This window comes from Pipistrellus hanaki (genome assembly GCF_964339955.1).
Source record: "Pipistrellus hanaki genome assembly, chromosome: 12".
In the NCBI taxonomy this organism is placed as follows: Eukaryota; Metazoa; Chordata; class Mammalia; order Chiroptera; family Vespertilionidae; genus Pipistrellus; species Pipistrellus hanaki.
The window spans coordinates 38,217,691-38,459,405 of record NC_140514.1 but is presented as its reverse complement, the minus strand read 5'-3'; the positions used below and the strand labels follow the sequence as shown (position 1 = coordinate 38,459,405).

At 39.7% G+C, this 241,715-nt stretch overlaps 4 protein-coding genes and 1 pseudogene across 22 annotated transcripts; 1 reads left to right on the top strand and 4 right to left on the bottom strand.

Annotated features, from left to right (window-relative positions):
* Positions 1 to 930: 930 nt before the first annotated feature.
* LOC311631258 (zinc finger protein 638-like) lies at positions 931 to 66,905 on the bottom strand. 7 transcript variants are annotated; one of them, XM_084901175.1, is made up of 28 exons: positions 66,767 to 66,905; positions 54,145 to 55,657; positions 49,574 to 49,635; positions 45,846 to 45,884; positions 44,015 to 44,307; positions 43,078 to 43,355; positions 41,889 to 42,035; positions 39,411 to 39,533; positions 36,587 to 36,636; positions 36,332 to 36,384; positions 32,101 to 32,151; positions 28,455 to 28,526; positions 26,448 to 26,534; positions 25,885 to 25,953; positions 25,465 to 25,508; positions 22,636 to 22,767; positions 21,842 to 21,970; positions 20,182 to 20,223; positions 19,847 to 19,981; positions 17,881 to 18,006; positions 15,967 to 16,004; positions 10,632 to 11,844; positions 9,979 to 10,044; positions 7,351 to 8,302; positions 6,464 to 6,571; positions 3,386 to 3,487; positions 2,535 to 2,653; positions 931 to 1,248 (listed from the first exon to the last, which is right to left on the bottom strand). In XM_084901175.1, the coding sequence occupies exons 2-28, from the start codon at positions 55,453 to 55,455 to the stop codon at positions 1,177 to 1,179; spliced, it is 5,913 nt and encodes a 1,970-aa protein (XP_084757301.1). In that variant the 5' UTR covers positions 55,456 to 55,657; positions 66,767 to 66,905; the 3' UTR covers positions 931 to 1,176. The 7 variants fall into 7 exon arrangements, with proteins under 7 accessions (XP_084757301.1, XP_084757305.1, XP_084757304.1 ...); XM_084901179.1 differs by having other exon boundaries at positions 2,535 to 2,647; XM_084901178.1 differs by having other exon boundaries at positions 25,465 to 25,505.
* Positions 66,906 to 72,430: 5,525 nt separating this feature from the next.
* Positions 72,431 to 164,045, bottom strand: LOC311631257 (zinc finger protein 638-like). Of its 9 annotated transcripts, none has more exons than XM_084901166.1 (28): positions 163,904 to 164,045; positions 127,283 to 128,798; positions 122,753 to 122,814; positions 119,026 to 119,064; positions 117,210 to 117,502; positions 115,590 to 115,867; positions 114,408 to 114,554; positions 108,449 to 108,571; positions 105,604 to 105,653; positions 105,349 to 105,401; positions 101,882 to 101,932; positions 99,512 to 99,583; positions 98,322 to 98,408; positions 98,002 to 98,070; positions 97,581 to 97,624; positions 95,096 to 95,227; positions 94,574 to 94,702; positions 92,665 to 92,706; positions 92,334 to 92,468; positions 89,940 to 90,065; positions 87,941 to 87,978; positions 82,319 to 83,531; positions 81,657 to 81,722; positions 79,044 to 79,995; positions 78,154 to 78,261; positions 74,961 to 75,062; positions 74,078 to 74,196; positions 72,431 to 72,744 (listed from the first exon to the last, which is right to left on the bottom strand). In XM_084901166.1, the coding sequence occupies exons 1-28, from the start codon at positions 164,017 to 164,019 to the stop codon at positions 72,673 to 72,675; spliced, it is 6,234 nt and encodes a 2,077-aa protein (XP_084757292.1). In that variant the 5' UTR covers positions 164,020 to 164,045; the 3' UTR covers positions 72,431 to 72,672. The 9 variants fall into 9 exon arrangements, with proteins under 9 accessions (XP_084757292.1, XP_084757293.1, XP_084757295.1 ...); XM_084901167.1 differs by having other exon boundaries at positions 74,078 to 74,190; XM_084901169.1 differs by lacking the exon at positions 163,904 to 164,045 and adding an exon at positions 140,101 to 140,246.
* A 23,635-nt stretch (positions 164,046 to 187,680) lies between these two features.
* Positions 187,681 to 212,671, top strand: PAIP2B (poly(A) binding protein interacting protein 2B). 2 transcript variants are annotated; one of them, XM_084901254.1, is made up of 5 exons: positions 187,681 to 187,874; positions 188,536 to 188,623; positions 202,980 to 203,128; positions 205,838 to 206,014; positions 207,174 to 212,671. In XM_084901254.1, the coding sequence occupies exons 3-5, from the start codon at positions 202,991 to 202,993 to the stop codon at positions 207,228 to 207,230; spliced, it is 372 nt and encodes a 123-aa protein (XP_084757380.1). In that variant the 5' UTR covers positions 187,681 to 187,874; positions 188,536 to 188,623; positions 202,980 to 202,990; the 3' UTR covers positions 207,231 to 212,671. The 2 variants fall into 2 exon arrangements, with proteins under 2 accessions (XP_084757380.1, XP_084757381.1); XM_084901255.1 differs by having other exon boundaries at positions 187,693 to 187,874; positions 188,540 to 188,623; positions 207,174 to 207,307.
* Positions 202,132 to 202,868, bottom strand: LOC311631147 (large ribosomal subunit protein eL33-like; annotated as a pseudogene). The gene is made up of 3 exons: positions 202,844 to 202,868; positions 202,614 to 202,719; positions 202,132 to 202,370 (listed from the first exon to the last, which is right to left on the bottom strand). The product of its transcript is annotated as a large ribosomal subunit protein eL33-like (transcript).
* Positions 212,672 to 216,082: 3,411 nt separating the features above from the next.
* On the bottom strand, positions 216,083 to 224,936 carry NAGK (N-acetylglucosamine kinase). Of its 3 annotated transcripts, none has more exons than XM_084901223.1 (10): positions 224,676 to 224,936; positions 222,830 to 222,914; positions 222,606 to 222,704; positions 221,718 to 221,859; positions 221,027 to 221,137; positions 220,131 to 220,243; positions 218,583 to 218,670; positions 217,597 to 217,694; positions 217,034 to 217,112; positions 216,083 to 216,402 (listed from the first exon to the last, which is right to left on the bottom strand). In XM_084901223.1, exons 1-10 carry the CDS (start codon positions 224,702 to 224,704, stop codon positions 216,212 to 216,214), a joined length of 1,035 nt encoding a protein of 344 aa, XP_084757349.1. In that variant the 5' UTR covers positions 224,705 to 224,936; the 3' UTR covers positions 216,083 to 216,211. The 3 variants fall into 3 exon arrangements, with proteins under 3 accessions (XP_084757349.1, XP_084757350.1, XP_084757351.1); XM_084901224.1 differs by lacking the exon at positions 224,676 to 224,936 and adding an exon at positions 224,307 to 224,669; XM_084901225.1 differs by lacking the exons at positions 221,718 to 221,859; positions 222,606 to 222,704; positions 222,830 to 222,914; positions 224,676 to 224,936 and adding an exon at positions 220,805 to 220,917.
* Between the last annotated feature and the right edge of the window lie 16,779 nt (positions 224,937 to 241,715).

Here is a 241,715-nt window from a genome sequence, read left to right as displayed (position 1 = left end):
GAAGGGAGAGAGATAGAGAGTGAGAAACATCGATGAGAGAGAGTCATCCATCAGCTGCCTCTTGCACACCCCCTACTGGGGATATGCCCGCAACCAAGGTACATGCCCTTGACTGGAATCGAACCCGGGACCTTTCAGTCCCCAAGCCGACGCTCTATCCACTGAGCCAAACCGGTTTCAGCGTTTTCCAGTTTCTTGAACTATGAATTGATTTGAGCTCTTGTCTTTTATAATGTAAGCAACTTCCCTCCACTCTTGCAGACTGTGAGGCAACTCTTGTGCTGTGATGAGAAAGAAACCTAGAAATGTAGTATCTGTCCCCTTCACTCACCCTCTATTATTGGTGCACTCTAATCTTGGAGGAGTTAAAAAATCAGGTACTGAAATAATTCAGTCAGCAGGCTTATCTTTAAGTATGGCCTATTCTAAAATTTATAGTACTGGGCTGTATCCAGCATTTAACAACCCAGTGTATTACTATTTTTTATACCCTTATAATTCCTTACAAACCTATTCAGTAACAATTCAAGTGTTTAAAAAGTGATAGTAGTGGTGCATAGAAGTAAAGGCTGCTTGTCTTTGTGTATTCAGGCTAATATTAAATTACCTGCAAGGAGCTACCTTAAGTGGCTGTGAAAAAAATAGTAGATACATTTAGAAGCAGAAAAAATATCTTCCCAACACATTAAAAAAAAAAAAAAATCAAGTAGAATTTTACTCAAATCTACCTGGGTTAAACGTGCTGCAAACTAATTTTAGCCAGCAAAATTGGGAGTTTTAAGAAATCTCTGACCTGTACATAGGTAGTTGGAGAAAGGTTTTAACACATGAAGAATCCCCAAACATCCCAAGCCATAATCGTCACAGAGAAAAAGCCTGTCTGCAATCAGATGTAAGCAAGTCTTTAATAAATCAGACACAAACACAGGATGGTATTTTAAATATACAGCAGGAACATTTATTTAACACTTCCAAAAGATATTTCTCCATGCCTGATGATTTGATATAAAAATCAAACACATCATACTTTCCCCATCAGTCTCTCTACATCAAGGGCAATCAGAAATTTGTACAACATGAATTATTTGCTTCTGAAATAAAAATTACAAATTAATGATAACAAAAATACACAAATCAAGTGGACCCTAAACAAATTTCTAACAAATTTTTCTCCAATCACCTAGAGCTTGAGCTTCTTTCTTCAACCTCATTCTGCTCCTTTTCCTTTCTTTCCTTGGCCATGAACTTCTGTTAAAATCAATTTATAACATACAATATTTATTAGATGTTGTTTTGCCGTGCATACAAACAATCTTTACAATTTAAAGAGCCTGATCCTTTAAAATAAAGGTTTGAAACACAATGCCTTACATTAACATTCCTCCCCATTCATCAGTCACCTGATATTAATGATTACCAGGCATTATGCTTTGTGCTTAGGGACTCGGTGGTCAAAAAATAGGTAAGGCCCTTCACCTCACAAAGCTTACATTCTAGTGGAGGAAGAGAAACAATGAAAAATAATTTTGGACGGTGGTAAGCCCTATAAAGGAAAAATTAATAAGGTAATTGTTTAAGGTTGACACTTTTGTGAAGAAGAAAACATTCTACTTTAGCTCGTTCTTTCTTGGGCAAAAGCTTTTCTGGAAGCTGATATTTAAGTTGAAGCCTAAAAGACGAGGAACAACCAGCAATACAAGTGAGACTGGGAGAGAGCAAAGGAACAGCAATGTAAAGGTGCAAAGGCAGCAACAGGTCTTTTGTGTATGAAAAATAAACCAAGAGCTAAAACAAACAAACAAATCCCTCAAACATAGCAATTCAGGGTTTAAGTCTAGTGTTAAACAAAGCTTAGTTCACATCATAGGCCTGCCATTAACTAGCTATATGATCTTGGGGTTACTCGTGTTTAGGTACTCTTTGAGACTGTTTCCGCATCTTTAAAATTGAATAATAGCAGCAACCTCATAAAGTTGATCAGAGGGGATTAAATAAGTTCCCAGCAAGTAAGAACTTAATAAATGTTAGGTGAGTGTCTGTGCCACAAATACAATATGGAAAATGTATAAAAACAAATCTGTTTCAAACAGGAGAAACTAGAGCTACTTGGCTGATGATAATTCTCTATAGCACTCCCTGAAGATGTGTATAACTTGGGAAAAAGGAAGGGGATATGATTAAATCGGGTTAGAAAATGGGCTAATAGTTAAGCAGTGCTTTCTAACTAGACAATTTGGAAACTTTAATATGCTGTGTGTCAATGACTCTGCAAGAGCTCATCAGAATACAACTTCCTACACTTAATGAGTGAAGTGTCACATGGGACTAGTGATCTGCAGAATCCACTGGGGCAAATGCTGCCGGAGGAAAGACAGACTAGAAGTTATTGGCAAGGAACAATGAATGAGAAGAACAGGTTTCTAAACTTGAGAAATCAACTGGCGTACACCTTCAATGTACATTTTGTGTTGGCACTTAGGTAGTTTGACTATAATACCATCACCTGAAAATTTTATGGGGAGTTAGAAATTTACCTCTGTATTTTGCTTATGACGTGCACTCTTACAGTGATTTATCATTGCTCTTTCACCGGAGTAGAAGAGGGAACAAATTGGACAGAAGAATCTAGGCTTCGGTACAAGAAAGTCTAAATCTAAAGGACAGAAAGAGAGTTGGAAAGAGAAAGGATGAAAATTTATGATACATCATAGCTATGTTAATCAATTTATCTAAACACAACAAAAAAACAAGCACAGTATATACTTATATACAAACATAACATACACCTAGGTTTGCTATATATCTAGGGATCAAGAGCAATTAAGCTTTTAAGTTAAAAAATGATATTTTTATTTCTTTAACAAATTCTATAACATTCCATAGCCTCCAGAATGCCAGAGAAATCCTTCAGAACAGTAATTCATGGAAATAAACCTCTTTGGAATCCCCTATTAAAATAAAACATGAATGAGGCAAATGATGGGCAACTGTCTGCTTGAGGCTATTCTGATAAATAAGGAGCCCCTCAGACCATCTTAGCTGGCCATGAACAAAGGTGGTTAGCTAAGCTTTTCAGTATATTCTACTTAAATGAAATTTCTGCCTGGGCAAGTACTAATTCAATTCTTGCCAGAGCAGTATACAAAGTGCCAGAAATAAAAGGAGAAATATCCTAGATTTCAAGAGTGCAATCAATAAAATTACTTCCTAGGTGAAAACAGTTTAATAAACTTTACAGAAATATCAATGTGCAAAACTTGCTAATTTCCACTTTAAAATAATCTATTGAATGAGTTATTGTTATTCATCTAACCAACAAAACCTTCATTATGGCACTGAATTTTATTTCTACTGGGTTAGGAAAAAAGTGTCATTGTTACTTTACCTTCAGAAACATCAGCTGCCACTGGTGTCCCTAAAGAAGAGTCCTCAATCTTCTTGCGTTTTCGTTCTGGTGCTGAATCCTTAAAGTCAGATTCTTCATCAACTAAAGTCATTAAAATTTTAAAAGAAGAAAAAAAGGTTATTTAAAATAAATTTACAGATTTTGTAAAGCTTACATTAGATAATCCCTTCCTTCAAAGATTAATTGATGGCTCACCCTGTTTAATCCTACCTTACCACTCTTCTAAGATTCTTTGATGTAAGGACTAAATAGGTAATCTATTTAATCTTATTAAGTGAATTTAAAGGAAATGAACTAGCCCGGCTAGTGGGGCACATCGGTTGAGTATTGACCCGTGAACCAATAAGTCACCAGAGCATGCCGAGATCATGAGCTTGGTTGAAAACAAGGTTTAAAATTATTAGATTTCAAAATTTATTCTTAAAAATATAAAAGTTTATTAATTAAAAAAAAACACACAAAAAACAAACAAACAAAAAAAAAGGAAATTAAAAGAACTGATGAACAATATTAACTGTTGAATATAATAGAATCAGAGATAAGGGAGGGGAGTGGACTGACAATTCTCGGGGAAAAGGGGAGTGGTGGATACAGGAAGAGACTGAACATAAACTGTGCACCTATGGATGAGGACAATGGAGGGTGGGGAAAGGGCAGAGGTTGGGAGGATGGTGTGGGAACGTGGTGGAGGAGGGAAGAAATGAGGAACCTTTGTAATAATATGAACAATAAAGATTGATTTAAAAAATAAATAAATAAAGGGTAATGGAAGAAGTTCAATAAAGTGTCAAGAGTTACCATGTGTATGCAAAGTGTTGGATTGGGGGAAAGAGTGTGGATTAAGGGGAAAAGGACATGAGCAGAGAATAATTTTGATGCTCTGTACTGAAGCCCTTCCGACCATCAAACAAACAAAGCAAACAAACAACCGAAAAACAAAATTAACCCAAATGAGCCAAAACTGACAGACTAAGACCCTTGTTAGAATCACAAGTGAAAATTCAAATGTTAAAGCCCAGCAGAATAAATAATATGTAAGAAGCACTTCATGTCAGCAGACACTGCGTAATATGACCTTGGGGGAAGACAAAGACAGAACTGGTTCCAAGCAATCTTATTTACTACCCTCAGTAGCTGAAATACTTTACACTGTTGCATAGCACTTGACAAATCTCTTTCATATACACATCATTTAGCATTTATCTCATGTGAAGAGAGGCCAGTCAAATCATTATTAGTATCCCTATTTCTTTATAGATGGAGAAAGCAAAACCAAGAGAAGAAACTGACATGCCCAAGGTTAAGTGACAGAGGCTAGAGCCAAGACTTGTGAATTCAAGTTCAGTGCTCTCTCCAGGAAACTGGACTACTTTTACTAAATCTGAGGAGACCGCTAGGAATTATGATAGCATTTTTAATTTTTCTCTTATTCCTTGCAGTTTACTGGTTATCAAATCCTAAAGAATCAATAAAAGACTGTATTTCATTTCTTGACTTGATAGTTAAAATAGCCTCCAGTATCTTCCTACAAAAGTTTATTCCCTTATCAAAGGAAAAAACTTTTTCAAACACATTTTGCTCCTGAAGCTCTATAGACATTTATCTCATAATAATAATTATATAATAACTTAAATAAATTAAAAGAAATATTTAAGTTTTAAAAATAAAGTCTTAAGCTAGAAAACATATTACCAAATTATCTCTGCATTAATGAAAATATGTTGTTACAGAAGCAGTAAATCAATCATCCTTTCTCTATTCTTCATTCTTCAACTGAGCCACTAACCACGGCTTGGTATCAAGGAGAGGTTATACAGAAGAGACAGACAGAGGAGTAACAGTTGGGAGAGAGCTTCAAGAAAGAGGGCATGATCAGTAGTAACAAATGATGCAGAGAAGTAAAATAAAACTAAATTGAGAAGGAATAAAACAACCAACTTTCACAACAACCCAATGGAGGTTATCAATACCAATTCAGGAAGGTGGTTACAAAAGAAGCCAAAATATATCCAGTTTGAGAGAAAATGAAGAATAGTGGATGTTCTTTCTAAATGCTTTGCTCCAAAAGAAAGGAGATAAGATGGCAGCTAGGATTCCAAAGTTAAGGGCATGGTTTTTTACAGGGGAAAGTCTTAGGTGTATTTTAAGTGTGAGGAGCCAATATAGGTAAAATACAAGCTGGCAGAAAGGGGAGATCGTATATTTGCTCTGGAAAATAGAAATGAAAGCAAGACTATACAGTGAGAAATGGACTAGGCGATGCAGAGGGGAGAAAAAGGTTTACACGACAACTGGTTAGGAAAAATGGGAAAGGAAGGAGGCCTATAGATTATGGAGCAGCACTGAAGGGCCAACTAAGATCAGATTCAATGAACTTGGACTGATCACAGTCTTTCCTTAGAGAATATAGGAAAGCAAGATGGCAAGAAGGGTGCTATAAAGAGGATGGTGCAAGGGCTGTTTAAGTCACTGGGTAGTTGATATTTTGCCTTATCTCTCTGTATAAATAAACTTGAGATCTGGAATGGTATGCTTTTTTTTTTCCCCTACCCTTTTTAGCATTTTGCTACGAACGTAAGAGACACAATGACAAATACTTGTTTCATGTCTAGAGAACTCTGTTACACTTAGACAATGTTCCCTATTTGTTCAACACAGTTTTATTAATGTTATTAAGACATCTGAATTCACTGGCTGGTTGCTTGACAGCATCCACAAAGCAACAAGTCTGATCTACAAGAGCAAGTTAATAAATGATTTCCTCTTGATACTGCAACATGATCAGAATAACCCCTTTCAGGGATCACTTTTATAAATTTGTCACATTCTACTATAATGGGATTGCCTACTATTCTATTATCCCATTTCATTATATTCCACTACCTCTCTAAATTACAAAAGTAAAACAATCTTTATTCAGATCTAATAATTATAAGGCTATGCCTCCTGCCCCACAACAAGCTATTTCACTGTTTTTCTACTTTTCTTCTGCAGTGGTAGATCTAAGACCCCATGCTGTGTTACTCTCTTGTCCCCCTTCCATCAATCCTGCTTTACCTTCACTAATTTGGTAGGCCTCTTCTTCCTCTTGCTCTGGTTCTGTCTCAACTGTGTTTTCCAATGGTGGTGGTGTCCCAACTCTAACTCTTTTGGTTGGCATTTTAGCTTAAAAAAAAGAAAGAAAAAAGAAAAAAAGAAGTCTATTATTTACAATAACAATATTTAAATTGCTTTTAATTCTAAGTAACAATTTTAACACCTTTTTTGCAAACAAGATAATACTCAAATTTGGGAAGGAAGCTCATTTCGAATATAAAATAACATTTTATTTAAAAACACTCAGCATTAGTCTAAACAGTCTTCTTTTATTTTCTGATTTATCTTGTTCCAAACTATACCTTCCTACCTCTGTTCCCTAAGAAGCCTATACATACAGTTCTATTTTGTTCCACAAACCTGTAGGACCTTCCTAGTATTTTTTTCTTCTTTTAGGATTTCCTCATTTGATATTATTTTGATCTCCCTCAAGTCCTGAAGGTGAGTTGACCTATTATCATATACCCTCAAAATATTACTTCAGTGAAATGGTACCTTCTTGGATTCTTCTAAATCCAAAAGTACAAGGGTCTAGTATAAACAACCTTCTACTTACCAAAGCTGGTTTTCCCCAGAATGCAAATATACCATTTCATTCCAATTTTAATATTGGTACTCTAGTTTGCTTTTTGGTTTTGGTATCTTTTCTTGAGGTATAATAACTTGGGGCGAGGGCTACTCTGTAAGAGAAATCTGTGAAAGCTGTATACATTTCCTTGGCTATAACTATTTGTTGGCTTCTCTTTTCAAAACAGAGTAAAAGTATTAGAAATACTGCAACATATTAAAAATTTTTTTTAATGTAATACCCTCATAAAACAGAAAAACAACCGCGTCTAAGTATCTACCTTCTAAGTGCCTCTCAATCATGGTGTTCAGATCTTCTTCCGTAACATTCACATTTATTGGACCCACTTGGGACAAGGCTTCAAATTTTGTCTTCCTTGTGTCCACAGCTCTCTTTCTCTTATCCCCCCTTTTATCTGTGGGATGGTCATTTTTGCTTTGTGCTAATACATCTTTTAAATCATCTCCATCTTCCTCTTCTCCAACTTCATCAACAGTAACAAAATTAAGCTCTTCTTTAAGGTTATTAAAATCTGCCACAAAGTCTTCATCCTCTTCATTTACTTCATCCAAAGTCACTAAGTGCAGATCACTACTGTCATCCTGAATTTCATCTACAGTAACCAAAGTAGCAGGGTCTTCAGGCATCTGGGAAGAAATGAAGCCAATGGGATCACTTCCAGTATTTCCCTCATTTCCTTTAGTATTTAAAGCGGTAAAATTTAAGTCTGCTGATTCATTTAAAGGTAGCTCCTCTACTTCTCCAATTTCATCCACAGTTACCAAGCATTCCTGTTTGAGAAGATCTTGTTCTTCAGCCACCGACAGTATTGTAACATCTTTAGGTTCACTGTGGGATATGCACTCATCTTGATCAATTAACTCATCTAATGTAAGGAGTGAATTTGAATTTTTTACCATTTCTTCCATATTTGCTTCTTCTTCATCAATAACTTCATCTACAGTGACTAGAGCTTGTGCTAGGTGTGCAGATGCATCTCCCTCTTCCCCAATCTCATCCAATGTTACAAAAGATAATTCTCCCTCGACAACATGAGGGGCAGAAGTTTTCCCTTTCTTCTTCTTTACATTAAGTTCAGAGGAAGGAATATTTTTGAGGGCTTCTTTCCTTCTTCCCTTTAGTGGATTCTGTTTGGCTTGCGAAGGATTCACTTCTTCTATAACCTCATCCACAGTAACAAATTCATCCAAATTAAATGGAAATAATGGTTCCTGTTTGAAAGGTTAAGAAAAAAAAAATCAAAGAATTGTGAATAATTACTAATAAACTGACTACATTTCAAATAGTCCCAGTAAATGTGCATGAAGTATCATTTGTGAGAATTTCAGTGCAGAAAAGTTCCCTAAAGGTTGAAATTTGTTATTTTTAAGTCTGCCAAATGAGTTAGCTGTGATTCACAAATTAAACAATGCCAAGGGTAAAACCCCAGTAATAATCTAATCCCACCGTCACTTAATTTCAATAACACTATAATTAATTCCTAAATAATGTACAAGTTTTAAAATGATGCAAAAAAATACTACAAAAGCATTTATCAAACAATCTAATATAAAGAATTGACTGTTTCATATGTTAAATATCACAATGAAGCTAGAAAGTAAATAGCTGCCAAGATGGTTCCATTGACCAGTTTATATGTAATATATATTGTAAGATATGCAACACTTAAATATAAAGTTAACATATTGATAAAGTTATATGGAAAATTACTAAGACCTACTGGCAAGTATTACTGGACTTAAATAATGCCAATAGTAAAGAAAATAAATTCCCAGCAGGCTTTTCCTACAACAGTGGTCTGCAAACCACGGCTTGTGAGCCACATGCGGCTCTTAGGCCCCTTGAGTGTTCTAACGCCACTTCTTCAAAACAGACTAGCCCAGGCCGAAAACCGACTTCTGTGAGTGAGCCACGAAGTTTCAATCGCACCGTACGTGCGAGTCAGCACGTGGTATTTTGTGGAAGAGCCACACTGCAGAGGCCAGAGTCACATGTGGCTTGCAGGCAGCGGTTTGCCGACCACTGTCCTATAACATTTAGTTTGTTATCAATGATCAATTATTAGTACATATAATAATGACGTTTGAATATACACCCAGTAATTTGGTGAGGAAGGAATCTGTAAGAAGTTGTATTATCATCTTATTAAGTCAATGGAATAACCATATCCTTACTTCTGTTTCTTAAACTAACATATTCCCTTTCCCCAATAAAACAGACTCAAATTCTTCCCCTACCAGAGGAAGTAAATAAAATGATTATGAAAAAAAAATTATGAATGGTAGAATCCTAAAATAGCAAACAAACATAAAATGTATCTGTATGTTTCGCAGTGCAACCAAGTATCAGAAAAATAAATCATAGAGCCCATCCATTTATCAAAATGACCACCTTTTTGGAAGTGTCGCAAAATAAGGGGAAGACTCCAGTCAGGTGCCAGTCTCCTTTTCACATGTCATTTTATTCTGTGTTTATAACCTATTCTTATCAATATGAGATTAAAGGCTTTTTCCTACTCTAATTCTCTTTCTGTCCCTGGGTTAACTTTTGCCCTGCATCAAGAACACAAACTAAGGACTTGTATGCATGCATATAAATAAGGATAACCAATGGACACAGACACTACTGGAGTGGGGTAAGCGTGGGAGCGGGGAGGGCATGTGCCAGGAAATAGGAGAGGTGGGGGGGAGGTCAATGGGGAAAAAAGGATACATGTGTACTACTACTTGTAATACTGTAAACAAAAAAATCAAAAAAACAACCATAAACTAGCCTAGTTCAAGGTAAAAAACAAATTGGTAATAGGGTCCAAAGAAAAGAAAACCTTTCATTCCTATCCTTTGGATGGAGAGAACAGAAGCGTTTGTTTTAATAATCTATTTCTCACCTCTTCAGATTTGGAACTTCTACCAGTGGTGCTTTTAGGGTTCTTAGTGTTTTGCCCAAGCAAAGTCTGAAATATTAAGTAAAAAATATAGAAGAAGAAAAAAAAAAGAATTTACAACTAGGTTATTAGTGTTCTTTAGAAAGAGAAAGAGAATTCAAACAACAAACATTATCCAAACACATTCATTTATGCCAATATTTACCAGGTATTCCAAACTCAGTCACCGGATAATAACAGTAAAGACATAATCTAGAAGTTGTAGTTAAATTCAGTTTTACTGACCTTTTCCAACAATGTCTAAGTTGGGCAACCAGTAAGCTGATAAAGCTTCAATTTAAAAAAGAAAAGTTTCCCATTCAGAAGCAGAGTAGTAAGTCACTTCAGGAGACTCACTGCAGACTTTATTTTTAAACCACAAAGTTAAGTTTCTGACCACATTTTATCCAAATAATGCTTTCCAAACCTATTAATAATTACGAACTTGAGCTTATTATTCTAAGTGTCTATCAGCTTAGACCAATGGAACCAGAAAGGAAATGGAACCTTGGGAGCAAAGTGAGGAGATGAGAGTATAAAACAAGATTACATCTCCTACTCCAAAGCTACAATAGGACAGCTAATCACTTCAAACACATTCTTCCTACCCTCCTCACCTTATTGTTGCTGTCATCCCGTTTCATGATGGAAGGTCTAGCCTCTGTTTCCTGAGATTGTTTTGTAATATCCCTGTAATCCAGTTTAGAGTCATTGTCTTGCAGGGCCGAGATCCTTCCACTGCCTCCTCTGGTAATACCGCTCTGAGTGAATTTGATTTTACTGCTGCTTTCAGCCAACCTGGCACTTGCAGGTTTAAGACCCAATTCCTTGGCAGAAAGTTTCTTTTCAGCATTTATTTGATCTCTGAGTACAGATTTTAGTAAACTTTTCTGGTTTTCAGATTTTGAAACTGTAGGTTTTGCCTTTGGAGAAGAGACCATACCAGCCTTGATGCTTGATTTACTGCTAGGTGCATTTGATGTAGCCAGCATACTAGTTTTACTAGTTTCATCAGGCTTACTGGCCTGGCACACTCCTCTATTTGGGTATGCCTTGATCCCAGTGTTTTCTGCAGGCTTTTCTTTCATTGGTACCACAATCTTTGCCACCTTCTCTGCATCCATCCTAGCATCATTCTTTTCAGCTTTCTCTGTTCCTATTTGCAGATCCACTTTGGATTCCTTAGTATTCAATTCATTCTCCTCCTGTTCATCCATGCTACTTTTTTCAGAAATTCCCTTTTTGCTCATTGTCTTCTCATTCCCAGTGGAAATTCCTGGTACCAGGGTCACAGCAGAAGTAGATGGTACTATTTCTGAAACAGTTTCATGTTTGTCCACTTCAGCTATAGCTTCTATCATAGCCTGTGTAATCCCAGGAAAGTAGTCTTCTGCTTCAGATGGAGATTCTTCTAGAATTCCTCGGATGTTCCTTTCTTCTATAAATGCACTGTCGGATGTTGCTAATTCTGTTTCAGAATTAATTTCTGCCTCTTCCTTCCCAAGGTCACTGGTATACACCTGCTGATTTAAAATGGACTCCTCCACATTTTCGGTGGATAATTCAATACTGGTTGGAATGGATTCTTCAAGAGGAATTTCCACTTTGTCCTCCTCTCCTTGAGTTTCAATTTCCAAGGTTTCAACAGCAAAGTCAGAGTCACATAGTATTTTGTCAGGTTCTTCCTCACAAAACTCTTCCTGCTGTACAGAAGTTTTGTTCTGAATGCTGGGAATAGCTTCTTCTTCAACCTCACTAGGTTCAACAGAGGCACTATCAGCTGCTGTTTGCACCTCACTTTCACCAACTGGATTGTTTTTCAAGTCAGGGCTAAAAGTATTTAAAAACAAACAAAAAAGAACACAAACAAAAACACAAACAAAAATCAAACTATGATGAGAATTCAACCATCATAAATAATCCTGTTGATGCCAATTGTTAAGATTTCCTAATGCATTAATAATTAGCATAGGGAAATCCAGCCAATCGGCATTAAAAATGGTTAAGATGTATTGATGTAAATATGTAAACAATATAAAAATTTTAAAGAGATCCTTCAGTGCATTGAAGATTTCTTTTTAGTTCAAAGGAAATGGCAAAATTATTACCATTGATCGGATCCTTGTACTCATTTAAATTAAAATAAATTTTTTCCTACTGTGTTAAATTTGCATCTGATTATTAGGTCCCATCTTTCTAACAGTGGTAACTGAAATAATACATGTATAGCTCTACAATAAAACTAATAATCTATACATTGAAATCTGAAATCTCACCTAAAAGGAACAGAAACAAAAACTGATAGTAAGTCACCTCTTTCTTTTTGGGGGGAATGAGACAGATTTGCTTTTAATTTCCCAAGAAGTGTATTTATTACTAATACTTAAAACATTCCTTGGAAATTTTAATCCTCTGTTGGATATTTAAAGTTAAAGATGAAACTTATAGTAGTATCACCCTAACATAAATATGAAGTCTTATAAAATATGTACCTTTGGCTATATTATGAGAAGAAATATGTTAAGAGAAATATTTCCAGTTATAGAGAATAATATACAATTCCAATACATAACTTAAAAAATGTAAGTAAAATTATTCAGAATGGAGGAAATATATGTAGTTGATGTTATTTAATCGTGGTCTTTCCAAATGAAAAGTAAGCAAAAGTGTAATTCTGTAATTAAACTACTTTCATCGAGACAGAGACAGAATAAACTATATCAATGCTCCAAAGATCAGATGAATCTTGAAGGGTAACAAGGAAAATCCAAGCTTCTGAAGATAGTGTCCAGCATGTTATCAACACAAATTGAAGTGCAACAAATACATTCACTTAATTACATCAGAAGCAGCAGGTTGGAGGAAGACAGCAGACAGAAAGTGATCGTGCCCATCAATACCTCATAGTAAAGAGTATTTATATTTCCCCCTACTTTAAGAAACAGGAGGTGATGAGACACCCCTTATGATGTGCTTCGTAAGAGGTGGCCATATATCTTTATTGAGCACAAAATAATACGTATCTGTCCTGGCATGTTAATAATTTTTTAGAAGTTTGGAAAAAAGTGCTATCACATAAGGTTCTAATAATTGGGAGCCAATAAACTAGTCCTCTCCCTAAAGTTGGTAAGTTTAAACTTCCAAAGGAGAAAACTTTTTTTTTAAGAGTTCAGAAAAATAACTCTTGATAAAAAGAGTAAAGGCAAAAAGGCTGAGGAATTTAAGTTAAAGAGCCAGTAACCACAGACCGTAATCAATACATCTTATTCATTTATATAAGCTATAAACTACCCTTTGCACGCTAAAAAAATTTAAATGTTATTTTAAATAATTCGCATCCCTTATATTAAAAAACGCTAATGGGTGATTTTAAGTGTTCCAAATTCTGAGGACTAGTCAAATAAAACTTGTGGTCAAGCACAAATATGACAAAAACAAGAAAAAGTTGTGTCATTCAGTTGGAGCAGTTACATAAATGACTTCTCAAATATATAAACTTTTTGTTTTTTAATCACAAGACTCATTTTCAATGATAAGGACTAAATTCAAGTTCCTGCCTCATTACAGAACAGTGATTTAACTCTAAAGCCTTTACAAATTAAGGCTATTACAAAAACACCAATCTTCTGGTCTAGAAGACTAGTAATGGAGATTTTGATTCCTGGCTCTAGAATACAGTAAGTCCTTCCCCTTTGCCATATTTACAGTTTGTCAATTTTTTTAAAAAGCTATTATCTTTTCTGTAAAATGAATCACTATGTAGCAGTTCCATATTTCAAACAAAGAGCACAGACCTACTTGGAAAATGGCTCAATTCTATTATTTGTTCTTGTGCCACGTGTGGGTTTTTTTTGTTTTGTTTTGTTTTAAATTACGGTGCTTTCTTCAAAGAATTCATTTACCAATATCTAGTTTTTTGGCTAATATGGGTAAAGACCTCAATATTCATCCAGTTAGCTTAGAAAGTCATTTTGAAATGTCAAATGCATGTAATTATTAACATCAGAAGTCAAACAGTCTTTCAGAAGAACAAAGGAAAACAATCATATTCTGGAAAATGGCACAAAAAATTGATCCCAGGAAGGCATTTAGGATACATTAATTTCCCACCCTTTGTCCTACCTCCCCACTCCCTATAAATCTTCAGAAAAGGCATACAATAAAAGTTGGGCATGAGAACAAATGGTAACAGGATACCATACAATTTACAAGAAACTTTAGACTGAGACTTAACAATACTGAAGATTAGCATTTATTTCAGAAGGCCACTGGCTACTTCCCAACATTATGAATGAACTGGTGAAAATCTTATCTTGTATATTTATTTTGAGCCTTATTCACATGATAAATGATGTTATGTGAGGCAAAATGTAGAGTTATTATTAAATTATTAATATATCCACGTGAGATTTCCATTCAGTAGAAAATACATTTAAATACTTCAACTATAAAAAACAGGCAAAAAAGCACCCATATTTTCTCATAATCAGTTTACTCCAATAAACAAATGTGACGTATTTGGGCTTAAATTCACACCTTTTCCTCTAATGTCACATAAGTCAGAGAGAGAAAAACCTGATTGCAAAATGGGAATTAAAAAGTTATTAGTGCTAGAATTTTTAATTGACTTTTAAGATTAGATAATAATCTCTAAATTCATTAATATATTTGATTTTTAAAGTCAAAACAAGAGAGGATAAAAATGACCAAAACACAGATGAAACCTATTCCTGAAGACCTGAAATTTTGTCAGATGAAATATATAAAACAGGATTTTCAAAGAACATACTTTACTTACCAGACAGAGTTACTGTGGCCAAACTGTAGGTCTATCTTTATTACTACATGTGGCATTCTTACTTTATTAAGCCATTCATGGGTTTTTATATCAAACATTGTTTTTGGTATTACTTCTTAGTCATATGAATATAATTGGTATGATGTACAACTGAAAGTCTGTGCTGACACATACATCAAATTTATTGCTTCAAGTCACCAACATATTTTAATGTACTCATAATCATCTTTATCATTTAAAAGACTCACTTTATAAATATTAATTACTGAGAAGAAAAATCAGTAAAACTTCCTTTTTTCTGTTCTTCGGGCATCTTAAAATTAGTTCATCAAATAAAATAAACTCTCCACATTTTAAACACTTTCAAAATGCTCTTTAATACTTAAAAGCTCTAACTACATTAATTCCAACAAATAAGGGTAAATTACTTTTACTGTATAAAGAAAGAAAAAGAGTTTAAATCAGTAAATCCCAATGAAAAGTATTAATAGGGAGGTTATTTATTGGTGGGGCAAAGGTGGTGATATGAGTGGATTCATCAGGATGAGAAAATGACTAAAAAGACAATGTGGTCAAAACAAAGTCACTACTTAGTGTAGATTCTGAGGAACAAACTTTCATCCTCTGAAAATATAAAGCAGCATACACATTACTGTTTTACAAATATCCTTTTCCATACCCCAGTTGTTTTTAAAAAGTATCAAAATACACACTAAACATTACTGTTTTGGTTTTAAATCTAAATTTTTTTTTAAATTATGCAAAAAGATTAAAGTTTTACCATTGTAACTATTTTGGAAAAGAAAATCTAACATGAAGAATATAAAACTAATCACAGAGTTGAGTTGTTTAAGAGTCTTAGCAAAACATTTAATAAAGAAGTCATATTTATATATTTAACTCAAACCGTGTTTATAAGTTTTTCTAAACAGAAATCTATAAACACTGAGACAAAAAAACAAAAATAAAAATCGCCCCACTGGTCAACAAAGCCAAAAGAGAAAATCACAACTTATATATATATATATATACAAAATGAACATGTAAAATAAGAATATTTTTGTACAGGTGAACAATTACTACAAAATATAGAAATGAAATGCAGTAATTAACTAAATACTAGATGAAAATGTTAGTAAACTTAAAGCACATACCTCTCCTTTCTTAGTTCTTGGTCTTTCTCAGCTTGAGCCTGTAACATAATTCCACATTTTAGTAGAGCCTATTCTACTGAACTTTAAATATTTAACCCATCAATGCAATGATTTCAATTCTTAAAATCTAAGCAAAAAAACAAAACAAAAACAAACCACTTAAAATATATTCAAGTAAATGTTAAATTTCAGTGACCACTTAACTATCAGGTTCTAGAACTTACTTTTATAAAGGTTAGGTTATAGAGGAAAACTAACACATAGCAACTAATGAGAAAAGTAAGTTTCTTTAGTGTTGACATAAATAGGAAATAAATTTTTAACTTTAAAAGCCTGAAAATACCACCTTTAGCTAAGAATAAAAACAATCAATCTTAAATATCAACATCTTCAATGTGCGAATGTTACTGAAAAAAACTTCTATTCATAAGGGAAATTAGTTGACTTGAAAAAGTCTGCTACTCGAAACACCTAGAAAAGTTGGACAAAATTTAACAATACTAATAATATTTAAATGTGTCCGAACCACCAAGAAAGCAATGTTTGGGGCCCAAAATGGAAGCAGGAATTAAAATTCAGTGTCTACCTACCAATCACTGGGCTAGGCACTTAGGACATACTACACTGAGTAAACAAAACAAGCAAAAATATATGCCCTTTATTTTATTTACTTTTAGTTAATTGAGCTAATTGGCATGACACTTGTCAACAATAACATACAGGTTTCCAGTGCACAATTCTACAACATAAATTAAAAACTATTATTTAAAAACTCTGGGTGCAGGAATCATTTTAATTTCATAGTCTAATCCCTAGCTTAGGGCTTTCCTTCTTATACTAGAGGCCCAATGCATGATATTCCTGCAAGGAGCTTGATCCCCCACCACCACAGCCCCTGATACCACGGCTTTGTCCAAGAAGGACGTTTGGTCTAATTAGCGTATTATGCTTTTATTATTATAGAGAATTACAATATCTTGAAGTCTACCTGCCTCTACCATCCAATATGGCCAAGGCTAACTTATTAGTGATGTAGCTAAGATTTTTTACAAAAGCCAATTGGAATCTCCAATCTATTAAAATGTAAGAATAAGGTTATGAGTAAGGGTTCAGAAAGTAAAATAGCAATGTAGAAGAGGTTTTATGTAATTACTGAACTTAGTTGAACAAAGCAATAACTTTAAAATGCGTAAAAATAAATTTAAAAACACAATGTTCTGTTGAGAAACAAGGACTAAAATTTCCAAATTTTTACCTGAAATAATCAGGTTAAACAACTCCTCCAATTTGTGCTTGGTCAGTACCTATCATGATGCAATTACTTATAGGTGCTCTATTTAATTTGGTTTCAATATGAATTTTCATTTTCTTGAGCTACACAAGATTTTTGGCATATTTAACAAACAAAAAACATTCAGTCACCAAATATAAGCCCTATTGTTTACCCACTGCTACTGATACACACACAATGAAACTGTTAGAAAACATGAATTTGAATTTCAAAGGTGGACTATTTGTAATGTTTATACATGTATTATTAGTGCATAAGCCAAGAACCAGTAAAATCTTATTTCTTATACAAGAAGAAAGTTTATAATAAATACAATTTAAATAAATAAAATAGAAAAACTTCTTTATACCAGGGCAAAGCCAAAATAAGTTTTATGCAAACTTTCCAAAATTACCTCAATTTATTCTCAAATTTATACTGCTCCATAATATAAAAATTGTCAGTGATTGCAAAACCAATTTTTAAATGAAAGAATCTAAAATGCAAAACCAGTTTGATTACTGGCCAAGAACATCATCCTTGAAATTACCTTCAGTGTATATCACCTAGCTTTGGGGGAATGATCTTTATGCTTTTGTTATATTCTAAAAGCACAAAAGTTGATTTAAAAAAAAAAACCTTACCTCTAATGAGTCCACTTTTGGAGATAATGTACAGGTCAATATACAGTCGCCTATGTTCTGTGGATTTTGTTTCAGAAAGTCGTACATTGACTGAGCGGATTCAGGGCTATCTAACTGAAGAATTGCCTTTGGAGAAGATAAAGAAAGGGAAGAATAGTTCCTAAAAACATTTAAAAAACAATTACCGTATCATCTAGCAGTTCCACTATTTGGTATATACCCAAAAGGATTGAAAGCAAGGACTTGAACAAATATTTGGACATTGATGTTCATTATTCACAACTAGAGGCCCAGTGCACAAAATCCATGCATGGGTAGGGTCCCTGGGCCTGGCAGATGATCAGGGCTTTCCTTCCCTGGCTTCCCCAGCTGCGGCCTTCCTTTGCTCGACCCCGCACCCTGGTGGTCAGCACACATCATAGCGAGCAATCGAATTCTCAGTCTCCCGGTTGAACTTCCAAAGGGACACTTTGCATATTAGCCATATATATATGAGGCCTGGTGCACAAAAGGTGACAGCAATCCAAGTGTTCATCCACAGTGTGGCATATACAAACAATGAAATATTATTCAGCCTTAAAAAGAAAATTCTGATATATGATACAACACATATTGGGAGACATTATGCTAAGTGAAATAAGATAGTTACAAAAGAACAAATAATGTATGATTCCACTTATATGAGGTATCTAGTAAAATTCATAGAGACCAAAAGCAGAATGGTAGAATGGTGGCTGCCAGGGGCTAGGAAGAATGAGAATGTGGAGTTACTCTTTAATGGAAAGATGGATAGTGGTGATGATTGCACAATGTGAATATGCTTAATGCCACTGAACTAACATTTAAATATATAATAGTTAAATAGTAAATTTTATGTTATTTTACAATAAAATATTTTTTAATTTTTCAAAGTATGAATCTTTGTTTTTCCATATTTCAAACATGTAATTTAAAAGGTAAAGTTAATCCTTATTTCAAAGTAAACAAAACAGTCCTTAAGATGTTGAAAAGTCAAGGCAAAATGAAAAGGAGTGTGGCTCAGTTGGTTAGAGCATTGTCCCAACACCTATTAGTTGAATTCTGGGTAAGATCCCTGATCAGGGTGTGTGCAGGAAGCTAATAAGAGAATTCAAATTATAAAACAAAAAGTTAACTAAGCAAAGTAGTGGATGAGGAAGAACCGAGAATTAAAAATGTCAAAAGTAATTATTTAGAATTCCTTATGCCATCTGTCATCTCCCTTCCATCCAATATCACTATTACTAAAGTACCAAACATGTTCTATGTATCAGTTAGAAGCCTGTCACAGAAATTAATAACTAGTTGTTGGTCAATTAGCTACTTTTTAAAGCAAATATTTCCAACTTTCATATGAAACTGTAATTTTCTTGGTAATATAAGGTTAATCAAAATCTACTTTTAATGGATGTATTTGGATTAAACATTAAACAGAGGGCATAGCAAATGTAAAGAAGTTAATGTCTTTTAAGGGAAGAAGCCAAAGCATAGAAGTAAAGAATGATCATTTTATACTTTCCATATAACTAAACAGAGAGACCCAACTCTCTAGGTGTTTTATGGCTGAAAGGGACGTTAGAAAATACCTGGCAACAACCTTTCATTTTACAAATAAAATGTTTAAACCAAGTTAGCCAGGGTATAAAGGTGGTTAAAGCTAGATGAACTCAAGTCTAAAACTTTCCCATAAATTAATGCTCTTTGCACTATTATCTTTCATTTGTTTTATTTCCCCTTAAAACTAGGTTCTAGGAGAAAGATGATCTTCCTTTTTGTCACAGCCCAAAGAAAATACACTCCTCTACCATAATTCTGCTATGAGGCTGAGCAATGCTTATATGTGCTTCAGTTCAGAAGCTGAATTAAAAGTTGCAGACCATAATAATACAGGATTTCGTTTTATATTCTTTAGAGCACATACAAATAAAAATAGAAGGGACTTAGTTACCTTGTTTTTATTACTCAAGAATATATGGTGATCCACTTTTCCAAACTGAAGTCCAACACAAAGTACACACTGAAGTCCATCTTCTGGCAAGTTATTAAGATGTATAAATCGATTGTATATTTTTTCTATGTTGGCCTGTAATATTTTTTTTTTTTTTTAGAGAGAGCATAGGAAAAGAAAATCACAGCTGAAATATCAAATGTATAACATAGATTAAAATCATTTAATTTTAAAATTAGTGCTAAGGTTTCCTTTAATTTCTAGCATGTGAACACAAACAACCAAGGCTTCTATCAATTAAACAAGTCTAGGAAAGCACTTAATGCAAAACTCACCTCTGGATTATTTTCCTTAATCAAGGCTGTAAATATAGCTTCCTAGGAAAGCAAAATGGAACAAGGTTGAAGGTGTACATCATTCCTCATTCATATTTTTAATTAATCAAGATTTATAATAAAATAGCATTTATGAATAATCATTAAGCACTGTTTCATAAAATGAATTCAGCAAAAGTTCTGTTACTTCCACATCTTTCCTTCTTCTTAAACAAGTTATGAAAGTCGCACCCTACCCATAAACCTAACATCCTATTTCCCTAAGTAGTACATTAAAAATGAATAAGGTTGTATCATTTAGGGGAATACATTCAAATTCACAGACAAGGAATAAGATATTTAATTTAATAGATAGTAAGAGATTCAAGTTATAAAACAAAAAGTTAACCAAGCAAAGTAGGGGATGAGGAAGAACAAAGATGTAGGCTAGTGAAAAAACCACACACAGAATACTAAGTGTATAGCAATTTGGTGCTAATTATAAAGAAGCCAAGAGTGGTGTGCGTGAGACAAGAGGGTCAAGATAATTGAAGGCTTACATGTAGAAGAAGGGAATTTTATCTTATGAGACGATGGTTCTTAATACTACTAACATGTATAAAACAATCCCAGTAATGGCACCACATTAAGTGATTCTCTATAGAAGGCTTTTTCAAAATTAGATGCATTTCTACCTTGCTCTAGAGATTCTAACATTTCTTAGCAGTTGGCCCCACAGAAACAACGAAGAGTTTCTAAATCAATTAAATTTGAACAGATTTGAATTTTGTCAGTCTCGGGACTTTGTGGAGAAAGATTTTCAGGGAAACCAAAATGGAGGTAGAGCTAGGTTCAGAATTGTGTTCCATCACCAGCCAGGCATATCCAAGAGGAAAACTAACCGATTAGTGTTTTTCTCTGACATCGATATTTCTCACTCTTCCCCCTCTCTTCCTCTTTGTAGAAGCCATGAAAAACATATTCTTAGGTGAGAATTTAAAAAAAAAAAAAAAAAGGGGGGGGGGGGGGCGGCCCTAGCAGGATTGGCATATTGGATAGAGTATCAGCCTACTGACTGAAAGATCCTGGATTGCAGGCTCGATTCCCAGCCCAGCTTGTGTGCGGGAGGCAACCAGTCAATGTGTCCCTCTCACAATGATGTTTCTCTGTCTCTTCTCCTACCTTCCACTTTATAAAAATCAATGGAAAAATATCCTCCAATGAGGATTAACAACAACAACAAATGAAGGTAAAGGATACAAAGAGCGACTTTACTAGAAGGCTTTAAGAAGTGAAGCAATGTGAAATGGCGAATGGAACAAACAGGAAACAAACTCCAGAAATATTTAGAATTTAAGAGACAAGACTTAGTGACAAATGGTTTATAAGAAATGAGAAAAACTGAAGATAACCTCTGGGTTTGTATGATAGATAATGGCAGAAATGAGGATCCAAACAGTGGTACAGACAATACTCTACAAACAATAGTTCACCTTCCCCCCAATCAAACATACAAGAGGAACAGGATTCGCTCAAAATGGAAGTAGCTCTAAAATAGTGAGATAGCAGGCACTGGAGGGACAGAAAAATCTTTCTCACTGTCTGAGAGAAAATATGAACCAAAGAAGAAAACTAAAAAATATAACAGACTACAATAAATTAAAATGATAGTATTATTTACCTCATCTTTTACACTCATGTTTTCAGGAGCCATACTTATTGAGAGTTGATTTCCATCCACTGATATTGGGAAGCAGGTATAAAATTTTATCATAGAATCTGCAGATTTTCTATTGATTTCTATGATTGCCTTTTAAAACAAATTACAAGAATGGAAAAAAAGTCTTATTTAAGTTACTTCTTCTTGAAAATATTTTAATACTTAAGGAATCAAATAAATTGAAAATCTTAGTAAATATTTTGAAGATAAAAAAATGCATTCCTCAGAAACATGAGGCCAATAAATTCAGTATACTACAACCATAAGCAAGAAATAATGAATAACTGAACTCATAATGCAACACTAAAGAAAAAAACAGATGACATTCTGCTGAAACCGGTTTGGCTCAGTGGTAGAGCGTTGGTCTGCGGACTGAAAGGTCCCAGGTTCAATTTCGGTCAAGGGCATATATCTTGGTTGCGGGCAAGAGGCAGCTGGTTGATGTTTCTCATCGACTTTTCTAGCTCTCTATCCCTCTCTCCTCCTCTTTGTAAAAAATCAATAAAATATATTTTTTTTAAAAAGAAAAAATATATTAAAAATATATATATATTAAAAAATATATTTAAAAAAGAATCAATAAAATATATTAAAATATATATATTTTTAAAAAACTTATTTATCACTTATTTTAAAAATTCCTTACCTTAAAACAACTTAATTATTTTGAGGTACTACTTTTAAAACTTTTCTTCATGAACTTAATGTTTTTCAAAATATGCTTAAAGAGAAGAACAGCTGTTATCAACACTTACCTTTTTATGAGAGGATAAAATCAAAATATCCTTTGTATCACCAAATGGTTTTACTAGGTTGTAAACTTCTTCTACAGAAAATCCTTTATTTGGCAAATTAGAAATAAGTACCACACACATTTCCTCTGTTTCCTTCAAAACAAATTTAAGAACTGACATTAAAAAATTTTTAGCTGCTTTTATATTTACCTAAGCTTACATTGCAGATAATGTTATGTTAGTATTTAAGTTGCATTTAATATTAAACTTGACCAATTCTGAAATTTGGTCTGAACTTCAAATTAAAATCAAATTTCCTATCTCAAAGTACATACAATAATTTCAGCCATACAACCTGTCATCTAATCAACATCTTTAATTCTTATTCTCAAAAATGGTTTAAAAACATGAGTTTGTCTCTGACTACAATTTCTCCCTTTTAGCTACATATCCTTTTATCTTACTGAATAAAATAATCACTTTTAGACAATATGAAAAAGCTTACCTGGTATTTTAGCATCCTTAACCCATAACCCAATCTCCAATACAAAGTAAATACTTTCTGGATTCTCTTCTATCAAATCTACTTTATTTTTCAAGATGACTCCTCAATGCCAATATTTCCTTTAGTAAATGTTGGGGAAATCCCCAAAGATTTACAACAGTGAATTTGCCAACTTTTGACTATTCTTTTGAAAAAATGATGGGAAGTTATAATTTTCATAAACAAGTTGAGAATTATATTAACTAGTACGTCAACTGTGTTCATAAATGGTTTCTTTCAAAGTGCTTTAAATAAATTTAAAATACTCGATTAGTGCTTTAAAATATTCTTCTCAAAACAAAATAGGAAGACATACTACTTCTTACTTGGAAAATGGATCTATCAGTCAAAAGTAAACTTATGCTTAGCACCTGAATGATGGCAAAATTTTAACCAAAATATAAATTAATGAGATTTTAATATATCCATAATACCAGATGTAACTATAGGAAAAAAATTACTGACGACTTTATGCACTTCAAATAAAACTGCAAACCCCACTTGCTCCTCTAAAAACACAATGAACTGTCTAATGAAAGAGTAATATGCAGATTGACCATCACTCCAACACACAAGATAGCTGCCCCCACGTGGTCAAAGATGGCTGCCACAAGATGGCCAGCAGGGGAGGGCAGTTGGGAGGGACCAGGCCTGCAAGGGAGGTAGTTGGGGTGATCAAGCCTGCAAAGAAGGGCAGTTGGGGGTGACCAGGCTGGCAGAGGAGGGAAGTTGGGGGGGACCCAAGCCTACAGGGGAGAGAAGTTGGGGGAGGAGGGCAGACCTGCAGGGAAGGGCAGTTGGGGGTGACCAGGCCTTCAGGGAAGGGCAGTTAGGAGCAAACAGGGTGGCAGGGGAGCAGTTAGGCATCAATCAGGCTGGCAGGCAGAAGCGGTTAGGGGCAATCAGGAAGGCAGGCAGGTGAGCAGTTGGGGAGCCAGCAGTCCTAGATTGTGAGAGGGATGTCCAACTGCATGTTCAAGCCTGATCCTACTGGGATCGGGCCTAAACGGGCAGTCAGAGATCCCTCAAGGGGGTCCCAGATTAGAGAGGGTGCAAGCTGGCCTGAAGGACTTCTCCCCCTCCCCCCACGAATATTGTGCACCAGGCCTCTAGTTCTAAATAAAACATATCACCCTGGCTGGTGTGCTTAGTGGTTACATCATCAGCCTGAGCATTAAAGGGTCTCTGGTTCCATTCCTGGTCAAGGGTAGTAACTGGATTTGCAGGTTCATTCTGGCCCAGTCCACCCAATCAGGGCTCATGTGGGAGGCACCCATTCTCCTGTATAGATGTCTCTCTCTCCCCCATCTCCCATCCCCTTCTGTTCTCTCTAAAAATCAATGGAAAAATATCCTTGGGTGAGAATTAACAAAAAAATAATAAAAATTTGTATATTTATTGATATTCTGTTCCTAAATTTTTAGAACTTAATCTGCAGCTCAAGCTTTTAAACTCAACCAATATTTTAAAAGTTTTATCTTTTTCTTTTTATAAAGTGGGATTCTAAAAAAAATATATTTTATTGTTTTTGTTCAGAGAGGAAGGGAGAGAGATAGAGAGCTAGAAACATCGATGAGAGAGAGTCATCGATCAGCTGCCTCTTGCACACCCCCCACTGGGGATATGCCCGCAACCAAGGTACATGCCCTTGACCGGAATCGAACCCGGGTCCCTTCAGTCCCCAAACCGATGCTCTATCCATTGAGCCAAACCGGTTTCGGCTAAAGTGGGATTTTTTCATCATGTCAAATCATGCACAATTTTTTTCGTTGTTAATCGTCACCCTAGGATATTTTTCTATTGATTTTTAGAGTGGAAGGGAGAGGGAGACACAGAGACAAAGACACACTGATGTGAGAAAGAGACATTGATTGGTTGTCTCCCACACGCACCCAACCAAGGCGGGGATTAAGCCTGCAACCGAGGTATGTGCCCTTGACTGGAATCGAACCCATACCTTTTAGTCCAAGGGCCAGCATTCTATCCACTGAGCCAAACGGGCTGGGGCTCTTGTACATTTTTATGTGGATGTATAGTAAAAGAAAATATACTGTGTCAAAATTTCCTAAACTTTAACCCTTTGCACTCCGAACCATTCTGGACATTGGCTACCAGCTACTTGACACTACTTTGCGAAACGTGCGTTGAATTAACTCAATTCCCCGTAATCACTAATAAACTGCAATGTCCCCTGAGAGGGGACATCTGAGTGATATCTTAGAATTCTGATGTCCCCTGAGAGGGGATAGCGGAGTGCAAAGGGTTAAAAAAGGTGAAAGATAAAAAAGTGAAATATGAAAACTGACCTTGTTATTAACTGTTTCATTTTCTGTGACCACCAAAGCAGCTTCTTAAAATAAAAAATAAAATAAGAATTCATGCAGCTTTATTTCATTTATTAAGATCTTAAAATGTACACATAATAACTACCTGAAAATGTATAAAACTGACAAAAGAGGAAATAATTTAAGTAGGAAGTAACTATAGAAGTAACAATGGGTTTTAAATAATACATTTAGTTTTATCCCAAGAACAAAATTTCAGAATAATCAAGAGACAGGGTGCAGAGCTGAATCCTAATAGTCTTAATTTCAGTAAGATTATGACTGTGATATTTAAAAGTATACATATATATACATCACATAAAATTAAACGCTTTATTTTATTAAAATTTAAATTTTCTATCTCTAACGTAAGAGAACAAAATAAAATTTCAATTGGCCTACCTGAAGTAGTTTCTTTAGCACTATTTTCAGAGGCTTTGACTTCCATACTGCTCTTTATTTCAGAGTTTTCTGCATGAAACAGTCTGCTTTAATAGTCTAGAAAACACACTAATGTAATTAAACTAATGAATCTAAACAGAAACTTAAGCTAGATTTATTTTGTCACTTCAATTCTTTTAGGATGGCTGGTTTAAGTCAAAGCTAACACAAGTTTCTCTATGAAAACAAAACAATCCCTTTAATGATTTTTTAAAATATATTTTATTGATTTTTCTTACAGAGAGGAAGATAGAGAGAGATAGAGAGCTAGAAACGTCGATGAGAGAGAAACATCAACCAGCTGCCTCTTGCACACCCCCTACTGGGGATATACCCGCAACCAATGTACATGCCCTTGACCAGAATCGAACCTGGGACCTTTCAGTCTGCAGACCGATGCTCTATCGCTGAGCCAAACCAGTTTTGGCCCTTTAATGATTTTTAAGCAATAATTTCAAAATATACCTTGAATGTACACTAAGATGATCTAAAGAAAACATAAAAAGACAGCATTTCAAAGTTACCTTGTACAGTCAGAGGTTTATTGGCATCTTTGTTTTTGACAATGCCAGCCTTTTTTACTTCTAGAGACTTCTTTCCACTGGACTTTGCTGTAAAAAGCAAAATTGAACCATTACTCTAAGGGTCTGTTGGTTATTTAGTACGTTTCACACTAATATATTAGTAAGCAAGTAGTGCACCTTAAGTATAAAAAGCAGTTATTTTCTACATATTTTCTTCCATTTTTTTATTTTTTATTCTCTCCTTTCCATTTATTTTCAATACCTGTTTACCAATAAGATTTAAAGCAAATGTAAACTGAGACACAATTTTTGTTGATGGCCATTAATGAGCCACAAATTTAACCCTCAGATGACAGAAGCACATTATAATCACACTCACACAAACCATATTTTATAACTTCTACAAAGGTTCTTTACATTAGTCTATTTGGAAAAATTGTAATACTAAACAGAGCATGTAAAACATTGTTTATTTAAAACTAGATGCCCAGTGCACGAAATTTGTGCACTTGAGGGGAGGGTGTCCCTTAGCCAGGCCTGCTTGGGGCAAAGACTAAGTCGGACATCCTTAGCACTGCTGCGGAGGTGGGCGAGGCTCCTGCCACCTCTGCTGGGCTGGCCAGCCGTGAGCCTGGCTTCTGGTGCACTGACAACCAGGAGGCAGCTCCTGCACTGAGCATCTTCCCCCTGGTCAGTGCACATCATAGTGACTGGTTGTTCCTCCGTTCAATTTGCATATTATATTATTATATAGGGTAGTGCTCCATTTCTTTATAAAGGAAATACATTCGTGTAACATGGAAAGAAAAAAAAATCTTCACAGTAATAAACATCAGAACTGTACAAGCTCAGGAAGGTAATATGAAGTGATAGCTTAAAAAAAAATAAGGAAAACAAAGATTGAACAATTTGTAGGGGGGAAGTGGCAGAGTAGCCTGTAATTATAAGGCAAAATAGTTTATAGTTGTCCATATGGAAAATAATACAATACTTAATAAATAATAATACAGACACGACACATGAAATTTTTACCGTGTATAGCTGTCAAAATGTTTCAATACAAAATATGCCAATGGTAGAAATTGTCAAAGACCAAAGTACCAAAAATTTAAAGTCCGTGTTTTAGGTTTTAAATACTAAACTTTTCAAGATGTTATTAGGTACTAAAAGCTATATAAAATTTAAAACTTGTGTATTTAATTTTATTGACAGTATTACAGATCTCCCCCTATAACTGCCTCCATCCCAGGCCTTCACCACACTACTGTTTGTGTCCTTTGATATCATTGTATTATATTCTTTTTTTTTTAAATATATATATATTTTTTATTTCAGAGAGGAAGGGAGAGGGACAGGGAGATAGAAACATCAATGATGAGAGAGAATCATTGATTGGTTGCCTCCCATTGGGGATCAAACCGGTAAACCCAAATGTGCCATTTGACCAGAATTGAACCTGGGAACCTTCAGTCCACAGGCCAATGCTCCATCCACTGAGCCAAACCAGCCAGGGCATTGTATTATGTTCTTTAAGGCAGTTTAAGAATATACTTAAAATGTAGCCGAAAGAGACTGTGCTTGGGTCAATGGGTGTACCAAGAAACTATTATATGAACATTCTCGCTCTGCCACTAACAATGATACTTGCCAGTTCAACATTGCTTCCTTTCCTTCCTACCATTATAGGGAAGATGCAGTGTACTGACGATGTTTTATTGAGTTGTGCGCTTGAAACACAGCCAATGTCACCCCAATAAATTCAATAAAATGAATAAATAAAATATAGTTTGAAGTAGGGAGTATAGTCAGTAATATTTTAATTACTATGTATGGTTTCAGGTGGGAACTGAATTTTATTAATTAATATCCCTACTTACTGGGGGGAATCACTTTGTAAGTTATATAAATGTCTAATGACTATGCTGTAAACTTGAAACTAATACAACATTTTGAATGTCAACTGTAAAAACAAACATACTTAATACCTCTCCCTCCCAACTATCTTACCTGTTTTGATTGAAGCTTTATTACCTTTAGCAGCTACAGTTACCACAGATTTTACAGAACCTGCTGATTTCCCTAAATCAGAAAAAGCTGAGGTCAAAACTGGTTAATTTTTAACCAATAGCAACAGTCCCCCAAAAAACTCACAAAGAACGAATATAAGAGCAACAGGATATGTTTTATCCAAAACATAAAATACTATCACCTATTGGCACATGGCCTTATTTATTTATTTAGCCTCACCTGAAGATACTTTGTTTTTTATTTATTTTTTAGAGAGCAAGAGAGAGAGGGAAAGGGAGAAAGAAAGGGAGAAGGAAAGGGCGGGCAGAGTGATGGGGAAACGGAGAAACAGTGATGTGGAAAAAACATCAATCACCTGCCTCTCTCAGGCAGGCCCCCACCATGGACTGAACCTGCCATCTAGGTATGTGCCCTGACCAGGAATCAAACCAGCACCTTTTGGAGTACAATGCTCCAAACAACTGAGCCATCAGGCCAGGGCAACACAGGCCATTTTTAAAAATACAGCAAAGATAATAATGTCTTCAAGAAAAGCATCACTGAACCAAAAATTCAGGAACATAAAAATGGCATTCAGGCAAGTTAAACAATCTCTGAATGTGTGGATTAACTTGAAGCAAAATTACTAACTGCAAGGATATAAAAGTAGCCCATGTAGTATGTATATATGTATGTATGTATTTGTGTCTGTCTGACTGTCTCTTGTTAATCCTGTTGCTCTTATAATCATTTAGGTCCTAAATGATTTTAGGATATTTTTAGGATATTTTTCAGTTGATTATTTTGGTATTTACATTGCTCTGATCTTTCTTTTTACATTTCCATTTATCACTGCTGCTTCTTTTTCTTTTCTTTTTCTTAAATATATTTTGTTGATTTTTTACAGAGAGGAAGGGAGAGGGATAGAGAGAAATATCGAAGAGAGAAACATCGACCAGCTGCCTCCTGCACAACCCCCACCAAGGATGTGCCCTCAACCAAGGTACATGCCCTTGACCGGAATCAAACCTGGGACCTTTCAGTCTGCAGGCCAACGCTCTATCCACTGAGCCAAACCGGTTTCAGCTGCTGCTTATTTTTCAAGATGATGTTTATAAAGACTATGATTATCAAAGTATCAATAAAAAGATCACCACAAAACCCTTTCCATTCAGAAAACAAAAGGAAATTTAGCTTTGAAAATTAGGATTGGTAACAACTAGCATGGTAGTATGAGGGAAAAGTCAGTCGAATTCCAACTTAAGTTGTGAAGACTTGGGGCATTAATTGGTTTCTGTGCACGTTTTCCCATTTACTATAAATAAGGATGGTAACTGTCACAATTATCTAAGAGCCGTGTGAGAATATGATCATGCTTAGAAAAGTTATATCGGATCTAGTAATAATTAATGTCGTTTTTAAACATTCGTTTAAAATCTTGCTTGGCGTTGACTTGTATTGACATAACCTTCAAACACGTGGTATCTACAGAACGTGTGAAGTGCAATTAACAAGTTTTGCTTGAAAAAGTTTGTGTTTGGTTTGGTTTTTGTTGCAAAACTAGGGCTAAGAAGATGGCGGATGAACAGCATATTCGGCACTGCATGCTTTACGAGTTCCAATTAGGAAGAAAAGCAACTGAGGCTGCAAAAAACATCTGTAGTGCTCTTGGTCAAGATGCAGTTAGCGCCAGAAAATGCCAGCGTTGGTTTGAGAAATTTCGCAAGGGAAATTTTTCGTTAGATGACAAGAGTGGTCGAGGCCGTGTGTCCAATTTTGATCAAGAAGCTCTTCAAGCTCTTTTGGTGCAAAATCCTCAAATTACCCAACAAGAGCTTGCGACAACTTTAAATTGTTCACAAAAAACAATTTCCAATCAATTGCGTGCACTTGGCAAAGTCCAAAAGTTTGGAAAATGGGTTCCTCATGAGTTGACAGACAACAACCGTAATCAAAGAGTCACAATTTGCAGTTCGCTCCTCTCTCGTCAAAACCGTTTGCCGTTTTTAGAGCAAATTGTTACCGGAGATGAAGAATGGGTGCTGTATGTTAATTTGAAAAGGCGGCCTCAATGGTTGGACAAAAATGAGGCTCCGCAGCCCACGCCAAAACCTGACTTGCATGCGAAAAAAGTGATGTTGTGTGTTTGGTGGAATTTTAAAGGAATTCTTCATTATGAACTTTTACCATCTAACCAAACCATTACAAGTGCAGTGTATAGTGCCCAATTGGAAAGGTTAGCCCAAGCTTTAAGAGAAAAAGAACCCGGGCTGATTAATCGGAAGGGCGTAATTCTTCACCACGATAACGCACGACCGCATACTGCAAGAATCACTGCTGAAAAACTGTGCCAGTTGGAATGGGAAGTTCTTTCTCAACCTGCATATTCTCCTGATATTGCCCCTTCTGATTACCATTTGTTTCGTTCTTTGCAAAACTTTCTTCTTGGAAAAAAATTTAATAATGAAGAATGCCTCAAAAATGCATTGACCGAATTTTTTGCATCAAAATCACAAGAATTTTACAACAGAGGGATTAAAATGCTTCCTGAGCGTTGGGCACAAGTAGTAGAAAACAATGGCAACTATATTGTTGATTAAATTTTGTTGTATTGTTTAAATAAATTCGATTTAAAAAAGTATTAGAAAACGACATTAATTATTACTAGACCTAATATAAAGGAAAAGTATTGATATCAACAACAACCAAATGAAAATAGTTTATAAATTTGCCCGTATATCCAAAGACAGACCTAATCTTTGCTCAAAAATAATAACAATCTTTATGAATTGTCACTTGTCATTAAAAATATTGTCACACTGCAGTAACCTGAGTACTAATGAGCCCTTAAATTATTTTTCACCTATCTCTATGTTATTACCATAAGTCAATTCACTTTACTACTTCTAAAGGGGACCAGAATGTAAGAAAAATATCTAAAATAAATTTCCAATAGTTGAAAGGAGCTTTAGCATCCACTCACCTAAATCCCCACCAGTGACTCACATATACTTACTATCAAAGCAATATCAACCTGTTTGCTAAATAAATGCATCTTCAAAACAAGTTTTCTAGCATCCCTGGCATCCTCAGGTTATTGCTTCTAAGCAACTATTATATGAACATTCTGGCTCTGCCACTAACAATATTTGCCAATTCAACACTGCTTCCTTTCCTTTCTACCATTATAGGGAAGAATTTAATACACTGACCTCTATCTACTTAATTAACTGGTATTTTGCAGAAATGGGATAGAAAATGCAAGGGAAAATAAAAGAATTTAAAATTACTTTATAACCCATCATAGGCCATAAAAATTGCAGAGAGAACATAATTTGCAGTAAGTTCATCTGCATTACTTTTTATAAAATAAACAGAAGGAAGACCTAAATAAAAGAGAAAAGAGGAAACTATCTCTGATAACCATTATGAGAAATAGTTTTCTAGTCAAATGATCTTATTTTTATAATTATCGGAAGGGAAGAGCATTATCTATTAAATCTCATTCTTAAAAATTTCTAGATGAGTATAAATTTCAAAGATTAGTACACATTCAGCACATACCATTTCACATGAAATCCAACACTACTGCTACATACTTCTTAAATGACTTAAAGTTTACTAAAATTCAAATAAAAAAACATACCTGAAGATTTATTCCCTTTGCCTACAGATGTCTTAGCTTGTCCAGTTTTGGCTAAAATAACAACAAAAAATATATCAATAACACATTACAAATAATAACATTTAGATTTAGGAAAAACATAACCTGGCAATGATTTTGAAAAACACTGCAAGAAATATCCTTATACTCACCTTTGTATACACATGGAACGGTAACTACAGGTAAATTCTTGGACATAGACTTGCTGACACAAAGGCATAGATTTAAATTTCAACAATATTAAATTGTCCTCCAGAAAGGTTGTACCAATTAATATCCCTATTAATAGAACATATGAGGGGGGCTTTCCCATTTCCACACCAACACAGTTTGTAAAAAAAGTTATTACTCCAATCTGGGATAGAAACTGGTATAATTTTTGTTATCTTAATTATGAGTAAAGTGTAAATTTTCACATGTATAATTCATCTCTATTATCTGCCTACATTTGTCAATTTATTTTGGGGACTTGTTGAGGTTTTTCTTATTGTTTACTAGAGGTTTTTATATATTAGGAAGATTAGTTTATATCACAGAGATAACAGAATATTTCTTCTGTCCTCTATTTATTTATCCAACTATATGAAAATATCTTGAATCTTTAACTGTATAATCCTATATAATAAAGAGGTAATATGCAAATTGACCATTACTGCAACACACAAGATGGCCACCACATGTGGTAAAAGATGGCTGGCCCCATGTAGACACAAGATGGCTGGCAGGGAAGGGCAGTTAAGGGTAAACAGGCCTGCAGGAGAGGGCAGTTGGTGGGGGGAGGGGGAACCAGGCCTGCAGGGGAGGGTAGTTGGGGCAGACCAGACTAGCCAAGAGAGAGCAGTTAGGGTGACCAGGCCAGCAGGGGAGGGCAGTTAAGGGCAATCGGGCCAACAGAGGAGCAGTGAGGTGTTGATCAGGTTAGCATGGAAGTGGTTAGGCGGTATCAGGCTGGCAGGCAGAAGTCGTTAGGGACAATCAGACAGGGAGGCAGGCGAGCAGTCGGGAGCCAGCTATCCTGAATTGTGAGAGGGATGTCCGACTGCCCGTTTAGGCCTGATCTCAGATGGGATCGGGCCTAAACGGGCAGTTGGATATCCCTGGAGGGGTCCCAGATTGGAGAGGGTGTAGGCTGGGCTAAGGGACACACACCTCTCCCCTCCCTGGCCTCGTGCATGAATGACATGCACTGGGCTTCTAGTATATTATATCTGTTAGTACTAATCCATCCTACTCTACCTTTGCAGAACTTTCCTGACTATTCTAATTTTTTATGTATAAAAAATACCAATTTATAATAAACTTACATTTTTTTAAAAACCTTATAGATATTTTGTTAGGTTCATAATATTTGTTTCAATACATGAAAAAAAGGGAAGATTCTAATAGTGAGGCTTTCTATCCAAAAAATGAGGCATTTTCTCATTTAATTTCTCATTTTACTTTATGCCTCTTAGTATTTTAACATTTTCTTTTCATAGCTTTAACTTTTTTATTATTGTAAATGGAATATTTTATTAAATTACATTTAAATTGTTATTCTTATATAATAAAGCAATTAAAGCCTTTTTAATTTAGAGAATATGGCTAATTATAATAACAACATTCCAATATTCTCTTGGATTTTCCATATATACTTGAGTTTTTCACCACCCTTCCTATATAATAAAAGCCTAATATGCAAATTGTTCCCTTAAACCAGGAGTTTGGCCAGGGGGTAGGGCCAGCTGGCCAACCTCCCGCATCCCCTTCACCTGGCTGGCCCAATGGGCCCCAATTGGGGTGGGCCGGCTAGACCTCACCTGTGCACCAATTCATGCACTAGGCATCCAGTACATAAACATTTGCAAATAATACTGTATCCTACATTCCAATTTTTATGCCTCTTAACTTACAATGCACTGGTTGGTCACTATTATATTTTAGAATATTTATGTAATTCATAGAAGTAATGAGTACTCCTTGTTTCCTTGCCAATTTTAATTAAAATACTTCTATTGTTTCATTATTAAGCATATGCTGGCTTCTGACTTGATATGTGTGTATATATTTATGTATATGTATAAAAGTATGAATACACACATACACTATCATATTAAGAAAGTAGTTATCTGCCGAAACCGGTTTGGTTCAATGGATAGAGCATCGGACTGCGGACTGAGAGGTCCCGGGTTCGATTCTGGTCAAGGACATGTACCTTGGTTGCAGGCACGTCCCCATGGGGGTGTGCAAAGGCAACTGATCGATGATTCTCTCTTATCGATGTTTCTAACTCTCTATCCCTCTCTCTTCCTCTCTGTAAAAAATCTATATATATATATATATATATATATATATATATATATATATATATATATATATATATTTTAAAAAAAAGGTAGTTATCTACTTTAAGAACTTTTTTCAATGCTAGGAATGATATGAATGTTAAAACCTTACTAAATATTTTTTGTAGCATTTATCTTTCTCTAAAATGGTAAAATGAATTAACAGATTGCCTAATTTTGAATCATCTTCATATTTCTGATATGAGGCCATCTTGGACACAATATAGTATTTCTTTAATGTGCTCCCAAATACTATGTGCTAATATTTTACTTAAAAGTGTTATCATTATATTCATAAGTCAAGTTATTCTACATGGAATTTCAAGAAATAACTGGGAGAGATCCCATAAACCTTCACCCAGTTTCACCTACTGGTAATATTTTGTCTAACTATATATGCTATCACAAATAAGAAACTGAGCTGAGACCGGTTTGGCTCAATGGATAGAGCGTCAGCTTGGGGACTGAAGGGTCCCGGGTTCGATTCCGGTCAAGGGCATGTATCTTGGTTGTGGGCATATCCCCAGTAGGGGGTGTGCGAGAGGCGGCTGATCGATGACTCTCTCTTATCGATGTTTCTCTCTATCTCTCTCCCTTCCTATCTATACAAAATCAATAAAATATTTAAAAAAACAAAAACAAAAAGCAAAACAAATAAGAAACTGACATTGATACAATCTACTCTTCTTCAAATTTCCCCATTTTTACATGCACTAATTAATGTGTATTTAGTTTTATGAAATTTGATCATAGCGTGTAGATTACTGTGACCAGTAGTCAAGATACAGAACAGTTTCATCACAAGGATCTTTCCTACTACTCCTTTAGCAACAGCTACTCCTTTCCTCCCCTCAAACCTTTGACAAAAACTTAATTGTTGTTCTCTATATTAATTTTATCATTTCAAGAGTGTTATAGAAATAGAAGATTATAATATTAATGGATCAAATTTAAAAACTTCCAACATGAATCTTCAAGGCATTCTATAAAGTGATTCCTTAATTCTGTTACCTTTGTTATGTCATCTCCCTAACTGAAGCATCTTCTGCCTCTCTTTCATCTGTTTACACATTCACATTTAAAACTTTAGTCAAAATTTACCGCCCTCTGGAAGCCATCCAGAGTCACTTTCACTAACTTACAATTACTTCAGTATATTATCCAACAAAACATTATGGACAAATGAGATACTCTATGAAACCCAATGTTCCAGTCACCTGAATATCAGTTTTCAGAAAACTAATTAATCTATTCTGAATAGAAATCCGGAACACTCTATACATCTGCCTTTCCAAAAGAGAGCAATTTAACATTCTGAATATATTTTATGTCTACTTCATTTTAGCTTTTGTGTCTTATCCATCTCTACCAAGGTGTTTATTCTCCTTAGACTCATGTATGTATTTTAGCAATAACTTCTTTGTCTCCACCTTTTCAATCCTAAATGGAATAAGAAAAAGATGTAATCTAGTTTATTAAAATTATATGAACAATTTATTTAGCTAGATTCATAAAAAAGGCCTGAAGTTGTAAAGAAACAACTTTCACCATGTGAATAAAATATTTCCATTTTGTCTTTTTTTGTTTTACTTTCGAAAACAAAGAGGAACAGACAAGCAATCTTAACAAACTTTGTTTTGTCTTGTGGGTTTATCGGGAGCAGATAAAGAGAGGCAAAATGTAAACAGCTATTCACTACAGAACTGTGATAGGTACTTCAGAAGAGGTCCCTTAACTACATAGTAAATAGCCTAATACAGGAGCCAATTTGGGTCCCTACCACTAAGGCACGATAAGTAATGTTTTCCTATCATCATCTTACAAGACATTTCTAGTAAAATGACAAAATACACATATTTGGAGAAGGAGTATTAAAAATAACAACTTACCAGCAGAAGCTGACGTCCCAACTTCAGCAGCTTTGGAAGTATCTGTATCTTTTCTATTTAAAAAAAGAAAATTCTAAGTTCTAAAACTTCTTAAGTTGTAATTTAAATCTAAAAAAGTTTAAAATAATTAAATTTGAACACTGTCCCATTAAACTAGAGCCAAAGTAGTAAAACATTAAAAAAGCAGTTGTAAAATAGAAAATTTTCAATTCGTATGCAAATTCATTCTCACATGAAATTACAGAAATCACTTACTTTAAAGCAGATGTTTTCTTTGAATCTATCTTTTTCTTCACCTCTTTGTTCTAGGAAGGAAAAATATTTTAAAGAAAATTTTAATTTTTCTCAGTTCTAAAAACCTTTAGACAATTCAGAAAAACATAAGAAAATTTAAACATTAAAAAATCTTTCTACCCTAAAGTGTAAACGCATATTACCTTTCTCTAATTAGATAGAATAAAAATATTCTCTTCAACCTGTAATCACATATGACATAATTTTACATCCTACACATTCTTATCACTGTCTTTTAAAACATTTCAAATAGCATTATATTTCAGATGTCTAACTATCATGCTAATCCAATCTACCACATCTTTTGCTTTGACTACAATAACCTTATAACAGGCAGAAAGAAGGGGTATAAGGATTGGCAAGAAGTATGCAAGGGGCTTCCGAGATGTTATCAATATTATGGTTTGTGAGCAGGACAGAGGTTTCACAAATATTTCCTTTTTGTAAAGTATTCCCTCCTAGTCTATTACTCACCATTTAATACTGTGTATAAGCTATACAGTCATGCACCACATTACGACCAAAACAAACCACATATATGATTATGGTCCCATAAGAAGAACCCTCAAGCCGAGACCGGTTTGGCTCAATGGATAGATCGTCAGCTTGGGGACTGAAGGGTCCCAGGTTCCATTCCGGTCAAGGGCATGTACCTTGGTTACGGGCATATCCCCAGAACGGGGTGTGCAAGAGGCAGCTGATCGATGACTCTCTCTCATCGATGTTTCTAGCTCTCTATCTCTCTCTCTTCCTCTCTGTACAAAATCAATAAAATATATTAAAAAAAAAAAAAAAGGAAGAACCCTCAAGAAAATTCACAGTGAATGGATTAGCAAAAGCTTTTGCAGATTTCAACAAGCTCCTTAAAAAGTTTGAAAACATGGACCCTACACTGAAAGGTTTCATGGTACATTATCTGATTACAAGCAAATCTATGATGATAAAAAGAAAGCAAGCAAACCATCATAGAATATTCCTGAAAAAAGAGACATCTCCTTAAGAAGAGCCTCAGGCAGGTCCTTCCGGAGGTATTCTAAAGAGTCCAGAAGTTTAAAATTTTAAAGGTTGTAAAAATGTTAAAGTTAATTTATTATTGAAGAAAAATATTTCATAGGGTAGCCTGTGTGTTCAGTATTTATAAAGTCTACAGTGATGTACAGTAATGTTCTAAGCCTTCACACTCACTCACCACTCAGATTTATTCTGAGCAACTTCCAGTTCTGTAAGTTCCATTTAAATAAGGGCCTTAAACAGATGAACCATTTTTTGTATCTTATACTGAATTTTACTGTACCTTTTAAATATAGATATGTTTAGACACACAAGTATTTACCATCCTATCTAATAAAAGAATAATATGCAAATTAACCATCACTCTGCTACACCCCCACAAACTACTCCCACCAACCAATTAGGAGCGATCATGCAAATTAACCCAAGATGGCGGCAGCCATGAAGAGAGCAGGAGGGAGGAAATGGAGGAATCTAAGCTTTCGGCACACCCTGGCCTGCCCAGGCTTCAGCTTAAGGCTACAAAGTTTCAATTATAGAAGATAAATCCCAAGAAAAATGGTGGCAGCCAAGGAGCTAGAGAGAGCAGGCTAGGGTTGCCCCTGGCAATGGAGGAAGCCAAGCTTTCCACCTGCCCTGGCCAGCCTAGGCCTTCACTCCAGGCTACAAAGTTTCAATTATAGAAAACACATAAATCCCAACAGAAATGGCTGCCATTATGGAGGAAGCAGAAGGCTTGGCTCTGCTCCAGGCTACAAAGTTTCAATTGTGGAAGATAAATATATCCCAGTTACCAGGGCCTCCTCTTGGGTCACCGGGGAGCATGGCCAACCTGCAAACCACCACAGGCCACTCACTCAGGCCACCCCACGCCCCAAGGGAACCCCCACGCTGATCCAGGACACCCTTCAGGGCAAACCAACTGGCCCCAACCCATGCACCAGGCCTCTATCCTATCTAATAAAAGCGTGATATTCAGAGTGACCATCACTTCCACACACAAGATCAAAATTGGTGCCCCCATGTGGTCAAAAATCCTGCTCCCATGTGGACACAAGATGGCCGGGGAAGCCAGTTGGGAGGGACCAGGCATGCAAGGGAGGGCAGTCAAGGTTGATCAAGCCTGCAGCGGGGGGACTTAGGGGTGACCAGGCCGGCAGAGGAGGGAAATTGAGAACAAACAGGCTGGCAGGGAAGCAGTTAAGATATCAAACAGGCTGGCAGGGGAGTGGATAGGGGATGATCAGGCTGGCAGGCAGAAGTGGTTAGGGGCAATCAGGAAGGCAAGCAGGTGAGCAGCTGGGAGCCAACAGTCCTGGATTGTGAGAGGGATCCCAGATTGGAGAGGGTGCAGGCTGGGCTGAGGTATACCCCCACCACCGAGCATTAATTTCATGCACTAGGCCTCTAGATGTGTTATAATTGCCTGCATTATTCAGTACAGTAACATACCATACAGGTTTGTAGCACAGAGCAATAGGCTATCCCATATATGCCTAGATATGTACTAGTAAGTGCATTGTGATGTTACGACGATGAAATCACCTAGTGACATATTTCTTATAACATACACCACTCTTTCATCAAAACATAATTATATATGCACATATTAAAGTTATTGATTTTAGTGTATTTGAATCCAATACAATGTGATGTAAACATCTGCTTTATGCATTTTTCTGTATGTGCCAAACTTAAGCAAAAACAAAAAACCTTAAAACTAATACAATAATGAAATTTAAACAATACTGATACGGGTTTAATTCCAGTTTACCTGTGCTTTTTTCCTTCCTGGAACAGATACTTTCACATTTTTCCCTTTTACCAAAAGAGGTGTTGTTTCAATATACTTCATGACTGCACTGACTGCCTCCTTAAATTCCATTTTCAAGTAAGCCTAAAAGAAAATACATCATTAGTACAAAGAATCTAACTTAAAATTCTCTGCATTACTCAATATTATTTTGTGTAAAATAGAACTATGAAATTACCTCAAGTCTTGATTTTACCTCTTTTTTTTTCCTTAAGTGTAGATTGTTCTTTAGAATGTTCTCACACATGAAATGGACTTTTAACCTTATACCATTATAAATGGACCTTTAAACTTTCACCATTACAAAAACAATTAGAGGGAAACAGTCTTCCATTTTAGGCTCATAGAACAATAAGAAATGGGGAGACAGGGCTCAATTAAAAATCAATCAGGATCTGTTTGATTTAAGGCAGGATCTGTTCTAACTGCTTTAGGTCTGAGTTTTAAAAAATCCTCACCTAAGGGATGTTTAGAGAAAGAAAAGGGAGAGAGAGAAACATGGATTGATTGTTCTCCACACAAGCGCCAACCAGGCATCAAACCCACAATCTAGGTATGTTCCCTGATGGGGAATTAAATCCATCACCTTTTGGTATACGGGACAATGCTTGAATCAACTGAACCACCTAGCTAGTTTGATGAACTTTGTTATGTGAATTACAGAAATACAACCCACATATAAAAAAATACTTACTGTACAAAGTAATTTCTTTTAGTATAAGCTTACTGGTATGCTAAAGCAATGGTTGGCAAACCAAGGCCTGCCAAATATTTTGTTTTGTTTTTAAATCCTCACCCAAGGATATGTTTATTGATTTGAGAGAGAAAAGGAGGGAGAGACAGAGACAAAGAGAAAAACTGATGTGAGAGAAACATTGATTGATTGCCTCCCATCCATGCCCCAACTGGGGATCAAACCTACAACTCAGGTATGTGCCTTGACTGGAAACTGAACCCACAACCTTATTTTTTGACGTAGGGGGCAATGCTCCAACTAACTGAGCTACCTGGCCTGGCCTTGCCACCTGTTTTTTAATTTAAATTTTTTTTTTTTTAAATACAACCATGCTCATTCATTTATATATTACCTATGACTGTTTCTGAACTACAATGGCAGAGTTAAGTAGTTGTAATCCTATGGTATGCAAAGTCTAAAAATTTTACTGTCTAGCCCTTTATAGATCAAGTATGCCAACCTGTCCTAAGAATATTAAAGTGTTCTGGGACATTGTTGATTTGAAAACAGATATTTACATAAATTTCAATTAACAATTTATGTATATTACTAGAGGCCCGGTGCACAAAATTAGTGCATGGGGGAAGGGGAGAGGAGAGTGTCCCTCAACCCAGCCTGCACCCTCTCCAATATGGGTCTCCTCGAGGGATGTCAGACAGCCCATTTAGATCCCATCTCAGTAGGATTTCCCTAAACAGGCAGTTGGACATCCCTCTCACAATCCAGGACTGCTGGCTCCCAACTGCTCACCTGCCTGCCTTCCTGATTGCCCCAAACTGCTTCTGTCTGCCAGCCTGGTCACCACGTAATCACTTCCCTAGCAGCCTGATTGATGCCTAACTGCTCCCCTGCCAGTCTGATTAGCCCTAATTGCCCTCCCCTGCATGCCTGGTCACCCCCAACTGCCCTCCCCTGTAGGCCTGGTCACCCCCAAATGCCCACCCCTGCAGACCTGGTCCCTCTCCCCCCAAACTTCTCTCCCGTGCAGGCTTGGGTGGCCCGGCCCCAACTGCCATTCCCTATAGGTCTGGTTGCCCCCAACTTCCCTCTTCTGCCAGCCAGGTCACCCCTAACTGCCCTCCCCTTCACGCTTGATTGCCCCACTGCCCTCCCCTGCTGGCCATCTTGTGTCCACATTGGAGCAGGATCTTTGACCACATAGGGGCAGACATATTGTGTGTTGGAGTAATGGTCAATTTGCATATTACTCTTTTATTACATAGGGTAGAGGTGGGCTGGCTTATTTGCCTGAAGGGTGTCCCAGAAACGGTGGTGGTCCTCTTAGGGCGTGGGGTGGCCTGGGGGAGAAGCCTGTGGTGGTTTGCAGGCTGTCCACACACCCCGGTGACCCAAGTGGAGGCCCTGGGATCTAAGATTTATCTTCTATAATTGAAACTTTGTAGCCTTGAGTGGACACCTGGGCCCACCAGGGTGTGCGGAAAGCTTGGCTTCCTCCATTGCCAGGAAACCTAAGCCACCTGCTCGCTCCATGGCCATAGTCATATTGGTTGGGTTGATTTGCATACTCCCTCCTGATTGGCTGGTGGGCATGGCTTGTGGGTGTAGCGGGATGATGGTTAATTTGCATATTACTCTTTTATTTGATAGGAGGGTGTTGTAATAAAAGTAGCTAAAAGATCAAACAATGACTTTTTTAAAGCAATAACTTTTTATGTATTTTCATAACATATTGAGTGGCTCACCTCTTTTCTATATGGAACAATTAGGACATCATTAATTTTTCCAAATGGTTGAAATAGTTTTTTAATATCTTCTTCAGTATAGCCATCCTCTGGTAATTCAGATATAAGAAGAACTGAACCGTAATACAAAGGTTGGTCTTTCCGAAGCTATTTTGGGAATAAAAGAAAATTAAATATAAGCCATTATGCACAAAGTACAGTAATAATAGTTCCCAATATAAATTCTTCTACCATTAATCTTACTTCTTTAAAGTCTTTTCTAAATATTTTAGCACAAGTAAAAATAATTTTTAATGCTAAAAAAGGTGCCATTTTCCACTCAAACAGTGATAATGAGTTTATAGGTAACCGATCACAGATGCTCTTTTCTGTTTAGAAACGTTTTATAAAAAGGAAGATCTATGAAATGGTCCAAAACTATTAATATTTTTGTATATGAATCTGCATGGTCGATCACTAATGAAGTCAAATTACAGCTTTGTTCAGTGTGTTCTAATTATTGACAATATCTTAATATTGTCTTAATATCTTTTTTAAAAATGTATCTTTATTGTTGAAAGTATTACAAATGTCTCTACTCCCTCAACCCCCCTTACTCTCTCAACCCCACTCCGGCATCCCCTAGACCTTCACACACTATTGTTTGTGTCCATGGGTGATGCATACATGCATATATGTCCTTTGGTTAATATCTTAACAGCTTAATAGGGCCCGACTTCAAACCAGGTATGTGCATGACCAGGAATCAAACCCGCCTTTTGATGTACAGGACAATGCTCCAACCAACCAAGCCAGGCTGGCCAGGGGAGACTCACTCGATAGCTTACTAACTAAGATAACAAAAATATCAATGCTGCTGATTACATTCACTTTCCTAATAAGAGAGCAAAATTCTTCATGGTCTACTTATGTAGCTAGCCAAAAACACCAAATTACCAGAATGTTTTCCTTTAATAGATCAGATGCCAAGCCTCTAGGATTTGTAAACTATAAAATTTTGGATAATTGGACTTACATTATATTCATAAAAAAAAATAAAATAAAATATTCCATACCAATAGATTTTAACAAGTCATGATTTCAAAATTTTGGAAAATTAGAATTAAAAAAATTCAGACAATTCCGTTTTCTCTGTCATAATAGTGAATGTATGCACACACTGGCACTAACAAATTAAAGAACTACTGACCTTACGCTGGCCAGAAACAGCTTTATCAGACATCTGTTTGAATTCGGATAAGGTGGCATCTTCAAGATTCTTTGATTTGTAACGAGTAGAATATCCTTCGAAATTTGAATCATTCTTTGTAGAGCTTACAGATTTAAATGATGGCTTTGATCCACTTCCAGTTTTAGCCTTTCGTGCTATTAAGTGTCCTTTATCAACTGCTTCAAAATGCTTCTCCTTACTGAATTCTGGGACATGCCCTGATCGTTGTGCTACATCTTCTAATGCTCTTTTTCTATCTAGTGAAGAGGATATAAATACTACTTTAATTAAAAAGAACTTAAGGTAGAAACATTTCATCACATTATATATATATATATTTTTTAAAAAAGATTAACCTTTCAACTGTCCAAATATTTATACCATAGAGCCACTGTCAGGCCAAACAGGGAGCATATATACACAAAAAATGTTCAGTCTTTAATCCTTCACGCAAAAAGCTTTTACATGAACTTCCTTTATTCAGTGAGCTTCTATTACACCAGCTGTCCGCAAGTTTTATTTTCTGTATCCCTCTACACTCTAAAACATAAGAACTCAGTATTTCCCATAAAAGAAATTAATCCTTGATTTTTAAAATCGATGTTGGGTGGACATGTACACTCCTGCACATTTCTTCTAATAGTTAATAAAGGGAAGAAAAATTAACTAGGTTTTGATGTGGGTCAGACTTCATAGAACAATTCTAAAATTTAATAAAGTAAAATATTTCATTTCTTAAGAAGTTAAAAAAGAGCTAAGGCAAATAACTCAGATGTCAACTTTTGTTAAATCTTAACAGTACATAAACCACCATTTCAAACTTATTAAAGATATACAAATATAAAAATTCAAACAAATAAAAAACCTCAAAAAAAACGGTCAAAATAAGTAGACTTATACATGATCATAAGTGTACCTGATGATCTCACTGATCTCCTTATTATCCTTTCAGGGCTAACTGATCGATAGCTTTTTGGACTACCTCTAAATGGATTTCTCATTCGATATGGTGAACGGGACCTGGATCTATATCTGGAAATGAAACGATGGCAAATTCTTGGACTTCGACTTCTCGGTCTATATATATATCGTGTTGGGCTTCGAGATCGATGGAATCTGTGACTTGAACTTGATCTCCTAGAATGTCTAGGACTGAGGGAATGAGAACGACTTCTTGGAGTTTCATTTTCTTTTCTATTGCCTTCATTTCTACAAAGTGGAAAAAGACACACAAATTCAGCAATTTAATGTAAATTTAAGCTACTTAAGTGACAAAAGGATATTCTTAAAAATAGACTACTAATAAAAGCAAATTCTGATACTATGTATTTATGAAAAACAAAAACTTGTTTGTTATGATCTGATTTAGCCTTGAGACAAATAAGAAATAATCAGACCAGATGCCCAGCCCTCTAACTGCTTGGATCCCTCTGTTTTGCTAATTTACAGAATTTTATTATCATCAATTTCTCGGGCTTTTCCTATATCACAATTATATACAAATTAGTGGCCTGGTGCACAAAATTCGTGCACGGGGTGGGAGTGGGGGTATCCCTCAGCCCGGCCTGCACCCTCTCCAATTGCACCCTCTCCAATCTGGGACCCCCTGGGAGATGTCTGGCAGTCAGACATTTCTTCTGACAATCTGGGACCGCTGGCTCCTAACCACTTACTTGCCTGATCATCCCTAACCACTCTGCCTGCTGGCTTCACCCAACTGCTTTTACCCCTCCCTCCCCGCCTGTACTCCCTCAACTGCCCTCCCACCACCCACCTGATCGCCTTCAATTGCCCCCTGCCACACCCTGCCAGACTGATCGCCCCCAATTGCCCTCCCTCCTGGCCTGATCACCCCTAACTGTCTCTGCCTCGGCTCCACCTCCATGGTTTTGTCAGGAAGGAAATCTGGAAGGTCTCCCAGTCTAATTAGCATTTTACCCTTTTATTAGTATAGATATTTTTTTTAAAATATATTTTATTGATTTTTTTACAGAGAGGAAGAGAGAGGGATAGAGAGTTAGAAACATCGATGAGAAAGAAACATTGACCAGCTGCCTCTTGCACACCCCCGCCTACTGGGGATGAGCCCGCAACCAAGGTACATGCCCTTAACCGGAATCGAACCTGGGACCTTCCAAACCGCAGGCCAAGGCTCTATCCACTGAACCAAACCGGTTTCGGCAGTATAGATATGTTTTAAAAGTATTAAGTTATATAAAAAGTTTAGGACAAAAAGTTTTTAGGAAACAATTTATATCAAGAAATACTTTTCAACTTTTTTCCTAAAAGATTATGCCATTTACAAATACTTCTTTGACTGCTGTATTTGTATATATGCACAACGAATAAGGACCCCTCCCACCCCCCAAAGGAAAACAACCAAACCTTAATAAAACCATTCCCATCCTACAAGGCAATTTATAATCTAAGATTCCACAAGTATAAAGTAATAACAAAAACATGAAGTATTTTTTTAAAAAGACTAAAAAGTAGAAGAGGAAAACTATTTAAGTTGGGGTAATTAAAACTGGACTTAGTTCAAAACAGTATCTTATATATAAAAAAAAAAAAGTACTTGCTTACTTCTAAAAAGAAAATTGTTTAAATAACATCATTGCTAAAAACATAATTACCTTCCATAATGATTGTGTGGGTGGGGATGTGGGAGAAGGGTGGAGATGCAGGAGGCCATAGAGGACATAAACGGCGGTGGAAAATAATAAAATAAATTTTAAAATAAGAATTACCTTCTTGATGGGAGGATCTCAGGATTCCAATCAGGATACCTGTTTTAAGAATAAACAATATTAATTAACTATCAAAATAAGACTGTAAAGTTCCACTGATCTTACTCTGCAATTTATTTGTTCAAAACCTATGTTTACATAGTAATTTACTATAATAGTATATTAAAGCACAAAAATTTTCTTGGCAAGAAAATTTTGAGTGTGTAATTCAGTAATTTTCAACAGATGGACTGTAAGAATTTTAAAACATGCAATACCTGACTATTTAGTCAGGAGCACTGATCGCTTAGCTTGTCAAATTTTTAAAAATGACAACAGCCAACACAACAATAGTTGGCTTGTATGAATAAATAAAAATTACATCTATTTTTTTTTTTGTCAGATTGGCCAAAAATTATATATTTTTTGGTGTGCTGCAGAACTTTAGTAATTAGTTTATTTATGCCATGAGATGAAAAAGGTTGAAAACTGTTGGTCTAATCCAATCAAGTATTATGCTAGTAGACAATTCAGAGAAAATAAACAGGAACGCCATACTTTATAAGACTTCAAAAATTTTTAGAGTTGAACAAGGAATACACATAAAAGAGGTATAGAAGAGATCAAGATACAAGCTCATGTAGGGGTTAAAAGAGGGAAGACAGTTCACATACTTTCCAGGAGACACTATTCTACATTGCACCAAGTGGTCCTCAGAGAGATGAACTAATCTGGCTGAAGCACGGAAATGACAAAAAGGAATTATGAAAGGGAAAAACCTGGAAAGAGATCTCAAAGAGCAACTGTGAAGGTCCTTGAAATCAGGTAAAGTGGGTGCATATAAATAAGTACATGTCTAAAGTGAAGAGAATATAGGAATGTTTTCAGAATAATCAGAAACATATCTGGAATGTGCGGGGAGGGGGTGGTGAGGGTTGAGATACTTAGAATTCAGGCATGTAGAAGCTATGCTATAGTACTAAGAGCGAGAAACTAACAAAGAATGGGAGGGATCTGTAGGAAAAAGGAGGGTTGAGAACTTAAGAGATTAAGGGGTATTGGAAGAAAGGAAAAGAAGAACAGTAACATCGTAGAAGATTAAGAAAAAGACATTTTCTTCCTTAACTTTTCTAGGGAATGTGGACTCTAAAGGTTCATTGGAAATGGTAATTAAAACAAAACATCAGAAACCACCAGTATTCAAGAATATAATTTCAGTAATTAAAAAAAAGAGCTAGATAAGGAAATGGAAGCAGATGCATTCAGCAGTCACCTGGCAGGAAAATGAAGTTAGGTCAAAACCTTAGCAAATGTTTTTGTTGTTGCTATTGTTTTTAAATATGTATTTTTTAAATTAATTTTAGAGAGAGAGGAAAAGAGAGGGGGAAGAGAGAGAAACATCGATTGGTTGTCTCCTGCATGCCCCCTACCAGGAATCAAGCCCACCACACTGGCCAGGGCTAAAGTAGTTTCTATTTATTGTTAGCAGGTTAACTTGATAGCTATCCTCAACTCCTTTTTACCTTGCCTTCCTCTACTACAAAGGCTAACAAAGCTAAATCTTTGTTTTCCCAGTTTCCTTAGAAGATAACCAGTGGTAGATTCTAACCAATGAGACATAGGTACAAAGCAGACTTCTGAGAAAGCTTTTGCTCTCTCTTCTTCTTACTTTGACGTACAAATTAAGAAGAAAAGAAAAAAAAAAGTTAACTTTAAATTCAATGTGTTCATCACCTAGCATCAACAACTGTCAAAATATGGATATTTTTGTTTCCTCTACTCCTACATTTTTTAAAGCTTTCATTACTCTGTACCACCTAAAAAGATCCATTTATAATTTTGTGTTTTAATGTAACATCTTTGGAATCAAACAAAGTTGGATCTAAGTGTAGGTGCTGCTATTGAATGGCAAATAAAATATGTGCATGGAAAAATAGGCATATCTGCAGAAAAGGCTTTATAAATCCATGCCATTTGTTCTGATAAATTACCAACAGCATATGTAACTACAAATCTGTTACTGCCATTAATGCCTATCTACAGCAAGTAACCCATTCCTACCTAGATCCCCGAGTAAATAACTCATTCCCACCTAATTCTCTCACCTTCATAAAAATTACACACCTCAGTGGGTATCTATGGGAAAATTTGTGGCTTAGAGATTTTCCACATACAGAGGCAATGAAGTCTATCAGGTAACAATTATAACTACATGATAACCTATGTCTTTCTACACAGTATCTACATAAGGAAGCAACTCCAATCTCCATTCTTAGTCTTTATGATTCAAGTAGGGCTTGTATCATACATAACCAGGAGTAGGTATGACAATAACTGAGTTAAAATACTCTGCTCCCACAGTCATTATAATTGGTTCAGAGATGGACAACTAACCCAGAGTAGACCAAAGGAATAAAACCAAAGACTTCTGCAGCAGTTATGAGGAAAGAGGTGTTTTGTGTGTGTTTTTTAAACTCCTGGAATTTGCAAGCTATACAGATCACTTAAGTCCAGAACCTGGAGGTCACTTTGCTTTGTGAAGAAAAGAGTGCCTGAGATCTCATAAGGCCAAAGCAAAAGAGAACTGCTAAGAAACCAAAATATTTCTCACACTTTGATTTTTGTTAAGCATCCAATTCAGCTGCTTTGAAACTAGAACCACTTTTTAAGCTTCCCAGTTAAATGAGATATTAAATTATCATACTTTAGTAGTAAAAACTACTTTTGACTTATTAGATTCATCACTTACAAATAGTCCTAACTAATGTCAAAAAAAATTGATGTTTTCATAAAGAACAACAAGAAAAACCACAAAACAACAGCTGCCACATATCTCTTTGACCAAGAACATGTTACAGCAATTCTAGTGATAAGGAACTTGACATTCAACTTTATGAGTATGTTTAATGATACTAGGGGAAACATTTAATTTTATGTGACTCTAAGAGACGTAAGAGAATACTGTTAAAATCACACTTTTCACCTAAACAGGTACCCTGTCTTAAAGAAGGAAAAGGTGTAAGAATTAAAAAAACAATTTGAGCTCAGCTGGTATGGCTCAGCATTTGAGTATGAACCTATGACCCATGTCATGGTTCAATTTCCGCTCAAGATACATGCCTCCAGCTGGATGTATGCAGGAGGAAGCAAATCAATGATTCTCTTTCATCACTGATGTTTCTATCTCTACATCTCCCTTCCTCTCTGAAATAATAATAATAATAATAATAATAATAATAATAATAATAATAGAGAGCTATTTTAAATAATAAATTTGAGGAACCGACATATCTAGCTTATTCATCTCCTATTTAAGGTTTATTCTGAAAACAGATTCTAAGCCAGAGGAAAGCTTTAGACCTGAAATTAAATACTGGCATTTGGGATGGGTAGTGTCTAGTTATTCATCGTGGTTTATATTTGGAGCAGGGAGGTGGGCAGATAGGAGAAAGGATGACTACTCAAAAATAGATAAACCTTTACAAGGAACGCAAGTCACAAGGAATGAGCCAATGATATTAAAATATATACCTGACATTAAATTAGGAAGAAGTCAGAAGAAATGATCATACTGAATTCCTTTTGAAAAAAATTAAATACACTTCTATAAAATGAACATCTCAAATAGGCAAAAGCTTTCTAAAAATATTTTTCTCCAAAATACCACAAGAAAAGTATTACAAGTTATACCTGAGCATTAACTACTTTTATAAATTTGCTACCTATAAAAAAGAAAAAACTGTTCTTACTGTTGACGTAACTGTCGGCAGCTCTCAATATGAGTAGATGTATTTTGATGCTGAATCCAATCCTATTGTAAAGAAGAAAAGTGCTGAAATTAGAATATTTCTCATGTTGAATTATGAATTAGGCTTTCTGGGTTGATACAGCATACACCCAACCCCACCTCCAAAAAAAACCCACATATACCAAATTAATTAAATTTAGTTACAGATAGCATTTGGCTATTCAATAAAATCTTTTACAACCCAAAATAAATGCTTCCAAACAAAGGCAATTAATACCATATCTCATTTATGCCATTTTAAATATTTTTTTAAAAGATCATACCCACGGATACTCATTTTGAAATAAAATATATAAGCTTGGAGAAAATAAATGCATGGACCAGAAATAATTCATCTCAGATACAAAAACAACACACCAGAGAACACCAAAAGCCTTATCAATAAAATGGTATCTGAAATGGCATCTTCGAAACATAGGGTGACTTTTACCTCTAAAATTCAAGCTAATAATATTAACAATAAAAAAAAAATCATACCTCATATAGGCCAGTAACATTCCAGACTATATTGGCAAAGAATAAGATTAGTAAAAATATGAAGAGATGATGATCAAATCTAATTTATTTTTCAGATTTAAGGGAAAGTAACACCATTTCAAAGACACAGTATCTCTTACACATAGAGCTTTACAATAAACAAAATGCTTTCTTACATTACTTCCTTTACAAATCTGCCCTAAAATTACATTCTGTACCCATAAATAGCTCCTGGAAGATACATCTGATGATAAAAAAAAAAAGCAATACAGTTTTCAAAGATACAGTCCTCCAAGTGACATTTAAAAATAACATGTATATTATTTAGTGTTTTATTGTTTTTTTCAGCATTTGGATAGGCAGAAAACTTACTAAACAGTTCTGTATTTGAAAACTTTCCTTGAGAAAAATGTTACTCGTTTCCATTTCAAAAACACTTTATTCTGTTATTGCTAAAGATGAACTAGAAATTTCCAGCTAAAATCACAGTTGATACTATTTATAAAATCTGCCTAGTCAAGAACTATCTGAAAATAAGTGAATGCTATTTACAATACTCCACAGCAGGTTATGACTAATCCTAAACTATTTCATTAAGCCTTGGAACCAATTGTGTATTGCAAAAAAGAAATGTTTGCACATCTTTCTCAGTAATACAAGTAGAAAGCTCGTAGAGATTGGCAATTATCAAGTCTCTAAACTTGCTACATCCATATCTTTTACAGTAACTGGACAGTTTACATCAAACAGACACATTGGCAGTAGTGGATTGGGCATGATTTATTTGGACTATCAAGTGTTTTATATGAATAAGTTGCCAGCATTTAAAAATCCAGAGATTTTACCACCAAATCTAGATTTCCAGCTTTTCTTAAATAAATAAGAACATAATATTGGACATGTATTCTATATAACAATTATCAGCTGATGTTGATAGCTGCCCGATTTAAAGCATATTTTCTCCACTTCTACACTCACTTATACAAATGCCCCACTCTCTGTTGCTTTTTGTTTTTGTTTTGTTTTAATAAATTTTATTGATTTTGTACAGAGAGGAAGGGAGAAAGATAGAGAGAAGCATCGATGAGAGTCATTGATCAGCTGCCTCTTGCACACCCCCTATTGGGGATGTGCCTGCAACCAAGGTACATGCCCTTAACCGGAATTGAACCCGGGACCTTTCAGTCCCCTAGCCGAGGCTCTATCCATGGAGCCAAGAGGCTCTATCCATTGAGCCAAACCAGTTTCAGGTGTTTTGTTTTGTTTTCTTTAATAGGTCCACTCACTTGCTGACATTACTTGCTTTAAGCTCAGTAAATATATCTAAGTCACCCATTTTGAGACTTCTAGTAACAGTATGAATATTAAAAGGTCCCAAAGCAGTACTGCCTCTCCAAGAGTGATAATTATCGAACGAAGCAGGACATGCTACAAGGACTATAGAGTTGAGAGGGCCCAGAATAAAACTGAAAATATCTACCGGTTCAGAGCTCACTCGCTATCCTCCAGCTACCTCAAAAATCTCTTGTCAATAAGTCCTTTCTCAACTGAATTATTTCAGTCAGAAAGACAGCTTTTAAACCAAACACAGCCTCCGGAACCAAGGATAGTAAAACAAACAAGCAAACAAACAAACCTTCTAATCCCAAGACAGCCCCTCCTCCATCATCTAAATCCCAATTTAGAAATAGAAATACATTTCATGTTATATAGTTGCCTTTTTCAGGCTACATTTTTAAAGACTCCAGAGCATCTTGCCAGATGTTACTTAGCAAGAAAATATTTGCTTTTGGTAATTAATATTTATTTGCCACGTATTCGTAATGTCATCTATATGCACTCATACAAGGCAATAAAATATATCACAGAAACAAGAGTAGTAGTTTGTATAAGTCCATATTTGTTCACAAATTCCTATCACTTAGTCATCTAGTAGTGAAACATTCACTGATTAGACTATGCTGTTTTGACTGTTAAAATGTGTTTGTTTTAAATGGCACTCAATCTCCGTGAACTTTAGCGTTCACCAGATGATTTCTTTTTCACTTTAAAATTTACTTTTATTATTGTATATTAATCCAGTCATTCACTAGGGTAGCCGCAAATTAGTGCCCTGCTCTATCTCTTCTCATTCCAATTTACACTGCACATGTCAAACAGATTTATCTCCCTAAAATATACTTTTTACATGTCACGTATCAAGAACCTCAATTACCTTCCGAATGCCTCTTACCCTAAGTCTAAATTTCTTAGGCTAGCTTTTCAAATCCCTTTGTACTTTTATTTGTTGCTCTCATCTGAAATGTAATTCCTCCTCCCCCAGGGACACTGAAGCCTATTCATTCAGGACCATCTTCAACCTATTCCACAAAGTCCTCCCTCCCAGATCATTAAAGTGCGGAAAGACTTAGCGCAGCTAGTCACCATCACTCATTAGTCTTATTTAACTAACCTATACAAGTTTCTTGATGTTAAGTATATTTATACTTCTTTTTAGTTACTTAGTGCTAAATACATAAGAAATTAGATAATGCTGGCCTGAATTGATATAAGCCTGAAATCAAGATAAAAATATGAAGTATCTCTCCCTTAAGCAAATCCAAACAAGATCAAAACAATCACCAAATCATTTGTTGTCCTGTATTATTTTTTAATTCCTGAGGTGAGTAATTAGGAGGCAGTGAGATTCTATAAACTACCTTTTCTAGTCTACATAATAAAAATGAAAACTTTTCAGTTCTTTATTTTGAAGTATTTTCGTTGGATTCATCATGACTAACTGAAAGTTCAAAATAAATGGAATATAGAAAGCCTAACACTCAATTCAGTACTTAGGCCAGGAGTACTTACAAATTATAATTAAGGGTTATAAATTATTCTGAGATTTTTCAAGACTTGGCTATCCTCTTTGGCAGGATCAGGCAACTACTATTTTATTAGAACTCAGCATATCTGGCTAAAATGAGGTAGAATGCTGCTTTCCTTTGCTGGAGTTAAACCTTATGATAAAAGCATCAGCTCTAGGTATCAGATTCTTGTTCTGAAACCTGATGAGAATCTATTAATAGACAATAAAAGGGCAGCATTGGAAGGAGAAAAAACATCAAGAGAATTAATACCTATAGATTTTTAAGCCTATTCAAACTATACAATGCTATGGCCTTGAATCAATGCTCATTACCATAAGTACATTTCTTCTTAGCCATTTCTGATATAAATTTACAAATCACATCACTAAATGGAAGAAACAGTGGTTTCCAAATATATATAAGTAAATAAAACATACTTGGAAATTCCTACTCAAATCTACCAATGATTACGAACAGTATATTCTACATTACTCCTCAGCACCTCTATAAAACGCTTCCTTCTAACTGTACTAACCATGAAGATACTGAAGGCTTCTTTAATTTTAAAATATTTTTCTCTAAATGTTTATCATTTTACACTCTATTTGCTGAACTCACAATTGGTCTCCAAATAACTGATCGACTGAGTTTTTGTTATGATTAAGTTATTTTAGGAAGCTCCTTCTCATGAAACACTAAAAATCTTAGTCCAGATAGAGTCAGAAAATGATTAAATTGACATTAACTGTCTTTAGCCCAAGACACGTAAATACATGCAAGGCTACAACATACTGTCTCTTCAAAGTGTACAGTACAAATGTTTTATTCCAACTTTTTATTTTTATACTAACAGATTCTCTATTTAAAGTGACTCATGTGACATTGTCTTATAACAATACAATTTGTGTTGTATAAGTTTTACGCTGCATAAATTTCCGGGATAACTAATCAACAGTTCAAAATAAATGGATGAACCATGTGGTGTGCCCAGTCACAGGAATACAGAAAGCCTAACACTTAACTCAGTACTTGGGCCAGGACTACACAGATTACAACTAAATGTTGATGTTGCAATCAAAATTCACTTCTGCCATTTCTTTAATGCCTAGTTAACACCAATGTACTTGAGAATAGCAGAAACTCGGGCGCTGTGTATCATCATACAGTGATGTTTAAAAACACTCACCTTCAAATGACTACAGTCTACGTTACAGAGAGAACAGAAATGTGGAAATATTCTTGGAGATGCTGCATAATAGTCATTCATCATAGAAGGAGTTGGGAGTCTCTTCATCTTTTGGACATCAGGATGGGAAAACTTGGGGAGCCAGGATGCTTTCACAATCCCAAAGGGAGACCGAATGGGGAGGTCAGCCTCCGACTGATAACTCTTATTTCCTCCTGGTCTGTGGACATTAGATGGATCAATCCCAGGCTCACGTGGGATCCGCTCTTGCTGGCTTACAGGTGAAATTAATTCTGATGAAAAAGGTTGCCGGTTCATAGATGGAGGAATCAGAGACCGACTCATTGCCTGGTTAACTGTTTGGCTAATGGGCTGGCTGACACATTTTACAGGTTCAAGGACTGGCTGTCTTCCTGAAATGTGTAAGCCTGGCATCTTAGTTCCACTCTCAACTGGGAAAAACGACTGATTATTGGAGGACTCGCTGGGGAAGTCCATCCGTCGAAACACATCTTCAACAGGAAACATAGAATTACAAATCACATTTGGTGAAGGTACAGATGAAGAAATGCTCTGCTGAGACCGAAAATCATTTTTGACCTCATCAGTTGGAACTTCAGGATCATAAATACGTACTTCAAGTGGATCTTCTGTATAGCCATATCTGCTTGCATGCCCATAATCAATCACATTACTTGAAACTGCCTCACTACCAAGTGTTTCTTTATTTCTGCTCTGAGACGGTAAGTTAGGTAATCGTCGCCCCATTTTTCGCATTCTTATATCCCTCAGAATTAATGGCATATTTTCAGGAGTTAGCTGCTCATCAGGATAGCGACTGAGTTCTTCTAAATCTTCATTAGATAATCCAAAACTTGCTAAGATACTTGAGGCACTCTCTTTTGTATAACGGCTCTGCACTTTAGGACTCTGCTCTGGAACCTGTGTTATAGGACTCTGTTTCACTCCCACTGATGCAGGTACCTGAGACTCCTCACCCCACCGGCTCCCAGGAGGTTTCTCTTCCTTTTGTTGTGCTTCATGAAAATCCAATTTTTCTTTGGTCAATCTTGGATCAGTTCGGTGCTGAGTTACCTGAACATTCATTCTCTGTGGTCCCATGTTCTGAAAAGATTCATGGCCAGCAAATCTGGGTGGAATTCCACGGGCTCTCCCTGCTGGGTAAAATCTTGGGAGACCCATAGCTCCAGGCCTCATAAATGGTCCTGGAGGCCTCATCCCAGGAGGGTTAGGTGGTCGTGGCCTCGGAAGTGGAAAGGTTCCTCGAGGATTAAACCTGGGTCTCGACATGGCTATTTTTGAGAAAGCCTGATTTAATAACGTATAAGGTGGTGTTGAACTATGTGAGGCAACGGCATTCAGCTGCTGAAGCGCCAATTGAGTCTTAATCTGAGCAAAGTGCAAAGGAGATGGGCCCAACAGAAGTGGGTTTGCAATGCCCAGGTTCAAGGAATTCACAAGTGGTGCGAAATTTTCCAAGAATAACACAAAGCTGAAAGTTAAAACACAAATGTTAGATCATTTTAACTCAAACTACTTCATGAAGTTGGGTCTACAGCCAGTGTAAAACATTTTGAAACAAAGCCATGAAAGGATTCTGCATTTCATACACGTTGAGATTAAGTGCTTTAGAGGATTTTAAACTTTCCCAAAAACTTTCTCTTCTTTTCTTCCCGAATGCAGAACACAAACCCAAAGCCAGAGGTTCAAACATATTGTTACAATGGGTGCTGTCCTAGGTGCTGAGCGATAATTATAACTCCTACATAATCTTGAAAAATAGGATGTCATGCTTTAATACTGGGAAAAAGATGAAAACATTAAAATACTTAGAAATGCACACACACTTAATATTTATGTTATCAGGTGTACAAACAATGAAAATAGGAACTGTAAACCTAAAATTTTACAAGACACAGCTTCCTTGGAAGAATGTATTTGATTACAACGTACAGACAAATGTGCAATAAAACCAATCATCTTTGTCTTGGATTCCCTCCAGGATGAGTGTAAAGACAAAGATAGAAATAGTTTATTCTTGTATTATTACGTTATGTATGTGTGTTACATTTATAAACCTACTTTTGCCTACTCCTGTATATGTGGACAATGATGAACTATAATGATGTGGACAATGAACTATAATGTTATAGTGTACATGTACTTTACACAGACTGATTCATTTCTCACAACATCCCCCTGAAATATGCACTTTTATGAGGAGGATACTAAGGCACAGAGAACTTAACACACTGCGGATCAGTTGTTTTATTGCTAGCTTTAAACAGTGGCCAGATAAGTTTCTATTGAACAAGTACAAAAAACATTTTACATAAATGTTAAAGGCACGGTTTAAAATTAAATACCCATTGCATTTTAAAATAATTTATTACATGTTCTTATAAGCTAGTATCTTTTTAAAGTATACTTTGTAAAACACTATGTAATATGAACCAAGAATTCTCGTGATCTGTCTGCAGTGTGTTAAGTAACTTACAGAGATAAGTGGCCAGGCCAAGATTTGTATTCCAAGTATTTTGGCCCCATAATCCATACTCTTAACTACCAATAGGTGTGAGCAAGAATATCTTGCAGTTCCCAGGCATTTTATTAGTAAAAAGTGGTTGTTGCCCAACCTTCGGAAAGCAGCATAACACACTGCAACCTACTTCTCAGAGAAATCGCCCTTTAGCTATCATTCAGGACCAAGGTCAGCAGTCAAAGGACTTCCAGGCCCTTTTAAACAAAAACACAGACCATGCCTATTTCTATCAAGTGCCCCTACTTTGATACCCAATAGAAAAGCAGGGTGGAAAACATATACAATGTTAATGAAATGGAGATTCAGCTGAGATACAGATTTTATCTGATAACACTCTTCCTTCTCTCTCCCAGGCTGCCACTACATTTAATTTTTTAAAAGGACATTCTTGCCACATCACCTTCTAATAAAAAAATCCAAGAGAATCTCATTCTCTTTATGTCTTAGTTTTATGTGGAAAGTATTATCAACCTAGTCAATTTCTACCCTCCTAATTTTACAAACACTTGTTCCAACTAGGCCATTGCTCCTATTTTTGTCTTCTTACCTCCATTCATCTCTTCCAATCAAAACACATGAAGGAAACAACTTTGCCTTGACCTGATTTATTTGATTTTACTCATTCTTCAAGGTCAGTCTCCATTAAACCTTCCTTGACCACCAAGGCTCAGAGTGAGTCTTTGAACAAATTTTATTGCTTATACCATTTTGGGACTTCTATCTTTTACTATTCTTTTTTAAAAAAAATATGTTTTATTGATTTTTTACAGAGAGGAAGGGAGAGAGATAGAGAGCTAGAGACGTCAATGAGAGAGAAACATCGACCAGTGCCTCTTGCACACGCCCTACCGGGGATGTGCCCGCAACCAATGTACATGCTCCTGACTGGAATCAAACCAGGTACCTTTCAGTCTGCAGACCAACGCTCTACCACTGAGCCAAACCGGTTTCGGCTTTTTTACTATTCTTGTTTTTGTGTTCATATGAATGCAGTCTTTTTCAACAACCTAGTCTCAATTGAAGGCATGCTCATTGTTCTAACTTCCCAAGGATATAACTCTATTCCTACTTGAAATACCCTCAAATATTTGTTAAGCTATTTGAATTATCATATCCAAAGTCCTCATACTTGACACAGACTATTTTAAAAGTATAATAAACACAAAAATACAATAAGTATTATGCAGGCTACTAATTCACTAGGTGAAAGCAGCAGACACTAGTTACTAAACGATGATATCCAAATTAAATAATATTCATTTACCACAAATTCCAGGTCTTTTTAAACAATCATAAATCATATGAAACTGTACCTACCTTCTACAAAATAAAAATACTTCCAAGAACAACTCTGTATTGACCTAGTCCTTAAAAATAATCACTTATTGCTGAGACCGGTTTGGCTCAGTGGATAGAGCGTCGGCCTGTGGACTGAAAGGTCCCGGGTTCGGTTCCGGACAAGAGCCTGTATCTTGGTTGCGGGCGCATCCCCGGTAGGGGGTGTGCAAGAGGCAGCTGGCCGACATTTCTCTCTCATCGATGTTTCTAACTCTCTATACCTCTCAATTCCTCTCTGTGTAAAATCAATAAATTATGTATATTTTTAAAAAAATAATCACTTATACAAGCAGTCTGTCATCTAGGTACTCTTTCTGCACTATTCTTGAATTGGTGAAGAATCCTTTCACTGCTGCAGAAGCACAAACTTTTCCAAATACCGTTTCTCCCCCATAATAAACCAAAAGGAACAGTCATCTAATTACCACATACATTTATGAACCTGTATCATTAGAAATACCCACATTTTAAGTTCTTAACAATAAAAAACCTACTATGCACGTTAATATTCCCAGCACAATCTTAACACTGATGTAAATATACATTAATAGACTGCAACAGAGAAGCCCGTCATGTGGTGTATTCTGCAGAAACCAGTGTCCTGTAAAACTGTAGGTCTTCTACAAAGGAGTTTTTGGTCAGGAGAGTGTGAAATGCATTCTTGTGCAACCTTTCTCAGAGGGGCACAATAACTATTGCATATTAAAGACTCCGATGTGCTGTTTACCAAAATCCTTTTTTTTTTCTTTTTTCATTTTGCACTTCTCAATCTTAAGTTTTCCTACATGTATATACCCAGGAGTGATATTTGGAAAATTTAGTAACTAGTAAAGCACAAGCAATGAATAATCAACAGCAATTTGAGCCCCTTCTTCATCCACTGCCCTTCAAGTTTTAGTTGCTGTGCATAAGGTGATGGTAGGACGGTCCTCAGGAAGGAAGTACCAATGTGGGAAAGTAGAAGTCCACCTTTGGGGTAACAGCTATTTACAAATCATGGCAAAATTATTTCAATATTTTAACAACTGGCATATCTGTGCCAGTAAGTAGTCTCTGAAATCAGTCCTGAAAAGACACAAGTCTTTCATGCAACATTCTAAAGTACATAGGAAGAGAAGAATTAAAAGGCCTTTTCCTAACTAAAGAATTTCAACCATCAATAAGCAGAGGTTTGGCTTGTTTGCTTTTAGGAGCCTTAAAAAGATCATATCTGGTTCCCCATATTGTTAGTCAATTGTGAAATCTACAATAATATAACAAGGACAAAATTAACAACCCTAGCTCCCCAAAGAGACCTCTCCCATCTCTCAGTAAGACAAATTAGAGGCCTGGTCAGCCATAGCTATTTATTAAGCATTCTGATACCAGGACCTGCTAGCTAAAGATGCTTCAATTTCTCTCTTTGCACGAATATCGTGGAAAATCCATCATTACACTGCAAATGTCACATTCAACAGGTATCCTTCACCAACCTCCTCTCTGAAAATAAATTTCTTTAATCCTTCTGTACTTTAAGCCAACACTTCTCCTAACCTTTATCCCAAGACTCCTTCCAAATTTCAGGCTTGTAGGTCTAACATGTTCTATTTCCTTTAAGTTTGTATTTAGTAACATTTTCAGACAATAATCTACTAATACACAATCATCAAACACCTTCTTATGCTACACAAGTGGTGGGCGCACTCATTAGTCAACACAGACAAATATCAACAGTACATCGATTGAAATTTCTTTTGAGAGCCAAAAACCGACTTCTGTGCACGCTCCACATGCAAGCCCGCACGTGGTATTTTGTAGAAGAGCCACACTCAAGGGGCCAAAGAGCCACAAGTGGCTCGCGAGTCACAGTTTGCTGACCACTGCGCTACACCATATCATTTCTAATCCTGGTAGAAGAGTTTCCGACAATGTTGTTCATCAAAATATCACTAATGAGAAATTACATAGCTATCTGCAATTCTATTCTCACTATAATGATTTAAATTTTAAATTAAAGCATGAAACACAATGTAGGGCAATAGCAAGAACTGACAAATATATTTTTGAAATTGTAATAAAATGTCTGCCTACAATCTATATTTCAAATAACATTATCTTCAATGGGTAAAAAAAACAAAAACACCTAAGTAATCTATTTTCTTTCTGAATGGAATTTAAGTATATTCATATTTCACTTGCATTACTCTTAAAGTGTAAAGCACATTTTTAATAATTCAGGTAAGTCACCATTTAACCTTCTTACAGCTATCATTCACATTCACTCCAAATGCTTAAACATGAAGGACGTTTATATTTTTATTTCAATCTCTCTATTTCTAAGGCATTATAAACTTCATTTTGCAATTATATAATTCTGAAGCCTTATTTCTTTCTTTCTTTTTTTTTTTTTTTTTAAATATGTTTTATTGATTTTTTACAGAGAGGAAGGGAGAGGGATAGAAAGCCAGAAACATGGATGAGAGAGTAACATCCATCAGCTGCCTCTTGCACACACCCCACTGGTGACATGCCCGCAACTCAGGTACATGCCCTTGACCGGAATCGAACCCGGGACCCTGGAGTCCGCAGGCTGACGCTCTATCCACCGAGCCAAACCGGTTTCGGCTGAAGCCTTATTTCTTTAAATCGAATTTAAGGCAAGCGCCACACCATCAGCTTCCTTTTGCCACATCTTCTCTCCCCTTTCTCATGTTTAACCTTTTGACCTATCAATGATGCCCAGCATAAAACTACTTAATGCAAATACTAACACCAAACAGAAACAGAGGAATTTATGACATTCTCAATTGATCCACGGGAATAAAATTCCAAAAATCAAGTATCAAGTCATTAAGGATATCTTTTAAAAATACTAAAAAAAACTTAAGAGGAAACTATCCTCTTAAGAATAAATATATCAGTCATTTCAAATCCAACTGTTACTCAGACAATTTGAAAAATTGTTTTAGGTGAGGAAATAGAAGGTTAGAAAACCAGAACAGATCTCTTTCTTCATAGAACACTTAAGTTTTAAAGATGGAGCTAAACCAGTTTGGCTCAGTGGATAGAGCGTCGATCTGCGGACTGAAAGGTAAAAGGTTCAATTCCGGTCAAGGGCATGTACATTGGTTGCGGGCACATCCCTGGTAGGGGTTGTGCAGGAGGCAGCTGGTCGATGTTTCTCTCTCATCGATGTTTCTAGCTCTCTATCCCTCTCAATTCCTCTCTGTGGAAAATCAATAAAATACATTAAAAAAAAAAAACAACTAAAAAAAAACTAATGCAAGTGTTATAAAACCTATATTTGATTTATATACCCTCAATTTAGGGGTGGCTAGGAGAAAGGGAAGAGCTACAAACAAATTACCTTTTTTAGTTTTTTGGGGTGGGATTTAGTTTTGTCTTACAATGGTAAAGGTAAAATAATTCTGGAATTACTTTATATATAAGACTAAGTAAATGTGTTCTTTAAAAATATATTTTATTGATTTTTTTACAGAGAGGAAGAGAGAGGGATAGTTAAAAACATTGATGAGAGAGAAACATTGATCACCTGCCTCCTGCATACCCGCTATTGGGGATGTGCCTGCAACCAAGGTACATGTCCTTGATGGGAATCGAACCTGGGACCTTTCAGTCCCTAAGCCTACACTTTATACACTGAGCCAAACCAGTTAGGGCAGTAAGTAAGTGTTTTGATAGTGGTGAGAGCCATGGTTCTCACTGTGGAAGACAAAATATATAGATATAAAATAGGAGTAAGAAATAAACCACTGAGAAAATCAGGAGGTTCTTAACTCCATACAAATAGAGCAATGTATTTGTAGAGAGACTACTTAGTTGGAGAATCATCACTTTTGTAACCATGATAATAAAGATTGGTTTAGGTAGGTAAGAATCATCTGTGCATGTTAAATACAAAGTGAAATTTTGATGAAGAGTAGAATATTTGCATAACTCTAAATAAAATGGCTTTCTACATGTCAGTTAATATAAGGAGGCAGGGGTGGGGAGGAGAAATCAAACACTTTGACCAAAATGAGAAATGTTTATTAAATAAAAAAGGTAGATTGTATTCTTCAAAAATGTCAATTTCAGAGATAAAGAAAGGTTATGGAAATGTTCCAAAGTAAAGAAGACTAAAGAGACATGACAACTAAAGGCAATTATTTAATCCTAGAATGATCCTGTACTGGGGGTGGGAGTAGGGGGAGAACAAAAACAGAAAGTGATATAAAGGACATTATTGGGTCAATTAACAAAATCAGAATATGGTAAATTAAAGTTTTATTAGTGTTAAATTTATGGAGATAGTAACTATACTATGACTAAGAAAATATTCTTAGAAAATAAACTAGAGTAGAGGAGAACAAAGTAGGCAAGCAACTTCTCTCAAATAGTTCAGAGGGAGGGGTAGGTGTGTGTGTAGGACACACTAGAGGGAAGAAAAAGAGTGAAAAGAGACAAGAAATTCTTGTCAGCCAGCGCTTTACTTCATTCAAAAATAGTTAATGGCCCAAAGTTTTCTTTTTTAAAAAAAATATTTTATTGATTTTTCACAGAGAGGAAGGGTGCCTCCTGCACAACCCCCACCAGGGATGTGCCCACAACCAATGTACATGCCCTTGACCGGAATTGAACCAGGGACCTCCCAGTCCACAGACTGATGCTCTATCCACTGAGCCAAAACGGTTTTGGAAATGGCCCAAACTTTTAAATCCAACACTTGGACTATCTAACTTCTTAGTTATATACAATGCACTAAGAAAAAAAAAAAAAAAAAAAAAAAAAAAAAAAAAAAAAAAAAAAAAAAGAAAGAAAGGACTGGACTATAAGCAAGTATGGCAGTGGGAAGAAAACCTCCAATATGGTAAAGAGCATAAGCCTTAAGCAATGTCTGGATTTGGACCTTTTTTCCCTCCTGTATCATGCTCACTCCCTAACAGTTAGGGCCTAATTATTGACTGTTAGTCAGCCCATTATGTAATTCATAATAATCTCATCTTTGGGGAAATTTCCAATGATCTGAAGAACACCCGCCCTGTAGGAGGGTGCCACTGAATGACTTCATGCAAAAGTGGTTAACTCCCATAAATAAAATTTAACACTAATGTAGCACAGTATATTTTTAAAAACATAGCCCCTAGATTCAGTATTTTAATTCTGTTGCTTGCTAAATATGTCACCCCCAGCAAATTAGTTAACCGAAGCCTGTTTGATCGTGTGAAAAATGGAAATAAAAACAATACCCAAGAATGTTAATGTAAAGAATAATTAAAACTATACCTACTGCTATACCATAAGTGCTCAAAGCATGTTAGACAGTAAACAAAACGCTTATTTAAGAAGCAGGTAGGAATCTGTTCCTTTTAAGACTCAGATAATTTTTGAAATTTCCAATATGGTAGCAAAAACAAATACATTTATACACACATGTGGTATATGAGACACATTGGGAAATCTGAGTACTGATTGATTACCTAACATTAAGGAATTTTTATATTAGATGTGTTAAGCATTTTTTTTCTCTAAATATTTAGAAAAAACTTCTGAACTACAAATTTATGAATATGATTCTACTTTTAAAAAATAAGGTGGAGAGTAGAGACAAGATTGACCATTATTAGTTTTTAATTTTCAATGCTGGATGATAGGTATACGTGTAGTGAATCATTGTTCTATGCTTAGTATATGTTTAGAATTTTTCCATAATAAAATGTTTGTTTTTTTAAGTAAAAAAATTCAAAACAACAGGAAGTTGGAAATATTTGCTCATATTAGGGCAATTAAAGTTTAAGAAAATGAAGACTGCAGAAATGAAGCAGAAAGAAAGATAAAAGCTTTAACATATTTTGGATTTAAAGGGTTCAAGAATTTAAAAATAACCCAAAATGTACGTACCCCAAGGTCACCACTAAGAAAATATCAAAATATATGTACCTTAACACTTTCTATGTTCCCCAAGTCTTTTCTTTCAAAACAAAACCTTAGAGATCAGTGAGGGAATAACCCTAAAATGTCCTTCCACAGGTCAGTGATTCAAGAAGCCGGAGGTGGGGGGAGAAATCAAACCCCCACTGATCTCTACAGCTGTGCTTTATTTCTAACACCTCACCTTTTCCTGACTGTCTTCCTTTTCATTATTCTCTTTTTATGTTCCATGTATCTATTAGCCTCCCATTTTAACTTCCAACCACAAATTCAGATCCCAGTAAATAAAACTGAAGCAATGACAGAGTCAGTCAAGCTGGATACAAAGAGGTGCTTACCAGCAATCCACAATTATAACCACTTTCTGTTTTTGGAGGATGTCTAAACTACATTTCCACACTCAATAGCTCCTTTTTACACAAAACAGCCCAAATTATGTTCCCAGGCACCCATACTGGAAGCACTGTATCTTATTTTATTAAGTACAGCATTTTATTAAGAATTTGGAAAGATTTACCTAAACTTTCAACGATATGCATTTACAGGAGTAGAATTTGGACTCCAATAGTCTGTCCTGTGTTCTTGTCCTGCCTCTGCAGCTACCAGCTGAGTTCATTCCCTCTAATTGTGAGCACCTAATACCCATACCCAACACTGAGACAGATACAAAGGTGAACATAATCACATAAATAAATGGTTACAATGTTTTGTTAAGTGCTCCAAAATTTTATCAATTTAACCTAAATTCCTTCTTTTTAATTAAAAGTGAGTAACCACAGGTTGCAATTTTGTATCAAAAGACGCTAAAATCTGTAATAAAAGTAACAGCTGACATTTATATGCCAGGAATAGGAGCTTTCCACACAAGGTCTCAATCCTCATAACAATCCCAAGTAGGTAGTATTAATCACCATTTTACAGATAAGGAAACAAACCCAGAAAGACTAAAATAACTTACCCACAATCTCACACATATATTAAGAGGGAAAACAGGGATTCGAATCCAGATCTTCTGATTCCAAAGCCTATTATCTCTCCACTAAACTATGTCTCTCATTTTCTTTCACTACAGGAAAACAAAAATTTCCAGAGATCACCTTCTTAAGAGCACGGAAGAGAAAAATCTTTAAGACAGCCATGAAATACAAAGTAATCACCGATCATAAGAAGTGGTTTGATTTTTTTTTAAACAAATTATCTGACATATACAGTCTCCGTAACAAAAGATGACATGCAAGAGATTGAAAAACTATTCATATAACTAATATTCAAATAGACATGTGACATAAATAGCTAGTTAATACAAACGAGTATGAAATTTTGTGACTTCTTCCAACTGTTTTATCTTTACCCTTACTTGCTTGCACATTAACAACCAAGGAGGAAATGGCCCAGCTTAGTGTACTGTATTACCATGTTGAGCCCATATAAAAATTTACAAGGGCATAATACAGTGTATGAAAATTCAAAATAAAGTGTAATGAAATGCTGTCAAATTTTTTTAAATGCAACGTAAGCTCACTAAGTGTTGATTAACCAAACATCAACAAAATCTAAAGCTATGTTGAAATGTCAATTATGCGGTTTTTTTCTGTATAAACCTCATTAATCCCTTTTAAAAATATTCTTCCAGCTTATCAATTTGAATGGCGAATCTGAACCAATGTTAAACTACATTAATGCTTTACACCAAATAAAGAAAAAAACACATTTTTTGTGCGCACAATTCCAAAGCCCGTTAGCAAAAGGATGTGAACCAAGACAAATCGCCGGATCCTGGTCAACACATTTTTCTTCAGAACTCCTTCAGATGAAAACAGCATTCCCCCCAGGAATTCTTGCCAAACATGTAAGCTTAACAAAAAATTAGCTTGATGCCGCCCTTCATTGTCTAATCCAGCGCAAGATTTTGCAGGAATACGTCTCCTTCGTTCGCATTTACCTCAAATGTCCTCCAAGATTCATGCCTGTGGTTGACATCTGTCTCCCCCACCCCCAACCTTCAGCAGAGGGGGGCCCAGGGTAGGAAATTACACAAAAATAAAACACTTTAAGGGCGCCGTCTTCGAGGCTCCCTTGAGAGACGTGGAAATAAACATCGAAGCCATTTGCGCGCCCTCCGTGTCCGCACCGAGGTTGACAATTTATTTGCTTTCAAACCCGCACCGATGGCAAAAGCCGCTGGATCCCACCATTTATTTCCCTTTCGCCCTGACTCCCGCACCCACGGACTCCCGCAACCACGGACTCCCGCACCCACGGACTCCCGCACCCACGGACTCCCGCACCCACGGACTCCCGCACCCACGGACTCCCGCGGCCCCGGCCCCGCTCTTCTCTCCACGCTTCTGGCACCAGGTCGCGAGCCCCAGGGCTCGGCTCCAGCTCCGCCGCCTCTTCGGGCCCGCAGGCCGCGGCCGCCTCCTCGGCGCTCACCCGCTCGCTGCGGCTGTCAGGCCGGCGCTCCCGGCGGGCCCGGCGCGATGGGGAAGGGGCCGCCGCGGCCTCGCCAAAGGGCTGCTCCCCGCCCCTCCGCCCGCCGCAGCGGCGGCAGCGGCTCTTCCCGGGACGAGGTCCTGGCGCGGGGTCCGTCCGACCAGACCCTCCGGGGCCGTATCGTTGCCAAGCTTCCCTCCCCGCATCCCCGGGGTCCCCGCAGCCTCCTCCCGCCGCCCGCTCGCCGCCATTTTGTGCGCAGCCGCTGCGACACATACCATCGTCGGCCAGGATCTCCTTGGCAAAGGCTCAGGACCCCCACGCTACGGGCCCCCGCCCTCCAACCCCCCGGGCCCCACCGGGCAGCGGTCCTACCTATGCCTACCCGACTACCGGCCGGATCCCACTCGCGCCCCGCACAGAGCAGCACTCGGCTCCGGTCCCGACGCCGACGGAGCCGCCGCCTCCACGCCGCTGCACGCATGCGCGCCTGGAGGGCCTCGGCGCTCCCTTCCCGGCTCCCGGCGGCGCCTGCGTACAGCCCGCCCCACGCTCGCCCGGAGGCACGGAGAGGGAGCTCGGTTCCAGAAGGGGGCGCTCTTGCATCTACTCGGGCATCTGGCACTAGTAAAACCTACAGCACCAGTTGGTGCCAATACTGAGGCCTGTTCTGTGGCAGTGCTACCCAAATCACAGGCATCTCTAACCTGTATTGTCTCACCTCTTGCACGGTCTTCCTTGATTATTGTGGCCTTCAACAGGACATTAAGTTAGATAACATTCACCTGGCGCTTGATGTCATGCTTTGAATGGTTAAGATTCTACTGGCCTTTATCCTTTTTCCTTGTACTTTGCTTTGGTTGGTTGGTTGGTTGGTTGGTTGGTTTTTGCATACCAATAGCACATATCAGAGCCACTCAAAAATGTCAGGAAATTAGAATTCAATGAAAACAGTACTCAGGAGCTTAACACTCTCATAGTCCTTTCAAATGTCATTTCACAATAAAAATATGAGTGGTAGATATTTTCAACCTTTATTTTACTGACAGAAAACCTTGGGTTGAGAGAATTTGAGTAATTTCTCAAGCTCACACTATCACTTCAACATAAAATCAATCATTGGGGGGGAAATCTTTGGAAACTCACAAGCCCTGCCTTATGAATAGCAAACAAAATACCACCTACCCTGAGTCTCATGCCATCAGTTTTACCTAGCATAAGGTGACCAGATGTAAAAATCGGGACTTTTTTAAAACGCCGCAGGACGCGGGACAAATTGTAAAAATCAGGACTGTCCCACCAAAAGCAGGACGTCTGGTCACCTTAACATAGCACCAAGCTGATGTGTTTCTTTTATTCACATTAGACAAGATTGAAAGAAGTCTTTTATAAAATGTATTTTATCGAATTTTCCGTTCAAACTACAAATCCTGCCTAAGGCAACAAGCCAAAAAACAACAAAGAAAAAAACAGCAAGTGTCTTCTGCTACTATAAAATGGAAAAGTAATCAATCGTTTTCTTTATGACTTCTTAGTGTTGTTTTTGGCTAAGAAGCCATACCCAGAAGCATATACACCAAGAAATTATACTAAGATTATCCTAAGCTTTTAAAATTTTTGTTTGCAACTTCATAATTTTCTTTCTATACTTAGATGTTTAATTAGTCTAAAATTCATCATTTTATGATATTAAGTAGGGACCTAACTTTTTCTTCCAAATGTATTAAATTAATCATTAATTTTCAGATACTAAGTAAACCAATCTTCTCTCCACTTTCATTGAAGTGTCTTTTCCCTTTAAAAAAAAAAAAAGCCAAAAAACAACAACAAGCAATAGCAACAATAACAAATCCCACAAAGGAAATGAATTTATAGCCAATTCTAGCCTGTCTTGCTAATCTATTTCTCCACCCATGGGTCACTTTCATTTGTTTATTCATTAACTGACCCAATAATATTACTCAGGGCCTACTCTGTGCCAGGAACTCTTCTGGGCACCAAAAAACTCAGTGGCAAACCAGATGACAACACTAACTCCTGTCCTCATGGCACGTACAGCCTCGAAGGAAAGATAGCTCTGAGGTGAAAGCCAGTTTGGCATACTTAGGAACAGCAAGAAGGCCAGAGGCTACAACAGCATGAGTAAGAGGGAACACAGAGAATGAAGTGATAGACACCAGGAATGCTAACAGGCTGTGTTAGTCTGCTCAGGGGGCCACAACAGAAGCTGGGTGCCTTAAACAACAGGAATGTATTCTCTCACAGATCTGAGGACTGGAAGTCCAAGATCAAGGTGTGGACAGGTTTGGTTTCTCCTGAGGTCCTCTCCTTTGCTTGCAATTGGCTACTTTCTTAATGTGTCCTCATGTAGTTCCTTTCCTTCCTTCTTTCCTTCCCTCCTTCCCTCCTTCCTTCCCTTCCTTCCTTCCTTCCTTCCTTCCTTCCTTCCTTCCGTCCTTCCTTCCTTCCTTCTTCCTTTCTTCCTTCCTCTCTTTTTATTGATTTCAGAGAGGAAGGGAGAGAGAGAGAGATAGAAACATCAATGATGAGAGAGAATCATTGATCGGCTGCCTCCTGCATGCCCCATACTGGGGATCGAGCCATGTGCCCTTTGACCAAAATCAAACCTGGAACCCTTCCGTCTGCCGGCTGATACTCTATCACAGTGTTTTTCAACCTTTTTTGGGCAAAGGCACACTTGTTTCATGAAAAAAATCACGAGGCACACCACCATTAGAAAATGTTAAAAAATTTAACTCTGTGCCTATATTGACTATATATAAAGTAATTCTCTTGAATAGGAATCAAATAAACACAAAGAAAGTATTTTATAATTACTTTATTATGAAATATTAAGTAAACAAAATAGTGAAAAATTATAAAATTCTTGTCTTGTCTGCACCTACGGCACACCAGGCAACATCTCGCGGCACACAGCGGTTGAAAAACGCTGCTCTAGCATCTGAACCAAGCATACCAAGGTCTCATGTGGCTTTTCTAGGTGCATATGTATCTCTGGTGTCTCTCCCTCTTCTTATAAGGACACTGGTCACATTGGATTAGGTCCCACTTACATGGCCTCTGAAAATATCAAATATATTCTAATCTGTGCTAGATGTTAAAACTCTAACATATGAATTTGGAGGGGGGCACAATTCTGACCATAACATAGGCAATTTTAAGAGCTTTGGTTTTGAGATGGAAAAGGTTTTGAGCAAAGAAGTGACATAATTTGACTTACATTACATTGAATACATATTCTGTGTATTTTAAGCACTAGAACACATGTGTCAAACACACGGCCCGGGGGCCAAATCCAGCCCGCCAGGCCTTGCAATGTGGCCCGCACCGCGCTGTCATCACTGCACTCCGCTGTCAGTTTATGACATTGTCAGTTTATGACTGTTCAGTAAACCATTCGGCCCGCGATTTAGGCTGGATTTTAGATTTTGGCCCCTTCTCTGATTGAGTTCGACACCCCTACACTAGAAGATATGGCAGTCAAGAAAAAGTGACTGCTTTCACACAATTTGCATTTTAGTAGAAAGAAACAAAAAACAAATAAGTATATAATGTGGAAAGAAAATAAAGCAAATAAGAGTAAAGATGAATCAGCAGCTGAGTAATGCTATGAACAGGGAAGTCATCTCTGCTGAGGGGACATCTGAGCAAAGATATAAAGGGGAAAGCCATACAGATATGTAAAAGAAGAGCTTTCCAACCAAGGACGACTCAAACGCAAAGGCCCTGGAACAGGAGCATGTTGGGTGTGTTTGGAGAAGAACAAGGCCAGCTCAGCTGAAGTGGGATTATGTGAAAGAAGGACAAGATGGCATGACCGGAGTTAAGGTTGTTCCGGAATATGTCCAACATTTCTTTGATATATTTCACTTCAAGAGGTCAGTGGTTGAGCAAGGATCTATGAAGGAGGAGGTCATGGATGAATTCCCAGTCAGGGCACGTGCCCAAATTGCAAGCTCCATTCCCAGTAGGAGGCATTCAGGAGGCAGCCAATTGATGATTCTCTTATTGTTGATGTTTCTCTCTCTCCTCCCCTATCCCTTCCTCTCTGAATTAAAAAAAAAAAAAAAAGTTAAAAAAAAAATAGGACAAGATGAAGGATGGAGAAGTATCAAGGAACCAGATCATGCAAAGCTTTATAAACCACTCAAGGCAATATAGAACATTGCATAAAACACTGGATTTAGGGGAAAAAAGAAAAAGTAAAGTTATCCTTATTTGCAGATGACGTGATATTGTACATAAAAAACCCAAAAGACTCCATCAAAAAACTAATAGACTTAATAAATGAATTTGGCAAGGTAGCAGGATACAAAATTAACACCAAGAAATCTATGGCATTTCTATACACCAACAGTGAACTTACAGAAACAGAGACTAAAAAAGCAATTCCATTTACCATCACACCAAAAAAATTAAGATACCTAGGAATAAACTTAACTAAGGAAGTAAAGGACCTATATGCGGAAAACTACACGACACTGAAAAAAGAGATAGAGGAAGATGTAAAAAGATGGAAGAACATACCATGTTCATGGATTGGTAGAATCAACATCATCAAAATATCCATACTTCCTAAAGCAACCTATAGGTTCAATGCACTCCCCATTAAAATACCAACGGCATATTTCACTGACCTAGAAAGAACTCTCCAAAAGTTCATTTGGAACAATAAAAGAACCCGAATAGCCACAGCAATCCTGAGAAAGAAAGTAGGAGGGATCTCAATACCAGACTTCAAGCTGTATTACAAAGCCACTGTTCTCAAAACAGCATGCTACTGGCACAATAACAGACACATAGATCAATGGAATAGAATCGAGAACCCAGATATCAACCCAAATCACTATGCTCAATTAATATTTGACAAAAGAGGCACGAATATACAATGGAGTCAAGACAGTCTCTTCAATAAATGGTGTTGGGAAAATTGGACAGATACATGCAAAGGAAACTAGATCACCAACTTACACCATACACAAAAATAAACTCAAAATGGATACAGGACTTAAACATAAGATGGGAAACCATAAAAATACTAGAGGCATCCACAGGCAGCAAAATCTCAGAGATATGTCAAAAGAACTTCTTCACTGTTACTGCCCCTAGGGCAATGGAAGCTAAAGAGAAAATAAACAAATGGGACTACATCAAAGGGACTAGCTTTATATTTCATTACTTTTTTCCATCTCATGTTCCCCCTTTTCAATTTTAATGATTCCTGCTTTTATCATTTTCTTCCTTTTGGTTGCTTTGGGTTTGTTTTGCTATTCTTTTCCAGTTTCTTGAACTATGGATTGATTTGAGCTCTTGTCTTTCATAATGTAAGCAACTTCACTCCACTCTTGCAGACTGTGAGGCAACTCTTGTGCTGTGATGAGAAAGAAACCTAGAAATGTAGTATCTGTCCCCTTCACTCACCCTCTATTATTGGCGCACTCTAATCTTGGAGGAGTTAAAAAATCAGGTACTGAAATAATTCAGTCAGCAGGCTTATCTTTAAGCATGGCCTATTCTAAAATTTATAGTACTGGGCTGTATCCAGCATTTAACAACACAGTGTATTACTATTTTTTATACCCTTATAATTCCTTACAAACCTATTCAGTAACAATTCAAGTGTTTAAAAAAGTGATCCTAGTGGTGCACAGAAGGCTGCTTTATCTTTGTGTATTCAGGCTAATATTAAATTACCTGCAAGGAACTACCTTAAGTGGCTGTGAAAGAAATGGTAGATATATCCAGAAGCAGAAAAAATATCTTCCCAACACATTAAAAAAAAAAAAATCAAGTAGAATTTTACTTAAATCTACCTGGGTTAAACGTACTGCAAACTAATTTTAGGCAGCAAAATTGAGAGTTTTAAGTAATCTTTGACCTGCACACACATAGTTGGAGAAAGGTTTTAACACACGAAGAATCCCCAAACATCCCAAGCCATAATGGTCACAGAAAAGAAGCCCGTCTGCAATCAGATGTAAGCAAGTCTTTAATAAATCAGACACAAACACAAGATGGTATTTTAAATATACAGCAGGAACATTTATTTAACACTTCCAAAAGATATTTCTCCATGCCTGATGATTTGATATAAAAATCAAACACATCATACTTTCCCCATCAGTCTCTCTACATCAAGGGCAATCAGAAATTTGTACAACATGAATTATTTGCTTCTGAAATAAAAATTACAAATTAATGATAACAAAATACACAAATCAACTGGACCCTAAACAAATTTCTAACAAATTTTTCTCCAATCACCTAGAGCTTGAGCTTCTTTCTTCAACCTCATTCTGCTCCTTTTCCTTTCTTTGCTTGGCCATGAACTTCTGTTAAAATCAATTTATAACATACAATATTTATTAGATGTTGTTTTGCTGTGCATACAAACAAACCTAATCTATTTCACTGTATTTATAATTTAAAAGAGCCTGATCCTATAAAATAAAGATTTGAAGCACAATGCCTTTCATTAACATTCCTTCCTTTCATTCATCAGTCACCTGATATTAATGATTACCAGGCATTATGCTTTGTGCTTAGGGACTCGGTGGTCAAAAAATAGGTAAGGCCCTTCACCTCACAAAGCTTACATTCTAGTGGAGGAAGAGAAACAATGAAAAATAAATAATTTTGGACGGTGGTAAGCCCTATAAAGGGAACATTAATTAGGTAATTGATTAAGGTTGATGCTTTTTTGGAGGAGAAAACATTCTACTTTAGCTCGTTCTTTCTTGGGCAAACGCTTTTCTGGAAGCTGATATTTAAGTTGAAGCCTAAAAGACGAGGAACAACCAGCAATACAAGTGGGACTGGGAGAGAGCAAAGGAACAGCAATGTAAAGGTGCAAAGGCAGCAACAGGTCTTTTGTGTATGAAAAATAAACCAAGAGCTAAAACAAACAAACAAACAAAAAAAACCCCTAGAACATAGCAATTCAGGGTTTAAGTCTAGAGTAAAACAAAGCTTAGTTCACATCATAGGCCTGCCATTAACTAGCTATATGATCTTGGGGTTACTCGTGTTTAGGTACTCTTTGAGACTGTTTCCTCATCTTTAAAATTGAATAATAGCAGCAACCTCATAAAGTTGATCAGAGGGGATTAAATAAGTTCCCAGCAAATAAGAACTTAATAAATGTTAGGTGAGTGTCTGTGCCACAAATACAATATGGAAAATGTATAAAAACAACACTGTTTCAAACAGGAGAAACTAGAGCTATGATAATTCTCTACAACACTCCCTGAAGATGTGTATAACTTGGGAAAAGGGGAGGGGCTATGATTAAATCGGGTTAGAAAATGGGCTAATAGTTAAGCAGTGCTTTCTAACTAGACAATTTGTAAACTTTAATATGCTGTGATTAATGACTCTGCAAGAGCACATCAGAATACAACTTCCTACACTTAATGAGTGAAGTGTCACATGGGACTAGTGATCTGCAGAATCCACTCGGGCAAATGCTGCCGGAGGAAAGACACACTAGAAGTTATTGGCAAGGCACAATGAATGAGAAGGAACAGGTTTCCAAACTTAAGAGAAATCAACTGGCATACACCTTCAGTTCTCCTAAACGGAAAGAATGTACATTAGGTGTGGACACTTAGGTAGTTTGACTATAATACCATTACCTGAAAATTTTATGGGGAGTTAGAAATTTACCTCTGTATTTTGCTTATGACGTGCACTCTTGCAGTGATTTATCATTGCTCTTTCATCGGAGTAGAAGAGGGAACAAATTGGACAGAAGAATCCAGGCTTCGGTACAAGAAAGTCTAAATCTAGAGGACAGAAAGAGTTGGAAAGAGAAAGGATGAAAATTTATGATACGCCATAGCTATGTTAATCAATTTATCTAAACACAACAAAAAAACAAGCACAGTATATACTGATATACCGTACAAACATAACATACACCTAGGATTGCTATATATATAGAGATAAAGAGCAATTAAGCTATTAATTTAAAAAATGATGTTTTTATTTCTTTAATAATTCTATAACATTCCAAAGCCTCCAGGAATGCCAGGGAAATCCTTCAAAAACATTAATTCATGGAAAAAAGAATCTCATAGATTCTTTGAAATAAACCTCTTTGGAATCCCCTATTAAAATAAAAAATGAAAGAGGCAAATGATGGGCAACTGTCTGCTTGAGGATATTCTGATAAATAAGGAGCCCCTCAGATCATCTTAGCTGGCCATGAACAAAGGTGGTTAGCTAAGCTTTTCAGTATATTCTACTTAAATGAAATTTCTGCCTGGGCAAGTACTAATTCAATTCTTGCCAGAGCAGTAAACGAAGTGCCAGAAATAAAAGGAGAAATATCCTAGACTTCAAGAGTGCAATCAATAAAATTCCTTCCTAGGTGAAAACAGTGTAATAAACTTTACAGAAATGTCAATGTGCAAAACTTGCTAATTTCCACTTTAAAATAATCATCTATTGAATGAGTTATTGTTATTCATCTAACCAACAAAACCTTCATTATGGCACTGAATTTTATTTCTACTGGGTTAGGAAAAAAGTGTCATTGTTACTTTACCTTCAGAAACATCAGCTGCCACTGGTGTCCCTAAAGAAGAGTCCTCAATCTTCTTGCGTTTTTGTTCTGGTTCTGAATCCTTAAAGTCAGATTCTTCATCAACTAAAGTCATTAAAATTTTTAAAGAAAAAAAAGGTTATTTAAAGCTTACATTAGATTAGGGGTGTCGAACTCAATCAGAGAAGGGGCCAAAATCTAAAATCCAGCCTAAATCGCGGGCCGAATGGTTTACTGAACAGTCATAAACTGACAATGTCATAAACTGACAGCGGAGTGCAGTGATGACAACGCGGTGCGGGCCACATTGCAAGGCCTGGAGGGCTGGATTTGGCCCGCGGGCCTTGTGTTTGACACATGTGCATTAGATAATCCCTTCCTTCAAAGATTAATTGATGGCTCACCTTGTTTAATCCTACCTGACCACTCTTCTAAGATTCTTTGATGTAAGGACTAAATAGGTAATCTAAATGAATTTAAAGAAAATGAACTAGCCAGGCTAGAGGGACACAGCTCTTGAGCATTGACCCGTGAACCAAGAAGTCACCAGGACATGCCGAGATCATGAGCTCCATCAACAGTAGGGGGTGTGCAGGAGGTAATGATGGGTATTTGTCTCTCTCTATCCTTCTCCCTTCCTCTCTAACAATCAATAAGAACATAATTAAAAAAATAAAGAAAGAAAGAAAGAAAGAAAGAAAGAAAGAAAGAAAGAAAGAAAGAAAGAAAGAAAGAGAGAGAGAGAGAGAGAGAGAAGGAAGGAAGGAAGGAAGGAAGGAAGGAAGGAAGGAAGGAAGGAAGGAAGGAAGGAAGGAAGGAAGGAAGGAAGGAAGGAAGAAAGAAAGAAAGAAAGAAAGAAAGAAAGAGAAAAAGGATTAATTTAAAGGGTAATGGAAGAAATTCAATAAAGTGTCAAGAGTTACCATGTGTATGCAAAGTGTTGGATTGGGGGAAAGAGTGTGGATTAAGGGGAAAAGAACATGAGCAGAGAATAATTTTGATGCTCTGTACTGAGGCCCTTCCGACCGTCAAACAAACAAGCAAACAAACAACCGAAAAACAAAATTAACCCAAATGAGCCAAAACTGACAGACTAAGACCCTTGTTAGAATCACAAGTGAAAATTCAAATGTTAAAGCCCAGCAGAATAAATAATATGTAAGAAGCACTTCATGTCAGCAGACACTGCGTAATATGATCTTGGGGGAAGACAAAGACAGAACTGGTTCCAAGCAATCTTATTTACTACCCTCAGTAGCTGAAATACTTTACACTGTTGCATAGCACTTGACAAATCTCTTTCATATACACATCATTTAGCATTTATCTCATGTGAAGAGAGGCCAGTCAAATCATTATTAGTATCCCTATTTCTTCATAGATGGAGAAAGCAAAACCAAGAGAAGAAACTGACATGCCCAAGGTTAAGTGACAGAGGCTAGAGCCAAGACTTGTGAATTCAAGTTCAGTGCTCTCTCCAGGAAACTGAACTACTTTTACTAAATCTGAGGAGACTGCTAAGAATTATGATAGCATTTTTAATTTTTCTCTTATTCCTTGCAGTTTACTGGTTATCAAATCCTAAAGAATCAATAAAAGGCTGTATTTCATTTCTTGACTTGATAGTTAAAATAGCCTCCAGTATCTTCCTACAAAAGTTTATTCCCTAATCAAAGGAAAAAACTTTTTCAAACACATTTTGCTCCTGAAGCTCTATAGACATTTATCTCACAATAATAATTATATAATAACTTAAATAAATTAAAACAAATATTTAAGTTTTAAAAGTGAAGTCTTAAGCTAGAAAACATATTACCAAACAAATTATCTCTGCATTAATGAAAATATGTTGTTACAGAAGCAGTAAATCAATCATCCTTTCTCTATTCTTCATTCTTCAACTGAGCCACTAACCACGGCTTGGTATCAAGGAGAGGTTATACAGAAGAGACAGACAGAGGAGTAACAGTTGGGAGAGAGCTTCAAGAAAGAGGGCATGATCAGTAGTAACAAATGATGCAGAGAAGTAAAATAAAACTAAATTTAGAAGGAAAAAAAACACTAAGTTTCACAACAGCCCAATGGAGATTCTCAATACCAATTCAGGAAGGTGGTTTAAAAAAAAAAAAAAAAAAAAAGCCAAAATATATCCAATTTGATAGGAAATGAAGAATAGTGGATGTTCTTTCTAAATGCTTTGCTCCAAAAGAAAGGAGATAAGATGGCAGCTAGGATTCCAAAGTTAAGGGCATGGTTTTTTAAAGGGGAAAGTCTTAGGCGTATTTTAAGTGTGAGGAGCCAATATAGGTAAAATACAAGCTGGCAGAAAGGGGAGATCGTATATTTGCTCTGGAAAATAGAAATGAAAGCAAGACTATACAGTGAGAAATGGACTAGGCGATGCAGAGGGGAGAAAAAGGTTTATATGACAACTGGTTAGAAAAAATGGGAAAGGAAGGAGGCCTATAAATTATGGAGCAGCACCAACTAAGATCAGATTCAATGAACTTGGACTGATCACAGTCTTTCCTTAGAGAATATAGGAAAGCAAGATGGCAAGAAGGATGCTATAAAGAGGATGGTGCAAGGGCTGTTTAAGTCACTGGGTAGTTGATATTTTGCTTTATCTCTCTGAATCAATAAACTTGAGATCTGGAATGGAATGCTTTTTTTTTTTTTTCCTACCCTTTTTAGCATTTTGCCATGAACATAATGGACACAATGACAAATACTTGTTTCATGTCTAGAGAACTCTGTTACACTTAGACAATGTTCCCTATTTGTTCAGCACAGTTTTATTAATGTTATTAAGACATCTGAATTCACTGGCTGGTTGCTTGGCAGCATCCACAAAGCAACAAGTCTGATCTACAAGTAAAAGCTAGTTAATAAATGATTTCCGCTTGATACTGCAACATGATCAAAATAACCCCTTTCAGGGATCACTTTTATAAATTTGTCACATTCTACTATAATGGGATTGCCTACTATTCTATTATCCCATTTCATTATATTCCACTACCTCTCTAAATTACAAAAGTAAAACAATCTTTATTCAGATCTAATAATTATAAGGCTATGCCTCCTGCCCCGCAACAAGCTATTTCACTGTTTTTCTACTTTTCTTCTGCAGTGGTAGATCTAAGACCCCATGCTGTGTTACTCTCTTGTCCCCCTTCCATCAATCCTGCTTTACCTTCACTAATTTGGTAGGCCTCTTCTTCCTCTTGCTCTGGTTCTGTCTCAACTGTGTTTTCCAATGGTGGTGTTGTCCCAACTCTAACTCTTTTGGATGGCATTTTAGCTTGAAAAAAAAAAAAGGAAAAAAGAAAAAAAGAAGCCTATTATTTACAATAACAATATTTAAATTGCTTTTAATTCTAAGTAACAATTTTAACACCTTTTTTGCAAACAAGATAATACTCAAATTTGGGAAGGAAGCTCATTTCAAATATAAAATAAGAACATTTTATTTAAAAACACTCAGCATTAGTCTAAACAGTCTTCTTTTATTTTCTGATTTATCTTGTTCCAAACTATACCTTCCTGTGTTCCCTAAGAAGCCTATACATACGGTTCTATTTTGTTCCACAAACCTGTGGGACCTTCCTAGTATTTTTTTTCTTCTTTCAGGATTTCCTTATTTGATATTATTTTGATCTCCCTCAAGTCCTGAAGGTGAGTTGACCTATTATCATATACCCTCAAAATATTACTTCAGTGAAATGGTACCTTCTTGGATTCTTCTAAATCCAAAAGTACAAGGGTCTAGTATAAACAACCTTCTACTTACCAAAGCTGGTTTTCCCCAAAATGCAAATATACCATTTCATTCCAATTTTAATATTGGTACTCTAGTTTGCTTTTTGGTTTTGGTATCTTTTCTTGAGGTATAATAACTTGGGGCGAGGGCTACTCTGTAAGAGAAATCTGTGAAAGCTGTATATATTTCCTTGGCTATAACTATTTGTTGGCTTCTTTTCAATACAGAGTAAAAGTATTAGAAATGCTGCAACATATTAAAAAAAATTTTTTTTAATGTAATACCCTCATGAAACAGAAAAACAACCGCGTCTAAGTATCTACCTTCTAAGTGCCTCTCAGTCATGGCGTTCAGATCTTCTTCTGTAACATTCACATTTATTGGACCCACTTGGGACAAGGCTTCAAGTTTTGTCTTCCTTGTGTCCACAGCTCTCTTTCTCCTATCCCCCCTTTTATCTGTGGGATGGTCATTTTTGCTTTGTGCTAATACAACTTTTAAATCATCTCCATCTTCCTCTTCTCCAACTTCATCAACAGTAACAAAATTAAGCTCTTCTTTAAGGTTATTAAAATCTGCCACAAAGTCTTCATCCTCTTCATTTACTTCATCCAAAGTCACTAAGTGCAGATCACTACTGTCATCCTGAATTTCATCTACAGTAACCAAAGTAGCAGGGTCTTCAGGCATCTGGGAAGAAATGAAGCCAATGGAATCACTTCCAGTATTTCCCTCATTTCCTTTAGTATTTAAAGTGGCAAAATTTAAGTCTGCTGATTCATTTAAAGGTAGCTCCTCTACTTCTCCAATTTCATCCACAGTTACCAAGCGTTCCTGTTTGAGAAGATCTTGTTCTTCAGCCACCGACAGTATTGTAACATCTTTAGGTTCACTGTGGGATATGCACTCATCTTGATCAATTAACTCATCTAATGTAAGGAGTGAATTTGAATTTTTTACCATTTCTTCCATATTTATTTCTTCTTCATCAATAACTTCATCTACAGTGACTAGAGCTTGTGCTAGGTGTGCAGATGCATCTCCCTCTTCCCCAATCTCATCCAATGTTACAAAAGATAATTCTCCCTCAACAACATGAGGGGCAGAAGTTTTCCCTTTCTTCTTCTTTACATTAAGTTCAGAGGAAGGAATATTTTTGAGGGCTTCTTTCCTTCTTCCCTTTAGTGGATTCTGTTTGGCTTGCGAAGGATTCACTTCTTCTATAACCTCATCCACAGTAACAAATTCATCCAAATTAAATGGAAATAATGGTTCCTGTTTGAAAGGTTAAGAAAAAAAAAAAATCAAAGAATTGTGAATAATTACTAATAAACTGACTACATTTCAAATAGTCCCAGTAAATGTGCATGAAGTATCATTTGTGAGAATTTCAGTGCAGAAAAGTTCCCTAAAGGTTGAAATTTGTTATTTTTAAAAGTCTGCCAAATGAGTTAGCTGTGATTCACAAATTAAACAATGCCAAGGGTAAAACCCCAGTAATAATCTAATCCCACCTTCACTTAATTTCAATAACACTATAATTAATTCCTAAATAATGTACAAGTTTTAAAATGATGCACAAAAATACAAAAGCATTTATCAAACAATCTAATATAAAGAATTGACTGTTTCATATGTTAAATATCACAATGAAGCTAGAAAGTAAATAGCTACCAAGATGGTTCCATTGACCAGTTCATATGTAATATATATTGTAAGATATGAAACACTGAAATATAAAGTTAACATATTGATAAAGTTATATGGAAAATTACTAAGACCTAGTGGCAAGTATTACTGGACTTAATAATGCCAACATCAAAGAAAATAAATTACCAGAAGGCTTTTCCTACAACAGTGGTCTGCAAACCACAGCTTGTGAGCCACATGCAGCTCTTTGGCCCCTTGAGTGTTCTAATGCCACTTCTTCAAAACAGACTAGCCCAGGCCGAAAACCGACTTCTGCGAATGAGCCACGAAGTTTCAATCGCACTGTACGTGCGAGTCAGCACGTGACATTTTGTGGAAGAGCCACACTCCAGGGGCCAGAGTAGCATGTGCCGACCACTGTCCCATAACATTTAGTTTGTTATCAATGATCAATTATTATTACATATAATAATGACGTTTGAATATACACCCAGTAATTTGGTGAGGAAGGAATCTGTAAGCAGTTGTATTATCATCTTATTAAGTCAATGGAATAACAATATCCTTACTTCTGTTTCTTAAACTAACATATTCCCTTTCCCCAATAAAACAAACTCAAATTCTTCCCCTACCAGAGGAAGAATATAAAATGATTAGGAAAAACATTTTATGAATAGTGGAATCCTAAAATAGCAAACAAACATAAAATGTATCTGTATGTTTGGCAGTGCAACCAAGTATCAGAAAAATAAATCATAGAGCCCATCCATTTATCAAAATGACCACCTTTTTGTAAGTGTCGCAAAATGAGGGGAAGACTCCAGTCAAGTGCCAGTCTCCTTTTCACATATCATTTTATTCTGTGTTTATAACCTATTCTTGTTAATATGAAATTAAAGGCTTTTTCCTACCCTAATTCTCTTTCTGTCCCTGGGTTAACTTTTGCCCTGCATCAAGAACACAAACTAAGGACTTGTATGCATGCATATAAATAAGGATAACCAATGGACACAGACACTACTGAAGTGGGGTAAGGGTGGGAGCGGGGAGGGCATGTGCCAGGAGATAGGAGAGGCGGGGGGGAGGTCAATGGGGAAAAAAGGATACATGTGTACTACTACTTGTAATACTTTAAACAAATAAATAAATCAAAAAAACAACCACAAACTAGCCTAGTTCAAGGTAAAAAACAAATTGGTAATAGGGTCCAAAGAAAAGGAAACATTTCATTCCTATCCTTTGGATGGAAAGAACAGAAGGGTTTGTTTTAATAAACTATTTCTCACCTCTTCAGATTTGGAACTTCTACCAGTGGTACTTTTAGGATTCTTAGTGTTTTGCCCAAGCAAAGTCTGAAATATTAAGTAAAAAATATGGAAGAAAAAAAAAAAAAAGAATTTACAACTAGGTTATTAGTGTTCTTTAGAAAGAGAAAGAGAATTCAAACAACAAACATTATCCAAATACATTCATTTATGCCAATATTTACCAGGTATTCCAAACTCAGTCATCGGATAATAACAGTAAAGACATAATCTAGAAGTTGTAGTTAAATTCAGTTTTACTGACCTTTTCCAACAATGTCTAAGTTGGGCAACCAGTAAGCTAATAAAGCTTCAATTTCAAAAAGAAAAGTTTCCCATTCAGAAGCAGAGTAGTAAGTCACTTCGGGAGACTCACTGCCCACTTTATTTTTAAACCACAAAGTTACGTTTCTGACCACATTTTATCCAAATAATGCTTTCCAAACCTATTAATAATTACGAACTTGAGCTTATTATTCTAAGTGTCTATCAGCTTAGACCAATGGAACCAGAAAGGAAATGGAAGCTTGGGAGCAAAGTGAGGAGATGAGAGTATAAAACAAGATTACATCTCCTACTCCAAAGCTACAACAGGACAGCTAATCACTTCAAACACACTGAGCCATTCTTCCTACCCTCCTCACCTTATTGTTGCTGTCATCCCGTTTCATGATGGAAGGTCTAGCCTCTGTTTCCTGAGATTGTTTTGTAATATCCCTGTAATCCAGTTTAGAGTCATTGTCTTGCAGGGCCGAGATCCTTCCACTGCCTCCTCTGGTAATACCGCTCTGAGTGGATTTGATTTTACTGCTGCTTTCAGCCAACCTGGCACTTGCAGGTTTAAGACCCAATTCCTTGGCAGAAAGTTTCTTTTCAGCATTTATTTGATCTCTGAGTACAGATTTTAGTAAACTTTTCTGGTTTTCAGATTTTGAAACTGTAGGTTTTGCCTTTGGAGAAGAGACCATACCAGCCTTGATGCTTGATTTACTGCTAGGTGCATTTGATGTAGCCAGCATACTAGTTTTACTAGTTTCATCAGGCTTACTGGCCTGGCACACTCCTCTATTTGGGTATGCCTTGATCCCAGTGTTTCCTGAAGGCTTTTCTTTCATTGGTACCACAATCTTTGCCACCTTCTCTGCATCCATCCTAGCATCATTCTTTTCAGCTTTCTCTGTTCCTATTTGCAGATCCACTTTGGATTCCTTAGTATTCAATTCATTCTCCTCCTGTTCATCCATGCTACTTTTTTCAGAAATTCCCTTTTTGCTCATTGTCTTCTCATCCCCAGTGGAAATTCCTGGTACCAGGGTCACAGCAGAAGTAGATGGTACTATTTCTGAAACAGTTTCATGTTTGTCCACTTCAGCTATAGCTTCTATCATAGCCTGTGTAATCCCAGGAAAGTAGTCTTCTGCTTCAGATGGAGATTCTTCTAGAATTCCTCGGATGTTCCTTTCTTCTATAAATGCACTGTCGGATGTTGCTAATTCTGTTTCAGAATTAATTTCTGCCTCTTCCTTCCCAAGGTCACTGGTATACACCTGCTGATTTAAAATGGACTCCTCCACATTTTCGGTGGATAATTCAATACTGGTTGGAATGGATTCTTCAAGAGGAATTTCCACTTTGTCCTCCTCTCCTTGAGTTTCAATTTCCAAGGTTTCAACAGCAAAGTCAGAGTCACATAGTATTTTGTCAGGTTCTTCCTCACAAAACTCTTCCTGCTGTACAGAAGTTTCGTTCTGAATGCTGGGAATAGCTTCTTCTTCAACCTCACTAGGTTCAACAGAGGCACTATCAGCTGCTGTTTGCACCTCACTTTCACCAACTGGATTGTTTTTCAAGTCAGGGCTAAAAGTATTTAAAAACAAACAAAAAAGAACACAAACAAAAACACAAACAAAAATCAAACTATGATGAGAATTCAACCATCATAAATAATCCTGTTGATGCCAATTGTTAAGATTTCCTGATGCATTAATAATTAGCATAGGGAAATCCAGCCAATCGGCATTAAAATGGTTAAGATGTACTGATGTAAGTATCTAAACAATATAAAAATTTTAAAGAGATCCTTCAGTGCATTGAAGATTTCTTTTTAGTTCAAAGGAAATGGCAAAATTATTACCATTGATCGGATCCTTGTACTCATTTAAATTAAAATAAATTTTTTCCTACTGTGTTAAATTTGCATCTTATTATTCGGTCCCATCTTTCTAACAGTGGTAACTGAAATAATATATATATAGCTCTACAATAAAACTAATAATCTACGCATTGAAATCTGAAATCTCACCTAAAAGGAACAACATAAACGGAAACTGATGGTAAGTCACCTCTTTCTTTTTGGGGAGAATGAAACAGATTTGTTTTTAATTTCCCAAGAAATGTATTTATTACTAATACTAAAACATTCCTTGGAAATTTTAATACCCTGTTGGATATTTAAAGTTAAAGATGATTATAAACTGATGGACCAAGAGACAGATATAGAGAAAGTAAAGCAACAGGCAGACTGTCAAATTATAGTGGGGAGGGGAGGAATATCTGGGGGAGATAATAGATCAACCGAAGGACTTGCATACATGCATATAAGTACAACCAATGGACATAAAACTCTGGGGAGGGAGGGGATGTATGGGAGGGAGAGAGGGGGGCAAAAAAAAAAAATCAATAAAATATATTAATAAATAAATAAATAAAGGAATAAATAAAGTTAAAGATGAAACTGATAGTATCATCACCCTAACATAAATATGAAGTCTTATAAAATATGTACCTTTGGCTATATTATGAGAAATATGTTAAGAGAAATATTTCCAGTTATAGAGAATAACATACAATTCCAATACATAACTTAAAAAATGTAAGTAAAATTATTCAGAATGGAGGAAATATATGTAGTTGATGTTATTTAATCGTGGTCTTTCCAAATGAAAAGTAAGCAAAAGTGTAATTCTGTAATTAAACTACTTTCATCCAGACAGAGACAGGATAAACTATATCAATGCTCCAAAGATCAGATGAATCTTGAAGGGTAACAAGGAAAATCCAAGCTTCTGAAGATAGTGTCCAGCATGTTATCAACACAAATTGAAGTACAACAAATACATTCACTTAATTACATCAGAAGCAGCAGGTTGGAGGAAGACAGCAGACAGAAAGTGATCGTGCACATCAATACCTCATAGTAAAGAGTATTTACATTTCCCCCCTACTTTAAGAAACAGGAGGTGATGAGACACCCCTTATGATGTGCTTGTAAGAGGTGGCCATATATCTTTATTGAGCACAAGATAATATGTATCTGTCCTGACACATTAATAATTTTTTAGAAGTTTGGAAAAAAGTGCTATCACATAAGGTTCTAATAATTGGGAGCCAATAAACTAGTCCTCTCCCTAAAGTTGATAAGTTTAAACTTCCAATGGAGAAAACTTTTTTTTTAAGAGTTCAGAAAAATAACTCTTGATAAAAAATGTAAAGGCAAAAAGGCTGAGGAATTTAAGTTAAAGAGCCAGTAACCACACAACGTAATCAATACATCTTATTCATTTATATAAGCTATAAGCTATCCTTTGCATGCTAAAAGAATTTAAATGTTATTTTAAATAATTCATATCCCTTATATTAAAAAACACCAGTGGGTGATTTTAAGTGTTCGAAATTCTTAGGACTAGTCAAAATAAAACTTGTGGTCAAGCACAAATATCACAAAAACAAGAAAAAGTTGTGTCATTCAGTTAGAGCAGTTACATAAATGACTTCTCAAATATATAAACTTTTTGTTTTTAAATCACAAGACTCATTTCCAATGATAAGGATTAAATTCAAGTTCCTGCCTCATTACAGAACAGTGATTTAACTCTAAAGCCTTTACAAATTAAGGCTATTACAAAAACACCAATCTTCTGGTCTAGAAGACTAGCAATGGAGATTTTGATTCCTGGCTCTAGAATACAGCAAGTCCTTCCCCTTTGCCATATTTACAGTTTGTCAATTTTTTTAAAAAGCTATTATCTTTTCTGTAAAATGAATCACTATGCAGCAGTTCCATATTTCAAACAAAGAGCACAGACCTACTTGGAAAATGGCTCAATTCCATTATTTGTTCTTGTGCCATGTGTGGGTTTTTTTTTTGTTTGTTTTGTTTTGTTTTAAATTACGGTGCTTTCTTCAAAGAATTCATTTACCAATATCTAGTTTTTTGGCTAATATGGGTAAAGACCTCAATATTCATCCAGTTAGCTTAGAAAGTCACTTTGAAATGTCAAATGCATGTAATTATTAACATCAGAAGTCAAATAATCAGTCTTTCAGAAGAACAAAGGAAAACAATCATATTCTGGAAAATGGCACAAAAAATTGATCCCAGGAAGGCATTTAAGATACTTTAATTTCCCACCCTCTGTCCCACCTCCCCACCCCAGTGTCAAATCTTCAGAAAAGGCATACAATAAAAGTTGGGCATGAGAACAAATGGTAACACCATACCATACAATTTACAAGAAACTTTAGACTGAGACTTAACAAAACTGAAGATTAGCATTTATTTCAGAAGGCCACTGGCTACTTCCCAACATTATGAATGAACTGGTAAAAATCTTATCTTGTATATTTATTTTGAGCCTTAGTCACATGAAAAATGATGTTATGTGGGGGAAGACAAGAACAGGCAAAATGTAGAGTTATTATTGAATTATTAATATATCCACGTGAGATTTCCATTCAGTAGGAAATATATTTAAATACTTGAACTATCAAAAAGCAGGCAAAAATAAGCACCCATATTTTCTCATAATCGGTTTACTCCAATAAACAAATGTGAAGTATTTGGGCTAAAATTCACATATTTTTCTCTAATGTCACATAAGTCAGGAAAAAAAAAAAACTGATTGCAAAATGGGAATTAAAAAGTTATTAATGCTAGAATTTTTAATTAATTTTTAAGATTAGATAATAATCTCTAAATTCATTAATATATTTGATTTTTAAAGTCAAAACAGAAGGAAAAAATGACCAAAACACAGATGAAACCTATTCCTGAAGACCTGAAAGAAATTTTGTCAGATGAAATATATAAAACAGGATTTTCAAAGAACGTACTTTACTTACCAGAAAGAGTTACTATGGCCAAACTGTAGGTCTATCTTTACTACTACATGTGGCATTCTTACTTTATTAAGCCATTCATGGGTTTTTATATCAAACATTGTTTTTGGTATTACTTCTTAGTCATATAAATATAATTGGTATGATGTACAACTGTATGCTGACACATACATCAAATTTATTGCTTCAAGTCACCAACATATTTTAATGTACTCATAATCATCTTTATCATTTAAAAGGCTCATTTTATAAATATTAATTACTGAGAAGAAATATCAGTAAAACTTCCTATTTTTCTGTTCTTCAGGCATCTTAAAATTAGTTCATCAAATAAAATAAACTCTCCACATTTTAAACACTTTCAAAATGCTCTGTAATACTTAAAAGCTCTTACTACATTAATTCCAACAAATAAGGGTAAATTACTTTTACTGTATAAGGAAAGAAAAAAAGAGTTTAAATCAGTAAATCCCAATGAAAAGTAGTAATAGGGAGGTTATTCAATGGTGGGGCAAAGGTGGTATATGAGTGGATTCATCAGGATGAGAGAATGACTGAAAAGACAATTTGGTCAAAACAAAGTCACTACTTAGTGTAGATTCTGAGGAACAAACTAACATCCTCTGAAAATATAAAGCAGCATACACATTACTGTTTTACAAATATCCTTTTCCATACCCCAGTTGTTTTTAAAAAGTATCAAAATACACACTAAACATTACTGTTTTGGTTTTAAATCTAATTTTTTTATAAATTATGCAAAAAAGATTAAAGTTTTACCATTGTAACTATTTTGGAAAAGAAAATCTAACATGAAGAATATAAAACTAATCACAGAGTTGAGTTGTTTAAGAGTCTTAGCAAAACATTTAATAAAGAAGTCATATTCATATATTTAACTCAAACTGTGTTTATAAGTTTTTCTAAACAGAAATCTATAAAACACTGAAACAAAAAAACAAAAACAAAAATCACCCCATTGGTCAACAAAGCCAAAAGAGAAAATCACAACACTTATATATTTACAAAATGAACATGTAAAATAAGAATTTTTTTGTACAGGTGAACAATTACTACAAAATATAGAAATGAAATGCAGTAATTAACTAAATACTAGATGAAAATGTTAGTAAACTTAAATCACATACCTTTCTTTTCCTAGTTCTTGGTCTTTCTCAGCTTGAGCCTGTAACATAATTCCACATTTTAGTAGAGCCTATTCTACTGAACTTTAAATATTTAACCCATCAATGCAATGATTTCAATTCTTAAAATCTAAGCAAAAAAACAAAACAAAATAAAACAAAAACAAACCACTTAAAATATATTCAAGTAAATGTTAAATTTCAGTGACCACTTAACTATCAGGTTCTAGAACTTACTTTTATTAAGGTTAGGTTATTGAGAAAAACTAACAAATAGCAACTAATGATAAAAGTAAGTTTCCTTAGTGTTGACATAAATAGGAAATAAATTTTTAACTTTAAAAGCCTGGAAATACCACCTTTAGCTAAGAATAAAAACAATCAATCTCAAATATCAACATCTTCAATGTGCGAATGTTACTGAAAAAAACTTCTATTCATAAGGGAAATTAGTTGACTTGAAAAAGTCTGCTACTCAAAACACCTAGAAAAGTAGGACAAAATTTAACAATACTAATAATATTTAAACATGTCCGAACCACCAAGCAAGCAATGTTTGGGGCCCAAAATGGAAGCAGGAATTAAAATTCAGTGTCTACCTACCAATCACTGGGCTAGGCACTTAGGACATACTACACTGAGTAAACCAAACAAGCAAAAATATATGCCCTTTATTTTATTTCCTTTTAGTTAATTGAGTTTATTGGTGTGACACTTGTCAACAATAATATACAGGTTTCCAGTGCACAATTCTACAACATAAATTAAAAACTATTATTTAAAAACTCTGGGTGCAGGAATCATTTTAATCTCATAGTCTAATCCCTAGTTTAGGGCTTTCCTTCTTATACTAGAGGCCCGATGCATGATAATTCGTGCAAGAGGCTGGGCCTCCACCACCACAGCCCCTGATGCCAGGGCTTCATCCAAGAAGGACGTTTGGTCTAATTAGCGTATTATGCTTTTATTATTATAGAGAATTACAATATTTTGAAGTCTACCTGCCTCTACCATCCAATATGGCCAAGGCTAACTTATTAGTGATGTAGCTAAGATTTTTACAATTAAGCCAAATGGGATCTCCAATCTACTAAAATGTAAGAATAAGGTTATGAGTAAGGGTTCAGGAAGTAAAGTAGCAATGTAGGCAGAGGTTTTATGTAATTACTGAACTTAGTTGAACAAAGCAATAACTTTAAAATGCGCAAAAATAAATTTAAAAACGCAATGTTCTGTTGAGAAACAAGGACTAAAATTTCCAAATTTTTACCTGAAATAATCAGGTTAAACAACTCCTTCAATTTGTGCTTGATCAGTACCTATCATGATGCAATTACTTATAGGTGCTCTATTTAATTTGGTTTTAATATGAATTTTCATTTTCTTGAGCTACACAAGATTTTTGGCATATTTAACAAACAAAAAACATTCAGTCACCAAATATAAGCCCTATTGTTTACCCACTGCTACTGATATACATACAATGAAACTGTTAGAAAACATGAATTTGAATTTCAAATGTGGACTATTTATAGTATTCATACATGTATTATTAGTGCATAAGCCAAGAACCTGTAAAATCTTATTTCTTATACAAAAAAAAAAGTTTATAATAAATACAATTTAAATAAATAAATAAAATAGAAAAACTTCTTTATACCAGGGCAAAGCCAAAATGAACTCATAGTCTCTATATTCTGGAGATAACTATATCACACAAATGGAATCACTCTACACATATGTCCAAAATAAGTTTTATGCTAACTTCCAAAATTACCTCAATTTATTCTCAAATTTATACTGCTCCATAATATAAAAATTGGCAGTGATTGCAAAACAAATTTTCAAATGAAAGAATCTAAATGCAAAACCAGTTTGATTACTGGCCAAGAACATCATCCTTGAAATTACCTTCAGTGTATATCACCTGGCTTTGGGAGAATGACTTTATGCTTTCGTTATATTCTAAAAGCACAAAAGTTGATTAAAAAAAAAATCTTACCTCTAATGAGTCCAACTTTGGAGATAATGTACAGGTCAATATACAGTCACCTATGTTCTGTGGATTTTGTTTCAGAAAGTTGTACATTGACTGAGCAGATTCAGGACTATCTAACTGAAGAATTGCCTTTGGAGAAGATAAAGAAAGGGAAGAATAATTCCTAAAAACATTTAAAAAACAATTACCGTATCATCTAGCAGTTCCACTATTTGGTATATACCCAAAAGGATTGAAAGCAGGGATTTGAACAAATATTTGGACATTGATGTTCATTATTCACAACTAGAGGCACAAAATCCATGCATGGGTAGGGTCCCTGGGCCTGGCAGATGATCAGGGCTTTCCTTCCCTGGCTTCCCTGGCTTCCCTGGCTGCGGCCTTCCTTTGTTCGACCCCGCACCCTGGTGGTTAGCACACATCATAGCGAGCAATCGAATTCTCAGTCTCCCGGTTGAACTTCTGAGGGGACACTTTGCATATTAGCCATATATATATGAGGCCTGGTGCACAAAAGGTGACAGCAACCCAAGTGTTCATCCCCAGTGTGGCATATACAAACAATGAAATATTATTCAGCCTTAAAAAGAAAATTCTGATATATGATACAACACATATTGGGAGACATTATGCTAAGTGAAATAAGTTAATTACAAAAGAACAAATAATGTATGATTCCACTTATATGAGGTACCTAGTAAAATTCATAGAGACAGAAAGCAGAATGGTAGAATGGTGGCTGCCAGGGGCTAGGAAGAGTGAGAATGTGGAGTTACTCTTTAATGGAAAGATGGATAGTGGAGATGATTGCACAATATGCTAAATGCCACTGAACTAACATTTAAATATAGTTAGGTAGTAAATTTTATGTTATTTTACAATAAAATATTTTTTAATTTTTCAAAGTATGAATCTTTGTTTTTCCAGATTTCAAATACGTGATTTAAAAGGTAAAGTTAATCCTTATTTTAAAGTCAACAAAACAGTCCTTTAAATGTTGAAAAGTCAAGGCAAAATGAAAAGGAGTGTGGCTCAGTTGGTGAGAGCATTGTCCGAACACCTATTGGTTCAATTCTGAGTAAGATCCCTGATCAGGGTGTGTGCAGGAAGCTAATAAGAGAATTCAAATTATAAAACAAAAAGTTAACTAAGCAAAATAGTGGATGAGGAAGAACTGAGAATTAGAAATGTCTAAAGTAATTATTTAGAATTCCTTATGCCATCTGTCATCTCCCTTCCATCCTATATCACTATTTCTAAAGTAACAAACATGTTCTACCGTGTTTCCCCGAAAATAAGACCTACTTACAGGTTTCCTTCTGAGTGAACTATAAGGCATCCCCCCAAAAATAAGGACCCCCTAGGCTAAACATGAGAGATTTGGTCCCCTGATTCTGAAAGAAATGGAGTCACAAGAAATTCACCAGGAAATTCAAAAATTGGATTGTTATGATGATGTTCCAGAAGATGATGCCATGATTGTCACTGAATAAATGAGTAAATTCTTGATACTGTAGAATTCAGTTTGTCTGGTTTGTGTTGACAACTACCATACTACCGTACCGTATAATAAATTTTCTTTATTTTCAGTTAACAATAAATGTGTACCGTATTCTTCTTCATGGAAAAATAAGACATTCCCTGAAAATAAAACCTAGTGCATCTTTGGGAGCAAAAGTAATATAAGACACTGTCTTATTTTCGGGGAAACAGGGTATGTATCAGTTAGAAGCATGTTAGAGAAATAACTAGCTGTTGGTCAATTAGCTACTTTTTATAAAGCAAATATTTCCAACTTTCATATGAAACCGTAATTTTCTTGGTAATATAAGGTTGATCAAAATCTACTTTTAATGGATGTATTTGGATTAAACATTAAACAGAGGGCATAGCAAATGTAAAGAAGTTAATGTCTTTTAAGGGAAGAAGCCAAAGTATAGAAGTAAAGAATGATCATTTTATACTTTCCATATAACTAAACAGAGAGACCCAACTCTCTAGGTGTTTTATGGCTGGAAGGGACTTTAGAAAATACCTGGCAACAACCTTTCATTTTACAAATAAAATGTTTAAAACAACTTAGCCAGGGTATAAAGGTGGTTAAAGCTAGATGAACTCAAATCTAAAACTTCCCCATAAATTAATGCTCTTTGCACTATTATCTTTCATTTGTTTTATTTCCCCTTAAAACTAGGTTCTAGGAGAAAGATGATCTTCCTTTTTGTCACAGCCCAAAGAAAATACACTCCTCTACCATAATTCTGCTATGAGGCTGAGCAATGCTTATATGTGCTTCAGTTCAGAAGCTGAATTAAAAGTTGCAGACCATAATAATACAGGATTTCGTTTTATATTCTTTAGAGCACATACAAATAAAAATAGAAGGGACTTAGTTACCTTGTTTTTATTACTCAAGAATATATGGTGATCCACTTTTCCAAACTGAAGTCCAACACAAAGTACACACTGAAGTCCATCTTCTGGCAAGTTATTAAGATGTATAAATCGATGGTATATTTTTTCTATGTTGGCCTGTAATTTTTTTTTTTTTAGAGAGAGCATAGGAAAAGAAAGTCACAGCTGAAATATCAAATGTATAACATAGATTAAAAGCATTTAATTTTAAAATTAGTGCTAAGGTTTCCTTTAATTTCTAGCATGTGAACAAAAACAACCAAGGCTTCTATCAATTAAACAAGTCTAGGAAAGCACTTAATGCAAAACTCACCTCTGGATTATTTTCTTTAATCAAGGCTGTAAATATAGCTTCCTAGGAAAGCAAAATGGAACAAGGTTGAAGATGTACATCATTCCTCATTCATATTTTTAATTAGTCAAGATTTATAATAAAATAGCATTTATGAATAATCATTAAGCACTGTTTCATAAAATGAATTCAGCAAAAGTTCTGCTACTTCCACATCTTTCCTTCTTCTTAAACAAGTTATGAAAGTTGCACCCTACCCATAAACCTAACTTATCCTATTTCCCTAAGTAGTACATTAAAAAGTAATACGGTTGGCCAAAACCGGTTTGGCTCAGCAGTAGAGTGTCGGTCTGAAAGGTCACAGGTTCGATTCCGGTCAAGGGCATGTACATTGGTTGCGGGCACATCCCCAGTAAGGGTGTGCAAGAGGCAGCTGGTTGATGATTCTCTCTCATGGACGTTTCTAGCTTTCTCTCTCTCTCCCTTCGTCTCTGTAAAAAATCAATAAAATATATTTTTTTAAATTAATAAGGTTGTATCATTTAGGGGAAGACATTCAAATTCACAGATAAGGAATAAGGTATTTAATTTAGTAGGTAGTAAGAGATTCAAGTTATAAAACAAGAAGTTAACCAAGCAAAGTAGGGGATGAGGAAGAACAAAGATGTAGGCTAGTAAAAAAAAAAAACCACACACAGAATACTAAGTGTATAGCAATTTGGTGCTAATTATAAAGAAGCCAAGAGTGGTGTGCGTGAGACAAGAAGGTCAAGCTAATTGAAGGCTTACATGTATAAGAAGGGAATTTTATTTTATGATACTATGGTTCTTAATACTAGGAACAGGTATAAAACAATCCCAGTAATGGCACCACATTAAGTGATTCTCTATAGAAGGCTTTTTCAAAATTAGATGCATTTCTACCTTGCTCTAGAGATTCTAACATTTATTAGGAGTTGGCCACACAGAAACAACGAAGAGTTTCTAAATCAGTTAAATTTGAACAGATTTGAATTTTATGTCAGTCTCGGGACTTTGTGGAGAAAGATTTTCAGGAAATCAAAATGGAGGTAGAGCTAGGTTCAGAGTTGTGTTCCATAACCAGCCAGGCATATCCAAGAGGAAAACCAACCGATTAGTGTTTCTCACTCTTATTTAGTAGATAGTAAGAGATAAAGATATTTCTCACTCTTCCCCCTCTCTCTTCCTCTTTGTAGAAGCAATGAAAAACATTTCCTTGGGTGAGAATTTTTTTAAAAAACGTTGGGCCTAGCAGGATTGGCATTTTGGATAGAGTATCAGCCTACTGACTGAAAGATCCTGGATTGCAGGCTCGATTCCCAGCCCAGCTTGTGTGCGGGAGGCAACCAGTCAATGTGTCCCTCTCACAATGATGTTTCTTTGTCTCTTCTCCTACCTTCCACTTTGTAAAAATCAATGGAAAAATATCCTCCAATGAGGATTAACAACAACAACAAATGAAGGTAAAGGATACAAAGAGCGACTTTACTAGAAGGCTTTAAGAAGTGAAGCAATGTGAAATGGCGAATCCAACAAACAGGGAACAAACTCCAGAAATATTTAGAATTTAAGAGACAAGACTTAGTGACAAATGGTTTATAAGTAATGAGGGGGGGAAAAACCTGAAGATAACCTCTTGGTTTTTATGATAGATAATGGCAGAAATGAGGATCCAAACAGTGGTACAAACAATACTCTACAAACAATAGTTCACCTTCCCCCCAATCGAACATACAAGAGGAATAGTTATTTGCTCAAAATGAAAGTAACTCTAAAATAGTGAGATAGCAGGCACTGGAGGGACAGAAAGAATCATTCTAACCGTCTGAGAGAAAATGTTAACTGAAGAAGAAAACTAAAATATATAACAGACTACAATAAATTTAATTAAAATGATAGTATTATTTACCTCATCTTTTACACTCATGTTTTCAGGAGCCATACTTATTGAGAGTTGATTTCCATCCATTGATATTGGGAAGCAGGTATAAAATTTCATCATAGAATCTGCAGATTTTCTATTTATTTCTATGATTGCCTTTTAAAACAAATTACAAGAATGGAAAAAAGTCTTATTTAAGTTACTTCTTCTTGAAAATATTTAATACATAAGGAATCAAATAAATTGAAAAAACTTAGTAAATATTTTGAAGATAAAAAAATGCATTCAGAAACATGAGGCCAATAAATTCAGTATACTACAACCATAAGCAAGAAATAATAAATAACTGAACTCACAATATTAAAGAAAAAAACAAATAACATTCTAGTAAATGACATTAAGAAAAACCTTATTTATCACTTATTTTAAAAATTCTTTACCTTAAAACAACTTAATTATTTTGAGGTACTACTTTTAAACCTTTTCTTTATGAACTTAATGTTTTTCAAAATGTGCTTGAAGAGAACAACAGCTGTTATCAACACTTACCTTTTTATGAGAGGATAAAATCAAAATATCCTTTGTATCACCAAATGGTTTTACGAGGCTGTAAACTTCTTCTACAGAAAATCCTTTATTTGGCAAATTAGAAATAAGTACCACACACATTTCCTCTGTTTCCTTCAAAACAAATTTAAGAACTGACATTAAAAAAATTTTAGCTGCTTTTATATTTACCTAAGCTTACACTGCAGATAATGTTATGTTAGTATTTAAGTTGCATTTAATATTAAACTTGACCAATTCTGAAAGTTGGTCTGAACTTCAAATTAAAATCAAATTTCCTATCTTCAAGTATATAGAATAATTTCAGCCATACCACCTGTCATCTAATCAACATCTTTAATTCTTTCTCTCAATAATGGTTTAAAAACATGAGTTTGTCTCTGACTACAATTTCTCCCTTTTAACTACATATCCTTTTATCTTACTGAATAAAATAATCATTTTTAGACAATATGAAAAGGCTTACCTGGTATTTTAGCATCCTTAACCATAACCCAATCTCCACTACAAAGTAAATACTTTCTGCATTCTCTTCTATCAAATCTATTTATTATTGAAGATGACCCATCAATGCCAATATTTCCTTTAGTAAATGTTGCGGAAATCCCCAAAGATTTACAACAGTGAATTTGCCAACTTTTGACTTTTCTTTTGAAAAAATGGTGGGAAGTTATAATTTTCATAAACAAGTTGAGAATTATTTTAACTAGTATGTCAACTGTGTTCATAAATGGTTTCTCTCAAAGTGGTTTAAGTAAATTTAACCCTTTGCACTCTGAACCATTCTAGACATTGGCTACCAGCTACTCGACGCTAACTGTGGAAACGTGCGTTGAATTAACTCAATTCCCCGTAATCACTAATAAACTGCAATGTCCCCTGAGAGGGGACATCCGAGTGATATGCTAGAATTCCAATGTCCCCTGAGAGGGGATAGTGGAGTGCAAAGGGTTAAAATACTCTATTAGTGCTTTAAAATATTCTTCCCAAAACAAAATAGGAAGACATAATACTTCCTACTTGGAAAATGGGTCTATCAGTCAAAAGTAAACTTATGCTGAGCACCTGAATGATCGCAAAATTTTAACCAATATAAATTAATGAAATTTTAATATATTCATAATACCAGATATAACTACCAGAAAACAATTAATGACGACTTTATGCACTTCAAATAAAACTGGAAACCCCACTTGCTCCTCTAAAAACAAAACAAATTGTTATCCTATCTAATAAAAGAGTAATATGCAGATTGACCATCACTCCAACACACAAGATAGCTGCCCCCATGTGGTCAAAAATGGCTGCAGGAAGTGGACACAAGATGGCCACCACAAGATGGCCAGCAGGAAAAGGCAGTTGGAAGGGACCAGGCCTTCAGGGGAGGGCAGTTAGGGGCAAACAGGCTGGCAGGGGAGCAGTTAGGCATCAATCAGGCTGGCATGGGAGTGATCAAGCTGGCAGGAAAAAGTGGTTAGTGGCAATTGGGAAGGCAGGCAGGTGAGGAGTTGGAAGCCAGCAGTCCTAGATTGTGAGAGGGATGTCCGACTGCACGTTTAGGCCTGATCCTACAGGGATCGGGTCTAAACTGGCAGTCAGAGATCCCTCAAGGGGGTCCCAGATTAGAGAGGGTGCAGGCTGGCCTGAGGGACAACCCTACCCCCTGCACGAATTTTTTGCACTGGGCCTCTAGTTCTAAATAAAACATATCACCCTGGCTGGTGTGCTTAGTGGTTACATCATCAGCCTGAGCATTAAAGGGTCTCTGGTTCCATTCCTGGTCAAGGGCAGTAACTGGATTTGCCGGTTCATTCTGGCCCAGTCCACCCAATCTGGGCTCATGTGGGAGGCACCCATTCTCTTGTATAGATGTCTCTCTCTCCCCATCTCCCATCCCCTTCTGTTCTCTCTAAAAATCAATGGAAAAAATATCCTTGGGTGAGAATTAACAAAAAAATAATAAATATATGTATATTTATTGATATTCTGTTCCTAAATTTTTAGAACTTAATCTGCAGCTCAAGCTATTGAACTCAACCTATATTTTAAAAGTTTTTCTTTTTCTTTTTATAAAGTGGGGTTTTTTCACCATGTCAAATGATGCACATTTTTTTGTTGTTGTTAATCGTCACCCTAGGATATTTTTCCATTGACTTTTAGAGAGTGAAAGGGAGAGGGAGACACAGAGACAAAGACACATTGAGGTGAGAAAGAGATATCGATTGGTTGTCTCCCACACGAACCCGACCAGGGCCGGGATTAAGCCTGCAACCAAGGTATGTGCCCTTGACTGGAATTGAACCCATAACCTTTTAGTCCAAGGGCCAGCATTCTATCCACTGAGCCAAACGGGCTGGGGTTCTTGTACATTTTTATGTCGATTTATAGTAAAAGAAAATATACTGTGTCAAAATTTCATAAACTTTAATAAAGGTGAAAGATAAAAAAGTGAAATATGAAAACTGACCTTGTTATTAACTGTTTCATTTTCTGTGACCACCAAAGCAGCGTCTTAAAATAAAAAATAAAATAAGAATTCATACAGCTGTATTTCATTTATTAAGATCCTAAAATGTACACATAATAACTACCTGAAAATGTATAAAACTGACAAAAGAGGAAAGAATTTAAGTAGGAAGTAACTATAGAAGTAACAATGGGTTTTAAATAATACATTTAGTTTTATCCCAAGAACAAAATTTCAGAATAATCAAGAGACAGGGTGCAGAGCTGAATCCTAATAGTCTTAATTTCACTAAGATTATGACTGTGGTATTTAAAAGTATACATATATATACATCACATAAAATTAAACGCTTTATTTTATTAAAATTTAAATTTTTCTATCTCTAACGTAAGAGAACAAAATAAAATTTCAATTGGCCTACCTGAAGTAGTTTCTTTAGCACTATTTTCAGAGGCTTTGACTTCCATACTGCTCTTTATTTCAGAGTTTTCTGCATGAAACAATCTGCTTTAATAGTCTAGAAAAACACACTAATGAATCTAAACAGAAACTTAAGCTAGATTTATTTTGTCACTTCAACTCTCTTTAGAATGGCATGGTTTAAGTCAAAGCTAACACAAGTTTCTCTATGAAAACAAAACAATCCCTTTAATGATTTTTAAGCAATAATTTCAAAATATACCTTGAATGTACACCTAGAGGATCTAAAGAAAACATAAAAAGACAGCATTTCAAAGTTACCTTGTACAGTCAGAGGTTTATTGGCATCTTTGTTTTTGACAATGCCAGCCTTTTTTACTTCTAGAGACTTCTTTCCACTGGATTTTGCTGTAAAAAGCAAAATTGGACCATTACTCTAAGGGTCTGTTGGTTATTTAGTACGTTTCACACTAATATATTAGTAAGCAAGTAGTGCACCTTACGTATGAAAAGCAGTTATTTTCTACATATTTTCTTCCATTTATTTATTTTTTATTCTCTCCTTTCCATTTATTTTCAATACCTGTTTACCAATAAGATTTAAAGCAAATGTAAACTGAGATACAATTTTTGTTGATGGCCATTAATGAGCCACAAATTTAACCCTCAGATGACAGAAGCACATTATAATCACACTCACACAAACCATATTTTATAACTTCTACAAGGTTCTTTACATTAGTCTATTTGGAAAAATAGTAATACTAAACAGAGCATGTAAAACATTGTTTATTTAAAACTAGATGCCCAGTGCACGAAATTTGTGCACTTGAGGGGAGGGTGTCCCTTAGCCAGGCCTGCTTGGGGCAAAGACTAAGTCGGACATCCTTAGCACTGCTGCGGAGGTGGGCGAGGCTCCTGCCACCTCTGCTGGGCTGGCCAGCCGTGAGCCTGGCTTCTGGTGCACTGACAACCAGGAGGCAGCTCCTGCACTGAGCATCTTCCCACTGGTCAGTGCACATCATAGTGACTGGTTGTTCCTCCATTCAATTTGCATATTATATTATTATATAGGGTAGTGCTCCATTTCTTTATAAAGGAAATACATTTTTTACATAGAAAGAAAAAAAAATTTTCACAGTAATAAACATCAGAAGTGTATAAGCCAGGGAAAGTAATATGAAGTGATAGCTTAAAAAAAAATAATAAAGTAAACAAAGACCGAACAATTTGTAGGGGGGAAGTGACAGAGCAGCCTGTAATTATAAGGCAAAATAGGCTCATATTTGTCCATATGGAAAATAATACAATACTTAATAAATAATAATACAGACACGACACATGAAATTTTTACCATGTATAGCTGTCAAAATATTTCAATACAAAATATGCCAATGGTAGAAAATGTCACAGACCAAAGTACCAAAAATTTAAAGTCCTCACCACTAGACCACCAACACATTGCAAAAACAAACATACTTAATAACACCTCTCCCTCCCAACAGTCTTACCTGTTTTGATTGAAGCTTTACTACCTTTAGCAGCTACAGTTACCACAGATTTTACAGAACCTGCTGATTTCCCTAAATCAGAAAAAGTTGAGGTCAAAACTGGTTAATTTTTAACCAATAGCAACAGTCCCCCAAAAAACTCACAAAGAACGAATATAAGAGCAACAGGATATGTTTTATCCAAAAGATAAAATACTATCACCTATTGGCACATGGCCTTATTTATTTATTTAGCCTCACCTGAAGATACTTTGTTTTTTATTTATTTTTTAGAGAGCAAGAGAGAGAGGGAAAGGGAGAAAGAAAGGGAGAAGGAAAGGGCGGGCAGAGTGATGGGGAAACAGAGAAACAGTGATGTGGAAAAAACATCAATCACCTGCCTCTCTCAGGCAGGCCCCCACCATGGACTGAACCTGCCATCTAGGTATGTGCCCTGACCAGGAATCAAACCAGCACCTTTTGGAGTACAATGCTCCAAACAACTGAGCCATCAGGCCAGGGCAACACAGGCCATTTTTAAAAATACAGCAAAGATAATAATGTCTTCAAGAAAAGCATCACTGAACCAAAAATTCAGGAACATAAAAATGGCATTCAGGCAAGTTAAACAATCTCTGAATGTGTGGATTAACTTGAAGCAAAATTACTAACTGCAAGGATATAAAAGTAGCCCATGTAGTATGTATATATGTATGTATGTATTTGTGTCTGTCTGTCTGTCTCTTGTTAATCCTGTTGCTCTTATAATCATTTAGGATATTTTTCAGTTGACTATTTTGGTATTTACATTGCTCTGATCTTTCTTTTTACATTTCCATTTATCACTGCTGCTTCTTTTTCTTTTCTTTTTCTTAAATATATTGTATTTTGTTGATTTTTTACAGAGAGGAAGGGAGAGGGATAGAGAGTTAGAAATATCGGAGAGAAACATCGACCAGCTGCCTCCTGCACAACCCCCACCAAGGATGTGCCCTCAACCAAGATACATGCCCTTGACCGGAATCAAACCTGGGATCTTTCAGTCTGCAGGCCAACGCTCTATCCACTGAGCCAAACCGGTTTCAGCTGCTGCTTATTTTTCAAGATGATGTTTATAAAGACTATGATTATCAAAGTGTCAATAAAAAGATCACCACAAAACCCTTTCCATTCAGAAAACAAAAGGAAATTTAGCTTTGAAAATTAGGATTGGTAACAACTAGCATGGTAGTATGAGGGAAAAGTCAGTCGAATTCCAACTTAAGTTGTGAAGACTTGGGGGCATTAATTGGTTTCTGTGCACGTTTTCCCATTTATAAATAAGGATGGTAACTGCCACAATTATCTAGGAGCCGTGTGAGAATATGATCATGCTTAGAAAAGTTATATAAAGGAAAAGTATTGACATCCACAACAACCAAATGAAAATAGTTTATAAATTTGCCCTTATATCCAAAGACAGACCTAATCTTTGCTCAAAAATAATAATAATCCTTATGAATTGTCACTTGTCAATAAAAATATTGTCACACTGCAGTAACCTGAGTACTAATGAGCCCTTAAATTATTTTTCACTTATCTCTATGTTATTACCACAAGTCAATTCACTTTACTACTTTTAAAGGGGACCAGAATGTAAGAAAAATATCTAAAATAAATTTCCAATAGTTGGAAGGAGCTTTAGCATCCACTCACCTAAATCCCCACCAGTGACTCACATATACTTACTATCAAAGCAATATCAAGCTGTTTGCTAAATTAATGCATCTTCAAAACAAGTTTTCTGGATCCCTGTCATCCTCAGGTTATTGCTTCTAAGCAACTATTATATGAACATTCTGGCTCAGCCACTAACAATGATATTTGCCAATTCAACACTGCTTCCTTTCCTTTCTACCATTATAGGGAAGAATTTAATGCACAGACCTCTATCCACTTAATTAACTGGATAACTATCCATTAACAAAATAACAATCCATTATTTTGCAGAAATGGGATAGAAAATGCAAGGGAAAATAAAAGAATTTAAAATTACTTTATAACCCATCATAGCCCATAAAAATTGCAAAGAGAACAAAATTTGCAGTAAATTCATCTGCATTACTTTTTATAAAATAAACAGAAGACATAAATAAAAGAGAAAGAGGAAATTATCTCTGATAACCATTATGAGAAATAGTTTTCTAGTCAAATGATCTTATTTTTATAATTATCGGAAGGGAAGACCATTATCTACTAATCTTTCTTAAAAATTTCTAGATGAGTATAAATTTCAAAGATTAGTACACATTCAGCACATACCATTTCACATGAAATCCAACACTACTGCTACATACTTCTTAAATGACTTAAAGTTTACTAATATGTCTAAATTTAAATAAAAAAACATACCTGAAGATTTATTCCCTTTGCCTACAGATGTCTTAGCTTGTCCAGTTTTGGCTAAAATAACAACAAAAAATATATCAATAACACATTACAAATAATAACATTTAGATTTAGGAAAAACATAACCTGGCAATGATTTTGAAAAACACTTTTTCAAATTTTTATGCCTCTTAACTTACAATGCACTGGTTGGTCACTATTATATTTTAGAGTATTTATGTAATTCATAAAAGTAATGAGTATTCCTTCTTTCGTTGCCAATTTTAATCAAAAACTTCTATTGTTTCATTATTAAGAATATGCTGGCTTCTGACTTGATATGTGTGTATATGTTTATGTATATGAATAAAAGTATAAATACACACATACACTATATATTAAGAAGGTAGTTATCTACTTTAAGAACTTTATTCAATTTGAATGATATGAATGTTAAATTTTACTAAATTTTTTTTAAAAAAATATATTTTATTGATTTTTCACAGAGAGGAAGAGAGAGGGATAGAGAGTTAGAAACATCGATGAGAGAGAATCATCGATCAGCTGCCTCTTGCACACCCCCTACTGGGGATGCCCCCGCAACCAAGGTACATGCCCTTGACCGGAATCGAACCTGGGACCTTTCAGTTCCCAGGCCGACGCTCTATCCACTGAGCCAAACCGGTCCCGGCCTAAATATTTTTTTGTAGCATTTATCTTTCTCTAAAACGGTAAAATGAACTAACAGATTGCCTAATTTTGAATCATCTTTATATTTCTGATATGAGCCCCTCTTGGACACAATGTAGTATTTCTTTAATGTGTTCAAAATACTATGTGCTAATATTTTACTTAAAATGTTATCAATATATTCATAAGTAAAGTTATTCTACATGGAATTTCAAGAAATAACTGGGAGAGATCCCATAAACCTTCACCCAGTTTCACCTAATGGTAATATTTTGTCTAACTATAAATATCACAAATAAGAAACTGACATTGATACAATCTACTATTATTCAAATTTCCCCTCTTTTACATGCAGTAATTAATGTGTATTTAGTTTTATGAAACTTTATCATAGCGTGTAGATTACTGTGACCAGTAGTCAAGATACAGAACAGTTTCATCACAAGGATCTTTCCTACTACTCCTTTAACAACAGCCACTCCTTCCCTCCCCTCAAACCTTTGACAAAAACTTAATTGTTGTTCTCTATGTTAATTTTATAATATTAACATTATAATATTAATGGATCAAATTTAAAAACTTCCAACATGAATCTTCAAGGCATTCTATAAAGTGATTCCTTAATTCTGTTACCTTTGTTATGTCATCTCCCTAACTGAAGCATCTTCTGCCTCTGTATGTCATCTGTTTACACATTCACATTTAAAACTTTAGTCAAAATTTACTGCCCTCGGGAAGCCATCCAGAGTCACCTTCACTAACTTCCAATTACTTCAGTATATTATCCAACAAAACATTATGGACAAATGAGATACTCTATGAAACCTAATTTTCCAATCACCTGAATATCAGTTTTCAGAAAACTAATTAATCTATTCTGAATAGAAATCCGAACACTCTATACATCTGCCTTTCCAAAAGAGAGCAATTTAACATTCTGAATATATTTTATGTCTACTTCATTTTAGCTTTTGTGTCTTATCCTTTTCTACCAAGGTGTTTATTCTCCTTAGACTCAAGTATATATTTTAGCAATAAATTTTGTCTCCACCTTTTCAATCCTAAATGGAATAAGAAAAAGATGTATAGATCTAGTTTATTAAAATTATATGAACAATTTATGTAGCTAAATTCATAAAAAAGGCCTGAAGTTGTAAAGAAACAACTTTTACCATGTGAATAAAATATTTATTTCCATTTTGTCTTTTTTGTTTTACTTTCAAAAACAAAGAGGAACAGACAATCAATCTTAGCAAACTTTGTTTTGTCTTGTGGGTTTATCGGGAGCAGATAAAGAGAGGCAAAAGGTAAACAGCTATTCACTACAGAACTGTGATAGGTACTTCAGAAGAGGTCCCTTAACTATCCGGTCTAGTAATAATTAATGTCGTTTTTAAACATTCGTTTAAAATCTTGCTTGGCGTTGACTTGTATTGACATAACCTTCAAACACGTGGTATCTACAGAACGTGTGAAGTGCAATTAACAAGTTTTGCTTGAAAAAGTTTGTGCTTGGTTTGGTTTTTGTTGCAAAACTAGGGCTAAGAAGATGGCGGATGAAGAGCATATTCGGCACTGCATGCTTTACGAGTTCCAATTAGGAAGAAAAGCAAGTGAGGCTGCAAAAAACATCTGTAGTGCTCTTGGTCAAGATGCAGTTAGCGCCAGAAAATGCCAGCGTTGGTTTGAGAAATTTCGCGAGGGAAATTTTTCGTTAGATGACAAGAGTGGTCGAGGCCGTGTGTCCAATTTTGATCAAGAAGCTCTTCAAGCTCTTTTGGTGCAAAATCCTCAAATTACCCAACAAGAGCTTGCGACAACTTTAAATTGTTCACAAAAAACAATTTCCAATCAATTGCGTGCACTTGGCAAAGTCCAAAGTTTGGAAAATGGGTTCCTCATGAGTTGACAGACAACAACCGTAATCAAAGAGTCACAATTTGCAGTTTGCTCCTCTCTCGTCAAAACCGTTTGCTGTTTTTAGAGCAAATTGTTACCGGAGATGAAGAATGGGTGCTGTATGTTAATTTGAAAAGGCGGCCTCAATGGTTGGACAAAAATGAGGCTCCGCAGCCCACGCCAAAACCTGACTTGCATGCGAAAAAAGTGATGTTGTGTGTTTGGTGGAATTTTAAAGGAATTCTTCATTATGAACTTTTACCATCTAACCAAACCATTACAAGTGCAGTGTATAGTGCCCAATTGGAAAGGTTAGCCCAAGCTTTAAGAGAAAAAGAACCCGCGCTGATTAATCGGAAGGGCGTAATTCTTCACCACGATAACGCACGACCGCATACTGCAAGAATCACTGCTGAAAAACTGCGCCAGTTGGAATGGGAAGTTCTCCCTCAACCTGCATATTCTCCTGATATTGCCCCTTCCGATTACCATTTGTTTCGTTCTTTGCAAAACTTTCTTCTTGGAATAAAATTTAATAATGAAGAATGCCTCAAAAATGCATTGACCGAATTTTTTGCATCAAAATCACAAGAATTTTACAACAGAGGGATTAAAATGCTTCCTGAGCCTTGGGCACAAGTAGTAGAAAACAACGGCAACTATACTGTTGATTAAATTTTGTTGTATTGTTTAAATAAATTCGATTTAAAAAAGTATTAGAAAACGACATTAATTATTACTAGGCCTAATACATAGTAAATAGCCTAATACAGGAGCCAATTTGGGTCCCTACCACTAAGGCACGATAAGTAATGTTTTCCTATCATCATCTTACAAGACATTTCTAGTAAAATGACAAAATACACATATTTGGAGAAGGAGTATTAAAAATAACAACTTACTAGCAGAAGCTGATGTCCCAACTTCAGCAGCTTTGGAAGTATCTGTATCTTTTCTATTTAAAAAAAGAAAATTCTAAGTTCTAAAACTTCTAAACTTGTAATTTAAATCTAAAAAAGCTTAAAATAATTAAATTTGAACACTGTCCCATTAAACTAGAGCCAAAGTAGTAAAACATTAAAAATGCAGTTGTAAAATAGAAAATTTTCAATTCGTATGCAAATTCATTCTCACATGAAATTACAGAAATCACTTACTTTAAAGCAGATGTTTTCTTTGAATCTATCTTTTTCTTCACCTCTTTGTTCTAGGAAGGAAAAATATTTTGAAGAAAATTTTAATTTTTCTCAGTTCTAAAAACCTTTAGACAATTCAGAAAAACATAAGAAAATTTAAACATTAAAAAATCTTTCTACCCTAAAGTCTAAATGCATATTACCTTTATCTAATTAAATAGAATAAAAATATTCTCTTCAACCTCTAATCACATATGACATAATTTTACATCCTACATATTCTTATCACTGTCTTTTAAAACATTTCAAATAGCATTATATTTCAGATGTCTAACTATCATGCTAATCCAATCTACCACATCTTTTGCTTTGACTACAATAACCTTATAACAGGCAGAAAGAAGGGGTATAAGGATTGGCAAGAAGTATGCAAGGGGCTTCCGAGATGTTATCAATATTATGGTTTGTGAGCAGGACAGAGGTTTCACAAATATTTCCTTTTTGTAAAGTATTCCCTCCTAGTCTATTGCTCACCATTTAATACTGTGTATAAGCTATACAGTCACACACCACATAATGAGCAAAACAAACCACATATATGATGATGGTCCCATAAGAAGAACCCTCAAGCCGAAACCGGTCTGGCTCAATGGATAGAGCGTCGGCTTGGGGACTGAAAGGTCCCGGGTTCGATTCCGATCAAGGGCATGTACCTTGGTTGCGGGCATATCCCCAGTAGAGGGTGTGCAAGAGGCAGCTGATCGGTGACTCTCTCTCATCGATGTTTCTAACTCTCTCTCTCTCTTCCTCTCTGTACAAAATCAATAAAATATATTAAAAAAAAAAAAAAAAAAAAAAGGAAGAACCCTCAAGAAAATTCACAGTGAATGGATTAGCAAAAGCTTTTGCAGATTTCAACAAGCTCCTTAAAAAGTTTGAAAACATGGACCCTACACTGAAAGGTTTCATGGTACATTATCTGATTACAAGCAAATCTATGATGAAAAAAAAGCAAGCAAGCAAACCATCATAGAATATTCCTGAAAAAAGAGACATCTCCTTAAGAGCCTCAGGCAGGTCCTTCCGGAGGTATTCTAAAGAGTCCAGAAGTTAAAAATTTTAAAGGTTGTAAAAATGTTAAAGTTAATTTAATATTGAAGAAAAATATTTCATATGGTAGCCTGTGTGCAGTATTTATAAAGTCTACAGTGATGTACAGTAATGTCCTAAGCCTTCACACTCACTCACCACTCAGATTTATCCTGAGCAACTTCCAGTTCTGTAAGTTCCATTTAAATAAGGGCCTTAAACAGATGAACCATTTTTTGTATCTTATACTGAATTTTACTGTACCTTTTAAATATAGATATGTTTAGACACACAAGTATTTACCATCCTATCTAATAAAAGAATAATATGCAAATTAACCATCACTCTGCTACACCCCCACAAACCACTCCCACCAACCAATTAGGAGCGATCATGCAAATTAACCCAAGATGGTGGCGGCCATGAAGAGAGCAGAAGGGAGGCAATGGAGGAATCCAAGCTTTTGGCACACCCTGGCCTGCCCAGGTCTCAGCTTAAGGCTACAAAGTTTCAATTATAGAAGATAAATCCCAAGAAAAATGGTGGCAACCAAGGAGCTAGAGAGAGCAGGCTAGGGTTGCCCCTGGCAATGGAGGAAGCCAAGCTTTCCACTTGCCCTGGCCAGCCTAGGCCTTCACTCCAGGCTACAAAGTTTCAATTATAGAAAACACATAAATCCCAACAGAAATGGCTGCTGTCATGGAGCCAGCAGAAGGCTTGGCTCTGCTCCAGGCTACAAAGTTTCAATTGTGGAAGATAAATATATCCCAGATACCAGGGCCTCCGCTTGGGTCATCGGGAGCATGGCCAGCCTGCAAACCACCACAAGCCACTCACCGAGGCCATCCCACGCCCCAAGGGAATCCCCACGCTGATCCAGGACACCCTTCAGGGCAAACCAACTGGCCCCAACCCATGCACTAGGCCTCTATCCTAACTAATAAAAGCGTAATATGTAGACTGACCATCACTTCAACACACAAGATCAAAATTGGTGCCCCCATGTGGTCAAAGATTCTGCCCCTATGTGGACACAAGTTGGCCACCACAAAATGGCCAGCAGGGGAAGGCAGTTGCAAGGAACCAGGCCTGCAAAGGAGGGCAGTTGAGGTTGATCAAGCCTGCGGGGGGGGCACTTAGGGGTGACCAGGCCAGCAGAGGAGGGAAGTTGAGAACAAACAGGCTGGCAGGGGAGCAGTTAAGATATCAAACAGGCTGGCAGGGGAGTAGATAGGGGATGATCAGGCTGGCAGGCAGAAGTGGTTAGGGGCAATCAGGAAGGCAGGCAGGTAAGCATTTGGGAGCCAACAGTCCTGGATTGTGAGAGGAATCCCAGATTGGAGAGGGTGCAGGGTGGGCTGAGGGATACCTCCACCACCGGGCATTAATTTCATGCACTGGTCCTCCAGATGTGTTATAATTGCCTGCATTATTCAGTACAGTAATATACTGTACAGGTTTGTAGCACAGAGCAATAGGCTATCCCATATATGCCTAGATATGTAATTGTAAGTGCATTGTGATGTTACAACGAGGAAATCACCTAGTGACATATTTCTCATAACATACACCACTCTTTCAGCAAAACATAGTTATATATGCACATATTAAAGTTATTGATTTTAGTGTATTTATATCTATATGTGTACAATGTTATGTAAACATCTGCTTTTTGCATTTTTCTGTATGTGCCAAACTTAAGCAAAAACAAAAAACCTTAAAACTAATACAATAATGAAATTTAAACAATAATGATACGGGTCTAATTCCAACTTACCTGTGCTTTTTTCCTTCCTGGAACAGATACTTTCACATTTTTCCCTTTTACCAAAAGAGGTGTTGTTTCAATATACTTCATGACTGCACTGACTGTCTCTTTAAATTCCATTTCCAAGTAAGCCTAAAAGAAAATACATCATTAGTAAAAAGAATCTAACTTAAAATTCTCTGCATGACTTATTATTTTGTGTAAAATAGAACTATGAAATAACCTTGTCTTGATTTTGCCTCTTTTTTTTTTTCTTCCTCAAGTGTAGATTGATCTTTAGAATGTTCTCACACATGAAATGGATTTTTAACCTTATACCATTATAAATGGACCTTTAACCTTTCACCATTACAAAAACAATTAGAGGGAAATAGCCTTCCATTTTAGGCTCATAGAACAATAAGAATAAAATGGGAAGTCAGGGCTCAATTAAAAATCAATCATAAGGCAGGATCTGCTCTAGCTGCTTTAAGTCTGACTTTTAAAAAATCCTCACCTAAGGGATGTTTAGAGAAAGAAAAGGGAGAGAGAGAAACATGGATGGATTGTTCTCCACACAAGCGCCAACCAGGCATCAAACCCACATTCTAGGTATGTTCCCTGATGGGGAATTAAATCCATCACCTTGCCGGGACTGGTTTGGCTCAATGGATAGAGCATTGGCTTGGGGACTGAACGGTCCCGGATTCGATTCCAGTCAAGGGCATGTACCTTGGTTTCGGGCATATCCCCAGTAGGGGGGTGCAAGAGGCAGCTGATCGATGACTCTCTCTCATCGATGTTTCTAACTCTCTATCTCTCTCCCTTCCTCTCTGTACAAAATCAATAAAATATATTTAAAAAAATAAAAAATAAATAAATCCATCACCTTTTGGTATATGGGAAATGCATGAATCAACTGAATCACCTAGCTAGTTTGATGAACTTTGTTATGTGAGTTACAGAAATACAACCCACATATAAAAAAATACTTATGGGATACAAAATTAACGCCAAGAAATCTATGGCATTTCTATACACCAACAGCGAACTTACAGAAACAGAGACTAAAAAAGCAATTCCATTTACCAGCACACCAAAAAACTAAAAAAACAATTCCATTTACCAGCGCACCAAAAAAATTAAGATACCTAGGAATAAACTTAACTAAGGAAGTAAAGGACCTATATGAGGAAAACTATTGGGTCGGCAGCTAAGTAATTGCGGGTTTCACACATATATGGCTTCAGTTGAATTTTTAGGTTTGCAGACGTAGTACAAATGTAAAACACATTTTGTTATTTGATAGTTGGCTATTCAGCTGTTAATCAGTAAAAAAAGTTTTTTGATCTGTTTTGTAGTTTTCGTTTGGCGTTCGTTGAAAAATGGAAAATCAAAAGGAACATTTTTGTCATATTTTGCTTTTTTATTTCCGCAAAGGGAAAACGCATCGCAAGCTCATAAAAAGTTATGTGCTGTTTATGGTGACGAAGCCTTAAAAGAATGGCAGTGTCAAAATTGGTTTGACAAATTTCGTTCTGGTGATTTTTCACTCAAAGATGAAAAACGCTCTGGTCGTCCAGTTGAAGTTGATGACGCCCTAATCAAAGCAATAATCAATTCAGACTGTCACAGTACAACACGTGAGATTGCAGAGAAGCTTCATGTATCACATACATGCATTGAAAATCACTTAAAACAACTTGGCTATGTTCAAAAACTCGATACATGGGTTCCTCACGAACTGAAAGAATCACAGTTAACGCAACGCATTAGCAGCTGCGATTTGCTAAAGAAACGTAATGAAAATGATCCATTTTTAAAACGACTGATAACTGGCGATGAAATATGGGTTGTTTACAACAATATCAAGTGGAAAAGATCGTGGAGCAGGCCAGGTGAACCAACTCAAACAACATCAAAAGCTGATATTCATCAAAAGAAGGTTTTGTTATCAGTTTGGTGGAATTACAAAGGAATTGTCTACTTTGAACTCTTACCACCCAACCGAACGATCAATTCTGATGTCTACATTGAACAACTAACGAAATTAAACAATGCAGTTGAAGAAAAGCGGCCCGAATTGACAAATCGAAAAGGTGTTGTATTCCATCATGACAATGCAAGGCCACACACATCTTTGGTCACTCGGCAAAAATTAATGGAGCTTGGTTGGGATGTTTTGCCACATCCACCATATAGTCCTGACCTTGCACCATCTGATTACTTTTTGTTTCGATCTTTACAAAACTCCATGAATGGTAAAAATTTCAATAATGATGATGATGTCAAATCGTACCTGATTCAGTTTTTTGCTAATAAAAACCAGAAGTTTTTTGAACGTGGGATTATGATGCTGCCTGAAAGATGGCAAAAGGTCATTGATCAAAATGGGCAATACATTACAGAATAAAGTTATTTAGTTCCATGAAAAAATTGTCTGATTTTCTTTAAAAAATACGCAATTACTTAGTTGCCGACCCAATACATGACACTGAAAAAAGAGACAGAGGAAGATATAAAAAGATGGAAGAACATACCATGTTCATGGATTGGTAGAATCAACATCATCAAAATGTCCATACTTCCTAAAGCAATCTATAGGTTCAATGCACTCCCCATTAAAATACCAACGGCATATTTCACTGACCTAGAAAGAACTCTTCAAAAGTTCATTTGGAACAATAAAAGAACCCGAATAGCCACAGCAATCCTGATAAAGAGGAGTAAAGTAGGAGGGATCTCAATACCAGACTTCAAGCTGTATTACCAAGCCACTATTCTCAAAACAGCCTGGTACTGGCACAAGAACAGACATATAGATCAATGGAATCGAATCGAGAACCCAGATATCAACCCAAATCACTATGCTCAATTAATATTTGACAAAAGAGGCACGAATATACAATGGAATCAAGACAGTCTCTTCAATAAATGGTGTTGGGAAAATTGGACAGATATATGCACAGAATGAAACTAGGTCACCAACTTACACCATACACAAAAATAAACTCAAAATGGATACTGGACTTAAACATCAGACAGGAAACCATAAAAATACTAGAAGCATCTACAGGCAGCAAAATCTCAGACATATGCCAAAAGAACTTCTTCACTGATACTGCCCCTAGGGCAATGGAAGCTAAAGAGAAAATAAACAAATGGGACATCAAAATAAAAAGCTTTTTTACAGCAAAAGAAACCATCAACAAAACAACAAGAAAGCCCACTGTGTGGGAGAACATATTTGCAAATGTTACCACTGATAAAGGTTTAATCTCCAACATCTACAAACAGCTTATACAACTAAATAAAAGGAAGATGAATGATCCAATTAAAAAATGGGCAATGGACCTAAATAGAATATTTTCAAAAGAAGACAGAAGGAAGGCCAAAAGGCACATGAAAACATGCTCAAAGTCACAAATTATCCGAGAGATGCAAATCAAAACAACAATGTGGTACCATCTAACACCTGTCAGAATGGCCAACATCAACAAATCAACAAACGACAAGTGTTGGCGAGGTTGTGGAGAACAGTGTGGAGTTTCCTCAAAAAACTGAAAATGGAACTCCCATTTGACCCAGTAATCCCACTTCTAGGAATATATACCAAGAAACTAGAAACACCAATCAGAAAGGATATATGCACCCCTATGTTCATAGGAGCACAATCTACAATAGCTAGAATCTGGAAAAAGCCTATGTGCCCGTCAGCAGATGATTGGATCCAAAAACTATGGTACATCTACACAATGGAATACTATGCTGCCATAAAAAAGAAGGAATTCTCATCATTTGCAGCAACCTGGATAGAACTAGAGAGCATCATGCTGAGTGAAATAAGCTAGTCAATGAAAGAGAAATACCACATGGCCTCACTCATTTATGGATATTAAAAAACATTATAAACTGATGAACCAAAAGTCAGATATAAAGACAGTAAAGCAACAAGCAGACTGTCAAATTACAGCTGGGAGGGTAGGGAGATCTGGGGGAGATAAGAGATCAACCGAAGGACTTGTATACATGCATATAAGTACAACCAATGGACACAAAACTCTGGGGAGGGAGGGTATATATGGGAGGGGGGACAAAGTCAAAATATGTACACAGATAATAATTTAATAAAAAAAAATTGTAAAAAAAAAAAAATACGGTACAAAGTAATTTGTTTTAGTATAAGTTTACTGGTATGCTAAAGCCCTAGTTGGCAAACCAAGGCCTGCCAAATATTTTGTTTTGTTTTTAAATCCTCACCCAAGGATATGTTTATTGATTTGAGAGAGAGAGAAGGAGAGAGAGACAAAGAGAAAAACTGATGTGAGGGAAACATTGATTGGTTGCCTCCCATTCATCCCCTAACTGGGGATCAGACCTACAACTCAGGTATGTGCCCTGACTGGAAACTGAACCCACAACCTTGTTTTTTGATGTAGGGGGCAATGTTCCAACTAACTGAGCTACCTGGCCTGGTCTTGCCACCTGTTTTTTAATTTAATTTTTTTTTTTTTAAATACAACCATGCTCATTCTTTTATATATTATCTATGACTGTTTCTGTACTACAATGGCAGAGTTATATAGTTGTAATCCGATGGTATGCAAAGTCTAAAATTTTACTGTCTAGCCCTTTATAGATCAAGTGTGCCAACCTGTCCTAAGAATATTAAAGTGTTCTGGGACATTGTTAATTTGAAAACAGATATTTACATAAATTTCAATTAACAATTTATGTATGTTACTAGAGGCCCGGTGCACAAAATTAGTGCATGGGGGAAGGGGAGAGGAGTGTCCCTCAGCCCAGCCTGCACCCTCTCCAATATGGGTCTCCTCGAGGGATGTCCGACTGCCCATTTAGATCCCATCTCGGTAGGATTGGCCTAAACAGGCAGTTGGACATCCCTCTCACAATCCAGGACTGCTGGCTCCCAACTGCTCACCTGCCTGCCTTCGTGATTGCCCCTAACCGGTTCTGCCTGCCAGCCTGGTCACCATGTAATCACTTCCCTAGCAGCCTGATTGATGCCAAACTGCTCCCCTGCCAGTCTGATTGGCTCTACTTGCCCTCCCCTGCTGGCCTGGTCACCCCCAACTGCCCTCCCCTGCAGGCCTGGTCACCCCCAACTGCCCGCCCCTGCAGGCCTGGTCCTTCTCCCCACAAACTGCTCTACCGTGCAGGCTTGGGTGCCTCCGCCCCAACTACCTTTCCCTATAGGCCCGGTTGCCCCCAACTTCCCTCCTCTGCCAGCCGGGTCACTCCTAACTGCCCTCCCCTGCACGCTTGATTGCCCCACTGCCCTCCCTTGCAGGCCTAGTCCCTCGCAACTGCCTTCCCCTGCTGGCCTGATAGCCCACAACTGCCCTCCCCTGCTGGCCATCTTGTGTCCACATGGGGGCAGGATCTTTGACCACATAGGGGCAGACATATTGTGTTGGAGTGATGGTCAATTTGCATATTACTCTTTTATTAGATAGGATAGAGGCCTGGTTGGGCTGGGGGGGGGGGAGGAGAAGCTGGCTAGTTTGCCTGAAGGGTGTCCCAGATCAGGGTGGTGGTTCCCTTAGGGCGTGGGGTGGCCTGGGGGCGAAGCCTGTGGTGGTTTGCAGGCTGTCCACACACCCCCGTGACCCAAGTGGAAGCCCTGGGATCTGGGACTTATTTATCTTCTATAATTAAAACTTTGTAGCCTTGAGTGGATGCCTGGGCCCACCAGGGTGTGCGGAAAGCTTGGCTTCATCCATTGCCAGAAAACCCAAGCCACCTGCTCACTCCATGGCCGTAGCCATATTGGTTGGGTTTATTTGCATACTCCCTCCTGATTGGCTGGTGGGCATGGCTTGTGGGTGTAGCGGGATGATGGTTAATTTGCATATTACTCTTTTATTTGATAGGAGGGTGTTGTAATAAAAGTAGCTAAAAGATCAAACAATGACTTTTTTAAAGCAATAACTTTTTATGTATTTTCATAACATACTGAATGGCTCACCTCTTTTCTATATGGAACAATTAGGACATCATTAATTTTTCCAAATGGTTGAAATAGTTTTTTAATATCTTCTTCAGTATAGCCATCCTCTGGTAATTCAGATATAAGAAGAACTGAACCATAATACAAAGGTTGGTCTTTCCGAAGCTATTTTGGGAATAAAAGAAAATTAAATATAAGCCATTATGCACAAAGTACAGTAATAACAGTTCCCAATATAAATTCTTCTGCCATTAATCTTACTTCTTTAAAGTCTTTTCTAAATATTTTAGCACAAGTAAAAATAATTTTTAATGCTAAAAAAAGTGCCATTTTCCACTCAAACAGTGATAATGAGTTTATAGGTAACCGAACACTGATGCTCTTTTCTGTTTAGAAACATTTTATAAAAAGGAAGATCTATGAAATGGTCCAAAACTATTAATATTTTTGTGTATGAATCTGCATGGTCGATCACTAATGAAGTCAAATTACAGCTTTGTTCAGTGTGTTCTAATTATTGACAATATCTTAATATTGTCTTAATATCTTTTTTAAAAATGTATCTTTATTGTTGAAAGTATTATCCACTCCCTCAACCCCCCTTACTCTCTCAACCCCACTCCGGCATCCCCCAGACCTTCACACACTATTGTTTGTGTCCATGGGTTATGCATACATGCATATATGTCCTTTGGTTAATATCTTAACAGCTTAATAGGGCCCGACTTCAAACCAGGTATGTGCATGACCAGGAATCAAACCCGCCAACTTTTGATGTACAGAACAATGCTCCAACCAACCAAGCCATGCTGGCCAGGGGAGACTCACTCGATAGCTTACTAACAAAGATAACAAAAATATCAATGCTGCTGATTACATTCACTTTCCTAATAAGAGAGCAAAATTCTTCATGGTCTACTTATGTAGCTAGCCAAAAACACCAAATTACCAGAATGTTTTCCTTTAATGGATCAGATGACAAGCCTCTAGGATTTGTAAACTATAAAATTTTGGATAATTAGACTTACATTATATTCATAAGGAAAACCAATATAATATTCCATACCAATAGATTTTAACAAGTCATGATTTCAAAATTTTGGAAAATTAGAATTAAAAAAATTCAGACAACTCCGTTTTCTCCGTCATAATAGTAAATGTATGCACACACTGGCACTAACAAATTAAAGAACTACTGACCTTACGCTGGCCAGAAACAGCTTTATCAGACATCTGTTTACATTCGGATAAGGTGGCATCTTCAAGATTCTTTGATTTGTAACGAGTAGAATATCCTCCTAAATTTGAATCATTCTTTGTAGAGCTTACAGATTTAGATGATGGCTTTGATCCACTTCCAGTTTTAGCCTTTCGTGCTATTAAGTATCCTTTATCAACTGCTTCAAAATGCTTCTCCTTACTGAATTCTGGGACATGCCCTGATCGTTGTGCTACATCTTCTAATGCTCTTTTTCTATCTAGTGAAGAGGATATAAATACTACTTTAATTAAAAAGAACTTAAGGTAGAAACATTTCATCACATTATATATATATATATATATATATATATATTTTTTTTTAAAAAGATTAACCTTTCAACTGTCCAAATATTTATAACACAGACCCACTGTCAGGCCAAACAGGGAGCAAATATACACAAAAAATGTTCAGTCTTTAATCCTTCACGCAAAAAGCTTTTACATGAACTTCCTTTATTCAGTGAGCTTCTATTACACCAGCTGTCCGCAAACTTTTGTTTTCTGTATCCCTCTACACTCTAAAACATAAGTACTCAATATTTCCCATAAAAGAAATTAAAATATTTTAAAAACACTTATTCATTTAATAATAAACTCCTGTGCGAACTTAAATAACAAATTTTTATGAAACACTAGAGCTGCCAAAAAAAAATTAGTTGAGTAGCACTGTTGTACATTTTCCACAAACACTTTAATGTTGGGCTTAAGAGAAAACACCTAAATTCTCATATCTGCTTTTGCATGCATTCTGCTGGTTACATTCTGGTTGAAATATAAAAAGAAACTACATGTCACACAGGCATGTGATTAGTTGAAAAAGGGAATACTTTGCAGATCTCTGAAAAGACCTCCAGGAATATATATATATAGTATATATACGAACTATTTCTGTAAAGATCACTACACAAATAATTATTAACACCAAGTTAAAATATGAATAATTTCAAAAAGCTTTTAAATTAATTCACAGAAAATCTATATAGTAATAAAAGGGTAATATACTAATTAGACCCGATGTCATTCCCGATACCCTTCCTGATGAGGCCAGGGCCTAAGGAAAGGCAGCCCAGGTACTGGGTGCCTGCAGCTGGCCTGAAGGAAGCCAGCCTGGGTCCGGGGTGCCAGAGAGAAGCCGGTGCCGGCAGCCAAGGGAAGGAAGGCCTACTCTTGTACATCAGGCCTCTGGTAAGTCTATAATCAATTATTAAGGCAAAATGTTTGTATATCCTTGGTTTTTAAAATCGATGTTGGGTGGACATGTACACTCCTGCACATTTCTTGAAATAGTTAATAAAGGCAAGAAAAATTAACTAGGTTTTGATGTGGGTCAGACTTCATAGAACAATTCTAAAATTTAATAAAGTAAAATATTTCATTTCTGAAGAAGTTAAAAAAGAGCTAAGGCAAATAACTCAGATGTCAACTTTTGTTAAATCTTAACAGTACATAAACCACCATTTCAAACTTATTAAAGATATACAAATATAAAAATTCAAACAAATAAAAAACCTCAAAAAAAACGGTCAAAATAAGTAGACTTATACATGATCATAAGTGTACCTGATGATCTCACTGATCTCCTTGATATCCTTTCAGGGCTAACTGATCGATAGCTTTTTGGACTTCCTCTAAATGGATTTCTCATTTGATATGGTGAACGGGACCTGGATCTATATCTGGAAATGAAATGATGGCAAATTCTTGGACTTCGACTTCTTGGTCTATATATATATCGTGTTGGGCTTCGAGATCGATGAAATCTGTGACTTGAACTTGATCTCCTAGAATGTCTAGGACTGAGGGAATGAGAACGACTTCTTGGAGTTTCATTTTCTTTTCTATTGCCTTCATTTCTACAAAGTGGAGAAAGACACACAAATTCAGCAATTTAATGTAAATTTAAGCTACTTAAGTGACAAAAGGATATTCTTAAATATAGACTACTAATAAAAGCAAATTCTGATACTATGTATTTATGAAAAACAAAAACTTGTTTGTTATGATCTGATTTAGCCTTGAGACAAATAAGAAATAATCAGACCAGATGCCCAGCCCTCTAACTGCTTGGATCCCTCTGTTTTGCTAATTTACAGAATTTTATTATCATCAATTTCTCGGGCTTTTCCTATATCACAATTATATACAAATTAGTGGCCTGGTGCACAAAATTCGTGCACGGGGTGGGAGTGGGGGTATCCCTCAGCCCGGCCTGCACCCTCTCCAATTGCACCCTCTCCAATCTGGGACCCCCTGGGGGATGTCTGGCAGTCAGACATTTCTTCTGACAATCCGGGACCGCTGGCTCCTAACCACTTACTTGCATGATCATCCCTAACCACTCTGCCTGCTGGCCTCACCCAACTGCTTTTACCCCTCCCTCCCTGCCTGTTCTCCCTCGACTGCCCTCCCACCACCCACCTGACGGCCCTCAACTGCCCCCTGCCACACCCTGCCAGCCTGAACGCACCCATTGCCCTCCCTCCTGGCCTGATCACCCCTAAAAGCCTCTGCCTCGGCCCCACCTCCATGGTTTTGTCAGGAAGGACGTCTGGATGGTCTCCCAGTCTAATTAGCATTTTACCCTTTTATTAGTATTTTTTTTTTAAAGACATTTTATTGATTTTTTTACAGAGAGGAAGAGAGAGGGATAGAGAGTTAGAAACATCGATGAGAAAGAAACATTGACCAGCTGCCTCTTGCACACCCCCTACTGGGGATGAGCCTGCAACCAAGGTACATGCCCTTAACCGGAATCGAACCTGGGACCTTCCAGTCCGCAGGCCGAGGCTCTATACACTGAACCAAACTGGTTTCGGCAGTATAGATATGTTTTAAAAGTATTAAGTATATAAAAAGTTTAGGACAAAAAATTTTAGGAAACAATTTATATCAAGAAATACTTTTCAACTTTTTTCCTAAAAGATTATGCAATTTACAAATACTTCTTTGACTGCTGTATTTGTATATATGCACAATGAATAAGGACCCCTCCCAACCCCCAAGGGAAAACAAACAAATCTTAATAAAACCATTCCCATCATTCAAGGCAATTTATAATCTAAGATTCCACAAGTATAAAGTAATAACAAAAACATGAAGTATTTTTTAAAAAGACTAAAAAGTAGAAGAGGAAAACTATTTAAGCTGGGGTAATTAAAAATGGACTTAGTTCAAAACAGTATCTTATAAAGGAAAAAAAAGTACTTGTTTACTTCTAAAGAGAAAATTGTTTCAATAACATCATTGCTAAAAAGATAATTACCTTCCATAATGATTGTGTGGGTGGGGATGAGGGAGAAGTGTGGAGATGCAGGAGGCCATAGAGGAGATAAACGGCAGTGGAAAATAATAAAATAAATTTTAAAATAAGAATTACCTTCTTGATGGGAGGATCTCAGGATTCCAATCAGGATACCTGTTTTAAGAATAAGCAATATTAATTAACAATCAAAATAAGACTGTAAAGCACCACTGATCTTACTCTGCAATTTATTTGTTCAAAACCTATGTTTACGTAGTAATTTACTAGTATATTAAAGGACAAAAAATTTCTTGGGAAGAAAATATTTTGAGTATGTAATTCAGTAATTTCCAACAGATGCACTGTAAGAATTTTAAAACATGCAATACCTGACTATTTAGTCAGGAGCACTGATCGCTTAGATTGTCAAATTTTTAAAAATGACAACAGCCAACTCTACAATAGTTGGCTTGTATGAATAAATAAAAATTACATCTATTTTTTTTGTCAGATTGGCCAAAAATGATTTATTTTTCAGTGTGCTGCAGAACTTTAGTAATTAGTTTATGTGTGCCATGAGATGAAAAGGTTGAAAACTGTTGGTCTAATCCAATCAAGTATAATATTATGCTAGTAGACAATTCAGAGAAAATAAACAGGAACACCATATTTTATAAGACTTCAAAAATTTTTAGAGTTGAACAAGGAATACACATAAAAGAGGTATAGAAGAGATCAAGATACAAGCTCATGTAGGGGTTAAAAGAGGGAAGATACTTTACATACTTTCCAGGAGACACTATTCTATAATACATTGCACCAAGTGGTCCTCAGAGAGATGAACTAATCTGGCTGAAGCATGGAAATGACAAAAAGGAATTATGAAAGGGAAAAACCTGGAAAGATATCTCAGAGAGCAACTGTGAAGGTCCCTGAAATCAGGTAAAGAGGGTGCATATAAATAAGTACATGTCTAAAGTGAAGAGAATATAGGAATGTTTTCAGAATAATCAGAAACATATCTGGAATGTGCGGGGAGGGGGTGGTGAGGGTTGAGATACTTAGAATTCAGGCATGTAGAAGCTATGCTATAGTACTAAGAGCGAGAAACTAACAAAGAATGGGAGGATTCTGTAGGAAAAAGGAGGGCTGAGAACTTAAGAGATTAAGGGGTATTGGAAGAAAGGAAAAGTAGAACAGTAACATCGTAGAAGATTAAGAAAAAGATATTTTCTTCCTTAACTTTTCTAGGGAATGTGGACTCTAAAGGTTCATTGGAAATGGTAATTAAAACAAAACATCAGAAACCACCAGTATTCAAGAATATAATTTCAGTAATCAAAAAAAAAGCTAGATAAGGAAATGGAAGCAGCTGCACTCAGCAGTCACCTGGCAGGAAAATGAAGTTAGGTCAAAACCTTAGCAAGTGTTTTTGTTGTTGCTATTGTTTTTAAATATATATTTTTTTATTAATTTTAGAGAGAGAGGAAAAGAGAGGGGGAAGAGAGAGAAACATCGATTGGCTGTCTCCTGCATGCCCCCTACCGGGAATCAAGCCCACCACACTGGCCAGGGCTAAAGTAGTTTCTATTTATTGTTAGCAGGTTAACTTGACAGCTATCCTCAACTCCTTTTTACCTTGCCTTCCTCTACTACAAAGGCTAACAAAGCTAAATCTTTGTTTTCCCAGTTTCCTTAGAAGATAACCAGTGGTAGATTCTAACCAATGAGACATAGGTACAAAGCAGACTTCTGAGAAAGCTTTTGCTCTCTCTTCTTCTTGCTTTGACGTACAAATTATGAAGAAAAGAAAAAAAAAGTTAACTTTAAATTCAATGTGTTCATCACCTAGCATCAACAACTGTCAAAATATGGATATTTTTGTTTCCTCTACTCCTACATTTTTTAAAACTTTCATTACTCTGTACCACCTAAAAAGATCCATTTATAATTTTGTGTTTTAATGTAACATCTTTGGAATCAAACAAAGTTGGATCTAAGTGTAGGTGCTGCTATTGAATGGCAAATAAAATATGTGCATAGAAAAATAGGCATATCTGCAGAAAAGGCTTTATAAATCCATGCCATTTGTTCTGATAAATTACCAACAGCATATGTAGCTACAAACCTGTTACTGCCATTAATGCCTATCTACAGCAAGTAACCCATTCCTACCTAGATCCCCGAGTAAATAACTCATTCCCACCTAATTCTCTCACCTTCATAAAAATTACACACCTCAGTGGGTATCTATGGGAAAATTTGTGGCTTAGAGATTTTCCACATACAGAGGCAATGAAGTCTATCAGGTAACAATTATAACTACATGATAACCTATGTCTTTCTACACAGTATCTACATAAGGAAGCAACTCCAATCTCCATTCTTAGTCTTTATGATTCAAGTAGGGCTTGTATCATACATAACCAGAAGTAGGTATGACAATAACTGAGTTAAAATACTCTGCTCCCACAGTCATTATAATTGGTTCAGAGATGGACAACTAACCCAGAGTAGACCAAAGGAATAAAACCAAAGACTTCTGCAGCAGTTATGAGGAAAGAGGTGTTTTGTGTGTGTTTTTTAAACTCCTGGAATTTGCAAGCTATACAGATCACTTAAGTCCAGAACCTGGAGGTCACTTTGCTTTGTGAAGAAAAGAGTGCCTGAGATCTCATAAGGCCAAAGCAAAAGAGAACTGCCAAGAAACCAAAATATTTATCACACTTTGATTTTTGTTAAGCATCCAATTCAGCTGCTTTGAAACCAGAACCACTTTTTAAGCTTCCCAGTTAAATGAGATATTAAATTATCGTACTTTAGTAGTAAAAACTACTTTGAGTTATTAGATTCATCACTTACAAATAGTCCTAAATAATGTCAAAAAAAATTGATGTTTTCATAAAGAACAACAACAAGAAAACCCACAAAACAATAGCTGCCAAATATCTCTTTGACCAAGAACATGTTACAGCAATTCTAGTGATAAGGAACTGGACATTCAACTGTATGAGTACGTTTAATGATAATAGGGGAAACATTTAATTTTATGTGACTCCAAGAGACATAAGAGAATACTGTTAAAATCACACTTTTCACCTAAACAGGTACCCTGTCTTAAAGAAGGAAAAGGTGTAAGAATTAAAAAAACAATTTGAGCTCAGCTGGTATGGCTCAGCATTTGAGTATGAACCTATGACCCATGTCATGGTTCAATTTCCGCTCAAGATACATGCCTCCAGCTGGATGTATGCAGGAGGAAGCAAATCAATGATTCTCTTTCATCACTGATGTTTCTATCTCTACATCTCCCTTCCTCTCTGATAATAATAATAATAATAATAATAATAATAATAATAATAGAGAGCTATTTTAAATAATAAATTTGAGGAACCGACATATCTAGCTTATTCATCTCCTATTTAAGGTTTATTCTGAAAACAGATTCTAAGCCAGAGGAAAGCTTTAGACCTGAAATTAAATACTGGTATTTGGGATGGGTAGTGTCTAGTTATTCATCGTGGTTTATATTTGGAGCAGGGAGGTGGGTAGATAGGAGAATGGATGACTACTCAAAAATAGATAAACCTTTACAAGAAACGCAAGTCACAAGGAATGAGCCAATGATATTAAAATATATACCTGAGATTAAATAAGGAAGAAGTCAGAAGAAATGATCATACTGAATTCCTTTTGGGAAAAAAATTAAACACACTTCTATCAAATGAACATCTCAAAAAGGCAGAAGCTTTCTAAAAATATTTTTCTCCAAAATACCACAAGAAAAGTATTACAAGTTATACCTGAGCATTAACTACTTTTATAAATTTGCTACCTATAAAAAAGAAAAAACTGTTCTTACTGTTGACGTAACTGTCGGCAGCTCTCAATATGAGTAGATGTATTTTGATGCTGAATCCAATCCTATTGTAAAGAAGAAAAGTGCTGAAATTAGAATATTTCTCATGTTGAATTATGAATTAGGCTTTCTGGGTTGATACAGCATACCCCTCATTCCCCCCCAAAAAAACACATATACCCAATTAAATAAATTTAGTTACAGATAGCATTTGGCTATTCAATAAAATCTTTTACAGCCCAAAATAAATACTTCCAAACAAAGGCAATTAATACCATATCTCATTTATGCCATTTTAAACATTTAAGTATTTTTTAAAAGATCAAACCCACGGATACTCATTTTGAAATAAAATATATAAGCTTGGAGAAAATAAATGCATGGACCAGAAATAATTCATCTCAGATACAAAAACAACACACCAGAGAACACCAAAAGCCGTATCAATAAAATGGTATCTGAAATGGCATCTTCGAAACATAGGGTGACTTTTACCTCTAAAATTCAAGCTAATAATATTAACAATAAAAAAAAAATCATACCTCATATAGGCCAGTAACATTCCAGACTATATTGGCAAAGAATAAGATTAGTAAAAATATGAAGAGATGATGATCAAATCTAATTTATTTTTCAGATTTAAGGGAAAGTAACACCATTTCAAAGACACAGTATCTCTTACACATAGAGCTTTACAATAAACAAAATGCTTTCTTACATTACTTCCTATACAAATTTGCCCTAAAATTACATTCTGTACCCATAAATAGCTCCTGGAAGATACATCTGATGATTAAAAAAAAAAAAAAAAAAAATACAGTTTTCAAAGATACAGTCCTCCAAGTGACATTTAAAAATAACATGTATATTATTTAGTGTTTTTTTCAGCATTTGGATAGGCAGAAAAGTTACTAAACAGTTCTGTATTTGAAAATTTTCCTTGAGAAAAATGTTACTCGTTTCCATTTCAAAAACACTTTATTCTGTTATTGCTAAAGATGAACTAGAAATTTCCAGCTAAAATCAGTTGATACTATTTATAAAATCTGCCTTGTCAAGAACTATCTGAACATAAGTGAAGGCTATTTACAATACTCCACAGCAGGTTATGATTAACCCTAAACTATTCCATTAAGCCTTGGAACCAATTGTGTATTGCAAAAAAGAAATGTGTGCACATCTTTCTCAGTAATACAAGTAGAAAGCTCATAGAGATTGGCAATTATCAAGTCTCTAAAATTGCTAAACCCATGTCTCTTAGAGTAACTGGACACTGTTTAGATCAAATAGTCATACTGGCAGTAGTGGATTGGGCATGATTTATTTGGACTATCAAGTGTTTTATATGAATAGGTTGCCAACATTTAAAAATCCAGAGATTTTACCACCAAATCTAGATTTCCAGCTTATCTTAAATAAATAAATGACATAATATTGGACACGTATTCTATATAACAATTATCAGCTGATGTTGATAGCTGCCCTATTTAAAGCATATTTTCTCCAGTTCTACACACACATATACACATGCCCCACTCTCTGTTGCTTTCTGTTTTTGTTTTAATATATTTTATTGATTTTGTACAGAGAGGAAGGGAGAAAGATAGAGAGTAAGAAACATCGATGAGAGAGAGTCATCGATCAGCTGCCTCTTGCACACCCCCTACTGGGGATGTGCCCACAACCAAGGTACATGCCCTTGACTGGAATTGAACCAGGGACCTTTCAGTCCCCAAGCCGAGGCTCTATCCATGGAGCCAAACCGGTTTCAGCTGTTGGTTTGTTTTTAATAGGTCCACTCACTTGCTGACATTACTTGCTTTAACCTCAGTAAATATATCTAAGCCACCCATTTTGAGACTTCTAGTAACAGTATGAATATTAAAAGAAGGTCCCAAAGCAGTACTGCCTCTCCAAGAGTGATAATTATCGAACGAAGCAGGACATGCTACAAGGACTATAGAGTTGAGAGGGCCCAGAATAAAACTGAAAATATCTACCGGTTCAGCTCACTCGCTATCCTCCAGCTACCTCAAAAATCTCTTGTCTGTAAGTCCTTTCTCAACTGAATTATTTCAGTCAGAAAGACAGCTTTTAAACCAAACACAGCCTCCGGAACCAAGGATAGTAAAACAAACAAGCAAACAAACCAACCTTCTAAACCCAGGACAGCCCCTCCTCCATCATCTAAATCCCAATTTAGAAATAGAAATACATTTCATGTTATATAATTACCTTTTTCAGGCTACATTTTTAAAGATTCCAAAGGTGGGGAGCATCTTGCCAGATGTTACTTAGCAAGAAAATATTTGCTTTTGGTAATTAATATTTGCCACATATTCGCAATGTCATCTATATGCACTCATACAAGGCAATAAAATATATCACAGAAACAAGAGAAGTAGTTTGTATAAGTCCATGGTTGTTCACAAATTCCTATCACTTAGTCATCTAGTAGTGAAACATTGATTGATTAGATTATGCTGTTTTGACTGTTAAAATGTGTTTGTTTTAAATGGCACTCAATCTCTGTGAACTTTAGTGTTCACCAAATGATTTCTTTTCCACTTTAAATTTTACTTTTATTATATTAATCCAGTCTTTCACTAGGGAAGCCTTAAATTAGTGCCCTGCTCTATCTCTTTTCATTCCAATTTACACTGCACATGTCAAACAGATTTATCTCCCTAAAATATACTTTTTACATGTCACGTATCAAGAACCTCAATTACCTTCCGAATGCCTCTTAAACTAAGTCTAAATTTCTTAGGCTAGCTTTTCAAATCCCTTTGTACTTTTATTTGTTGCTCTCATCTGAAATGTAATTCCTCCTCCCCCAGGGACACTGAAGCCTATTCATTCAGGACCATCTTCAACCTATTCCACAAAGTCCTCCCTCCCAGATCATTAAAGTGCGGAAAGACTTAGCGCAGCTAGTCACCATCACTCATTAGTCTTATTTAACTAACCTATACAAGTTTCTTGATGTTAAACTATATCCATACTTCTTTTTAGTTACTTAGTGCTAAATACATAATAGGAAATTAGAAAATGCTGGCCTGAATTCATAAAAGCCTGAAATCAAGATAAAAATATAAAGTATCTCTCCCTTAAGCAAATCCAAATAAGATCAAAACAACCACCAAATCATTTGTTGTCCTGTATTATTTTTTAATTCCTAAGGTGAGTAATTAGGAGGCAGTGATATTCTAAAAACTACCTTTTCTAGTCTATAGGATAAAAATGAAAACTTTTAAGTTCTTTATTTTAAGGTATTTTCATTGGACTCATCATGACTAACTGAAAGTTCAAAATAAATGGAATACAGAAAGCCTAACACTCAATTCAGTACTTAAGCCAGGAGTACTTACAGATTATAACTAAGTGATATAAATTATTCTGAGATTTTTCAAGACTTGGCTATCCTCTTTGGCAGGATTAGGCACTAGTATTTTATTAGAACTCAGCAAATCTGGCTAAAATGAGGTAGGATGCTGCTTTCCTTTGCTGGAGTTAAACCTTATGATAAAAGCATCAGCTCTAGGTATGAAATTCTTGTTGGATGAAACCTGATGAGTGGATAATAGACAATAAAAGAGCAGCAGTGGAAGGAGAAAAAAACAAGAGAATTAATACCTATAGATTTTTAAGCCTATTCAAAGAATACAATGCTATGGCCTTGAATCAATGCTCATTACCATAAGTACATTTCTTCTTGGCCATTTCTGATATAAATTTACAAATCACATCACTAAATGGAAGAAACAGTGGTTTCCAAATATTTGGAAATTCCTACTCAAATCTACCAATGATTACGAACAGTATATTCTACATTACTCCTCAGCACCTCTATAAAACGCTTCCTTCTAAATGTACTAACCATGAAGATACTGAAGGCTTCTTGAATTTTAAAATATTTTTCTCTAAATGTTTATCATTTTACACTCTATTTGCTGAACTCACAATTGTTCTCCAAATAACTCATCGACTCAGTTTTTGCTATAATTAAGTTATTTTAGGAAGCTCCTTCTCATGAAACACTAAAAATCCTAGTTCAGATATAGTCAGAAAATGATTAAATTGAAATTAACTGTCTTTGACCCAAGACACGTAGATACATGCAAGGCTACAACATACTGTCTCTTCAAAGTGTACAGTACAAATGTTTTATTCCAACTTTTTATTTTTATTCTAACAGATTCTCTATTTAAAGTGACTCATGTGGCATTATCTTATAAGAATACAGTTTGTGTTGTATAAGTTTTATGCTGCATAAACTTCTGGGATAACTATAATCAACAGTTCAAAATAAATGGATGAACCATGCGGTGTGCCCAGTCACAGGAATACAGAAAGCCTAACACTCAACTCAGTACTTAGGCCAGGACTACTCAGATTACAACTAAATGTTGATGTTGCAATCAAAATTCACTTCTGCCATTTCTTTAATGCCTAGTTAACACCAATGTACTTGAGAATAGCAGAAACTCGGGCGCTGTGTATCATCATACAGTGATGTTTAAAAACACTCACCTTCAAATGACTACATTCTACGTTACAGAGAGAACAGAAATGTGGAAATATTCTTGGAGATGCTGCATAATAGTCATTCATCATAGAAGGAGTTGGGAGTCTCTTCATCTTTTGGACATCAGGATGGGAAAACTTGGGGAGCCAGGACGCTTTCACAATCCCAAAGGGAGACCGAATGGGGAGGTCAGCCTCCGACTGATAACTCTTTTTATTTCCTCCTGGTCTGTGGACATTAGATGGATCAATCCCAGGCTCACGTGGGATCCGCTCTTGCTGGCTTACAGGTGAAATTAATTCTGATGAAAAAGGTTGCTGGTTCATAGATGGAGGAATCAGAGACCGACTCATTGCCTGGTTAACTGTTTGGCTAATGGGCTGGCTGACACATTTTACAGGTTCAAGGACTGGCTGTCTTCCTGAAATGTGTAAGCCTGGCATCTTAGTTCCACTCTCAACTGGGAAAAACGACTGATTATTGGAGGACTCGCTGGGGAAGTCCATCCGTCGAAACACATCTTCAACAGGAAACATAGAATTACAAATCACATTTGGTGAAGGTACAGATGAAGAAATGCTCTGCTGTGACCGAAAATCATTCTTGACCTCATCAGTTGGAATTTCAGGATCATAAATACGTACTTCAAGTGGATCTTCTGTATAGCCATATCTGCTTGCATGCCCATAATCAATCACATTACTTGAAACTGCCTCACTACCAAGTGTTTCTTTATTTCTGCTCTGAGACGGTAAGTTAGGTAATCGTCGCCCCATTTTTCGCATTCTTATATCCCTCAGAATTAATGGCATATTTTCAGGAGTTAGCTGCTCATCAGGATAGCGACTGAGTTCTTCTAAATCTTCATTAGATAATCCAAAACTTGCTAAGATACTTGAGGCACTCTCTTTTGTATAACGGCTCTGCACTTTAGGACTCTGCTCTGGAACCTGTGTTATAGGACTCTGTTTCACTCCCACTGATGCAGGTACCTGAGACTCCTCACCCCACCGGCTCCCAGGAGGTTTCTCTTCCTTTTGTTGTGCTTCATGAAAATCCAATTTTTCTTTGGTCAATCTTGGATCAGTTCGGTGCTGAGTTACCTGAACATTCATTCTCTGTGGTCCCATGTTCTGAAAAGATTCATGGCCAGCAAATCTGGGTGGAATTCCACGGGCTCTCCCTGCTGGGTAAAATCTTGGGAGACCCATAGCTCCAGGCCTCATAAATGGTCCTGGAGGCCTCATCCCAGGAGGGTTAGGTGGTCGTGGCCTCGGAAGTGGAAAGGTTCCTCGAGGATTAAACCTGGGTCTCGACATGGCTATTTTTGAGAAAGCCTGATTTAATAACGTATAAGGTGGTGTTGAACTATGTGAGGCAACGGCATTCAGCTGCTGAAGCGCCAATTGAGTCTTAATCTGAGCAAAGTGCAAAGGAGATGGGCCCAACAGAAGTGGGTTTGCAATGCCCAGGTTCAAGGAATTCACAAGTGGTGCGAAATTTTCCAAGAATAACACAAAGCTGAAAGTTAAAACACAAACGTTAGATCATTTTAACTCAAACTACTTCATGAAGTTGGGTCTACAGCCAGTGTAAAACATTTTGAAACAAAGCCATGAAAGGATTCTGCATTTTATACACGTTGAGATTAAGTGCTTTCGAGGATTTTAAACTTTCCCAAAAACTTTCTCTTCTTTTCTTCCCGAATGCAGAACACAAACCCAAAGCCAGAGGTTCATCAAACATATTGTTACAATGGGTGCTGTCCTAGGTGATCGATAATTACAACTCCTACATAATCTTGAAAAATAGAATTATGTCATGCTTTAATATTGGGAAAAAGATGAAAACATTAAAATACTTAGAAATGCACACACACTTAATATTTATGTTATCAGATGTACAAACAATAAAAATAGAAACTGTAAACCTAAAATTTTATAAGACACAGCTTCCTTGGAACCACATCTAATTAAATTCCATATAGCAATTAGACTAAGCTTAAAGTTCTGCAGTTAAACAGGTATTTCTATTAAGATGTAAATTTGTCACCAATAACTTGACTAGAATCTGACAAAACAGTGTGCAAAAGAATGTATTTGATTATAACAGACAAATATGCAACAAAAACCAATCATCTTTGTCTTGGATTCCCTCCAGGATGAGTGTAAGGACAAATATAGAAACAGTTTATTGTTGTATTATTACGTTATTTATGTGTATTACATCTATAAACCTACTTTTGCCTTCTCCTGTATATGTAGACAATGATTAACTATAATGTTATAATGTACATGTACTTTACACAGACTGATTCATTTCTCACAACAACCCCCTGAAATATGCACTTTTATGAGGAGGATACTAAGGCACAGAGAACTTAACACACTGCGGATCAGTCGTTTTATTGCTAGCTTTAACCAGTGGCCAGATAAGTTTCTATTGAACAAGTACAAAAAACATTTTACATAAATGTTAAAGGCACGCTTTAAAATTAAGTACCCATTGCATTTTGAAATAATTTATTACATGTTCTTATAAGCTAGTATCTTTTTTTTTAATATCTCCCCTCCCCGCCCCCCCAATGATAAGCTAGTATCTTTTTAAATTATGTAATATGAAGCAAGAATTCTCCCGATCTGTCTGCAACGTGTTAAGTAAACTTACATAGATAAGTGGTCAGGCCAAGATTTTTATTCCAAGTATTTTGGCCCCATAATCCATACTCTTAACTACCAATAGGTGTGAGCAAGAATATCTTGCAGTTCCCAGGCATTTTATTAGTAAAAAGTGGTTGTTGCCCAACCTTCGGAAAGCAGCATAATGCACTACAATCTACTTCTCAGAGAAATCGCCCTTTAGCTATCATTCAGGACCAAGGTCAGCAGTCAAAGGACTTCCAGGCCCTTTTAAACAAAAACACAGACCATGCCTATTTCTATCAAGTGCCCCTACTTTGATACCCAATAGAAAAGCAAGGTGGGAAACATATATAATGTTAATGAAATGGAGATTCAGCTGAGATACAGATTTTATCTGATAACACTCTTCCTTCTATCTCGCAGGCTGCCACTACATTCAATTTTTTAAAAGGACATTCTTGCCACATCACCTTCTAATAAAAAATCCAAGAGAATCTCATTCCCTTTATGTCTTAGTTTTATGTGGAAAGTATTATCAACCTAGTCAATTTCTACCCTCCTAATTTTACAAACACTTGTTCCAACTAGGCCATTGCTCCTATTTTTGTCTTCTTACCTCCATTCATCTCTTCCAATCAAAACACATGAAGGAAACAACTTTGCCTTGACCTGATTTATTTGATTTTACTCATTCTTCAAGGTCAGTCTCCATTAAACCTTCCTTGATCACCAAGGCTCAGAGTGAGTCTTTGAACAAATTTTATTGCTTATACCATTTTGGGACTTGTATCTTTTACTATTCTTGTTTTTGTGTTCATATGAATGCAGTCTTTTTCAACAACCTAGTCTCAATTGAAGGCATGCTCATTGTTGTCTTATCTCCCAAGAATATAACTCTATTCCTACTTGAAATACACTCAAATATTTGTTAAGCTATTGGAATTATCATATCCAAAGTCCTCATACTTGACTCAGACTATTTTAAAAGTATAATAAACATAAAAATACCATAAGTATTATGCAGGCTTCTAATTCAACAGTGACAGCAGCAGACACTAGTTACTATGATATCCAAATTTTCTGTAAATAATGTTCATTTACCACAAACTCCAGGTCTTCTTAAACAATCATAAATCATATGAAACTGTACCTACCTTCTACAAAGTAGAAATACTTCCAAGAACAACTTTGTATTGACCTAGTCCTTAAAAATAATCACTTATGCAAGCAGTTTGTCATCTACTCTTTCTGCACTATTCCTCTCACTGCTGCAGAAGCACAAACTTTTCCAAATACCATTTCTCCCCCATAATAAACCAAAAAGGAACAGATATCAATCAGTCATCTAATTACCACATAGAATTATGAACATGTATCATTAGAAATACCCACATTTTAAGTTCTTAACAATAAAAAACCTACTATGCACGTTAATATTCCCAGCACAATCTTAACACTGATGTAAATATACATTAATAGACTGCAACAGAGAAGCCCGTCATGTGGTGTATTCTGCAGAAACCAGTGTCCTGTAAAACTGTAGGTCTTCTACAAAAGAGTTTTTGGTCAGGAGAGTGTGAAATGCATTCTTGCGCAACCTTTCTCAGAGGGGCACAATAACTATTGCATATTAAAGACTCTGATGTGCTGTTTACCAAAATCCTTTTTTTTTTTTCTTTCTATTTTGCACTTCTCAATCTTGAGTTTTCCTACATGTATATACTCAGGAGTGATATTTGGAATATGTATCGATAGTAAGTAGTAAAGCATAAGCCATGAATAATCAACAGCAATTTGAGCCCCTTCTTCATCCACTGCCCTTCAATTTTTAGTTGCTGTGCATAAGGTGATGGTAGGACGGTCCTCAGGAAGGAAGTACCAATGTGGGAAAGTAGAAGTCCACCTTTGGGGTAACAGCTATTTACAAATCATGGCAAAATTATTTCAATATTCTAACAACTGGCATATCTGTGCCAGTAAGTAGTCTCTGAAATCAGTCCTGAAAAGACACAAGTCTTTCATGCAACATTCTAAAGTACATAGGAAGAGAAGAATTAAAAGGCCTTTTCCTAACTAAAGAATTTCAACCATCAATAAGCAGAGGTTTGGCTTGTTTGCTTTTAGGAGCCTTAAACAGATCATATCTGATTCCCCATATTGTTAGTCAATTGTGAAATCTAATATAACAAGGACAAAATTAACAACCCTAGTTCCCCAAAGAGACCTCTCCCATCTCTCAGTAAGACAAATTAGAGGCCTGGTCAGCCAGAGCTATTTATTAAGCATTCTGATACCAGGACCTGCTAGCTAAAGATCCTTCAATTTCTCTCTTTGCACGAATATCGTGGAAAATCCATCATTACACTGCAAATGTCACATTCAACAGGTATCCTTCACCAACCTCCTCTCTGAAAATAAGTTTCTTTAATCCTCCTGTACTTTAAGCCAACACTTCTCCTAACCTTTATCCCAAGACTCCTTCCAAATTTCAGGCTTGTAGGTCTAGCATGTTCTCTTTCCTTTAAGTTTTGTATTTAGTAACATTTTCAGACAATAATCTACTAATACACAATCATCAAACACCTTCTTATGCTACACCAGTGGTGGGCACACTTATTAGTCAACACAGACAAATATCAACAGTACATCGATTGAAATTTCTTTTGAGAGCCAAAAACCGACTTCTGTGCATGGACCACGAAGTATCAATCATGTTCTACGTGCAAGCCCGCACGTGATATTTTGTGGAAGAGCCACACGTGGACCGCGAGTTGCAGTTTGCTGACCGCTGCACTACACCATATCATTTCTAATCCTGGTAGAAGAGTTTCAGACAATGTTGTTCATCAAAATATCACTAATGAGAAATTACATAGCTATCTGCATTTCTATTCTCACTATAATGATTTAAATTTTAAATTAAAGCATGAAACACAATGTTGGGCAATAGCAAGAACTGACAAATATATTTTTGAAACTCTAATAAAAAGTCTGCCTACAATCTATATTTCAAATAACACTATCTTCAATGGGTAAAAACAAAACAAAAAACAAAAAAACCTAAGTAATCTATTTTCTTTGTGAACGGAATTTAAGTATATTCATATTTCACTTGCATTATTCTTAAAGTTTAAAGCACATTTTTAATAATTCAGGTAAGTCACCATTTAACCTTCTTACAGCTATCATTCACATTCACTCCAAATGCTTAAACTAAAAAGATGTTTATATTTCTATTTCAATCTTTCTAATTATAAGGCATTATAAACTTCATTTTGCAATTATATAATTCTGAAGCCTATTTCTTCAAATCGAATTTAAGGCAAGCGCCACACCATCAGCTTCCTTTTGCCACATCTTTTTTCCCCTTTCTCATGTTTAACTTTTTGACCTATTAATGATGCCCAGCATAAAACTACTTAATGCAAATACTAACCAAATAGAAACAGAGGAATTTATGACACTCTCAATTGATCCATGGGAATAAAATTCCAAAAATCAAGTATCAAGTCATTAAGGATATCTTTTAAAAATACTAAAAAACTTAAGAGGAAACTATCCTCTTAAGAATAAATATATCAGTCATTTCAAATCCAGCTGTTACTCATACAATTTGAAAAATTATTTTAGGTGAGGAAGTAGAAGGTTAGAAAACCAGAACAGATCTCTTCCCTCATAGAACACTTAAGTTTTAAAGATGGAGCTAATATCTCAAAGGAGTTCAAGAAACCAAAATGATAAAATATAGTTAGAAATCTCCTGGAATTTTCCCTTTTCACTCTTTTGTAATTAAAAGGGTGTGCAGAAACTGGAAGTTGGTTGAATAAATTATAGTATATCCATATTATGCATGTCTATAAAAAAGAATTCTACTATACTCATCCCTTTAAACTCTAAGGATAAGAACTAGTGGCTGAGCCGAAACAGGTTTGGCTCAGTGGATAGAATGTCCACCTGTGGACTGAAAGGTCCCAAGTTCAATTCCGGTCAAGGGCATGTATCTTGGTTAAGGGCACATCCCCAGTAAGGGGTGTGCAGGAGGCAGCTGATCGATGTTTGTAGCTCTCTATCCCTCTCCCTTCCTCTCTGTAAAAAATCAATAAAATATATATTTTTAAAAACTAATGGATGAAAAACTCAAGTTATTTAGGATTTGATCCCCAGTAAGGGTTGTGAAGGAGCCAACTGATATTTCTATCTCTTCCACTCAAAAATCAATAAACACATTTAAAAAAAAAAAAAAAAAACCTAATGCAAGTGTTATAAAACCTATATTTGATTTATATACCTCAATTTAGGGGTAAGTAGGAGAAAGGGGAGAGCTACAAACAAATTCTTACCTTTTTTAGTTTTTTGGGGTGGGATTTAGTTTTGTTTTGCAGTGGTATAGTGAAAATAATTCTGAAATTACTTTAGATATAAGACTAAGTAAATGTTTGTTTGTTTTTAAATATATTTTATTGATTTTTTTACAGAGAGGAAGAGAGAGGGATAGAGAGTTAGAAACATTGATGAGAAACATTGATCACCTGCCTCCTGCACACCCTCTACTGGGGATGTGCCCTCAACCAAGGTACATGTCCTTGATGGGAATGGAACTTGGGACCTTTCAGTCCGCAAGCCTACACTCTATCCACTGAGCCAAACCAGTTAGGACAGTAAGTAAATGTTTTGATAGTGGTGAGAGCCATGGTTCTCACTGTGGAAGACAAAATATATAGATATAAAATAGGAGTAAGGCCGAAACCGGTTTGGCTCAGTGGATAGAGCATCGGCTTGGGGACTGAAGGGTCCCGGGTTCGATTCCGGTCAAGGGCATGTACCTTGGTTGCGGGCACATCCCCAGTGGGGGGTGTGCAAGAGGCGGCTGATCGATGACTCTCTCATCGATGTTTCTAAATTGCTATCTCTCTCCCTTCCTCTCTGTACAAAATCAATAAAATATATTAAAAAAAAAAAAAATAGGAGTAAGAAATAAACCACTGAGAAAACCAGGGGTTCTTAACTCCATACCAATAGAGCAATGTATTTGTAGAGAGACTACTTAGTTGGAGAATCATCGCTTTTGTAACCATGATAATAAAGATTGGTTTAGGTAGGTAAGAATCATCTGTGCATGTTAAATACAAAGTGAAATTTTGATGAAGAGTAGAGTATTTGCATAACCCTAAAATGGCTTTTCACATGTCAATTAATTCAAGAAGGTAGGGGGAGAAATCAAACACTTTGACCAAAATGAGAAATGTTCTATTAAATAAAAAAGGTAGATTGTATTCTTCAAAAATGTCAATTTCACAGATAAAGAAAGGCTATGGAAATGTTCCAAAGTAAAGAAGACTAAAGAGACATGACAACTAAAGGCAATTATTTAATCCTAGAATGATCCTGTATTGGGGGTGTGGGGGGTAGGGGGAGAACAAAAACAGAAAGTGATATAAAGGACATTATTGGGTCAATTAACAAAATCAGAATATGGTAAATTAAAGTTTTATTAGTGTTAAATTTATGGAGATAGTAACTATACTATGACTAAGAAAATAATCTTAGAAAATAAACTAGAGTAGAGGAGAACAATGTAGGCAAGCAACTTCTCTCAAATAGTACAGAGGGAAGGGTAGGTGTGTGTGTAGGACACACTAGAGGGAAGAAAAAGAGTGAAAAGAGACAAGAAATTCTTGTCAGCCAGCGCTTTACTTCATTCAAAAATAGTTAATGGCCCAAAGTTTTCTTTAAAAATATATATATATTTTATTGATTTTTCACAGAGAGGAAGGGTGCCTCTTGCACAACCCCCACCAGAGATGTGCCCACAACCAATGTACATGCCCTTGACCGGAATCGAACCTGGGACCTCTCAGTCCGCAGACCGATGCTCTATTCACTGAGCCAAAAACGGTTTCGGCAATGGTCCAAAGTTTTAAATCCAACACTGGACTTTCTAACTTCTTAGTTATATATAATACACTAGGTAAAAAAAAGAAAGAAAGAAAGGACTGGACTATAAGCAAGTATGGCAGTGGGAAGAAAACCTCCAATATGGTAAAGAACATAAGCCTTAAGCAATGTCTGGATTTGGACCTTTTTTCCCTCCTGTATCATGCTCACTCGCTAACTATTGACTGTTAGTCAGCCCATTATGTAATTCATAATAATCTGATCTTTGGGGAAATTTCCAATGATCTGAACACACCCGCCCTGTAGGAGGGTGCCACTGAATGACTTCATGCAAAAGTGGTTAACTCCCATAAATAAAATTTAACACTAATGTAGCACAGTATATTTTTAAAAACATAGCCCCTAGATTCAGTATTTTAATTCTGTTGCTTGCTAAATATGTCACCCCAAGCAAATTAGTCAACCCAAGCCTGTTTGATCGTGTGAAAAATGGGAATAAAAACAATACCCAAGAATGTTAATGTAAAGAATAATTAAAACTATACCTACTGCTATACCATAAGTGCTCAAAGCATGTTAGACAGTAAACAAAACGCTTATTTAAGAAGCAGGTAGGAATCTGTTCCTTTTAAGACTCAGATAATTTTTGAAATTTCCAATATGGTAGCAAAAACAAATACATTTATACACACATGTGGTATATGAGACACATTGGGAAATCTGAGTAATGATTGATTACCTAACATTAAGGAATTTTTATATTAGATGTGTTAAGCACTTTTTTCTCTCTAAATATTTAGGAAAAACTTCTGAACTACAAATTTATGAATATGGGATCTGCTTTTAAAAAATAAGGTGGAGCCGAGACCGGTTTAGCTCAATGGATAGAGCGTCGGCTTGGGGACTGAAGGGACCAGGGTTCGATTCCGGTCAAGGGCAAGTACCTTGGTTGTGGGCATATCCCCAGTAGGGGGTGTGCAAGAGGCAACTGATCGATGACTCTCTCTCATTGATGTTTCTAACTCTCTATCTCTCTCCCTTCCTCTCTGTACAAAATCAATAAAATATATTTTTAAAAAATAAAAATAAATAAAAATAAAAAATAAGGTGGAGAGTAGAGACAAGATTGACCATTATTAGTTTATAATTTTTAATGCTGAATGATAGGTATACGTGTAGTGAATCATTATTCTATGCTTTAGTGTATGTTTAGAATTTTTCTATAATAAAATGTGGGGGTTTTTTAAGTAAAAAAATTCAAAACAAAAGGAAGTTGGAAATATTTGCTCATTAGCAGGGACAATAGGGCAATTAAAGTTTAAGAAAATGAAGACTGCAGAAATGAGATAGAAAAAAAGATAAAAGCTTTAACAAGACTGGAACAGTATATATATTTTGGTATTTAAGGGGTTCAAGAATTTAAAAATAACCCAAAATGTAGGTACCCCAAGGTCACCACTAAGAAAATATCAAAATATATGTACCTTAACACTTTCTATGTTCCCCAAGTCTTTTCTTTCAAAACAAAACCTTAGAGATCAGTGAGGGAATAACCCTAAAATGTCCTTCCACAGGTCAGTGATTCAAGAAGCCGGAGGTGGGGGGAGAAATCAAACCCCCACTGATCTCTACAGCTGTGCTTTATTTCTAACACCTCACCTTTTCCTGACTGTCTTCCTTTTCATTATTCTCTTTTTATGTTCCATGTATCTATTAGCCTCCCATTTTAACTTCCAACCACAAATTCAGATCCCAGTAAATAAAACTGAAGCAATGACAGAGTCAGTCAAGCTGGATACAAAGAGGTGCTTACCAGCAATCCACAATTATAACCACTTTCTGTTTTTGGAGGATGTCTAAACTACATTTCCACACTCAATAGCTCCTTTTTACACAAAACAGCCCAAATTATGTTCCCAGGCACCCATACTGGAAGCACTGTATCTTATTTTATTAAGTACAGCATTTTATTAAGAATTTGGAAAGATTTACCTAAACTTTCAACGATATGCATTTACAGGAGTAGAATTTGGACTCCAATAGTCTGTCCTGTGTTCTTGTCCTGCCTCTGCAGCTACCAGCTGAGTTCATTCCCTCTAATTGTGAGCACCTAATACCCATACCCAACACTGAGACAGATACAAAGGTGAACATAATCACATAAATAAATGGTTACAATGTTTTGTTAAGTGCTCCAAAATTTTATCAATTTAACCTAAATTCCTTCTTTTTAATTAAAAGTGAGTAACCACAGGTTGCAATTTTGTATCAAAAGACGCTAAAATCTGTAATAAAAGTAACAGCTGACATTTATATGCCAGGAATAGGAGCTTTCCACACAAGGTCTCAATCCTCATAACAATCCCAAGTAGGTAGTATTAATCACCATTTTACAGATAAGGAAACAAACCCAGAAAGACTAAAATAACTTACCCACAATCTCACACATATATTAAGAGGGAAAACAGGGATTCGAATCCAGATCTTCTGATTCCAAAGCCTATTATCTCTCCACTAAACTATGTCTCTCATTTTCTTTCACTACAGGAAAACAAAAATTTCCAGAGATCACCTTCTTAAGAGCACGGAAGAGAAAAATCTTTAAGACAGCCATGAAATACAAAGTAATCACCGATCATAAGAAGTGGTTTGATTTTTTTTTAAACAAATTATCTGACATATACAGTCTCCGTAACAAAAGATGACATGCAAGAGATTGAAAAACTATTCATATAACTAATATTCAAATAGACATGTGACATAAATAGCTAGTTAATACAAACGAGTATGAAATTTTGTGACTTCTTCCAACTGTTTTATCTTTACCCTTACTTGCTTGCACATTAACAACCAAGGAGGAAATGGCCCAGCTTAGTGTACTGTATTACCATGTTGAGCCCATATAAAAATTTACAAGGGCATAATACAGTGTATGAAAATTCAAAATAAAGTGTAATGAAATGCTGTCAAATTTTTTTAAATGCAACGTAAGCTCACTAAGTGTTGATTAACCAAACATCAACAAAATCTAAAGCTATGTTGAAATGTCAATTATGCGGTTTTTTTCTGTATAAACCTCATTAATCCCTTTTAAAAATATTCTTCCAGCTTATCAATTTGAATGGCGAATCTGAACCAATGTTAAACTACATTAATGCTTTACACCAAATAAAGAAAAAAACACATTTTTTGTGCGCACAATTCCAAAGCCCGTTAGCAAAAGGATGTGAACCAAGACAAATCGCCGGATCCTGGTCAACACATTTTTCTTCAGAACTCCTTCAGATGAAAACAGCATTCCCCCCAGGAATTCTTGCCAAACATGTAAGCTTAACAAAAAATTAGCTTGATGCCGCCCTTCATTGTCTAATCCAGCGCAAGATTTTGCAGGAATACGTCTCCTTCGTTCGCATTTACCTCAAATGTCCTCCAAGATTCATGCCTGTGGTTGACATCTGTCTCCCCCACCCCCAACCTTCAGCAGAGGGGGGCCCAGGGTAGGAAATTACACAAAAATAAAACACTTTAAGGGCGCCGTCTTCGAGGCTCCCTTGAGAGACGTGGAAATAAACATCGAAGCCATTTGCGCGCCCTCCGTGTCCGCACCGAGGTTGACAATTTATTTGCTTTCAAACCCGCACCGATGGCAAAAGCCGCTGGATCCCACCATTTATTTCCCTTTCGCCCTGACTCCCGCACCCACGGACTCCCGCACCCACGGACTCCCGCACCCACGGACTCCCGCACCCACGGACTCCCGCACCCACGGACTCCCGCACCCACGGACTCCCGCGGCCCCGGCCCCGCTCTTCTCTCCACGCTTCTGGCACCAGGTCGCGAGCCCCAGGGCTCGGCTCCAGCTCCGCCGCCTCTTCGGGCCCGCAGGCCGCGGCCGCCTCCTCGGCGCTCACCCGCTCGCTGCGGCTGTCAGGCCGGCGCTCCCGGCGGGCCCGGCGCGATGGGGAAGGGGCCGCCGCGGCCTCGCCAAAGGGCTGCTCCCCGCCCCTCCGCCCGCCGCAGCGGCGGCAGCGGCTCTTCCCGGGACGAGGTCCTGGCGCGGGGTCCGTCCGACCAGACCCTCCGGGGCCGTATCGTTGCCAAGCTTCCCTCCCCGCATCCCCGGGGTCCCCGCAGCCTCCTCCCGCCGCCCGCTCGCCGCCATTTTGTGCGCAGCCGCTGCGACACATACCATCGTCGGCCAGGATCTCCTTGGCAAAGGCTCAGGACCCCCACGCTACGGGCCCCCGCCCTCCAACCCCCCGGGCCCCACCGGGCAGCGGTCCTACCTATGCCTACCCGACTACCGGCCGGATCCCACTCGCGCCCCGCACAGAGCAGCACTCGGCTCCGGTCCCGACGCCGACGGAGCCGCCGCCTCCACGCCGCTGCACGCATGCGCGCCTGGAGGGCCTCGGCGCTCCCTTCCCGGCTCCCGGCGGCGCCTGCGTACAGCCCGCCCCACGCTCGCCCGGAGGCACGGAGAGGGAGCTCGGTTCCAGAAGGGGGCGCTCTTGCATCTACTCGGGCATCTGGCACTAGTAAAACCTACAGCACCAGTTGGTGCCAATACTGAGGCCTGTTCTGTGGCAGTGCTACCCAAATCACAGGCATCTCTAACCTGTATTGTCTCACCTCTTGCACGGTCTTCCTTGATTATTGTGGCCTTCAACAGGACATTAAGTTAGATAACATTCACCTGGCGCTTGATGTCATGCTTTACATCAGTGTTTCCCAAACTTCTCTCATGATGAGAATCACCTGGTGGAGTTGTTAAATTACAGATTCCTGAATCCCAACTAAGAAGTGCTAAACTAGAATTTTTAGGAACATATAGGTAAAATTGTATACTTAACTAGTGCTCTAAGACAGGGCTCTAAGACTAAAACAGAATACTAAGTTTGGGGTGGGGGTAAAGAAAGCTAGAAGAGCCTCCTGGGGACATAAAAAAGTGTCAAAAAGTAGCCCAGCAAAGGAACCCAAACTGAAGTAGATCAAACCGTGGAGAAATTTAGGTCTTAGAAACTGATCAGAAACAACAGAGCAATCAGCCTAAATACAAGTGTGATAGCAATAGAGGCAAGCAGCTTAACAGAGAGATTAGAGAAAAGAGACAGAGAGCTCTGCTAAAACACTGTCATCCCACAGTGCCTTATGCACAACCATGTCTGCCACCCGTGAGGAGCAAGAACATAGGTTGCTCATTGCAAGGGCAATAGACTTCACTAAAATAGTCCAGTTAAGTCACAAAAAAATAAACCAGCAGCTCTAACTGGCTTGGCTCAGTGGATAAAGCGTTGGCTTGCGGACTCAAGGGTCCCAGGTTAGATTCTGCTCAAGGGCATGTACCTTGGTTGCAGGCACATCCCCAGTACAGGAGGCAGCTGATCTATGTTTCCCTCTCATCAATGTTGTTAACTCTCTATCCCTCTCCCTTCCTCTCTGTAAAATAAATAAATAATAATAATAATAATAATAAAAAAATATTTAAAATAATAATAAAAATAAACCAGCAAACAACAACAAAAACAAGTCCTAGTTGGGACAGATAATCAATACCCAGGTTTGTTACAATATGTTATCTAAATGCTCAATTTTCAACAAAGAAAATTACAAGTTACACAAAGAAATAAGAATGTATGACTCTTGCCAAAACCGGTTTGGCTTAGTGGATAGAGTGTCGGGTCTGTGGACTGAAGGGTCCCGGGTTCGATTTCGGACAAGGGCATGTACATTGGCTACGGGCACATCCCCAGTACGGGGTGTGCAGGAGGCAGCTAGTCGATGTTTCTCTCTCGTCGATGTTTCTGTCTCTCTATTCCTCTCTTTTCCTCTCTGTAAAAAAAATCAATAAAATATTTTAAAAAAGAAAAAAAATTAAAAAAAGAAAAGAATGTATGACTCTTATTTGTACACAGGAAAAAATGTGTATGACTCATACACATTAAAACTGCCTTTTAAATGATTGGATTTAATAAAGACTTCATAATTACCATTATAAATATACTGAGAGAGTCCTGACCAATTTGGCTCAGTGGATAGAGAGTTGGCCTATGGACTGAAGGGTCCCAAGTTTGATGCCAGTCAAGGGCATGTACCTTGGTTGTGGGCACACACCCAGTAGGGGGTGTTCAGGAGGCAGCTGATCGATGCTTCTCTCTCATCGATGTTTTTAACTCTATCCCTCTCCTTTCCTCTCTGTAAAAAATCAATAAAAAATATTTTTTAAAATATTCTGAAAGAATTAAAGGAAACAATGCTAAAAGAAATAAATGAATGTACAACAATGTTGCAATAAACAGAGAATGTCAATAAAGAGAAAGAAATAATTATTTACAATAACAACATGGACATTGTGGAGCTGAAAAGTACAATAACTGAAATAATTTTACTACAGAGGTTCAATACTAGATTTCAACTGGCAGAAGAAAAAGATCAGCTATCTTGAAGATAGGCTAATGGGGATTATGCAACCAGAAGAAGAAAGATAAAAAGGAATGGAGAAAAGTTAACCATTAAGGGCACCAACTTATGCATAATGAGAGTACCAGAAGAAGAGAAGAAAAGAGACAGAGAAAGGAGCAGAAACAAATTTTCAAGAAATAATGACCAAACAGTTCTTGAGTTTGATGAAAAACATTAATCTATACAGCCAAGAAGTTCCGCCAAGTACTATAAAACAAAAAGATCCACACACAAAAATGTCCCAGTGAAACTGCTGAAAAACAAAGAGAATTTTGAAAGCAACAAGACAAAAGTGACTCATCATAAAATGATTTCTCATCAAAAGCAGTGGAATGACATATTCAAAGTACTGGGGGGGGGGGGGGGGATACTGTGAGCCAAGAGTACTTTTTATTTCAAAAATAAAAGTGTAATACAGTCATGTGTTGCATAATGGCAGGGATTTGTCCTCAGAAGCGTGTCATTAGGCAATTTCTTCATTGTGCGAACATGATAGGGTGCACTTAAACAAACCTATATGGCATAGCCTATTATACAGCAAACCACAAACCTGTACAGCATGTTACTGTACTGAATACTGTAGATATCTATAACACAGTGGTAAATATTTGCATAAATCAACATGCCTAAACATAGAAAAAGGTACAGTAAATATACTATATAATATGCCCTGGCCCGTACTATATAGCTCACTTGGTTGAGTGTCATCTCATGTACGAAGAGATCACTGGTTTGATTCCGGGTTGGGGCATGTGCCCTCTGGTGCAGACTCGATCACCAGTAGCGGGCATGCACGAGGCAGCCAATCAATGTTTCTCTCTCCATCTCCCTCTGACTCTCAAATCAATAAAAACGTGTTTTTAAAAAAATACTGTTCAATAGATTTAAAGAAGTGTTATATGTTTGTGCACAGGCACATTGGGGAAGCAGGGGAGGGCTGTGGAGGAAGTTACCCTCTCCCCAAGCTCCTCACCAACTCCAGGCCACAGCTGTGGGCAGGGTCAAGGCAGGTGGCAACAGAGCCTTCTACTCTATTTAACCCGTCCAGGACAACCAGTCAAGTCAACATTCGTAGGGTAGAGCCTCCTCTTTCAACACTGCAAGCAAACTTCTGGCTTATAATCCATTATATTCTTATGAAACCACTATCATAGTATGTAGGTCCATCACTATATAGCGCATGACTATAAAGATATTCCAATAAACAAAAACTGAGAGAATTTGTTACAAGAACACCTATATTACCAGAAATGCTGAAGGAAGTGCTTGAGGTTGAAAAACAAGAGATCCCAGACAGTAATTGCAATCCTAATGAAAAAAAAGAGACACCTGTAAAGGTAATTATAAAAGAAGGCAGATACAAGCCAGGCCCGGAACAGCCAGGCCCAGAGCGGCCAGGTCGGGAGCAGTCAGGCGCAGAGCAGCAGCAGCCAGACCCGGAGCAGCAGCAACCAAGCCCGGAGCAGCCAGGTCCGGGCCCGGCTGCTACTCCTGGGAGCGGCCAGGCCCAGAGTGGCTGGGTCAGGAGCAGCCAGGCCTGGAGCAGCAGCAGCTAGGCCCGGATTGGCAACAGCTGGGCCCAGAGCAGCCAGGCTCGAAGCAGCAGCGGCCAGGCCCAGAGCGGCCTGGTTGGAAGCAGCCAGGCCCGGAGCAGCAGCATCCAAGCCCGGAGCGGCAGCAACCGGGCCCCAAGCAGCAGCGGCCACACCCAGAGCAGCTGGTTTGGAGCGGACTGAAGCAACAGAGATACGGGAGGGGATTGGACTGACAATTCTCAGGGAAAAGGGGAGTGGTGGATACGGGAAGAGACTGAACATAAACTGTGCACCTATGGATGAGGACAATGGGAGGTGGGGAAAGGGCAGAGGGTGGAGTGAAAACCTGGTGGAGGGGGGAAGAAATGAGGAACCTTTGTAATAATATGAACAATAAAGACTGATTTTAAAAAAAAGAAAAAAAAAAAGGCAGATACATTGCCAAAACTGGTTTGGCTCAGTGGATAGAGCATCGGCCTGTGGACTGAAAGGACCCAGGTTTGATTCCTGTCAAGGGCATGTAGCTTGGTTGTGGGAACACCCCAGTGGGGGGTGTGCAGGAGGCAGCTGGTCGATGATTCTCTCTCATCAACGTTTCTAGCTCTCTATCCCTCTCAATTCCTCTCTGTGTAAATTCAATAAAATATATTTAAAAAAAAAAGAAAGAAAGAAAGAAAGAAGGCAGGTACAAGTTAGTTGGAAGCTACACTCACCTCCTCCCAGGACCAAACTGGAATTACATGTATGGTGTGGAGCAATCATCATGAATAACTAACTGAAGACTAGCTGAAGAGAAGACTTACAAGCAAAACCCAAAAATTTATAGAAGCCACACTGAGACTGGTAAAAAAAAAAAAAAAAAAAAAAAAAGGGGGGTGGGGAGGAGTGGAGCTTTGAAAGGGACTGACCCTGCTTCCACAGGCTGCAGCTAAGAATGCAGAGGGATAGCGCGGCTGTGGGGGTGCACCCTGAGACATGTGGGTCTAAACGCCAGGACAGGCTCCCCAGCCTGGAGTCCCAGGGCCGGGAAAAGGTGCCCATATAGCATCTGGCTGTCAGCCAGGGGGAAACTGGAGTCTATTGGAGACACAGGCACCCTCTTAAAGGGCCAATACACAAAATTTCATCTGCAGCCACACCCTGGTGCTCTGGCAGAGAGAGGGTGAAGCGGACTAGAGCCATGTGAGAACAGTCTGGGATTTGTGACTCTGGAAAGAGACTTTTCTGCACCACAGACACTACCTTTCCTGGGTGTGGCACTTCCACTCCAAAAATCATCAGCATGAGGAAAAGCAATAGCCTCATCTCTCTGGACTCCCTGGTACCCCACCCAGTGGAGCTTACGCCCTGCTGAGGATTCGGCTGCCTTGGCCAGGATGTAGAGGTCTGGGCAGAGTCAGGGGGTGTCAGTGACTGAGCTGTGTGGCCTTGGGGAGGAGGCCATCCCCCCCACTTTCCCTATAAACCTGACTAATGCTTTCTCCTCACAGATCTGCTAAAACCACCCGCTGGGCTTCCAGCAGACACACCCTCTGTGCTCTGGCTCCAGAGGCTCCACCAGCTTGAATCCTCGTGGCTCTGCCCTGCCAAGGTAGGGACAAAATCTGACATATACCCAGTGGTGTGGCTCTGGGCAGGGGCCACAATCCCCAGCTTCGTTGAAGCCTGCCCACCCTGCTGAACTCCTCCTCAGAGAAGAATCTGGAACTGCCTGCGTGGTGTGAGTCTGAAACCGGTACCATTTTTTCCCTCTCGAATGCCTGACCAGAGCAGAGCTCTCCCTTCATAGGGCCAAATCTTAGTCTGTTTGGGGCTGAGAAACTGCTCTCCTCACCCTGACAACTCCCTGAAACCCTGCCCCACCAGAAAGGTGTGCAAGCACCCAGTGGGTGGCAGCCACCGTGTTTTCCCGAAAATAAGACATCCTCCGAAAATAAGACCTAGCGCAACTTTGGGAGAAAAAAATTAATATAAGACACTGTCTTATTTTCGGGGAAACAGGGTAGACATGGTATACACCCTGGGACATTTGCTAAGTGGCCTCAGACCCAACACTGGCACCAAGTTTGAACCTGTATCAGACTGGTGAATACCACTTGCCTTTACTTGGTGACTCACTGAGAACCTATCTAATGCAACTCAAGTATAGCCAGAGGCACTTTCAGTGACTAAGCCCAACAGGCAGCCAGCAGGCAGAGGCAGAAAAAGGCGGATCGCAGGGTGCCTTTGGAGTTTTGCTGACCTGCTCCCAGGCTCGGTGCTAGTTAAAGCTGGCCTTGGTGCTCAGCTTGGTTTCTCCTAAATTCACCAGGCCCGGAAGAGGCAGCCACAAACTGTGGATCACTTTTGAGTTCCAAACAGGCTGCCCGAGGCCAGTCACAGTTGGCATCTGACACTGGACTTCACCGGAGTCCTCCCAAGAGGCCCCAGCACAAACACACCCAGGGGCCAGCTTCAGACAACATCAGATCCAATTAGCTTCACAAGTGGCATCTCCAAAGGAAAATATCAGCAGGAACCAGACCCTGCTGAGACAAATTCCATTCCATGTGGTCAGCACCTCCACAGCAGCTTGTACCCTGTGGTCAGGGTTAATCCTCACAGTCAACTACCCCGAAGGTCGAACCCAAGCACGAGGAGCGCAATAGCAATAAAGGCTTAATTACAACAGAAGTGCTCACGTAACACATAAAAGAGACATTCCTGGAACATCCAGCTGAGATAAACAAGGAGACTGCACCACTGAGTCCCACAGTCACCCACTACATAAGGCTACCCCACCAAACTGGGAGTCATAGCAGATCTACCTCATACTTAGAAACAAACACAAAGAGAAAGCCAAAATGGGGAGACAAAGAAATATTCCCCAAATAAAAGAACAAGAAATCTCCAGAAGAAGAGCTGAATGAAAGGGAGGCAAGCAATAGAACAGATATAAAGTTTAAAAAAAAAAATGGTTATAAGAATGCTCAGCTGGGACCAGTTTGGCTCAGTGGATAGAGCGTCGGCCTGCTGACTGAGAGGTCCCCGGGCTTGATTCCCGTCAGGGGCACGTACGTTGGTTGCGGGCACATCCCCAGTGGGGGGCATGCAGGAGGCAGCTGGTTGATATTTCTCTCTCATTGACGTTTCTGTCCCTCTCAATTCCTCTCTGTGTAAAATCAATAAAATATATTTTTTAAAAAAAGAATGCTCAAAGAACTTAGTGAAAACTACATCAGCATAAAAAGGAACATTAAAAAAACAGAATAAAGAACCAGTTATAAATTTATAACACAATATCTGAAATGAGGAATACACTGAAAGGAATAAATAGTAGGTTGAATGAAGTGGAAGACTGACTTAGCAAGGTATGATAGCATAACTACAGACATGTTCATGTGATATTTAAGTGGCCAAAAATTTGAATATCTCTAAATTACCAAAGTTATGTCTTTCATTTCACAAATATTTATTCTGTCTTCTCTATGCCAGCCACTGTGTCTTCTATATGCTAAGCACTGGAAATACAACAGTACACATCAAGTTAAGTACAAGAATTGAGTGTTTCATACATTTGACAGCAGTTGCAAGTTGTTAAATAGAATAAGACTGCAGCACTTGCATATCTTTGTTTTTAATTTTAATTTTTCCCCAGTAATTTATTTTTATTGCATTTTACAAAGATATTGGTCTGTGAAAGTGTTGAAAATAGGTAATATTTAATGACTATAATAATAGAATGAACTCACAGAAATAACTGAGGACAAACCACACAATTGTTTCTTACATCCATATAATAGAATATTATTCAACAAATACATTTTTAAATTTGCAAGATTAACTGAAAAAGTTTAAAGTATCCATATATATATATATATATATATATATATATAGTCATATATCCAAAAGTATAAGTTATAAAAAGCTTAATGTTGACAGGAGGGAGTTTGATAGTTTTTCTTCCTACATTTTTATATTTATTTCTACTTTCTTAATTTTTTTATTAGAGGCCTGGTGCACAAAATTCATGCACTGAGGGGGCAGGGAGTCCCTCAGCCCAGTCTGCACCCTCTTACAGTCTGGGAGCTCTTGGGAGATGTCTGACTGATAGCTTAGCAGAGGCGGGAGTGGCATGAGCCTGGCTTCTGGCTGAGCAGTGCTCCCCCTGTAGGAGTGCACTATCTCCAGGAGGCAGCTCCTGCATTGAGTGTCTGCTCATGGTGGTCAGTGAGCATCATAGCAACTGGTTGTTCCACTGTTCGGTTAATTTGCATACTAGTTGTTTTTTTAAAAAAAAATATTTTATTGATTTTTTTTACAGAGAGGAAGAGAGAGGGATAAAGAGTTAGAAACACCGATGAGAGAGAATCATCGATTAGCTGCCTCTTGCACACCCCCTACTGGGGATGTGCCGGCAACCAAGGTACATTCCCTTGACTGGAATCGAACCTGGGACCTTTCAGTCCGTAGGCTGATGCTCTATCCACTAAGCCAAACCAGTTTCGGCCATACTAGCTTTTTATTATATAGGATAATGACCACAGTTTTTCCCTTGTGCCCAAACAAACTTATAAAAATTTATGTGTATGTCAAGATACACTTCCCAGATTTAAATTTTTACCTGCCTCACAGAGCATATATAGAAAAGAGTCCCCAAGTTTTGACTAAAGATTACCAAAGTCACATAAGGATTCTTTGAAAATACAAACTCTCAGGCATGCTAAATTTGCATTTTTTCTGGTCAGGCACCTATCACAATTACATACTAGCACCATGGAAAGAAATAACTTACCAAAAATGTTCACAAAATCAAAGTATGAAGACATTATTAAAGAGGAAATATATCTAGGAAAATATTTGTAACTCCTATTACAAAGAATTTGTTCAGCACGGCCAGCATGGCTCAGTGATTGAGCGTAGGCCTATGAACCAGGAGGTCATGGTTCAATTCCTGGTTGGGACAAGAGTACACCCTTTGTTAAAGAGAGAACTACAGGACTAAAATGGCATCACTTGGGCTAAATCCCATGATATTAAACCTAGACTTAATATCTCACTTAATTGCAGTTTGGTTTTTCCCCGGAAGCATAATGTTAATCAACACATCTGGAATTTTCTGGTCAAGCACCAGTAAGGTAATATACCAAGTGGGCCTTTACCTCTCCCCTCCCTTCCCCTCCCTCCCCCCCCCCCCAACACACACATCCAAAGAAGATGCAATCTACAAACTAAAACCCTTTCCATTTGATGTCCCCCAAAACATATCCTGGCCTGAAAATAATTCTTTCTTTTCTTTTGCTAATTGCTCCCCCACCCCAGCCTTCTTCCTGTAGCAACCTTCCATTTGTACAACCTCTCTGAGAGGCCTTCTGGTTTCTAGATGGGCTGCTGCCCAATTCATGAATAGCTTAAGAAAGCCAATCGGATCTTCACATTTAGTCAGTTTGAAATATAGACATTCTTAAACTTTATTTCCCTTGCTTCATCAGGAAACATCTGATCTCTCTCAAATCTAGATTAAAAAAAGACAGTAGGGGGGGAAAGTTATTTTAGAGTTCTTTTGCCATCTTGTGGTCTTTTATAGTATTGCTACTGAAACTTGAAATGCCCTCCGGCTTAAGCTCCAAAACAAAAATTCAATGTCAATCTTAGGGCTGATATTTTGCCTACTTTTAGTTTTAATCACTTTCAAGTTTATCTACATAGTTTCTTTAAAACGTGGTGACCAAAATGGGACACAATCCATTCTATACCTGAAGTACTAGACCAAGGCTGGTCACACCTTTCTGAGCAAAGCTGTTCCATCAAGCCCCGGCTCAGGGGAGGGCTGTGTGCCTTTTCACAGGTGGAACACTCTCAAGACAGTTCTTTATGCTGAATTCATTCTGAGTTTCCTTAGTCTAATCCAGTAACACAGCAGGTCTATGATTTGTAAATATCCCCCCCCCCCCCCAATTCTCCTGGTTGCCCTTTCACTGTGTTACTAATGTCTTCTGATGCACAAAAATTTTTAATCTTACATTAAGTCTAATTTGTCTTATTTTATTTATTTATTTTTTTTTTTACTTCTGCTTTTGGTATCATATCAAATAAATCACTGCCAAATCCAATGTTGTGCAGCTTTTGCTGTATGTTTTCTTCTAAAAGTATTATTGTTTTAGGTCTTTCAGTTAGGTCCTTGATACATTATGAGTTAAATGTTGTATATGGTGTGAGGTAGAAGTCCAATATCATTCTTTTGCATTGTGAATATCCAGTTTCTCCAGCACCACTTGTTGAAAAGACTGTCCTCCCCCCATTGAGTAATGTTGGCACTCTTGTAAGAAATCATTTGACCATAAATGCAAGTGTTCTATTCTATTCCATGGGTATACAGAATGTTTGTCTTTATGCCAACACCATACCGTGTTGTTGTTTTTATCACTATAGCTTTGTAGTAAATTTTAAAATCAGGAAGTATGAATCCTCAAGTTTTGTTTTTTATTTTCAAGATGATTTAGTAAGGATCCCTTGAGATTTCATGTGAGTTTTAGGATGCGTTTTTTTATTTCTGCAAAAAAAACATCATTGGCATTTTGAGACAGTGCATTGATTGTGTAGATCATTTGGGGCAGTATTGACATTTTAACAACATAAAGTCTTGCAATTCATTATTACATGATATAGCAATTCTACTTCTAGGTTTATACTCAAAAGAATTGAAAACAGGTACTTGAACAGATATTTGTATACCAATGTTTATAGTAACACTAGTGGCCCAGTGCATGAATTTGTGCACACTGAAAGGAAATTAATTAGAAGAAATATTTTAATATCAATATTCGCCCTTTCTCTATAATACAAGTGTCAACCAAATTCACAATCAACAATGATAGAAACACACGCATGTGATGGCACCAGTGAGAGCTTTATATGTATCATGCATACATGAGTGAACTTAGTCTTTTATAGACATGGAACAAATTTGCTTAATTAGACCTGCTTTCTGATTTAGCTAAACTTTTTCCAGCACAGTGAAGCACCCCAACTTCTCTTTCAGGTAATTGTCAGCAATATAGCAGTAAATATCAACATGAAGCAGATTATTATTGTAGATCACTCAGGGAGAACAAAGGGTAAAATATTTAACTTCAGCAGTATTTGACTATATTCTGCTCAGTGTGAAAACTTGAGTTCATTTTCAAGGTCCACCATTTCTTACTTCTTTTCAGTCAGGTCAATTTTCTAAACGTTCTAAATCTCCGTTTTCCAGCTAATGAAAAGAAAATAGAATTCCACCGAGTCTCCTATCTACCTACTCCAGGACTTCTGTGAGGATCAAATGAGATGAGGCATAGGAAAATGCTTCACAGATATTTGGTTAAAGTGTAAAATGTTTCCACCTGGCTATAATATAAAGAAAGCTGTGTTCCTGGACTGAAGAAACTGCAAGGAGGCTAGTTGCTAGGGATAAGAAGCCAGGCATTGCTACATGACACCATTACCTGGCACCCACAGCCACTGTTTCCAGGCCGGGCTGTGGGCCGCATTTTGCACCATGGAGTTTTGGGGTTTTTTGTGTGTTTTTTTTTTTTAAGATTATGTGTATTTATTTATTTATTTATTTATTTATTTAAATATATTTTATTGATTTTTCACAGAGAGGAAGGGAAAGAGATAGATAGCCAGAAACATCGATGAGAGAGAAACATTGATCAGCTGCCTCCTGCACACCTCCCACTGGTGATGTGCCCGCAACCAATGTATATGCCCTTGACCGGAATTGAACCTGGGACCTTTCAGTCCACAGACCGACGCTCTATCCACTGAGCCAAACCAATTTCGGCTGCACCATGGAGTTTTGACAACATCGGCTGCAATTTGGTGAGGTGCTAGGGCCTGTGTCCCACTTGTGGGAAGCCGAGTGTTACTTTGTGGGCGCCAAGTCTGCAGTGTATAATGTCTCTGTAAATGGCCTGCAAGTGCACATCATAGTAGTTCCTGTGTTGAGTGTCTGCCCTCTCAAGGTCAGTGCACGTCATAGTGACTGGTTGGATAGTTGGACACTTAGCATATGAGCCTTTTATATATATAGATTCTTCACAGAAGTCAAAAGGTGGCAACAATCTAAATGTTTACCCCCAAGTCAATGGATAAACAAAATGTGATATATGCACACAACTGAATTTTATTTAGTCTTTAAAAAGTATGAAATTCTAATATATGCTACAACATGTATGAATTCTAAAGATATTTGCAAAGGGAAAACCCAGACACAAAATAACAAGAATTGTATTATTCTACTTTTATGAGGAATCTAGAATAGTCAAATATATAGGGAAATAAAGTCAAAGAGTGGTCATCTGGGGCATAAGGAGAGAAAAATGGGTAGTTATTGCTTAACAGGTACTGAATTTCAGTTTGGGATAATGAAAAAGTTCTGGAAATGATATTGGTAGTGGTTGCTCAACGTGAATGTACTTAATGCCACTATACACTTAAAGATGGTTAAAATGGTACATTTCATGTTATGTATATTTTACCACAATAAAAGAAAATGAGCCCTAGCCATTTTGGCTCAGTGGATAGAGCATTGGCCTGCGAACTGAGAGGTCCCAGGTTCAATTCCCGTCAAGGGCACATGCCCAGGTTGTGTGCTTGATTTCCAGTGGTGGACTTGCAGGAGGCAGCCAATCCATAATTCTCTCTCATCGTGGATGTTTCTATCTATCTCTCTCCCTCTTCCTTCCTCTTCGAAATCAATAAAAATATATTTTTAAAAAGAAAATGAACATTCAATTTCACATACAAAGTCATATACTCGGACTTTTTTTTTTTTTTTTTCTCCAGTAGATACTTACATTAAGTAACCAAGATGAGAATAACTGTTCTTGGCCAATCTCAAAATCAGGTTTCTCCCTGATCAATGGTTCCTGGGATGCCAGATCTAACTGACTTCTCCAGGAAGTGTCCAAAGCATCCCTCTCTCACCTGTTACCTCAACAATCAGTAGTTGTCACTCAAGGCATTAACTGACTGTAGCTACCACAAAGTCCCAACCAGCTGGGATAAAGATCCCTGCTCACCACAATATATATTCTAGCCCAGACTCCCAAAGTAATGATAGGCAAGCAGGATACACTAAAGGAGTTTGAAAACTTTTATAGGTTTCCATGTACAAATCTAACATAGATACAACTGAAGTTATATAACACACTTTACATACATCAGAATCACCTGAAGTTTTGTTAAAACACAGGTTGCTGCCCAATCTTACTTCCCAAGAATTTCTCATTCTGTAGGTCTGGGATGGAGCCCCAGATTCTGCATTTTCAACAAGTTCCCAGGCAAAGCGAGGACTGTTGACACAGGGACCATATTTGAGAACCACTGAAAAGCGTATTAGAAATATAACTCCCCAAAGAAGGATCAAAAAGGAGCAAGGGAAAGTGGAGGGCTGCCATTTTACTCCTTGACATCATAATTTCTTTAAATAAATATATTTTTTCTAAGCATTCACAATATGACAATTTTTAAAAAAAATATATTTTATTGATTTTATACAGAGAGGAAGGGAGAGAGATAGAGAGTTAGAAACATCGATGAGAGAGTGTCATCGATCAGCTGCCTCTTGCACACCCCCCACTGGGGATATACCCGCAACCAAGGTACATGCCCTTGACCGGAATCAAACCCGGGACTCTTCAGTCCCCAAGCCGACGCTCTATCCATTGAGCCAAACCAGTCCCAGCCACAATATGACAATTTAAACACCCATATAGACACTGAACTTTAGAGAGGAAAAAGAGTTATATTAACAGTGACAATTCAGTACCTACAAATTATTTAAGATTTACAGAAACATTCTTTCAGAAAATGTGTTTCACTGTCCACTTTTTCTGTTTTCCTTGGACTAATTTGGGAACTTTAAAAATAATTTTTTTTCTGTCATCTAAGAAGCTTTACTGGAGAGTCTTTACGGCCTATAATTCTATGAAAATGCAACACACAGCAAGCGATTGAGAAGGCAGAGCCATGGCTGCATCCAAGCCAGGGTGAGGATAGCACCGCCAGGGAGAGAGGAGCGCCGGGCGGCTTCTCACAGCGGCACACAGCTTTCCCGAACCAAAGAATTTCAATGAGGCCACAACAGAAACTCAGGCGTTACTGCCAAACACAGCATAGCCACTGATTCCCCATCCAAACAGAATTACATTCTTTAAAAAAAATAATTAAAAAAAATATATATATATTATTGATTTTTTACATAGAGGAAGGGAGAGAGATAGAGAGCTAGAAACGTTGATGAGAGAGAAACACCAACCAGCTGCCTCCTGCACAGCCCCTACCGGTGATGTGCCCTCAACCAATGTACATGCCCCTGACCGGGACCCTGACCGGAATTGAACCTGGGACCTTTCAGTCTGCAGACCAACGCTCTACCACTGAGCCAAACCGGCCAGAATTACATTCTAAATAACTGGGTGGACCCTCTGATGCTATCAGATATAATAGCTACGATTTTTAATGGTTTGCCCTGAAGCTTTCACGGGGAATTCTCATTGAAGATTCTACAGAAGGTGAGAGAGGATCAAGGGAAAAATCTCATTTCACATGGGACTGTCTAACATGTACTTACAATGTTGAAATAAATAAGCAGGAATTTTCAATTTTCATTTCCTAAAACTGCCACCATGAAACCAGCCAACATGAAAATACATTTACTGCCCAAGTTAATGAAAAGTGGTAAATGAAAAGTATAAAATTAATTAGGAAGTTGTGACCACTGTATTTTCATAAGCATGTTCTCTAAGGATATAGCTAAGATTTTACCTTTCACCTATGACAAGAGCCACAAACCCAAATGCCTAGAGAGGAACAAGCTGGTAACATAAACAACTGAAGTGATCAAGATAAAAGAAAGTTTGAAAGCAAGAAATAAAATGTAACATAATACAAGCACTCATGATATTAGAGATTATAAAATTGAAAATGGAAAAAAATAAAATATAGGAATACTTAACTATTAAATATTTCTTGTAGCTCATAACACCTTTGATCTAAAGCAAAAACTTGACATTTTGCCAGTAGCAAGATGTCAATATAGTTCCATGAAATGTGTAATATAAAGTTCAGACCTGAATCCTTGAACTAAGAGCAGTAATTTTTAAAACTGAGATTCAAAAGCAAAAACAGCCCCTCTTAAACATAGCCACTTTCAAACCAAGATGAAATTTTTGCATAGTAAGTTTAAAGTTAGGGTAATTCAAAGGTATTTGCAAAATTCTAGTGTTCCAATGTTATATTTAGTTTTTATACTTTCACTTGTAGCTATTCATTTCACATTATTGCTATTAATGGAGAAATGTTAGTCCATTTTCATAAAGTATAAGATCAAAGAGCCTGCCTTGGAATTCAGTCTTACATTCTATAATTTAGAAAATGAAATTAAGGTCATAATTCTCATTTCTAGAAACTAACTTTAGCACATGCAAGCAATCCAGATTATTTCTTACCCAAAAATAAATATTTATAAAATGAACATATATTTACTACAAATGAGAGAACTGAATCATATACATGTGACACTTCTTGTGAATATCTCTATGAAGCAGAGGTCGTTTAAAGTCCTAGAAATCAAAATCATTTGGTCTGGCCCTGCCAAGGTATTAGGGGTGAGTTAATTAAATGTTTGACCAAATATAGCAGGTAAATTTCTTTTAGTTTTTTGTGGGGATTTTTTTGCAAGCTACGTTTTAAGTTGATTAATTTTGTATGGCCCTCGAATGATGTTATAAATATGCAAATAGCCTTTGGCAGAAAAAAGTTCCCCACCCCTGCTGTAAAGGAACATTTGCAGTACTTAGATGAGTTGTAATGTCAACCAAAAGAGCTAAATCTGTGACATTCTTAATTGGTAAACTGAGACAAAGATTTTCCCTTGAGTGCTAAGAACAGACTGATTTCTTTTAACAGTTAAAAAAGCATTACAACCTCAACTACATGTAGAAGAGTAGAGTTGTGCATACCATGAACCTTGCAAAACCTGAAGTTCAAGAATCAACATCCAGTTTATGGTGATAATCATGTCATTGATTGCATTTTTTAAGCTTTCAGCCTAAAATTATTTCTAGTAAAATCTCCAATAAACAAATTATAAAGCAAGCTTTATATGTCTTATCCTTACAACATGTCATCAAAATCCAATGCTAGCCTCAACTTTTCATTATTTCAGGAGCACTATCTACTAGTATAATCAATTGGATTATACAAAAGGATAGATTTTTATCCTTTTCATTAAGTTTTGACAGACTTTTCTAATACTCATAAATCAGTCATCTGATACTGGCCCTTTCATGGGCAATAAATCCAAAAGTTTTTCAACTCATTACAATTTTAGGGTAGCATAAATATTGCTGACTGATTTATATTCTATATATGTGTTTTCATGAGCTAAAGTTTAAAAATGCCATAAATAGTCCAAGTTTGTAATGTAACCTGCCTCTTAAGTTCTTAGTCATATCTTCAACATGCTAGTGATGTCCAATTAAATGTACATTCACTTACTTTTTTTATGTTTGAGGTATATAATTTCTGCTCTATCCAAAAGGAATTGCTTAGTAACTTACCCTACCATCTATAAAAGATATTGATTCTCAGAATCTTTATGTTTTTATTTTTGCCAAGTAAATAACTCCATACCATAGAGGCAGCTCTTATTTACCAGTAATTCCCATTCCAAAACAAACCTTATCATATCTTTTCTGTAAACTAGTATGGTGCTTACTATGTATGGGTTGGTTTTAAGATGGCATCTTAATTTGAGTTCTTTCAACACAGATATACTTTGTTTGCATATTGAAGCATAAGAATATTTATTTACTTCCACACATACACAAAATATTTCTAAACACAATATCTCTTTTCGCCCTGGCTGGTGTGGGTCAGTGGACAGAGCATTGGCCCGTGCACCAAAGGGTGGTGGATTCAATTCTTGGTCAAGGGCACATACCTGGGTTGCAGGTGCGATTCCTGGCCAGGTCAGGGCACGTGCAAGAGGAAACCAATCATTGTCTCTCGCACATCAATGTTTCGATGTTTCTCCCCCTCCCTTCCTCCTTCCTTCCCTTTCACTCTCTCCAAAAGTCAATGAAAAAAAATATTCTTGGATGAGGATAACAAAAAATTTTATTTTCTTTTAAAAAAGGAAAAGAAAAAGCCTTTTTCATTCCCCACTTTTAAAGAAAAGTGGACCCAGAATAATCTGCCCTTCTTTCTTGAAAATTACTGTGGAAAAACAGCAGCACAAATGCAAAGTATAAATGACTATTGACACTTAGCCTAGATATTGGGGGCTACAGGGAATGGTGGGGACCATAGAAGAGTACCTACTTCTCTAAAAGAGACTGGCGATCCCAGCCTATTCAGCCATGTGCTAATGTAACCTCAGAGCTTCCACATCTTTAAACACTGGAAATGCAGAGTGTGTGTGTGTGTGTAAGTAAGTGAATGGCTGCTTTATTTTAAAGTGTTGCCAACTAATTAAAAAAATGTATAAAGCACTATGAGGACCCAATGAGAGTGGTCCACAGCCCATCAATTTGGCATACCTTCCCCTTCATCCTCTCCACCATGCCACCATGAGATTATGTCCTACAAATATCAATCTATATTCTTAGTAAAACTAGCAAAGCAAACAGTATTTCATAGAAAAAGGCCACTCCTCTTTGGCGGAGCTTAACAGTCTTCTACTAAACCTTGGTTAACTGCCCAGAATGCCCAAAGCATCTAAAAAGCCTGTTTGATTTTTTTTTTTTTTTTTTACTTTTTTAATGGCCTCACCTCCAACATTTTGACACCCAAACTGCCTGTGTTTCAAGAAAACAGCTCAAAATGAACCTGTTTAGCTCTTCTCCTAAACTAAGCCTTGTAGAGAAAAGCAAACAAAACTCCTGGGATGAGAAAAGGAAATTGTTCTATTTCTGAAGCCAGATTGGGTCAAAACTCGTAAATACATAGTACACATTCCGTCTGAGAAGCAATTGGAATTGGAATTTCACAATTCCAATCTTCTCTATGAAAAGTGAAAAAAGCCAACAGAAAAGTGCTCAACTATGTCATTTAAAGTAAACAATGGGTGAAAAAAATTAAAGTAGAGCTTTTACATGTCATGTTCTCTAATCATTCAATAAAATTCCAAATAATAAAAAGATTTTTTAAAAATCACAAATAGTTGGAAATTAACAAACATCCAACTAGATAATCTTTGGATCAAAGAATCAGAACTAAAATTACAAACCAATTAAAGGCGATGAAAAGGAGAAAAATTTAGACCAGTGAGATAGCACCCTAGTAGCTAAAACAGTCCTCAAAGGGAATTTTAGAGCTTTATATGCCTTCAGCATTAAGCAGGGGTTTTAAAAATTATTATTCAAAGTAAGAAGAAAGGATAAAAAGCAATAGACAATAGGAAGCAGGAATGAAAAAGAGTACATTTTTGAAATAAAAGCGAAGATATATAAATCCAAAAACTTGTGCTTTGAAAGAACAACAAAACTAAACCTTGATTTTGGCAGAGTGGAGACGAAGAGAGAGGGTTGAACAAAAATGAATAGGATCAGAGGTAAGAAGACATCAAAAAGCTTAAATAAAGTACAAGAATATATCACATGTATCTCCACAGGAAAAAATTTAAAAGCCAAAAGAAAATTACTTTTTAGTAAAATAGAAATTATGAAAGTTGACTCAAGAAGTAATAAAAATTTTTGTTAGATGAATTACTATAAAAGGAAAAATAAACCTCATGTGTATTATATCTATATGTTTTATTTATATATATATATGACTATGAAGAAAACACACACACATATATATATCCACATTGCTAAGGTGTATATATTACATTGTTAAATAAGATATGGAATATAAGGGAAAGATTAACCAAAAAGTGACTAAAAGTGCCAAAATGATCTCATTTATGTAAAATTAAACATATGCATAGCTAGACACATAAGGATATGCATAAAAGAATAATAACCAGAATATTACCCCAAGATGAAGGGACACCCCTGCTTCCAGACTCATATCTCATTCCTACCTTCCTTATCACGTGGTGTCAGCAAATACTGAGCATGGAGGGTAATGGGAGGACAGTAATGGTGAACTGGCTTACTTTTCAAGGGAACCTCCATTCTTTTAAGAAAGTGTTGCCCAAACTTGAACACACATCAGAATCACCGGGAGGGCTTACTAAAACAGAGTGCAGGCCTCTCCATTAAGATTTCTGAGTTAGTGGGTCTGAGGTGAGGGCCCAAGAATTTGCATTTCCAACTAAGTTCCTGGATGCTGTTGCTGTAGGGACCTTACTTTGGGAATCAATGTCCTAAGAAAGCTTTCAATATTCTAGTTAGCTGAAACCAATTCAATTCTTTTTTATCGTTTGTATTTCTTTGCATTGTAATTTTATTGAAATTTTGAACTTTATTTTTAAATATTTTATTTTCAAGTTTCTGAAATGTACCTTAAATTGTTCACTGTAATAACAGTAATTTCCATTTATTGACACTTAGTACGTAATATTCTCAATCATTTACTGGCATTCATTTAACCCTCAGAGGTAGGTACTATGATTAGACCAATTTTACAGATGAGGGAACTAATTTAAAGAAGATCCTGCCTATTCTTATAGTACACTTTACTGCTTCAAGTCTAATAGTTAAAAACAAAATAAAACTATAGCAAACTACCAATATATGCAGTGAGATAAAGCCTGGTAGCACATTAGTTCAATGATTATGAGATATTAATTAGAAGTGACTATGCCCTAACCGGTTTGGCTCAGTGGATAGAGCGTCAGCCTGTGGACTCAAGGGTCCCAGGTTCGATTCTGGTAAAAAGCATTTACCTTGGTTGCGGGCACATCCCCAATAGGGGGTGTGGAGGAGGCAGCTGATTGATGTTTCTCTCTCATCGATGTTTCTAATTCTCTCCCTCTCCCTTCCAGTCTGTAAAAAAAAAAAAAAAAATCAATAAAATCTATTAAAAAAAAAAGAAGTGACCAAATTTTGAATCAAATAATGTTAATATTTATACAAGTCACAGTACTGATAATCACAATGTATTTGAAGATGGCAGAAGGGTAAAAGTCCATTTTTATTCTCATGGGTTAACAGACCAAGCTGATGTGGAACTAATGGAACAGAAAATTTTTTAAATTTCTAATCAGTTTTGAAGAAATGGGATGCATTTTTGTTAGAATACAAGTTAAGCTTCTGCAACGAAGGCCCCAAAATAAGATAGCTTAAATAAGATCAAAATATGTTCCTTTCTCGGTCAACTGTTTAAGCATAGGCCAAAGGAAACTTAGGCCTGCTTTCACCCACAACTACATACCCAGGTTCCAAATCTGGAATGACATTAGGCTAGTAGCTTTGTTCAGTGGTGCTAAGCCACCAGCTTCCTTCTATCTTGTTGCTTGCATTCTTTTTTAGTTTGCCTAGTTGAAATTAGCTCCCCACACAGTTCTCCCTTCCAGCCCACATGAAGGAAGAAAGAGAAGGAAGAGAGAGCAAACCCGGTCCCTTTTTAAAAGCATGCTTTCTCTCGTCTGGCTGACTTGGCTCAGTGGTTGAGAGTTGACCTATGAACTATCAGATCACGGTGAGAGCACATGCCGTGGCTAGATCCCCAGAGTGGGATGTGTAGCAGGCAGCCAATCAATGGCTCTCTCATCATTGTTGTTTCTATCTCTCTTCCTCTCTAAAGTCAATAAAAATATGTTTAAAAGCCATAGTACTTAATATTAGCAGTTATAATAGTAAAAATTATTAAAGTGTTGTATCATCACTTCCCTTTCTTGGAGGAAAAATGCCATAACAGTCTCTGCTGGTGCTGACATTTCAATAAAGGAAAGTAAAAATTTTAATACAACTTATAAGCTCCCATTCCCAGAAATTGTACATTCAATACTATTAATGTCATTCCAAATTTGGAACCTGGGTACGTAGTGGTGGGTGAAAACAGTCCTAAGTATATTGGAAAAAAAAACAATCTTTCAAACAACATACTTTTTTCCTCTGCATTTTTCAAATTTTCTTTAATGAAAGAAAATTATTACCACAAAATAAGAAAGCTCAAAACTTATTATTTAAGAAATATAAAGTGTCGTTATTGCATTCAAATTATTACCCTTGTGGATGAAAGGGGCCACATGCTAACCTGACAAGCTCAGGGAAGGCCTGCATGGCGGTCTTGCAAACTCAGAGACCCAAAGTAACCACAAAGGGTGGTCTAAAATTAAACTTTAACTAAAAGCAGTTATGGTGAGTAGTTACATCCTAGGCCGGTATCTTCATTGACAAGGTCAACCTTTACCTTAATTGAGCCTACCTGTCTTTTTGCATCTGTGATAACATACAGAAACCACAAATTCCTTCATTATCATGTTAATTGTTCCCGCACCCACCTAAGTATGTGTCTATTATTTTACTTTTTATCCAATCCCAGAGGTTTCCCTGCTTTGCTTTCTCTGGCCTCTCTAGTCTGTCACCAATGGATTTTATGTAACCCCTTTCCTTTAATTACAATGTATAAATGCAGATGTAACCCGCCAATCTCCAGAGCATTATCTCAATTCGTTGAGGTTCTGCTTCCTGGCATATGTTGACAGTTTGGCTCAAATAACTAACAAAAATTCTTTACAGGTTTCAATGGTTTGTTTACATTAACACCCTAACATCAAAAACTACCTTTGGCCCTGACAAGTGTGGCTCCATTGGTTGGAGCAACAGCTGGTGCACAGAAGGGCCTAGGGATTGATTCCTGATCAGGGCACAAATCCAGGTTTCTAGCTGGTTCCCCAGTTGTGGGGGCCAGAACGGGAGACAATCAACTGATGTTTCTCTCTCTCTCTCTCTCTCTCTCTCTCTCTCTCTCTCTGTCACTCTCTGTCTAAAAATCAATAAACATATCCTCTGGCGAGGATCTTTTTTTTTAAAAAAAACAACTATTTTTAAAACAAATACAGCATACTATACAATTCTAGAAATCATAATGAATACAATGTAACTTTAAAAAAAAGCAATCCCAATAAATTCTTTAATTTAAATTATCCTATTTTCATATATCAATACTAAATAAGTTTTTTGGCCACCACAAAACATCCCAGAGACAAAAGGAGAATTACTACATTTTATAGCTTGTTCTCCACTCCCCTCCCTAAAATACCCTTAAAGTTCAAATAAGAAGTCACTAAGAATTCTGACAACTAGGGTACCAAGTCATGTAAATATACGCAAAAATAGTCATAAAAGAGATCAATTAAAGGTGCTTTTGACTGTAAAAGAGAATTCATAGTAACATTTGGAATTTTAAAGAATGCATTTCCTAATTACTGAACTAAAGAGTGGCATTTCCATTTTCCAATCCCCTAATAAGACTAATAATTACAATATTCTAGTCTCCAACATGCCCCCATTCTTTAAAAAAAAACAAAAACCCATAATCTTCTGATCCTCGGAAGGCGACACACTAAATTCCTTACACCTTTTTCTGAAGACAGCAATCACTTTTCTTAATCCTTAGGGCAGCAGTCAGCAAACTGCGGCTCTGGAGCCACAAGCGGCTCTTTGGCCCCTTGAGTTTTTAGCAAAAGCCAGCTTAGGAGTACCCTAATTGTGTCAATAACACTGTACCTACCTATATAGTTTAAGTTTAAAAAATTTGACTCTCCAAAGAAATTTCAATCGTTGTACTGTTGATATTTGGCTCTGTTGACTAATGAGTTTGTAGACCACTGCCTTAGGGGGTAAGAAATAGGCACTCCTTTTTGACGCAAACTAACCCACGGAGACTTGTAAAGGGCAAAGCTGGCTGAATCAACATCACCGGAACTTAGAAACCAGCGCCAAGAAGCATGGCATAACTTTAGAGAGGTCCGTTCTGCAAAATGTCTACCATTCTCTCCATTCCCGGCTCCCACCAACTCGCATAAAAGGCCACAAAACACTGGGAGAGGGCGGCACAGTACTGGTATCGCGTTGTCAGAGCAATCTGCTCAGCCTGCTGCAGGCTGAACGGACTCGGGCCACCAGGATGAAAAGAAAGAGCTGTTGCTACTACGAAGGGTCCCCAGGCTGAAACGTGAGTAGAATCTCAACAAGCATGCAGCTAGGCTGCCTGGGGCTCTTGTGACACGCAAATCACAGCAATGAACCCCAGACAGCCCCGGGTCTACAGGCCTGGCGAGGGTCCGGGGCGTGGCCGGCGTTCCCTGGGCGGCCCGGCCGCACGGGGGTGGAGGCCCACGCGCTGCTGACACCATCCCAAAATCTGGAGCCTGGGCGTGCAGTTGTGACAGCGAGCCTAAGCCAATGGGGGCGGGAATCCCTCGAAACTTGATGATGACTCAAGACACTATGCATGGCTTCTTTCCTTTATATTTCTGTACTTTGAGAAATTCCTTTTAATGAAAGAAATCTTAAAATAAGACAGCTCAAAAACTTGTTTAGGAAACAAACAAAAAAAAATGCCAACGTTGCATTTGAATGATTACGCAGCCACCAAAAACTATTTTTGGATGACATACAGAATATTATGCAATTATACGATGTCATTAAAAAAAAAAGAGCAATCTTTTGAGAGAGAGATTTAAAAAGAGCAATCTTTTAAAAGAGCTCCTGTTGCTCGGAGCTCTTATCCCTGAGTTAGAAGCGATCAGGAGACCCTTTGACGTAGTCTCATCACCCCCCCCCCCGCCCCCACCGCCAAGCCCCAATACCCCTGCAGAATAAATATGATCGTTTACTAAATCTTGGGCTCCCAAGATCCAGCCGCCCTGCGCCGCGGCCCCCGAGCCCGTCCCGGTCCGGAGAAGAGTTGCCAGGGCCGCGAAGCCCGGCAACAAGTGCCCGGCGGCGACCCACGGCGGCCTGACCCGCGAGCGCCTCCGCGCACACAGTTTGGTGAGCGCCGAAGCCCGGGGAGTGACAGTCACCGGGGAAGGGGGGCGGGGCGGAGGGATCAGGCCCTGCTGCACCCCGATGAGCGGGGATGTCGGGCGCAGACCCGCCCGCCGCCCCGTGGCCAGCGGTCCCTGCGCCCCGGCGAGCGCGCAAGCCCGGGCGGCGCTCACCTTTTCAGCGGGTCCGGAGCCTGCGCCGCCGCGGCCGTCCCGGAGCCGGAGCTGGGCGCCGGGGCCCCGGCGGCCGCCCGGGTGGCAGCCCCGGCAGGAGCGCGGTCCCCGGACATCGCCGGCGGCGCGCACTCAGCACCCGCGTCCGGCGCGCCGCCCTGGGCCCCGGGGCGCGAGGCTCCGCCCGGCGGGCGCGGCCACCCCCGCGGCGGTCAATGGGCGCGGAGCGCGGGAACCGGGGCGGGGCGGGCGGCCCAGCGCGGACACTGGCTCCGCGGTCCTCGCCCGCCCGGGAGAGAGGGCTGTCACCCGGCTTGGAAACGTGTCTCAGGTGGGCGAGGAGGGGAACAGGAAAAGATAATGTTGCAAACATAAGATGTGGTGGTGTCTAAGACGTTTGGGACCGTTCTGATTTTTTTCGGGACTTCTCTCTTTTTTTCTTTTTAAGACGAATATTCCTCCGTAGTTTCTAGGACACCTACGGAGGGCCAGCCACAGTGCTGGGGACACACGGGAGTGAGAAGCATCCCCTGCTTCTGAGGATTTCCCAGTCAGTCGGGGAGAAGGAGCAGATAAGAAAGCAGGTGAGTAGGGGCGCCCACAATAACGCACATTCCGATATCAAAAGCCCTATATTTTGCAGCGCGAGGAGGGGGCGAGCTTTTCAGCCAGAGGAGAACTAAAAGGCTTGTTACCCTGACATGCTGGTGGCCATGATTCACAGTACAGAGCAGTACACATTCTCTCTCTCTCTCTCTCTCTCTCTCTCTCTCTCTCTCTCTCTCTTTGCTTAAAGACTAATTAATATGTATGACAGTTAAAATTACCAGTAGCGTCAAAAATACATGCTATGCAATGAAAATAAAGTCTCCATTATCCTCTGTCCTCATTTTCTTTTAGGCTATTTCTGTTAACTGATTTCTTGCATATCCTTTCAGAGACTATATATATATTCCACTGTAAATAAATTAGTTATCTTTTACCCACACTGTCTTTTGTCTTTGTTTATTGTATTTTTACAATGAATCGTGTTTTATTTTCATATATTCGCATTAATTGCTTTTTATTTGTTTCTAGATTTCTTTTTTTATCTTAGAAAAGTTGTCACTATCCCCAACTTTTTCCCATGTTTGCTGCTAGTATGTTTGATACCTATCTACATGATTAATCCACATTCAGATAATCTATAATAAAAGTAATATATGGGAGGGTTGGAGTGGGCTGGAAGAGGTTAATGGGGGGAAAAGGAGGACCTATGTAATACTTTCAACAATAAAGATTAAAAGAAAAAAGAAAAAAGGTAATATCTCTCTATATAAAAGCCTAAGTGACCATTATGATCAGATCACAAGCCAGTAGCTATGACACACACTGACCACCAGGGGGAAGATGCTTAATGCAGGAGCTGCCCCCTGGTGGTCAGTGCTCCCACAGCCAACCTCCCTTGGTTGCTCCTCCTGGCTGGTGGGCCCTGATTGGGACTGGGCAAGAGGGCCTGACTGCCGGCCAGGCTGAGGGACTCCACCTGTGCATGAATTTGTGCATCAGGGCTCTAGTGTTATAATAAAGAAATAAAGTAAGGCAAAGGATATGCAAAGACAGGTCTCCAAAGAAGATGTGCAAGTGATCAATAAGCATGATCTAAAATGACCAATGAATGCCGAAACCGGTTTGGCTCAGTGGATAGAGTGTCAGCCTGCGGACTGAAGGGTTCTGGGTTCTATTTCAGTCAAGGGCATGTACCTTGGTTGCAGGCACATCCCTGGGGCGGGGGGGGGGGGGGGGGGGGTGCAGGAGGCGGCTGGTCGATGTTTCTCTCTCATCGATGTTTCTGACTCTCTATCCCTCTCCCTTCCTCTCTGTGGAAAATCAATAAAATATATTTAAAAATAAAAAATAAATTAAATAACCAATGAAAAGATGTTCAATGTCAGTTGTTATTAAGAAAATGAAAATCAAGACCATAATTAGATACTGTGTTATACCCACTAGAATGGCTATAATAAAAATTGACAGATAATGATAAGCATTGGAGTCTTAATCCCTTCAAGTTGCTATAAAAAAAATACCATTGTCTGGGCGGCTTAAACAATAAACATTTATTTCTCACAGTTCTGGAGGCTGGGAAGTCCAAGATCAAGGTGCTAGGCAGATTCAGTGTCTGAGGACTTTCTTCCTGGTTCACAAACAGCTGTCTTCTCCCCACATGGCAGAAGGGGTGAGAGAGTTCTTTGGGATCTTTTTATTGTTTTGTGTTTGTTGTTGCTGCTATTGTTGTGATTAATCCTCACCTGAAGATCTTTTTTCATTGATTTTTAGGGAGAGTAGAAGAGAGAGGGAAAGACAGAGAGAAACATCAATGAGAGAAAAAGAAATCATTTGGTTGCCTTCCTCATGAGGTTGCTTCCCAGGGCCAGGGCTGGGGAGGAGCTTGCAACCAAGGTACTTGCCCTTGACTGGAATCGAACCTGGAACCCTTTAGTCCCCAGGCCTATGCTCTATCCACTGAGCCAAACCGGCTAGGGATAGGATCTCTTTTAAAGGGCATCAAGTCCATCCATAAGGTCTCTGCCTTTATGACCTAACCACCTGCAAATATTACCACATGATGGGTTACGTGTCAGCGTATGAATTTTAATCTGTAGCAGTTGGCAAGTGTTATGAACTGAATTGTGTTTCCTCAAATTTATGTATTGAGACCCTATCCCCAATGTGACTGTATCTGGAGATAGGGCCGTGAGAGAGGTAATGAAGGGTGACAGCCTAATCTAGTATGACGGATGTCCTTGTAAAAAGAGAAAGAGACGGCAGGGCTATGCGCACACAGAAAAGGCTATGTGAGGACACAGCAAGGATGTGATCATCTGGAAGCCAAGGAGAGAAACCCCAGGAGAAACCAAGCCTGCTGACATCTTGAGCTGGGACTTCCTACTTCAGAACTGTGAGAAAATACGTTTCTGTGGTTTAAAGCACTTGGTCTGTCTGGGCAGTCCTAGCAAACCCATGCAGCAAGAATGCGGAGAAAACGGGACCCTCAGACCCTGCCGGTGGGAATGTAAAACGGTGCAGCCACATTGGGGAACAGTCTGGTAGCTCCTTAGACAGTGAAACATGGAGTTACCCTGTGACTCCAGCAATATACCCTGAAGCACATGTCCACATAAAACTCGTACATGCATGCTTGTAGTAACATTATTCATGGTAGACAAAAAGTGGAAACAGCTCTTGCCATCAACCAATGAGTGGATAATGAAATGTGATATATCCATTTAATGGAAGAATATTCAGAAATAAAAAGGAATGAAGGACTGACACATGCTGTAACAAATGAAACATTGACAACATTATGCTAAGAGGAAAAAAGCCAGTCACTAAGGACCACATTGCACTATTCTATTTATATGAAATGTCCAAAATTGACAAATGTATAGAAACCATAAAAGATTAGTGGTTGCCGAAACCGGTTTGGATCAGTGGATAGAGCATCGGTCTGCGGACTGAAAGGTCCCAGGTTCGATTCCGGTCAAGGGCAAGTACATTGGTTGCGGGCACATCCCCAGTAGGGGGTGTGCAAGAGGCAGCTGATCGATGATTCTCTCTCATCGATGTTTCTAACTCTCTATCCCTCTCTCTTCCTCTCTGTAAAAAATCAAAATATATTATAAAAAAAAAAAAAAAAGATTAGTGGTTGCCTAGGGGTGAGAATAGGATGGAAGGATTGGGAGTTAAAGGCTAAGGGTACACGACTTCTTTTTGGGGTAATGAAATGCTCTTAACTGTATTGTGATGGTTGCACAGTTCTGTAAATATACTAAAATGTATTGAATTGTACACTTCCAATGGATGAATTGTATGGTATATGAATTATATCTCAGTAAAGGTGTCAAAATAAAATTAATACCTTGCTTGAGTTGTGGGCTCAGGCCCCAATGATGGCTGTGAAGGAGACAGTCAATCAATGATGTTTCTCTCTCATCGATGTTTCTATTTCTCTATCCCTCTCCCTTCCTCTATCTCTAAAAATCAATAAAAACATATTAATAAAAAAAGAAAAGTCTGTACCTATTCTTTCTTAGCAGGAGGACTGGAAGGAATGTAGTTAGGCTATCTAGAAAGAAAACTTGTTCTATGGCTCCATCCCTGTTGTGGGGTGGGGTATTTAGAAGGCATCCAATCAATGATTCTCTTCTTCCTTCTTCCCTTCCTTCCTTCCTTCCTTTCTTCCTTCCTTCCTTCTTTGTTAATCTTCACCCAAGGATATTTTCCCATTGATATTTTAGGAAGAGTAGAAGAGAAAGGGAAACAGAGAGAAATATCAATGTGAGAGAAGCACATCGATTGCTTGCCTCCTGCATGGCCCCAGCCAGGGTCCGAGCTAGAGAGGAACCTGCAACCAAGGTATGTGCCCTTGACCGGAATAGAACCCGGGACTCTTTGGTCCGCAGGCTGACTCTCTCTCCACTGAGCCAAACCGGCTAGAGCTCATCAATGATGTTTCTATCTCTCCCCCTCTCCCTTCCTGTCTGAAATAAATAAAATAATAAAATAAAATAAAATAAAATAAAATAAAATAAAAAATTTTAAAGAATAAGTGTGTAAATGACTCTCAGTGACCATGTTGAAGTTCTTAATTCCCCGGCTCCAAAATTCATGACTTAGAGGAGGGTTGCTAACCAGCTCTCATTTACAGGTGGCAGGTCTATGGCACAAGGCCTAGAAGTGATTTTCCCAAGGTTATGGAACAAGCCAGAGGGTGAACTGAAAATAGAACTGTACCTCACATTCCCATGCAGGCCATATGATAACTTGTGTACTGTCAGCAAAGAGTTGAGGAATGAATGTCCTGGAGAGGTTAGCATAGTTTTATGGCTAACGGAGTCTTGCTTAACCATTGCCAACGCTAGTTGAAAACAACAAATGACCTACCTAATCCTATAAATAGTAATATCTGGATACTTAAGCAAAAGTTTCAGAAAAAAAGATTCCTCTTTGACAGTTGCAATTGTTTTTAAATGCATAGCTTCACTGTCATGAAATCACCATTTCTATAATGTTTAAATCACAGAGATTGTTAGCTTTGACCCACCCTTCTAAAAACTACACTTCCAGCAAGCTTACAGGATCTTGCAGAAGTATCTAAACATTTTCAAAAGTGCAGGATTTTCTGGAGTCTTGGGCCCTCAGTGACAACTCTCTGTGAGTTTCCTTACTGAAGTAAAGAACTAGAAAATAGAATGGGATAGTCAGATAGTGAGAGCCCCAGGTCTTAGCCACTAAGTACACAGGCAATGAAGGGATTGCTCAGCTAGCTGCTTATGTTACATCTGAGCTACTATGTTCTTATTTTTAGGAAAACAGCAAAAGCTAATACCACTGATCTAGTTCCTTGAACTTACCTCGTCAACAGAAAACTCTAAAAATTGATGTTTTCAGGAGTGCCCCTAATCCCATTTCAACTTTCAAGAAAGCGTTCTTTGTGGCCTGGCCAAGTGGCTTGGCTGGTTGGAGCATCGTACACAGAAAGGTTTGATTTCCAGTCAGGGCACATACCTAGGTTTCAGATTCAGTCGCTGGTCAGGTCCTTACAGGAGACACTGATTAATGTTTTTCTCTCTTGCTCTCCCCCTACCCCCAAACTTACTTTCTCTCTCTCTCTCTCTCTCTCTCTCTCTCTCTCTCTCTCTCTCTCTCTCTCTCTCTCTCTCAAATAAATAAATAAATAAATAAATAAATAAATAAAATGAAATTTTAAAAAATCATTTATTAAAGGGTTCATTGTGATGATTGCTGTGTGGAGGGGGTTAATACTTTCCTCCAGCACTGAGTGGGAAGACCACAAAAAACCATAGTCTGGACTTCCAGGATGCTGCTTTCCACCCCTCCGTATAAGAGGCTGCACAACTACTGCTTCTGCTCAGTTCCTCAGTTGTGCCTTGAGTCGTAGGACTTGACCAGAAACGTGTAATCTGTATGCACAGTAGAAGAAAGGAAGGGATAGGTTCAGGAACCATTTCCCAGCAAGCTCCCACCTAACTGGTAAGAGTGGTGGAAGCAAGCCAGTCCCCTTTCCATAACATAACATTATATCTGAAAGCATTTTACAGAGGCCACATAAAAAGCAGGAACAATGGAATTACCTGGACAAAATGTAAATCTAACACCGTGGCTATTAGAAATGTTACCTTCTATAGGAAATAGTTTCTTAATATATTCATAACCCTTATTGTGAGGTGAAGGGATAACCCAAACATCCAAATTTGCATGACATTTTTTTTTTTGCTCCTTCGGTCTTTTTTAGCACATATATTTTGGCTACAGCCCTTTTCCCCCCTTTAAAAAGTCAGCACAATGATTAGGACTTTCTGGGTTAAGTACACATAAATACATAGGCTAAATAAAGCAGGGATAGGAAGTGGATCTAGCTTTATTCAGAATTCCTTTGAGTATTCTTGGCCATTGTATGGTCTAGATTCTGACAATTCACAGGATTTGTCTCTGCTTACCAAAACACACAAGCTATGTTTCACACAGAGGACAAAGACATTTGAAGAATTCCATAGGGTCAGCAGTGTATCTGGGCTACCCTTCGCTCACTTCTACCCTCTCTTCTCAGTTTGCCCCATACTCTGTTTTGCAGTTATTTTTTTTTTTTTTGAATCTTGTTGTAGCAATTTCTGTGTGCACGGTTCCAATACATGGTTCCAACTGTTTTAATTGATTCATGTATTCATCCATCCATCTATTCACCAACACTTTTGTCACCACTATAAGGAACAAAATATCCCCTGCCCTTAATAAGGGCAGTAGAATGGAGATAATCACAGTGACAAACACAATGTAAGAATACATGAAATAAGGGCTTCAGGTAAGCTTTGGGGTCTAAAAGACCTGAGTTCAAATCCAGCTTTGCCATTTACTGAGTGACCTTGGTCTAATTATAGAACCCCATTGAGTTTCCGTTTCACCATCTAGGAAAATGAGTGTGGCAGTAATCTTTCAAGACGGCCAGGGGTGATCCTGTGTCTGTGCCCTTATATAATCCTCTGGCCTTAAATATGGGCTGGACCTAGTGACTTGCTACTAACAAACAGAATATGTGAAAGTGGTGGGATGTCACTTTCCTGATTAGGATTCAAAAGACCGACTTGCTGGGTTTTCTCTGTTGCCTTCTTAGCTTACATCCTATAATGAAGCCAGCTGCCTCATGTGGCCACGACTGAAGGAGGCCCCCAGCCAACAGCCCAGGGAGGAACTGAATCCTGCCAACACCATGTGAGTCAGCCTGGAAGGAGATCCCTTCCCAGTTGAGGTTCACAATGACGATAGCTTCATCTGATACCTTGATTGCAGCCTGTGCAGCAGGGAACCCAGCTAAGCCAGCGCAGACTCCTGACCCACAGAAACAATGACATGATAAATGTTGTTTAAAGTTTTCAGGAGAATTTATTACATAGCAATCTATCCTATATAATAAAAGGCCAATATGCAAATAAACCGAACGGCAGAACGACTGGTTGCTATGATGCACACTGACCATCAGGGGGAAGATGCTCAACGCAGGAGCTGGCCCCTGGTGGTCAGTGCATTCCCACAGGGGGAGCACCGCTCAGTCAGAAGCCGGGCTCACGGCTGGTGAGTGCAGCAGCGGAGGCAAGAGTCTCTCTTGCCTCCACAGCAGTCGGATATCCCCCGAGGGCTCTGGCACTGCAAGAGGGCACAAGCTGGGCTGAGGGATCCCCCTGAGTACACGAATTTCATGCACCAGGGCTCTAATATATATATATAGTGCATCATAGTGACCAGTTGTTCTGCTATTCAGTTGATTTGCATATTAGCTTTTTATTATATAGGATAGATTGCTATGTAATAAATTCTCCTGAAAATTATATATATATTCCTGAGTGACCAAATGACCCAACAACTGGTCGGCCAGTTGCGATGACATTCACTGACCACAGGGAGCAGACACTCAATGCAGGAGCTGCCCCCTGGTGGTCAGTGCATTCCCTCAGCTGACCAACAGGTGGTAGATGCAGGACGGATGGCTGGCTGATGCAGCCCAGAGACCACAGGGGAGTGGCAGCAAGCCTACTGAGTGACAGCAGCAGGCGCAGTGGTCCAGGATGAGCAGGAACATCAGGCAGGAGCGGCAGGCGGTGTTGGACTGCAATTTCAGCCCAATCCCCCCAGGCTACACTGAGGGACCCCAATGGTGCATGAATCTGTGCACAGGGCCTCTAGTAGATAAATAATAGAAGAGGATAACATCTTCCTTGCAGAATTATTGTGAAGATGAGAATATATATGAGGATTAGAATAAGGAGGAGAAGGAGGAGGAGGAGAATGGCCACCACAGGGGATCCCAGCTAATCTTAAATTGAGATTCAGAACCTGACATAAATGCTACTGTTGTGAAGAAGACAATTTTAGTGCTCGAGACCCTGAGGAATACAAGAGGGTCGCAGGGCATCATGTTTCTCATTCAGGCCCAGACTCTGTGGGTCTGTGATAGAAAGGGATTTATGAACAAAACTAAAGTAGCAGGTTTGTGAGAGTCAGCGCCCAACAAGTGGTGCTTGGGGACCTGGATGATAAAGTTTAGCAAAGGATTGGTCATTCTTCCACTTCGGCTCAAATTGGAGCAAGGCAACAGCTATGAAATGAGAACAGAAGGGATAGTACAGCTCAAGGATTTCCTGCCTCGTGAACACGGAGAGCAGCAAGCATTCTTGGCAGGAAGGAAGGGTTCTCACGGAGGACACTGGCCGCAACGTAGGTGACAAGGCCCTTCCGATTCTGCTGAGATTGGCACATAACTGTTTCCAAGCTTGTGGTTGATGAGTAATAAGAAAAAATTACAGGGAGGGAGCATAAGCACACTGGATTCTAGGCAGCTTCTGAGAAGGAGCTGAGGACCTACCTCACCATAAGCCAGTGACATTTTGGTTATAGGTATCCTAAGGCAGTGGTTGGCAAACTCATTAGTCAACAGAGCCAAATATCAATAGTATTTTCTATCAATTGAAATTTCTTTTGAAAGCCAAATTTTTTAAACTTAAACTATATAGGTAGGTACATTGTTATTAATTTAATTAGGCTACTCCTAAGCTGGCCTTTGCTAAAAACTCAAGGGGCCAAAAAGCTGCATATGGCTCGTGAGCTGCATTTTGCCAACCACTGTCCTAAAGGATGTGTAGAGTTCTCACAGGCAAAGAATGGCAAATAGATATTCTAATCTTCGGGAACCAGCACCAGCAAAGAATTCAAACTATGAATGTAGAAAGAAAACTTTCGGGGGAAAGCGAGTAGTCTTGTGTGACTAGAGAAAGTTGCACAAAATAGTCCATGTTTTTCTATTCTGATTCTGATGTAGTCCCCAGAGCAGTGATTCTCAGACTTTTTGGTGTCAATGTCTCTTCAACACTCTTAAACTTTTGGTGACTTCAAAGAGATTTTAAGGATAATATGTTTTGAGTATTTACACTATTAGCAATTAAAAACAGACAAATGTCAAAAATAATTAGTCTGGAATCATACAACATAATAAACTTGTTAATGTAAATAGCCATAATTTTATGAAAATTCATTGTATTTTCCAAAACAACAAAAATAAGTGAAAAGAATAGATACTCCTACATTTTTAAAAATCTTTTTTTTTTTAAAATGTCTGGCTTAATAGGAGACAGCTGGATTTTCATATGTGTTTCTGCATCATTCTTTTGCACTATCACACATCACATTGCCTCTGAAAAACTGTACTACCCCTCTGTGAGAGAATGAGAGTGAAAAAGGCAAATCACGTTTTCCTATTATGAAAATAGTTTCGACCTGCTGGATCCCCTGAAAGAGTTTTGGGGGCCCGCCGAAACCAGTTTGGCTCAATGGATAGAGCGTCAGCTTGGGGACTGAAAGGTCCCGGGTTCAATTCCGGTCAAGGGCATGTACTTTGGTTGCGGGCATATCCCCAGTAGGAGGTGTGCAAGAGGCAACTGATTGATCACTCTCTCTCATCGATGTTTCTAACTCTCTCTCTCTCTCTCTCTTCCTCTCTGTACAAAATCAATAAAATATATTTAAAAAAAAAAAGAGTTTCGGGGGCCCACACAGTTCCCTGGATCATACTTCGAAAATCACTGCCCTAGAACAAGACTAGTAGATATCCCTAAGAGAAAAAAGCCTGAATTTACAAATGTTGTAATGATGATGATAATAGAAATAACAGTATTAATAGCTGATCTTGATTGGGTGCTTTCTAAGTGCTATTCTAAGCGCTCACTAAAACCTAAGAAGTAGTTGCAATTGTATGTTCCGGAGGAGGACACGAAGGACAAAGACGGTAAGTAATTTGCCCAAGTTTACACAGCTAGTAAGTGGTGGTGACACTGGGCTACACATGCAGGCAGCCTGGCTCCAAAGCCTGTTCTAACCACTGTCCATCCTGCCTCTCTAAGGGACAAAGGCCTGCAGTATAGATGACAAAGGGATGAGTCACCCCATCCATCTCTCTCCTCTCCCTGCCATTGTAGATGGCAACGCTCTTTTCTCTTTCCCTGCCTGGTTAGCGAACTCATGTTTCTTTTTTACTCTGCAGCAAGTCCTTGTCCATTACCCGCTGTTCATTATTCCCACCACTCCACAGAAATTCCTCTCTCCAAAGGCATCAATGGCCTTATAATTTTCTGATGCAGTGGCCACTTTTCAGTACTCATCCTCCTTGCTCTTTGAGATTTGGCATATAACTGAACGTTTTGAAAAATTAAGATCCCCCCCCTCTGTTGGTTATTCTGACACCAGACCCTTCTATTTCTTTTACCACTTATTCAATAATTTATTTTCAGAAGATCCTTTATGAGGTCCTCTTCCTCAGCCTTTCCCTTAAACATCTTCATTCCTCCATGGAATGAAGTTCAAGTCTTACTCTCTTCTTTCTTTTCATTCGATAACTTCTTTGACTGCCACATCATTCACCTTCATAGCTCTATTATTATTATTATTATTATTATTATTATTACTACTACTAGAGGCCCTATGCATGAAATTTATGCAAAGGCATTGGCCCTTGCAGCCACAGCTTCATCTGGAAGGTCGTCCAGAAGGATGTCTGGAAGGTCATTCGGCTGTCTGGTCTAATTAGCATATTATGCTTTTATTATTATAGATTATTTTGGTTAATCCTCACCCAAGGATATTTTTCCATTGATTTTTACAAAGAGTGGAAGGGCAGAGGAGAGACACAGAGAGAGAAACACCATTGTAAGAGAGACACCCAACTGGGGCTGAGGATCAAGCCTACAACCCATGTATTTGCCCTTGATGGGAATCAAACCTGAGACCCTGAGCCAAACTATGTACCAAGTCAAACCGGCTAGGGCCACCTTTATGGCTTTAATTACTAACCATACACTCTTGACCCCAAAGACATTATTTACAGCCCAGCCCTTGTCATACCATCATCCTCCATGAGCTAGTCACTTGGAAGTCATCCCAGACTTCTACCTCACTTAGGATCAACCTCATGGTTCTGCTGGATCTACCTCTGAAACATTTCTGAGATGTTCTGATCTAGCTCAGACCCTCCTCTTCTCCCACCTGGATTATTCTTCCAGCCTCGTTAGCAGTTCACTTTCTTTCAGTTCTTGCTGCTGAGAGTTCATCCACAAGCAGCTGGGGTTGCTACTCTGCATGACTCTAGGTTCCATCATCATATTGTATCCTATACAAGGTGGGGCAAAAGTAGGTTTACAGTTGTGAATACACGAAACAACGTGTTTATTTTATTTGTTTGTTTGTTTGTTTGTTAATTCTCACCCAAGGATATTTTTCCATTGATTTTTTTTTTTAAGAGAGAGAGAGTGGAAGGGAGGAAGAGAGAGACTAGTATATAGAGAGAAACATCAATGTGAGACAGGCACATCAATTGGTTGCCTCCCACGTGTGCCCTGACCAGGGCCAGGGATCAAGCCTGCAACTGAGGCATATGTCCTTGACCGCTATCAAAACCGGGACCTTTCAGTCTGGAGGCCAATGGTCTCTCTTCACTGAGCCAAACTGGCTAGGGCCTACCCTATATTACCCGTGCTCCCTGGAGTTGTTCAACACTGAGGCTTTGTATTTTATACGTTACTGTTGGAATATGCCTTCTAAATCTCATGTGGGATGAAGTTACTCCACAGAGGAAACCACTTCATGATTCCCTATTGCCTTTAGGACAAAGCCCAAACCCAGACAGAGTTCCAGTTATTATGGCTATGTTACAAACTACTCTAAGCTTAGCAGTGAAAAATAATAACCATTTCATTAGACCTGTGGATTCTGTGGGTCAAATGTTTGGAATGGGCATTGGGGGAACAGATTGTCTCTGCTACTTGAAGTCCAGGGCTTTACATGGGGTTGTCTTCACAGATGGTGACTGGGGTCATGTAAGGCTCATTCACTCACATGCCTGGTACCTGGGCTGGGTGGAGAAGGTTAGGACTGCAGATTTGGACACCTATGTTGTTTCCTCTCCTGTGGCTTGGTTTCCCCATAGTTTGGTGGCCTCCAGCTATAAAGAATTTTTTAAAATTCTTTTATTTTAAAAATATTTTTAAACCATTTTAAAGAGCTGAGCGCTAAATTTTATTTTATTGTTTAAAGTATTACAAATAGTACATATGTCTCCTTTTTTCTCCATTGACCTCCCCCTGCCAGTCTCCCCTAACATCCAGCACATGCTCTCACCGCCCCCCAACAGTGTCTTGTGTCCGTTGTTATGTTTATATGCATGCATACAAGTCCTTTGGTTGATCTCTTACCTGCCCCCAACCCTCCCCTGCCTTCACTCTGTAGTTTGACAGTCTGTTTGATGCTTCTTTGCCTCTGTATCTATTTTTGGTCATCAGTTTGTAATGTTTTTCACATTCCACAAATGAGTGACATCATATGGTTTTATCTTTCACTGACTGGCTTATTTTGCTTAGCATAATGCTTTCCAGTTCCAACCATGCTGTTGCAAATGGTAAGAATTCCTTCTTTTTTTTTTTTTTTTTTTTTTTTTTTTTTTTTTTTTTTTTACAGCAGCGTAGTAAGTATTCCATTGTGTAGATGTACCACAGTTTTCTAATCCACTCATCTGCTGATGGGCACTTAGGCTGTTTCCAAATCTTCGCTCTTGTAAATTGTGCTGCTATGAACATAGGGGTGCATATATCCTTTCTGATTGATGTTTCTGATTTCCTGGGATATATTGCTAGGAGTGGGATTACTGGGTCAAATGGGAGTTCCATTTTTAGTTTTTTGAGGAAACTCCATAGTGTTCTCCACAGTGCCTGCACCAGTCTGCATCCCACCAGCAGTGAAGGAGAGTTCCTTTTTCTCCGCATCCTCCTCAGCGTCTGTCGTTCATTGATTTGTTGATGATTGCCATTCTGGCAGGTGTGAGATGGGACCTTGTTGTTTTGATTTGCATCTCTCGGATGATTAGTGACTTGGAGCATGTTTTCATATGTCTCTCGACCTTTTAGAGTTCCGAGTGCAGGTACTCCAGGTAGAAGCTACATATCCATTTGTGACAGCCTTTTCATTTATAGTGTCACTTCTACCACAGTCTGCTGGTTACAAGAAAATTTATCCAGACTCAAGGAGTGGGAGGGAGACATAGACTTCACCTCTTAATTGAAAGCGTATCAAGCCACATCATAGATAAGCATGTGAGATGGGAGATACTGTGTCCATCGGTGGAAAATACAATCTGCCACACAAAGTATAACAAACCCTTCCTACAAGCCCGGCCTCCCCACCTGCCGTCTCTCCTTGACCTCTGTGCTCCAGTCACACAAATGTCTGACGGCTCCCTTCTGTACCTATCACCTCCTCTACCTGCACACTCCCACACCTCCTTTAACAGTAAGCTTTCAAATGGGGGTGGAATGGGGGGGTGGCTTTAAAGAGTTAAACCACATTTCAAAAATGGCTAAAGAAAGAGAGACGGAGCACTTAAACAGAATAGAATACAGAAATATACACAAGAATATACTAGAAGTTAATATTTGACATATGCATGGCTTTCCAAATAAAGAGGGAAAGCTATATGCCCAAACACCCATCTAAGAATCAGCTTCATCTGGTAGATATTGGAAAAGTGGAAGTTTTCTCAAACATACCTTTTATTCTCTCCCCCTCCCCCCCATCAAGTTATCTGCTCTGCATGTACTCCTCCCTGCAGCACCCTCACCTGCTCTCTCCTTCTCTGTCTGGGCTCCTGGACATATCCCTCCTTTTAATTACTAACCATACACTCTTGACTGCTCCTTCAGAGTCCACACCATCACCATACAAGGCTGCCCAAGTGCATGCCACTCTACTGATGGTTGGAAAAGGAAAGAAAGTACAATGTAGAAAGGGAGAACTTAAGAGCTGAACCCAAAAATAGGATTCACCCCACCCACCCCGTCCCCAACATCTATGATGTTTGCTTAACATGTATTCACTTACACATGTATTTATTGAATGTCCACTATGTATCAGGCAAGGTTCTAGGTACTGAGGATAGAATGATGTAGCAGATGGTGTTGGGGCCCCACCATTATACCCTTGGGCCGTCTAGCACACACCATCCCATTTCTAATGATCAGGATCTGCATCTCGTTGCCTGTCAACTTCCTTCAGCCACCAGAACATGGGATGGGCATGGGCCAGTGAGTCCATCAGGTCAGAAGTACATAAGAAATAACACAACCTAGAAACAGCCCTTATTTGGTGGCTTTTGAAACAGGATTTGGTGCATTGATATCTCAGCAACCACACCACTCAGGGTTCATCCTTTGAGGCCCAGAGTTCCCCCGTACAATTAAACCACAGTGGTAATTTGCTTCATAATGCATCCTTTATCGACTGCCTTCTCACTTCTTCTCACTTCTCCACACTCCTACTGGTATTTCCGGAGATCATATCTCATATAAACAATTGTACTCAAATTCTTGTCTCAGGTCTGCTTATGGGGAAACCTAAACTAAGATAAATGGTTTTTTAAAGTATATTTAAAAAGGCAATGTCCCGCCGAAACCGGTTTAGCTCAGTGGATAGAGCGTCAGCCTGCGGATTGAAAGGTCCCCGGTTCAATTCCGGTCAAGGGCATGTACCTTGGTTGCGGGCATATCCCCATTAGGGGGTGTGCAAGAGGCAGCTGATCGATGATTCTCTTTCATCATCGATGTTTCTAACTCTCTATCCCTCTCTCTTTTCCTCTCTGTAAAAAATCAATAAAATATATATTTTTAAAAAATAAATAAAAAGGCAATGTCCTGACCTCACAAAAAAGATAAACAATAAATAAGTAAACAAATAAGTATATGATTTTAGGAAATTAAAAATGCTATGGAGAAAAACAAAGCAGCCAGGCTGGCATGGTTCAGTGTTTGAGCATAGATCTATAATCCAGTAGGTCACGGTTCGATTCCCACTCAGGGCCCCAGTTGGGGCATGCAGGAGGCAGCCAATCAAATGATTCTCTCTCAACATTGATGTTTCTATCTCTCTCTTCCTCTCCTTTCCTCACTGAAAATCAATAAAAATATTTTTTTAAAAAGAAAACAGAGCAGATAAGGAATAGGTAGAGTGACTGGTAGGCATATGGGAAAGGAATACTATTTAGATAGAATGATTAAGGACAGTGCCTCTAAGAAGGTGATATTTGAGAGACTTAAATGAAGTGAGGGAGAGAGCCTTGCAAATGTTTAGTAAGCAGGGGTGGGAGCCTTTTTTTCTGCCAAGGACCATTTGGATATTGATAACATCATTTGAGGACCACACAGAATTATCAATTTAAAAATTACTCTGATATGTTTGGTCAAACATTTAATTAACTCACACCTAATGTCTTGGCAAAACCAGACCAAATGATTTCATGGGCCTTATACCCCAGGTCGATGTTCCCACTCTATTCTAGAGAAAGAATATTCTTGGCAAAGGACCCGAAGCAAGAATGAGCTCCACATGCTAAAGTTCAGCAAGAAGGCCAACGGGGAGCCCTTTCCCCCTCTTCATCCACCCTCACTCCCTGGGGTGTCATCCAGTCCCCTGGGTTTAATTACCATCTGTATACCAATCTTAGTTATGGTGAATTGTGCTGCTATGAGCATAGGGGTGCATATATCCTTACTAATTCGTGTTTCTAGTTTCTTGGGATATATTCCTAGAAGTGGGATCACTGGGTCAAATGGGAGATCCATTTGTAGTTTTTTGAGGAAATTCCATACTGTTCTCCACAGTGGCTGCACCAGTCTACATTCCCACCCAGCAGTGCATGAGGGTTCCTTTTTATCCTCATCCTCGCCAACACTTGTCATATGTTGATGATAGCCATTCTGACAGGTGTGAGATGGTACTGCATTGCTGTTTTGATTTGCATCTCTCGGATGATTAGTGACTTGGAGCATGTTTTCATATGTCTCTTGGCTTTCCTTCTGTCTTCTTTCGAAAAGTATCTATTTAGTCCAGTTGCCCATTTAAATATATATATATATATATATATATATATATATATATATATATATATATATATAATTGATTTTTTACAGAGAGGAAGGGAGAGGGATAGAGTTAGAAACATCGATGAGAGAGAGTCATCAATCAGCTTCCTCTTGCATGCCCCCCATTGGGGATGTGCCTGCAACCAAGGTACATGCCCTTGACCGGAATCGATCCCGGGACCCTTCAGTCCACAGGTTGACGCTCTATCCACTGAACCAAACCGGTTTCGGCAAGTTGCCCATTTTTTGATTGGGTTGTTTATCTTCCTTTTGTTAAGTTGTATGAGTTCCCTGTAAGTGTTGGAGATTAAACCCTTATTAGTGATATCATTGGCAAATATGTTCTCCCATGCAGTTGAGTGTTGACCTATGAACCATGAGGTCAGGGTTTGATCCCCAGTGTGGGGCATGTAGGAGACAGCTGATTAATGATTCTCTCTCATCACTGATGTTCCTACCTCTCTCTCCATCTCCCTTCCTCTCTGAAATCAATAAAAATATATTTAAAGAAAGACCAGTTTGGAAGTAAAACTCAGAGGATGCTTGTTAATTTCTAGGGAAGACATTGAATTAAAGTGAGCCATGCTTATCTTTATTATTGCTCTCCATCTAAACACCTGCTACATCATCACTGTGGTTGGAAGAAGAAGTGGCATATAATCTCTGGATCTTAAGATATTTGTCTGGAAATAACACACATTGCTTCTATTCACATTTCATTAGCGAAATCTAATTACATAGAGTGCAATCTACCATGAGGCTAGAAAAAATACTGGGGTATTTGGTACTGATGAACAGATTCAAATGACAGGCACAAGATCCACTTGTAATGGCTCATTTTCTTGCCACCCCCAGTGCCCAGCCCCTTCTGTCACTCCTTGTTCTTGGAAGAAACTTCCATTCCTTCACCCGTATTCACTCGTCCCACCTTGGCTTACAACCTGGCTCCTGCTCTCTACATTGCCTCTAAAATGAACTTCCTGGGATATAATCTCAATTTTTGCCTCTGATTCTGGTCTCTGCCTTCTGGCCTCAGGGAAGAAGGTGCCCTGCCCATATACTATGCCTGGAACCCACCAAAACTAGATTAGTCCTCGTCTATCCCCTTTCTGGCAGCGGTGATTTAGACACCCAGAGTCCCAGACTTGCAACTGGAGGACAAATACCAAAGCTGTGTCCAAGGAATAGTGCCAAGGCTAAGGAACTCAGCCAAATCTAGTCATCATGCAAGGAGCCAGAGGCAAGTAACAAGATCCTGAGACAAGGTCAGGTAGCTGGGAGACATGAGAGTAAAGACCAGCAGGGAAGATGCTGCAAATAGAAACGCCATAAACATGGTCCCCTATTCACACCTTAGGGTTTTCTTTTCTTTTCTTTTCTTTTCTTTTTTTTTAAAAATATATTTTATTGATATTTTACAGAGAGGAAGGGAGCGAGACAGAGAGCCAGAAACGTCGATGAGAGAGAAACATCGACCAGCCGCCTCCTGCACTCCCCCTACCGGGGATGTGTCCACAGCCAACGTACATGCCCCTGACCGGAATCGAACCCGGGACCTTTCAGTCTGCAGACCGACGCTCTACCACTGAGCCAAACCGGTTTCGGCCACACCTTAGGGTTTTCTAATTAAGCGTCCTTAATCAAAGTAATGCTACATATGTTTTACAAAATCAATTGGTTTTGCCAGGCTTTCCCCCCCCCCCCCCCAGGCTTTTAACAAAAATCACTTGTTCCACTGATCTGCCTTTGAAGCAAAATTTTTCAACTTTTTAAAAGCCTATAAATACATTTGTGTTGTTTCAAGGAATTATGTTTGTGGTCATTTGTTTACAGAAGCAGGAGCAAACTAATATACAGTGTCACCTTCAACAAGGTACTTAAATTCTTTACCAGATTTTTTTATCTACAAAATGAGTTGTGGTAAGGATTAAATGAGTTAATAAACGTAAAACATTTAGGACAGTGCCTAGCATATAATAAGTGCGATAGATAGATAGATAGATAGATAGATAGATAGATAGATGTGAGTGAGTGTGTGTGTGTGTGTGTGTGTGTGTTAGAGGCCCGGTGCACGGAAATTGTCCAAGAAAAGGCCTTCCTTCCCCTGGCTGCCAGCATCAGCTTCCCTGTCACCTGGGACCCAGGTTTTCCTAGAAGCTCAGGCTTTGTCTGGAAGGTTGTCTGGTCTAATTAGCATATTATGCTTTTATTATTATAGATTTGCTGTTATTGCTTGCAGCTAACTCACCAAGAGAAGTATGGTGTTGTGTCTTTTCTTTTGTCTTTTCCTAGAGCTTGTAATCCCCTCTTAGTCTTCTATGCATTTGTAGCTAACTCATCCACAGCTAATAAAATTGCCTGTCAATATGACCATACATATCGGTAACATATCCATTCTATTTTTTTAGGGGGAGACATCACTCCTAAAGCCCCATGTTCTCTTCTCCCTGTAAGCAGGTTGCCTGCTGCAAGGTTATTGGCCCTTCTTTGTTATTCTGGGGATTTCCTTCATTCTTCTCTTCTGTGAGATCTGTTTTCCTTGATTCAGTCTTCCTCTCTCTTGTTTTCCTCCCTCCAGCTTTATTAAGGCATAATTGGGTCTTCTCTTTCTTTTTTTTAAAATATATTTTATTGATTTTTCACAGAGAGGAAAAGAGAGGGATAGAGAGTTAGAAACATCGATGAGAGAGAATCATCGATCAGCTGCCTCTTGCACACCCCCCACTGGGGATGTGCCCGCAACCAAGGTACATGTCCTTGACTGGAATCGAACCCGGGACCTTTCAGTCCACAGGCCGACGCTCTATCCACTGAGCCAAACCGGTCCTGGTGGGTCTTCTCTTTCTTGACTTACTTTCTAATTTTGGTGGTGCACATCCTCCAATAGCTTTGATGAAGGGTACCTGAGAGGTAAATTTGTTGAGAACTTCTCTGTCTAAAAATGTTTTTATTCTACCCTCACACTTAATTGATAGTATGGCTGGGTATAGTTTCTAGTGCGATAGACTGAAGGTTGGTATCTTCCCAAAATTCATATGTTGAAACTTAATCCACAGTGTGATGGTATTTGGAGGTGGACATTTCCGGCCCTGCTTGGGACCCAGAGGTATGGAAGACCTCCTGTTGTGCACAATAAGTCTCTTCAAGTCTTCTTGGCATGTGTATGGTGTCATCATTATTGACATTTGAATCCATTCCTCATCTGTAGAGTGACCACAGCACAACTCCACCACTTATTAGGTGAATTTTCTTGAGTAGATTACATAATGGGGATAATAACAGCAATTATGCTGCTGTATTAAAGATTAAATAGGTTAATACACATTAAGTGCTTAAAGCAGTGCCTGACACATAGCAAAAATTCAACAAGTGTTATTACTGGTAAGAACTTTTTTTTAATTTAAAGTTTTAGGCACTTGAGTTCTTCCAATTATACTCAGGTTAATTCATTTATGAGACATATTTTTGGTATTTAATGAATATCCTTCCCTCTGTTCTCTACTTCTAGAACATTTCTCACACATTGTCTCCTATTTTCCATCAAATTTCCTTTTTATTTTGCATCATGGGACATTTCTTCAACTTTATCTTTCAGTTCCTTTGTGACCTTTATATCTATTCTCTTTTAAATAGTAGAATCCCTGATTTTTAGCTAGACATTTCTCTGAAGAAGATATACAAATTTCCAATAAGCACATGAAAAGATGCTCAATATCACTAATAATTAAGATAGTGCAAACCAAAACCACAATGAGATACTATTTTACATTCATTAGAATAGCTGTTGTTTTTTTAAAAAAAACACACAAACAAACAGAAAATAAGTGTTTGTGGGGATGTGGTAAAATTGGAACACTGCTACACTATTGGTGGGGGATATAAAATATGCAGCTACTGTGGAAGACTATGGCTGATCCTCCAAAAGTTAAACATGAAATTACCATATGATACAGCAATTCTGCTTCTGGGTATATACCCAAAAGAATTAAAAGCAGGGATCTGAACAGATCATTTGTATACCAATGTTCATAACAGCATTAATCATAATAGTCAAATTCCATTAATGGATGAATGTTTAAACAAAGGCGGTATATACATATGCATATACTCTTCAGTATATATAAATAGTATAGAAAATTATTCAGCTTTAAAAGAAAATGAAATTATGATACATACTGCAACATGGATGAACCATAAGACCTAGTAAAAGAAACCAGACATAATGGACAGATATTGTATAATTTTGCTATGAGTAGTCAGATTAATAGAGACAGAAAGTACAATGGTGACTTCTAGATAATGGGGGAAGAGGACATGGTGAGTTATTGTTTAATGAGTACAGAATTTCATTTGGGACAATGAAAATGTTCTGGAGATGGAAGTGGTGATGGTTGCACAACAATGTGAATGCTCTTGTGAACTCTGATGAACTGCATACTTAAAAAATGATAAAAATAATAAAATACATGTTATGTGTATTTTACCACAATAAAATTAAAGAGATACTCTTTAAGGATGAAAATTTATCACCATAACATCAACTGGATGAGGAAAAGGGTTGGTAAACTCCTCTTGTCTCCCTCTTGCCAACTGACACCATCCCCTACAACTTCATAACTGACTATTGTCTCCTATCTGGGCCTTTAGACTCCTGTTTTTCTGAATATTACTACCAAGTCTCCACCTGGCTATTTCCTCCTGTCTTTTTTGGCTTTTATAGTTTCTGGTAAGAAGTCTGCTGTTTCCTATTGTCTTTCCCCCATGTATGTAATGTACCTTTTATTCTCTGTCTGTTTTTAAGATTTTCTCTTTATCATTGGTGATATCCAGTAATGAATTTATAAGAGACAGTATTAGTGATAGGGAGGGAAATGACAGTTGTCCACCAACCACATCTTATTGCTATCCTGTAATAAGTCTTCATCATTGAAGAGTATTTCTGGTTGTGAAAGGATATCATATAAACCTGACAACCCTGTGTTTCAAAGCTATGAGATAATGTAAACCCCTATCGCACCATACATCTAAAGATCACCTGAGGAAAAGAAGCAATGGAGGATATGAGGAAGTTATCTTGAAGACAGTTTGTTGATTTTTTTTCTAAAAGAGACGTGTTTCACCTGGCTGGTGTTGCTCAGTGGTTGAGCATCAACCCATGAACCAGGAAGTCAGGATTTGATTCCCGGTCAAGGCACATGCCTGGGTTGTGAGGTGTGAAGTAGGGGTTGTGCAGGAGGCAGCCAATCAATGATTCTCTCTCATTATTGTTATTCCCCTCTCTCTGAAATCAATCTATACTAATAAAAGGGTAATATGCTAATTAGACCAGGTCAACCAGACATCTTCTGGACATCCAGCTTCCTTCCGAACAAAGCCTTGGAGGTCGGGGGGGAAGGTCCCCCAAGTCAGAGGTGGTTAGTGGTGATCAGGCTGGTAGGGGAGCAAGCAGTTAGATGTGCGATTAAGCCAGCACAGAGGAGCAAGCAGTTAGAGGCTATCAGGCCAGCAGGAGAGGATAGTTAGAGGGCCATCAGGCTGGCAGGGGAGGGCAGTTTGGAGGCTATCAGGCCGTCAGGGGAGGGTAGTTGGGGGCGATCAGGTCAGCAGGGAAGGGCAGTTGGGGGGAGATCAGGCTGGGAGAGGAGCAGTTAGAGGATGATCAGGCAGGCAGGTAGAGGCAGTTAGGGGCAATCCGGAAAGCAGGCAGGCAGGCGAGTGGTTAGGAGGCAGTGCTCCCAGATTGTGAGAGGGATGTCTGACTGCCGGTTTAGGCCCAATAGGGATCAGGCCTAAATCAGCAGTCAGACATCCCCTGAGGGGTCCCAGATTGGAGAGGTTGTAGGCTGGGCTGAGGGATACCCCCCAACCCCCACCCCCACACGAATTTTGTGCACCAGGCCTCTAGTAAAAATATTTAAAAAAATAAGAGATGTGTTTCTTGTAGAACCCATTTAAGTTATTTAATCAGATAAAGCTTAAAACAAGAGTAGGCAATCCTGAAAGGATCTATACTTAATAACACACGTTGGAAATATATGAAGCAATGTGACTAGCCCTGCTTATTAATCACCTTCCAACTCTTCACATTATTCACATCTCTGTTCAATGTTCCTTCCTCAGACAGCTCTTAAACTAATCATTCTACCCAAAATAGCCCATTTCCTCAAACATTCTTTACCTTGCTTTATTTTTCTTTGTAATACTTAATCACAAGATGATATTTTATCAGTTTTTGGTTACTTGTTTATCATCAGTTTCCTCCACTAGAGAATAAGTACCATCTTCATTGTTTTAGTCATATCAATTACTCAGAGCACAGATCAGAGCATATGTTCAATAGTACTTGTTGATTGAATGAATTTAATTATGCATGTATTTATATTATTTATATGAAGTACATATTTAACATTTGTTGCACTATTATGTTATTTAACCTGACATTAACTGTCGATTTCATTTTTATCAATCATCTACTCATTGTGCAATCACTTACCAAACCTCTACTTGGTGTTATGTACATAGTTAGCATGCGAGGTGGGGAGAGACCAAAAATGTATAAAGTAAGATGTCCATAAAGAAGTCCCCACTTCCTGATCAATAAATTAGAAGTCCTTCGCAAGCAAAGATTGGACACCCTAAATCCAAGGGGGAAATACGATTGCATGTTTTTAAAAACACTCCAGTAGTTAGGTTTGTTTCTGCAAATGCTTCCTTCCACTCCCTCAAACAGCCCAACTCCCCAGTTTTCCGCCAGAGCCATCTCCCATCCAACCTTCCTCAAAGCTCCTTCCCTGGAAATTGACAGCTGGGGAAATCCCACTGAGGCCCGTCCCTCCAGTTATACTGTGAGGTGCAACCTGTGGGAGGACTTGCTGGATCCTCCAATGGACTAAAGCGGGAGCAGGAGCCTGGGTAAACAAATGCAGAGGGGCTGCTCTTTGGGCTCCTCCCAGCCGGACGCCCCATGCTTTTGGCCCGATGCCTCATCCAGGACCAGCACAGCGTGCTTCCAGCCAATCAGAGCCGGTGTCTCCCGCGGGGAGGCGCTCCACCTGGAGGGAAAAGAACGAAGGGAGCAAAGGGACAGATGTTACTACCAATCAGAAGCTGGTACTTCTGAGGGAGGGGGCGGGCACTACTTCACACTGAAGCCAATAAGCACCCCACGTGCCCTGTTAGGTGACTGAGCGGCATCCTCTTCGGCCCAATAGGCGAATAGGGCGGTGCCCAGCAACCAATAGCTTGGGTTCGGGGGCGGGGCGAGGAGTCAGTGCGCTTTAAGAGGCAACCTGGCGAGTGGTGGGGCGCTTCTTCGTGGTGGTGTGCTGTGTGGCTCACGCTCCGACCGGGGAGGCCGGGACCGTCCTGGCTGCGGCGATCTCTGCGGCGGCGGCGAGGGCTGAGGCTCTCGGAAGAGCGATCGACCGAGTCGGGTGTGAAGGAGGGGCTTCTGGTCAGCTCAGGTGGGCTCGGGCGCCCGGGCTGCTGGGGAGGGGACCCCGCGGGAAGCGTCGCTCTCCAGGTTTCGGGGGGCGCCCTGCGCCTCCCTGTCCGCCGCCCTCGGGCTGCGAGCGGCGGCGCGCGCCTGCCGAGCTCCATTGGGGAGGGTGAACCGGCAGGTCCCACGCCGCGTCAACTGCGCTGCCCCTGAGCCCCTTGGAGGCGAGGGAGTTCTTAGTCGTTTTTATTTTTTTTTATTTTTTTCCTGCAAAGGCGCGCTGTTCATCGTCCACCCCCAACTTCCTTGAGCCCACTAAGCCCCCCTCGAACACTCGGACTGAAGTCTCTGGTTCGCGGGTCCCTTTCCTACCGGGCAGATGAAGCAAAGCTGCCTCCCTTGTCCCCCTGCCCCGGTGTGGGAAGGGGGCAGATGCGCATTTGGCCCCTCCCTCATTTGCTCCCCCCTCCCCCCTCCGTGCGGGTTTTGCGTTTCTGCTGCTCCCACCTCCCCTTTGGCTCCAAGCCCCTCATTCCTGAGACCTCATTTGCGTTTGGGGATCTACCTTGACCACTTCTCTTCTGCCTTCCCTTCCGCGAGTGAGTCCTTTCCCCTCCTCCCCCCACCCCCTACCTTCCATCCTCATCTCTCATGGAAACTTAACATTTTCCGCTCGTCCCTCCCAGGCAGCTGGAAAGGTGAGCACCCGAGAAGCAAGAATACACGCTGTACAGGGGAACTTTACAGTGGGAACTTTCATCGGTTTTGTTAAAGGTAAACCATTCTTGTCTTACTTAAAAACAAAATAGCATTGGGTCGTTATGTCCTCGCTTAGAGTCTTCGTCCCAATACAGTTGTTTTGGTGACAGTTTCTGAAAATGCAGATGAGAAGGATTGACCGACAGCGAGGAATTTAAAACGTATTATTATTATTATTATTTTTTTTTTTTTTTTTAAGGAGACAGAATTGGATTCCATTTTTAAACAGCTTCATTGGAGGTGGCAGAGAGTTTGCAGGGTGAGGGCCTGACCATTCTAGTTGATCGTAAATTATAGAACATGCTTTTGCACAATGGGACTTGATCACACGCAGCCTGTGGATGATAATAGCATTGAAACTGTATAAAAATAATATGCTCTATTTCACTTTCACCGAGAATTTGTATTCACCTTCATAGTGTATCATGTTGGGTTTCAGTCGTGTTGATTGCAGCCATATGTTCTAGATGACAGTACAAACTATGATGTGCCTAAATAAAATTATGCCAAGACTTTTATGGGGGGAAAAGCAACTCACCACACTTAGATTTGATTGAGACTTTAGAGTTTTAAAAATGCTAACCTAGGTATTGCAGGGTTTTGTAAATGAGGGTTTTGTTTTGGGAGCTGGGGGAATTGAAGTATTGGGATAAGTCTGATGGCTCCTTCGGCTGTGCATGTATGAGAGAGAGAGGGTGCATGTGGAAAAGAGAAAATACACGTGTACAAAACCTTATAAATTCTAATAGTGCTTAGTTTCATTGCTTTGCATAAATTGGAATTGTTTTTCCTAGTTCTCAGTGGTGAATTGTAAGCAGTGAATTTAATCATGTCCACACTGTTTTGGTCAGAATTTGGCAAGTTTTTGTGAAAAACTCTTACTGTTTTTCTTATTCTATTTGTAACATATAAATATAAAAATACAATGCTTCCTTGTATTTTGCTATGGTAAGACTATTTATTGTATATAGAGAAGTAAGTCCCGTAAAGAAGTAATTCCAGTAAAAAGAATCTTTACTATGAAGAGGCATCATTCTTTGATGGACCATATGTTTGAACCCTATTAATAAATCGCACTAAAAAGAGGAAAGTCTTAAAGCTATTTCAACAAATCCCCAGGTGTTTAGAATCATAAAAAGAATTTCTGACAGAATTACTAGCAGTCAACAAAGAAAAGTCCTGAACAAATAACAAACTTGTGGGTGGGTCGCTATTGTGAATTAGTATAAGGCTGCAATTGAAAACCAACATTATTGTTGTACTTTTCCTGTGGATTTGCACTTAAAAATTACTTGTTTGTAAGCTTAAAGGACTATAGTTAGATTTCTTCATAAAAATCTTGCCTTTAAAGACTTCACAATGTAGTGGAAGACCTGTGCACTAAGAATGGAAGGTAGAGGGAGAAGCTGTGCAGTACAGGGAGAAGCTGTGCATTACAGGATGTGAACAGGTCCCAGGGAAGCCCTGTGGCCCCTGCCCTGGACTTTCTCAAGTGCCGTTTTCCTGAACCTCCTTGTGTATGTCACACACCTTGGCTTCTCTCTGGAGGTGCTGTTCTCTCCTCTTGAAGGCTTTTTCCACCGTCTATGTGCCTGATGAGGTTCTATTTTAAAATCTTCTTAAAGTTTGCCACTGACCTCTACTCCATCCAAATAATTGTGTGTTTTTTTAATATCTTTCTGTTATTTTTTATTATAAATAATGACAGTGGATTCACATTATTCACAGTAATTATGGTCTGTAAAGTCACCTAGATCACTAAATTAGCAAATAATGAACCATTGCTCACAGGGAAAGTAATCTTAAATACTAAATACAGCTCATCCTGGTAGATTCTGTTTTCTTATTTTTGAAAAGAGAAAACGAGGTTCAGAAGTGTTAAGTGACTTCCCTGAGGCCACCCTCTAAGAGGTGCCAGAGTTAGGATTCAAACCCTTTTCTACTGGCTCCAGTGACAAAGCTCCTTGCATTGCACTGCACTGCCCCCTACCGTTTGGTCCTTTAGCCATCTCAATATGAGAGCTGAAAGAAGGCAGAGAGCCCTGCCTTGTTCTACCTATAGCCAGAAATGTTCACTATTCTGTGCATGTCTGTAAATGACTGTGAAAGTGCCATTGAATATTGATTTTAGGATTACAAATAAATTTTAGCAAGTAGGCGAATTCTTAAATACAGGATCCACAAATAATGAGGATCAACTGTACTTGTAAATGATCCCTGGAGTCTATTTCCTGTTAGCCCTCCTCCCTCAGCTCCCCCTCCTCCTGTCCATTCCTTAGCTTCTTTGAGAGTTCATTCACTTATTCTTTTAATCAACAATTTTTTTATTAAGCATTTACTATAAGTCAGGATCTTGTCTAGACTGTGGTGAACAAACTAGAGATTAAGCTCCTGCCCTTATAGATATGTTATTTAAGTAAGAGGGACAGATAGCTAGCAGTCTAGAGCTCAGTGGGGAGGTCCAGGTTGGAATTATAGATTAACTTGACCACAGTGAAACCTATTGTGCCCCCTCCCACTTCACATCCCATAGAATACTGACTTCCAGGACATTTCTGTTCTACTCTGTGCATAACACTTCCTTTTGAGCCAAGCCATGTCCTAGATTATTTCCTTAAAGTTCAGTCTGTCTTTAGTTAGGACTCTGAGTCTTGGTCCAGTCTTTCATGGTCAAAGAAGTAGGATTGGCCCATTCAGCTTGGCTCAGTGGTTGAGCATCAACCTGTGAACCAGGAGGTCACAGTTCAATTCCCAGTTAGGTCACATGCCCAGGTTTCAGGCTGGAACCCCAGGATGGGGAGTGCAGGAGGCAGCTGATTGATGATTCTCTCTCATCATTGGTGTTTCTATCTATCTTCCTTCTCCCTTCCTTTCGAAGTCAATAAAAATATATCTTAAAAAATAAAAAGTAGGATTGGTTTCATGCATTATCTGTCCCACAGACTATAGTATATACAAAAGAACCCCTTGGGGACAGTTTCTTCAGAAGACAAGACTATGGGAGTCCTTAGAGTTTTTTGAATGTCTGTCCAATTCAAATACCTATCATGTGATCACAGATAATGTTCAATAAAGTTCCTAACAAAGTAATTCACACATGTCACAGTATTCCATAAATCTTCCTTTTGGTTTTGCATATAGTATAGTGCAGTTATTTGTTCATATGGCTGTCTTCCTTCCTAGACTATGAGCTCCATGAGGAAGGATCCAAATCTTCATTCTTCTATCCATGGCACTTAGTTCGGTGCATGTTATATAGTAACTAGTGGCTCGGTGCACGAAATTTGTGCCAGGGGAGGTGTCCCTCAGCCTGGCCTGCATCCTCTCCAATCTGGGACCCCTCTCGTAATCCGGAACAGCTGGCTCCTAACCATTTGCCTGCCTGCCTGATCACCCCTAACCACTCTGCCTGCCGGCCCGCTCACCCCCTTGCCCCACCTTTCCAGCCTACTTGCCCCCAACTGCTCTCCCCTCCTGGCCTGATCGCCCCTAACCACATCTGCCTCGGCTCTGCCACCATGGCTTTGTCTGGAAGGACATCTGGAAGGTCTCCTGGTCTAATTAGCATATTTCCCTTTTATTATTATAGATAAATGCAAAAGTGTATGACTTGAGGAATTTATAACTATTTCTGAAAGGATAGGAATATATGAAGGTTTCCTAGAGAAGGTATTTCTTAAGCTCATTCTTAAAAGATAAGTAGGAATGTCTTCCAAGTGAATGAAACTTGAGACAGCATGCTAAGCAGAGACCCGCAGGCACAAAGGCACAGAGATATGAAAAGATAATGAAGGTTACTCAACATTCCTAGTTGATTGAAAAAAACAAAACATAAAAAGCAAGCAAACGGAAATCACTTGAGGAAATAACTATGAATGGGCTTAGCTAGAGGGCATGTCACAACTGAGTTAACCATGACCACAGCTGCTCAGTTATGAATGTAAGGTTTAGGGGAGAAACTTTCTCAAGTAGTTGGCAGGATATCAGTAACAGTTTAGAAATACAAGTATTGAATTCTGGGCACTATTACACTACAGTGAAATTATTTACTTCATCATGAAACTTACATGTGTTCCATACTTTTCAAGGTTCTCAAAATATAATCAAATTTTATTCTGAAAGAGCTTATAAGCTAACAAGAAGAAAAGAAGAAAGATGGATGAACTGATTTATCATAGGATAAGGAGGATATATATATATATGACTAATATGCAAAGTGTCCCCTCAGGAGTTCAACCAGGAGACCAGGAGTTCTATCGCTTGTTATGATGTGTGTTGACCACCAGGGAGCGGAGTGGAATGTGGTGAACCACCAGCAGCAGCAGGGGAGTGCTGAGGGAGTGAGGGAAGGAGGAGGCAGGGAGGCAGGGAGGTGGGCAGGGCAAGGGAAAGAGGAGGTGGAGAACAGGGAACCTGATTGGCCCTGATCGCAGGCCAGACCTAAGGACCCTGCCTGTGCATGAATTTCATGCACCAGGCTTCTAGTATTATATATGAATAAAATGCTATCTAAATAAGGAGAAAGAAATAGTAATATAGGAAGTGCTGGGAGAAAATTCCTCAAATGAGGTGATAATTGAGCTAGGCATTGATAGGTGAAGAAAAAGGAGTGCACTAAACTGAAATTAGGGATTTTTTTAAAGAATTAATATTTTGTGGAAGGAGAGCTTTAAGAATTATCCATTTTTGCTATCTGTTGTGGGTTTTAATTAAGTTACACTTATTCAAACAGTTTTTCTAAACATAAAATGTGAATAGTTATAATAGAAGAATTTTGTGTCAAAATAAACTTGTTTAACCAAAGGTTTCTGTAATGCTGAACTTCTCTAGAGCCTTTATTATATTGCCCATTGTGTATTATGGATCTCCAAAAGGGGTACATTACATTTTCCCATGGCTTCTCCTACCCCCTACCCCCTCCTCCATCCCTGCAGCATATCTAAACATCTTTTGGAACAGTATTATATGAGACACTAGAGGCCCGGTGCATAAATTTGTGCACCAGTGGGGTCCCTTGGCCTGACCTAAGGGGTCAGGCCAAAACCGGTTCTCCAATATCCCCCAAGAGGTCCTGGATTGCGAGAGGGCACAGGCCAGGCCGAGAGACCCCCATCAGTGCAAATTTTGGCCAGGGAGAGATGCAAGAGGTACGTGTCCAGCCCATCTTGCTCAGTCCTGAAGGGGCGGACCCCAGCAGCAATCTCTCCTACCAGTCGGAGCATCTTCCCCCTGGTGGTCAGTGCACTTCATAGCAACTGGTCGACCGGTCAACTCCCCGCACCGCCCCATGGTCAGTGCATATCATAGTGAGCGATTGAGGGGCCTTAGCATATCATTAGCATATTACACTTTGGTTGAACAGACGACCGGACACTTAGCATATTAAGCTTTTATTGCATAGGATAGTTTGAGGAATGGTTCATTAAAATATATTTTTACCAACCCATAATTTATTAGTGCTCTCCATGTGCATTTTAAAATAATCAGTATAATCTTATGAAAAGAGAGACATTTGGAGAGAAAGAATGTATTCTAATCTAGTTATCATCTTGGTCAATAAGTTCCAAGTTTTTAAAAAGTTATATAATCACACACCCCTCTTTTATGGCTTATTCATATTTTGAAATTCCCTTGGTGACACCCTGGGGTGTTGCAAAACCAGAATAGAAGTCAATGCTGGGGGTAAAGGCAAAGGTCGTCTTGAAAGTGAGAATCTTCCAACTTGAGAGGATGCTGCTTTTTTTTATGCATTCAGATTGGGTCATTTTAGACATACATTTTGCCAACTATGTATTTTATTTAGGAGCATACTGAAAATCCACACCCTCTTCTGACTCTGGATTTTTGGGTTTTGTACGCCAATGTTCTCCTTTCAGTAAATTTGATTGTATGAGCATTAGGGACTGAGTCCTTACACTATGTAATTTTAACTCATGTCAATTTTGTGATTAACTCCCGAGAAATTGTTAAAATTAAGGAAGCAGTCCTAGCTAGTTTGGCTCAGTGGATAGAGCATCAGCTTGCTCTTATTGACCAATGGGTCTTGGGTTCGATTCCAGCCAAGGGCATGTACTTGGTTGCAGAATCTTCCCTGGGCATGGTCAGGGATAGTGCAGGAGGCAACCATTCTGATGTGTTTCTCTCAAATCGATGTTTCTCTCCATCTTTCCCTCTCACCTCCACTCTCCCTAAAAATCAATGGAAAAATATCCTCTTGGGTGAGGATTAACAAAATTAAGGAAGCAATGATCATGTTTTTGATAGCTCACTGAATTTGAAGTCAGAGGATCTGGATTTGAAATTTGTCTTTGCCAGCTTTCTATTTGAATGACCTTGGGCACATCTACCTAACCATCAGTTGCCACCATTTCCCTCTTGGTTTTTTGTTTGTTTAATATATTTTTATTGATTTCAGAGAGGAATGAAGAGGGAGAAAGAGATAGAAACATCAATGATGAGAGAGAAGCATTGATCAGTTGCCTCTTGCTCGCTCTCCACTGGAGATCAAGCCCACAACCCAGGCATGTGCCTTGACCCAAAATTGAACTGCAACCTCCTGGTTCATAGGTCAACACACAACCACTGAGAAATGCCGGCTGGGTTTTATATTTCTCAAATTTTAGATTTCTGGACTGAGTCTATTTAATCAAAGTTTTATTTTAAAATAAATTGCTTGATTTTATTTGCTTATGCTTTATTTGGATTTATATGTTTATAGCATAAAGTTAGGTCTAGTTTTCTTTTGTGATATTTTGGTTATTTTTAAAGTGTTGAGTTACCTGTATACTAACCATTAGAATACTCTTTTCATGTCTTTGTGCTCTGAACAATTGCATGGGAATAACCTGCTTTTTAAAAAATATATATTTTATTGATTTTTTACAGAGAGGAAGGGAGAAGGATAGAGTCAGAAACATTGATGAGAGAGAAATATCAATGAACTGCCTCCAGCACACCTCCCACTGGGGATGTACCCGCAACCAAGGTACATGCCCTTGACCGGAATTAAACCTGGGACCTTTCAGTCTGCAGGCTGATGCTCTACCCACTAAGCCAACCTGTTAGGGCTAGCCTGCTTTTTGAAAGTAGGAGTTGTGTGTTCTACAGGCTGGTCTTGCCTAACATTTAAAATGCCATTATTTCAGGGATAATGAGTTTTAACATAGAGATTTTAGTGTAAATAGGAGCAGAACAGAATGTAGTTATCCAGTAAGAGCTGACTTTAGTTTGATAGTGGTGTTCTTGGTTTCATCAAGTGAGGTTTAAAAAGAAAAAAGAAAAAAGAAAAAATTAGAATGAAATAGTGTTCTTCATAAAGTTACATTTATTTTGTATTGAATTAAGGCTTCCCTACTTTTTTTGGTATTAAAGTATCCTCTTATAAAATAATATTAATTAGAATGTTTTTACAATCATACTTTAAAAATTGTAATCCTAGTTGTTCTCAAAATATTTTTGAAAATTTACTGGCCTGTTAAATCCTAAAGATTGAGTATCTCTGATCTAATCAATCTTAGAAATTATTTGCGATATGCAGCCAAGCTTCAGAAGCACTGGTCTAGTCTGTAGGGTCTAATTCTACTCTCCTTTTCCTCATTCAAAGTCTTGTCTGAGGGAAAAGGGGAACAAAACAGGAATGTTTCCAAGCAGGGAGTCTGCCCAACCCACCGTCTGCAATACCAGCTATTCCTTCCATAGTCAATGTGGACCAGCTGATAAACTTGAAAAGTGAGGCTGCTAGGAGAACACAGAAATTAGGTAGCAGACAAGCGAGAAAAACATGTTGAAGCTAATCTCCTCATGAAAAGGTGTGGCTTCCAGAGTTTTCTTTCTCTTCAACTTGAAGCTTCTACATGATGCCTAAGTTCCAAACAGGTATTTCTGTCTTCATTTATTTATTTATTTTTTATTTTTTTAAAATATATTTTATTGATTTTGTACAGAGAGGAAGGGAGAGAGTTACAGAGCTAGAACCATCGATGAGAGAGAGTCATCGATCAGCTGCCTCTTGCACACCCCCCACTGGGGATATGCCCGCAACCAAGGTACATGCCCTTGACCGGAATCGAACCCGGGACCCTTCAGTCCCCAAGCCGACGATCTATCCACTGAGCCAAACCGGTCCCGGCTCTGTCTTCATTTAAAACAAGAAATAAAACAATTGAAAAATATATGCCGGAACCGGTTTGGCTCAGTGGATAGAGCGTCGGCCTGCAGACTGAAGGGTCCCGGGTTCGATTCCGGTCAAGGGCATGTACCTTGGTTGCAGGCACATCCCCGGTAGGGGATGTGCAAGAGGCAGCTGATCGATGATTCTCTCATCGATGTTTCTAACTCTATCTCTCTCCCTTCCTCTCTGTAAAAAATCAATAAAATATATTTTAAAAATATATATATGTGTGTATGTATGTGTGTTAAATATGTATAATACATATGTGTGTATATCTATCTATTCCTTCATAACTGTCTCCTGTGTCCAGCTTTATGCCAGGTCTATGATTTTGGCCTGCATTTTTCATCTGCAGAGAGATTATAAGAATTACTAGTATTACCTCAAACAATGCAATGACAAGTCATTAAAACAAAAATCCACTTCTGATGTTTTATGCAGCAAATTCTATTCTCCAACATTCCAATAAAATAATTCCAATAATTTCTTTCTTTTAAAGTTTCTCTTATTCTCTTAGGTTATTGTTTTAAAAAAATCTTAAAAATATCTTTAAAATGCACACAAAACTTTGAATTTAATGACAAAGTTCTTTGACATTAAAAAAAATTACTGGACCCTTCTAAAGCAAGGCTAAATAGTAAGTGATGGAGTGATAAATCACAAAATTCTACCTGACCAGTGTCCTCTCAGACACTCGGACATTAATGAGTGAGTGCATATAACTAAGAATGGACAAAACCTGCATCTAGTAGCAGTGTATTTGAAGTAAAATAAAATTTAAAACTGTTATTCACAATATTTAACTTTAAAAAAATATATATTTTATTGAGATTTTACAGACAGGAAAAGAGAGGGAAAGAGAGTTAGAAACATCGATCAGCTGCCTCCTGCACACCTCCCATTGGGGATGTGCCCGCAACCAAGGCACATGCCCTTGACCGGAATCGAACCCAGGACCCTTCAGTTCGCAGACCAACGCTCTATCCACTGAGCCAAACCGGCTTCGGCCACAATATTTAACTTTTAAAAAATGATATTAACCAGTTGAATGAAGTTAACAAAACTGCAAGAAACAGAATAGTAGACACAAGTTTTTATATCCATTGCTCAGTAGACTTTTTTCCCAGATGATTCAGTCGAAAGTCCCAAATCTCATTTAGGTTCAAAGAATGGTTAGTTTTTGCTGTGAACATGTTGGATCTGAAAGTTTGTATGTGTTTAAAGGATTGCACTGATGAAACAGGTATTCTAGAAATATCCTAGATACATTAAAAGCCCTAAAGTTCCTTATGGATAAGAAACAAAAGCCATTTTTTCAAGCCCTTTTAGGCATGAATCCTTGACCACAGTAGAATTCTAAGTCAAATGCATGGCAGGCCTTTGCACCTCTATTTTGACTAGGAACAGGGTTACGTGTTTTCCCATCTTCAGCCAAAGTGACAAATGTTATGTTCAGCTTTTTGCAGTGTATATAAGAGGGAAAGTGAGGTGGAGAGGGAATAAGTTTCAAATAGTCCTTAGATTTAATACTATTTTAGAGACACAGACTAGACATAAACTCCTTTCTCTTCTGATAGTCTAATTCTGAAGAACTTCTCAAGCAATGACCCACTTAAAATTGCACATTTGCCTCTAAGTAGATATAAGAAAATGTGTGGCAACTGGTAGTTTGTGTGGCAGAGCTAGTTGTCATTGTTTATTGATTACCTGTATTACTTATTTGTTACTTGTAATGACGTACCCCCAAGTTTAGCAGATTAAAACAACACGGTCAGGAATCTGAGAGCAACCATCTGAGAGCAGCGTAGCTGGGTGCCTCTGCCTCTGAGTCTCCCATGAAGTTACAGTCAGGCTGTTAACTGAGACGGCTGTCTCATCTGAAGGCTTCCCTGGGGGAAGATGAACTTCTAACTCCCTCACATGATGTTAACAGAATTCAGTTCTTGGCCACATGGGCCTCTCCATGGTAGCTGACAACCTGGAGCCATTCTGTTCTGTAATCCTTGTATAATCAAGCAATCCCCCCCATCTTTGCAAGCATTGGAGTCATTTTCTTTGTTCCCACTATACTACAGTATCACAATGATGTGCATTGGTATGGGTGAGGTTTGAGTGAATGTGAAAGGTCATGGTAGGATGGTTAGAGACACACTGCTCTTAGAGGGCATGCATGGAGGAGGAGCTGAGAGGAGCTGAGAATAGAGGAGAACGTTACATTAAACTCTGGAAGCCGGAAAGTCAGAGACATTACGGGCAGCAATCCTGTCTTACCCAGTGTCTTCCCCACGTTGGAAGGCATTCCTCAAATGCCTTACCAATGAGTCTCTAGTCCCCAGCAAAGTCCTCCATTCCCACCTCCTTCTAAAGTCCAGGGACACATTAAGCACTGTCACCCAGTAAACCCATAATCCAGTGTTCTTGAACTAACCCAGCAACTTCAATTATTTTACCATGAATCTGGTACCTTCTTTGTTCCTCCTATAGCTCTTTGTTCCTCCTATAGCAATGTCTGGATGGGTTTTTTAAGTGAGGCAGGACAGTCCTAGCTAGTTTTGCTCAATGGTTAGAGTGTCGGCCTGCAGACTAAAGGGTCCCAGGTTGGATTCCAGTCAAGGGCACATGCTCAGGTTGTGGGCTCCATCCACAGTGGGGGGCATGCAGGAGGCAGCCAATCGATGATTCTCTCACATCATTGATGTTTTTCTCTCTCCCTCTCCCCTCCTCTCTGAAGTCAATAAAAATATATTTTAAAAAAATGAAGTGAGGCAGAACAGTTCCGAGGCAGTCAGCCGACAGATGTGAAAGTACTTGATAAATTGCTAAACACTATACAAATTAAATTATTGGGTTGCTGCTATTTTAGAGAAACCAAACTTTCCAATTGTGTGGAAAACACAAGTAGAATGGTATAAAGTACACATCGACACTGTGTAGCCAACTATAAGAAAACCACTTTCCTAGTATCAGCAGCCCCATATCTCAATGTTTTCGACTTTGCTGAAGTGTGTTAATTTTGGGAACATCTCCATGTGAGATTATGGTAATTTTCCTCTCCATTTCTCATGAACGAGTACATCCTGCAATTTGCTCTCTGTAATTCCTCCTTGTTCTTGAATTAGAAGGGTTATTCTTTCTTCCTCTGTCTTCCCTTTTTCCTGATGGTTGTGTAAACGCAGGATTTATTTTTTGGGCAAAGGCAGATGTTTTAGAAAACTAAGCTCCGAGTTTCTATGAGTGACTTCCACATTGATAAGGATAAATCATTGTGCTGGCTGTAACAACTGCCAGTGAGTCTTTGGAACGATGCAACCTGCTACCCAGCAAGGATCGGGACCTTTAAGAGTCGCTGTATTGAGGAATAACCCACTGATACAGAGCAGACTTGCTTCTATCATTGTTATGCTGCAAGTGGAAGTGGTAAAAATAAGGAACTGGTTTTCTCTTGTCTGTAGCCTTAGGGAGGGAATTATTATGGAGCTGGATTTGGAATATAAAAGCAACCTATGTAATGTAGAAACATTGGAAATACTCCAAAAGGCAGTAGGGCATTATTAACATAGAAATGAGAAAAAGCAAATAAGGGTGTTATTATATACTGTTGTTATTTTCTTTAGTCTCTACGTAAAATATGTAAAACTGGTAATTCCTTACTAGGTGCCTGTTTATACCAACAGTGAATTAAATGGGTTCTGTCTTAAATGGTATACTTTTAAAAAAAAAATACTTTTTAATTGAATTCAGAGAGGAAGGGAGAGAAAGATAGAAATATCAGTGATGAGAGAAAATCATTGATCTGTTGCCTCCTGCACGCCTCTTGCTGGGGATTGATCGTGCAACCGAGCATGTGCCCTGACCGGGTCTCGAACTGTGACCTTGTGGTTTATTGGTCAATGCTAAACCTCTGAGCCATGCTGCTGGGCATAAATGAAATACTTTTAAAACTATCAATAGTTGTTTTACTGCCTATTCTTTATTCTTCACAGTTCTACCTAATGTCTATAACAGGTTAGAAAATTGCAAATATTTTAAAGGGGAGTAAGCAATAATTTTTTAGTGTACTCAGAAGAAGCAAAGAAGAACTTTTTCATGAATGTTGCTAAGATGGGAATGAATTAGGAAATAATTTGTTAAAGATGCCCCAAGGGGGATAGGGTGTAGATGGTATTTAAATAGAAAGGGAAAGTTGCCCAAATAATGATTCACCAGTATTTATGGAGTTCTTAATATTCAGGTGAGTTACAAAACATACGAAATCAAATATTTTTATTTATAAATTACTTTATGAAAAATTAAAATTATGATAAAAATAATAAAAGTTATTCAAAAGATAAGGAAAAGACATATACCCTGATAGAAAAATGGGCAAAATACTTAATTAGAAAAATTATAAAACAAGAAATATAAAGGGCCAGTAAGTATATCTCAAAATATTCAGCCTTTCATTAAAAATAAATGTAAATGTAAGTAATAAATTGAGATTGGTGGTAGCTTAAAAAAAAATAATACTCCTGAATGCAGAGGTGCAGGCACTTATATACTACCAAAGGGAATTTAAATTCTTATGACCAGGTAGCAATAAATCAAGAGCCTTAAGAAAAGAAATGTCTGGGGAGGGAGGGTATGAATGGGGGCGGAGGGGAATGGTAAGATATGTACACAGATAATAATTTAATTTAAAAAAAAGAAAGAAAGAAAAGAAACGCAATTTCTAATATAGCAGTTCTATTCCTAGGAGCTATCCTAAGGAAATCATTTTTTAAAATAAGCACAAGAAGTTCATCAAACTTTTATAATACAGAAACATTAAAACACCCCAAAGACAATATGGCTGTGTTATCATAGGAATGGGAAAAAGCAAATGATGGTGCCTCATGCTGTTATCATAAGGATGGATACTTGTGTGTGCCTGTGTATCTGAATACACTCAGGGGAAGTTACGAAGGTTATATGCACCAAACAGTTAATCATTCTTTACTCTAGTTGGTTGAACAACTGGTGGCCTTAATTTTCTCTCTTTTGCTTATCAATACAGTAAACATGTATTATTTTTTAATATGTGCTAAATAAAACCAATTTTGAGAATCAGAATAAGAGACCTTTGCTTACCATGTTCATTTAAGAACACATTTTCTTTACTTATTTAAACTTTAAGGAAACCATGTGATTGTGATTAGGTTGTAGAACCTACAGAATTTGCCTTGAAAAGATTCATCCTCCCTCTCACTCGCTAGAAAGGCTAAACATAGACATGGTTTCCTCCCCTCTTATTTATTTATTTATTTATTTATTTATTTATTTATTTATTTTTATATAAGAGAACAAAACCATTTCATTTATTTATTTTTCAATAAGTTTAAATCCTTGATGGATACAGCATTACACAGACTCTATGTCCAGTGGCCTTAGCAGGAAGGTCGCTTTGGAATTTAGCATGACCCGTGCCACTGTTTCCATGAGCACCAGTTACCTTTCCCAGGATTACTCTGGTTTTACTCCATTTGCTACCAGGAGTCACTGTGGAGATCTTGCTTTCGTACACATAAGCACATCTCTTGTCTAGATAGAATTCAGTTTCATCTCAAGTATAAACACCTTCAAGTTGTTTTTTTTTTAGATTTGTTTTTATTATTGGTTTCAGAGAGAGAAAAGGAAAGGGAGAGGGAGATAGAAACATCAATAATGAGAGAGAATGATGTCTCCTGCATGCCCCCCCCCCCCCCCCCCAAGGACCAAGCCTGCAACCCAGGCATGTACCCTGATTGGGAGCCAAACAATGATCTCCTGGTTCATAGGTTGATACTCAACCACTGAGCCATGCAGGCTCAGACTAAACACCTTCAATTTTAAGAAGAGCTGTGTGCTCCTTCTGGTTCTGTGAGACCCCACTTATAGTCAGAAAAAGTGGCCTTCCAGAGATATTTATTGTTGTAGAAGTCCTGATCTCAGCAGCCTCCGCAGGCTCCAAGATGGCAGAAAGAAGGCATATTTGTCTTTTAACCCTTAAAAAGAGCTGTACATCTGTATAGTTGATAATTATAGGATATTATTAGTTTTGTAACAGATACAGGTTAGCAGTTTGTGTTCTTCCATAGTTAATAACTTGGACTTAGAACTTCAGAAGCTTCTGGGAGAAAATGGAAATTACAGGTTTTCATTTCCTGAATCTTGTAACATTTTACCTTTTCTTTGGTTTCTGTTTAGGGTCTATCATAATGAATGGATCCAGTGTGGCAAATACATCCCCCAACGTAAACTCCAAAGAGGCCCAGGGGTTAAATGGGCATGATGAGAAAGAAAACCCATTTGCAGAGTACATGTGGATGGAGAATGAAGAGGATTTTAACAGACAGGTAAAGAAAGAAGAGGGAGGACAGTGATGAGTGTGACTCGGCAGCTATAATACTTTATTGTCAGTCTGTTACAAAAGAAATGGGTTCCTCAGCTTTAGAATAACTTAAAAATACGTGGAAGCCTGGTCTGAGCTGACCAGGAAACAGCCTCAGCTGGTAAGAGACCAGGTAGAACTTTGGAGGAAGAGCATGACATTCTTCTGCCACAGTAATTAAAAGAAGATCTAGTGCCATGGTGATCTGGTATAGACTTCTGAGAAACAGCAGATTTGTGCAGACAGGCCAGCCTGGCATGCCCCAGTCAAGAACCCAGGGACTGGCATGATGTGAGCCTGAGATAGATATGTGTGTAGCAGGGTGGGGGAAGGCTAGGCTGCTTCAACGAAGATTCAGCAGTGATTCATTGTCTTCCATCTCTTAACGTTACTAGCCCAAGGTAAGCCATTCCAGGTAGACAGGTGGGACCGCATAGTTCCTTCCACGGTGTTGCTTTGCCACCTCCAGGGCACTTATCAGCTAAGTAACTGAAGGAAAACCGGAAGTCTAGCCACTGGGAAAGGAAGAGAGTCAAAGGCCAAGGGAGGGGGATCTCCTTTTAACCAAGTGATGCAAAGTGCTGCCATCTCTTCTGGGGACGTCACTTGATGGTAGGTAACATGGTCATGTCCAGCATGGGAGATGGGAAATACGGTTTTAACTGAATAGCCTGTTGCTGAGGGAAGAAGAAAACAAGCTTTGGGGGTGCTGTCAGCAGTTTCCATTCTAAGTGGCTCCCTGTGTCATGATTTGTGTGAATAGCACATGTACCATGCTTCACTCACCCCTGTGCCCGGTAACCATTCTGGGGGTTGTGCCTGTGAATACATGTAATAAGGGGAACACTTTTGGGGAGAATCAGGGCAGATCTTGAGCAATTAGGCTAAATCTTGTGGCTTAGAAATATTTTGTAGTTACTGTTAAGTACTTTCTAATTTTCTTGAAATGTTTTTAAGTGTTGCTAACTATAATGTTGAAATACAATTTTTGAGTCTTGCTATCAGTGACTTTTCCTTGGAATTCATGAGGTGTTCACTGTATCGGCTAGTTTGGGTGATTATTTTTGTTTGACTCCCCCCTGGCATGAGTGAGCTGTGAATCTGTCACCACGCCAGCTGCAGGAGAAGAGAAGGCCCGTGTGAGGCAGGAGGCCTGTTAAAATCACAGTGTGCAGAATGAACTCTTTCATAAGAGTTAATAGTCAATGACTGTAAACAGGTATAAAATATCTTAGATACATGTTGCTTTAATTTATGGCAATCTTTAAGAAATATGGACTTGTTTCAATATTCATAGAATCTTTTTCTTTTTATCTTCATCTGAGGACATGCTTTCATTGATTTTGAGAGAGAAAGAGGAAGGGAGAGAGAGATAGAGAAACATCGATCAGCTGCCTCCTGCACGTACCCTGACCGGGAATCAAACCCACAACCTGGGTATGTGCTTGGACCAGGAATTGAACCCGCAGCCTTTTGGTATATGGAATGATACTCCAGCCTATTGAGCCACACCAGCTTGTATTGTTTCTTGTTTTGAAAGAATCCTACATTGACGAAATCATTTTCTATTGGTATGTCAAAAAGTGTTCTTTATATTTTTCTAAGGTTCTGAAAATATTTTTCACCCTTAGAGGCCTCATTACCAGAAAATTGGGCCAGAAGCTAAGAGTTGGTTTTTATTTAATGTCCATTGGCCAAGTAGTGGTCTAGTTACATAGTTCCTATACCTTTTTCATAGTTGACAAAAGGGAAATTTAGAAAAAGTTGCTTCTTAACAAGATTGAGAAAAGAATTTTAAGCTTTAAAAATGATTTTCGAACCTTAGCTGATTTGCTCAGTGGATCGAGCATAGGCCTGCAGACTGAAGGATCCTGTGTTTGATTCTGGTCAAGTGCACATACCCGGGTTGTGGGCTCCATCCCCAGTAGGGGGCATCCAGGAGGCAGGCGATCAATGATTCTCTCTCATTATTCTTGTTTTTATCTCTCCCTTCCTCTCCCTTCCTCTCTAAAATCAATAAAAAAAAATTTTTTTTTACACAAAAAAAGATTTTTGGTACATGCCACATGAATGGAAAATATCTGTTTCACATATTAGAAGTCTAGATGATCTGTGAAGAACTTCTGCTATTTTGAATAACTGTTTCCTTAGTTTTATTATTAATGGAACTTAACAATTGAAAAAAGTATATTCTGTCCAGGCAGTCTTTAGAAGCATCTTAATTCTTAGTAGGACTCATGCAAGATCATTCTTTTTTTTTTTTTTTTTTAACTAAGACATTCTATATATATATATATATATATATATATATATATATATATATATATATTTGTTTTAATTTATTTATTATTTTTTTATTTTTATTGATTTTTTACAGAGAGGAAGAGAGAGGGATAGAGAGTTAGAAACATCGATGAGAGAGAATCATTGATCAGCTGCCTCTTGCACACCCACTACTGGGGATATGTCCACAACTAAGGTACATGCCCTTGACCAGAATCGAACCTGGGACCCTTCAGTCCACAGGCCGACGCTCTATCCACTGAGCCAAACCGGTTTCGGCAGATCATTCTTAATTTTGGAGTAAAAACCTCTAACACAAAGAGGTGGATTAAACCTGGGAGGACGGGTGTCTCTGGGAGGGTGAGTCTGAGCTTGCACCTTTGCCTGGTAGGTGGAGGAGGAGCTGCTGGAGCAGGACTTCTTGGACCGGTGCTTCCAGGAGATGCTGGACGAGGAAGACCAAGACTGGTTTATTCCATCGCGAGACCTGCCTCAGGCCATGGGACAGTTGCAACAACAGTTAAATGGACTATCTGTCAGCAACGGTCATGATTCTGAAGATATTTTGGTAAGAGCCATAAGTAGTTCCACATGTGACATAGTGAGAATATGGGATTTGTAGTCGCAGTCTTACTTTCTGGCACTACTACCTTGGGCAAATCCCTGGAGCCCTCTAACCTGCTATTCTTCACTTACCATGTGGGCATTAATAATCGGGTGCATTGAAGATGCATTCACCTAATAAAGCTTTGTGAAAACATCAATGTCACAGCATCACCAACTTTCATTTTTCTCAATGGGCTTTTAAAAGTAGAATTGGGATTAAGGATAAAAATTTGAACATATATATATATATCTTTATTAATTTCAGAGGGGAAGGGAGAGGGAGAGAGAGAAACATCAATGATGAGCGAGAATCATTGATCAGCTGCCTCCTGCACATCCCCTACTGGGAATCAAGCCCACAACACAGGCATGCACCCTTGACTGGAATTGAACCCGGGACCCTTCAGTCCGCAGGCCGACGCTCTATCCACTGAGCCAAACCAGCTAGGGCAAGATTTGGTTTTAAATTATCATTTGCTGCTGTTCTTTTCTTTTACTATCCCTCAAATCTGCATTTGTAATTTTGAATGATGCTATTATAAAAACTGTTCATTTTGGAAGGAACATATTCATTAGAGGCCATTATCCACTTAAAATTAAAAGACTGTATAAGTGAATTCCCTGCCTTCCATGTTTACCTATGGAATTCAGAGTGATTTAGTTCTCACACAACTCATGGTCTGAATGATTGTGCCCCAGAGTTTGCTAAGGTTTGGGTATTCACAAGAGAGCAGGGAACCAAAGAGAGTACAGCAGGACGAAGAATGATATATGTACATAGGGATTGTGGTGATCAAACTGGTTTGATGGAGTTCTTTGATGTTCATCAGATTAGGGTGCTCAAGGAATTGAATTATTTTTGGAGTCACACTTATAAGCCCCTAATGAAAGCATCATAAAGGGAGCGGAAATCTGAAGTAGGAAGGAGACAGTGAGGTTGGCTAGGGCTTAGAATGCCAGGGGCCATTGAGACCAGCCCCGCAGTAAAGGGCTGAGTTGTAGGAATTCTTTTTTTTCTCTCTTTTGAGGCTGAGGGGAAGGTACTGGTAATAATGGAAGCAGGGAGAAAACAAATTTTACATTTTGTCGTGGGATTTATTATCTCTTGGTTCTTATTTCAGAGCAAAAGTAACCTGAACCCGGATGCCAAGGAATTTATTCCAGGAGTGAAGTACTGAGCTGACAGAGAAACTCTGAGGAGGACTTGTATATCCCCACATCTGGGGACAGTGCTGCACAAAGAGGCAGAGCTGAAGGGGGTGGGTGGGCTAGGGGTGCACAGTGGGGGAGGGGAATAGTAGTTTAATTTAACACTGTGACTGGAGTAGCTAAACGTGCTCAGTCTTACTCTACAAGCCTTTGAGTATTTCTCTTTTGTTCTACTGGCTTTCATTTTGAGCAGTTTATTATTATTATTATTATTATTATTATTATTATTAGGTTTTTGCCTTTTTGAGTTAAGGAAATTATTGCAATTTTTCTCACCTTCATCAGGAATGTACTGCTATGTGTTATTTAAACAGAATAAGCTGACCAAGAAAATCTGGGTGTTTACGAACACCCTCTCACCCTGCTGTATGCTTGCAAGGGCAGTGAGCACCTAGAGAACTACTGAGTCTGTTAAGCTGGATGGGAAGGGGGATTGAGTGGAAGAAGCAGGTGTTTTAAGCGACCCATGAGCACTTTCTGCAAGGAACTTGGATTACCAGTTGTCTGCCGAGCCCATGTCTTCCTGCCTTGAACCTCCATTCAAAAAAAACACGGACTTGAAGTATTAGTTTACAGTAACTCTTTTTATGGTTGAAGAAAGTTGTGAATTCAAGGGGAAACTGTGATGGTTCTTGCCACTCGAGTCATACAGTTATGGGCAGCCTACTCTTAAGCCTCTGTTTACAGCTACCATCAGACTCATCATTTACAAGGTACAGGAGCACTTGGGTAGATTTGCCTCTTTGTCTTTCATGTTATCTAGTACCATATTCCTCCCCACCCCCACCTATTCTGATTTTAAGAAAAGATACTGTTACCAAAGGTGTGTGAAAGGCATGCTATGCTGGCCATCAGCTTCAGCCTGGAGAAGCCATCCTTGAATCCTGTTAGTGTGTCTTAAGTTTATGTGGACAGTTGTTTTCCCAACCCATCAAAACTCGGTCCTTTTGGTATATTACTTTCCTCGGGAAGGCTTATGCACTTTTATAAGTAAATGTATTTTTTAGGACACTAGGAAGGAGCTCAGTTCACAATTTTGATGCTTCTCCTACTTTACAGAATTGTGCAAAAGAACTAAAAAAAAAAAAAAAAAAAAAAAAAAAAAGCCTAGGAGAGTGGGTCCTACTTGACCCAGGTGACTGTGTGACCCACTGGGATAGTTTCAACAGGTATAAAATTTTACTGTTCCTACATGCCCAGCTTTGTGAGTTTTGTAGGTTTGGCCTCTGGGTACATTCCTTTTGCCTTTCCTGCCTGTAAGGCACACGTTTGCTGATACTCATAGGGAACTAACCTGGGTACCAGGTGCTGCCTTTGTGTGTCAGAGGTGTAGGTGGCAGAGTCAGCTCTGAAAGTGAGTGCGTCAGTCCCTGGCCATTCTCCCAGGATGAGGACCTCCAGGGTCTGGAGGACAGTGGCTTCTGTGTGACTGCCCCTGTGTTGTGTGATAGACGTATCAGGAAAAGACCCTGTAACTTGAAATAAAGTCTGTGCAAAATCAGTTTGTGGATGCGGGAGAGAGGTTGGAAGGAAAGGACTAGGACCTGGGAAGCTTAAGGATTTCTCCTTTTTTTTCTTATGACTTCCTTGTTGATGTTCTGAGCAGCCACAGTCTAAAGTCAGATTTAAAAAGCAAACCCACAGCTTTTTCGTGTATGAGTCTATTGGACGGCATTATTTGAACTGGCTTTCCTTGTTCGGACACATGTCATAGGGAGCTTATATTGCCAGACATGCACATTCACTCCCAAAGCCTTTACCTCAAAAGGATGGAACTCTCACTTGTTTGCAGAGAGGCGTGTGGACAAAGAAATTTCCTTGTTCCAGCTACAGGGTGGTTTCCTGTAACAAGGAGAGGGCCGTGGAAGTGCAGAACTAGAAGTCTCTCTCTTTTCTGGGGCCGCTTTTCTTTCGTCTCCAGTAGCTTGTCCAAGCTCAGAATTATAAAGGCTGTTGGAAAGGTTGTGTGATAGACACATCAGGAAAAGATCTTGTAACTTGAAATAAAGTCTGTGCAAATTAAGTATGTGGATGTGGGAGAGAGGTTGGTAGGAAAGGTTATGATTGCAGAGAGAGACATTTTCTAGGTCTGGGAATTGCTGTCACAAAGAGCACAATGGATTCTCGTGTGCTCCAGTCTGGAAAGTGCTCCTGGGATCCAGATCTAGCCAGTTCCTCATCCTGAAGGCTTGCTCCTCTGACAGCAGGACAGGCTATAATGCTAGGTGCAGGCCAAAGGGCTTGTCTTTCCGTAGGAGGCTCCACTTTGTGGAGTGTCACAAGGCGTATTTAGACAGGACTACGAAATGTTCCTGCCAAGTGAGCAGTGAGTCTGGCTGGATTTTCTAGAGTGTGCTGACTCCAGGATCAGAAAGCAGCTCGCAGTATCACCCCTTCTTAAATGTTTAGGCTGATGCTTCCAGTGGCTTCTCTTATAGCTCAACTCTTCGTCTATTTTGTTGTGAGGTGGGAACACAGCTGTTACCCAGATCACAGGCTCAGCTATACATGAGTGGCCAAATTATTATGATCTCTGAATACATAATAATCTGGCCACTCAGTGTATATCCTATATAATAAAAGGCTAATATGCAAATTGTCCCCTCGACCAGGAGTTCTACCAGCAGGCTGGCCAACTGCCCACATCACTTCCCCCTGGCCAGGCTGGCCGGACCCCACCCATGCACCTATTCATGCACCAGGCCTCTAATCCTATATAATAAAAGCCTAATATGTTAAGTGTCCAGATGACTGTTCAACCAACCAAAGCGTAATATTCTAATGATATACTAAGGCCACTCAACTGCTCACTATAATGTGCACTGACAACCAGGGGGCAGACAGTTGACCAGTTGCTATGACATGTATTGATCACCAGGGGCCAGATGCTCTGACTGGTAGGTTAGCTTGCTGCTGGGGTCTGGCTGATCAGGACTGAGTGAGATTGGCCAGACATGCCTTAGAGCCCGGCCACAATCCCTCTCTTGCTAGCTAACCTCTTGCATCCCTCCTCAGCCCCTATTGTGCACTGTTGGGGTCCCTCAGCCTGGCCTGCGCCCTCTCACACAATCTGGGACTGACCCCTCGGGGGATGTCAGAAAGCTGGTTTTGGCCCAATCCTGCAGGCCAGGCCGAGGGACCCCTCTGGTGCACAAATTCATGCACTGGGCCTCTAGTGTGTGTGTGTGTGTGTGTGTGTGTGTGTGTGTGTGTGTGTGTGGCCAGATTATTATGCATTCAGAGATCATCATAATCTGGCCACTCAGTGTAGTCAATTCTTAGCAAAAAAGGTATTTGGGTCTCGTTAGACCTTGACTGGGAAAGGCTGGGCGCCTCTATCTATCTCATAGGAGAGGGTCTGGGTGCCAGTCAGGCTGGACTCCGTTATCTTTTAATGGTGAGACTGTTATTTATAAGTGACCACTTTGATATTGAGTTTCAGTCATTATTCTGTTGAAACTTCTTTTTTATTGGCAACTGGAAGTTTAAGAATTTTTAGAGAAACAAAACATACATTTTTAATAGTTGCCAATTCTGGTTGGTCTCAGTGTTAGTTTATTAGTGATTCTGATTTTTATGGTCATTGAACTCTTAAAACTCCAAATTGAAAATTATTTTATTTCTTGCTCTTGAAGAAGAAAAACATAAAAATAAAGAAAATGCCTTTTCGGTTTCTCCAGGCCATAGATCTTCAGCAGAAAACTTGATGGGCACAGCCTAGGCCCAAGCACCTGCAACTTTGGGTCTTTGTGATTGCAGCAGGCGATTTTGGGGGTTATGTTAGGTCAAATAAAAAAAGATCATAAAAGGCTGAGTCTTTGTAGCACCTTGGTTTCCAAAGTTAAAATAGCTGGGACCTTTTAAATTCAGGTTCTAATGCTAACTCTACAGCTTAAAAGTGTTTTTAGTGAAACACTAAGCATTTCTCAAATTGTGTATTGTTACAATGTCAAAGAATTGTATTGATTTCGGAGAGGCTTGGAAGTAAGGAGGTCAGGTGGCTACTCTGGCAATGATATGTCAGAGAGGAAAGTCATTTGAAGTGGCCAAAGGAAATAGCTTGATTGAATCTTCTGCTGTTGCAAACACTGTAGAAACACCAGGAGCCCAGGAATCTACCTGCTGTGATTGGAAGGGGCAAGCGGTCTTCCATAAGGGGACCAGCAAATTGATGTTTCTTGGTTTAGGTCAGTGGTCGACAAACTGCGGCTTGAGAGCCTCAGTTTGTCGCAGTTTATCGCTCTGTTGACTAATGAGTTTGCTCACCACTGGTTTAGGTGATGCTGAGACCCGGGAACAGGCAAGAAGAGACCATTTAACTAAGATTGGAGATATCCACCTGTTGGGAAAGGCTGTGTATCCCCCAGCACTCCCCTTGGGGATAATGCAATCTGCATTTGTGTAGGAGGTGGGTGGGAAGCACAGGAGAGTTGACCCAGATCTGGTGCACATTTGGAACCTTCATTTCCTCCTTCCTCTGCTTGCGGTTCTAAGTGGATCATTGCCTCCTTGTTGCCCATAGGGATCCTTCGTTCTTCTGGTCCCTCTGTAGTTCACAGAGCACTTTCTTCAGCCACTGCTCTGCTGTGGTGTGAATTTCATTCAGACTTGGTTAGTCACAGTTTTTAAAGTGTCCCCCCCCCCCTTTGCTTTTAATCTTCTGTCTTTATTTCTCCTATCTTGAAGCTATTATTGGTGACAAGGAACAGTAGGAGACTGACTGAAGGCAACACTCAGGTTTTTTGCTTGACCTTCTGTCTCTTCCCCCCCCCCTCCAGCCCTCCCACTGCTGTTCCCAATCTAGTGTTTATGGGAGTCCCAGGAACAGGACAGCCAAGTTCACTGAATTCCACAAGATGTCAGCCAAGAGTCACCACCCCACCCCAGGGGATAAGAAAGAAATCTGCAGAGGGACAGAGGCACCATCTTTATTCCAAAAGAAAAAGCCCCCTTATGTTTTGTTATTACGAGGAGGCTCATTTCTGGGACTACTTCTTACAGGTGGCCTTTTACTTTATAATAATGAAGACACATCCTAGGCAATTTACCATAAAATGGACAGTGTTTTCACTCTGAACTCAACACTAAGTGATCATCCTGCCCTGTGGATCGTGAACCTCAGGAATGTTTAGTGCTTGGTGGGTGGTTCGGGAGGCAGGGTAATTAAAAAAAAAAAAAATATTGAGGCATATTTTACATATAATAAATGCACCCGTTTCAAGTGTTAAATTCAGTGATTTTAGTGACTTTCCTGAGTGGCACAGTCATAACTGTCACTGTTTTAGAACATTTTCATCCACCCCAGTAAGATCCTTTATTTATTGCACAGTAATCCCTGTTCCCAGCTTTCCATCACTTGCCTCTTCTGGACATCGTATCAGTGGAATCATACAAAACCTGACCTCTTGCTTCTGGCTTTTTCCACTCGGCACATGTTGTGGTGTGTCCACAGTGTTTAACTTGTGCTGGTCGTCTGTTTCTTTTTGTTGCTATAGCATTCCATTGATAGCTGTCCCGCATTTTGTCAGCAAGGAGTCCTTGAAACTTGGGTTTCAACCTCCCGTGGCCTAAAGGAGCCCTTAGAACATAGGACTCCGGGGGAAGGTGCTCTTCACGTCCAAGGAACCGCTTATCAGAAGCAGCTTTGTTATCAGAAGCTCCGAGACCTTGGGAGCCTGTGCTGCTGCAGAAATTTTTATAGTCTTGCAACTTTTTTATAAGGAACTCTTTTGCTATCTACCTGTCTGTACTTTTGAAGCATCTGGTAATTAATTTATTCTAAAGTATGAGTATGTGTTGGAGTGGACAAGTGAACCAGCAATAATACTGTGTTGGAGATTTTCTTTCCTCCCCGGCTGGATGGGGGAGTCTCTGAAATTTCTAAATACAGTAGTATCATCTCCATGACAAGGTGGGACCTTTGTTGAAGACCATGCTGCCTTTGTTGGACAGATGTTGAGGAGAAAAGGACCGCGTGCAGAGGAGAAAGGAAGTGCAGCTTGTGAAACAAGAAGCCCGGAGCCCGGTGCACGCCCCCCTCTGGTGTGGGAGGTGAAGCGCTGATGGTGTCCACCTGCAGCTTAGCCCCCCCAGCAGGCCCGGGTCTTGTCTTTGGACTTTTATCCCTGTTTCACAGTGTTTAAAAGCTGTTTTTGTCCCCCACACTCCAATAAACATTACATGGTAGTTATTAATAATACTTCTTTGGGGGAGGAGCAGGGCTTTAAAATTAAAATAATTTTCATAAAGATGTAAAAAAATAGAAAAGTTACTTTAAAATTTTTACTATACAAACCAAATGGCAGCTGTTGAAAATATTAATGAGAATAAAATGCATTTGCTGGCAACGGAACTCTTTTTCCTAAAGTTGGGTCATTATATATATCGCACTATACAGGTGGTGGTATACATGTGTATGTGTTTGCGAGATAATTTGTCTCAAGATTGATCATAGTTTTAGTTGTATAAGTTTCCATTCCAAATAGTATTACATGATAACGTTAAGCATTGCCCTGTGTAAATTCCACCTTCTTCACTTTCTTTGTGCTTTTGATCTGACTTTGTTTATTAATAAAACTGACACACCTCCTTCCTAGGGCCATTGTGACAATTAGACTAAATTTAATTTCAAAATACTTCCTTAATATATGGTAGCAATAGTGGTAATAATATGTACAGCTTTGAACAAAAATGGTAACAGGAAAACCTCAGGCTTGAAGGGAAACTGGGTAGCTATTATTGTTCCTGTTTCTGGACAAAACTGACTTATCTAGAAAACAAGGATTCTGTATCTTTCAATTACCGAACAAGTTTGAGAGCCTGCTAGATCCCAAGCACGGTCCTAGGTACCGGTGCTACTGTTGTAACAACCTATGTTCTGGCACTGAAATTTTAAAAAATCTGTCATTATGTGCTCCTTGCTCTGCTCTAAATCCTCCACTGTCCAGTTGGCACACCAGAGCCTAGACAGTGGTAAGAAAGACGAGGCTCCTATTTTATTTATTTTTAATGTATTTTTATTGATTTTCTTTCAAAGAGGAAGGGAGAGGGATAGTTAGAAACATCGATGAGAGAGAAACATCAATCAGCTGCCTCCTGCACGCCCCCTACTGGGGATGTGCCCGCAACCAAGGTACATGCCCTTGACCCGAATCGAACCTGGGACCCTTCAGTCCACAGGCCAACCTCTATCCACTGAGCCAAACTGGTTAGGGCGAGGCTTCTATTTTAAACGCTTCACCAATAAAGTTTTAGATTCTAAATCCAAAATACTGCTTGATCTTGACATGTAAAAACCTTCTCCAATGCTCACTGCTCACCAACAGTGTTATTAGGACAAAGAGATAAAGCAGAGGCATCTCTAGGGTGTCCCTGTTCTCTTTGTCAGCTCTTTACCGGATGATGCATTAGACTTGCCGAGAGCTGGACCCCAGTGGGCTGAACCACAGCTAGATGCAAAGATGTCTGGCTGTCCCTTCAGAAGGGACTTGGCTTGAGTTCTCATTGCTCAAAGCTCCACCTTACTATCTTGGGCAAGAGCTGATGGAATGAGAGCTGCTGCCATTCTCTTATACACTGTGAAATAAGTGCCATCCGGCCTGGGAAACAAATATCAAGTCCCCTTCAAGGACCTAATTAGAATTCAAATGAGAGCTCACTCAAATGCAGATCCTGGACCTCTGCAGCAGAAATGACAAAAGGTGTTTAGAATAAATGAAAATTCCCTATCTCACCCTGGCTGGTTTGAGCATTGGCCTGCAGACTAAAGGATCCCAGGTTTAATTCTGGTCAAGGGCACGTATCTTGGTTGCAGGCTCCTCTCTGGCCCAGGCCCTGGTCGGGGAATGTGCAGGAGGCAACCAATTGATGTGTTTCTTTCACACTGACGTTTCTGTCTTTCCCTCTCTCTTCTATTCTCCCTAAATAAAAATCAATGGAAAAATATCCTTGAATGAGGATTTTTTAAAAATTATTTTTAAATAGAAAATTCCCTATTTCATCTTTGACCTATTGAATCAGATACCTTATAGAGGGGGGAGAAAACAGAAATCTAGGTTTAAAACAAGTTCTAGAATAACTGATACATTAAGTTTGAGAAATGTCCAGGACATAATCCATGCCCTCTAACAGCTTACACTCTGAACGCCTAGAGAGGCAGCCACTATTAAGGACTTCAGCCTTCACTAAGCAGTATAGTTGGCAGAACAGGACACTTTTGGGCTTGTCAAACTACATTATCCCAAGGACAGGAATCATGTCTGCTCTCCACTGATGCTCACCGCTCCCGGTGCTACACTACAGATGCCAAGTGTCATGCTGTAACCAGAGCCAGCCTAGTCCCAGAATAGGCAGGCACCTAGTTAAATTCTCTCAGGTTGGCCTTGGATCTCAGCCATCCTCAACTTCTCAAAGGACTCCATTTACACAGAAAACTGCAAAACGTGCTGCTCACCCCTAAGTACCAATTCTCCCAGAGGAGATTTGCACCCTGTCCCCTAAATTCTACGTGGTCCTCTCAGGAGAGGGTGTGGTATGTGCACCGTTATACCCGGTAATGTTTTGCATGGAGAAGATTTGGTTCCACTGAAACGCTCTGGCAGAGATCATTACCCACTTTGACAGAACACTGAGGACCCGGGTTAACTGGCAGCAGCAGCCGGAGTATACTAACACAGGGGGAGGGTGGCACACAGATAAATTATAAGGTCAAATATAGCCCCTGGGGGTGGGGCTAGACCCATTCCCGAGCCCTCTGGGCCACCTGCAGGCAGGTGCACTGAACGTCCACAGCAAGTGTGCTTCACGACACAATCCAACTGGGGAGTGGGTAAAGTGCATTTATTTTCTGTGTTTTTCCTTTAAAAAAGAAAAAGGAAAAGGGGAAAAAAGCCCCCTCCCTCCCAGCACCCATTGTCCACTGGCCACGGAGGGGGTGGGCTGGGGCCGGCCCTCAGGAGAAGGTGTGGGAGAAGAAGGCAGCGGCATTGACACTGTAGTCCATGGGGAGGAGGTGCCCCACGTGCCTGGCCCCGAGGCTGGCCCCGCCCAGGGCAGACGAGTGATTGAGCTTCATCAGGGTGAAACTGGAGAAGGAGTTCTGAGCCTGGATCTCTCTGCCCTGGGTCAGCGCCAACAGGAAACCTGGAGGAAAAGAGGACAGACGAAAGGAGACCAACAGCCTGTGATGGAGACCAGGGCGGGGACAGAGCGAGGAAAGAGGCCCACGCCCTGAGGTATTCCTGCACAGGTCCCAGGGGACCCACAAGCCAAATCCCCAACGGCTGGCACACCAGTGTGTGAGCCCAGTGACCACTGGGGGTACTGGAGCCAGCTGTCCCCAGGGCCTGAAGCCGGAACCCCAAGGTAGCAAGGGCCCTTCAGCTACGTCAGGACGCCTATTGCAACCAGAGTGCCCAAGGCAAGGCGGCACGGGCACAGAAGGCACGAGGGACCTCACCACATGCTGATCTGAAGCTCTGATTTTAAGTTAGATTTGTCTTTAATTTTTAAATAATGGTGTTATTTAATAAATCCTTTGGAAAAAATATCTTTTTAAGGACTCACAGAAGCTGGATGGGACCTTGTAAGAGGGCTCCCTGGCAGACTGAAGGCTGAGGGCCTGGAGCTCAGGCATCAGTGGCCTCAGGTCCCAGGTCCTCCCTGGAGCTGAGAGCTTTCCTGAGCCACCCCTTCTCACACCATCCCTTGCCCTCTTCCCCCCCTTCCCCTCCCTTCCCCCCCCCCCCCCCCCCCGCCCAACACACACACTCACCTTCCTTCAGCAGCTCCCAGCTCTTCCACACAGAGCCCACACACAAAATGGGGAGGCCAAGCTCCCCTTTGAACAAGACCTGGCCAGAGTGCAGAAATGGACAGTGGGGTGACCAAGTCTCCGATGCTGAAGGGGACAATCTTAAAACAAGGGCTCCCTATCCCGCTTACACGCCACTAGTCAAGAACCAGAGGCGAACTCAAGGGGTTAAAAAAAAAAAAAAGGGAAAATAAGGAGATGCACAAAGGCAAGGGAGAGAGGGGAACGGAAAAAGCATTGAGCAGCAATAGAGGAAGGAGCAAGGAGAGAGGGAATGGGCGGAAACAGGACTGAAAGGGGAGTGCAGTGCCACATTGGACCAATGCACTACATATAAAGGAAGACTACGGACCAGCCGCAGACGGGAGGTACTGGACCAAAGAATGTCTTTGTGTTATAGACATTATTTCTTCCCAAACCCAAGTTTTCATTTAAAATCATCCAATTCACAGAGTCTGGTGGGACTGGCTCACCCCTCGTGGGAAAGGGCCACACCGGGCCCAGCAGCTCCCACCTCAACTCACCGGGTCAATCTCAGGCAGCACTGCCACCACATGCCTGCCCAGCATCTCCCCAGCCTTCCTGAAGATGTACCGGGAGAGGGGGTCTCCCTGCTGAGCACCTGGGAGAGGGGAGGAAGGAGGAGGGGCGCAGTGAGCACCCAGGGAGCCACCAGTGCTCAGTTCTCGCTCTCTGGTGCAGGGCAGCAACAGCTAGGTCTGTCAGGAGTGATGCCCACCTCAGTGATGCCTCTAAGCTGCCACTCCATCCTTACTTCCCCCACCCCTACCAGGCACTTCTCCCCAGGAAGGGTGTCCTGGATGGAAGGGGCTCGTTCTAGGCACTTGAGAAGGGATGCCCCCACTAGGGAAGCACACTGGCACCTGGCTCACACTCCGCTTACACGGGGTGATTGAGTCTGTCCCAGAGGGTCTCAGCTCTGGGGACCCAGGACTCTACTTAGCAGCTGGCTGATGCTCCTATCAGGTCTTCCACCCTCCTTCCAGAGTCAGTCCCTTCCCAGTTCTGTTCTGAAGGGGCCTCAGGCCTGCAGGATCCGCCAATGCCCTGAGGCTGCAGGAATCCAAGTTAAGGAAGTGTGGACCAGAGTAACGTGCAGACAAATCGGCCCTATGGTTCAGCTGCTCTGACACCCAACCAAACATGCCTAACCGCTCCAGGGTCCTCTAGTTCCTTTGGGTATCATGGGTTTAAAAAAAAAGTTATAGATTTGCTCAAAGGACAACTGCTTCATCAATTTCTCAGAAACGGACATACAGCCTGCACAAGCCATGAGAGCTGACAAGAGAAACAGGTCGTATAAAACAATGTCAGCACAACTGTGTGTCCTTCTGCCTCACCCCCAGGCCCATGGTGGCAGAGAACTGAGGTCACTTGGACCAAGGGAAATCAAACTGGCTTCCAGTCCCCATCTGACCCTTACTCCAGTATGGCCCCCTTCCCACCTGGGAAGTCTTCTGGAGGAACCAAGCCAGAAAAAACCCTGTACCTTCTGCAATTTTCCGGCAAAACCCAGCAAACCTGGATTTATCAAAGACCCTGTACAGGTGTGGGAGGATTCCTAGCCGATCTGGCACCTGAGAGGCAGAGAAAAGGTACAAGAGAGTCATCAGAAGCAAAGGAAAATCCTCAGTCTGCCCATCCAAGCTGACCTTCCTCATGTCTCTACTGTTGGAAAAGGTGGGACGTTTGTTCTTTTAAGCTCTAGAGAATGCAAGGATTTGAGGTTTCTCATTTAAGAAAAGTTCTTTGTTCTCCCAACACAAGCTCCATCGCTCCTTACGAATTAGTCTGGACAGAGCACAGATCTCCGCCCACCAAAGTGTGCTCTGCAGTTCCCTGAGGTGCTGGTGAACAGATTCATTTGATCAAAGGAATCTAAAGACTACTGCACACTGTAACTCTCCCTTAGACATTCACGGTGCACATTAGCAAGTTAAAGGCTCTGAGAAGTCCTGAACCAAGAAATCTATTTGTTTCCCCCAAATTTATTTGGCCACAGAAGGTCCTTCTTCTATTCCAACAAAGTTAAAACACGAGTTATACCTCTGAAAGTCCTGAGGAACCAGTGATTCCCCAGACACATTACTAAGATGGAAAAAGAGGGGCTAAAATTTGAGCTCCTACAGCAATGTATTACTCATGTGATAAAGACTACTTATTCGCTCTTTATAATGACTTTATGAAAGTGACCAAAGGATGAGAGGGGGAGTGGTGGACATATCACTGGGATTTAGATCCAATTGCTGAGTCAGAATACCTTACCTCCACTTCCTATAGCAGTTGCTATTCCTACTCCTCAGCTTGGCCCAGGCCAGTTTCTCTATAATCACCAACCTATGAGCCTTGGAAATACAGGTCCTACCTCCTGTATTTCTCATCTCATTCCCTGACCCCATCCCCAGCTCACCTAAGTGGCCCTCATTCAGAGAAACGTCTATTACATCAACATCCTCTTCCTTCTCCTCTCCCCACCTTTTACCTCTGGCTCAGATAAACTCAGCTGTTTCCAAAACCACTACAAATAAGCACAGCTGAGACAAGAAGGAGAAGCAGTCCCTGATAGCCTGGGTAGGAGGCCACACCTCCCTAAGAACTCTCCCATCCACCTCCTAAAGCCTCTCCTCCCCGGCCCACACGGGTCGAAACAGCCCACTGTCTCACATCTCTGTTTAGACTTTACCCCCCCCCCCCGCCCCCTGTCTGTGGGCACTGTTTCCTGACCTCACTCTGCACTGCTCATCCTAGCTTAGAGTGCCATCTGCCTTCACCTCCCAGCAGGGTCTAGCTGCCCAAGAATGCAGTGTGGCTAACCGCCTATCCCTAAGCTACTCCTCCCTCATGCCTGATACCCCCTGGAATGTACCGCCATATCGATCCAACTCCTGTCCTCACCTATGACTTCTCTAACCTCTAGCTCTGACCATGACTCACCCGACTTCCCTTTGGCTCACCCAGTCCCTCTCTTGCATCGCTCCTGCTCGGTCTCCCACTGCCCTGCCCAGGTGTGCGTGTCTGCCAGGGGCAGGGGGAGTACCTGGAAGTAGTTGAACATGGCCTGTTTGACGTAGCCAATGTCGTGAGGAGCTGCCTCTAGGTTGTCGATGGAGTCGAAGACTATTTTCACTGCCTGGTGTGCGATCCAGTAGGCTGTGGAGAGCAGACAGGGCTAGAAGAGGGGGCAATCTCCCCTAGCTCACAGAGAAGGAACCTCGGACCTAGACAGGGTTAGCAGTCAGCATGTATACAACAGCAAGTTAGGTGTTCCGATTTCCTGACAGGGGGCCTCTAATTAAACTGTATCTGACGGATCACATAAGGGAAGGCTGGGAGGGGAAGACAGAACAGGTGTCACACCAGCTGCTAGGAACTGGGCCCCAAGGACCCCTATGAAAACGTACACCTGCTGCCTATAAAGATGTGATAGCGGGAGAAGCATCTATACCCCTTTCCCATTAGCAGAAACTACCGTGTTTCCCCGAAAATAAGACCTAGCGCATGGAAAGATAAGACAACCCCTGAAAATAAGACCTAGCGCAACTTTGGGAGAAAAAATTAATATAAGACACTGTCTTATTTTCGGGGAAACAGGGTAGGAGAGCATCTGCTGGCCTCTATGGCCTTAACCTTCCTACGGTAGTGTCAACTCCTCCCCAGGGCTACAAAGCCAACACACGTCGTCGTCAACAGCTATTATGCTGAGGCATGAACCTGAGTCCTGGATGCAAATCTCTGCTGAAGAGCAAGGCAGCCGCTTGTCCAGCATGTGCATCTCTATGCTGCCACTGTTTTGTACTCAGGACCATCCGATTCAGGAGCTGTGCCTGGAAAGCCCCAAGGGGTCAACAGGTTGAGGGCAAGAGAGAAGCCTGGAGAGCTGCAGGAAGGGAAGGACCCGGGACCCCGAGCCAAGCCCAGGCGGTGTGAGCTCACCTGAGCCCTCGTCCCCCATCATGTGGCCCCAGCCGCCGCAGCCGCTCTCAGAGCCATCGGGGTTGACCAGCCTGCAGTTGGAGCCTGTGCCAGAGATGAGCACGATCCCACCTAGGGAAAGGGCACAGGGGCTCAGGGTGGCCAACGCACTGCACACAGCGAGCCCACACCTTCCAACCGAATAAAGGACCAAACCCAGCCCCAGGCCAGGGGTCGCCACCCAGCCTCGCAGAGGAAACCGAGCTAGCTTCCTGCTGAAGGTGAGGGGACCTGCTTTACTGAGTACCTACTATATGCCCAGGATGGTGCTAGGTCCTATTCACAGTTATGCTCAATAGCCTAAACCACCTTATCAATATGCCAATCTTGTGGTACCAATGCTTTTTATACTCCTATCAGAGCCCCTCTTTATTTTTTTATTTTTTCTCAGCATTTACTGCTTTCCTCAGCCAGCCTCAGGACCTGCTTCCTTTGGGATGGAGTCTTATGCAATGCTTCTCATCAAGATACCCTCTTGCCCTCTCTCCTGTCCAGTCTTTGCACTGGCAGGGCCTTAAGCTAATTAAAGGGGGGGTGGGATATGAAGGAGGTTGCCTTCCAGATATTTGCAAGACAAATTCTCCCAGCTACATCTAAGAAGCTTTCTCAAGAAAAACAGTTCTCAACCTCCCCCCTCCCCCCACCTCCTCACCATCCGGCGTAGCTGTGGCGATGGAGCCAGCGGCATCGGTGGTGATTACGTAGCTTTCGCTCAGGTAGGGAAATCGGTCCCTCAGCTCCTCCATTAGGATCCTCACCGCGTCTTCCTGCTCCCCACCGCTCAGGGATAGGCCCTAGGCCACGGGGGAGGTGAGCAAGCAGCAAGGTGTAGACCCATCTCCTTTCTCCACTCCCACCCCTGCTGCTACCTGCCCCCTGCTTATCCAACCCCAGGCTTCCTTCCACCCCACATGCTAACCCCTTGGAAGGTTGTGGACTGGGAATGGACAGAGAGGGGATTCAACGATGCCAAGTTTGGAGCTTAGGATGACAGCAGTGCCCTTAACAGAGAAATTAGGCAGAGGAGCAAATTGAGGAGAGACAAGCTTGGTGGGAACACATGGGGGTTGGCTGTGCCAGCAAGAGCATCTCACTGAGGACATCTCTGGGAGAAGCCAGGGCTACAGCAACCTGAGAGAGGCCCGAGCCGGGAAGAAGAGCTCACTTAGTGAGTGCTTATGGACGAGGCGCTCCGCTAACCACTTCAGAATGTGTCATGGCATTTCCTTTTCTAGCACCTCGGAGGCAGCTACTGTTGTCTGCACTTTCCAAACAAAGGAAATGAGGCTCACAGAGATGTTGAGTGACAAACCAAGGTCACAGTGGCTCTCCAAAGCCCGGTGCTCTTCCAGTTGTTATGGCTTGTGGATAACCACTGAAGCCACAAGAATAGATGGGAGCATGCGAGTTTCTAGACCAGAGAATAGGCCTCCAAGGTCTTTATCTCTGCAGTCCAGGTCATCAGACTCATCTAGCTCAAACCCGCTTTCCCAGTGTTACCGTGACTTTCTGTATCTCCCAGGCTCTACCCCAGACTCACCAAGCTTCGCAGGGGCATCAGAGGATCCACTCCTGCTTTCTGCTTGGCCCTGCTCACCATCTCGTTGATCCTCTCCACACACTTGTCTGCCCCGATCAGCTAGCCCCAATCAAGGGAAGGAGGCGTTACAAAGGCCTGCACCCCTGTGCGGCCCCTCCAGGCTGCTACCAGGAATCACAGAGAATGAATAAAACCATAGCCAAGCCCCTCAGTGTGGCCTTTACCCAGTGGTTTGTGCTGAGTCCATCCGCTTCTGCCAGGATCTGCCCATCCTCTGAGAGTAAAAGGACCTTGGATTGTGTTCCTCCCCTGCGGGAACACAAGTCTTCTCAGAAAAACCTGGAAGGCACAGCTAAGCTTGTGCAGTCCCTGTCACCGAGCCCGTGTGACAGGGATTGCACAAGCTTACGGATTCAGTAAATCCAGTCACCATCCCCACACCCACCTCTGTGGTTTGGTGGCTGATGGTGCTCCTGGACTATAAGGGAGTTTCCCTTGGGGATAGCTTACTCATCCTGCAAGGCCCTCCCTATACCTCAGCCAGTCCTTGAAACCTCTGGTGTGTGGCCCACTCACACAGCTCCAATATAACTTCTAAGAATTCCTCTGTATTGAGTGTGGTCAGTGTTCTTCTGTGTGCCTCTCAAGTTCCAGATCACTTATCCTCATCCCTAGCACAGGCAACACTCACTAAGTGTGATCAAGGGAATGGCACATCTCTCTGCTTCTCACAAAAGCAGACCCAGCCCCTTTCCAGACCCAGCCCCGGCTGCCAAGGTCTTTAAGACACCCTGGTGAGAAACACTGACCAGGTGATGCTGACTACTTTATACGCGGGGAAATGGAAGTTTGGAGGGAGGTCTGTGGTGGTGTGATGTATGTTTCTATACCGACCAGTACTTTTGAGACTATCGAAAGAGGACACTGAAGACCTGCTTACCAAACTGAAAAATGACAAGACGTTTCAAGGGGAAGTGAATGCCTGAGATTCAACATGGGAAGGAATCTCCTGACAAACATGGGGGTGGGGGAAGGGTCATATCTTATAACAGGGATGAATCCAAACTCTCGTACTTAGTTTTTTGGGGGAGTTATTTTGTTGTTGTTTGTTTTTAAAAAGGGCAATAGTTACAGGATGGGGAAGATCAACTTTAACAATGCATGTGAAAAGAACCTGTTGGGGTCCCATGAGTCAGCAGAGATGTGGCTGCCATATAAGTAATCCAAATTCAGATTCAAAAGTGCCCTGGCTGAGACAGTCTCTGTGATGCTCTGATATTATGCACCCAGATTCAGAGACTGTTGTCACTGGCAGGAGACTTGCCAATCATCTCCTTCATCTCGCTTCTCACTTTATGCACCAGTTACTGATCCTGGAAAGAGCCCTGTTATTCTTGCATTTTTCCTGCTCAAAAGATTACCCAATATAGGGTAAAAGTCTTGCCCGTATTAATACCGAGGGGAAGAGCTATTACAAAAAGTCCAGGAGACAGTCTTCTGAGCAGGAAAATTGCAAGGATAACTGGGCTCTTTCCAGGATCAGGAGCCTGGAGCGCTGACCAGAAAAAAGGAGTTTCAGGGATCAGCACTCTGGCTCCAGCGGCCCCAGCTCCCAGGTACCCTCTGGCAAAGATCTCCGTCCGGGTTTCCACCACACTCTCCCTCCCCATCCCCCCAGGCCAGCAACTTCACCCCTGACACCTGTTCTGCCAAACTCTCCGTGGGGTGGGGAATGGGGAAAGGGGGGCATCTCCAGCCGGGAACGGAGGAGTGGGTCCTTCTTGGGAGAAAGGGGCGTAGTCCCGCCGTGAAACACAAAGGAGGACCCCGGGGTGTGGCGCCAGCAGAGCCCCTGCAAGACACGCACCCGCGCGAGCACGGGCACCGCCGCGCCCGCCCAGACCCTGCTCTGCAAGGCCCCGCAGCCCCGCAGCCCCGAGTGGCCGGTCTCGGGGGCGGCAGGCCACCGGCCCGTCCACGGTCCTCCTTCCGCCCCGCCCTCGGGCAGGGGCAGGTCCGGGCCGCTTCCAGGACGCCCCTCCCGGGCTCCCTCCACCCGGCCGCACTCACCCCTCCACACCCCCGTAGAGTGCGGCCATGCCGAGGTAACCGCCGCCGCGGATCGCGCCGTCTGCTCCCCTCCCGCCCGCCCGGCACCGCCCCCGTCACGTGAGCGCCCGGGGGGCGTGGCGCCGCCGCCCGAGCCCAGGACCGCCCTGCCCGAGGGACTCTGGGGCGGACGAGGGCGCTCCTTCGCGGCCCCCCGCAGGCTCCTCCCCAGCGCCGGGCCCCGGCTTCCAGAGATCGGCACCCGCCCCAGCGGAGGAGCCAGAGAGGGGATCCCGGGCGGACCCGCCCCTCGGCCCCGGAAGTGCTGGCGGCCCCGCCTCGCGCGTGCGCACTGCCCGAGAGCCACGTAGACTTGCCCTGCTGTGTTGCTGCACGTGTGTGAATACGCATCCCCCTAAGGATCTATAATAGAAGCGGCTGGGGAAGGAGGGGAGCCTGGAGGCTGGCCTTGGCCTTGAACTTGGTCTTGGCCTTGACCTTGACCTTGGCCTGGGCCTTTGCCCAGAGAAGGGGCTTTTAGCTTTTACTGCCCATCCAGTTTGGTTCTTGGAAGGTGGGAAAGGGGAATGGGAGGAAAAGAGTGAAGATAGGCAATATATAAAATAGACACATTTTAAGCAAGCTGCTCCAATTATTAATATTATGAAGGTTGAGGCAAGAGAAAAGAGTTCACTCTTAATTCTAATACCCTGGGAACGTAAGCTTTGAGTTTTCCAATCCCGCATCCATGCCTGGATATACATCTGGACTTCGGTTAATCCTCTCCCCCTGAAGGACTCCCATACGTATCCACATGACATCCATTAGCCAGACCACTGGGTGTGAGCAGACCTGACAGCATCTTCTGGACCACCTGGCATCCGTCCTCCCGACTGCCCGACATCTGTTTGATAACCATGTGGACCAGACCTAGGGTTCAGAATGCAGGACTGATTCTCAAGAATATGTATATATATGCAGGACTGATAATTCTCAAGAATACACACACACACACACACACACATATATATATATTTTTTATTTTTATTTTTTTTTTTCTATAAGAACTTTTAACTTTTCTCCTTTGGAATACTTCTGAGGTTTTGCTTAGCTGTGTTCCTCGCTGCAAACTCCAAGACCTTTGAATAAATATAACTTACTTGCGAAGACTCCAGGCTCTTTTTGAGTTCATTTGACAGGGGTATTTGTGGGATGTAGACTTCCAGACAAAGTAGCAGGTACAGCTTTACAAGCCTTTTGTTGCCCTCCAGCCACCACCCTTCGAAGGGGGGAAAACTAGCCAGGTCAAGCTAGGGCTCCTGCTTCTGAGCTCTCGACTGGCGGCTCCGCTGGGCAGGAGGGTGGTCAGCTGCCTTTAGCATCTCTTTGGGAACATTAGTCTCGGGGCTGGTCCTTCCCAAGGCAGTTCTCAAGCTAGCCTCTCCCCAAACCCCAATGTGTCTGTCATCTTACTGAGAAACCCTGCACCAGGAGCCTCTTTCCCTGATAGCCATCTGGGTCTGCTTATGCTTTGGCATAAACATTTGACATGTATGTGAGTTTCAAATGGGAAGAGAGGGGGACTTTACCTAATTTCTTACTTATTTTGGGATGCTGAAACCCTACAGGGTAACCCCCAGGAGTCATTAAAAACTAAGTCCCTATGTCATAGAGACTACCAGAGAGATGGGTAGGGCTGTTTTATGCATATTTATATTCTTTTTCACCCATTGCACATTAGAGCTGGAAGGTGCTTGATTCAGCACATATGCATTTTTAGAATAATGACACTAACAGATTCTGGTGGGATTGAACTGGGCGTGATTTTTGAAGAGAGGAGATTGTAGGTGAGTTTTGAAAGAACTGTGTCTTTTCATGCACTAGAGCCATGGTCGGCAAACTGCGGCTCAAGAGCCACATGCAGCTCTTTGGCCCCTTGAGTGTGGCTCTTCCACAAAATACCACAGTCTGGGTGAGTCTATTTTGAAGAAGTGGCATTAGAAGAAATTTAAGTTTTAAAAATTTGGCTCTCAAAATAAATGTCAATGGTTGTACTGTTGATATTTGGCTCAGTTGACTAATGAGTTTGCCGACCACTGCAGTAGAGCAATGAGTCTTGAGACTTGTAGGTCTGACAATATTCCAGTTTGCCTTTGCATTGCTTGTTAGAAAAGGAAGCCAAAGAGAAAGTATCAAGTTTTGAAGACCAGGGTTGAGTTCACCATTTACCAGCTGGTGATCTTGGGTGAATCACACATAATTGCTGCTGCTTCTGCTCACCTACAAAACAGAGAGGATAAGCATCTGCCTAGTCAGGCTAACATGGGTTTTGAATACCAAGAATTTGGGAAACTACCCTAACCGGTTTGGCTCAGTGGATAGAGCGTCTACCTGTGGACTGAAAAGTCCCCGGTTCAATTCCGATCAAGGGTAGCTGATGGCTATTTCTAACTATCTCTTTTCCTACCTCTCTGTAAAATAATCAATAAGATATATTTTTAAAAAAGAGTTTGGGAACCTGTTAAGCACTATGGAGATCTTTAATGTTTAGATGCGTTATTGATCAGTGAGTGCTGTCCAACACAGCAGCCACATGCGACTATCAAGCACCTGAAGTGTGGCTAGTCCAAAATGAGAAGTGCTATGTGTGCAAAATACTCACAGGACTTCAAAGATGCAGCACCAAAACAGAATGTAAAAACAGCTCCAATGATTTTTATGTGAATTGCATACTGAAATGATAATATTTTTGAGATAGTGGGTTAAAATGATGTATTATTAAAATTAATTTTGCCAGGCTGTCTTTCCCTTTTATAAACATAACTACTAGAAAATTTTAGATGACACATGTGACCTGTATTTGTGGCTCAGCGGTTTCTGTTTCACAGGGGAGGCCTATGTCTTGTCTCCTATGCATCCAGACCAGAATATTTCAGTCCCTGAACAAAAGTATACAAGAGAGCTTTCTAGAACTAAGATATATAACATAGTATTATGAATAGTGTTATTATTAATCTTTCATTCAGTGCCATCTCTTCTTTAAATCAGTCCTATGCCATTATTTAGTTCATAAACAGGCACTCCTTTGCTCCCTTCTAACAACACGATGAGAAAGAGATTTCTAACCACATATTACAAGTGGGGGAAACGAAGGCTCCAAAACCAAAGTAACTAGTCACAACTCACAATAATAGTTGCTGCTCATTATGGCTATGGTCGTTCCTGTAACGGGAAGGAAATAAAGATGTTGCAATTCCGACAAGTGTTAGCCTCCAGATAGCTCTGTAAGAGAGTAATGTCCTCTCTGCAGTTTGATTGTGACACCCCAGCAGCTGCTCCTGTGATGCTCGCGAGGCTAGTAAAGTCCTCTAAGCATCTGGAAGTCTTGTTCTTTGTCCCCCTGCCTCCAGGGAGGCCATATTTCCATGCGGGTAGGGGAGCAGGTAAGAGAGACTGGGGAAAAACTTCCCTTCCAAATCTACTCATGATTTGGGGGCAGAGGCCTTCGACAGGTTATGCCGACTTGGTTTCTGAAAGCTCTTTTTACTCAGCACTGTATCTGTAGAGCAGGATAGGAGATCGATCCACCAGTAGTTTTGCGAGTGTTTGAAAATCATAAAGCGCTGTGCCCCAACCGAAAGAGTGGTAAATGCCCCCTGTGGACAAAGAGGACAGCCAGCAAACTCTATGGCTGAGACGATTTGCAGACGTTGGACTCTGAAGAAAATGGAAGTGAAAATTAAACTGGGCAAGCAACAGTTGGACTAGAAGTTAGGGGACCTCACAGGGATCCAGCCCGAATCCGTCCTGCATGGGGAAGTTGCCAGCGCCTGAATGGCCTTGCTGCTCTGCTTTAGGATATTTACCAGGCAGCTTTGTCACAGCGAGATGAAGGGAGGGAAGAACCTGGCACAGGAAGACATTAGAAGGCTGGGGCAATGGTCCAGGCGAGAAACAAACAAGGAAGTGATAAGGGACAGGGAAGAGCAGAAGTCACGGGGATGGAGCCTAGTGGGGTCATGTTGGCCTCTCACTCTGTGAATCTGGGGTCAGAGCAGGCACAGGGGCTGGAGCTGGCTTTCGCACGGTGACAGAGAGAGGCGTGAGGGGCTGCCTCCCTGAGGTGGAGTGGGATTCTGGGCTGCTAACTGCAAGGCAAGGCAAGGGCTCTCCCGCACCTGCAGACTGCCAGGAGGAACCCGGAAAGGGCAGGGGTTGCACGGGGGCCCCAGAGTCTGCAAGCAGGTGCAGGTCACTGGCTATACACAGTGTGCCCTGCAAGTCTCCTCTGCCGTGAGCTGAAGTGGTTCTGAAAGGTGTGTGGCCTCCCTTTATGCTCAGACCTCTGGTGGGGGACACCCAAGCAGGTGGCTGCTAGTGGGGGGTGGGCAGGGACCTCTCTCAGAGCAGGTCCCCACCTGTTCCGGCAAAGCGGCCGCCCAGGGAAGGGACCAGTGCAAGGGCAGTTCCAGAATCAGAGAGGCCTTAGCCAGGAGGGCTGCCTGAAGGAGGGGGTATTCAGGACAGACACCTCTGGGGCTTTGCCCCCTGGAGCTGAGCCTGGCTAAGGCCCCCTTAGCAAGCACTAAGAATCTGTCTGCCTTTAGGTAAATGGTAAGCAGCCCAGCCTTGGACCAGGTCAGGGCCTCTGGGGGAGGCCATGCTGAGAGAAGGGACAGTCCCTGGAGCCTGGGGAAGGGAGGGGGATAAAGAAAGCAGAGGCTAGCCAAAACCAGTTTGGCTCAGTGGATAGAGCGTTGGCCTGCAGACTGAAAGGTCCCGGGTTCGATTCCAGTCAAGGGCATGTACCTTGGTTATGGTCACATCTCCGGTAGGTGGTGTGCAGGAGGCAGCTGGTCGATGTTTCTCTCTCATCCATGTTTCTAGATCTCTATCCCTCTCCCTTCCTCTCTGTAAAAAATCAATAAAATATAATTTAAAAAAAGAAAGCAGAGACTAGGAACCAACTCAAGGGCAGGCAGCCGTCCTGACTGGCTCTGCCATGCTCTACCAAGATCCAAAAAGATTCCCCTACCTCCTGAGCCCCCTCCTCCCAGAATCCTCAGGGTTTGTAGCCCCATCCCCATCTTATCCATTCCAGCGGCCACAGCTGCATCTTGGTGTGAGAGAGGGCACCTTCTTCCACTGAGCCTCACTCTCTCAGGACCCTCCTGAGGGTGGGCCCCTGTCTGACACCCAGCATGGGGAGGTGACAGGGAGGGAGCAGCACCCAGTGCACCAGCTCTGAGCATCCCCACGCGCTGAGCCCGGGGTTTGGCCAGCCTGGGGTGGGCACACCTGAGTCTCACAGACTGGCCGGCAGGCAAGGTGTTAATCCCGGAGTGCAATAAGAAGCCCAGAAGTCACGAGGGGGCAGTAAATGCGTACAGTGAGGACTGTGGACTCTGGGAGCGAACAGGAAACCAGGGCAGACAGGGGCTGGCATGGGCTGGAGCACTCGGGCAGCTTCCGGGAGGAGGGATGAAAGGTGGGCCCTGAAAGACTGGCAGGGACGGAATGGGCAGAGAGAAGGGGCAGGGAGAGCTCTGTGAGTGAAGCAAGGGCTGGGGAGGAGGCTCTATGTGGTGAGGTGACCAGACGTCCCGCTTTTGGCGGGACAGTTCCAATTTTTAACAATTTGTCCCGCGTCCCAAGGCGGCGTTTTAAAAATGTCCCGATTTTTGGAAAGACACGGGACAAATTGTTAAATATCGGAACTGTCCCGCCAAAATCGGAATGTCTGGTCACCTTACTATGTGGGAAAGGGGGTCGGGCGGAGCGGGGCTCTTTAGGGTTCCAGAGCCATGACTCAGTGTCATGTATGGGGGTTAGGGTAGGGCCAGGCACCTTCCCTTCCCTTCTCACTGCTCAGGAGACCTGGCCAGTGTGGCCTGGGGAGCAGGAGATGAGGCGGAACGGAGAGGAAGGGCTGACCAGGAGCTTCGGGAGTGACAGCGGTCCCCTTAGGGGGGCCCTGTGGGCCTCAGGGCACCTAGGCTCCTGGGAGCCCATCCCTGCGGTTTCCGTCCCTGCTGGGAAATAGCAGGGTTAGTGGTGGGTTCACTCAGCACTGAGGGAGTTCCTGGGATGCAGGTCAGCTGTGAAAATGGGAGGAAGTGTCACCCTATGAAAAGCTCACTTCCGGACAAGGATCTGTGAGCATGTCAGAGGGAGTCACCCCAACCATCCATGATGGCTCACAGGACGTGTATCTGTAGGAGAAGTGTTCCGTTGTCAGTGCCATGCGATGGTCTCCCAGGAATTCAGGAGAGCAGGATTTACATATGAAGGAAGACGACAGAACAGACGGCATTACTCCATGGGCCAACCAGCCCTGTTCCCCACCCTGTTCCCGCAGGAGATGTTAATCGCACTTCCAGAACTGAGGGCTCCTGGGGTCCTTGGGAACACTGCTTCCTCTCCAGTCCAGCTGAGCCTGCCCTAATCTGGAAAGTCCTGCTGCTCCAAAGGAGAGAAACCTGTTTCACCCTGCTGTGACGGCACAATAAACAGGCTTATTTGCACAGAGGGAGTCTCTTTCTCAAGAGGTATTAAATAAGTTCCCAGTAGATCTCCCCACCAACATGCTCCCTCCCACCCACCTTCAACCCCTTCCCCTACACACACACACACACACACCCCAAATTTTCTCTTCATTCCAGTTTGGAGGACTCTGGAAGGGAATATAGATCTACCGGGCACCCACTTTTTTGTCCTAGAAGCCCCATGCCAACTCAATAATCCCACAGGCAGACTTTAAGGATAACCAGTTGGAAGTGTAACTTCTATTCTTGTTCAATTTCTCTCTCTCTCTCTCTCTCTCTCTCTCTCTCTCTCTCTCTCTCTCTCTCTCAACGGTCCACTGGCTTGTTTGTTTGTTTGTTTGTGTGGTTGTTGTTTTTTATTTATTTTATTTTTTTATTGTTGGACTATTTTATCTGAGGATATTTTCCTTACATTTTTTTTTTGAAGAGAAAGTGAAAGGGAAGGGGAGAAATGGAGAGAGAGAAACATCAATGTGAGAGAGACCCATCAATTAGTTGCCTCCCTCATGTGCCCCAACAGGAGCCAGGGATTGAGGTTCTATCCACTGAGCCAAACCAGCCAGGGCTCCACTGGCTTTGGAATGCTGGGCTCTCCAACTTCCCAAGGTGCCTCGTCCGAAGGCCTCAGGCCTGGGTTCTGTTTCCCTTGGGGATGGAACCACCAGCAGCCTCGGATCATTCTGTGGACGGACCCAGACCATGTCTGCTGGAGGCCCAGGCCTGGGGAAGATTGACAGAGCAGTGTCCTCATGGGGGGAGGAGGGCTGGCATCTTCCACTGCACCTCCCTCTTACCTCCTTTCCTGTAGCAGCCGAGTCCTCCCCCAGATTCTGGGTCATCAAGCTCTTGGCCTGCCCAGCCTTTCCTGGCTCTAAGGAGGAAGGGCAGGTGGTTGTCAGTTCTCCAACCCAGAGCAGGTGCAGACCCACCAGGGGTGTTGGCCAGAGCCTCTCGGGCCTTCCCCAGCATCCTGCCTCCCTCTGAGGCCGCCGGTGTTGTTGAGCAGACGGATGCTTTGCAGGCATGAAGCAACCCCCTAACTGGACCACCGCGGGAAGAAAGGCAGGAAAGGCATGCCTACATCATGCCCAAATCTGCCCTGACCTCCGTCCCCTGCACGGGGCAGCTGGGACAAGAATGTGGCCACAGGTTGCAAGGCCAGGCCAGAGCAACAGCAGCGGGGGAGCCTTCTGGAGGAGGCAGGCTTTGAGGTTGGCTTGGAGAGCGAGAAATACTCTAGTACCAAACTGGAAAGGAGCTTGAACCCTGGTAACAAGTCAGACGCTAGAGGCATGAAAAGTGAGAACAGGGTAAGCTACCCCCTGTAGGAAGCCAGGTCTTGAGCTTTCTTGCGGCTCAGGCACTGCCCCACCCTCCATCCTCCAGCCCCACTGGAAAGGAAGTCAGGTAAACCAGCACCCACTGAGGATCCCACGTGGCTGGGGACAGCCACTTATCCTTCCCCAGAACCCTAATATCTCAGATATGGGGGTGTGATGGCAGTAAGCCGGGGCAGCTGCCTCTGCTCTGAAAGCAATCCACGGAAAATGCCTGGAAATGGGCATAACAACATCAAGCTTAAAACCCTGGCAGAGAGTATAAGCAAGGATCCATTGTAATATCCAGTCCGTGGTATTTCTCTTCCCCCCTCGGAGACCCCCAAACTAGGAGATGTGCACTTTAAGAGGGACAGCAAGGGTTGACCTAGCGGTTGTCCGTCCCACGGTGGCCTCAGGCACTGTAACAGGTTATGCCATAGGTAGATATTGGGCTGGCGGCCTTCTTCCTACCCTTGTGTCACACCACCCCTCGTGGGCCAAGGCGCACACCCAAGGCCAGCCCTGTTTGCTGAGCTACCTTTGCTCTTTCAGAGAGCGAGTGGGGTGGGGACCACCATCAGAGGGGCTCGCTGGCAGGGTGGGTCCCACGTGGCCAGGCATGTGCGGTTCAGTGGCCGGCTGAGGCCTAAGCAGAGGGGACAGCAGCGCCTTTCCTGAGACAAGTGGGAAGAAGGTATCAGCCATGGCTGACCGGGCGGCGACCCAGGGCCCAACACAGAGCCAATTAGCAGCCGCCACAATGGCGGTGGGCTCGCGGCAGCTTCCACAGTAGGCCCCACGTGCACCCGGCGTGTCAGGACAATTTAGCACCGGGAGGGCTGAGTGGAGTCCGGCCGGAGGCCGCCTGGGTGGGGGAACACGGGTGATAATGCTCCCCCCTGGGCTCTGGGGAGCCGGCCAGGGAGCCACGTGAGCGTGCACGCCTCTGCCTGCAAGCTGTGTGCCTGCGAGCTGTGTGCCTGTGCCTGTGCCTGTGTGTGTGTGTGTGTGTGTGTGTGTGCCTGCGAGCTGTGTGTGTGTGTGCCTGTGTGTGTATATGTGTGTGAGTGTGCATGTGTGTATGTGTGTATGTGTGTGTATGTGTGTGCCTGTGTATGTGTGTGCGCGCTTGTGTGTGCCTGTGCCTGTGTGTGAGTGTACCTGTGTATGTGTGTCTGTGTGTGTCTGTGTGTCTGTGTGTGTCTGTGTGTGCCTGTGTGTGCCTGTGTATGAGTGTGCCTGTGTATGTGTGTGCCTGTGTGTGCCTGTGTATGTGTGTGTGCGTGTGTGTGCCTGTGTGTGTGTGTCTGTGTGTGTGTGTGCCTGTGTATGTGTGTGCCTGTGTGTGTATGTGTGTGTGTGTGGTGTGTGTGTTCATACACCCGTTCATCATTTAGGACTCACGTGTCGTAGGCATGTGCATGCCTGTTCATGTTCATTTAGCATGTTTTGTGCATACTTTGCGTCTACTTCGTGCGTTGTAGGAATTCTGGGACCAAACAGGCCAACATCCCTGTCCTCATGGGGCTTATATTCTAGTGGCAGAGACAGAGGAGAAACAAATCTACTATATGGGCCCTCAGCAGAAAGTGACATAAGGAAAGATAAAACAGGACATGGGCTGGGGTTGCTATTTTATTTTATTTATTTTAATACATGTTATTGATTTTTTACAGAGAGGAAGGGAGAGGGATGGAGAGTTAGAAGCATCAATCAGCTGCCTCCTGCACACCCTCCCCTCCCCCCCCACACACACACACACACTGGGGATATGCCCGAAACCAAGGTACATGGTCAGGACAATTGACCGGAATCAAACCTGGGACCCTTCAGTCCGCAGGCCGACGCTCTATCCATTGAGTCAAAGCTGTTAGCGCTTCTATTTTATATAGAATATGATCAGGGCGGGCCCCTCTGAGGAGGTGACTTTGACCTAAACAATGAGCAGACAGCCTGTGGGAAACCAGAGGAAGAGGGCTGTAGCCTGAGGGCGAGGAGCGGGCAGAGTGAGAGGAGCTGGAGGCCACTGTATTGCCGGTGCATGCGGTGTGGGAGGAGGACAGGGAGATGCCGCCCTGCAGTGCCATCGGAGGGCCCAGACAGCAGGACAGCCCTCAGCAAGAACCCACATGCCCAGTTCTGATCCCTCCCCAAACCCAACCCCACCGTCCAGCTCACAGAGGCCTCCCCTGCGAGTGCAGGGCCTGGGACCTCCCGGGGAGGGCACCCTCAACTGTGTCCACCAGCAGCCAGCAACAGGAGAGGCCCCTGGGAGAAAGGACAGCGCTCTGGCGGCCAGGCCTGGCCATGAAACTGGCGCCCCAGAGTGGCCTTGCTGCTGCGCCGTCATGGCCAGGGGCAAGCCTGCCTGCGGATGCCCTGACATGTGGGCTCTGCGGGCAGATGGTGTGATGGGGCCGCTGAGAGGCCAGAGGGGGACCCGGGAGACCCGGGACAAGGCTCCCTCTGGACTCCCTTTTGGGGGGGCCTGGCACAGGGCGGGGCCTGGGGGCAGCTGGAGACCCTGACTGCCCTCGCTGCCCTGCCCATCTCCTCTCCGTCGAAAGTGCTGAAAGCTGACTTCAGACTTTGCCTTCCATTTCCCCAGCCACACGGCCTGGACAGAGCCTCGTAGGCTTAGGAGAAGTTGAGCAGGCGACCTCAGGAGGCATCCAGGAGAAACTGGGCGGATGAAAGGAAAGGGAGCCCTAGGCAGTTTGGCTCAGTGGAAAGAGCGCAGGCCTGTGGACCCAAAGGTCCTGGGTTTGATTCTAGTCAAGGGCTCATAGCTTGGTTGCAGGCTCCTCCACAGCCTGGGCTCTGGTCAGGGCTCGTGCAGGAGGCAACCCATCGATGTTTCTCTCACATGGGTATTTCTCTCTGTCTTTCCCTCTTTCTTCCGCTCTCCCTAAAAATCAATGGGAAAATGTCCTCAAGGGAGGATTAACAAAACAAACAAACAAACAAAACAAAACAAAAGAGGGGGGGGGACATGGGTGGGTGAAAAAAACTATTGTCACCATGCCCAACCACCCAAAGGCGTCCTTCAACCGGGGAAGATTGATTTGGGTGCGTCTGTGGGTCTGCTTGTGCACGGGTGTACTTGGTGTCTCGGCCAGTCTGGTAGCTTCTATGAGTGAGTCCCATGGGTACGTGTCTGTGAGTGAGCCCCATGTGTCTTTGTGCCTGTGTCTGCCCCCCACAGGCGGGCTGTGTGGGGACTGTATTACGTGCTTCTTTCGGTGTGAGTGGGTGAGGCTGGTCGCCTGTTAGCCTCTGAGGTCTGTGACACCCCGTTCCCCAGCCTGACCCGGGGCACTCAGGGGAGCAGCTGCCTGTTCCGCTCTCATCAAGGCTGCCGATGGAACTGGCGAGGAGACGGAGCTGCTCTCCGAAGCTGTGATTCTGCTGCTGCTGGTCGGCAGAGATGTGCACTTAGCTTTGTCTTCCTGTGGCTATCCACCCCCACGCCCGCCCCCACTGTGTGCAGCTGGCCAGAGTGGCCCCGAAACCAGCACATGCTGCTTCTGGCCTCTCACTGGCCTCTGGCTGTGGTTTCAGACCCTCGTCACTGCCGCCGCCCATCCCGAAGGGGCATGAAAGGTGGCGGAGAGGGGACCCACGCAGGTGGGCTGGGACAGGCATGTGCCTGGGGAAGGCAGTTCACCTGGTGTGTTGGGCTCAGAGACAGCAGCTCGGGGAGGAAATGAAGAAATGATCTAGTTTCCTTCCCCAGGGTACCCATCCCGGCGGCCACGGCTGCTTCTCTGTGTGAGAGAGGGCACCCGCTCCCACTGAGCCTCACTCTCTCAGGACTGGCACCCGCTCCCACTGAGCCTCACTCTCTCAGGACCCTCCTGAGGGTGGGCCCCTGTCTGACACCCAGCATGGGGAGGTGACAGGGAGGGAGCAGCACCCAGTGCACCAGCTCTGAGCATCCCCACTCGCCGAGCCCGGGGTTTGGCCAGCCTGGGGTGGGCACCCCTGGGTCTCACAGAGTGGCCGGCAGGCAAGGTGTTAATCCCGGAGCGCAATAAGAAGCCCAGAAGTCACAAGGGGGCAGTAAATGCGTACAGTGAGGACTGTGGACTCTGGGAGCGAACAGGAAACCAGGGCAGACAGGGGCTGGCACGAGCTGGAGCACTCGGGCAGCTTCCGGGAGGAGGGTTGCTAAGTGGGTCCTTCACAGGAACTGGATCAGCAGAGAGAAGGAGCAGGGGAGTCTGTGTGTGAAATAAAGGTTCAGGGAGGAGGGTCTGTGCAGATCGGGGGGCCAGGATGAGAGGGTTCCTTAGGGTTCCAGAGCCATGCTTCAGAGTGTCTCATGGGCGGGGAGAGCCGGGAGAGCTGCAGGGAGTTGCCCCGGGCTGGACAGGGGCTGGAAGGGAGGGGAGAAGGAAGGGCAGGCTGGGCAGGCTGACCACGCCACTGCCAACCTCTCTGCAGCCCTGCCTGACGGCAGAAGTGGGTGGGGGTCTCGGACTCCGGCGGCTCCATGCTCTCGTGTGCTCCTCTTTCTCGCAGAGCAGTGGCTCCCCTCCTGCTGCCCTGTGCAAACCCTGTGCAAACAGGGGGTGTCCTGTGCAAACCCTGTGCAAACAGGGGGTGTCCTGTGCAAACCCTGTGCAAACAGGGGGCTGCCCTGTGCAAACAAGGCACTTGGAAACTGTTGCTGCCTGGGTGCCAACCCAGAGCCTCTGACCCATTCGTCTGACCCTTAACATGGCGCAGCCAAGACCCAGAACCACTCACATCAGGGTTGGACAAGGAGGAGGGAGTCAGTGCTGCGGGCAGGGGGACAGGTGGGGCTCAGCCTTCAGGTCAGCATCGGTTGGGCCCTGGAACCTCCTCCCCTGGGGCAATTTGGGTGCAGAAACTCGGTGGCGCTTGGTGGGGAGGAAGCAGGGATAGGAAGGGCCTGAACTGGGATCTGCAAAGCCTAGGCCACACACCCCTGACTGGACCCTATTCACACATCAGCCCCTGGCCTCCGCTGTCCTCCACATATTGGGCTCACGCTTTTTTGTTGTCGTTAATCCTCACCCCAGGATATTTTTTCCATTGAGAGAGTGGAAGGGAGGGTGGGGAAGAGAGAAACATCGATGTGAGAGAGACACATCAATCAGTTGCCTCCTGCATGCGCCCCGACCTGGGCCAGGGAGTGAACCTGCAATCCAGGTACATGCCCTTGGCCAGAAATTGAACCTGAGACCCTTCGGTTCACAGGCTGACGCTCTAACCACTGAGGGACACCCTCAAGGGCGTCAAGTTAACATTCTAATGGATAAGTACCACATACTGCATACAAGCTTATCCAGCTCGCTCTCTCTCTCTGTGGCTCTGCTTCCAGTTCTAGGAAAGAGAATGTTTGACCAATTGGGGTCAAGGATCGACCCCTTCAAGGGGTGATCCAGCGGAAGTACAGCTGCGGAGGTCACCCCTGTAGACGGATGGTTCTTTGTGCCAGGCCCTGGTGACACGGAAATGAGCAAACTCCCACAGCCCTCTCTGATAACATTTGAGCTGGGTCTTGAAGAATGAGGAGTTTGTCCGGTGAAAAGGTGAGGCAGGGTGCCATCGGTGAGGCTGCAGAGTCTGACTCTCAGGCAAGAACGCCACAGAAAGAGAACGATCTGGCCAACTCTGTCTCCGTGCAGACAGAGAGCAAGAATGCCGAGGCACGAGGGGTCCCAACGGGGCACAGTGCTAACGTGGTTTGTTTGCATTTGGTACGCATCACACCCCCTCTCCTCGTACTGCCACCACTCACCCCTCCAATGACCGGGCTGAGGCTGGTGACAGAGTTTTGTTTTATTTGCAAAGCAGGGCCCTTGGCTGCTCCAAACAAAGTAGAGGTTCTGTTAGGAAGGGAAAGGAAGAGGAGATTTGGCGGCAGCCCCTCAGCCTCCGCGTGTTCATTCCCTTCTACTGGGAGCACCTGACTCCAGCTGCACAGGAGCTCAGGAGGAGTGATGGGTATGCTGCTCCTGAAATTTGCAAATGTGAAGGAGGCAGGCAATGGGATGGGACAGAACTCCATATGAAGAATGGCTACATGAGAGGACTTGGCAGGGAGAGAGAGAGAGAGAGAGAGAGAGAGAGAGAGAGAGAGAGAGAGAGAGAGAGAGGACCGTGCTAGCTCTGCAAGGGTTTTATGTGATGTGTGCAAAGTCCCAGGCTGCTTTCCTTCCCCACCTCATTCTTTGCTGCCATTCCCCAGCCTCACACCCTCTCCTCACCCCTGCCCCCTTCACAGTCCTCTCCGACCTAGCAGCTTTAGCTGCAGACAATGCTGAGGCAATTAACAGAGCCCTTTGAGGACTTGTCACTAGAAAGCTCTTTAACTCAGCCACCTGAGGTGGGGCCCCAGGCATGTGACAGGGTGGGGGAGGGCAGCTGCGTGGGTGGGGAGCAGAGGCATAGCAGAGAAACAGGGTCGGGAGGCCTAAACTGCAGGGACAAATAGATGATATGGACACAGCAGCGGTCATTGTTTTCACTGTTTGTGGGTTGTCTCTTGCTAGAATTTGGCTGTGCGGATTTGCTGCAGAACCGAGAGCCGAGAGGCAAGACATTAACCAAACCTGCTGACTACATGGACTGTCACAGGAAAAATGCCTCTTTAGGGTGTAGGTCCCTTAGAGAGGGGACACTGTGTGTGTTAAGGGTGGAGTAGAGTGGGAGGTAACACGTCCTAAATCTTCCTACCCCCACACTGTGCTTCTTTTGGGGCTCGGGAGCTGGCAGGGAAGGAGCTACACAGGGACAGAGAGGATGAGGAGAGAAGAGGAACCTGGGTCTCCAGGCCTGTCTCTGCCTGTCTCTGCCTTCATGGCGTCTCACACAACCATTGTCTGTAGCCAGGGCAGGCAGGGGCAGCAGAGGCCTAGATGCTGAGGTGGATCCTGGCTCCAGCTGTGTATAATGTGTGTTTGTGTGCGTGGGGGGCTTGCCCTCCTGGCTCTGGAGAGCCCTTACTCCTAGATAGGCAGTCGTCTCTCAAAATTCCTGTAGGTTTTGAACCAGCCCAGGCTTCGGGCCTTCCAGTTCCTCTGACCACCACTAGAGGGCAGCAGCCAACACAACCAGGCACAGCCAACACAACCAGGCCCAACTGTCCACACACGCACCCTCCAGCCTTTAAAAAAAATTTTAAAAATTGATTTTTCTTTTACAGAGAATTAGAAACATCGATGAGAGAGAAACACAAATGAATTGCCTCCTGCACGCCCCCTACTGGGGATGTGTCCTTGATCGGAATTGAACCTGGGATCCTTGAGTCTGCAGGCCAATGCTTTATCTACTGGGCCAAATTGGTTAGGGCCCATGCAGCCTTTTCATCCCCATGTCTCTGACCTTCTCAGCCCCTGGGGATGCACTGGCCCCAGCCACAAAGGCCACTGGGACCACAGAACCAACTAACTTGACTGTCTGTCCCTGGCCTTGGGAGCAATGAAGGTGTAAGTGTGTGTGAGTGTGAGAATGTGAGTTAGTGAAGATGCTGGAGGGGACCAAAAGTGAGGGGATGTGGCCAAAGACAGAACATGGAGGTATGCTCATAAGCTCTTATAAGTATAAAGGTAGAGGGAGGAGAGCCAGGAACCAAGCAGTCTGTAGGGAGATAAAGCAGGACCCAGCCCGCTGGTCAAATGGCTTGGAGGCAGAATTACCCAGACAGCAAAGGCAAGTGGCTTTAAGAGACCAGAGAAAACCACATGGCTCGTTAGGGGTTTATGTGGAAGCTACATAATATAGGCATGATTGATTATTAACTCTATCTCCAGCCCCTTGTCCCTCCCTGGAGGGTGGGGGTTGGGGTTGAAAGTTCCAAGCTTCTAGTCATGGCTTGGTCTTTCCCACGACCAGATCCCATCTGAAGCTATCCAGGAGCCCACTAATAGTTCCTTCATCAGAATAAAAGATGCTCCTATCACCCAGGAAATTCCAAGGGTTTTAGGAGTGCTGCATGAGACACTGCTATCACCTCCACCACTGAGGAAATTACAAGCATTTTGGGAGTTCTGTGTCAGGAACTAGGGGGGCAGAGACCAAATATCCTATTTATTAAAAGAGTAATATTGCCGAAACCGGTTTGGCTCAGTGGATAGAGCATCGGCCTGCAGACTGAAAGGTCCCAGGTTCGATTCCGGTCAAGGGCATGTACCTTGATTGCAGGCACATCCGCAGTAGGGGGTGTGCAAGAGGCAGCTGATCAATGATTCTCTCTCATCGATGCTTCTACCGGTAACTATCCCTCTCTCTTCCTCTCTGTAAAAAAATCAATAAAATATATTTTAATAAATAAATAAATAAATAAATAAATAAATAAATAAAATAAGAGCAATATGCAAATTGACCATCACTCTAACACACAAGATGGCTGCCCTCATGTGGTCAAAGATGGCTGCCCCCATATGGACACAAGATGGCCAGCAGGGGAGGGCTGTTGGGAGGGACCAGGCTAGCAAAGGAGGGCAGTTGGGGGGCAAGAAGCCTACAGGGGAGAACAATTAGGGCTTGTCTCTCAAAATTTCTATAGGTTTTTAGATGAAGCGTTATGGTCTTGATGGATATTAATTCGATGATGTACATCATTTTGTGGATGGGGTAACTGGGGCCAAGGAAGGTTTAGGACCCAGCCATGGTTTACCTTATGTATTTTTTATCATGGTAAATGATAAATGAAGTGTACCATTTTAAGTGTACAGTTTGGTGGCATTAAATATATTCACACTTATAGCACCATCGTCTCCAGAACTTTTCATCTTCCCCATTAAACACTAACTCCTCGTAGCCCTCTCCCCCGCCCCAGCCACCATTTTACTTTCTGTCTCTGTGAATTTGTTCACTTTAGATACCTCAAGGGAGTGGAATCATGCAATATCTGTCCTCTCGCGTCTGGTTTATTTCGCCTCGCATAATGTCTTCAAGGTTCGTCCATGTCGTATCAGGTGTCATAAACGCAGGTCTTTTTAAGGCTGAGTAATATTTCATAGTATTTACTCACCACAGTTTGCTTATCCCTTCATCTGTTGACGGACATGTGCGTTGTTTCCACCGTTTGACTACTGTGAATAACGCTGTTATGAACATTGGTGGACAAATACCTCGCTGAGTCCCTGCTTTCAATACTTGTTGGTATACCTAGGAGGGGAGTTGCTGTAATTCTATGTTTAATTTCTTAAAGGTTATGTACT

Bases quoted from the DNA above. Each gene is read 5' to 3' on its own strand.
- LOC311631258 (XM_084901175.1), bottom strand. From the start codon at position 55,455: ATGTCGAGACCCAGGTTTAATCCTCGAGGAACCTTTCCACTTCCGAGG. The intron at 19,982-20,181 runs GTGAGTTTTGCA...AAAATATTACAG, and splicing joins TTAAGGAAAATAATCCAGAG to GCCAACATAGAAAAAATATA. The intron at 10,045-10,631 runs GTGAGGAGGGTA...TTAATATTTCAG, and splicing joins GGGATGACAGCAACAATAAG to ACTTTGCTTGGGCAAAACAC.
- LOC311631257 (XM_084901166.1), bottom strand. From the start codon at position 164,019: ATGTCCGGGGACCGCGCTCCTGCCGGGGCTGCCACCCGGGCGGCCGCC. The intron at 128,799-163,903 runs GTGAGCGCCGCC...TTTAACTTTCAG, and splicing joins GCTCCGGACCCGCTGAAAAG to CTTTGTGTTATTCTTGGAAA. The intron at 98,409-99,511 runs GTAAGACTGTTG...TGCTTTTTACAG, and splicing joins TAAAGCTTCAATCAAAACAG to CAAAATCCAGTGGAAAGAAG.
- PAIP2B (XM_084901254.1), top strand. From the start codon at position 202,991: ATGAATGGATCCAGTGTGGCAAATACATCCCCCAACGTAAACTCCAAA. The intron at 203,129-205,837 runs GTAAAGAAAGAA...TTTGCCTGGTAG, and splicing joins AAGAGGATTTTAACAGACAG to GTGGAGGAGGAGCTGCTGGA. The intron at 206,015-207,173 runs GTAAGAGCCATA...TTCTTATTTCAG, and splicing joins ATGATTCTGAAGATATTTTG to AGCAAAAGTAACCTGAACCC.
- NAGK (XM_084901223.1), bottom strand. From the start codon at position 224,704: ATGGCCGCACTCTACGGGGGTGTGGAGGG. The intron at 222,915-224,675 runs GTGAGTGCGGCC...GTGTTCCCGCAG, and splicing joins CTCTACGGGGGTGTGGAGGG to GGGAGGAACACAATCCAAGG. The intron at 220,244-221,026 runs GTGAGCTCACAC...TGCTCTCCACAG, and splicing joins GATGGGGGACGAGGGCTCAG to CCTACTGGATCGCACACCAG.